The 288,358-nt window shown below is 35.3% G+C and overlaps 1 protein-coding gene and 1 pseudogene across 6 annotated transcripts; one reads left to right on the top strand and one right to left on the bottom strand.

The window, feature by feature from the left end:
- Positions 1-125,288: 125,288 nt before the first annotated feature.
- LOC309792639 (sarcoplasmic reticulum histidine-rich calcium-binding protein-like) lies at positions 125,289-137,020 on the bottom strand (annotated as a pseudogene). The gene is made up of 6 exons: positions 136,943-137,020; positions 135,241-135,368; positions 126,481-126,947; positions 126,335-126,405; positions 125,731-125,799; positions 125,289-125,469 (listed from the first exon to the last, which is right to left on the bottom strand). The product of its transcript is annotated as a sarcoplasmic reticulum histidine-rich calcium-binding protein-like (transcript).
- Positions 137,021-148,933: 11,913 nt separating this feature from the next.
- Positions 148,934-263,832, top strand: PCDH9 (protocadherin 9). 5 transcript variants are annotated; one of them, XM_082602385.1, is made up of 2 exons: positions 148,934-149,493; positions 150,772-156,539. In XM_082602385.1, exon 2 carries the CDS (start codon positions 150,907-150,909, stop codon positions 154,003-154,005), a length of 3,099 nt encoding a protein of 1,032 aa, XP_082458511.1. In that variant the 5' UTR covers positions 148,934-149,493; positions 150,772-150,906; the 3' UTR covers positions 154,006-156,539. The 5 variants fall into 5 exon arrangements, with proteins under 5 accessions (XP_082458511.1, XP_082458514.1, XP_082458512.1 ...); XM_082602388.1 differs by lacking the exon at positions 148,934-149,493 and adding an exon at positions 263,786-263,832 and having other exon boundaries at positions 150,790-153,942; XM_082602386.1 differs by lacking the exon at positions 148,934-149,493 and adding an exon at positions 189,976-190,359 and having other exon boundaries at positions 150,790-153,942.
- Positions 263,833-288,358: the final 24,526 nt, after the last annotated feature.

Raw genomic sequence — 288,358 nt, 5'->3', positions numbered from 1 at the left:
TCTGTTGTTGCAGAGCATGGGCTCTAGGGCACACGGGCTTCAGTAGTTGTGGCACATGAGCTCATCAGTTGTGACTTGTGGGCTCTAGAGTGCAGGCTCAGTAGTTGTGGCACATGGGCCTAGTTTCTCCACGGTATGTGGGATCTTCCCAGACCAGGGATCGAACCCATGTCTCCTGCATTGGCTGGTGGATTCTTAACCACTGCATCACCAGGGAAGCCCACCATAATTCCTCTTGACATATAGTATTTCATTAATCTAATTCCCCCAAATTTGTTTCTGGGTTTGAAATCACTGTTGGACAAAATCATAAAAGACTCCACTGAATAGGCTACTATAATTTTTGTTATCAATCCATAATTGTTCCTTATTTTTCCACATTAATTATTTTCTTTCATTATTTGGAGACTCCTTTTAGGCTTCTGTACAGCAGCTCTGTCCATGTTTCTAGAGATCCTTCTGTATTCAATATTATTCCTGCTTTTCTCACTTAGCAGGTGACTTTGCCTATTCATTCTCTGGTAAGACTAAATCATTGAACTTGATATTCACAGTGTCCTTTCTCTGAGAGACAACCCCAACAGCTGTCAACATATTATCTCTTTCAATTTTAAAACATGTCCATATCTTAATCTATCGTTCTTCCTAGGCCAGAAGTAGTCCTTGATCTCAGACTGTCTTCCTTTCTTCTCTAGCAACTATCCTCTCTCTCTATTCCTCTCTGTTCAACAGTAAAAGTATTCTATGATCTCACATGGGGTTTAAAATTCTGTATTAAAGAGGGAGGTACAAGTAACTTATCAGTATCACTAAAACAGCTTCCTTAATGTTAGTTCTAGGATTTTTTTTATTATTATTATTTAGAGGTCAACCTGTACTACAGAAAATCCATTCTGGCATTTCCAAGGAGCTGTCAAACAACACCACCTAAGAAATCTTTTACTGAGAATACAGGAACTGGAAGAAAAGAAAAAAAAATACTTATTAAAATTCAAATTTTGTTGCAAAAGAAACATGTTTAAATTTCAATTTGGATAATTAAATATTATGGAAAATGAAATATATGAATATTAACAAATGGGGTTTAAAGAACATTTATTATGCACTCTTTGCTTTGGTAATACTATCTTATTTGGATAAAGAGCTAAAGTGAAATATTATTAGTCAAAATTTCCAAGATTTCACATTCTGATTGGCTGAAAAATTCAGATTGTTTTCTCTCACTATAACTCTCCATATTAAATCCTACTGTCTTTTACTCTTTGTCCCTATTCTGATATTTAGTTCTCTCCCATTCCCCAGCTATTATCACAAATGTCTAACATAATTCTAAAGTAATTTTCTATCCTGTACAGCCCAAAGCCATAATGTGTTCCCACTAACAGGTATCACACTCTGAGCATCTCTTATGCACATTTACTAATTGGACTTGAGTAAGCCTATTATCTATCTTATTTGATTCTGGCTCAGAATCAGTAGCCTTACTGGAGAAAGTATGGTGATCTTATTAATAGACCTCTGTATATTTTCAATTTAACTTAATTCAACAAATACTTATTCATTGTCTCTATTGCTCAGTGCCTATCACATGGTTGGGCATTAGGAAATAAAGGAAAATGAGGTAATTTTTGTTTTACTTTACAGAGAAGCTTTGTATAATTTTATCAGCACACTTTGCTAAGATGAGAATTCCAAGCCTCCCAGGAAGCTGTTCCCCACCTCCCACCAAACCTAGAGCTTGCCTGTAGTGTCTGTGAGTAGTGCAGCCTCATCTTCCTGGGCTCAGCCCATCCTACCTGTTCTATCCACACTCCAGGAATCTTATACTTTGAAGTCCAGGATGACTGTAGAAAATATGTCATCCAAACCAGCGGCCCCATTTACAAGAGGGCAAATTCTTTTGAGACATGTTATTAGAGACATGGATAAAAGAAATTAGTAACATTTGTTAAATGCTAAGAAAAAAAGAATATGTGCATTGTCTGATAAGAGCACATATGAGGAACACTTCACTCAGGTTAGAGTGAGCTTGGAGAGTGCCATGAGAATAAAAGAATTCCAGGTAGAAAGATGACTGCAATCAGAAGAAATAGTCTAAGGTGTTTTTAAGAAATTATAAATACCTTCAACCTAGTACAAGAACAGAGGCTGAGCAGGTAGGAAAAATATTGCTTATAAAGGGATTTGTACATTTAAAATTTTAAAAGGGAATAAAGGAATGTCAGTATCTTGATCAAGGATGAGGAAGGGATTGAGACTATGACTATGATGAATCTGATTAGGAACTTCCAAAGTAGTTGCAAGCCAAGCAATAAAATATACACTTTTGGAACATAGGATGCATATCTGGGTAGAAAATATGTATCTGAGAAGGTCTTTATATAAGTAATAAATAAATGTATGGTTGTAAATAGCATCATTCTTCTGGTAGAGGTCAAATAAGAAGGGTAGTTGAAAGACAGAACCTTAAGAAATAGCAGGAGAATGTTTAGGAGTAGGATAAGGAAGATAAATCTTGAAGCATCTTAGAAAAAGAGCTAGAGAATTAAGAGTAAAACCCAAAGGTGACAGTGCCACAGAGGGCATGAATGAGATTTCAAGACTGTGTATGAGAATAATTCACCAAAAAACACGGGATAAATAATGTTGAATATTCAAACACTCTCTACTTGGAAAGATGCTTTCTAAACATAAAAGAAAGTGTGTATATTTCACAGGAAAAATATAAATGTAACTACATAAAATTAAAAGAAACATGAACCGCAAAAGGGAAAATACATTAAAGGCAGTCATCAAACCCGGAGAAACATTAGGAACAAGTATAACATGTAGTTAAAATTCCACTGTATGAGAATTCACCATAATTGAATATAGGAAACTCATTCCAGTAGAAAAAATAAGCAAAAAGGATGAAGAGAAAATTCACAGCAGATAAAATACTAAAATTAAAAGTATAGAAAAATGCTCCAAATTACCAATAACCAAGTAAATTCAAGTTAGACCAAGAATGAAGCACCATTTTTACCTATCAAATTTATCAGACTACTTCTTTGCTGGCTAGTGTGCGGTGAGATAAGAAGTCTTAAACATGGATAGCTGAGGGCAAATTGATGAAAACTTTCTAAAAAAGTGTACCAATTATTGGGGTGAGGAATTTGGTGAAGGGGGAATTTTAAAGAATAGATTATTGTATTTTATATGATGTGATCCAAATTTTCATCTATCTAAAACCTTAAGCTGAGTATCTTCAGTACTTTTGGAGTCATATTTTTTCCATTGGGCATAATCAAATGCTAATATTATATAATGAGAGAAAGGAAGATGTTCAATGAAAAAACCCAAGGTATTGGGGTTACAAATGTAAATATTGCTTTCAAGCTTTTTATTGTAAGTGCTCCCAAAAGATGTGGTTCATAGTCCGTATTTCTTGTTTGTCTGTTTCTGGTTGCTCTATGTACCATACAACTTGTATCTGAGGCCCCCCAAGAACACAATTCAGTGATGACCTCATTGGCAACCATAACAAAACTTCTTTATAATTTATTCCATGTTCACTTATTCTATTTGTTGTTTATTATATATTCATTAGTTCTGTAAGATTTTTGTCTGTCAAAAGTACCAGGTTTTAGAACACTTGTGAAGTTTTTAACTTTTAGAGATATCAGTTTTTGAATACCACTGAGGGTATTGTTATTTATAAATATCTATTCCTGATGAACCTCAACTAAAAGAGTTAAGATATTGTTTCCTCGTGTGGAGATTAGTAGTACTTACTAGGGAAAAATGCAACAATACTTATTTATACCAAGATACGCTACACACTCACAAATTTAAGTGTATCTCTATGTCTTGGGAGCCTTCTCAGATATATACTATTTCCAAAAATGTATAGACATTAAAATCTATTCTTAGCAAGCCACAGGCTTGGAGATAATATATTAGCCACAAATACTGTGTTAATTTAAGCCAACAGCTGATTGGAGTTAATAAAAAATGTAAATATTTTCTAAGATCTTAATATGATAACTCCCATATAGATTGAAACCATATTAATATGAAATCAATAGAATTGATTAATCTTAATTTCAACATTATAATGCATAGCTGGAGTAGTATACTGTATTTTAATATCATTTCATATGTTATTTATTTAATTATTTCAATTGAATAATATTAATGGATCAGTAGATTAAAAATCCTATCTACAATCAGAAATAAGGTATTTTTGTCATATTACTAAAATATAGACAATATAGCATGGAACATAATTACTTTATAATTAATATCATCACACATACCAGTTGGATATGTCTTTTTTTTTCTTAGTTTCAAAGAAGCTAAAAGGAGATTTTTTATATATTTACATCATAGATAAGAGATACTGCTTAAAGAGAATAAATGTGTAAAGTGATTGGAAAATGCAGATGTTTATGCCAGAAAGTGTAGCATGCATGCTGGTCAGGTGAACATGTTTTCAGGTTTAAATATTTATACAGTTATTAAAGCCTGTAGAGTTATAAAAATAAGTTGACTAGCTATGTATTTCTTTTTTTTTTTTTTTGCGGTATGCGGGCCTCTCACTGTTGTGGCCTCTCCCGTTGCGGAGCACAGGCTTCGGACGCGCAGGCCCAGCGGCCACGGCTCACGGGCCCAGCCGCTCCGCGGCATATGGGATCCTCCCAGACCGGGGCACGAACCCGTATCCCCTGCATCGGCAGGCGGACTCTCAACCACTGCGCCACCAGGGAGGCCCTAGCTATGTATTTCTAAAAGAAATACTCAAATATGTTACAATGCCTTGTACTTTAAAAAGTTAATCAATATATTTACATAGAATGATATTGGTAAAATCACTCCCTGCCAGAAGACCTTCATTTTTTATCTAACATGGCGCTTAAATTAACATTTTTTTTTTACTTTTTTAAAAATTAATGTTTATTGGAGTATAGTTGATTTATAATGTAGTGTGAGTTTGTGCTGTACAGCAAAGTGAATCAGTTATATATATACATATACATATTGTAAAATCAACAAGAGAATGTACCAAAATTATTACACTATACTTTTATGTGCTAGGGCACTTTGTGTGATATTCCATTGTAAAAGCAGCAAATCAACTCAATGTCATTCATTAAAAATTAATGGGTTGGAACACCCAGCTCAGGGTCTCTTCCCTCCACCATCACTGAGCTGCCCTGGAGCCCGAGGGGAGGGCAGCCTCCCTGAGGCTGCCGGCTCTGGAGGAGCCCCGGTGGCCAAAGCCGCGACAGTCCAGGGGACCACGGGCCAGAACCTTCATACCTAGGAGGTGAGGAAGGTGGCAGAAGAGTAAGATGTGGAGATCACCGTCCTCCCTACAGATACACCAGAAATACATCTACACGTGGAACAACTCCTACAGAACACCTACTGAATGCTGGCAGAAGACCTCAGACCTCCCAAAAGGCAAGAAATTTCCCACATACCTGGGTAGGGCAAAAGAAAACAGAATAAACAGAGACAAAAGAATAGGGACGGGACCTGCACCAGTGGGAGAGATCCGTGAAGGAGGAAAGGTTTCCACACACTAGAAGCCCATTCAGGGTCTGAGACTGCAGGTGGCGGAGCAGGGAAGTTTCAGAGTAGCAGAGGAGAGCATAGCAACATTGGAGCGGAGGGCAAAATGGAGAGATTCTTGCACAGGGGATCGGTGCCGACTGGCACTCACCAGCCTGAGAGGCTTCTCTGCTCACTTGCTGGGGTGGACAGGGCTGGGAGCTGAGGCTCGGGCTTTGGTCAGATCTCAGGGAGAGGACTGGGGTTGGCAGTGTGAACACAGCCTGAAGGGGTTAGTGCACCATGGCTAGCTGGGAGGGAGTCCGGGAAAAAGTCTGGACCTGCCAAAGAGACAAGAGATTTTTTCTTCCCTTTTTGTTTCCTGGTGCATGAGGAAAGGGGATTAAGAGTGCTGCTTAAAGGAGCTCCAGAGATGGGTGTGAGCTGCGGCTATCAGCAGGGACCCCAGAGACAGGCATGTGATGCTAAGGCTGCTGCTGCTGCCACCAAGAAGCCTGTGTGCGAGCTCAGGTCACTCTCCACACCTCCCTTCCAGGGAGCTTGTGCAGCCTGCCACTGCCAGGGTCCCGGGATCCAGGGTCAACTTTCCTGGGAGAACGCACGGCATGCCACAGGATGCTGCAATGTCAAACCGGCCTCTGCTGCTTCAGGCTCACCCCACATCTGTACCCCTCCCACCCCCGGCCAAAGAGAGCCAGAGACCCCGAATCAGCAGCTCCTTTAACCCTGTCCTGTCTGAGCAAAGAACAGATGCCCTCAGGTGACCTACAAGCAGAGGCGGGGCCAAATCCAAAGCTGAACCCCGGGAGCTGTGGGAACAAAGAAGATAAAGGGAAATCTCCCCCAGCAGCCTCAGGAGCACTGGATTAAATCTCCACAATCAACTTGATGTACCCTGCATCTATGGAATACCTGAATAGACAATGAATCATCCCAAATAGAGGAGGTGGACTTTGGGAGCAAGATATATTATTTATTCCGCTTTTCCTCTTTTTGGGAGTGTGTATGTGTATGCTTCTGTATGAAATTTTGTCTCTATAGCTTTGCTTTCACCATTTGTCCTAGGTTTCTGTCTGTCCGTTTTTTCTATTTTCTTTTTTTTTTTTACTTAAATTTTTTTTCTTAATAATTATTTCTTATTTTAATAACTTCATTTTAGTTTACCTTATTTTATTTTATCCTATTGCTTTCTTTCTACTTTTTCTCCCTTTTATTCTGAGCCTTGTAGATGAAAGGCCCTTGGTGCTCCACCCAGGAGTCAGTGCTTTGTCTCTAAGGTGGGAGAGCCAACTTCAGGACACTGGACCACAAGAGCCTTCCCAGCTCCATGTAATAAAATGGCAAAAATCTCCCAGAGATCTCCATCTCAATGCCAAGACCCAGCTCCACTCAAGGAACAGCAAGCTACAGTGTAGGAATCCCTATGCCAAACAACTAGCAAGACAGGAACACAAACCCACCATTAGCACAGAGGCTGCCTAAAATCATAATAAGGCCACAGACACCACAAAACACACCACCAGACGTGGATGTCCCCACCAGAAAAACAAGATCCAGCCTCATACACTAGGACACAGGCAGTAGTCCCCTCCACCAGGAAGCTTACACAACACACTGAACCAACCTTAGCCACTGGGGACAGACACCAAAAACAATGGGAACTATGAACCTGCAGGCTGCAAAAAGGAGACCCCAAACACAGTAAGACAAGCAAAATGAGAAGACAGAAAAACACACAGCAGATGAAGGAGCAAGGTAAAAACCCACCAGACCAAATAAATGAAGAGGAAATAAGCAGTCTACTGGAAAAGAATTCAGAATAATGATAGTAAAGATGATCCAAAATCTTGGAAATAGAATAGAGAAAAAGCAAGAAACATTTAACAAGGACCTATGAAAACTAAAGAGGAAACAAGCAATGAGGAACAACACAATAAATGAAATTAAAAATACTCTAGAAGGGATCGATAGCAGAATAACTGAGGCAGAAGAACGGATAAGTGACATGGAAGATAAAATAGTGGAAATAACTACTGCAGAGCAGAATAAAGAAAAAAGAATGAAAAGAACTGAGGACAGTCTCAGAGACCTCTGGGACAACATTAAATGCACCAACATTAGAATTATAGGAGTCCCAGAAGAAGAAGAGAAAAAGAAAGGGACTGAGAAAATATTTGAAGAGGTTATAGTTGAAAACTTCCCTAATATGGAAAAGGAAATAGTTAATCAAATCCAGGAAGCACAGATAGTCCCATACAGGATAAATCCAAGGAGAAACACGACAAGACACATATTAAACAAACAATCAAAAATTAAATACAAAGAAAACATATTAAAAGCAAAAAGGAAAAACAACAAATAAAACACAAGGGAGTCCCCATAAGGTTAACAGCTGATCTTTCAGCAGAGACTCTGCAAGCCAGAAGGGACTGGCAGTACATATTTAAAGTGATGAAGGAGAAAAACCTACAACCAAGATTACTCTACCCAGCAAGGATCTCATTCAGATTTGATGGAGAAATTAAAACCTTTACAGACAAGCAAAAGCTGAGAGTTTGGCACCAATGAACCAGCTTTACAACAAATGCTAAAGGAACTTCTGTAGCTAAGAAACACAAGAGAAGGAAAAGACCTACAATAACATAACCGAAACAATTAAGAAAATGGGAATAGGGACATACATATAGACAATTACCTTAAATGTAAATGGAATAAATGCTTCCACCAAAAGACACAGACTGGCTGAATGGATACAAAAAAAAGACACATATCAATATATATGCTGTCTAAAAGAGACGCACTTCAGACCTAGGGACACATACAGACTGAAAGTGAGGGGATGGAAAAAGATATTCCATGCAAATGGAAATCAAAAGAAAGCTGGAGTAGCAATCCTCATATCAGACAAAATAGACTTTAAAATAAAGACTATTACAAGAGAAAAAGAAGGACACTACATAATAATCAAGGGATCATTCCAAGAAGAAGATATAACAATTGTAAATATTTATGCACGTAACATAGGAGCACGTCAGTACACAAGGCAAATGATGCTAACAGCCATAAAAGGGGAAATCGACAGGAATACAATCATAGTGGGGGACTTTAACACCCCACTTTCACCAATGGACAGATCATCCAAAATGAAAATAAATAAGGAAACACAAGCTTTAAATGATACATTAAACAAGATGGACTTATTGTTATTTACAGGAAATTCCATCCAAAAACAACAGAATACACATTTTTCTCAAGTGCTCATGGAACATTCTCCAGGATAGATCATATCTTGGGTCACAAATCAAGCCTTGGTAAATTTAAGAAAATTGAAATTTTATCAAGTATCTTTTCCAACGACAATGGTATGAGACTAGATATCAATTACAGGAAAAGATCTGTAAAAAATACAAATACACAGAGATTAAACAATACCCTACTTAATAACCAAGTGATCACTGAAGAAATCAAAGAAGAAATTAAAAAAATACCTAGAAACAAATGGCAATGGAAACATGATGACCCAAAATGTATGAGATGCAGCAAAAACAGTTCTAAGAGGGAAATTTATAGCCATATAATCCTACCTTAAGAAACAGGAAACATCTCAAATAAACAACCTAACCTTGAACCTAAAGCAATTAGAGAAAGAAGAACAACAACAACAAAAAAAAAAACACCCAAAGTTAGCAGAAGAAATCATAAAGATCAGATCAGAAATAAATGAAAAAGAAATGAAGGAAATGATAGCAAAGATCAATAAAACTAAAAGCTGGTTCTTTGAGAAGATAAACAAAATTGATAAACCATTAGACAGACACATCAAGAAAAAAAGGGAGAAGCCTCAAATCAATAGAATTAGAAATGAAAAAGAAATAACAACTGACACTGCAGAAATACAAAAGATCATGAGAGATTACTATAAGCAACTCTATGCCAATAAAATGGACACCCTGGAAGAAATTGACAAATTCTTAGAAATGCAGAACACACTGAGACTGAACCAGGAAGAAATAGAAAATATGAACAGACCAATCGCAAGCACTGAAATTAAAAGTGTGATTAAAATTCTTCCAAGAAACAAAAGACCAGGACCAGATGGCTTCACTGGTGAATTCTATCAAAAACTTAGAGAAGAGCTAACATCTAGCCTTCTCAAACTCTTCCAAAATACATCAGAGGGAGGAACACTCCCAAACTCATTCTATGAGGCCACCATCACCCTGATACCAAAACCAGACAAAGATGTCACAAAGAAAGAAAACTACAGGCCAATATTACTGATGAACATAGAAACGAAAATCCTCAGAAAAAATACTAGCAAATGGAATCCAATGACACATTAAAAGGATCTACACAATGATCAAGTGGGTTTATCCCAGGAATGCAAGGATTCATCAATATACACAAATCAATCAATGTGATACACCGTATTAACTAAGTGAAGGACAAAAATCATATGATCATCTCAAAAGATGCAGAGTAAGCTTTCGACAAAATTCAGCACCCATCTATGATAAAAATCATGCAGAGAGTAAGCATAGTGGGAACTTTCCTCAACATAATAAAGGCCATATATGACAAACCCACAGCCAACATTGTCCTCAATGGTGAAAAACTGAAACCATTTCCACTAAGTTAGGAACAAGACAAGGTTGCCCACTCTCACCACTCTCATTCAACATAGTTTTGGAAGTTTTAGCCACCACAATCAGAGAAGAAAAGGAAATAAAAGGAGTCCAAATCAGAAAAGAAGAAATAAAGCTGTCACTGTTTCCAGATGACATGATACTATACATAGAGAATCCTAAATATGCTACCAGAAAACTACTAGAGCTAATCAATGAATTTGGTAAAGTAGCAGGATACAAAATTAATGCACAGAGATCTCTGGCATTTGTATACACTAATGATGAAAAATCTGAAAGTGAAATCAAGAAAACACTCCTATTTACCATTGCAACAAAAAGAATAAAATATCTAGGAATAAACCTACGTAAGGAGACAAAAGACCTGTATGCAGAAAATTATAAGACACTGATGAAAGAAATTAAAGTCGATACAAATAGATGGAGAGATATACCATGTTCTTGGATTGGAAGAATCAACATTGTGAAAATGACTCTACTACCCAAAGCAATCTACAGATTCAATGCAATCCCTATCAAACTACCACTGGCATATTTCACAGAACTAGAACAAAAAATTTCACAATTTGTATGGAAACACAAAAGACCCCGAATAGCCAAAGCAATCCTGAGAACGAAAAATGGAGCTGGAGGAATCAGGCTCCCTGACTTCAGACTATACTACAAATCTACAGTAAGCAAGACAGTATGGTACTGGCACAAAGACAGAAATATAGACCAATGGAACAGGATAGAAAGCCCAGAGATAAACCCACGCACATATGGTCACCTTATCTTTGATACAGGTGGCAAGAACATACAGTGGAGAAAAGACAGCCTCTTCAATAAGTGGTGCTGGGAAAACTGGACAGGTACAGGTACATGTATGAGATTAGAACACTCCATAACACCATACACAAAAATAAGCTCAATATGGATTAAAGAACTAAATGTAAGGCCAGAAACTCTCAAACTCTTAGAGGAAAACAAGGCAGAACACTCTATGACATAAATCACAGCAAGATCCTTTTTGACCCACCTCCTACAGAAATGGAAATAAAAACAAAAAGAAACAAATGGGACCTAATGAAACTTAAAAGCTTTTGCACAGCAAAGGAAACCATAAACAAGACCAAAAAGCAACCCTCAGAATGGGAGAAAATATTTGTAAAAAGCAACTGACAAAGGATTAATCTCCAAGATTTACAAGCAGCTCATGCAGCTCAATAACAAAAACAACAACAAAAAAACCAACCAACCCAATCCAAAAATGAGCAGAAGACCTAAATAGACATTTCTCCAAAGAAGATATGCAAACTGCCAAAAAAGGAAGATCCCACATGCCATGGAGCGGCCACGTGGGAAGATCCCACGTGCCATGGAGCGGCTAGTCCCATGAGCCATGGCCGCTGAGCCTGCATGTCCGCAGCCTGTGCTATGCAACACGAGAGGTCACAACAGTGAGAGGTCCGTGTATCGCAAAAAAAAAAAAAAAAAGACAAAAAAAAAAGAAAATGAAACGAAATTGAGATATTTGTAGTGAGGTGGATGGACCTAGAGTCTGTCATATAGAGTGAAGTAAGTCAGAAAGAAAAAAACAAATACCTTATGCTAACACATATATATGGAATCTAAGAAAAAAATTTAAAATGTCATGAAGAAACTAGGGGTAAGATGGGAATAAAGACACAGACCTACTAGAGAATGGACTTGAGGATACGGGGAGGGCAAAGGGTAAGCTCTGAAAAAGTGAGAGAGTGGCATGGACATATATACATTACCAAACGTAAAATAGATAGCTAGTGGGAAGCAGCCACATAACACAGTTAGATCAGCTAGGTGGTTTGTGACCACCTAGAGGGGTGGGATAGGGAGTTTGGGAGGGAGGGAGATGCAAGAGGGAAGAGATATGGGAACATATGTATATGTATAACTGATTCATTTTGTTATAAAGCAGAAACTAAAACACCATTGTAAAGCAATTATACTGCAATAAAGATGTTAAAAAAAATGAATGGACAAGATCAAAAAGATTTCTTCATTAACAGCATTCTGGGGAATACATGTTTTTTCCACTTGCAACATTATATTATGATATTAGTTACTTAAAAGAAACCAAAGGACAAGCAGAAGCATTAGAGCATTTTATAATTTCTAAAATTTATAAAATTCTCATGTACAGTTCCTAGTTAATTCAGTGTTATTCATTTATTTCTTCATTTATAACACTTGAACACTCAAATTTATATAGGTCATTGGCAATTTTAATTTATTTGTTTCATATGCTGATTTCCTTGCTAGGAAAATATGAATTGCTATTATTTACATCCAGGGATATTAGATATAAGGAGTCATATAATTATGAAAATTTCAGTGTGCTATACTTATGTCATTGACTTGTTATCAACTCAATAGCTCTTTCTCACACATTCCAAACCAAATTTTTGCATTTTAGTGATTGACTTTAAAAAAGTAAGAGTTGAAAGGAATAAAGCAAACCAGAAATCCAATCGTAGGAAATAGTATAATGATGTGATTCTTTAGCTTCTTTAACGTTCAGTGTATCTGCAAGATTTCCCTCTGCCTGTGTGTAAAACAAGGGTTTTCTATAATATAAGCTCTTTATATCCTTTGTGTTTAGACTCTGCACAAATGAGGTTCAGATAATCATTGAACAATACCACAGTCAAAACCCGTGTCTTGCATTAACACTGGCAATATTTCATCCTACTTAAATAATTATGCCAGAAGAAGTTACTGCTGTTTTTCATTTGGCAGTTATAGTTACCTAGGAATTTTTTAGAATCAAGAGAGAGAAGAAGAAATCTTTATAAATCCAATCAGCAGAGAAAAAATTATAAATTATATTTAAATTTGACCACATGCCTGAAAAGATAGATTTTTACGTAATATAAAAGTACTATTTGACTATCTATTTTCCATTGAAGACTGCAGTAGCAGAATTATTAAAGAGTCACACAGTGGTCTACTATGTGGTGCTAGGTATGTACCCAATGGGTGTTCAATAAGTACAAATTATTGCTGCTGTTTCAGTACTCTAAGGCAGCCTGGGAGCATTGTATAATCAATGAGAAAAGCGTACAAATTACATTTTTGGATTTTTTATTTTTCACCATCTCAGAACAAGGATGGGCAGGAGTAAATGGAGCAGATACCTACTGACCCAGCATTGTTAAAGTATCGTTCAGGACAGCGTGAACAAAATGTCTGTCTGTTGTGTGTGCTAGATACTGCAATCCTTCCCTGTCCAACTTTGTCTAAAATCATCTTAATTTGTCTTCTGGGAGGCATAGGCAAATTCAAGCTCTTATTTTACTTTCTCTAATAATATACAGGATACTTAAAAAATTAAAACAAAATAAAAAAAAACAGAATGCTAATTTAAAAGAAAGGAAAAGATGCAAAGAAGGAGGAAGGAAGGAAGCAAGGAAGGGAGGAAGGAAGGAAGGAAGGAAGGAAGGAAGGAAATATATAGAAGGAGAAAATAATGGTAGAACCATGTCTTTGCAATCTCAGTGTCTTTTGATCATGGATGAATGGCAGTGACACTCCCTTGACAGGGAGATTGTTTACATCCCTGGTCCCCTGTATAAAACCAGTGACACCACCAGTCACTGTGAAAAATAAAACCTCCTGTAAGCATTTCCAAATATACCCTGGCAGAGGATATATCTTGGTTTGAAAACCAGTGCAGGCCTTTGTATATCATGAAGTTCTTGTTAAACTAAAAATACATCAGAGACATTTGGCTTCTATATTAGTGGTTCTTAACCTTGGCTGTGCATTAGAATCATCCAAGGAGCTTTTAAAATTCCCAACTCCAAGGCCACGACCCAGCTCAATTATACCAGTCTGTGGAGGAGGGACCTATACATCAATATTTTTCAAACCTCTCCTTCTCCAGACAGTGATTTTAATGTTTTAAACCATTGTAGAGAACCACCCTCTTGCCCAAACCTTTAACACTGATGAGTTGACTTAATAACCAAGTCAAAACTGTAGTTTCTACACAAGGGTCTGGGTCTAGGGTTTAAATGAAGGTAACAAAAGACATTAACCATTTATTGATAGCCTACTATGTATCAGAATCCTGCAAACTTACATAAAAAATTACATATATAGATATGCATATACATGCATATATATGTATATATATATAATCTCAGTGCTCAAAGCCACACTGCAAAGCACAAATTATCATTCTTATTCTTTTTCATGCAAAAACAGTTTGTAATGATTGACTCTTTGAATGTCATGTGGGTGAGAGATTCCATTCACAAACCTGAGGCTATCTACTTCTTTCTCTTTCAGAACACTCTGTAACGTTAGAAGAGAGCAATTGCATAGGATCAACTGAGTTAGAGGCCATGGCCAGAGCCAGCCTGAGGAGGCTGCTCCCCTGAGAGAGAGCAGGAGAGGAGGCGATGTCTATGCCAGCTTCTCTCTAGATCAACAACACATACAAGTCAACTTGGTTTGCATAGTCAGGTTTCAGCAGCCAAGGCCTGGGAGGAGGTCAAACATAAGAGTAATGGAACATGAACATGAACTCTTTAGAGTTCATAACAGGCCAAGTGTGACAATGGGGGTGGGGAGAAGGGCAACATGACCAGAGTAGTGCAATTTTAATTTTTAGCACTTTCCTTTAGATTCAGGGTTTATAATAGGCAAAACATAACTCAAACCCAGAGAGAATTCCTAAATAAATAGTCATGTGGCTTCTCATTCTCTCATCTCAAAATGAAAGAGACACACATATGATGTAAATGTAATGATTACAGTGGTCAAAATAGAAGATGAGTTATTAAGGGAATGCATCAACACAAAAATAAAGTTCCTGAGGAGAGTAGTTCTAAGCACTATAAATATATATTTTATTTTCAGCCATTTTATCGAAGCAAAAGGGGAAATGATGTACAGAGAGGAGAAATAAACCCGTATAACATTTACCCAAATAAAAGAAAGTAAAAATCTGCAGAAAACATTTCATTATGTCACTGTGGAACATCACTTAACAATACACACTCTGTTCTGCTTCGTGTTAATTATAATAGAAAATTAATGCCATATTTTGTTTTTTGAATTATATGTGCTCTAGATTTAAAGCTTGTTTTATTTTTTCAAACTATATACAATAATTATGATATACCCCCAAAAGTGCAGCATATTCATCTGCTTTGAATTAATGCATATGATTTAATTTTTAATATGATTAGAAATTAAAGTTACTCATATTTTTCAAAGCATAAATCAGGAAAATTATATTTCACTATTGAGCTCTTTTTCTCTTTGTTTCCTTTCCTAAAAATTATTTGATAATATTATAAACAAATTATAAAAAGGAATTACAGTTTTAAGTTTATTTTTGTAAATATGCATTTGTTCAGTATTTTCTTTTTATCAAATTATGTAACAATTGGAGTGATTAAGAGTTTAAATGTCTACTTGCTTACATTAAAATATTTTCAAATATTTTAAGCAGTATATCTTAAATATCTACAAAAAAGGAGTCAGGAAAATTAATGACTTACAAGAACCAGCTACAGAGTTGGTAATCAAATCTGTACTATCGTGTCTTGAAAAGGAATCAGGGGGCTGCATACTAAATGTCTGACATTATTTTTCCCACTCCCAAAGAGAATATGACTTTCCTCTGCAAAACATTCAAATTGTAGTTTGTATCCAGTGCTCTCAGACTCTCAAATTGTTTAAGACTTTAAAATTTAATCAAGGGATTTCTTAATGGAAGCTAGGAAGAGCAACGTCAGAAATACATTTGACAAAAGGATAACAAATTTCTACTTAATTATTAACAATGACCATATATGGCTACAGAGAGACAAGAAGTCAGAATCTTGTGCATCAAACTCAGCTGTCTGAAAAAACAAGGGCATCAATTCGTCCTCACACCATGCAGTTTTCAAGGTTACATCTTGTAGATCTTGATGAAATTACAAGACTAGGACCTGAAGCTTCCTGCTAGTAATTTATTGCCACAGGTCACTCTGAATTGAATGTTTTCAGGGTACAGAGACATTTGCATGCATCTCATTTTGCCACCTAAAACATGCTTATCATCATTGCTAAAAGCCACTACTTTCAATTTTTTTTTTCCTCTCTCTCTCTGTCTCTCTTTTTCTGTCAGTCTTTTTCTTTCTCTGCCTTTCTGTCTCTATTGGTATCTCCATCTAGCTCTCTTTTTAGAATAAAACAGTTATGTTTTCCGCATAGCCCAACATTAAAACAAACATCCACAAGAAATGATAGATTACAGCAATTTAACCTACTAAGTTAGGTCAGAGTTTTTCCTTTTTTCCCGTTTAATGAGCTAGACTTATAGTATGAGTCAAATATATTTTTATAAATTTTTATTGGAGTATAGCTGCTTTATAATGTTGTGTTAGTTTATATTGCACAGCAAAGTGAATTAGCTAAACGTATACATATACCCCCTCTTTTTTGGATTTCCTTGCTATTTAGCTCACCCCAGAGCACTGAGTAGAGTTTCCTGTGCTAATGAGAACAGTAGGTTCTCATTAGTTATGTTTTATACATAGTATCAACAGTGTATATATGTCAATCTCAATCTCCCAATTCATCTCAACACTCCTTTCCCCCTTGGTATCTATACATTTGTTCTCTATGTCTGTGGCTCCATTTCTGCATTGTAAATAAGATCATCCATACTAATTTTCTTAGATTCCACCTATATGCATTAATATACGATATTTGTTTTTCTCTCTCTGACTTACTTCATATGAGGTCTCTAGGTCCATCCATGTCTCTGCAAATGACCCAATTTTGTTTCTTTTAATGGCTGAGTAATATTCCATCATATATATGTACACATCTTCTTTATCCATTCCTCTGTTGATGGACATTTAGGCTGTTTCCATGTCCTGGCTATTGTAAATAAGTTTGCTGTGAACATTGTGGTTCATGTGTCATTTTGTATTATGATTTTCTCTGTGTATATGCTCAGTAGTGGGATTGCTGGGTCACAAGGCAGTTCTATTTTTAGTTTTTTAAGGAACCTCCATAATGTTCTCTGTAGTGGCTGTGTCAATTTACATTCCCACCAACAGTGCAAGAGGGTTCCCTTTTTTCCACACCCTCTCCAGCATTTACTGTTTGTAGATATTGTGATGATGGTCATTCTGACAGGTGTGAAGTGATATCTCGTTATAGTTTTGATCTGCATTTCTCTAATAATTAGTGATGTTGAGCATCTTTTCATGTGCCTCTTGGCCACCTGTGTATCTTCTTTGGAGAAATGTCTATTTAGGTCTTCTGCCCCTTTTTTATTTTTATTTTTTGATATTGAGCTGCATGAGCTGTTTATATATTTTGGAGATTAATCCTTTGTCAGTTGCTTCATTTGCAAATATTTTTTCCCATTCTGAGGCTTGTCTTTTCATCATGTTTATAGTTTCATTTGCTATGTAAAAGCTTTCAAGTTTCATTAGGTCCCATTTGTTTATTTTTGTTTTTATTTCCATTTCTCTAGGAGGTGGGCCAAAAAGGATCTTGCTGAATTTTATGCCAAAGAGTGTTCTTCCTATATTTTCCTCTAAGAGTTTTATAGTGTCTCTGCTTACATTTAGGTCTTTAATCCATTTTGAGTTTATCTTTGTGTATAGTGTTAGGGACTGTTCTAATTTCATTCCTTTACATGTAGCTGTCCAATTTGCCCAGCAACACTTATTAAAGAGGCTGTCTTTCCTGCATTGTTTATTCTGGCCTCCTTTCTCACAGATTAGGTGAGCATAGATGTGTCGGTTTATCTCTGGGCCTTCTCTCCTGTTCCATTTATCTATATTTCTGTTTTTGTGCCAGTACCATACTATCTTGATTACTGTAGCACTGGAGTACTGTCCGAAGTCAGGGAGTCTGATTCCTCCAGCTCTGTTTCTCTTTCTCAAGATTGCTTTTGCTATTTGAGGTCTTTTGTGTTTCCATACAAATTGTACATTTTTTTGTTCTACTTCTATCACAAATGTCATTGGTAATTTGATAGGATTGCATTGAATTTGATTGCTTTGGGTAGTGTAGTAATTTTCAAAGTATTGATTCTTCCAATTCAAGGACAATGTATATCTCTCCATCTGTTTGTGTCATCTTTTGCCTCCTTAGATAGGTTTATTCCTAGGTATTTTATCCTTTTTGTTGCAATGGTAAATGGGATTGTTTAATTTATCTTTCTGCTCTTTTGTTGTTAGTGTATAGGAATGCAAGAGATTTCTGTGCATTAATTTTGTATCCTGTGACTTTACCAAATTCATTGATTAGTTCTAGTAGTTTTCTGGTGACATCTTTGGATTTTCTATGTATAGTATCATGTCATCTGCAAACAGTGACAGTATTACTTCTTCTTTTCCAATTTGGATTCCTTTTTCTTCTCTGATTGCCATGGCTAGGACTTCCAAGACTATGTTGAATAATAGTAACAAGAGTGGGCACCCTTGTCTTGTTCCTATCTTAGATGAAATGCTTTCATTTTCTCACCATTGAGAATGATGTTTGCTGTGGGTTTGTCATATATTATTACCTTTATTATGTTGAGGTAGATTCCCTCTATGCCCACTTTCTGTAACACTTTTAGCATTAATGGGTATTGAATTTTGTTGAAAGCTTTTTCTTCATCTATTGAGACCATCATATGGTTTTTATCCTTCAATTTGCAAATATGGTGTATCACATTGATTGATTTGAGTATATTGAAGAATCCTTGCATGCCCAGGATAAATCCCACTTGATCATGGTGTATAATCCTTTTTATGTGTTGTTGGATTTGGTTTGCTAGTATATTGTTGAGGATTTTTGTATCTATGATCATCAGTGATATTGGCCTGTAATTTTCTTTTTTTGTGATATATTTTCTGGTTTTGGTATCAGGATGATGGTGGCCTCGTAGAATGAGTTTGGGAGTGTTCCTCCCTCTGCAATTTTTTGGAAAGATTTGAGAAGGATTGTTGTCAGCTTTTCTCAAAATGTTTGATAAAATTCACCTGTAAAGGTATCTGGTCCTGGGATTGTGTTTTTTTGTAAGTTTTTAAATCACAGTTTCAATTTCATTACTTGTGATTGGTCTGTTCATATTTTCTATTTCTTCCTGGTTCAGTCTTGGAAGGTTGTACCTTTCTAAGAAATTGTCCATTTCTTCCAGGCTGTCCATTTAATTGGCATATAGTTGCTTGTAGTAGTCTCTTATGATCCTTTGTATTTCTGCAGTGTCCATTGTAACTTCTCCATTTTCATTTCTAATTTTATTGATTTGAGTCTTATCCCTTATTCTTGATGAGTCTGGCTAAAGCTTTATCAATTTTATCTTCTCAAAAAACAGTTTTTAGTTTTATTGATCTTTGCTATTGTTTTTTTCACATCTATTTCATTTATTTCTGCTCTGATTTTTATGATTTCTTTCCTTCTACTAACTTTGGGTTTTGTTTGGTCTTCTTTCTCTAGTTGCTTTAGGAGTAAGGTTAGATTGTTTATTTGAGATTTTTCTTGTTTCTTGATGTAGGATTGTATTTCTATAAACTTCCCTCTTAGAACTGCTTTTGCTGTCTCCCATAGGTTTTGGATCATCATGTTTTCATTAAGTTAAATATTTCAGTAGTTTTATCCATAGGGAAACCCCTTAGCTTTCATACTTTGCATTAAGCATTTATTAAATTTTGTCCCACAAGTAATTACCCTGACTTTATGTTACTAAGACAGAAAAGACATTTTCAAACCAATACTTGTTGTCCTTGAATTTAATTATATAGTACATTTATTAGTCTTGATATTTTTAAGTTTGAAGTTATAATATACATTATTTTTTAACTTTAATTTCTTTGTCACTTTATTTTTATAGAAGTATAGTTGATTTACAATGTTTTGTTAGGTGTACAGCAAAGTGATTCAGTTATACATATATATATATGTATATGCATATGCATATATTTCTTTGTCAGATTCTTTTCCTTTAAGGTTATTACAAGTATTGAATATAGTTCCCTGTGCTATATAGTAGGTCCTTGTTAGTTATCTATTTTACATATATTAGTATGTACCTGTTAATCTCAAACTCCTAATTTTCCCTACCCCAACTCTTTCCCCTTAGGTAAGCATAAGTTTTTTTCCTGTGTCTGTGGTTCTATTTCTGTTTTTTAGGTAAATTCATTTGTATATATATTTTTTTAGATTCCACTTATAAGTGATATCATATGCTATTTGTCTTCCTCTCTGATTTACTTCACTTAGTATGATGATCTCTGTGTTCATCCAGGTTGCTGCAAATGGCATTACTTCATTCGTTTTTATAGCTGAGTAATATTCCATTGTATATATGTGCCACATCTTCCTTATCCATTCATCTGTTTATTTTTTATTTTTATTTTATATCGGAGTGTAGTTGATTAACAATGTTGTGTTAGTTTCAGGTGTACAGCAAAGTGATTCAGTTATACATATGCATGTATCTACTCTTTTTCAAATTGTTTTCCCATTTAGGTTATTACAGAATACTGAGCAGAGTTTCCTGTGTTATACAGAGTTCCCTGTTCCTTGTTGGTTATTTATTTTAAATATAGTTGTGTGTATATGTCAATCCCAAACTCCCAATTTATCCCTCCCCTGAACCTTTCCCCTTTGGTAACCATAAGTTTATTTTCTAAGTCTGTGGGCCTGTTTCTCTTTTGTAAATAAGTTCATCTATATCACTTTTTTTAGATTCTGCATATAAGTGATATCATACAATAGTTGTCTTTCTCTGACTTACTTCACTTAGTATGATAATTTCCAGGCCCATCCATGTTGGTGCAAATGGCATTATTTCATTCAATAGTTGAGTAATATTCCACATCTTCTTTATCCATTCATCTGTCGATAAACATTTAGGTTGCTTCAATGATTTGGCTATAGTAAACAGCACTGCAATGAACATTAGGGTGCATTCATCCTTTCAAACCATGGTTTTCTCCAGATATATGCCCAGGAGTTGGATTGCTGGATCATATGGGTAACTATATTTTTACTTTTTTTAAGGAATCTCCATACTGTTCTCCATAGTGGCTGTACAAATTTACATTCTCACCAACAGTGTAGGAGGGTTCCCTTTTCACCACACCCTCTCCAGTATTTATTGTTTGTAGACATTTTGATGATGGACATTCTAACTGATGTGAGGTGATATTTCATTGTAGTTTTGATCTGCGCCTCTCTAATAATTAGTAATGATGAGCATCTTTTCATGTGCCTCTTGGTCATCTACAGGTCTTCTTTGGCTAAATGTCTATTTAGGTCTTCTGCCGACTGATTGGGTTGTTTGTTTTTTGGATATTGAGCTGCATGAGCTGTTTAAATGAAATTGAATGTTTCAAGGAAATAAATGTATAGGTCTCTGAAGAACTTTGTTTCTTGAAGAGGAGATATCGCTTATTTTTCACAATTAAAAGACTCAAATATTGAGTAAATTTTATATACATTTATGAGTTATAGGGTTTACCTGTATGAATTAAACTTTCTGAATATACAAGTTCCTAGAAATTTATACAAAACTGCATGTATATAATCTCTGGAATAATCCAGTGTATCTAAAAATGTGCCTTATTTTCAGCATATGTAAGGGATAAAACTGGAGAATTAATCTAATGGTGCAAAAAATATAATCTTGCAATTAGATTGTTAGAAAAACATATTAAAAATACTGTGTGAATTTCTTTTAATTTCTGAAAGTTATAAAATCATTGAGTCTTAGAGTCATATGTCTCATAATATGGCAGCTAATAGGAAATCCCTTTTATGACATTCTGAGCAAGCATCCAGTCATTGAGACACTAAATATGAAAATATAACATATCCATAATCAAACCTCTTTTATTGCACATTGTATATCTTGGATTACTTACAATAGTTGAGAATTTTTATGTCTTCTACTAAAGCAAAATTAAGAGAGATTTCCTTGGAATTTCCTTATCTCTTTTTTAGGGTACACATGTATATGAACTAGAGATCTCACATTTCCCATAACTAAACTTTATATATTTTAGTAATTAATTTGGTGCATTATAAATTTACACTAGATTCAGCATCCTTCATACAAAGAATAGGTAAATAATAATTAATCATTTTTAAAATTTGAGTTAATTTGAAGTGGTCAATTTTTCATAATGTTGTTTCACCATACTAGCCATCTCAGAAAATTCTACTCTTTGGTTTAAAAGATTTATACAATAGCAAATTTGAAAGACAACTTGTATAGGATAACTGAGAAACACTCAACTTAAGATAAATTTTTCTCTAGTTCCACAAGAATTCCTAAGCCATTTTATTATGGGAGAAACTATCGGGGGGTTTCATAAGGATGAGTGGAAATGATAGACATAAAAGCATGGAAGCATGGACTTACAAATAAATAATAGTGAAAGAAGCATAATTTTATATTTCAATAACTGTGGAGGATCTGAGATATTACTCTCTTTGCAAACTAACACATTATCCTACCACACTTGCATGGATGCTGGCAGAAGACATGAGACTCCTGGGTAAGAGACAAAAGACATTATTCCTTTATTCCGCATCCCACATGGGATAGTGCATCACTTCTCCTCAGCCCCCAAGTTCCAAGGAGTTGAAGCAGAGCTGGTCTCAGGTGGATGTTGCACACAGTGTGTTAGCATCACAGCTGAAGGACACTGAGCTTAGGAAACCCCAACCTTTAAAAAAAATGGCTGCTGCCAAACCTGTCTTCACTTTTCCAGGAAGGAGATGTTATCTCTTTTAGCTGGTCTGAAAACAAACCTGTCTGCAATTCTGAATGGGGACACCTTTCCTATTTTCCAAGGCTGCTTGCTGTACAAACATCCTTGGAATTCAGTCCAGTACCAAAGCTGATATACATGCAGAGACATAATAGAGAATTGTCTCCAAACGCTGATATGAGAGTTAGTCTAAAACCCTGTATATCACTTCATTGTGATTGGAGGATTTCAAAATTAGTACAAGCTAGAATTGACAAAGTTGTTACCATGATCCAAAGAAACCTAAATATTTTACATGTATTAGTCACCAAGGATTGTGAAAGCGTTTCATTGAATTTATCTGAAATTTTGTAGTTATAATAAGCAGTGATTTCCCCTGGTCTAATGCTCTTGGGACAATAATGGGATCAGCATAACTGTTAGTTAAATATTATAATTGAAACATTCATCCATTTTACATGAAAGTCAGCCTTGTTATACTTACATTTGTCCTAACAGTTTTAGAAATTTGTAGATCATTTTAGTTTTCAAATATCTCCTGTTTTTTTCTCTTTCTCATGTTCTCTTTGACTGTAATAAGTTTCCTGTCACCATCAAATCCATCTAAATATTTTCCCCCCTTCCCTGGATCTCAGGAATAGATATTATAACCTGAAGTTCAGACCTTTGTGTCCATTCCCATATTCTATGGCTCTCAAGTGGGAACTATGGCTTTCACATTCATGCAAGTTAAACTGTTAAGTAATCTACCTACTTCTGCTGCTCTGAATCATCAAAGTCTTTCAGGAATTTTAAGCAAAATCACTTTCATTTAGTTATTTGCAGGCTATGTGATCAGGGTTTATTTTAAAAGTAAGGGTGGGTATCATAAAGAAGTAAAAAAATCATAATCCACATGGTGGAAGAAAAATAGTTGCTTCACATCTAATTAACAAAGGATTAGTTGGCAGAATAATTAAAAGATACTAATTAAAAAATACAAACTACTAGAGAAATAGGTAAAAGTTATAAACAAGCATATCAGAAGATGACATAATGGTCAATAAATATGTGAAAATATGCTCGGTGTTAGATATCAGGAAATTTATAATTAAAACTACACTGAAATAATATTCTGTACTACTAATTTGGCAAGAATTCAAATTTGTAAGAATATAAAATGCTGGCACACTTATGGTCCTCAGAAACTCTCATATACTGCTTGTGGGTTAAAGCTGATATAATTACTCTGGAAAATAATTTAGTGACACCTTGTAAACAAGTAAACCCTTGTGCACCTGTCCCAGGAAACAAAAAATAAAACACCATAGAAGCATTATTTTTAATGTTATACAACTGAAAACAACTTAATATCTGCAGAGAATGGTTAAATAATTTTTCATTGAATGAATAGAGTACAAAAATAATTGCATTATAGCAATGCATAGCAAAATGTAAAAATAGAAAATACAAACATTATGAAAACATTTTTATAAAACAAGGCAGAAACTGAAAATTAATAAAAATGTGATATATATATAATGTATATATATATGTATATATACACACATATATATACATTACAAAAATAAAGAGAACACTCAAAGAAACTAGTTTGGAAATTGTGTGTGTGTGTGTGTGTGTGTGTGTGTGTGTGTGTGTCTTTTTCTCTGAGAGAAAGGCTGAAAGATAGATTGGTTAAAAACTAAAAAGCACTAAAAAATGGTAATGTTCTAATGTTCTCTTTCTTTAAATGGAGAGTGAGTTTACTATTATGCTTCATAACACATTCATGTATCTAACACTTCTTGTGGATCAATTATTTCACAATAAAAAGATAGGAGTAAAAGTCAGTCTATGTAAACCTGGTTTTAAAAAACAGATATACCTGAACACATGCACATGACACGTGTGCACCAGTCACAGAGAGAGAGAGGTTTTGGTTTGGTTTGGGTTGGTTTTATAAGGTACATTCTATTTGCTGATGTCATACAATATTTAGGCAAAATTTCCATGTTTAACCTCATCTTTATTGCAAAGGTCTATGGGTATTTTTAGACTAATTGTCCTGGGCATTTGAACCTTAATTCCCAATTCCCTTAAGATGCATTTTCCCCCATCTTTATGGAAATTAAACTTTAGACTATTAACTCTCTTTAGTCCTGTCTGAATTCTAGGAAGAATGAAACATAAAATTAGCCCTGGTTTATAAACTTGAGCAATAATTTTGTACATACTGACTCTAGTGACCACATGATCACCTTTGAAGCAACTGGCGAACTGTAAAGCTTGCTATGACTCCTTCTCCTTTGTGTTTTATTTGCATCACTGTATTTTTATTCACCAAAAATGACTTACTGTTTTGGGTTCATCACATCTTTTCCTTTAAAATTGGAATATATTCTTGTAATATTCATTTTTCTCCAAGATGGCTCTGTGCTTCATTAATTTTTAATAAGGAACAGAGAATGAGTAGAGACTGTAGGTTTCAGTATGCCACAGATAAGAAGAGGAGTACTTTAACTGTTCTTCCCTTTTTGTGAAAAAGGGGGGAGGATTTAGATTAAATTTAATTTTTCAGTTAAATTTTGTATAGTGCTGATACTATTGTACAATACATCTGTCTTACAGACTAATCAATTATTAATCACTAAATTTGAGCACAACTCTTGAAAACTACATTAATATTTCATGAAACTTTGCTGACTTTAACGGTATCTAAATACGTGTTAGACATTCTTTGGTTTCCACTGATGATTGTTTTTTTAAAAAACTTCATGCTTGTATGTATGTTAATACTGGGTATCATGACATTAGAGAATTTTCAAAACTTCATGTTACTGGTGATTTTCTGAATTGTAGAATTCAATGCACCATTACTACAGACTTTATCTTAAAACCACACAGAATATGTAAATGTTAATGTCTGCAACAAAGACAGTCTCAACATCATCATCAATAATATAAAATGCATAGAATTCTTATTCTGATTTACCCTTTGGTCTCCAGATTTTAAAATAAAATGAAAAACTAGGTTGGTTTTGATGAGAATAGATTTTATATTTAAAACTATTTTATACCAGTTATTTATGACTATACCTTAAATTTTAAGTAAAAATTACACTTTAGGTGCCATTGTACAGGATAAGTATACATACGTTTGCCAAAATATATATAAAGAACCTTAATAAAAATGAAGTTTTGTTTTTCCCGGCAATAAAATTTGTGACATTGTATCTGCTGGGTAAAATATATATGTGTATGTTTATTAACAATTTATTAAGTAGTAAAATTACATTTATTGTCTTATGCTTTTTTCTCAAAATTATAAAAACAACAAGGAATATAATTTGAATGCAGAAAAAAATCTCTAATATTTTTCTTCATTTTTATTGAAGAAATAATTTATTTTTTGTCCAGAACACTAGGCAGCACTGTGGTGCAAAAAATATATAAACTATGTTTTGTATACTCAAAAATATATGTATACATGTGTGTAAATAGCTGCATGTTTCATATGTGTGGGCATATATAAATATGTGCATGCACATGTGTATATGTGTATGCATATGTTTATGTATGTGGATAGGTAAATGATATAGATAGATAGATGGATAGAAACATATAGGACAAGGTTTGCTGGTAATTAATATAATCTAAAGCAGAGATTCCTAAAAGAAATTATTGTTGCATAAAAACATGAAAGTTCTTATAATTAGTTAAGCTTAGCCATATATTTTTAATCCCTGCAAGAATTATGTAAAAATGACTATAAGTGTGAAATAAACTGTCTTCCCATAACCCGATGATGAGACAAATGCAGGAAATAAAATATGAAGATATTGGCTTTACTATCATAATCCTACGTAAGGTCAAACACCATTACCAGCTCAAACTTTTCACTCTTTCAATGACAGAAAATTGTTTTAAAGTGTAAAAATGGCTCCTCGTATTCCTGCAATATGAAGGAATCAAACAAGTTTTTCAATGAACACGCTAAGCTCCCTAGTCATTCATTCTGCAGTGAAAGCAACTAACTCTTATCTGGTTTGGACAAGATGATTTTAAAGTTTACTGTAGCTTTAAGTTTCTATGGGTCTCTAGGGTAGTCAGTTTAATCATTGTGTTTTCTATCAAGTTGCCATTCAAATATATACTAGTTCTTACGTTACCTATTATCTTTCATGCATTGTCACTTATTTTCATTCTGAAGGCCTATATTCATTCAAATTGAATTGGGGCTGCTTTTATATATCAACTAAGTTCATTGTAATATAGAAATTATAAAATTGTGAAAAGGATTCCTCTTCTTCACTCCCATGATTGCTGCAATCATTCAAGACCCAATTTTTGTCTCCTGAAGTATTAAACAACCTCTGCCTCCAATTTCATCATACTGTCACTTAATTGGTTTTCTAAAACACAAGTCTGATAATGTTAGTCTTCTTAAATCCCTACAATGGTTATACTGCCTACAAGCTAATATCCATATATTTCAACGTGATTTAAAGGTGCTTCATTGATCAGGTACAAACCTCCCTGCACCTTCCTTTCCAATTATTTCCCAGTTGCACTCTCTACTTCTGAAGTACATTACACTTCTCTGCATTTGTTCATGCTGTTCCCTCTGAATAAACACCCAACCCCCTTTGTTCCTCTTATTTCTCTTTCAAGTTTTAGCTCAAGCATTACTTCTACAAAATATCTCTCTGATCTATCTGAGGAGAGGAAGAGATATCCTCCTTTTTGTTTTTCTCCAAAACCTCAAATTTACAACATTCACTTAGCTACCACTACGCTGTGTTTTTTTCTCCATTTGCCACACTTCAATATTAGTATTTGTTAAATTATGTCTCTTTTATTAGATTTAAAGTCCCTTTAGGGAAAGGTCTTCATCTCATATGATCAGGCTTAGTACAGGGCTGAAAAATACTATGCTTTCAATTGACATCTACTGAAAAATAGAATGAAGTGAGGCATCCACATGAGAATATTAGCAATTTGAGATTAATCAAAAGTATGGATTATGAAAAGGACTTTATACATTTATATTAATCTATATATTGATACATTTACATGAAAATTAGACACAGTACAGTAAGTAGCATCAAAATTTTTGACGTTTTTATTATAAATATACACTTCTGGGTTCCAATGACCAGAAATTTTGATTTCTTAGCTCTGTAGGACACAAAAATCTGTACTTTGGCTAACTCCCTAGTTGATTCTTCTTCAAAATAAAGTAAGAGAATAAATTCTTATAAAATCTCGTAAGAAAAATGAGGTAATTTTTTAACAGAGTGATGGACATATGAGAGGCCACATCTCATCTTTGTTTTCATAATGAACCAAGTTGAATTATAGAATTCTACAGCTCTGATTCTTGACTATGGAGAAGTTTCCTCATATGCCAATTCAGCTGTCTCCAAATATGTCATGATGGCATCTTCTAAAAACAGAGTTGCTTAATAATTTTGGAGACCAGAGTTGTTTGATGGTTTAAACACTAAATACCCCCTTTCTAAGTTAAATCTCTGTTAACAGAATTTATTGAGGAACAACCAAAGGTTTACATAATATACACATTTTTTTCTATTATCTTATCTATTGTATATTTTTCTGTATAAATATACACACAGTTTTACTAACATAAATTTCAGTAATCAGAAAATAAGTAAAGAAGGTAAAATCTCTCTGAAAGTTGAAATATAGTATATGAACTATATAGTATACTTTTCCAGGTATACTTACTAAAATCTATATATCTGATCCATGTACCTAAATACAATTATCATACAGTTAATAGAATAAGATAATATAAGCATGTATTGATTTCTCCACTTATTTAACCTTCTCTTCTCAGGAACATATATGATTTGCAAAGGGGTTTGTATTTCTGTATGGACACACATACACACTCACATAAAATTCCTTGTCTTAAGTGCCATATGGTCTCTTTTTAAATCTTTTGTCTTCCAGATTGTACAGAATTTTACTATTGATTTGGCTTATCTAACTCACTTTCAGAAATGAAATGAGCTTTCTAATTAACTTGACTCATTCTTAAATGTATAGATTAAATGTCCCTTAATGTGTCTGCTCACATCTGGTATTCCAGATGTTTGCTATAATAATCGTATAAAAACCAACACAGCATTTCCAAGGCCATGAAAAACACAGAAGAATGAATAAAGGCAGAATTGTATCCCTTCCTGCATATGATTCTCTAGAAATTAGGTATTCTATACTGCACAACCCAAATCAATTCATCAAAACCTCAAAACCTAAACAGTTCTAATCCAGCCTTAAATGAACTGGGGCCCTAAATAGCATAAAATGAATTTCTCATTCAAAGATTCTTTTGAGTACAGAATGCCCTAAAAATAAGCATCTTGAATTTTTTTTTTATTTTATAAAAAAAAAATTTTTTTTTAATCAGGACTGAGGCTTGATGGGGTATGGTGCAGTCTGGGCCAGACAACCATGACCAGAAGGTTAGATAGCCACACAGAAGCTGTGCGAGGGAAGGTCCAAGTTGCAGGTACTAGGAGAGGGGGTGGTGACACACGTGTCACTTCACAAGTGGTAGTTATCAGACAGTAGGTTGGGACACTAATGCAGTGGGGCAATAAGAATGTTTCTGGGTGAGTGGCACATAGATATTTTAGAATAATCAAGATAAAATGAATAATGCAGACTTCATGTATGATTAGAACAAATTAAGGGAGGTAAGTACAGAATGAGAAAGACACAAAAAACCTAATTAAAATATCTATGGAAATAATTATATCATCTCAATATGAGCATGATATCATTTGAAGCCTCAAATTCTAATATAATTGATAATCAATGAAAAGAAGTATAGATTTTAGACCAAGAGGAGCAATATTCCACCACATTCCACCCACACTAGATATTGAACACATATCTAGTGTTCAATTCTGGTGGGACATCTATGTTACAGAGAACATTGGTAAACAATGATATACTAAGAAAAGCAACCAGTTCAATTCAGTTTAACATTCATCAGCATGCTGGTAATTTGTCAAACACTTTCTAGATATTATAGAGTGTTTAGAAAACATTATAGAACATATAATTTGTCAAAGTTAGACTGTACATATCTGAAAAAGAGAAGACTTTGTATGAGGTGGAGTGAGGTTGGAAGGCATACATTGCATTGCTTGTCTTTTGAACATATAAAAGACTGAGTGCCCAGGGGAATGACACTCATTAGGAATTCAATAGGAAAGAAACTGAATGGACCATTTTATGAGGTAGTAATTTTCCTATTAATCTACATGTTCAAGCAGAGGACTTTGGTAACAATGTTTGGGCACCCCTAAAAATGATGGGGTTGCATCTTAAGTTTGGTGAAAACCTCCTTGCAATTCAAAACTCCCAGCTGTTTTATGGCATATGCAGAAATAGAACCTAGGCATCCTGTCTTTTATTCTTTCCAATACACTTTGACTTCTGGGTGATACTTACCAGTCTGCCTTATCTCCTTCAGCAGTTGATAATGCATTAGAGCCACTTCATATCAGACAAAAAAAAAAAAAAAAAAAAGGCTGTGAAATGTTGCTCCAACTGTGTCTACTACTTCCTGGACCATAGCAATACATTAGTTTTTTTCTTCTCCAGAAGGATGGAAAATTATATACCTGATGTAAAGGACTGTAAGGAATTTGGAAAAGGTGGTATTATTTGAAGCCTAACTAAAAGAAACATTATTTCATCTTTTATTTTGAAAAATAGTCATGGTTATACTGTTTCTGATGTCCTTAGCATACAAATTATACTATACCTCTATTTTCTTATTTTACTTGTATTATAAATATTATTTATTTTCTTAGCCCCTTTGTGATGGGAGAACAATATGGGATAAGAATTTAATAAAATGTGTTCTCTTTGTTTCTCGATTGGCTTTGAGAACAATGCAGTATATATATAAAACATGATCAACCTGTTATATACTTTTAATTTTGAATAATACAGAGGCTTAACATGTGCCAGACAAGATTCTTAATACATCATATATTATAAATTTTATCATTTAAGCAGTTTTCAGTTATGTAATATGATAGCACTTTGATCAATATTGAAAGGAAAGCTCATGTCCACCTAACGAACATACCAAGTTAATTAGCTATCATTCACAATCACAGCAATGTGCAAGGTAATATAGTATTTCAAAATAAATTTAAGACTATTCTTAACACAATTAGCATAATATTTTTAAAGGAGATGGAGGTTATAACCACAAAATCTTGTTAGCCTTAAGGTATCCTTGAAAGTGACCAAGATAAAGCAATTCATATTATTGCAAGAGACAGTTTTTTCACGAAAATCTGGATAATGAAAATCATTTTGAATGTGAAGCATTTCAACTGTACTTGAACATTCCATATTCCTTATTTACCAGTTTTCTCTACTTTTAGCAGATGTTTTATATGACAGTTTAGCCACCCTGTAATGTCTATGCTCAGGAAAGATGTCCTGGTTGGAACTGGTGACTATTTTGTTACAGTACATAGATGTGAAAATATATGACTGCAAAAGAATTCCAAGCAGTTCAAACCTGAGGATATTAGTAACGAAACACTGAAGAAATGTTCATGTAGCTGAAGCAGTCTTAAAGTTTTGTGTCTCTGCTCACTATCCAGCACTTAGAGTATAATCAGTTCTGCAAATGTAAATGGCTTATTGTAAGTGGCACATTGCTACTTGAGAGAGAAGTTCTCAAACAGTTCTTTTATTATATTCCTAAATTAATCCCACATAAGTCATGGGCTTGGGTCATTGACTATAAAGTAGAAAATCTAGAAATCCAAGCTTAAAATAAATAAAAATGATCAATTTGCAATCAGTTTGTCTCTGTATATGTGATATTTAAATCTTTCTCAAAAAGTATTTTAGAAAATGAAGACTAAAATTGACTAATTTCACTCTAGAATTCATTCATTCTAAAATGAGTAAAAACCATGAATATAAACTGTTGGGAATCAATTAATTGGGCCTCAAATAAGATATGGTTATTCATTAGTCATTTTTGTATGATGACTACAATATGCATTTTGGGAAATAATTCACAATGAGTGAATATAAATCCACAAGTCATATTGTGTATTTTCCATTCCTTATATATTGTTAATTAGTAAACAAATAAAAAAGTGAGGGCTTCCCTGGTGGCGCAGTGGTTGAGAGTCTGCCTGCCGATGCAGGGGACACGGGTTCGTGCCCCGGTCCAGGAAGATCCCACATGCCGTGGAGCGGCTGGGCCCGTGAGCCATGGCCGCTGAGCCTGAGCGTCCAGAGCCTGTGCTCCGCAACGGGAGAGGCCACAACAGTGAGGGTCCTGCGTACCAAAAAAAAAAAAAATACACAAACTTTATTACTTAAGATAATTATAACATTTTGTTGAACAACATTACTTAAGTGAAGCAAGAGAGAAAGGAAAATATAGAACTCTGTCCATGATTTAAATGTAGTGGAAAGAACACTTGACCTCAGTCAAAGATCTGAGTTTCAATCATGCAAGTAAGTTAAAATTTTTCAATGTTATTATCTTTGTCTATAACATGTAGAAAGTAATATCTACCCTAGATAACTCACAGTGTTGTTGTTGTGTGTTAAAAGTGATAAAATGGATTTGTTAGAAGCTATAAGAAAGCATATTATTAAGTGATTAATAAATGGATAGAGAAAGGTTGAAAAGGTTAGTTTGTTTGAAGTCTGTACATTTACAGGTATCTATCTGAGGCTTATGTGCTTATCAAAAGAGTCGGATTCTGAAGGAACAAGATACCATTCTCAGCAGTCTCGAATGGTTAGGAGTGAGCAAGGTTTAGGAACTCCTAATTTCTTGCGTGACACTTTGAATCTAGAATGAGACCCCTAGAGCAGAGAGCTATTGCAATTTCTTTTCCCATCCCAGATGTCGGGCAGTGGCGACTGGAACATTGACTGCAGCAGGAGTAGAGGCAGGGATGGCAGATACATCAGTGACATGGGCTCAGAGTCATCCTAGAGGTGTGGCCCTGGCTCTGGTTCCCACAGCCCACTGTCCCCTGGCTTTGGCTTATCCTCTGAGTCTGGTTCTCCAATCTTCCTGTGGTTTCTAAGACCTGTCTAACACACTTCCAAAATGTATTGTTTTCTGCAAAGAGAGGCAGGCTTGGTTTTTGCTACTTGAAATCAAAAATCTGTCACGTAATGAATTCACCAGGAGTTTATTTGATACAAACATAGTTTTAGTAATATAACTGGTACTCTCTTTTAAGGATTAAAAATATGGTTATTGATTTCGTGAATTCCACTTTGTTCCTAGAAACACTTTCTTTCTATCTCTCTGATCTTTTACATATCTTAATATATTAATACTATCTTGTATGCTGCCTTAACCTGAAACGACTGTACTCAGAGACACTCCATAATTCCTTTTACAGCCCAAATCTCCATCAGAACTTAAATTATATTATGGTAATCAGTGTCTTAAAAAGAGCCAGTTAGAAGTGGCATGTGCCAAAATAAGAGGGTTGGATATTAGCAATGCATATTTTAGTGTCTACAGTTGTTCTTTTCACTGCAATAGTGTTTCTTACCCTTTACTTGTTTAATGGAATAGATGGCATATTTTTTGAGGACTGATTTATTTGGCTTGGTTTGTATGAATTGATTCATTTTAGAGCATTTGACAGAATAGTTGGTATCAAAATAATGCTGTATACAAAACACATAAACACATTATTGTATGAAGAATGAACTAAAAGATCATAAGTTCTCAGAAATGATGCTCACAGCAAGAGGATTAAATTGCATAAAAATCAAGTCACTACTCTGAAATACATAGTGTAATAAAAGCTTGAGAGAAAAATGTAAAATGAACTCAATTTCTCAGCCATTGCCATGAGTCTGGATGTACATCCTGCTGTTATGTGAACAATTACCCTGCCTGGAGGGAACTGAATGAATGTTGGCACCTATTGGCAGATGAAGTAAAGTCCTAAGTTTATTCTCCTATCACGAGGCTCACATGCCATATGCTACAAACTAATACATTAAGCCGGCATAATGAGGAAGATAACACATTGTGCTCCTGCTTGCTTACATTGCAAAAACAGTGACACCATTCCATAAATTGTCTGTAATTCATTGAATTTCTTTATTTCTTGCAATTCTTAGAATTGTAGAAGTACATGAATGAAGAAAATATACCAGTTAATTTGCTTTGTTAAGAGTAGAAGATACATTGAACTTTGACCTAAATCATTTTCTCTCCATTTTTCTTGAATCTTCCAAGATCTATGCTGCATATTTGCCATTGAATACTATAATCTCTATGTGCTTTTTTTTTATATAAAACAGGAGTGCATAGAAAATATACAGATATGACACTGAAAATCTTATTTTCATTAGGTGGGTTATTCTTACAAATATATTTAAATTGGATAATTTTGATTTCCATATTAACTCTATTACTGTGTCCCCTGCATGAAGGATATGCAAAATGTGTAGCATGGTTTAGGTTTTGAGCCAAGGGATCAGTGAATGTTTGACTGTGGATTGACAACTGATACATGGAATGTTTGGAAACTAAGAAGTCTGTATAACCACATATCATCATTTCGGTAAAAATCAAAGTGAGAATGTATGGGGAGGAATGAACAAGTACCTCAAATAAAAAGGAAGCAAATTTAGTCCTTCTTTCCAATTATCCCTGCGGATATCACTGAACATAAAAATAGAGCACGGTAAAGTCACCAGGAGTATAAGAGTAATGTGCATGTGATTGCTATAGCTCTAGACCTCTCATCAAATCAGCCAGTCAACAGTGTGTTCTGCATTTGGCCATGCACAGTAAAATATTCAAAGAAATATAGGACACTGTTTTTATTGCCAAGGAGTTTAAAATTCAAATAGTGTGCCAATACATACAGGGTTATAGTATGGAAAGTAAAAACTCAATAGAGAAAAATTAGATGTAATCTAAATGGGATGAATCAAACTACTGGGGAACTCCTGAAAAGTTGGAAGATTTTGTGTAGAAGATTGCAGTTAATTGACTGATGAAGGATGTGGAGGACATGGATAGTAAGGAAAAGGTGTAAGAGAAGCCAGGGAAAGACACTCCAAAATAAACAAAGCCACTAGCTCAATGCTAGCAATGAGCATGTTTTGTATTCAGGAGAAAGGAATAGTACTTCATGATGAAATGTCACAGAATAATTCAAAATATGTTTGGTGAGGAAAGAGTAGATAGCTCATGGAAAATATCGAAAAAGAGCAGATATTTGGACTTGTTCTGCTAGATAATAAGGAAATACTGAAGAAAACACAATTTCATTCAAAGCTAATACATATTAATGAAATTCCCAGTTACTGCCTGGCCACTGTGCAGGATGGTAAAATAGCTAAAAAGTATTCTAAGTGTATCAGCTAGTATCAGTATGTGGTTTCTTCACCTTGAAAATGTTTTTTGCTTTGCTTAAAATTTTATTTTTAGACATTAAAAAAGAGAGAAAATATGGATTTCTGGTTAAATGACTTTGTAAATCAACACTTTTAAATTTGTATTTCTCTGATACACTACATCCTCCATAAAAATGTGTAGCAATGATAGATAAATTACATAAAGAGGAATTTAAAAACCCCCAAAAATAAACATTTATAAGTATCAGAAATAAATATAAATGTAACACAACGAGTAGAGGATAAAGCTATGTGCTTGCTGGGTTTCAGGTATCAATGCAGGTTGAGAAAGCCTAAAGTTCACTTTGCCTAAGTAATAAAGATGGAAACCACAACATATAAATGACGGGAAGGACCAAAGATCTGCTCATTTCTGAAAACCAGGGTTAAAGAGGATTTCCACTGGTGGTGAAAGAAGATGAAATAAATTAACACCAAATAGGTCTCCAAATCATGGCTTTTTGAAGTTGTGGACCTGGGAAGTAGATGGCCAAAAACCCAACTTAAGAGCAGGAACTAAAACAGCATATCTCTGGCTTGGAATCTGAATTTACAATATCCCTGGTATCATTGTAGAATAGGAGTTCCAAGCTGACACTTTAAGAATTTGCTCTGTATCAGGGACCTTGTGGGTTAGTTGGAGGCATTTAAATTCAGTATGCAAGATAGGTTATGAGAAAGTGGTAGACAGATAAAGAGAGAGAAAGAATCACTGCTCTCTTCACTGACACATACAAGATGAGCTTGAAAATCAAAACTCTAATAAGCACAAAGAATGAAAAATAGCAAATTACTCTACATGAATTTACACTAAATTAAGTAAGAATAAAATAATATGTAAAAAAAATACATACTTATATTTAATATCATTAAAGAGATAAGGGAATAACATTGATAAATTTCTGCAAAAATAGTGCAGAAATGAGACAATATTAGATGACTATGAATAAATTCATTGGAAATATTTGAAAAAATGTGAATGTTGAAAACAAAAAATTAAGATATGATAAATTCTAAAATGTTTAGATTTGAGATCTACCATGCCAATTGGACCTGATGGGAGCTACTCTAGGTGCTTTGACAAGATGCACTTGTACAAGGAAATGATAGACGCATCCTTCAAAAATTCAGAGGTTGCCACATGAGTGAAGTTTTTAGGATTTCAGTAATCTTTGGCAAGCCAAAATATCCTTTTATGTCAGTGGTTCTCAAACTTTAATGTTCATTAATATCACCCTCAGAGTTTCTGATTAGTAGAACTGGTCAAAGATCGAGAATTTATATTTTTAACAAGTTCCCAAGTAATGCAAAGCCATATCATATGTAACAGAAAACAAGAAACTATTTGAAGAGTATATCTGTATAATCTATTGGACACTAGCTGAGGCTAAGTGCTTGACCATGTAACGTTGAGGAATGGTTATTATCACACTCAGAAACTCATAATAATGGTTGAATACAGCAGCAATACATCATGCAATAGAAATGATACACTTGGGATCCAGCCCTGTAAGATCAAGAGGACATAAGTAAAGTATATAAAGAGGTAACCCAGACTATAAAGTACATAGAGAGGTAACCCAGAGGTTACCCACCTCTGTTTCAACACTGCTTCTCCCTCAGGTTTACATCTATAGCCTCCCAGAGGGTTCCTGAAGTCTCACTAACAACTGTGGATATGAATTCAGCTCTCATTTGTGGATGAGTAAAGTTATTATTAGAAGAAAATGGACTGCTTCCAAGTTACAGTCTTCTTCAGGGCTGGCCCTCAAGACACTGGGCAGGAGGAAATAGCCTCTCAGTGTGACAAGCTGTATACAGAACACATGGTCATTTACTTCGGGAGTGAAACAGCCTTAAGTACAGATATACACTGACTCCTAGGCAGGCATGATATTTAAAAGACAAAGATGGGATAATGGGAGTCAAAGGAATATGGAAAAGAGTAAAGTGGTGAACCTATGGAACTGAGTGCAAAACACATATCTTTGTGTATCACATTAATATACACCAGAGAACATTTTTGGGGAACTCTTAACAATATAAACAGTATGATTTACCTTGTGTATGTCAATCAGCCTCTCTCTTCATAAACTTCCATGCTGGGCCAATGAATCTGCGAAAGATGTACCTGGTAGCAAGGCTAAAACTACGTATGGGCTCAAGAACATATATTCCCTTTCTCCACCTATAAATCTGCAAGCAGAAGAAACAACTCTGATCTCTTTATCTTAACACCATTCCTCAATGAGAACATTGGTGCCAGGTTGACTATATTGGACCCTTTCTACCCTGGATGGTGCAGCAATTTGTTCTTACTGGAATTGACACCTATCTCAGATAGGAATTTGTCTTCCTTGCCTGCTGTAGTGCTTCTTCAAGCATTACCATCTTAGAACCAAGAGAACCACTAACTTATTAGCATGGGATCCTGTACTGCATTGTTTCACACCAGTGGACGAATTATATGGCAGAAGAGGTGTGACAATGTGCTCATGATCATAGAACCCACTGCTGCTACACTGTATTGCCATAACTTGCCTAATAGACTGATGGAATGGATATCAAAGTTACCACAATAAATAGCTCAGATTACTATATCTTGTGAGTTTGAGATTCTGTTTTCCAGTATTTGCATCGAACCAACAGCTTACATATGTGATAGGTACTTAGAAGCTAGAATGCTTAGATCTAGGAACCATGAGCAAAAGTAGGATCCACCCCCTCTAAACAGTCCTCCCAAAGTCCTACTTGGGAACATGAGGGCAAGATTAGTGAAGTGGATTTTGAAGAACAAACCTGGGAAGACTCACTCTCCTTGATGTTAACACAGTCTATCATTGGTGTAGATTGACAAAACAGAGTGGCAACTTTTAAACATGCTAAATCACAGATTTGACTTTACAATACAGTAAAGAATGAACTTTCTATAAAGTGGAGCTAGGAAAATTGGTTGTTCTGTGGAAAATATAAACTTGGATTCTTTCCTCGTATCATGTAACAAAAATACTTTCCAGGTAGATTACAACTTAAGTGAGAAGAGCAAAAAGTTAAAATTGTAAAAAAAAATATGTAAGAAGATATGACCTTAGGATAGGGAAGAGTATATTAAAGAAGACACACAGGGCTTCCCTGGTGGTGCAGTGGTTGAGGGTCCGCCTGCCGATGCAGAGAACCCGGCTTCGTACCCGGGTCTGGGAAGATCCTACATGCCGCGGAGCGGCTGGGCTCGTGAGCCATGGCCACTGAGCCTGTGCGTCCCGAGCCTGTGCTCCACAATGGGAGAGGCCACAACAGTGAGAGACCCACGTACCGCAAAAAAAGAGAAGACACACAGAGCACAAAACACAAAGGAAAATATTTATAAATTTGACTATATTAATTTAAATTTTCCTACATAGACACACCATAAACAAAATGAAAAGAAAAACCACAATCTGAAAGAAGATATTTACTGGGCCTATAGAAAAAACAAAAATTGAATTATTTTTTGTTAGAAACCTCTCCAATAATAATAATTGATAATAAAATGACAACCCAATGGAAAAATCGACAATAATTAAAACAATTCACACAGGAGGAAGTCTGAATTAGCAATAAACACAAAAAATGTCTAATACCAGAAGTAACTACAGAAGTGAAAATTAAAACACAATTAGATGCCATTCTCATTATTATTATTATTATACATGCAAGAACTTTAAAATATTTGACAATGCCAACAACTGTCAAAGATCCAAGAAAATAAAATTAAGAATTGCCTCATGCTCCTGATGGACATGTAAAATAACAGAAGCATTTTGGAATGTAATTTGACAATATCTAGAAAAGTTCAAGAGGCAGTGTATCATTTAGAATTATGTTCAGGCATAAGTAACTGTAAATCAGATTACAGCGGTTTAGTCAAGCAAAGGGTTTGTCTCAGACACTAAAATAAAAATTATCTGGACAGCCCTGGGCATCCCAGGGCTGGAGAAGTGGCTAACAATGCTTTCAAGGACCCAGACCTATTTTGTCACTCTGCTTTCCTGCACCTCCAGGATAACCACAATTCCGGGCAAGAAGAAGGTTAGGCGTGGTTGAATTGGCATTGGCAGTTTTTACTGATATTGACTTGTCCAGAACTATATCATAATGTAGCCACATCTAGCTGCAAAAGAGATTTCTTTTCAAACTCTAAAGTTGAGATAGCCAAATATAAAGGGATTTGAGCAGTGCTGAATTAGTCAGTTTGACATATATATATATATATATATATAATCGCCTACTGTCTTGCTACTCATAGTGTGTTCTGTTCTCCATGAACAAGAAGATGCCTCTGCATCATTTAGTAATTTTTAAGAAATGCATAATTTCAGGCTCTACCTCAGATCTACTGGATCAGTATCTGCATTTTAACAGGCGTCCCAGGTATATCCACAGGCAAATTAACCATGTAACAGTGTACATTGTACCTTACAAGGAAATATGGAAGTAACCTAAATGCCCATCAATAACAGAGTACATAAATATTTATTCAATAGAATAATTTAAAGGGCAGTTGAAACAAATAACTAGATTGACTAGTACTCATATGGACAAATACCAAAAGTATAATATTGATTTAAAAAGACCAAATGCAAAATTAAATCAACAGTATGATATAGTTTGTGTATGTTTTTTAAAGTATAAAACAATATTTCATATGAATACAAACATACTTATCAAAATATTTTAAAATATATGGATGAAGGATGTTCGTCAACTTTTTATATTGATTAACTTGGGATAAAGATAAAAGGAAATGTGATTGAAAAAGAGTACAAAGTGGTTTCAATTGCATCTGTTATACTGTATTTCTTTAAAAACTGCAAATATGGCAAAATGTTAAGAAATGTGTGTATTTGCACTTGTGTGTCAGCAAAATTATTCTCTAAACTTTTTATACATTTTAAATATTTCTTAATATATTTTTACATATAAAATGAATGCAAATAATTTTTTGAAAGGATAGTAATGATGTAACTCTTTCCACACTGGCAATTTGTTCTTAAATGATTTAGCAATAGCTGGGTAAAATGAATACATTATTTATGATTAAGTCAGCATTAGAGCAACATTTGTAACTGAATTTTATGATAGTGAGTCCATGATATTTCAAGGAATTTGCAGCTCTCTCCTGGTAATAACACAGTTAAGAACATATCTAAATACATGTACACATACTTATAACAAGCATGCTTCAAAACTGCTGAGGATGAATAGAATAAATGTGGTGAAGCTGAATATTATGCCTGTTTTTGAAAGGAATCTGAGTACTCTTGGAAAGTACACACCATTTTCCTGACCTCTTGTAGTCTTCTTCTCCACCAACTGCTTTGACTTTGACAGTGATGTTTAGTATATGTTTACTCCTTTTCAAAACATCAAATCTGCTTGAAAAATTTGCATCCTGGTTCTTGTCATTATGTTTGCTTCATTTGTAGTGTACAACTTTCTCTGTTTTTAGTGCTTAACATTAACACTAGAAATGGCATATTGTTTTATACTGTAGAAAACAATTTCTTAGCATATAATAGTCCTAGAGAGAAATAACCCTTGTTAATAAAAGGATTGTTCACCCAGTCTCTCTTCTATGTGTACCATTTTCATGTTTATTAGCCATAAGATAAGCAAACTAATGAGAAGAAAATTTAAGTGACATAACATGAGGACACACAATAGTGAGTGGAAGGAAGAGAGTTTGAAATAATCCCATGGTGTTTCCATGCTGTTCTCTTTGAATCTTTCACTGTCTTCACAATATCCTGAAGTTAAAACCCAGAGACTTGGTTTCCTACTAAAATATAAGAGACTTTTAGTTTATTCTGATATTGGCCTCAAGTACCACTTCTTGTCTTCTCCCCATAATAGATGTCAAGATAGTTGATTATTATATGAAGCTGATCCGTGGCTACTTGGCCATCTTTACCTGCATGCACAAATGCCTGAAGCTGGAGTACTGAGAGGGTAATTAGAGAGAGAGAGTTGGTGAATTTTTAAATTGTTGAACCAAGAAGGAAAAAAAAAAATGTCATTAGTGGCACATAATATATTTCCATTCCTCGTAAATGCAGGACCACTTAAAAACAAATAAAACTAATGAGTATTCAGTGAAATTGCCAGATACAAGGGAACATACTAAATTAATAGCCTTCCCAAATGCCAGCAATAATCAGTTAGGAACTCACACACACACACACACACACACACACACACACAGAGGTTTTTTTAGAAAAACTTGCTAGATAGTTAGAAATGAACTTCAGAACTTAGAAAAATACATATCTAAACAAAATAACAAAATAGTAAAAAAAAGTATTAATTAAAATGGCCTATTAAAATATACCATATTCTTGGAAAGGAAGAATCGATAATAAAAATATGTCAAATATTCTAAAATAAACATGCTCTTTAAATGTAATATCTCCAAAACTGTAATAAGAAGTAGGTAAACATGTGCTGTCCTGAAATGGAAATATGTACAATGTATATCATTAGCTGAGAAAAAGCAAGATGTAGAATAGTACCTGATACTTTAATAGTTGTATATACATAGAACACATGGAATCTGTGTGTATTTTTCTTCCTCTCTGTGTGTGTGCATTTACGCAGAAATGGAATGATCCACACCAGATTCTTAATTTCAGTCATTGTTGGGAGACAGGTGGGGAGGAGGAGAGCTTTCTACATATTATGTACTTCCAGGTTGTTTGAAATTTTTATGATGACCATATTATACTTGAAAAAGAAAAATGAATAAAGCATCAAAGAAATAAAATGGAGGTATGTCATACTGAGGAACATAAAGAAATCATTTTTGGTAGTTTTACAAATCTGTTTCAAGAAGGGCAATAAGGCATGCTGAATAATGACACCCCCAAAAGTCCAAATCCCTAGAACTGTGAATACATAACCTTACATGGTAAACAGCCAGACTAACATAATTAATCTAAGCATTTTGAGATTGGGTGTGGGGGAGGGGTTACCCTTGATTGTCCAGGTGGGCCCAATGTCACCATAGGTGTCCATACAAGAAGGAGGCAGAGGAAGATTTGACTACAGAGAGAAGAAAATGTGAAGACAGAGGCAGATATTAGGTGAAAATGCCACGAGTCAAAGGATGTCAACAGCCTCTAAAACCTGGAAGAGTCAAGGAGCAGATTCCCTCCTGGAGCCTCCAGAATCAATGGGCCCTGCTAACACCTGGATGGTAGCCTATGAGACTGACTGTGAACTTCTAGCCTCCAGAACTCAAAGAGATACATTTCTGTTGTTTTAAATCACTAAGTGTGGTAATCTGTTACAACAGCAGTAAGAAAATGAATGCAGGCAGGAAAAGTTCCCTGAGACAAATCTGCTTTGTAGTTAGGGTAACGAGATAACCCATGTGGCCCAAAACCTAAAGGTTGATGAGCTTAAGTTTGGCAGTGCCAAGCAAGAGGAAAAAGAGGATGCAAATCACCATGGTATGGGTAGAGCCGACATTTAAATCACAAGCAGAACATTTTAAAAAACAAAAAACAAAAAACTAGGATAAAACTGAGTCAAAAGTGAGAGACCAAGATCAATCAGTCAGCTGATTAACAAATGGGTTTTGAGTGTATGCTTTACACAAGGCTTGGGATGGAAATGTAATGAGAAATGGACTGTGCCTTTACAGAGATTGCAATCAGGGAAAGACAAACAACCCACTGAGTAATTTTAGGCGGATGAATGATCATTGATAGTGGGTTGGATTGCAAAGATAATATTAACCACAAGAAGAAGAGAAGCCTGTGCCCCATGGGGAAGCCATAGGAAAAGCATAGATCAGAAGCAGAAAAAAGACCGGGTCAGAGCAGTATCAGGGGTTAAAGATCAAAGGAATGAACTATGTGCATCACATCTCCTCTGCAATCCAAAGGCCTCTCAAGAAGTGACCTGGGGCTTTGCCCTGGAGAGGGAGGCCTGCAGTTGCAGTTTTCCCCAAAAGAATGACACTTATACTCTCCTAAATAGAGTGCTACTCTATATGAGAAAAAAAACAAAACAAAAACATTATATTGAACATAGTGTCAAACTAGAATTCTTTGCTGAGCTAATGCCAGTTTACTTCTGATTATTCCTATAACAGGGCCACTGATCTACTTCTAACCCACATAATGAAGAAAAATACACACACACACACACACACACACACACAAATATGCATATTGTTTTTGTACGATATCAGGCTTTCTATCAAGGTTTTAGAAAGATTACCTACTTAATTAATGTCCACATTTGTTTTCATCCTGTAGTATTGGTTTTAAAATATAAACTTTTGAAATGAGGGTGGTGTGGTCTTGTTAATCTGCTCCAAAGCCATTTCAGTGTCAGGCACACATTATACACTAATTGGATTCCTGATGCATCTTTAAAAACTAATTTCTAAACACTAAGTAATCAGAGGCTTTGTCTTCAACATAAGACATTGCATCAGCAAAAAAGTGTTTATTAGTCAGCCACCTGTGTTCTGTACAAAGCACTTTAAGCAGACACAGCCCCTGCCCTGAGGAACTGTCTAAAGCCAGTGCCATTGTAACATTCAAAGACAGACAACTACACTAACAACAAACACAAGCTACTTACATTATTAAAAATAAAAGAACCCACTTCATAATGTTATTTGAATCAAAACCTGAGCTACTGTTTTGTTTTGGAAAAAAATGGTAGAGAGACTTGCAAAATAGTCAATAAATGTTTGTAGAATTAAATAATGCATTCAACAATACTATTTTGACTCAAGAGATAGAAAAAATACAAATGCAAATATGTTTTTTGATTAGAGTATATTATAAATGACACAGTCAAATGATGTGGACTTTACTTATTTGAGGACAAGGTTCTCATATATCTTTCTGTCATTTCCATGACATTGTAATATACCTAAGACAGGACCAAGAGATGTTACTATTTGCATATCAGTTTTCACCACAGTGTCTGTTATATGATATAGAGCTTACAGAAATGTTGAAGATGACTAATAACGAACAGTGTAGAATAATATTGGAGCCAGTTTTCTACAAGTGGAAATGTTCTTCATTATGCCTTCTTACTAGACCTGTTTTTTAATATTTGTGGAGGATTATGAATATATTAATACCTTCAATAGAAAGGATATGCTAGATCACCCTGGCTTTTCTTATAACACTTTCCCATAATACAGATTTTCCTGTTTGTCTTGTATCCTTCACATTGCAAACGTTTCTTCAATTGCAAAGAAGATGGACTAAATGAATTTCTAATTGAGTCCATTTTATGAGCTCATCATGTATGGATGTACCTCAAAACTCCAGGGAGAATCATTTACATAGATACATCAGTATAATTGGGAGTGTTACCTCTGGAGTTGTTCATCGTAGGGGCTCTGAGTGAGTTAGGGCAGCATACATGATGTTCAGTATAGACAATGCCTTTCCTCACAAACTAATGTACACAGACCTCATGCCCAGTAAAGCAATCTCTTCAAGGGAATACTCAGTCTCCCTTCCACTATACAAGTGTTCCCTCAAAATATAACCATTTTTCCCCTTCTAGTGGGAAGAAACAGATGACAAAATAAACAACAAATTTAGAAAAGTTATAGAATCCTCATACATCTATTCTAGGAAAAAGGAATTATTTCCATCAAGTCATGGGATAACTTTATTCAATAAAGTTTTGACACCAAAAGTCATTGAATTAATTTCAATTGTTGAAATCAATTTAAAAATACTGATAATCTATAATCAAATTTATGCTGTGACACAAGGTTTAGAAAAATATTTTAAGCATAGCTTCTGCCTTTAAAGAGTTTTATGAGAAAATAAGAATTACAAAGTACATAGAGTATGATCCAGTGTTAGAACATTAATTATAAAGATATTTGGGGAAATTCTCATAAGTTGTGTAAGAGAGAATTTTGTACAATCAATTACATTATATTAAAGTCATATCTTATATAATTTCAAAGTATATTAGAGATAGATAGATAGATAGATAGATAGATATACAGACCCACACAATTTAAAGAATGGGAGAAAAATAGAATCAATAAAAATAAATAAATCAGAATCAATAAAAGTTTCATTTCACCCTTAATGTAGTATGCTGAATAATGGCCCCCAATGACATCAGATCATAACCCTCAGAACCTGTAAATGTTACCTTATTTGGAAAAAAAAAAATCTTTGCTGATGTGATTTAATAAGGATTTTGCAGTGGGGAAATTATCCTGCAGGGGATGTGCTTTAATTGCAAACACACACACACCATTATAAGAGGGTGGCAGAGGAAGAGAGGCATGAGAAGAAAATGAGGAGTGAAGACAAAACAGATATTTGAAGGCGCTGTGCTGATGAACTAAAAGATGGAAGATAGAGGATGAGGCCATGAACCAACGAATGCAGCCCTAGAAGCTAGAAAAGACAAGGAAACATTTTCTCTCCCATAGTCTCCAGAGGTAGCACAGCACTGCTGTCACTTAGGTTTTAACACAGTGAAACCACTTTGGGCTTCTGACCTCCAGAAATGTAAGGGAATAAATGTGTGTTGCTTTAAGCCATTAAATTTGCAGTAATTTGTTAGCACAGCCACAGGAAACCAGTATACATATCTTCAGATACAGAGCTGGACTCTTTAAACATCCTTCCTCAAAATATTTCTCTCTCTTCCTTTTTAAAATAATTAAATAATTCCAAATATAAACACTTTCATGAAGGTTAGTAAATTAATCAAAAATATTTAACTGTCTTTCTCTTTATTGATTTCCTCTATTTCTATTTATCAGATCTTCTTTTAACTCCAGACTTTCACTTAGGATCAAGTCCCTCATGATATATATATATATATATGTATATATATATATATATATATATTATATATATATATATATATATTATATATATATATATATATAATGTATATATATATATAATGTGTGTATATATATATATATATATATATATATATATATATATATATCAGACACATCTTCACAATTGTTTTCTTAATATTTTTATGTTATTTTGGGGATTTCTTTATAATATGTATTTTGCATATTAATTTTTTGCTAACAGAAGTTACAGACAATTGTATTAGTTTTTGGTTGCTACTGGAACAAATTTTCACAAACTTGGTGGCTTGAACAATAGAAAATTATTACCTTACATTCTGTAGGTCAGAAGTCAGATACAGGTCTCACTGGGATAAACTCAAGGTGTTGGTAGAACTATGTTCCTTTCTGAAGGTTCTAGGAAATATTCTGTTTCTTTGATCTTTCCAGCTATAGAGACTGCCCATGTTCCTGGGGCACCTACTGTCTATCTTCAAAGCAACAACAGTGGGGCTAGTCTTTCTCATGTTGCCTTTTCTCTGGTTCTCTGACCATACCTGAGGTTCTCAGGTTTTAATGATACATGTGATTAAATTGAGTACACTTCGATATTTCAAGTTAAACTACCATCTCAAAGGTCTACACCCTTAATTACATCTGTAAAATTCATTTTGCCATGTAAGGTAAAATCTTTGAAAGTTCTGGAGATTATGCATGGACATCTCTGGAAGCTATTATTCTGCCTCCATACCTATCTACTATATATTCATATATATTGTTTATACTATGAAAATCTAAAATATATTGATTGATAGATATTTTAAATAATAATGACAGTAATTTTAAAATTATTTGCACATATTTCATCCCTAAAAACTACAATTTACAGATCACATGTATCTTTAAAAGCATAAAATTTTAATGCAAAAAGATGGAGTAAGATGTATGGAGAAGGTATGTCCAAAGGAAATCTGAGAAAGCCTCAGAAACCCTAGCTGGACTGACAACAGGTATTTGTCAGTTATTAAAGACCAGAAGAAGTGACTGCTGTTTCAAATATGAAAACAGAAATGGAAAACTTAAAGAAAAATGAAAAATTAAGGAAATGTGACACCACCATAGGTTCACAATAATCTCCTGGTAACTGATCCCACAGGCATGGAGACATGTGAGGTACCCAATAAATAACTCAAAATAGCTTTTTTTTCTTTTTCTTTTTTTTTTTAGTACATGGGCCTCTCACCACCGTGGCCTCTCCCACCATGGAGCACAGGCTCTGGACGCACAGGCCCAGCGGCCACGGCCCACGGGCCCAGCTGCTCTGCGGCACGCGGGATCCTCCCGGACCGGGGCACAAACCCGCGCGCCCCGCATTGGCAGGTGGACTCCCAACCACTGTGCCACCAGGGAAGCTCAAAATAGCTTTTTAAAGAACGCTTAGTAAGGGACTTCCCTGGGGGTGCAGTGGTTAAGAATCCGCTTACCAATGCAAGGGACATGGGTTCGAGCTCTGGTCCGGGAAGATCCCATATGCCATGGAGAAACTATGCCCATGCACCACAACTACTGAGCCTGTGCTCTAGAGACCACAAGCCACAACTACTGAGCCCAGGTGCCACAACTACTGAAGCCTGTAAGCCTAGAGCCCATGGTCTGCAACAAAGAGAAGCTACCACAATGAGAAGCCCAGGCACCACAACAAAGAATAGGCCCCACTCACTGCAACTAGAGAAAGCCCACACACAGCAACGAAGACCCAACACAGCCAAAAATAATATTAATTAATTAATTAATTAAAAACAATGCTCAGTGTGCTAAAAGAAAACACAGAAAGGCAATTCAGTTAGATCAGGAAAATAATACATGAACAAAATGAGAAGTTTAACAGAGAGAGAAATCAATAATGAAGAACCAATCAAAATCTCTGGATCTGAAGAATTGAATGACTGAAATGAAAAATAAAATGCAATAGAGAACATCAAAAACAGAATGAATCAAGCAGAGGAAAGAATCTATAATATAGGACATAACAATTTTGAAATTATCCCATCAGAGGAGAACAAAGAAGAAAGAATGAAAAAGAGTGAAGAAAGCCTCTTTTTTTGATGATCTATAGAATATCATCAAAGAAACCAATTTGTGAATTATTGAGCTTCCATAGGAGAAAAGAGGGAGAAGAGAAAAGAAAGTTTATTTAAAGAAATAATGTCTGAAAACTTCCCAAATCTGAGGAGAGATTTGGATATCAAAGTTTATGAACTCATAGGTCACCAAACAAACTCAACTTAAGGACATCTTCTCAAAGATACATTATAATAGAATTGTTGAAAATCAAAGACAATCTTAAAAACAGCAACAGAAAAAAGCATGTAACTTATAAGGGAACATCAAAAAAGTTATCAACAGATTTCTCAGCAAAATCCTTACAGGCCAGGAGAGAGTGGGATGATATATTCAAAGTGCTGAAAGAGAAAACTGCCAACAAAGAATATTCTAACTGGCAAAATTGTCTTTCAGAAATGAATAAAAATTAAAAGACTTTCCCAGACAAATAAAAGCTGAGGGACTTCATCACCAGTAAATATGCCTTAAAAGAAATGCCGGAAGAAGTTTTTCAAGCTGAAATGAAAGGATGATATTTAGTATCATGGAAACATGTGCAAATACACAACACAATGATAAAGGTAGGTATATAATTAAATTCAGAATACTCTAACACTGAAATATGGTGGAGTGTTAACGACTTAACTCTAGGTTAACAGAAAAGAGTATAGTTTTCTTTTCTCTTTTCCTTCTTCACAAATATGTGGAAATTAAACAATATGCTTCTGAACAAACTAATGGGTCAAAGAAGTAATCAAAAGGAAATATATATATATATATATATATATATATATATATATTTGATATGAAGAGATAATAAATAAATAAATTTGAAACAAATGTAAGTGCAAACACTACAGCCAAAAATCTAAGGGATGCAATCAAAGCAGTTCTAAGGGAAAGTTTATAGCAATAAAAACCTACATTAAGTAAGAAGGAAGATCTCAAATAAATAACTTTATACCTCAAAGGAACTAGACAACGAAACCCAAAACTGAGCCCAAAGTTAGAAGAAGGAAGGAGATAACAAAGATCAGAGTGGAAGTAAATGATACAGAGACAGAAAAATGATAGAAAAGATCAAGAAAACAAAACAAATCTTATTTTGGGGAAGATTAACAAAATTGATGAATCTTTAGTAAATTAATAGAAAAAAAGACCCCAAATAGCCAAAGCAATTCTGATAGGGAATGAAGCTGGAGTCAACACACTTCCTGATTTCAAACTATACTGAAAAGTCATAGTAATCAAAGCAGTATGGTACTGCCTTAAAAATAGACACATGGGCTAATGGAATAGACATGAGATTCCAAAAATAAACACTTGTATATATAGTCAACGAATATTTGACAACAGAGCCAAGAATATTCAATGGAAAATGACTGTCTCTTCCATAAATGATGTTGGGAAAACTTGATATTCACTTGCAGAATAATGAAATTGGAGTGTTATCATTCACATACTCATAAAATCAACTCAAAATAGACTAAAGACAGGAACATTTGGTATTTGTGACTTTTTTTTTTTTTTTTTTTTTTTTTTTTTTGCGGTATGCAGGCCTCTCACTGTTTTGGCCTCTCCCGTTGCGGAGCACAGACTCCAGACACGCAGGCTCAGCAGCCATGGCTCACGGGCCTAGATGCTCTGCGGCATGTGGGATCTTCCCGCACCAGGGCACGAACCCGTGTCCCCTGCATCGGGAGGTGGACAGTCAACAACTGAGCCACCAGGGAAGCCCTGTATGTGACTTCTAATTGAGAAATGTGCCAGATGACAGTTAGATTCAGAGGTTGAGATTTACCAACATTTTATCTATCTGCCCAGGTATAAACCTACCAGTAAATTCAATCTCTTCATTTTTTTTTTTTTCACCTTAGATGGGTATTTTTCCTGTGCAACACAGCAGAGGTTTGAATTTTAGCTTAAATTCAGATCCCTAAACATCTCTTAAAATGTCTTTGGGGCTTCCCTGGTGGCGCAGTGGTTGAGAGTCCGCTTGCCGATGCAGGGGACATGGGTTCGTGCCCTGGTCCGGGAAGATCCCACATGCCGCGGAGCGGCTGGGCCCGTGAGCCATGGCCGCTGAGCCTGCACATCTGGAGCCTGTGCTCCACAACGGGAGAGGCCACAAGAGTGAGAGGCCCGCATACCGGGAAAAAACAAAAAAAGGTCTTTGAAATGATAGGGCTATGATCCAGCATTGAAAATAATAATAATAATTCATACACAGAAAATTGCCTGTCACACACTAGGCAATGTAATAAAAGGTAGTAGAAATTACCAAATTTCTCAATATAGATTAAACTTTTTCAAAATTAAGAGGTCATGGGGAATGGATTCATGCATGATGAAGAACTATGACACAGATAACAACACCTATCAAAAGAAAACTGTTTTGCTCCTGGAGGAAGATGGCGGAAGAGTAAGATGCGGAGATCACCTACCTCCCCACAGATACATCAGAAATTCATCTACACGTGGAACAACTCCTACAGAACACCTACTGAACGCTGACAGAAGACCTCAGACCCCCCAAGAGGCAAGAAACTCCCCACATACCTGGGTAGGACAAAAGAAAAAAGAATAAACAGAGACAAAAGGATAGGGACGGGACCTGAACCAGTGGGAGGGAGCCGTGAAGGAGGAAAGGTTTCCACACACTAGAAGCCCCTTCGTGGGCGGAGACTGCAGGTGGCTGAGGGGGAAAGCTTTGGAGTAGCAGAGGAGAGCACAGCAACAGGGGTGTGGAAGGCAAAGCGGAGAGATTCCGGCACAGAGGATCGGTGCCCTCAGGCACACACCAGCCCGACAGTCTTGTCTGCTCAGCCGCCGGGGCGGCCGGGGCTGGGAGCTGAGGCTCGGGTATCCAGTTTCAGTTGGAGCGCAGGGAGAGGACTGGGGCTGGCGGCAGGAAGAGAGCCTGAAGGGGTTAGTGCACCACGGCTAGCCCGGAGGGAGTCCGGGGAAAAAGCCTGGAGCTGCCGAAGAGGCAAGAGACTTTTTCTTCCCTTTTGTTTCCTGGTGCGCTAGGAGAGGGCATTAAGAGAGCTGCTTAAAGAAGCACCAGAGACGGGCACGAGCCTCAACTAAAGGCGCGGACCCCAGAGACGGGTGTGGTATGCTGGGGCTGCTGCTGCCGCTGCCACAAGGCCTGTGTGTGAGCGCAGGTCACTGTCCACCCCGCCTTCCGGGGAGCCTGTGCACCCCGCCACTGCCGGGGTCCCGGGACCCAGGAACTACTTTCCCGGGAAAGCGCACGGAGCACCGCGGGCTGGTGCAACGTCACGCTGGCCTCTGTCGGCGCAGGCCCGCCCCACACTGCGCACTCCTCCCTCCCCTCTGCCTGAGTGAGCCAGAGCCCCCGAATCAGCGGCTCCTTTAAACCCATCCTGTCTGAGCGAAGAACGGATGCCCTCCGGCGACCTACGCGCAGAGGTGGGGCGAGGTACAAGGCTGAGACCCGGGAGCTGTGAGAGCAGAGAAGAGACAGGGAAATCTCTCTGTGCAGCCTCAGAGGCAGCGGATTAAAGCTCCACGGTCGACTTGATGTGCCCTGCGTCTGTGGAGTGCATGAATGGACAGCGAATCATCCCAAATTGAGGAAGTGGACTTTGAGGACAAGATTTAAGACTGTTCCCCCTTTTCCTCTTTTTACAACGAATTATCCCAAATTAAGGAGGTGGACTTTGAGAGCAAGATTTTCGATTTTTCCCCCTGCTCTCTTTTTGTGAATGTGTATGTGCATGCATCTGTGTGAGATTTTCTCTGTATAGCTTTGCTTCCAGCATATGTCCCAGGATTCTATCTGTCCGTTTTTTTTTTTCAATAATGACTTCTTAATTTTAAAAACGCTACTATATTTTATACTTTATTCTATTTTACTTTACCTGCTCTTTCTTTTTTTCCTACCTTCCCTTCCTCTCTCCCTCCACCACTCCTTTCCTTCTTTCTCTCTTTCTTTCCTTCCTCCCTCCCTCCCTTCTTCCTTTCACTCTTTCTTTTTCTTTCCTTCCTCCCTCCCTCCCTCCTGTCTGTCTTTCTTTCCTTCCTCCCTCCTTCCCACCCTTCTTCCTTTCACTCTTTCCTTTTCTTTCCTTCCTCCCTCCCTCTCTCCTGTCTTTCTTTCTTTTTTCTTTCTTTTGTTCTTTCATTCTTTCCTTCCTCCCTCCCTCCCTCACTTCTTGCCTTCACTCTTTCTTTCTTTCCTCCCTCCCTCCCTCCTTTCTTTCTTTCTTTCTTTCCATCCTTCCTCCCTCCCTCCTTTCTTTCTTTCTTCCTTCCTTCCTTTCTTTCCTTCTTCCTTTCTTTCTCTCTCTCTTTCTTTCCTCTACTAATTCTTTCTTTCTAATTTTTTTCCCTTTTATTCCGAGCCGGGTAGATGAAAGGCTCTTGGTTCTGCAGCCAGGAGTCAGTGCTGTGCCTCTGAAGTGGGAGAGCCAACTTCAGGACATGGGTCCACAAGAGACCTCCCAGCTCCACATAATATCAAGTGGCAAAAATCTCCCAGAGATCTCCATCTCAACACCAGCACCCAGCTTCACTCAACGACCAGCAAGCTACAGTGCTGGTCACCCTATGCCAAGCAACTAGCAAGGCAGGAACACAACCCCACCCATTAGCAGAGAGGCTGCCTAAAAACATAATAAGGCCACAGGCACCCCAAAACACATCACCAGCCGTGGACCTGACCACCAGAAAGACAAGATCGAGCCTCAACAACCAGAACACAGGCACTAGTCCCCCCTACCAGGAAGCCTACACAACTACTGAAACAACCTTAGCCACTGGGGACAGACACCAAAAACAACAGGAACTACGAATCTGCAGCCTGCAAAAAGGAGACCCCAAACACAGTAACATAAGCAAAATGAGAAGACAGAAAAACACACAGCAGGTGAAGGAGCAAGATAAAAACCTACCAGACTTAACAAATGAAGAGGTAATAGGCAGTCTACCTGAAAAAGAATTCAGAATAATGATGGTAAAGATGATCCAAGATTCTATTTCCATGATCCAAAATCTTGGAAATAGAATAGACAAAAAGCAAGAAACAGTTAACAAGGACCTAGAAGAACTAAAGATGAATCAAGCATCGATTAAAAACACAATAAATGAAATGAAAAATACTCTAGATGGGATCAATAGCAGAATAACTGAGGCAGAAGAACGGATAAGTGAGGTGGAAGATAAAATAGTGGAAATAACTGATGCAGAGCAAAATAAAGAAAAAAGAATGAAAAGAAATGAGGATAGTCTGAGAGACCTCTGGGACAACATTAAACGCACCAACATTCGAAATATAGGGGTTCCAGAAGAAGAAGAGAAAAAGAAAGGGACTGAGAAAATATTTGAAGAGATTATAGTTGAAAATTTCCCTAACATGGGAAAGGAAATAGTTAATCAAGTCCAGGAGGCACAGAGAGTCCCATACAGAATAAATCCAAGGAGAAATATGCCAAGACACATATTAATCAAACTGTCAAAAATTAAACACAAAGAAATCATATTAAAAGCAGCAAGGGAAAAACAACAAATAACACACAAGGGAATCCCCATCAGGTTAACAGCTGATCTCTCAGCAGAAACTCTACAAGCCAGAAGGGAGTGGTAGGACATAATTAAAGTGATGAAGGAGAGAATCCTGCAACCAAGATTACTCTACCCAGCAAGGATCTCATTCAGATTTGATGGAGAAATTAAAACATTTACAGACAAGCAAAAGCTGAGAGAGTTCAGCACCACCAAACCAGCTTTACAACAAATACTAAAGGAACTTCTCTAGGCAAGAAACACAACAAAAGGAATATACCTACAATAACAAACACAAAGCAATTAAGGAAATGGGAATAGGAACATGCATATCGATAATTACCTTAAATGTAAATGGATGAAATGCTCCCACCAAAAGACACAGATTGGCTGAATGGATACAAAAACAAGACCCAAATATATGCTGTCTACAAGAGACCCACTTCAGACCTAGAGACACATACAGATTGAAAGTAAGGGGATGGAAAAAGATATTCCATGCAAATGGAAATCAAAAGAAAGCTGGAGTAGCAATTCTTATATCAGACAAAATAGACTTTAAAATAAAGACTATTAGAAGAGACAAAGAAGGACACTACATAATGATAAAGGGATCGATCCAAGAAGAAGATATAACAATTGTAAATATTTATGCACCCAACATAGGAGCACCTCAATACATAAGGCAAATACTAACAACCATAAAAGGGGAAATCGACAGTAACACACTCATAGTAGGGGACTTTAACACCCTACTTTCACCAATGGACAGATCATTCAAAATGAAAGTAAATAAGGAAACACAAGCTTTAAATGATACATTAAACAAGATGGACTAAATGGATATTTATAGGACATCCCATCCAAAAACAACAGAATACACATTTTTCTCAAGTGCTCATGGAACATTCTCCAGGATAGATCATATCTTGGGTCACAAATCAAGCCTTGGTAAATTTAAGAAAATTGAAATTGTATCAAGTATTTTTTCCATCCACAATGTTATGAGACTAGACATCAATTACAGGAAAAGATCTGTAAAAAATACAAACACATGGAGGCTAAACAATACACTATTCAATAACGAAGTGATCACTGAAGAAATCAAAGAGGAAATTTTAAAAATACCTAGAGACAAATGACAATGGAGACACGACGATCCAAAACCTATGGGATGCAGCAAAAGGAGTTCTAAGGGGGAAGTTTATAGCAATGCAGTCCCACCTTAAGAAACAGGAAACATCTCGAGTAAACAACCTGACCCTGCACCTAAAGCAATTAGAGAAAGAAGAACAAAAGACCCCCAAAGTTAGCAGAAGGAAAGAAATCATAAAGATCAGATCAGAAATAAATGAAAAAGAAATGAAGGAAATGATAGCAAAGATCAATAAAACTAAAAGCTGGTTCTTTGAGAAGATAAACAAAACTGACAAACCATTAGCCAGACTCATCACGAAAAGAAGGGAGAAGAGTCAAATCAATAGAATTAGAAATGAAAAAGAAATAACAACTGACACTGCAGAAATACAAAAGATCATGAGAGATTACTATAAGCAACTCTATGCCAATAAAATGGACAACCTGGAAGAAATGGACAAATTCTTAGAAATGCACAACCAGCCAAGACTGAATCAGGAAGAAATAGAAAATATGAATAGACCAATCACAAGCACTGAAATTGAAACTGTGATTAAAAATCTTCCAGCCAACAAAAGCCCAGGACCAGATGGCTTTACAGGTGAATTCTATCAAACATTTAGAGAAGAGCTAACACCCATCCTTCTCAAACTCTTCCAAACAATCTCAGAGGAAGGAACACTCCCAAACTCATTCTATGAGGGCACCATCACCTTGATACCAAAACGAGGCAAGGATGTCACAAAGAAAGAAAACTACAGGCCAATATCACTGATGAACATAGATGCAAAAATCCTCAACAAAATACTAGCAAACAGAATCCAACAGCACATTAAAAGGATCATACAACATGATCAAGTGGGGTTTATCCCAGGAATGCAAGGATTCTTCAATATATGCAAATCAATCAATGTGATGCATCATATTAACAAACTGAAGGAGAAAAACCATATGATCATCTCAATAGATGCAGAGAAAGCTTTCGACAAAATTCAACACTCATTTATGATAAAAACCCTGCAGAAAGTAGGCATAGAGGGAACTTTCCTCAACATCATAAAGGCCATATATGACAAACCCACAGCCAGCATCGTCCTCAATGGTGAAAAACTGAAACCATTTCCACTAAGATCAGGAACAAGACAAGGCTGCCCACTCTCACCACTCTTATTCAACTTAGTTTTGGAAGTTTTAGCCACAGCATTCAGAGAAGAAAAGGGAATGAAAGGAATCCAAATTGGAAAAGAAGAAGTAAAGCTGTCACTGTTTGCAGATGACACGATACTATACATAGAGAATCCTAAAGATGCTACCAGAAAACTACTAGAGCTAATCAATGAAATTTGTAAAGTAGCAGGATACAAAATTAATACACAGAGATCTCTGGTATTCCTGTACACTAATGGTGAAAAATCTGAAAATGAAATAAAGAAAACACTCCCATTTACCATTGCAACAAAAAGAATAAAATATCTAGGGATAAACCTACGTAAGGAGACAAAAGACCTGTATGCAGAAAATTATAAGACACTGATGAAAGAAATTAAAGATGATACAAATAGATGGAGAGATATACCATGCTCCTGGATTGGAAGAATCAATATTGTGAAAATGACTCTACTACCCAAAGCAATCTACAGATTCAATGCAATCCCTATCAAACTAGCACTGGCATTTTTCACAGAACTAGAACAAAAAATTTCAAAATTTGTTTGGAAAAACAAAAGACCCCGAATAGCTAAAGCAATCTTGAGAACAAAAAACGGAGCTGGAGGAATCAGGCTCCCTGACTTCAGACTATACTACAAAGCTACATTCATTAAGACAGTGTGGTACTGGCACAAAAACAGAAAGATAGATCAATGGAACAGGATAGAAAGCCCAGAGATAAACACACGCACATATGGTCAACTTATCTTTGATAAAGGAGGCAGGAATGTACAGTGGAGAAAGGACAGCCTCTTCAATAAGTGGTGCTGGGAAAACTGGACAGGGACATGTAAAAGTATGAAATTAGATCATTCCCTAACACCATACACAAAAATAAGCTCAAAATGGATTAAAGACCTAAATGTAAGGCCAGAAACTATCAAACTCTTAGAGGAAAACATAGGCAGAACACTCTATGACATAAATCACAGCAAGATCCTTTTGGACCCACCTCCTAGAGAAATGGAAATAAAAACAAAGATAAACAAATGGGACCTTATGAAACTTCAAAGCTTTTGCACAGCAAAGGAAACCATAAAGAAGACCAAAAGACAACCCTCAGAATGGGAGAAAATATTTGCAAATGAAGCAACTGACAAAGGATTAATCTCCAAAATTTATAAACAGCTCATGCAGCTCAATAGCAAAAAAACAAACAACCCAATCCAAAAATGGGCAGAAGACTTAAATAGGCATTTCTCCAAAGAAGATATACAGACTGCCAACAAACACATGAAAGAATGCTCAACATCATTAATCATTAGAGAAATGCAAATCAAAACTACAATGAGATATCTCACACCAGTCAGAATGGCTATCATCAAGAAATCTAGAAACAATAAATGCTGGAGAGGGTGTGGAGAAAAGGGAACACTCTTGCACTGCTGGTGGGAATGTGAATTGGTACAGCCACTATGGAGAACAGTATGGAGGTTCCTTAAAAAACTAAAAATAGAACTACCATATGACCCAGCAATGCCACTACTAGGCATATACCCTGAGAAAACCATAATTCAAAAAGAGACATGTACCAAAATGTTCATTGCAGCTCTATTCACAATAGCCCAGAGCTGGAAACAACCTAAGTGTCCATCATCAGATGAATGGATAAAGAAGATGTGGCACATATATACAATGGAATATTACTCAGCCATAAAAAGAAACGAAATTGAGCTATTTGTAATGAGGTGGATAGACCTAGAGTCTGTCATACAGAGTGAAGTAAGTCAGAAAGAGAAAGACAAATACCATATGCTAACACATATATATGGAATTAAAAAAAATGTCATGAATAACCTATGGGTAAAACGGGAATAAAGACACAGACCTACTTGAGAATGGACTTGAGGATATGGGGAGGGGGAAGGGTAAGCTGTGACAAAGCGAAAGAGAGGCATGGACATATATACACTACCAAACGTAAGGTAGATAGATAGTGGGAAGCAGCCGCATAGCACAGGGAGATCAGCTCGGTGCTTTGTGACCGCCTGGAGGGGTGGGATGGGGAGGGTGGGAGGGAGGGAGATGTATGAGGGAAGGGATGTGGGAACAGATGTACATATATGACTGATTCACTTTGTTATAAAGCAGAAACTAATAAAAAATTTAAAAAAAAGAAAACTGTTTTTGCAGACTTTAGATAAGACTTATTTTTCAATAGTATTTAATTTATGACAAAAACAAAACAGAAACTTAAGCCAAATAGGAAATGCAGATGGAATTATGCTATTCTGTGATATTACTAGAAATCATATACTAAGGCTTAAGAATGCTTATATTAAACCATGAGGCTTAAAGATATCATTTTATATAGGACGTGTGTCTCAGTGATCTAATTACTATCAGTTACCTGGAGTGATTCACAAAAATCTTCATACTCTGAAATTTAATTAGGTACAGGCTCAAATTCTAATTTTGACATTTAAGAGGGAAAACGGTTAGAAATTGAAAGAATAATATTATTTATTTTTGATTCATTAAAAAGTTCTGTTTTTAACAGAGCACATTATCCAAAATTTTATTGTGTGTTTTATAACTAGCTGGTGTGTTAGCTTCAAGAAAATATGACAGTAAAATCATGATTAAGTGCTCTAACTAGATCTTAGCAGTGCTCCAAGGAATTAAGGGCCCCAACCCACTGGGGTCAGTCTGGTATTATATGTATATGAAAATTATTGAGAGCTGGTCAAGAGAATGAGGGACTCATGAAAATGAATCAACTGTGTGAGGTTCAACCATTGTTCTTCACACTGGCAAACTTTAGGGATTAAGTTTTAATTTTATTTATTTATTTTTGCAGCAATATTTTTTTTTTTATTGAAGTATAGTTGCTTTACAATGTTGTGTTAGTTTATACTGTACAGCAAAGTGATTCAGCTATAGGTATACATATATCCCCTCTTTTTTGGATTTCCTCCCAATTTAGGTCCCCACAGAGCATTGGGTAAAGTTCCCTGTGATACAGAGTAGGTTCTCATTAATTATCTATTTTAAACATAGTGTCAGTAGTGTATATATGTCAATCCCAATCTCCCAATTTATCCCACCCCATCTTTCCCCCTTGGTATCCGTACATTTGTTCTCTGCATCTGTCTCTATTTCTGCTTTGTAAATAAGATCATCTATACCAATTTTTTCAGGTTCTACATATATGCATTAATAAATGATATTTGCTTTCCTCTTTCTTACTTCACTCTGTATGACACTCTCTAGGTTCATCCATGCCACTACAAATGGCCTAATTTCATCCCTTTTTATGGCTGAGTAATATTCCATTGTATATATGTATCATTCCTCTGTTGATGGACATTTAGGTAGCTTCCATGTCCTGGCTATTGTAAATAGTGTTGCAATGAATACTGGGGTGCACTGTCTTTTTGAATTATGGTTTTCTCTGGGTATATATCTGGTAGTGGGATTGCTGGGTCAAAGGGTAGTTCTATTTTTAGTTTTTTAAGAATCTCCATAATGTTCTCCATAGTGGCTGTATCAATTTACATTCCCACCAACAATGTATGAGGGTTCCCTTTTTTCCACACCCTCTCCAGCATTTATTGTTTGTAGATTTTTTGATGGCCATTCGGACAGGTGTGAGGTGATACTTCATTGTAGTTTTGGTTTGCATTTCTCTAATAATTAGTGATTTTGAGCATCTTTTCATAGGTTTTTTGGTCATCGATATATATTCTTTGGGGATATGTCTATTTAGGTCTTCTGCCCATTTTGGGGTTGGGTGTTGTTGTTGTTTGTGTTTTTTTTTTTATATTGAGCTCTATAGGCTGCTTATATATTTTGGAGATTAGACCTTTGTCAGTTGCTTCGTTTGCAAATAGTTTCTCCCATCCCTAGGGCTGTCTTTTCATCTTATTTATGGCATCCTTTGCTGTGCAAAAGCTTTTAAGTTTAATTAGGTCCCATTTGTTTATTTTTGTTTTTATTCTCATTATCCTAGGAGGTGGGTCAAAAAAGACCTTGCAGCAATTTATGTCAAAGAGTGTTCTGCCTATGTTCTCCTCAAAGTTTTAATTTTATTTTTTAATGATTAATTTCCATTAGAGTTACCAATAAATTGTAATGTGATTTTGAGTCTACCCTCACGTCCTGCAAAATACTAAATTTGAAAGTCCCCCATTAAACTCTTTCAATGCCACAGTTGACATATTCTGTTGAAAAGTTTAGCACATTCACTAAAATATATCTATTCTGGGGGGCTTTCAGGAAAATGTACACTAAGGTTGTTTTCCCACTCCAGGCATCAGAAAATTAAACATTGTCTTTAGATTGTATCCACTCTATCTGGCTATTTATGTTTCTGGAAAGGAACACTTAATCTTTGGACTTTATAAAAGCATAAAATATTTAGTGAGAAAGAAAAAATCCACATTTTGGAATGAGAGCTATATAGCTTATGAAAGACTAGTTCAAAGAATCTGCAATGAAGATTTTATATTAATTACCATTAACTCTTCAATTTAGAATTGTTAGAGCATTTAGGCAAATATGACTAAGAACAAATGTTTCAGTTGGTCTTCTTTCATCATTGAATAACTATATTTATTTCCTTTTTTTCTATTGTGTGGCCCAGGCTGTTTTGCTTTAACAAGATTTTTTCTTTGAAACAGGGTACTTAACTGTTTGCCCAACTTCCCATTGTCACCAAAAATAAATACCAAGGCATGAGGAAATTAAGATAAGCATTAACATTCACTATATTCCCAGTCTGTAAACCTGAAGTTCAACTGAAACAAAGTATACAGATAGCTACCTCAGCAGTCCTCTGCTATGCAGCAAGAACGCTGATCACATGTGAAATGTCATAGTCCAGGATAATATTTCTTGTCCAGGAAAATCTTGTTGCCTCTCCTGACTCCTACTCTCTCCATCCTTTCTATAATTTAAAAAATCACTTTTTTTTTCCTAAGTGTCTTGAAAAATATCTATAATTTTCAGCCACCCAGCAATCCCATTTTTATCTACCCAATAGCTGTGGAAACCTCTTATTTTCATTGGTGTATGACTCTCCTTCCAAAGAGCACCTACAAAGCCCTTGTATTTTCTTTCTCTTTTCCCCTTTCTTGTAAAAAATGTTATCTTTTATCAAGGTAGTAAATTTCCACACATCTAATATCAGAGATCTAGGAAACTTGTTATGAAAAATACAATTGTGGTTTACCTCCTTATATGTCATGCTTGTTCCCCAGAGGCAACAAATTTCATATCATCTTTTGTTCTATCATTTTATCCACATTTAATTTTTTTTTAATCTTAGATACTATTTACCTCATTTCTTGATTTTTAAAAATTTTAGATATTATCTATTAAATTCTATTGATATTTGGGATTTATTTCTCTTATTCTCAGATACCCAGTATACTCCTCATCCTCGCAATATAACTGTAACAAAATTTGAGGTATACTGTTTGCTATTTCCATCAGTATTACTCTTTAATTAATGACTATTACCCACAGCTGAGTTATGTGATATATTAGGATTATATTTTTTTCTCTTACACAGTTTTTCTCAAATTACTAGTATTAGTTATTTTTATTTTTTTTTAATTTTTAACTTTTTTATTGAAGTATAGTTGATTTACAATGTTGTGCTAATCTCTGCTGTACAGAAAAGTGACTCAATTATATACATATATAAATTCTTTTCTTATATTATTTTCCATTATGGCAGGGGTCCCCAACCCCTGGGCAGTGGACCAGTAGTGGTCCACAGCCTGTTAGTAACCAGGCCACACAGCAGAAGGTGAGCAGTGGGCAAGCGAACAAAGCTTCATCTGCCTCTCCCCATTGCTCTTCATTGCTCACATTACCACCTGAACCATCCCCCCACCCTGGTCTTTGGAAAAATTGTCTTCCACGAAACCTGTCCCTGGTGTCAAAAAGGATGGGGACTGCTGCATTATGGTTTATCACAGGTTATTGAATATAGTTCCCTTGGTATGCATTAGGACATTTTTGTTTATCCATTCTAAATGTACTAGTTTGCATCTACCAACACCAAACTCCCAGTCCATCCCTCTTCCTCCCCCACGACCCTCCTTGGCAACCACAAGTCTGTTCTGTATGTCTATGAGTCTGTTTCTGTTTTGTAGATAGGTTCATCTGTGTCATGTTTCAGATTCCACATATAAGTGATATCATATGGTATTTTTCTTTCTCTTTCTGACTTACCTCACTTAGAATGATAATCTCTAGTTGTATCCATGTTGCTGCAAATGGCATTACTTTGTTCTTTTTTATGGCTGAGTAATATTCCATTGTATAAATGTGCCATATCTTCTTTATTAATTCATCTGTCGATGGACATTTAGGTTGTTTCCCTGTCTTGGCTATTGTGAACAGTGCAGCTCTGAATATAGAGGTGCATGTATCTTTTTGAATTATAGTTTTGTCTGGGTATATGCCCAGGAATGGGATTGCTGTGTCACATGGTAGTTCTATTTTTAGTTTTTTAAGGAACCTCCATACTGTTCTCCATAGTGGTTGTATCAATTTACATTCCTACCAACAGTGTAAGAGGTTTCACTTTTCTCCACTTCTCCAGCATTTTTTGGCTGTAGATTTTTTGATGATGGCCATTCCGACTGGTGTGAGGTGATATCTCATTGTAGTTTTGATTTGCATTTCTCTAATAATTAGTGATGTTGAACATCTTTTCATGTGTTTGTTGGCCATCTGTATGTCTTCTTTGGAGCAATGTCTATTTAGGCCTTCTGCCCATTTCTAGATTGGGTGGTTTGTTTTTTTGTTGTTCAGTTATAAGAGCTGTTCTTATATTTGGGAGATTAAGCCCTTGTCTGTCGCAGCATTTGCAAATATTTTCTCCCATTCCATAGGTTGTCTTTTCTTTTTTTTTTTTTTATTGTTTCCTTTGCTGTGCAAAAGCTTGTAAGTTTGATTAGGTTCTATTTGTTTATTTTTGTTTTTATTTCTATTTCCTTGGGAGACTGATCTAAGAAAACATTGGTACTGGTATAATTTATGTCAGAGGATATTTTGGCTATGCCTTCTTAATATTAGTTATTTTTAACTGATGAGGATTTCTTGGTACTTTTCCTTAATTTATCTCTAAACTCTCCTTCAGAAATAAATATCTCCTTTAAAACAATCAAAAACATCAAAATTTATATTCCTTTCTTTTTTTTTTTCCCTTGGAGAAAGTTTTACTGGAAACTTCCATCCTCCTGCTCCAATGTGAATCATTTCTTGCTTCAGGACTTTTATTCTGGGAGTTTCATTTGTGCCGGTCTCTGTTTCTCAAATTAACAGTTCTCTATAAATGTTTCACATTCCTTGACACTCAGTTCCTATTTAGGAATAAGGCATAAATAATCCCATGCATTGGGGTGCATTAATTGGTGATCATTATCCTCTAATGATCAGGCCTGGGTCCATCAGCCTAGTTGGGAATGTGTAGATCTTTCCTCCTACGTTTCTAGGTCTTCCTCAGAGAGAAATTGTCCAGTCTCAAATGACTCCCCCAATCTGGAAGCAAGTTCAAGAAGGAGGCCAGGAGTCCCCTGTTAACTATGTAGACTTTCACTTAATCTTGTTACTCTTTTGTAGAGGCCTCTGTTTCTACATCTCCAGAGAGGAAATTTACAGAATACTCACCAGTGTCTCCTGGCTTTGCAGGATGAATAACAGAATCTTTGATAATTTCTTATGAGACAGCCTTTAAAAAAATCTTCTGATCTGTACCTACAACAGCCCCCCTTTATTATAACCTACTCCTATTCCCAAGCTCTTCCATGACTAATCTATAGCTTGGCTATCTTTGTGAAAGCTTAGGTGTTAGCTTTCTCAGCTCTGCTAAGTTTCATCCACATTCCAAGTGCAAAACTTTTGTTGATATATGTCTTCTGTCATCTTTAAAACTCTCTTTTCTTGGTACTTATGTGCTATGACTTTTTAAAATCTTTAATTGTTATATTGACAGGGTTTCCAGTTAACGTGGAAACAAAAGCATGTGTTCAACCCACCTGTTTAACTGACTCTCTAATGATTCTTTTTTTTTTTCTTCTGATGATTCTTAAATCAATTTCTCATTAGTGAAAATTTCCACCTAACTGTTGTTCTCAGTACACTGAAATGCTCTACATTTCTTTCTTATTATAAAGGTATGGAGTTTTCATCTCCTAGGAGGTGGGTAGCACCTCTGTGCAGTTTCACTATCTTTAGCACCAAACACCTAGTCAACTGTAAAGTAATCTGGGATTAGCAGTGTGTTACCTGCAACCACCAAAACAGGAAATTTAAGTAATGCAGAAATCATCTTTATATGTGCACTAACAGAAAACAATTCTTTCTCTCAGTCTATAATGACTTAAACTTAAGTCTTTAAATATGTAGAACCCATAGACTTTTTTCTTATGGATCTTCTGCTTTCCTAAAACATGCTCCGTTGAATCTCTATTGGAACTTATTTTCTTTCAATATGCCCAATTTCCATCTTTCTTTTTCCCTCTGAGAATCTTAGTGTTGTTGCTTTTTAGGAATAATAAGAAATTCATAGAATTATAATGAACCACATAAATGTGTTAACCTAAAACATGGCATCAGAATCCCTCCTAAAAAAGTAATGATTATTGCTCAGTATATTATATCACTGAAACTATATGAGGAAAGTACAAATTTCAAGCTCAGTGTTGTGAAGAAAACTAAAACAACAAAAAAAATAAAAGCTAAGCTGTATAAGTCAAACAGAGGAATTTCCTTTGCATTTGAGCCACTAAGGGATTGGAGTTATAAGAAATGCAGAAAGCTTGGGAAAAGAGCCAGAAACGTTTTGGATATTTTGTATTAATTTGAGAATAACAAGGTCATAAATTCTAGCACTGAATTCTTGGGAAGGGAAAGTCAAATGGGATCAGGGAAAAGTACAAACAGGTCTTTAATTTTATCATTAGTGTTTTATTTCTTAAAAATAAATCTGAACTAAATATGTTAAAATGGTAGATATTAGACTATGGTACATATTAGACTATGTAGTCACATAACTATTCATGATGTTTCTTTCTATACCTATATATATGCTTGAAATATTTCATAATTTAAGAAAAGGCAACAACAAAAGAATATGGCCTAGTGCCTCTGAATTGGAAAACCATATCCATATTACAACTTAGAGAATGAGACCTATGGTTAGAAATTTTTGAATATCAGGCTGATCAGAATTTTCCCAGATCATGGGCCTTAGATTAGGACTCATCCTAACATTTGTCCAAAGTTGGCCTTCTATCCATTAGGAAAAAAAAAAAAAAAAAGCAGAATTATCAATATATCAGCAAATATTAGAGAACGGTCAAAAAATGTATTTTTTTTCTCATTGTACCATACTATCCTAGCTAGTCAGACTCCCAGGGTCTGCTGTACTTCCCTCATCCCCTACTTGTGCCTCTATTTTTTTTTTTTAATTTTGTTCTCTATGTCACCTTATTTCTTTATCTATTTAGTTGTATGTCTTATTTCCTCATTAAGGCTATAGTTATGTACGTCTATCTATAGTTATCAACTATAGAGTTGATAACATTATCATTTAATATTATTTCTGATTTTCCTGAACTTGATTAAAGATTGGAGGAACTTTTATTATTATTTTTTTTAACATGGAATCTTTGTTGTCATTTCCCAGTGCTAGTATCTCAGGGAATCCACCTTGAAAATGATGGATTAAACCATTCCCTAAGGTGTTTTCAATGGCTAATATTTGATGATACCATCATTTCCTTGAAATACTGCTCTTTCCCATGCTGGTGGTGGATGTTCTGTGCAGCTTATTAAAGAGCAGATGCTTAGGTATCCTGCTGTCATCCAGGGAGTAGGTTTATTTTGTAGCAAGTGACACTTCCAGATGGTGAACTGGATGCAGTCTAGCAAGCTGTTGATGAAATGGCTCAGAAAGTGGTGTAAGGCATTTGTGGGCTGTGCAAATTTCATTCAAAATTAGATATTAACACAGTGTTTTACACATTCAATTGTTTTGGAGCTTAATGACGGGGTTCAGCTTTACCCATTAAGCTCATAAAGGTCATGCTTCATCATCAAACCTTATATGTTTCCTCCATTAGAGTGTTATTAGCTTTTGTAAAGTGTTGTCAGTTCTGTCTTACAAACAAAAAATGGCCATATCTAGTATACTAATAGTTATATGACCTTCTCTTTTAGCTCATTCACATATAGCATTTTATCTACTCTGCAAAGCAAGTTAGACTTTTTATTTCTAATTTTTGTGTATTTTTAAATAAAAGGAATTACTACATATTAACTTTTCTTTCCAACTGATTTTTCTTTTTAAAATTATCTTTCCAAGAATGATACTGTATCAAATGTACATTGAATTATATAATTTATGTGTGTTAAGATGTTCACTAGAATAACAGAGGATAGGAAGTATAAAAACTCCTAAATTGAAGAAAATATTAAATAAGTGAGATTACTATGTCATACATGAAAGCACATAAAGAATTTATTTTAGAATCTATTTGAGATATTTTAAAATAAATACTATGGCATTCGCATAGTTCTCTCCTTTCTCCCTACTTGCTTCATAAGAATCGTATCCTATAGTTGTCTCCCAGCAATCACTTCCCTAAATGATTTATGTCAAGTTATACCCCAGCATTCACTGATTATATTGTTCTAGTTTTCATAAATCCAGCAGGATTCAGATAAAAGAAGGTAACTAATTTGATCTGAGAATTTGGCTTAAGAATTTACCTTTATAAATATTATGATCCAGATATATATTTTCATCCACATGCAAAATGACTTGTTTCCAGATAAATAAATCATGAAAAAATAAGCTCTGCTTCTACACAAAAGTAAAAGAAAATTTGTTCAAAACTTACTAGAACATCTGTATTGGTTAACTATTACTATATAACAGATCACTCCAAATATAGCAGCTTAATGCAAGGAATATTTTATTATCTCAGAGTTGGTCAGGATTCTGGTCATGATCTATCTTGATCTCCTGGCTTAGAGTCACAATAAGATGAAATCAAACTGTTGGCTGGGGCTGCAATCCCACCTTAAGGCTCATGTGGCTTTTGTCCGAGCTTGGTTTCTCTCCACAGAACTGCAGTTGGCTTCCTCCAGAGTTAATGATCCAAGAGAGAGCAAGAGAGTGTACCAATAGAAAAGACAGATATTTTTTAACCTAACCTTGGAAGTGACATCCCAACACTTCTCATATTCTATTCCTCAGAAGAGAGTCCACTGGTCCTGCCCACACTCAGGAAGAATGTGTTACACAAGAGCACGGACAGCAAAACTACACGATCATTGTGGGCAGCCTTAGAGGATGACTACCGTAATATGTTTCATATCTTAAATTATCAAAGGAAATATTATTTTGAGTGCTTTTAAGTGTTTTAATACATAAAATCAGTAGGATGCAATCGAGGCATTCAGGTCTTAAGAACATGAAATTAACACCCAAGAAAGTTTAAAAAAACACAATTTCTTGAAGTAATTTTCCATTCCTTATATAAATTGATCTAACTATAATGCTAATAGATAATTGGCCTCACATAAGTAAGTTTACACTGGGAAGATTAGATTGTTCCATCTGTGAGATTTACTTGACTTCAAAGGAAAACAGTTATGCATATAGATGTTATATATGAACATATATCTTTATGGAAAGTCAGAAAAATTCTATTTGATAAAGTACCTTTGTAATTATCCATTACTTTTAATGTTCTGAAGCAAAACAAATAAAACAAACTTTATTATTATAAAACTGTAAGAAGTTAAAGCCTTTTTAAACAGGCATATTATAATACTTCATTATAAAATATTTTTTCCTAACAATTTAAAGATTCAAATCAGCATTAACTTATTACACTTCATAATTTTATTTACAATAGAAGAAAACAGTTGTGTTCCTCTGAACAAGACACAATGATAAGAGATGATAGGAATGAAACAATGTAACATTCCTCTGATACATAAACTATCAACAGCCAGCTGACAACCAGAAAGATGACTGTCTTTCATTCCTTTCCATCATATTTTCCTTATCAGGTTTAAGATTTCAACCTAAACTGTAAGTTACACTTTATAGCATTCAAAGGGACTAATGTGAAGCTATTCACAAGCAAGAGAAACTTCAGGTAATTTATTATTATATTTTCAGTTAATAAAATTTATGCTATGAAAGACTTCAATTTACAGAATTTAATTTATAAGAAATGTGTAGAATATATTAGTTACTTCACAAAGTCATTTTCCAAAATCAATACAGCCTCTCACATTACAGATTGACACTCACCCTTTTTCAAATAATCCTAATTACCATCTCATATCTAAACATTGAAAAAGTAACCTGTTTTAGATCAATATTTCATCATAGCTACTTTTAATGATAACTATCCATATTGCACAGCTTTTGTTTGTTAAGCTGACAGAAAATTAGCTCTGCTTTATCTTGCTTATGATTTGCACTTGCACGTGAACCAGATGGCAGTAAGAATCAGTTAAAAGAATAATAACCTTAAGCTAGAGAAATTGAGATTATTTGAAACAACATATCATTTCAAAGATATAAAAACACTGATGGTTAAATCCCTTCCCTTTTGCTCTTAGCATGAGCTGTCTAATGCATTTATTTCCATCTACCTTTATCAGAGAATCTGTCCATTAAATTAAACCACGGAAATACAGGGCAGATGAGTCTTCATTCAGGGAACTAATAAGCCCACTAAGTCATGAAGAGTACATCAGATGAGCTGTAGTTTTTCACCTTTCTTACACACCTGGGAGACATTATACAATTTTCCCTCTGAATGGAACTTTTTTCCTTGTCCAGAGGAAATACTTTTCTTACATAGGCTCTAAATAATGAGCCACTTTAGGTAACTCTGTAGAGGGACTTGTGTAGCAAAAGTACATCACAGGATGTGAGCTGTTAGAAACCCAAGCTTATTACTTTTATGTACCAAATGATGCCACAACTCAAAAATTCCTAAAGCTCTATCTGTTTGGCATGCAATGAGGTAAGTGACAAATAAAGATGTTCTAACATTAGCCTTGCTGTCTCCATGTCAAGGCCTGTATGAAACAGAAACCTGGCTTTCATAAAAAAAATCTTGTGAGATACTTGCCTGAGCATAGATCCTTGGGGAGATTATAAATATGTCCTTATTGCATGAGAGGTAGTTTTAATAGATGTTAGATATAGTTAATAAGAAATTTACTCTGACAATGGATAAAAAGAACATAAGTTGAACTGATAAATGAGAGGAAGAAGAGATGAAAATTTGACAGCACCAGTTACTTCAAATTACATAGTAGTACAATAAATAGAGATATTCAAATATGTATAGCTTTATATATCTGCATATATCAAATACTAATACAGTAAAAATGGAAGAAATATGTGGAAATCATTTTAATATTTGTTATTTTCAAATTGTTCAAATATACATTTTGATAAATTAGCTACCTATTTCAAATAAGAAGTGACTCATAATTCTGAGATTCTGAGGAAATGTGTGTGTGTATTTTAAAAAGTAAACATTTTCAGGTAAGAACTAAGAAATTGGAATTGCTAAAATGCCTTTTGTTAATGTAATCTGATTTTTGTGACGCTTTTTGAATTAACAGCTTCACATAATTATGTGAAGTAATTCTAACATTTTTTTCAATAAATAAAGGTAGTTGAAAAAACTAAAGGGATGGAAAAAAGCAATGCATGAATATTTTATTAGCTACTGTTGATGTTTTTTTGCATGAATGGAAGGGTAAATTCCGATAGGATTGAAGAAAGAAGACCAGTAGAAAATCAAACACATTCAACTTCAGTCTGTATCTTTCCAGCTTCAGATAACATTTCTTATATGATAATTGACTTCTATTTATATTTTAAATAATATTTAAAATAAAGCACCTATAAAAAGATATTGATGAATACCATCCTGCATTGAGAGAAAAAGGGTTGAATTGAGTCAACATACATCTGACAGAATTAAAGATCTGGATTTTTTCAGAAGTAACTAGTTTATATTTTCAAAACCAAATTTCAAAATTCTGTAAATGAAAATAGATTTAAAATTGAAAATTTTTTAAATTAAAATTTCATTAAAAAATTTAAAATTTGTAACAAATTGAATTCAGTGGTCCTTAGCACTTTAGTGCAAAGTAAGTAAAAATAAAAATCTTTGTTGTTCATGTTTCAATATTTTAAGATATACATCTTAAATAATGGAATTTTTTAAAGTGTCATTATACCTACCGGTTTATAAAGTAAAATTTAACTATATTAATAGTTGTCCCAGTCTCACATAATAATTCATTTGCCTCCTGGGCAATTATAAAACAATTTTTAAAATATTGATCAATATAATATATAGGTACAACACTCATGGGAAAAAATGGCACCAAAATGGGGAAGAAAGAACTACCTGAATGGCTTCTCTGGGCTCTCAGTAAATCATTACCTATAGAGAAATTGACTTAGTATGGAAGCTTAATCACTGGCTGCTGAGCTGTCCAATGCATTGATATATTTACTTAGTCATCAATTACACTTACAGAGAGCAAAGAACATTTGGAGTATGTTTTAGTGAAAATATCACTTGTCAGTGTGCTCCAGACAATAAATAAACTGTTGGTGACTTTATGAACTTAAACCAGAACAAAGAATACATCTAATCAACCTCTTTAATGGAGTTTAATCCTTCTATTTCAATGGAGATACTTTGAATTTGTTAACATTCACTGTCTTACATAAGAGAAGTTGTTTCCACTTTAAAAAAATGTGAGGTAATCATATGGCCATAGTTATACCCTTAATGCTTAAGGACTCACAGATGTAACCAATAATTGAGATGGAGGAATTGTCAATTTGTATTCATGGAAATTCCATAATCATTCAGAATAGAATTTAGCAGTTGCAGACAAGTCCCTTTGAATTTCAAAATTGCTATATAACCGATTTTTGTCCTATTAAAAATCATGGCAAAATATGTTCAATATAGCCTCTTAACATATGGAAAACAAAAGATAAATAATAAACTGTGCAAAAACTTAAACTGCTGGTTTATATTAGGTGCAGTATAGGCTTAGATATTGATATTATTTAAAAAATTACATTGTAAAACTCAAATCTCAGTGCTTTAAATAAATAAAACCTATTTTTTTCTCTCTCTCATCACTGTTTGGAGATGAATGACAGAGTCAGATGACTCTGCTCCAGAAAATAAAAAAGGTCCCAGGTACATTTCACAATTTTGATTTGTCATTGCCAAGGTATCATCCTCATCTGCACTGCTGATTGTAAGTCAATGCTTTTCTATGCTGTAAGCTGTGGGGAGAGGAAAGGTAATTCAAATAAACTTAACAGGTGAGTTGGATGTTCATTCATTTTCACATTCCACTGAAGAAAAAAATAGTTAACACTAACTGCAAAGGAGTTTGGAAAATGTCTTGGCAGTCATGTGCCCAGCAAAATTCTACTGTAATGGAAGGATGGATTTGTAACAGCAGCAAATAAATGAACCCAAATACATTTGTCCTCCCTTATTCCCATAAGCAAAGTCATCCCACAACTTGTTGCATCTTGTTCAGTTTAGGATCTTGGGGAAGCATAGTCTTCTCAATCAAACCCAAATATGACTCTTTGCAATCTGGTAATTTATAAATAAATAGATAATTTTTTTATGTTTAACTTATCCAGTGACTTTTTAATACCAATGACTGTATGTGTGTGTATATATATATATATATATATATATATATATATATATATATATATATATATATATATATATATATATTTTACCTATGGTAAAATACACAAACATAAAATTTACCATCTTAAACATTTTTAAGCATATACTTCAGTAGTATTAAATACATTCAAAATGTTGTGTAACCATAACATCATTCACCTCCATAATTCTTTTCATATTGTAAAACATTCATATTGTAAAACTGAAACTATTAAATAGTAACTCTCCTTTTCTCCCTGACTCATTGCTAATAGATAATTTATATGACCACCTCTGACCCAGAATACAACAAAACAAATACCATGGCCAAATAACTGGCTATGGTAGGACAACCATTTGATTTGTTTTTCTTGGTAATAAAATTTTCTCAAAAAACATGTTTTTATTTTATTTTGTTCCAGTCAGCTTTTTGTTAAAATAACTATGCCCAAATATTTCCTCTAAACATATACTTTAAGACTGCCAATTCTTCTATTTACTGGTTCTGGACTAGGCCAATCCACTCTCCAATGATGTAAATGTAGCTAAATTGAAAATAACCTGGAACAATACAGTTGGATAATAAGGCAACGTCTTCAATCTGAGCTTTATTGTGGACTGGCTCCCTATTATGCCTAAAAAGTTTAATTTGAAGGCCATGGAGTTAGGTTACAACTAGCAATCTCATGTGCTATTTAGGATAAATAAATGCTTTTAGGGTCCAGATTATTGGTTTCTCAGTCAATCTGATTGCTGACTGCAGGCAGACTGCCTCTTTTAGCAGTGCTATATTTTCTTCTGTATAGGATTGCAAAAACTGTCATTTCTTGCCTTATCTCAGCTCTCTTTACTAGTAATTTTGTTAAAACAACAAAGAGCAGCCAAACACATCATTCATTTGAATTTTTCTAACAAGTTCCAGTAAAGCTACAGACTTGGTAACATATTGTCTGCTATTGAAATTATCACAGGTGATAGCTTTGCAAGTATTCTGCCATGTCCTAACATGAGTCATTATCTTTCCAGCCAAGACACTCATGACATCCCTTTTCACCTTCTTACAGCAACGTCACTGCAACATGACTTGGGTTTTTGTTTAATAGCACCTCACATCCTTTTCTGTACTAACGGAAGCCTCAGTTGATTACAAATGGTGCACAGAATACATAAGTTTAAACAGGATTTATTTATCTCACACGTGCATTGGGAGTGGTTCAGACTGAAAGGCATCATGCCTTTGTTAAGTCCTTTCTCTGAAGGAACCCTGTTTCTTTCCATTTTGTTGCCCTTTCTTCCCCTACAGTATTGATTTCATCTGTCCAACCAAAAGATGTCATTTTTGGAATTACCTGGCAATCCAGTGGTTAGGACTCCATGCTCTCACTGCTGAGGGCCCAGATTCAATCCCTGGTCAGGGAACTAAGATCCCACAAGCCATGCAGTGTGGCCAAAAAAAAAAAAATAAATAAATAAAAAGTCATTTTTCAGCCATGTCTCAGCCTATAGAAAGAGGAACATTGAATTGAGGTCAAGCAACTTCCTTTTGTGCAAGACACTCAAATATGACACAGATTATGTCTACTATTCATAGTCCAATAGAGAGAATGTAGTCACTTGGCAGCACTTAGCTGCAGAGAACCCTCCAGACACATTCTTCAGGGAGGGGCTTGTTGAGTTGGCTTCTTAGAATGTTGTCAGCAGATGTATTTCAACTGTCAAGCCTTTTAGGCATTGCCAAGTTGCAAAGAGTCATTTTGTCTAAGGACAAGCCCCATCCAGGGCAACCTATATTCAAGGACCAATCCATGTGGGGATGTGGAGTCTATCTCCCTTACCAAAATTGAGGACAATGCCAAGAGCCTAGTCAATTTTCAAAGACACACATGAGCTTAACCAAATTTAGGCATAAGCTATCTCTTATTACTCTTATTTCCTTCTCTGCTTCCACAGGTATTGATCCCAAGTACCTTCCTGAACAAACATCCTGCACACTAAACTCCATCTCAGTCAGCTTCCTGAGGAACTGAAGAATTAACAGTGATAAAATATCCCATTTAATTAAGACATGTATAAATGTATTTTCCTATAATTAGCTATATCAAGGCAAATATAATAGATGTCCCTATACATGCCTTCCTCCTGATTCAAACCTGCCATCAAGTTAGACATTTTTTCCAATTAAGTTATCCTCCATCTTTGTCCTTGTGACTATAATAACAAATGCATAATGCAGATGAGAAAAATATGTGGCTTAAATAATTTCAGTGTACGTTCCCATGCCTCCTTCACAATATACATATTATACCTGTATCTGAAAGATACTATCAGATAGGAGTAACCAGACTGCTTCTCATCACTTCATTATAAATTCACATCTATTTAATAGGCAATGTTAATACTCTAAATCTCTCTGTTTCTATGTGTAAGTACTAGCTTTTGTTTAAATGGGTCATGCCAAAGCCAATACATCATATGTCACTAGCGACTAAATAAGGAAGACTTTGGTCAGCCTAATAAGCAATGCTTGTAGAAGAAAGAAATGCATGAAAAGGAAGGAACATGAGGTCTATGAGGCTTTCACAAGACCAGGAGGATTCAGCTTGCTAATTCCCCCTCTTAAGGACCAACGAGGTGGGGAAAACAATAGGGAAGCTGCCAGTGGGCACAGGATTGACTTTTCCTCTGAACCAGGGGAGAAATATTCCCAGAGCAGGGGAATAAACAAAGGTGATAAACTCCTGCCAGTTGAAAGATAAGACTTCACTCTGAATACCTATGCCATTTCTATTCTGCCATTAATTTTTTTTTGAGTCAAATGAAGGCCAAAATTTTAATACATTCTACATTACATAAATTACCATAGTGTATTTTGCTGTTTTGAACTTTTCAGCATTTCTTCTATAATTTGGTTGGACAGCTATTATACTTGCTTTCTGTTTACAACATTTAACCTGAAAGGAAGAGAGGTATTGAGCTAAACAAGCAAAATAGTAAAATAACACAGAGACTTAATTAGAGGTATAATGTGTTGCAAGTCAGTAGACCAAAATGTCAGTAAATCTGGAACTGCCTTGTGAATTTCCTGATTGACAGAGGTAGCAAGAGAAGAGCAAGTCATAAGTAAACTGAGGACAACTAAAACAAATTATTGGTATTATTTAAAGGTCATTTATATTAAATTTTTCTCTAATGTATTAGATGTAATAATAAAAATGTTTTAAAAATAAATTCACAATTGAGAAATGTGAAGTGTACCAAATATACATTAAAATAGCCTTGGATAAATAATATTTGGCAGAACAAATGCAATCCATCAGGTGACATTACTTGAGTGCTTAGAATGTATAACAAATGCATTGGGTTAGGGACTGAGTACAAATAAACATAAAACATATTTCAAACAGTTTACAATCTTTAGCTGAATTTGCAGGAAATGAATGAGAGCTGACACAGATCCACACAACTGTGTGGTTTTCCCACAAGAGCATTTAGCAACCAGAATGAAAAAGTAGTGTTGAAGGATGATTAGACTGATTGAGCATTGAACTTTGCTAGACCATGTAGCAGAAAGAGTGGGGGACAAGGAAGCTGAGATTGTTTGTAAGATGGTGGTTTTAGTGAGTTCTAGGCATATGATGATTGAGATATAGTATGTGAAAAAGGGAAAGAAAGACACCGTGGACAGTGAAGACCATATACAGTGTCAGGAAGGATGAAGCAGAGATTAGTTTGGAAATACATGAAGCTACCACTTATGTTTCTGATGTTGAACAAGTAGGATAGGGATGTGAGGCATAGTAGTATTAACTGATTTTACCTTCATTGAGTATAACAGAGGAAGAAGTATGAGAAGGGTGACTATTATACATCAGAGTATGTAAATCTTAATTTTTAAAAGATGATTTAAAACATACACTAATAAAAAACTGTCTTCAATCCATCCAAAAATCCTAATTATATTCTATATTTTAACTAATTAGATAATGTATATTTTCAATTTGTTATAATCCATTAGATGTGAAGTCTCTATTATTGTGAAATAATGACTCTAAAAGTATAAAAATAATTATGAAATTAGATCCCCAAAATATACCAATGCTCATACATTCAAATTAGCACTGCTTTTCAAAGTAGCCTTGAGTCTAATTTCAAAATGGTGCATGGTTGAATGATTTTGGATTTCCTTCATTGATGATGTTTCTAAATCTCAAACAATTCAATATAGGCACAAGCTTTAAAAAGAAAAAAATCAAAATAAGACATAAATTAAATAATTATTATAATATTCTATAGATATGGCAGCCAGAAATTTCAGCTTTCTGAACCTCTGAAAATGATCCAAAATATATTCTAGCATTTTATATTCTTGCATGACAGTAGTGTAAGTACTCTGAAACAAGGTAAGGAGTTCCTTAGGGTTTCTTTTTTGCCTCATATATCCAAGACTTGGAGATAAAGAAGCCAGCAATCCAGAATTCCAATGGGTGCAATAAAAAAAAGCCCCAATGAAAGCCTGCTTTTTCTAGGAAGAAGAGCAAGATAAGTGCAGCATGGCAAGACAAACACTTTTAGATATTAACTATTCTATTCTAGCCAAACAACATAAAAAAAAAAGAAGTGGCCCTCCCCAACCTCCCATAAGAGCAAAAGCTTACTGAGGAGGCTAGACTTTCACCTTCCTGCCAAGGTGGTGTCAGAGAAGGGTAAGTCCAGAGCTAGAACTTTCATCCTTTCCAGTATATAATATTCACTGCCACCTAGCAGTATTGAGATCCCAATCCACCTCTGTGTTAGGAAGAACACAATGGGAGTTTTAGAGCTGAAAAATAAAATATGCAAGGTAAAAAATGCAATGGATGGACTCAATGGCAGAATGAGGGTATAGAGGACAAGTTAGTGAATTTGAAGATAGAAAAATAGAAATTATTCAAGCCAAAAAAACAGAGAGAAAATAAAGTGAGGGAGGAAATGAAAAGAACCTCAGGGACCTGTGTGACTTTAATGTAATATTCATGTCTCATCATAGTCCCAGAAGACAAGGAGAAAGAAGCTAAAATGAAACTTTCAGGGCTGAAAACAAACTTCAAGAAATAATGGCTGAAAACTACACAAATTTGACAAAAATCCTAGACCTACAATTTCAAGAAGCTAAGTTAACATACTCACACACGCACACACACACACACCAAGACACATCATGAGCAAACTCTGAAAATGAAGAAAAAACTTTTGAAAACAGTGAGAGTGAAGTAACACCTTACCTATAGAAGACAAGCAATTAGAATGACAGCAGATTTCTCATCAGAAATCATGTAAGTATAGAGGGGGGGACTACATTTTTATCTGCAAAATAAAAAGGAAAAGCTAAATAATCCTAAGTCCCTACCAGTTCTAAAGGTATACAATTTTCAAAGGTGACTCAAGGATTTCTCAACCAAAAAGTGAGTATCACTATTTAGAAGTTCAGGGAAATTATTGTATATGTTCCTTCTGTAGAAGCCATGTGGCAGTTTTTAGACATTAGTTTATGGTTTGAATTGTATTCCCCCTATGTTGAAGTCGTAGCTCCCAGTGTTCAGAATAGAAACTTATTTGGAAATAGGTTACATTGCAGATGTAATTAGTTCAGTTAAGATGAGGTAATACTGGACTAGGGTGAGCCAGTGATCCAATACGCCTGGTAAACTTATGAGAGGACAGTAATGTGCAGTCAGAGACCCACAGGGATAATGCCAACTGACGAGAGTGACAGAGACTGAAATTATGTAGCTGCAAATCAAGGAACACCAAAGCTTGTCAACAAACCACCATAAGTTAGGAAGAGCCAAGGATGAATTCCATTACAGATTTCAGGAGCATGGCCCTACTGACACACTGATTTTGGATTTCTAGCTCTCAGAACTCTGATAAAATTAAGCCACCCAGCTTTTGTAACTTTATTATGGCAACTATTATATATGGGATACAGATTTTGATACAAGTCTGCTGTTTCCAAGATATTGGACCATAGCACTTGACCTCTATGAGCTTCAGTTCCTTCTACTGTAAATTTTGGGTTGTGAAATCTACTTCATAGTTTTATTTTGTGAATTAGAACACATATAAATGTGACTCAAATATTTTCTTATCATAGTAGACAATCAATAGTTTCATGCCTTATTCATATCACTGGTGCCGAAATTTGAACTATGAGAGAAATTATGTAAACTGTAGATTCTTTAGCCCTATCATAATTTTATAACTTAGAATTTCTGTGAGTGTTTTTTTTTTTATAAATATATCTTTAACTTGTTCATCAGGTTATCATCTACTTCAGCCAGCCTAACCACCTTATACATCTTTTTTGGGGTGCCACCTATTTAAATGAGAACAGGTTCATTGTTAATCTAAAAAATGTTTTACATTTGTAATGTGGAATAATTTCTTTCAAATTTGGAGCACTCTCAAAACCTATAACTGGAGAAATGTCTATGTAGGTCTTCTGTCATTTTTTGATTGGGTTGTTTGATTTTTTGATATTGAGCTGCAAGAGCTGTTTATATATTTTGGACATTAATCCCTTGTCAGTTGCTTCATTTGCAAATATTTTCTCCCATTCTGTGGGTTGCCTTTTCATCTTGTTTATGGTTTCCTTTGCTGTGCAAAAGCTTTTAAGTTTCATTACGTCCCATTTATTTTTGTTTTTATTTTCATTACTATAGGAGGTGGGTCAACAAACACATGAAAAGATGCTCAACATCATTAATTATTAGAGAAATGCAAATCAAAACTACAATGCGGTATCACCTCACACCAGTCAGAATGGCCATCATCAAAAAATCTACAAAAAAAAAAAAAAACAATTGCTGGAGAGGGTGTGGAGAAAAGGCAACCATCTTACAATGTTGGTGGGAATGTAAATTTATAAAGCCACTATGGAGAACAGTATAGAGGTTCCTTAAAAAACTAAAAACAGAACTGTCGTACGATCCCCAATCCCACTCCTGGGCATGTACCCAGAGAAAACATAATTCAAAAAGATACATGCACCCCAATGTTCATTGTAGCACTCTTTACAGTAGCCAGGACATGGAAGCAACCTAAGTATCCATTAACAAGGAATGGATAAAGAAGAGGTGGCACATATGTACAATGAAATATTACTGCACCATAAAAAAGGAATGAAATTGTGTCATTTGCAGAGACATGGATGGACTTAGAGATTGTCATACAGAGTGAAGTAAGTCAGAAAGAGAAAAACAAATATCATATATTAACGCATACATGTGGAATCTAGAAAAGTGGTATAGATGATCTTATTGGCAAAGCAGAAATAGAGACACAGAAGTAAAGAACAAACATATGGATACCAGTGGGATGGGGGGAAGGAGTGTGTGGGATGGATTGGGAGATTGGGATTGACATATATAGACTACTATGCATAAAAAAGATAACCAATGGCAATGGGCTATATAGCACATGGAACTCTACTCAGTGCTCTGTGGTGACCTAAGTGGGAAGGAAATCCAAAAAAGAGGGGATATATTTATACATATAGCTGATTCACTTTGCTGTACAACAGAAACTAACACAACATTGTAAAGCAAATATTCTCCAATAAAAAAATTGCAAAAAAAAAAATCAAAACAAAAACAAAACTATAACTGGCTTTGTGAATGTGTTAATTACCTATCTTCCCCTCTGAAAAGTAGTTTATATGCATATTTTGTAATTAGTGTTTTGAAACAAAATTCTAAATCTTGCATATCAAATAATATTCTAAAATAGTGTTTCAAAGTCTCTGACAGGCTTTCAAGAGATCCACAGTAATTTAACTATTCTAAAAGGCTATGAAATAACTTTTGTCATAAGCATTTTACAAATCTGAATTTTAAGCTTTATTGATATTTTCTCAGAAATACATTATTGCCATAATTACCTTATATTCTTAAAGGTTTTTAATATGCTTTGCAGGCTTCTTCATCTTCTCATTTATTCTGAGTCTTATTTAACATTAATTATCAGGTTGATAAATAATCCCACCTGGGCTTCCCTGGTGGCACAGTGGTTGAGAGTCCATCTGATGATGCAGGGGACACGGGTTCGTGCCCCAGTCCGGGAAGATCCCACATGCCACGTAGAGGCTGGGCTCGTGAGTCATGGCCACTGAGCCTTCGCGTCCAGAGCCTGTACTCTGCAACGGGAGAGGCCACGGCAGTGAGAGGCCTGCGTACCGCAAAAAAAAAAAAAAAAAAAAAAAAAAAAAAAAAAAAAAAATTCCACCTGAGGTGAGGGGACAGATCACTGTGCATGTTATAAATTATATTTTTTTAATTTGTATTTTTATTGAATTGTGCAAAAGCATATATATATATATGTCATGGGATCAAAAGTTATTCCTGAAAAGATAAAAGTTAGTAATGAAACAGTCATGTAAATATTACCATCTAGGTTTGTCATAAATAAGTAGTGAGATGATTACCAGTACTAATGTAGATTGTGAATTTGTGTGTGAGCTGGAGAAAATAAAACTGTGTAACAACTTTACACAAATAGATTAAAATGACTTAAAAATCATAGGATTGGAAAGTGGGTATATTGAGCTAGAAATTCATTACCTCAAGTATTCAGCATGTTATCATTTATAAAAACTTGATAAATTTTGATAATTTTTTTTGAAAATTTATATAATTTTCAAAGCAATTTTCTATTTGGTAAATCGATCACATTTTTTTCCTAGAGCAAGTGCTCAGTATTGATTTCATTGTAAATTTAAGAAGTTTGTCACTATTCAGCTAACAAAACTACAGGAATATCAAATTTTTATTTCTCTAGGAAATCATAAACAATCATATTTAAGACATGTGATTTCAGTATTAATTATGAATATTATCCTTGGAGGTAACACAGTTTGGAGAAGTAACAAAATTCCTTTATCAATGGAAATAAATGTAATAAAAGTTATGGCATTTTACATTTCATTAGACCACTGAAGTGCAGAAAACAAATCAGTTCTTGGCATATCTTTAGTGTATATTAGGTAGACATGTTTAATAACAATTTACAGTCAATCTTTATTATTCCAAAATTCTGTATATGTGAATTCATCTGCTTGCTAAAATTTATTTATAACTCCCATATCTATAATTTCAGCGTTTTCATGGTCATTTGCAAACATGATCAGAGCAGCAAAATATTTGATTCCCCCAACACCCACATTCCCAGCTGAGATTATACAAGTTGCAGCTCTGCTTTCAACCAGAGGCAGATGGACCAGAGGATGGAGACAGTAAGGGGTGGTGGAGTAAAAGGCAAGAAGCTCCAGTTCTAATATGAGGATTAAACCTTAACTTTGGAACCTGTTAGTGGGGTAGCCCCAGGCAAGTCACTTAACACTTATGGACCTCACTTTCTCTTTTGCAAAATAAAGAAAATAGAATCTACCATGATGAGTTGTTTTAAGGATTTAAGATTATAATCTATGTTACTTATGTATGTCTATATGTACGTATTTATCCTGGGGCAATGATTCAGTACTTGCAAATTCAGTTTTTGTCAACTTTATGTAACATAACTGCTGTGCATGATGACAACTGACTGTATATTGCCTCTCACTGCAAAACTTTATTAAGGGAGAAAAAATCATTTACATATGTACTACTCTGTGATCAGTTATATAGATTATAAAGGTATATTATCTTAAGCAAGTGTCTTTCAATGTAATATGGAAGTTTGAATACATGAGTTTTTACTTGCTCCCCAAAATGACTAAAATAATATTTAAGAAATAAAAATTGGAAACACAGAAGGAAAAAATGAAGGAGAGAAGAGACAAGATATGTGAACAAAATTTGGGGAGATTGAATATATTTAATAAAAAGTAATGATTTAGAGAAGAGAAAACTGAAGTTATCAGAAGTGAAAGCAAACTCTCTCCCCCTTATTCCTTTCGGTAATAGGGCACCTCTCTTTTAGCTGGACACATAACTGCCAGGTCTGACTACATTTCTTAGCATCTCTTGCATCTGTATGTGTTTGCTGAGGTATAGTGAATGAAAGTAACTTGCGTGACTCCCAGAACATGTCCTTTGAGAAGAAAAATATTTGTTCTCCAATTATGTTTTCCCCATCCTCTGTCTACAACTTGAATTCAGTGCTGGTGGTCCAAACTTTATGTGCAGAAGAATGTAGTAAGATAGACAATGACAGCAATAAGATAGAAGGAACCTAAACCTGAACAACCTCTAGGAGCAGAGTTACTAATTATTTTGGACAATCTTCCTGCCCCCTGACTATCTATGAAAGACAGGTAAAGGGTGGACCAAAACCAATAGGATCTCCAGGTTCCTTTCTCTATCCCAGCAAAAGACAGGAATTTTATTCTTTGGAGAGACTGAGTCAGAAATATTCTGAATAAGAGGAACCAGGACTTAGCTGAGGGCAGGGATAAAGCACCATACCAAAACAGCAGATATTTTCAAAGATATTTTCTTTCATATCAAAACAACTAAAATTTTCAAGCTTAAAACTGCACATCCTGAGTTTCTAGCTCTACAGCAGGCTTCCCATATAAAGATTTGAAGGACTCCTCTCTGAGGAGAATAATCCAAAGAGTAAAATCTATAAAGATTAATAGATAGGTGTCTCTCAAAAAAACAAAGTCCAGAATTTTTATAAGAAAGTTTAGTTAACTTTTTAGCATATCACTCCCCAAAATAAACTGGCAGTCAAGGAAAAAACTACTATAAACAGAGAATGACAAAACAGAAGAAGAAACTCATAAAATGTTAGAAAAACGTACAGAAAGAAAAACAATATTTTAAATATGAAATTAATATTATCTGCACTAGTTATTTATGCTGATTAATAGATTATCTGAAAATTTAGTGGCTTAAAACAATGAAAATATTTATTATCTCTCACAGTTTTTAGGGGTCAGATGTTTGGGAGCAGTTTAGCAATGTGGTTCTGACTCAGGATTTCTCTTGGTGTAAACATCAAGATGTTGTCTGAAACTTCATTCATCTGAAGGCCTGACAAGGCCTGGAAGACTCCTTCGTATGGCTGGCCGGTTGGCGCTAACTTTTGACAAGAGGTTTCAGTTCCTCCCCATGTGGGCTCTTTCCCAGGGCTCTTTGAATGTTCTCATGACTCTGGTGGCTGGTATCTCCCAGAGCAAGTGGTCTAAGAGAAGCCAACATAGAAACTACAATGACTTTTGTGGCCTAGACTCAGAAGTTATACAGTCACTTCCTCAGTGTTCTATTGGTCATACTGGTTAATAATTATCTATTGTGGGAGGGACCTACATAAAGTGTGGATACCAGGAGATAAATATTATCAGAGTTTATTTGGAGAGTGCCTACAGCATCATCTCTAAGAGAAAAAAAAATAAAAAATATATATATATATTAAGTTGGAGAAAAAAGGGTAGTATATTCCAAAAAGGCTTTCTAAAACAAAAAATGATTCTTAAAAATGTAAATGTTAGTGTCAAATATTAAGACTTCAATGGAAATTAAAATATAAACTCCAGAAATTAGAATTTAAAAAAAAATTTCCAGATGTTAGAACTGAAAGACAAAGAATTGGATATTTGGGGGAAAAAATAAAATATTGTCAGGAAAAAAATAGATAAATTTTCTAGAAAGCTGCCTGCCAAGAACACTCCTCATCTCTGTAATGCATGCAACCCCTCCAGTCATGTGATGAAACCTATTTCCGCTCCCCTTGAATCTGAGCTGGCTCTGGGATTTGCTTTGATCAATAAAATTTAGAAGCAGTAAGATCAGGATAGGAAGTGGGAAAAAAGGTCAATTTCCAACTGGTCACTGATTCTCAATAAATAGCACTCATTTGCTTGTTTATGTAAGCCTTTTTTTTTTTTTTTTTTTTTTTTTTGGCGGTACACAGGCCTCTCACTGTTGTAGCCTCTCCCGTTGCGGAGCACAGGCTCCGGACGCGAAGGCTCAGCGGCCATGGCTCACGGGTGAGGCTGTTCCACGGCATGTGGCATCTTCCGGGACCGGGGCATGAACCCATGTCCCCTGCATCGGCAGGCGGACTCTCAACCACTGTGCCACCAGGGAAGCCCTATGCAAGACATTTTGAAGAGGATATGAAACTACAGGTGTACAAAAATACCGCAGAGTATGGAATACTGAGAGAAGGAATAGCAGGTATTTATCTGCCAGCTCCTCCCATTTCCTATCTCTCAGGGCTTTAAGTTAACTTTATGTATGAAGCATTGGCTTTCCTATAGTTCTATGTTGTTATTGAGGACTCTGGACAAGTTTCTGGAGAAGTCAGATTCATCACTACTACCACCACCCCTCAGCAGAGAGGTGCTTTGTATAAGTCTGGAAATGGTGAGATGTGAGCAGGTCTATGGGTTCACTGAGGCAAGACTTGATTACTGAAGGTGTTCTGCTCTCTACACAGTAGGTGCTGTGGAGGCCAGATTTTCTCTGCAAGAACATCTGAGACAGCTGGTGTTAAGAGAGTAAGGGATGACAGGGGCAGCTAAGGATCTCCATCTTGTAAGCATCCCAACTCAGGAGACAGATGGGACTGAGTAAATCTGTTAGGGGGAGCCCACAAATTAGATTTCGTTCAGTCCATCCCTCACACTACTTGGATCTGCTCACATTCTCCAGCAACAGTTTGAAAATCAGATTGCCACCCTTCTTCGTCAAGAATGGAGGTGAAAATGCAATCATTTTGTAGCCAGTTGCAAAATTCTAAACTGTATTGCAGAGGGTTAGCACACCATGCTACAGTCCCTATTGCTGCAAGCTTCCCCCAAACTATAATTGATATTCCTCTTCCAATCCGTTCTAGATCCACCACTCCCTTTTGCTTTGACAAAGATTTCACCTGCTTAGCAAACTAGTGAAGTGACCAAGATCTTCATATCTGAAGGTTCTGAGTGTGGCTGTCTTGTTCGTGTTCAGCTGAAATTTTCTGCATAGACACACCAAGTAATGTTACCTTATAACTCATTCATTACATGCATATTCCTTCCTGCACCCATTGTGCAGAAGCACACCCAGTTTCTCTTAGTAATAGGTTTAACTAAACCAGATAATCCAGTAATTCTTTCTTTGCCTGCTAATAGCCTTGAATGAGGAGCCCAATATGGCATAGTGATATATGCAATTTCTATTTCAGTGAAACTCTTGTATTTTCCTCTGGTCGAAATTATACCCAGAGTAAACAGAACCTCTGTTTTGGCAGTTACTGGTTGGGAAGAAAGGCTGTAAAAATTCTGCAATTTGGTCACTGGGAGCTATATTGAGGGGATCAATCCTATTTCTTCCTTTTGTTATCTGACCCTTTTAGAATGCAGCTCTGTAAATCAGCCACTGGATCAGCACATATACCACCTCCAAAAGGACAATGCATTTGAACTCATTGTATTTTCAAAAATGGCAACAAAAATATCTTCTATTCCATACACTCTTCTGCAATGTAATTTGTCAGTCTCACATCAGGAGGTAGAGTCTAATTCCCCCTCCTCTATCTCCATGAATCTGAGCCAGCCTTAGTGAGTACTTTGAACAAAAATAGTGCTAATGGTGATATTATAGCCTGGATCATAAGAATTTGCAGCTTCCACGTATGTCTTTTACAACACCTGGTATTGAAATGCTTCTTCCAGAACATAGCTATTATGCCCAAGCTGCACGAAGAGGCCATGTGTAGATACTCCAATTATCAGCCCCAGCTGATCTCCTGATATCATGTGAGTGAGCGATCAGCCCCATCAAGTCCTCTGCAGACCCAGCTATAGCCTCAGCCCCAATATTTGGTCTAAGCTATCTGAAAACCTCCAATGAGGACACTGCAGATTAATTTACTAACCAACAGAAGAGTGAGAGATAATAACTTGTTTAAACCATTTATTGTAGGAATGACTGGTTGTACAGCAATAGATGACCAAAGAGTACCTCAAATGCTTCAAGGTGTTGACCCCAAGTTGACACTGTGCAGAGACTTCAATGGGCCATTTTGTCATTGTATGGGAACAATCATTTTGGATAATAGAAAACATTGTAAAATCAGAAAATGCCATGGTCATACACCCATTATCATGGCATTTCCATAATATGGTTCCCTTAGTTAGAAGCAATGCTTTGTGGGGCACAATGTTATTGGATGAGACTTTCTAAAAGTCATGATCATCAAATGGTGGAGCTAGCAGGAGTAGGGAAGACAAATCTATATCTTCAATGTATATCATTTTAAGTGAAAGTAATCTCTGTTCCCTCCAAAGTGACTGTTATAATCTATCTGCCACTAAAATGTTGTTCTGAGTAATAGTACCATATGAAAGAGCTAGAACTGTTATTTTTCAAAGGTTGTACATTCTGCAGTAGGTAATTCAGCCTTTTCAATAGGCAACCCACAATTTTTGACAAATACATAGCTTCCAGCCATGCCACCATAGCTATTCTTTTTATAGGTCCATTTTGCAGGTAACAAGATGACCAAGAAAAGAGACTTGCTTACATGCACATTATAGGTCATCTCTCACCTAAATTTTTTTTTTTAGTTCAAAAATTTTTTTTTTAATTTTAATTTTTTCCTTTTATCAGAGAATGACCTGTTTTAGCCCTAATATCACTGTCTTTTTTTTTATTAGTTTCTGCTTTATAACAAAGTGAATCAGTCATATATATACATCTGTTCCCATATCCCTTCCCTCTTCCGTCTCCCTCCCACCCTCCCTATCCCACCCCTCCAAGTGGTCACAAAGTGACCACAAGTGGTCCCTGTGCTATGCGGCTGCTTCCCACTATCTATCTACCTTACGTTTGGTAGTTTATATATGTCCATGCCTCTCTCTCGCTTTGTCACAGCTTACCCTTCCCCCTCCTCATATCCTCAAGTCCATTCTCAAGTAGGTCTGTGTCTTTATTCCTGTTTTACCTCTAGATTCTTCATGACATTTTTTTTTCTTAAATTCCATATATATGTGTTAGCATACGGTATTTGTCTTTCTCTTTCTGACTTACTTCCCTCTGTATGACAGACTCTAGGCCTATCAACCTCATTACAAATAGCTCAGTTTCGTTTCTTTTTATGGCTGAGTAATATTCCATTGTATATATGTGCCACATCTTCTTTATCCATTCATCCGATGATGGACACTTAGGTTGTTTCCATCTCTGGGCTATTGTGAGTAGAGCTGCAATGAACATTTTGGTACATGTCTCTTTCTGAATTATGGTTTTCTCAGGATATATGCCTAGTAGTGGGATTGCTGGGTCATATGGTAGTTCTATTTTTAGTTTTTTAAGGAACCTCCATACTGTTCTCCATAGAGGCTGTACCAATTCACATTCCCACCAGCAGTGCAAGAGTGTTCCTTTTTCTCCACACCCTCTCCAGGATTTATTGTTTGTAGATTTTTGATGATGGCCATTCTGACTGGTCTCACCTAATTTTTGAGAACGTGCTCTTTGGTGAAAGCACACTGGTGGCATTTATGAGACAAAAAGATCTTCATACTTTGTGTCCTTTCCTATAAGTCCATCCATGTAACTCTTCTCCAGACATCCTTATCCGCAGTCTTCCATTCCTATTTCTTCCCAGTCATTATCCATTACACAGCATTTCCTGCATACCCGTATGTTAGATGATATCTCCTTCTGTACAAAGTGGATTACTGAGTATTTTGTTCACAGCTTTGCTCCCTCACATGATTTAATTTGACTAATTTCTTTCAGGACCACCTATGAATGTGGGTTTTACATGGCCATAGCCCCTTTTCTGAAAATGTCAATGCATTGCGGTGGTCCATCTGTGAGCCAGGCTTAAGTCTTTACTTTCTCAATCAATTGATTAAAAGTTACCCTCCATAAGGACATAGTTGTGAGATGAAGGATAAACATCAGATAAACAGAAGTAAGTGACAAGGGAGTCTGGGCCATCTGTTCATTTAATTTATTTGTACTTTCTGAATCTGCTTCAGCCTACTCCTAAATGTGTCACTTCCATTAAATATTTGATTGCTATAGCACCTGCTTAACATTAGAACTAGCTGAATTCAAAATAACTTTGTTCATGGTGGAAAGTTCTGGTTCCATAATCTCATGGTGTGTCTTGGTCAGGTGCTCAGACAAAACCAGTTGTTTAAATAAAAACAGTTGCTAGCACATGCCTGCAAAGCTATGCTCTTCAAATGGAGGGTAATTCTCTGCCATGGTAATCTTGGCTTTGCTCTGGGACCCTCTGTGATTGTCCCATATCCAAAAACTCAACACAGTATCATTTTCTACCACTGATTCATCTAGCATAAATTGATCGATGGATGAAATGGCCACAACAGCAGGGCAGCCTTTACTGAAGACTAGAACTTTGAACCTCATTCAGTACTGACAACATTCAAAATCTCCTGTTCAAAGGATTGGGGCTATATTCTCAAGAGATGTGCATGTTGCATCCATAATGCAAAAAGACTTATAAAGTACAATGGCTTTTTCTTAGTGGTTTATATTTCTATAAGCAACAACTTGCCTTTAATTTAATGCAAGATATCTTGCAATATCCCAGATCTTTAAACCCCTAAACATTTCATTAATCCAGCGGGACTTTGATTTATAAGGATTTATTACCACTGCCTCGCTCTATTTCACTGTCATGACTCTCACTTTGATATAAGACACCTATTGAGGCTACAACAACAACATCAAAACCCTTTTGCAGTTCTACCAATCCTATAATCAGATCTTTGGTATGATTTTCAACAGAATCTGCCTGGTGACTACAAAAGATAAAAGTCTTGTTAAAATCTATCATAATGCTCTTTTGCTTTTACAGCCTACCTTAAGTTGGCAATTAGCTTTTCATAAGGTATCCAAAGCCATAAAAAAGTCATAGCACCTTATTAAATGTTTAATTATCATTTGCCTTGCATTGATGAACTGTACTTGCCTTACATTTACACTCAAGTGAAAACATGACTATGATGTCATTGAATGTAAAAGGTTATTAACACACTACTGATCATAAGTCCTTTTTCAATCAGAATCATAAAGATCAGAGCATAAATAAATGAAATAGAGACTAAAAAAAATAGAAAAGATCAATGAAACTAAAAGCTGTTTCTTTGAAAAGATAAACAAAATTGATAAACCTTTAAACAGACTCACCAAGAAAAAAAGGGAGAGGGCCCAAATCAATAAAATTAGAAATTAAAAAGGAGAAGTTACAACCGACACCACAGAAATACAAAGGACCATAGAGGCTACTACAAGCAACTATACACCAATAAAATGGCCAACGTAGAAGAAATGGACAAATTCTTAGAAAAGTACAACCTTCTAAGACTGAACCAGGAAGAAATAGAAAATACGAATAGTCCATTTATAAGTACTGAAATTGAATCTGTGATTTTAAAACTCCCAACAAACAAAGGTCCAGGACCAGATGACTTCACAAGCCAATTCTACCAAACTTTTAGAGAAGAGTTAACACCTATCCTTCCAAAACTATTCCAAAAAATTGCAGAGGAAGAAACACTTCCAAACTCATTTTATGAGGACACCATCACCCTGATACCAAAACCAGACAAAGATACCACAAAAGAAGAAAATTACAGGCCAATATCACTGATGAACATAGATGCAAAAATCCTTTACAGAATACTAGAAAACCAAATCCAACAATACATTAAAAGTGTCAAACCCACTTTAAAATCCATCCTGCAGATTGTCTTTCCAGGGCCAGTCCTGGTCAATTTTTTCAGTCCAAGTTCCTTCAAAACTGTAGCTTTAGCTAAGGTTTGCATGCTATTGCTTTTTTGGTGAAAGAAATTCCAGGTAGTGAGAGGGAGGTAGAAATAAACGTGCCATAAGAATGGAGAGAAAACAAATATAAGTTTGTTATTAAAGCTCTGTCAGCACAAGGTATCATATATGGGCTTGGACTTTGGAGCTACTGTAACTTCCACTGCAGGAGAGATGATGGAGACTCCTTAGGCTTTAACCCAAGAGAGGTGTGAAAGCCAGCAGTGTTTAGAGATTTAGTGATAAGCAGAGGAGGCTGCTGTGGTCATATATTTTATTGGTCAAACAACAGAGAAGGAAAGTGGGAATTAGTGAATCTAAGTAGGTGCATAATTTGGGCCTAATAGCATAAATTCTAAATTCTAAATATAGATTCTGCACATTCCTCTTCGAATTATGTTTTGATTTTTATTATTAGATTACTCAACTCACATGTGGATTAATGGTTGCAATTGGTATCATTTTCTTCAGTTATTCTGTATCCTAGAAATTTATATATATATATTTTTAATCTTTACTACAACTATAATACAAGTGTCAGTATCTCCAGTTTAGAGACACTGTAACTGAAGCCAAGAGAGATGGAATAACATTCCATTATCAGATAATTGGCATTTGTGAGTCCAACCTAGGTCTGTCTGAGTTTAGTCCCATGCTTTTCCTACTACATCATGACAAGTAAATAAGAACAAATTGCTTCTTGTTTATTACTTTATAGTATAAAAAAGTCATGAAAAAAAGTCATGAAAATCTATTTTGTCCCCTTAAAAACCTATAGATAAGTATGGTTTAAGTTATTACTCTTTTACTTACTTGAAAGCTGAAGCTCAGAGAGGCTCAACAGCGTACCTATGTTCACATTCCTGGAGATCATAAGGTTAAGGACATACTTCTAGCACCAATCTGAAAACTCTGTAATCTGCCACAAGGATTCCAGGCATGCAGAAACATTTTAAAATGTGGCATAACTTTATTCTATGCATCACATCTGCCAGTGCTCATTCCTCACTTCTGCTTGCTAATTTGGTTATTTTTTTCTATGAAAAAGGAAAACATAATTCTATGAAGAGCTGCCGTAATATAAGCTTTACTCAAAAAACATTCCTACTAATGGAGAAGCAAAGAAAAACACAGTAACCCCTATTGCCTAAGAGGAGGGAGTCTCTGTAAGTTCTTTTAAAGATTACTAAATCAACTTTTTCTTCTTGTATTAATAGAAAGCTCAAGATGTAACAGGATGGCCTGTGGTAATAATACAGGTGGTTGGGGGTTTGTAGTGAGGTGCTCAAGTGTGAAGATGTGCTCCAGAGGCAGAGAGACCTAGAATCTAAACCTGGTACAGCCATTTAATAGCTATGAGACCCAGGCAAAGTTAACGAATTCTTCTTATCTCAGTTGTCTAGCAAGCAAAATGAGATTTCTTCCTGGCATGTAAAATGCACGTGTTCAAATTGTGTCAATGAAAGGTAACATTTGTAATGTGCTTAGTAGGTGACTAGTTCAGATTACTCAACACTTGGCAGTTCTGTGGTTTAACTGTAATAGTTTAACTGCCTATGTTATTGTTTATATATTTCAGAAAAGGAAGGGTGTTTATTCATTTCACTATCATCCCTCATGCAGTCCCACACAGGTGGACACTAATAAGGTTAACTCTCAGTTGCTAACTAATTAATCTGAAATTGCTAAATACCCACATGAATTAAATCCTTGTTTTCATCATGAATAGCTCACTAAAAATGAAGAGCTGTTTAAGATTGTGTAAAACATTGATTAATTATCTTTCAAAAATAAGAGTCCAGGGACATTTAAACTCTTTGCATTTTAATGGCAGAGAGTGTTCAAATCAAATCACTAAACTGAATCATTTTATGATTAAGGGTGCAAAAAATGAGCTTTTGACTATGAGAAGGGGGTAGCATGACACAAGAGAGTGATCCTATTCCCCATTTTTGTGGCAGTATGTGAAGTGTGTTGCTGTGAAGTGAACAAACAATGTCACATATGGGGAGAGGCAACAGCTGTCCCCATAAAGTCTCTGGCCTCCTGCTGCCTTCCATCCTAGAGGCAGACATGGTGGTTGATGGCTGCCCACCATGCTCTACTTTATTGCTTCATTGACTGTTTTGCAAATGCTGACAACAGTTTACCAGCCACAAAGAAATTATTTGATTTACCTCAAGTTTTTTTGCTACCACTCCAGAGTCTTGCTTGCCCTTGGTTAAATGGTGTCCTTGCAAAATTGCAAGGCAAAAAAATGTACTGTTTTCCCCTTAACCAAACAGACATAGTGCTGTGATGTGAAATTACTGAAAAAAAAATGTGACTTGGGGACATTACAGTTCCTTGTTTAGTATGTATTGTGCATCCCTTACAGCCTTCCCTAACCAGTAGCTCCCAATTTCATTTAAATTGTAATGATTTCCTTTAAGGACAATTAAGTTGCCTAAGAGCAATGCATGCATACTAATGCAGCAGAGGCAAGGCTCAGTGTAGAAGAGAGTAATAACTGTTTATTAATATGATAATTAAGTGTTAATGCTTAGCAACCTAATGATATCTGTTAAATAACTTACACTTTGAAGCCAAATCCTGGCAAATGGAATTCTATTAAAAATAACAAAATGTAGTGGATATAAAAATAAATGATGTTAATCTGCCATTAAATCACATATCTTTTCTGATTTGCATCTCATTTGAGAGAAGTCCCCTATTCTTTCTTTTCTACCAAATATGCGAAGCCAATATAATTAGCCATGCTCATTTCAGAGTTTTTAATGCTTGTGGATGTTTATAAATACTCAAAGGAAGAAGAGGTAATAAAAAGTAGAGATTAAGGTGAATACCATTTTAAAATATTCTTTTTAAGACTATCCTTTTAAAAGTATGCATTTTCTAAATTTTCAAAAAATTCTCAAATAGGAAAATATAACATCAAAAATGTGGTATTCAAAATTTTAACACTTTCTATGGGTCCTCATTCTCCAGCCTCATATTATCTTTTATATTTTCACAGACAATAGTGAATATTTCTAACTTCCCGTGTTATCTAAAGTTTTTCAATTTTTAAAACATTTAAAAAATTTTAAATGTATATCCTTAATTCTTACATCTTCAGTGACATATACATTTAAGAGTGTGGTTAACTACACTTTCTTAATTTATTTGGATTCTAGAGAGTGTTAAAGATTGGGAGAACAAATAGAAATTGTCATTATTCTTGCAAAATGGGTGAAAGGGAAGATTTATTCTTCAAGTGTGAAGTCATACTTCAACAAATGCAATAAACAAAGTTTTCTTGTGTTGCTTCCTTTTGGAAGTTGCCAAACTATTTCCTAGGTTGAAATGAAACAACATCTTATTCACTGAGTGATTTTTGGTCTCTGATCTGCACTCTGAAGCCAACAGTCAAAGGAGGAAAATATCCCACCTAAGGGTACCTTCCTGAAATCCTGTTTTTTAATTACACTCTCTTAGACATCCCCTCTTTTCACTGTTCAGCTACCTGTGTGGTAAATTATGCACAAACTCACTGAATAGAGTCCTTTGAAAGAAGACAAAATGCCTGGTGAAATTTGTACCAGAGAATGACATGTATGAATGTTGGTAGAAGTAAAGAAGTCAAATGCTTAGTGGATCAAATAAAATGAGGACTAGAAACACTCATTGGATTTAAATGCAAAAAAAAACTCCTTAATGGCAATATTAAAAGGGTAATATGATTAGAATATTTGGAGCTAGTTCAGACTGCAATGGACTGAAGGGTGAATTGGATTAAATTAAGCCACAAAGAAATTAAAATAATTAATTTTCACAAGGCTTGGCGGTAAAGGAAGAAAGAGATGTAGGGTATTAGCTAGAGAGAGAATATATAATTGAGGACTATTTTTAAAATAGAGTATATGTTTGCTTAAATATGCTTAGATGTGAAAGAAATATTAAAGAGAGATTACTTGAAGATTAGCAGGAAAGGCGATAGGAATGATGAAACAAGGTCCCTGACAATTCAAGCAGGAGAAGATGAAACTTAAAGCATAAATGGAGATATTGGCCTTGAATCCTGCAGGAGCACCTCTGTCTCTGAAACTGAAAGGAGGTGAGGTGGTTGTATTTGTATTGTGAAGGCAGGAAGCTCTTACTGAATCATCTCAAATTTCTCATCTCAAATTTTCTAAAATAATATAAGAAGCACTGATATCTAACCTTTTCTTTACTACAAGTAGTTTTATGTTTGGTGTATTTCTCTTTAAAATACTAAGCAGTGGAGTTTTAAAAATACAGACTTTAACAGCACACCTGTCAAATTCTCCTTTAGTCTGAAAACCTCTCAGCCTCAAACGTTGTAGCTGATCTAGTTAGCCTTTCTTGTTTTCAACTTCTGGCTCAAGTTATTGTCCCCTGTCTTTGTTTGGACCTCTAGAGTAGTGAGGAATTCATTCCTATTTGGCACCAGGTTTATCCCTTTGGCTTCTGGTCAAAATTACACTGACATACTGTCTACCTCCTTGCAAACCTGGCTGATATCCATTTTGCTAACTGGAGGAGGCTTCTGTCTCTTGGCTAACTTTTCTATTCAGACAGGCATATAAGTCCCCCTCCCTCCATTATCATGTGCTAGATATACTGTTTTTCTACTTTTTCTCCCTAACTTTGGCTATTTTTGTCTTATCTTTTATAAAGTGAAATAAGAAGAAAAATACAGATAGAGAAAGAAGACTGCTTTTATAAATGCTATTAATGTTGAGGAATTTGGGCTTTCATTAATATTCTGAGAGCTTGGATGTCTTTTGTTATCTAATATATGTCTCCTGAGCAAAAAGTAAGTGAATAGTATCCAGAGCTCTAGAAATAGGGATAATTTGACTAATTTGGAGTTTACATTTCTTATTTAATTTTATGATTGAGTAGAATAGAATTTGTGTATAAGGGCCAGCCATGTGAAAGTAGTGAAAATAACACACTCCAATAAAAATGTTCCCAAGGAAAGTCATGGAGGGGGTCAAACCCAAGTCAAGAAAAGCTAGAACATTAAGAAGTCTAAATGGAGAAACAGCACTTCACCAAAAGTTTTCCTTGTCAGCTTAATGAACAAACATATATCAGTGGTTTGGGGTTAGATAAATTGATATCTAACAGGTGAGTTTACTAAGAGAGTCTAAGTGTGCACATGAAATGTACCCCTCAATGCCAGATGTTTATACTTATAGTTTTTATGCTTAATCAGATCCCTAATACAATCTTGCATCTGAGTGCTTATAAGAAATCACATACACTACCGAGACCAATGAGGTAAATTACTTTATGTGGACCTAAAATTGTAAAGGAAATCATAAGACACAAAACCAAATAGATTCATGCTAGTGGAGGTGTTATGAATGCTTTAATTTTATAAGAAAACACAGACAATAAACTATTGATTTTAAGATGTCAAATTGAGCCTGAATATTTACATTTCTTCCCTTTATGTATAATAGATTTTATCAAGTAAACGTGATACATTCTAAAAGAGAGCTTCTATCAACAGAAAAAAACTTGAATTAATTTTTTAAATAAAGGAACAAAGTGGGATTGGGGTAAGGAAAAAGCCAATAATTTCAAAAAGCACTTGATTAAACATATCAAAAGAGGGACAAACAGGGGCCTCCCTGGTGGCGCAGTGGTTGGGAGTCCGCCTGCCGATGCAGGGGATACGGGTTCGTGCCCCGGTCTGGGAGGATCCCATATGCCGCGGAGCGGCTGGGCCCGTGAGCCATGGCCGCTGGGCCTGCACGTCCGGAGCCTGTGCTCCGCGACGGGGGAGGCCACAACAGTGAGAGGCCCGCATACCGCAAAAAAAAAAAAAAAAAAAAAAAAGAGGGACAAACAGAAACAAGTGTACTTGTTTCCCCCCCAAGAAAAATAATCACCAGTTTTCACTATGAAGGAGTTAGTGTTACCTGTGATCATATTTTCATGTGTGTGCAGCTGTGTGTGTTTTGTGGGTGGGAGTGATTGAAGAAGTCTGAAAATTTCACCATGACCAAAACTGATTGTGACTTACATTCTTAAGGGTCATTTGGTGAATCAAGTAGATAGTCCAAGATGGAGAATCCAGTACCAAAAGGTAGGAAAGAAGATCTCCAATTAAGCATTGGATTGTGACTACCCCAATAAGTACAGAGGAAAGAAAACCTTCAGTAAAACAGTGAAATCTCCAAACGCGACTAGTCTCCACATTACTTCCTTTTCTATGTCCTACTCATAACTGCATTTAAACTGAAAGGTATTCTCAATACCCCACTGGAAGAAAATAAAATAATGTAGATATTATTGAGTAATGACAAAGATTTGAACTGAGACTTAAGGAATTCCATTAGCACCCTTCATTGAGAGCAGCCAGTTACTGCACTGATCTCCAGGGCAAGTGCAGAAGTGAGCTTTGCCCACCAGCTTCAATCTTAAGAAAAGGTTTCTGCACCATCCTAGGATTCATTTGGAGGAGAGTTTTCCAAGCACAGGAAGAGAATCCAAGTGATGAGCAGCCAAATTCACTATGTAGCTCATATCCTCAGTATAAGAAAATATAAAAAAAAACCCACAACTTAATATAGTGTCATAGTCCAAACTTATAAACGTCACATTCTCTGAACCCATCATAATAAAACTAGAAATTAACAACAGAAAGCCAAATAAAACAAAACAACTAACCATTCAGAAGTTTAACAGCACTTTGTGACCTAAAACTGATTGCTGGTTATTTCTCCAGCAAAGATGGGTTTATTAAAAATCAGCAGAGAATTGCAGTTCAGGGTCTGAAAGAGGAGCCATGTGCAAGTCCCCACATGGCATAGGAAGAATGATTTTATAGAGGGAAAAAGGAAGTCGGGAAGGCTACAGTAAACAGTCCATGGCTTTTTACTGGCTGAGAACATACCAGGAAAAAAGAGGAGTCTTTCTTCTGCCCTTTGGACTGGTCCTGAGAGATACCCCTTCTGGTCACCTCACTCAATTTAATTGAAGTTTTTATTTTATTTTTACATTTCCCCCTTTTGCTCAATATCTTTCTCTGAAAGCATCACTGTTCCTAGTTTCAGCAGCTTTTTGTCCTTCAATGCCAGGAAGGGCATTTCCTGGAAGTAGTGTCTCACATCAGAAGGAAAGTGCACAGATTGGAAACTTACTGAGGACACTTTTGAGTAACAAGGAGTAGGAAGAAGAATTCTCAGATGGTTTTTATCTGAAATTCATATGTTATCAAGATTATAGACACTGGAGATTATCTGAAGGGTTATGTAATCATCAAAGTTTTGGCTACAAACTTCTAACAATCCTTGTCCAGATAACTTGGGAAAGCTATCTTATCAGATGTTATCTGCTTCATTTGCAGGAAGTCTTTACTTTCAGGTCACCAGATGATGTGCAGGTCCAGCAAGAGTTTGGTGCTATCTTTAGGTGTGTCACATGAATCCAAGAGTTTATTCTTTGGAGTGGCAGTACAAGAGGTGGTTAAGAGTACCTGGTACCTGATAGGAACCTTTCCAGAGAGGCTGAAGAGTTCTTCTGGATGTGTCTTTTCCAAAACACAGAATCTCCAGATTGCAAGGTGCACTGTTTAGTGACTTTGTCTTCTAAGGGCACATCATGAAAAGATTGCTCTAGCAAAACATGGTTATTTTTAATAGAAGCAATTAGGCCTTTATAATATTGGAGTATCTCTCCTTTAATCAGCTGTGGGTCAAAAGAAGCAGGAGCCAAGTACATTGGGTGAGAGATTATGAATTTTAAAAAGGGGTAGGTCTGAGATTTAGAAGAACAAAAAGCAGTGCTTTTGGCCAAGGTATTTGGAGGGCCTCTACAAATTTAGCCAGTTGAGTCTTAATAATGCCATTAGTACATTTGACTAAACTAGAGAATTGAAGGTGGTAAGCACAGTGAAAGTGTTATAAAACCAACCATACAGCATAGACGTTTTGAAGCATCTTGCCAGTGAAATGGATTCCTCAATCACTATGATGCTTGAGAGAAGTTTCCCATATATGGATAATCTTTTCCAAAAGGACATTAGCCACAGATGAGTAGTAGCCTGTCTGCAAGGAAAGGATTCAGTCCAATGTGAAAACATACAGACCGTGACTAAGACATATTTATATCCATTAGACAGAGAAGGTTGTATGAAATCCATTTGCCAGATCTTGAATGGTTCATTAGTCAGTTTAAAATGTCCAGGAACAAAATAAAAAAGCTTTCTCTGGGTTGTACTTTAGACAAATGGGATGAGTGATGTAGGCACTACTACCTTGTTAATGTTTCCCCACCAATACTGATTCATGAATGCTATCATTTTTTCAGTAGACCAATGGTGTAATGTCTGTATCATGGTTAAGAGCGGAAATTTTAGAGTCTTCAGTAGGACTGGACTGTTATTTTGTCCAAACCTGATCTTTCTCTTTATATCAAACCAACAATTGTTGAATTTCCAAACTTGTTTTTCCTTTTCTGAGGCCAATTCTTAGGCTTCTTTAGCCAATTTTTCTAAGATATCATTTGGGGAAATGTCCCTTTGGACCATTACAGAGGTTTGGGGGCCTGTTGATCTCTTTAAGGGCATAATCCTTTGTGGAAATGTTAGCAAAGTGATTTCCTTTAGCTTCCAGTGAGTCAAATTTAAAATACCCCAGAATCTTAATAATAGTTAAAGGGATAGGTAAAAGTATTGCATCCAATAATTTCTGAACATAGGGGCCTTTTTAATTTTATTTCCATTGGAAGTAAGGAAGACATGTTGCTTCCACAACATTCCCAAATCATGAGCTACTCCGTAAGCATATCTATTATGAGTATAAATATAGACGTTTTGTCCTTGGCAGAAGTACAAGTCTGTGTAAGACTTCTGGGCTGAATTAGCCAAAGGTAAAGATGCTGCCTCCACAACATTAAAAGGAGTTGTAATAACATACAAGCATAGTATTTTCTATTGTCACCTTTTAAATATGATCCATCAGTTGAACCATGAGAAGTCAGCATTACATAGAGAAGTTTCCTATAATCATCACTAGGAGTCAGGAGATGGTTTGTCAATGTCAGGTGGCCTTGAAGGACTTCACTGGTGAGGAAGGAGGCAAGAGTAGCAGGGTTAAAGTTGTTACAATGTAAGACTTTGTGAGGAGCAGTTAACAAAAGGACTTCATATGAAGTGGCTGACTGAGAATTGTTGACTGTGATGAGAATTTAGGAGAATTTCTATTCCATGAGGTAAAATGCTTAAAGGGGATCCCACAACATTTTTTTTAGATGGATTTAACCAAAAGGGTAGTGGTTGTAATGGTTCTAAAGCAGGGGGTATCCCCATGCCACAAGGTGCAGTTGCTGGCTATAATACCTTATGGTCAATGGTGTTCCACATCTTTTTGGGTGAGTACTCCAAGGGCATCTCTTCCTTTTCATATGCAAGAAGGAAAAATGGAATCTGATAATTGGAAGGACAAAATCATGTGGGTTCATCAAACTCCCCTTTAAGACGTTGAGATTCATGTTACCTGGTTTTCCCCATAAATTGTGTCAGTGTTGTTACTTAGTAAAACATACAGACAGCAAGAGAGAAACTGGGAATCCAGTTTTATCAATAACCATCTAGCTCAAGAAGACCTCACAGTTGGCACTTAATTTGTGGTTTGGGGAAATTTAGAACACAATGAAGTCTATCTGGATCTAGGGTATAGCACTTGTTCTGATATCAGATGTCCTAAATATTGAACCTGGGTTTGGGCAAACTGCAATTTTTCTTTGGTGACATTGTGTCCCTTGAAGGAGAAGAGCTTTATTAAGTGGATGCTGTCTCCTGTGGGGAAGGAGAGTAAAGAAGTAAGGCATCCACATATTGCAACAAAGTAGAACTTCTAGGGAACTTTATATCATCCAAATCAGCCTTCAGGATTTGTGAGAAATAATAAGGACTCTCAGTAAAACCCTGAGGCATTGCTGTCCAGGTGAAATGTTTTTCTTCCCAAGTGAAGTCAAAAAGTTCCCAAGTGAACCAAAAAGTATTGGTTAGTTTCATCAACTGGAATACTAGAGAATGCACTGCATAACAGGAAAGAATTTACTTCTAGTGGAAATGAATGGTACTCACATATGAAGGTTAGAACAACAGGGTGTCAAGGGATAACAATGTTGTTTATTGCTCAGAGGTTAGGATAAATCTCCAACCTTGGCTCTTAGGTTTGCTCACACAGCAAAATGGGAGTGTTAACAGGGATAATGTACAGGGAGTACACAAGGGATGATGAGGCTTTGAGGCTTGTAATCTTCTAAAATGGGCTTTATGCCTTGAAGGGATTCTTTACTTATAGGGTATTGATTAATTCTGTGATGAGGTTTTGAAAGATTTATTTGAATCTTTTTTTAATTAATTTTTATTGGAGTATAGTTCTTTACAATGTTGTGTTAGTTTCTACTGTACAGCAAAGTGAATCAGCTCTACGTATACATAAATCCCTTCCTTTTTGGATTTCCTTCCTATTTAGGTCACCACAGAGCACTCAATAGAGTTCCCTGAGCTATGCAGTAGGTTGATGGAAGGTGCTCTGTGAATTTTACCAATATCAGAATTTTTGCCCATAAGGAAGATGTTCACTAATTCAATAAGGATAAATCATTAATGCTCCCAGAATTAGCTCTAGTACCGGCAGAGAGAGAACAAAAAAAGATATCAAAAGGGTCATTTAGGGACTTCCCTGGTGGTCCAGTGGTAAAGAATCTGCCTTACAATTCTGGGGACCCAGGTTTGATCCCTGGTCAGGGAGCTAAGATCCCACATGCTGCAGAGACAACTAAGCTCACGTGCCACAACCACTGAGCTCATGTGCCTCAACTAGAGCCCGCGTACCACACACTACAGAGCCCACGCACTCTGGACACCGCGCGCCACAACTACAGAGCCAACGCATGCTGGAGCTCACGGGACACAACTAGAGAGAAGCCTGTGCACCACAGCTACAGTGCTGACACAACCTGGAGCTCAGGGGACGCAACTAGAGAGAAGCCCACGCAGCACAGCGAAGAGCCCATGCCTCACAAATAAAGATCCTGCATGCCTCAACTAAGATCCTGCATGCTGCAACTAAATAAAACACAACAAAAAATAAAAATAGGGCTTCCCTGGTGGCACAGTGGTTGGGAGTCTGCCTGCCGATGCAGGGGACACGAGTTCGTGCCCTGGTCCGGGAAGATCCCACATGCCTCGGAGCGGCTGGGCCCGTGAGCCATGGCCGCTGAGCCTGCACGTTCAGAGCCTGTGTTCCGCAACGGGAGAGGCCACAGCGGTGAGAGGCCCCCGTACTGCAAAAAATATATAAATAAATTAAAATTAAAATAAAATAAATAATAAAGACCATAAAAAAAAAGTGCACTCATGGTTTAAAAAAAAAAGTATCATTTAATTCATCTGGTTGATTACTTTGATGACTACTGTCAAATTCTAGAATCATTTCCCTTTTGTTGAGAGGGAGAAATTACAACTTAGTATTTATTTAGAAGTCTTGGGCTAATGAATAAGTAGGGACAGAGGAACTAAGTAGAAAAGGATATGTATCTCTCAAAGGGCTTAAACAGAAGGAAAGATGTTCAGAGACAGGAATTTCTTGAGGTTCATTAGTGATTCCCCACTATTTGAATATTTTTAGTTCTCCAAGGCAGGGGCTGCTCTATAGCAGTGGGGTTGAGAACCAAGAGTGTGGCTTTGGTGTCAATTAGAACTTGGGGAAAAACGCAAGAGGAAAAGGATGTGGAAACAGATGTATATGTATGACTGATTCACTTTGTTATAAAGCAGAAACTAAAAAAAAAAAAAAAAAAACAAAGAACTTGGGGAAACTCATCCCCATTCTGGAGAAATGCTTCAACAATCCAATTAAGAGGGACGTTGAGAAGAGTTCCTCTAATTCCTTGGACCCCCATCATTGAGAATTGGAAGGATGTTGGAAAGGCTGGTTAGAGACCTGAAAGTGCCTAAAGCACTTACATTTGTAATGATCTCTTTTTGAACATCCTGGCTTTTGCAATAATAGCAGAACCTAGGAGAATTTTGATTTCATTTAGGAGCCTTCATTTGCTGGAGTTGAAGATTAAGAATTTTAGCTGCCTTCCTTTTAGATGACTCATATAGACTGTTGAAGAGCTAGTTTCCCATATTAATTAAATCTGGAGTAGACATAATTTCCTATTCCACCTGGTCCTTTTACAAGAAGAGAAAGGTCCCAGCTCAGCCCATTAATAAACATACAGTTAAAAGCTACCCAAGTGGAATCAACATCTGAAGGGATGCCAGACTTTTCTTGAAAAATAATCTGAAATCAATTATAATAGTCATGAAGGGGTTAGTCAGATTGTTGTGTATAAGCCTAAATTTTGTTCCTATCAACGGGCTTTGGGAAAGCCCTAGAAATTGTTCCATGAAGTCACCTAGGGATTGCCCCAGCCTGATCATATAAGTTAAAAGCCTGGGCTCCCAGTTGTAATTCTAGACATCTTTCAGGATTTTTCCCAGTTAGTAATTTTCATCCAATTCTAGGCCTGGTCTTCAGGGACAAGCCTATAAGCTATCTGATATAAATCAGAGAAACCAGATTGATAAGTTTGAATGACTATATTAAATTCCTCAGCAAATCTGTAAGAATCTTTGGCTACTTTGGAAAAATCTTTGACTATGGCTCACAGTTCAGATTTTGTCCAGGAAATATAAGAAATTAAAGGTTTGGCCTCTGGATCCTTAGGAGGCTTAATTTTAAAGGAACAGATTATGCCAAGTTCAGAGGAAAAGGGGGTTTGGTAAGAGAATTAGTGTAGAGGAACTGAAGGTACAGAGAAGGCATAAGTGGCATAGAAGGGAAGGAGAAAGATGGCACTGGAGACAGAGTCTGGCCACAGAGAGCTGAGGGAGACAAGAAGGCTCCAGAGGTGGCACCAGAGACAAAGAAATCAAGGAAGATGGGCCTGAGACTTCAGGTGCCATTTTATCTTTCTTTAATCATTTGTTTGCCTCAGTTAATCTTAAAATCTAATTTTGAAGAGAGGCATTTTTAGGCTCTTGATAAGATTTAAAAGCTTCAAAATACTAAACAAAATAGGAATTACACTCAGTACTGGAAATTTTTGAGCTATTGTAACCTAATTTGCTTTTTAAAAAATTAAGTTTGGGGATTTCAAAAGTTCCCCATAATAGTCATTGATACTATAAATTACCTTTGGTCAGATCAATCTCTTTTGATTATAAATGTGCATGAGAAAGGACCACAGTTTTTAATCATTAAAATCAGCCATGGTCCCTGTAGAGGTTGGGTGCAAAATATTGACAACAGGGATTCTATTTCTCAGAGGGTTTTCTTTAGATTAAACAAATAATTTTCAAACAGCTTAAAAAATTTACAGCTCAAACACTTCAATTCAAACAACTTGCAAGCTGAAGAAGGCCCTGTGCACAAAGGAATGGGACAATGCCTACTCAGCCAGCTTAGGTTGAAACAGTCTGATCCAAAATCAGACCGAAGTCCCAAACAAGTATTCCCATAGAGAACGTGGCCTTAACTGGAAAGAACAAAACTCTAAAGTAGATCCTGAATAAGCCTGCAGAGCTTCAAATGCAAAGACCATGTGAGCTTGAATCTAGGAGAAAGACATACCTTCAAACTCCAGGGCCAGGTAGAAAAGCAATGAGCACAGGAGTCTCAAATGTAGGTACCACACCTCTTTGCTCACCAGCTGCAGAGCTGGAGCCTCCAGAGGTCTTCTCCGGTTCTTATATGGGCCACCAACATGTGGACCTAAAACAAATAACTGCCTAATATTTCTCCAGCAAAGATGGAGATCAGCAGAGAATTAAAATTCAAGACCTGTGATCACAGTGAACCATGTTTTTATACAAGAGAAAATGAAGTTGGAGGGTATAGTAAAAGGAGTCTATGGCTTTTCATTGGCTGAGTCCTTGCCAGGAAATAAAAGTTATCCTTCTTCTTCCTGTTGGGCTCTGCTCTTGTCATAGGTCATGAGAGCTCCCCCTGCTGGTCTCCCAATTCTATTAATCAAAGTTTCTGTTTATTAGTTTTTTACAACTTCTTAATAAATCTGGGATCAAAAACTGATTCAAAATTAAACTACTGACCTACTCTACGAGGGGACTGCCGCAGAAATTAGAGCTAATCTACTCTTCAAAATCCCGGAAAGGCACTGACATGAAAGTCAACACCTACCTTGGAGGGCCAGAGTAAGAAGCTGAACTGAAAAGCAGAGGACAGATTGAAGGTCTAAAAAAGGAAAAACGGTGTGCAGTGCCTTTCTCCATCCCACCAGTACACACACACACACACACACACACACACACACACACACAGAGCATAACTTCTGGCAAAGTACAAGTGTTTTTTTTGCTAAAGAAATTAAAATAGAAATAAGGTGAATCAAAGCTTTCTGATGAAATATTAGAATCCCACAGGAAAGTCCTCAGTTCTGGGGATTCTAGAGCCCCCAGCTAATAGCCAGCTACCTTTACTTCACCCTAAAGTAAAGACTGCCAGTCAACCCCATCTTTTCCCCATACATTGAGGTCCCTACAGACTTCCCAGGCAAGGAAAGTGAGAAATTGTGCTGCATATACCACAGAAAAAAACGATACTACCTTCCCAGGGCTTAATTATTGAATATAAATGGACAACCTGAGACTAGCAGATAGATAAATAAAGAACAGTGGTAGCTCGAAAGGTAACAACCAAGATCAACAACCACAACAATAAAAGGTGATTCCAAGAGAAACATGTAATTCAAATGAGTATATTTTAAAATATCTAATTAATATACCCAGAGAGATTAGAAAAAAAAAGTTACATCTTTAACACAAAAATAGAATGCCAAGGGGGAGAAAAAAGGAAAGATCAGATAACAAACTACATGAGAGTATGTTTGTTTGCAAAACATGAGAGGTGTATTATTTCATCCATTCAACAATCCCTTATGGAATGTCTGTATTGTGTCCATGTGTCAGGCATCTTCTCCACATGCTCTCTTTCATTTGAAAATTGTTTGGGTAAAGAAGCACGCCAAAAATTCAGGTTAAAAATGCCTTTATCACTGAGAGATGAAAGAAAATTTGCAAAGGGCCTATAATGTGCAAATGATAAAAAGCAAAATGTTAAATGAGATGATCTGGGCACTAGAGGGATTAATGGGGCAAAATCCTAAGGCATACTGGTGAATTTGTAGCCACTACTGGCAAATATTATACTCATTTTAATGATGTTTTTCCTCTATAAGTATTAATTGCATTGCCTTTTTTCTGGAAAATATTTATGAAAGCTATTATCAATACAATGCTCAGTTGCTGTTTTTATTACTCCTCTTCACACTTTTTAGTCAGTTGTCAATGTGGCCAAATTTTATAGAACAAAATGCTTAAGTTAAGAGAATGCATATCATAATTGAGAAAAATCTTCTTTAGTCAGTAGGAGAAACTGTAAAGAATGGTTGAAAATTTTAGAATGTACAAAATCCACCAGGAAAATTTGTTAAAGAACACAGGTCCCTCTCTCATATTTGGACTTTGGAGTAATTGGTGCAGAACCCACAGTTCTCCAATTCTCTACTTGGAGAATCAGTCTTTGTATATGAATTGTTGAGAAATTAAAATATCTTTGTCTGTCTCTGAGTCAGCTATTTCTGGTTGAGCCATTTATTACATCTTAAACTATTAATAGAGTTTAATATCCCCATTTTTACTCTTACTTTAATTCAAAAAGAAGAGAGTTCTGCTGTAGGGAAGTCAATTAACTACTCAATACTATAAATATGATGAAGGTAGAAAAACGTTATACGACCATCATCCTGTAAGGTACTTGCAGCCAGATTTAAGAGAAAGCTTAGCAGAATATTTATGGTGTGTCCGACTTCTCAGGTGTAAACTGTGAGTAAATTTTTAGTTGGGTGTATTTAATTAATGTTCACATTGCTTCTGTGATGGCTCAAACCACAAAATCGGGCTGGAATAAATTAAGGTGGGAAAAGGGTCGAATACGGTCAAACTGCCAGTTAAGGTTCTTGTTTGGGGCTCTATAAAGGCAAAGTCAATTACTTTACATTTTAATTGGTTGTTTTGCTATTCAGAAACCATTAGTTCACTTGTTTATTTAATAAATAACTACTAAGTATGTACCAGGTGTCAAGCGATATATGAGAGATTAATTTATCTTATTCTTACACAAAGACTTTTAGAGAAAATTTACAGAGTTCAATATTGTCCTGACCTAAGAGAATAACATTGTTATTAGCAGGCAAAATTCAGTATGACTACTTCTGTCTGAAATCTATTTCAAATTCTCTTTGAAAGTCTATCCCCCAGGGAAGCAGTTGAGTAGACTGGTTCTAGAATTTTGTATTTATGAACCTCAGCTGGTTACATTCAAATTATCAATTTATCAGCACATAGAGGCACACAAATGATTTCACTCTAGTATACAGTTTGATTTGCTTATCAAAGGAGCCACTCCATTTTAAAACCTCAGCTTTCTTTTAGTTCTCCATAGATCATTTTTTAAAGGGCTCCAGGAAAGACTAGAAGTTTCCTCAAATATGTCTGTTATTATTTAGAAAAAGAAAAAAAGCATTTCAGAACAACTTGACCTAGAAAAATATTTATTTCCTCCTTATATTTCCAAAATAAATATGTCTGGAATTATTAAGATATGATTTAACTATGACAAAATATGATAACTAAGTCAATACTAAGTAATATATTAAATAAAATTGTATATGATTGTGTTTGGTGAGCTTGTACCACTAAAACATTTGACAAGGTTAAGTATTCTGATTTTTAAAAAAAAATGATTCATACTGGATTAAATATAAAATATACAGGCATCTGTTTTAAAAATTCAATGCTATACCTCTCTGTCAGAAATATTTTACCATTATTTCTATAGTAAAATCATATCTGATTTATATCATTTTGACTAAAATTACCTTTTATGGGTCTGTAACACAACTTATGTGTCAAAACTATTCTTACCTCAATTTTTCCCCCCCTTTGGCAAATCCAACTCAGCTCAACATTTTTTCAAGGATATCAACATTACAAGAACTACATCATCTGAGGAAAACAGAAAGGAAACTTTGAAATGACCTGAAAAGATTGCAGTGACTGCCTGAATGCAGTGAGATAAAAGTAATAAAACAGGTTAAAGGAAATAAATCTAATCAGAAATATAGATAGCAATCTGTTAATGAAAAGATAAGCTCAAGGAAGATCTAAGAGAGATAATGGGAAATAGAATGAATAAGTCTTTCCAGACAGAAAACCATTTTGATGACAAGTTGATTCAGGTAATTAGAAATTTTGATACTGAATAAAAGCAATCAAACATAAACCAGGAAATGATGGCAACTTGATGGTTATGACTTGCTTGCAGAGTAAATACTGTGGCCCAAAATCAGTCACCTTGATTATAGAAGAGTCTAAAGAACTACCCTGTTTCAATAAGTTTAGGATGAAAATGTAAAAGGATTCATGGAAAGAGTTAATATGAAGAATGCACAAATTTTACAGATACCCTAATAGGTAAGAACTGTTCCAAAAGGAGAAATTTTCTAAACCAAAAGAATAGATGATGGAAGGTCGAAGAGATAATGAAAATACTGGAATACATTTAGCTCTTTAGAGAGCTCTACATTATTCAGTCTCTTTCACTTGATCCCCCCCCACCAAGTAGGAGAGATAAGGAAGATACAATCTCTTCAGCAGATGTGAAGGCTTACACTCACAGAGACTCAATTGTTCAGACTGTCTTTGTATTTTTCTGATACACCCATAACTTCCAGCATGTCTTCTTTTTTCCTTTCCTTTTGATTCCTTCTGCTATGTCTTTTTACTGTTTATTTTTATATTTTTTTTGCCAGAAAACAATAAGTATCATGACGATACAATGATATTATGCTCTGGATCTCTTACACCTTCCTTCCAGCAGAGAAAAAACCAAGTGGAATTTACCAGTCTTATGTTTTCTACCCACACATGGTGGTGCAGAATATCCTAAACCAGAGTTATATGATATATATTTGTCTCTGAGCTGCCTTCTCTCTCGACTCCACATTCTCTTCCTTCATCATTTTGAGGTGAAGATTTTTTTTCCCATTTAAACATCTGGTGGAGGTTGAGACTGCTAATAAGTTACTTCCTCTCCTCCTTCTCTTCTAAACTAATGGTGCTGTTAAAAGTGAACATATGAGGAACAGAAGTGCTAGAGAAAGCAGTTCGGGTGAGTCTAAATTCACCAAGCCCAATCTTGACAAGGCCCACTGAGGATAAATTTGCGTCTGTAGACCAGAAATGTTTACATAAACCAATATCTCTTTTCCTCCCTGGATAGAAAAAAAAGAAAGGAAAACAGACCCTTCCATTTAGGAACTTTGGTACGTTCAGTTGAATGAAAGATAAGAGTGATGAGTAAAGTAGAAGACAGGGCTGTTTCTTTATCTGAAGTCCTTCCACATCAAGAATGAGATTATTTTCAGCTGTGAACAAGTCCAAAAAATGTGGCTAAAACATGACAGAGTTTAAATTATTTATCACTAAATCTTGTAGGTAGTGTAAGATTGTTAGCACAGCTCCAGGGTCCTGAGTGAGCCAATCATTTTTCAACTTGTGTCGCTTTCAGTTTTTGTACCTGAATTCCACTTTGTGGTCCAAGAAATCTCCCTCTTGAGCCACCACTTCCACCAGCTTACAAAAATGGAAAAAAGGAAGAAAAGATTATGCATCCTCCCTTCAAGGTAACCAAACTCATGTGCAGACTATTGCATATTGGTCAAAACTAAGTCACTTTCAATAGTACTTTGCAAGAAGACTGGAAAATGTAGTCTTCATTCTGTATGCTCATGTTCTCAGCTAAAATTCAGGCTTCTATTACTAAGAAAGAAAGGGAGGACACATAGAAAGCCAAACTCACAGAAACAGATTAGAATGGTAGTTCATCAGGAGCTGGGGTTTGGGGGGGAAACGGGAGATATTGGTCAAGGAGTAAAAACTTCCAGCTGGAAGATGAATAAATTCTGGGTATCTAATGTACAACATGGTGATTATAGTTAAATATAATGCATTAGATGTGCATGAAAGTTACTAAAATAGTAGAAATTAAATGTTCTCACTACAAACAGAAATAGTAATTATGTCGCATGTTGTATGTTTTAGCTAATGCTATGGTGGTACTGATTTTGCAGTGATATAAGTGTATCAACTGAACACATTGTACACCTTAAATTTACACAGTACTATATGTCAATTGCATCTCAATGAAGCTGATGGGGGGAAAGGCTCAGGACACATTTTGCATACTAAGACTATGTATTACCATTTGTTGTTAATTTTAAAGTTATTTAGCATGAACTCTTTTATTCAGGAAGATAGTTATCTATTCATTTCTGCCAGCAAAATAAAATGAGTTGTTATGTATATCTTTAGGTTCACCAAAAATATCAAACCACATGAGTTAGAACAGGTAGGGGCACTACAGGGACAGATGAGTGCAGTGGACAATAGTGATTTGCTTGCCCATTAGCCAATACACCTTGTTGTGGTAACAGCACCTCAGTTTTTCTTTCCCCCACTCTCAGTTCAGATGACTTAGATTTCTGCTCCTGTCACTTTCTCCCAGATTTCAGGATTGTGTAGGTGATTCAGGATTGATCAGCTGGGGAGTTCCATTCCCCCCAGCCATAGGGATGGGGATGGAGCACAAGAAGGATCAAAAGGAACCATTCAAAACTATTTTGAAAGCAGAGTTATGTGTCAGGGGAGAACAGAATACTTCTGGATCTACAGTCAGGACAACCCTGAGACTTTGAGACATTTTTGTTACATAAACAAATAAATTACTCTTTTGCTAAAGCCAATTTGGTTTCGGTTTATATAATTTTATTCCTTTAAAAGCCTGACAAAGTCGGAGTCAGACTGTTGGAATCTTTTTTTTTTTTTCTAACTTACTGTAATTGAACAATGGCATTTAATATGAATGTGGTACACAAACTTAAGATGGGTTCAATGATTCTGGTCTCTTAGTATTCACTATTTGGTACTATCCCCTCCTCTTGAATGTGGGCTGACCCACCGACACTCTTCTAATGAACAGATGACAAGCATGATGGTTTGTCCCCTCAAAGATTAACTTATGAAGAGTTGTGGTTTTTGTTTTACATGCCCTTTCACATTCTCTTGACTTGCTTGCTCTGACAGGAACTAGCTACTATTTTTGAGCTGCCCAATGGAGAGGTTCAAGTGGGGAAAAAAAAAATGTGGTCTCCAACCAATAGCCAAAAAGGACCTGAGACTACAGTCACAAAAGTGAGTTTGGAAGGGGCTCTTACCCTAGTCCAGCCTTGATAAGAACGTAGCTCTAGCCCATAAATTGATATCAGATTTATGAGACACAGTAGTGAGCCCAAGGACGCAGCTAAGCTGCACCAAGATTTCTGAAGCACAGGGACTATGATATAATAAATGTTTATTGTTTTAAGCCACTAAATTTGGGGGTAACTTGTCATGCAGCAGTAGAATGAGATTAACCCCAAATAGATTAACAATAAAATACTCAACTTTTAAAGAAAGACAAAAAAATTAATTGGAATGATAATATTTATCAATAACAATTTATAGTAGAATTTAAATTATTAAATTCATACATGGTTTCTGGTGTAATATAAACTCTTTGGACAGTTTCAATACAAAAATTTTAAGTAAAAAAGAAAGGAAGACTGGATAGTGGGGACAACGAATAATTTCTACTACCCTCACCACCTGCTTACACACTAACATTCTCCTGGCAGGGTAGAGTAACATTCATATATTTATCCATAGCTTTTCTTCCTCTGGCCAATGATTTTTGAACTGTCTAATATGAGCTTTTACCCTTGCTTAGTTTGATTAATGCTAGTGTAATTTTTGCAATTTTTTACTTTGTTTCTTTGCTTGTTTGTTTCATTAGGTGTGAAGAATAAGAATGTTATGACACTGCTTACTCTGCCATCTTTTATTTGTCAGGTTTCTTTGATTTATGCTACAGTGCTCACTCAGGATACTTTCTAGTCTTTCAGGCAAGTGAAATATTCTCTCACTATATAATTTTAAGGAAAGAAGTGCATATATGATAGAATCATATATATTATTCTAGCTGTGGTGGCAGTTATAAAAAGAAAACATATTTCCAGATTCTTAATTTGTCAATTGATTGTCAATGAACTTTTAAAATGCATGCATCTTTTTTCTCTTACTGGATTCACAGTTTCTTGTGGGCTGAGATCATGTATCTTTCTTAAACCCCCAATGTACACAGCTATATAAATATAAGGAGTCAATAAATATCAATATTTGCAGAAATAAAGAAAGAAAAGTAATAACAAAGAGATGGGAAAGCAGCTTAAGGTAAAAAGGAGAAAAGAAAGGGGAAGGAAACATGGGTAAATAATTTATGCTAAATTTCATGAAATAGAACCACCTGGTGCATAAGTAAGAATAGGCTAGATTACCATGGAACTCAATTGGAAAAAGACATGTCCTTTAAGGTATCTATCTACACTGTGTATAAATTCAATGTTATTCAAAATATATAAATGAAAACATTACTTAACATGCCAATTGTAGTCAAAATAGACAGGAAAACACAATAACAACACATTTTTATTAACATCCATAATTCTAATCAATTGATGCATAAAATTGAAAAATTACCCTTGCAGGTCAATTTTTTCTAGCTAATGTAAATAATCCAACACCATGCTTTCATGAAAAGAACAAACCAATTGCTACTGAAAAGAATCTTATACCTTAATATCAAAAGGTAAACTTCTGGCCAATAATACTAGCAGGCACCCATTATATATGATAGATGTGGTTTAATTAACTCTAAGGCTCAATGATCAATGTTGTATGTGGTCTATTTTACCAAACTAAACATACTCAAAACAACAAACTTAGACTTATCAAAACAAATATTTTATTAATGCTATCATGACTCCCTTGAAACTGTTTTTTTTCTTCATAAAACGAAGGATACTACATACAAAAGTGTCCTTGCCCTTCTGTGGTGTATAAGCCAGGAAAGGCTTCAAGAAGTTCAATGATTTGTCCTTGTACCTAACTAAATTATTCAATAAGGTTATAACCAACTTTATGGAAAAACATAGAGTGTTCTAAATAATCATTCCTTTGGAAAGTGGTATCAGGCAAATGCACTTTACTCAAACTACTTTTTCCATCTTCCAATTCTGAACTAATTAATTTCTATCTTCTCTTCACTTTAACAGAATTCTCCATCATATGTGTTAGGTACATATATTATCAATTATTACTACTATGATAAATTTGAGTGCTACTTGACAAAGAGTAGCTTAAGTGCCAGTTTTGGTCTCTAGGGTCTTTGGTATTTTCTAGTAATACATTCTACAGTAGCTAAAACTATCATTATTAAACTATACAAAGTTACCACACGTAATATATGTGTATATACAAACATACTACTTACATCAGAAAGCAGGCTATATACTGTTGCACATTTACTCTTATTTTCAATACTCCCTACCACAGTTAAAATGGAGTTTCCAGGGTCAATACAGAGGGCCAGAGTGTCAGGGTACATCTTTAATTCTACTTAGGTAAAACTGGACATCTTTGTGGCCAAGATGAGGTGAGCTTTTTTAGAATTAGAGTGCTAGGGTAGATGCAGACAGGGCGATTGTCAGGATAATGGAGGATGCATGGTGTAGTCACTGGCATCTTATTAGAAATTCAAGTTCATGGCACAGTTGTCCACACAGAGTCAAGACTTTGTATAAAACATGTTAATCTGGTTATGAATTACACTGAGAAAGCTGAGCTATCTGTAAAGATTGATTCCAGAGGTAAATCAAAGCAGCCTGGAAATAGGCCAAACAATTTGACAAAATCCACATGATCTCAGATAGCGGTGAGCAACAGGTTTTCTATGGGAAGTCAGCAAATTCAATATCCAAGGTTCAGATGGCCATGGAAGGCAGCATCCCAAAGCTATAAAATTGAGGGGTAGGGAAAAGCTTCAACCAGGTAACCAACTTCGGGACTGATTTAGTTTCACTTCAAGATAGAGAATTCTAAGACATTATGCAGTTCTACTTACAAAGCCACCACATCAGAAAAAATAGAAAACAGTGACCTGGGAGCAAATGGACTCCTGCATGTTCATCCGTGGGGTTCTAATCTAGGTCTATGTGTGAGCCAAGAAGACCAAAGGATCAGTGAGCAACAATTGTCAGTCAAGACTGCAGGGGCAGAACATCAATAGTCCCACATGGCGGAGTTTGAGGAAGGCACGGCCAGAGGAAATAAGGTAAAACACTGTAAAGTGGGAGAAGATGATCATTTGCTTTTTCATAGAATAGGATGGCCAACATAAAAATGAAAAGATGGAAACAAGACATATAAAAGAAGTCTCCAGATTTAATAAAAATGTTAAAGGGAAATATTACATACAATTTTAAACAACTTTCAAATCGATTATATAAAATTCGACATATATTTAGACCAAGACTAACTTTGAAATGGAATAGCCAAAAATGGAACTATGAGGTATTTGTAGCTATTACAGACTTGGTGAGAATATGCTAATTGTGATTTAGGAGCAGGGACTGGTGATGTGTAAAGGAAATACTGTGACATGACAAAGTCAGCAAATTTAGGGCTGTCTCCAATACTTAAACTGAAATTAGAAGCAAGACCAATAAAGATTTAGTATGAGATACAAGCACAGTTTGTTTATAAGCAGTAGCTGACCCAGAACTATTTAGCAACAATAGGTTTTGTTTTAATTTTCATTATAAATTAGCCATATAAGTATCTTTCTCTACCCCCATAAGAAGGCTAGTCTTCAATATTTATCATTAATATCCAGCCTTGCTCATTTTCTTTAGCTATATTCAGACTTTTTGAGCTGAGGAAATCTCAGCTTTGTAGTCATTAGTGTTCATTATCCTTAAATGAAAATGTACTGGAAATAACTTATTTCTATATCTTATTTCATTCTTATTGGGTAATTTAAGAGAGAAAATGGCAATATTAATGCTGAAAAAGTACAGCGTAATAGTCAAAAAGCCTGGCAAAGAGAATATCAAGCTACAAGGATCACTGGAAAAGACGTGCCCTTGTATGATGTTTTACTTACGATCTGTGCTGTTCCATTCCTATTACCCGAAAAGACTCATCCCTGCTTTCAAAACAGAGAGAAACGATGCCGACCAACACAACCTAACACCAAAGTGGTATTCTTGCTCCCAGTGCCTTGAAATATCAGCATTCTGTAATTGCCAGGATAAATTATTCACTAAAACACTAAGTCAGACCTTAATTCTCTATCTTTTAATCTGATAATTTAATATCACTTTTACTCTCAATCTTGACCAAGCGTTTGTAAACAGGAAGCCCCACTTTCAAGATGCTGCCTTTACACTTCAGTGAAAACAGAGCAATCAAATGTACTGTCACTGTGGGGTAACCGTGAGACCTCGGTTGGACAGCAGATGCACTCATGAAGTCTAGGCTCAAACAGTAGTGGAAACAACATGCTGAGCAGCCCTGAAGACAGGAAGCAGGGCAAGGCACACAGGACTCTTTTCCACTTAGACTCAGGCTATGCAACACCTGTTGAGGCTGACACGCCCATCCAGCTCCCTCCCAGATCAGCTCACCAGCATCCTCCCTGTCATAGGCACTGACATTCCACTGAGTCCACTTAAAGTTCATTGGCTGATACCATCCACATCTCTCATTGCTGTGATTCCTGGGGCTCGTGTACCCTTCTACTTGCCCATGTCTCCTATTCTCTGATTCAAATACAGCTTTCCACTACTTCTACCTTGCTGCATAATCCAACTTCATTGCATTTCAAAAATGTTTTTTAAAGTTCTCTGTAGTTATAGTCTCTCTGTAAGAACTTTCTGTTTACTTCCTTCCACAAACTGAAACCTGGATTTCCTCTAGACGTTGATTTTCCTGCAGTCTTCACCAGTGGAAATTGGTCCTTCTCTCTCACCTTACATTATTGACCATAAAGTCAGGAGGCAAAGTCAGCAGTCTTCTAACTGAGTCTTCAAAGGTTGACTCTTATTCTTTCATCCTCATATAAAACTCTCTCCTTCACATTCACACCCTCTTGCCCTCTTTTTATTAATATTTTGGTGGGTCATTTGCTCACATTCATTCAGGAGTTAAACTGAACTAAAGAAGCTTTTCATCATCTTGCTCTAAGACTGAGAAATATGCATATCTATTTGGATATCCATGAAACAATGAAGTCTATTTTTTAAAATTTTCTTCATCCAGTGACTTCTATTGCCACTGTATTTCATCAATTCACTCCCAAGAGCATACCTTAAACTTCTAAAAACTTAGTCTTTATCTTAATTTTTACCACAACTTTCTATTCCTTTCATAACCTCATTAAAAAAAAAAATCAAATGTATCCATATACTGCATGGTTAAAAATATTTGATTTTGCAATGGGCAAAAAGAGATGAGAAACATCTTAAACTCTCAAAAAATATAAATGTCAGAGTTAATTTCTTAAAGTTGTAGAGAAAGGACATAAAAAATAAACAATTTAAAAAAAATTGAAGATTCAATAGAAAAGAACAAAATGTCAAAAATATAATTATTTATTAAGTTGAATGAAACAGAAAGAACACTGGTGAGATTAATCCAGAAAAACTCAGAAGGCACAATTAAAAGGAGATACAATCACACATTTTAAACATATTTAGAATGAGAACGTCATAGAATATATACCAAATAAATCAAAAACTTAGATAAATAAGCAATTTCTTGAAGAAGAGATTTTACTAAAAACAGACTCAGGAAGTCAGAGAGAACTAAGAAGGCTATAATTGTTATTTAAATTGAATTTGTAGTTGAAAATTTATGCCATGGACACAAAATATACTAGGCTCAGCTACTTGATGTTTCTTTTTTGTCATGTTGCTGATTTTTATACAAGATTTTCTGAACTAAAATTTTAAGGGTATATTTCCCCCTGAAGAGAATTATACTTTTCAGCAAAAAATGCTTCTGGAAAAATGAAGTCCCCACATTTCACAAATAAGCACACTGAAATTTAGGGAGGTGAGCTACTTGGTGAAGGTAATCTCCATAACTCTTCCAGTTGTTGTGGCTGAAAAATTAATTTTAAAACAACCTTAATTTGGCTCATGAATCTGCTGTCTGAGACAAATGTCAGAGAATTCACAGACTTGTTTTAAAGGTATCACAGTAAACAAAAAGCTGTGCTTTTAAAAATAGATGAATGGATAGAAGCAAAATGGCCACTTAGAGCTGAGACCATATTAAACAAAATGACCCAAGGAGACTGAGAAACTAAGAGTTTCACCCTCAGTACATCAGGAAAGATCAACCCACCAACGGAGAGAGAACATAAAAACAAGTCACCTTTTCCCACTTCAAGATTCACAATTACTGATCCAGTCCTACCTTGAGTTTGGAGTTTGATTCCTTGTGAGCCTGAGATCACAACTTAATGTTGCTGACACATATTTAAAAATATTTACCAGAATGAAAGTAAGAAGTTGCTCCAAATTTTCAAGCAAATAGTGGGAATAAAAACCACTTCGTGGGGCTTCTCTGGTGGCGCAGTGGTTGAGAGTCCGCCTGCCGATGCCGGGGACACGGGTTTGTTCCCCGGTCCAGGAAGATCCCATGTGCCACGAAGCGGCTGGGCCTGTGAGCCATGACTGCTGAGCCTGTGCGTCCGGAGCCTGTGCTCTGCAGCGGGAGAGGCCACAGCAGTGAGAGGGCCGCATACTGAAAAAAAAAAACCCAAAAAAACAAAACAAAAAAACCCACTTTGTTAAATGAGATTAATATTTCAAAGATAAACTGACAATTTTCTACTCAATATCATTTTCCTCTTCCTACATATTAACAGAAATCCAAAGTTGTTGGAGTAGCACTGTACCAAGGGAAAGAGATATATTCTTCGGGCTCCCTTATAAGCAGGGGGTGGACATGGGACTATTTTGCTCCAAGTACAGGTCACTTAATCAGAATTCTTAGAAGACCTCTTAAAAGAGGGCTGACTCAACTTCCCTTGCTCGTTTACCCTTTTCTTGTTTCATACTTCCTGCCTGGACTGCAGATATAATAAAACTCAAAGTCATTTTTGGAGCATGAAGAAGTTCACAGTTCTCTCCTACTTCGAAGTCTTTTATTACCTTATCTTAAAAACATGGACTTATTGCCTTCCCTCCTCTTCTCCTTGCTTTCTCCTCTTTTCTTGTGTTTAGCACCGTATGGAAAAGTATACAACAAGCATTGCAAAAGTGATTTATTTTCCTTATATAACAAGAATCCAGGATGAGGGCAGTGGACCTAAGACACCATCAGTGCTTCAGGCAATGTCTATAATGTGGCCTGCAATTTTTGAAATGTGACTCTTCTCCGCAATTGCAACATGACATCTGTGCTCCCATGCATCACAAAAACTTTCTGGAAGATAAAAGGGGAAGGGGAAAAATAAAAGTAAAAGGGAAATGACAGCTACATCTGTCTCATTTAATCCAAGAATGAACAGCTCTCCTGGGAGTCCCTTATTGGCCACAAATAATATAACTTACACCACACTTAGATGGGCAGCAGCCTGGGAAATCAAGTATTTATCTGGGCACATTACTACCAAACAGAATTGGATTTCTGTTAGTTAAAAAAAGGGGGGTAGAATGAATTCTGAGTGCACAGCCAGCACTGTCTAGTACACATCCTCCCTTTCATCACAATTCTGATCGTTGATTTGTTTAGTTATATGTAGCAAATGGAAATAATTTGAATATTTAATGTTTAGCCCAAATTAGACAAATGGCTATGATTTTCAAGATAGAAAAAAATCATAGAATTTCAGTAATGACTTTAATCATTAATACATATAGACCTTATGTCCTGTTTTTTAAAGGGATTACATTAGTATATATGACAGCATTCAGATTATTATATTTATCTAATATTAAATCAGCATTCTGCCCCAATTTATTAGAAGGAAACTAATATAACTCTAACTTCCCAGCAAAAGGTTTTGAATATTATATTCTTAACCCAGATATCCTTATTATATTTTCCTCAGGCATTTAGCCATTTTGTTACATCTTACAGCAGCAATAATTCTCTATTCCATAAATATGGAATTTTACAAGCAGGACAAACGGTTCCATAAATTAGGAGGAATACCTGCCTATGCAGAAACAACTCATTTCTTTCTGATTCACCCTTTTGTGATGTATTTGTCTTAGAATCACACTCTCATTGTTCTTAAATTTACAACTGTTTTTTATGGGTTGAAAATTCGGTGAAAACTTGGTTGACTCCTAGAATATCAAGAAGCAAGGAATTTATAAGTAAAATGCATATTTCAGATACGAATGTTTTCTTAAAACATTTATCTCGTCCTAAAATGTTTCTGAATATATTCAGTATGTTAGTAAGGTTTTTTCCCAACACACTTCAAGGGCTGATATGTGTGTTTAAACAAATACACGTATAGTTACCTGTGCAGTTGAGAATTTTAGGTTGCTTTTTCTAGACAGAGTGATCTCTGTGGCATATTATGTTCTTTTCTTGCTTTAGGAGAACATTTGCTAGAATTAATCCAAATCTATACATGAGGATTGCTATAGGAAATGAACAGTAGAAACAACAGTATAGCCACAATAATTTAAACATTAACTTATTGTATCTGATTGTATTCTCACAAGTTATAAGTGAGGCAACTAATGAATAAACAACAAGGTCCTACTGTATAGCACAGGGAACTATACTCAATATCCTATGATAAACCATAATGGAAAAGAGTATGAAAAGGAAGATTTTATATATATATATATATATATATATATATATATATATATATACACACACACACACACACATATATATATGTATATATATACACACATACATATGTATATATATATATATATATATATATATATATATATATATATATATATATATATATATATATATATATTATAGTTGGCCAAAAAGTTCATTTGGTTTCTTGTAAAATGTTATAGAAAAATCCAAACAAACTTTTGGTCAATCCAATATAACTGAATCACTTTTTTTGTACTGCAGAAATTAATACAACATTGTAAATCAACCATACATCAACAATAAATAAATAGATAAATAAATAAATAAATAAATAAATAAAATACAGAGAAGAAAAATATAAGTGAGGCAACTGTAACAGAATGGGTAAGCACATTTTCATATTTTCACATTTGAATTATACAGTTATCAATAGTCAGGAATGGAACCCAAGCGTATTACACTAGGCAGCCATTTCAATAAGCCATGCAAGTACTGAAAATAACATTTATAGAATTAGGTCTTTCTTTTTTCCTCTTATATAAGTACCTATAAAATTCCCCAAAAGTACAAAAATTCAAAAATTACTGAACTTCTTCAAAATGAATACAGTTTAAGAACTTCCACTTCAAGATTCTGAAATATTTATTTTCTGATATTCTGAGGAATACTCTTCACAAAAGCCAATACTAATTTATGTTTTTACAGATGTATAATTAATATCTCTGCAGTTGTATAGTTTCTCTGAAAATAGATCAGACTTTATTCATAAATATGTATTAAGCAACTAGTATATGCCAGGTCCCATGCTTATTGAAAAAAAGTCTGTTAATCCATAAAGCTTAGTGTAAAAAAAAAGAACAAATAAACAAGTTTGAGGAGAGAAAAGTTAAAACTAAAATAAGTTATGCATTTATTCTTCATATAAATTTTTAAAAATAAAATGCTTAACATTTTATGTCTATTTCAATTTGGAATAAATACAGAATTAGGGCTGCAGAGAACTCTTGGAAAGCCACTCATATATATTGGAAAATCATAAGTTCTCTCCATTAATAAATATTTTTAAATTTCTATGGGAAACTATGCTGGTTGCTCATGCAGACACAAAAATGAAAAAGACACATGCTGTGGTCTCCAACATTTACAATCTAGCAGGCCAGAAAAAGTAATTATAGTACAAGGAAAAATGAGAAGTGGAATGTTTGTTACAGGTGTTCTGGAGGGAGAGGGAGAAGGGGGATGACTGCTCTCTTTGGGACATCAGAAAAGTGCTTTACATATTTAATTCTAATGACAGACTCGCAGAGGCAGACCTTTTTATTCACATTTTATTGACGAGAAAATGTAAAGAGATGAAATAACCTGCAGAGTCTGTATCAATCTGTGTCTCTAAGAGACTTACTGGAGCAAAGTATTCCCTCAGCCTGCCTCCTGGCCCCCACCCCCTACACAAATATTTTCATAAGGAGTTAGCCCAAAACAAACTTTTGTTAAGTTATATCACTTAGTTTGGGGCTGTTTGTTACTACAATGTACACTATAATGTACCCTCATTCGATCAAAGGCATTCTGCGTAGAGGAAAGAGCAAACATAAATATTTAAATGACTACATCATGGGTGTATGATGGTGAGAAATTTAATTTGGCTAGAGTATACCCCCCTGTGTAGGATGGTAATGTAGGACTAGACTGTAGAGACCAGTTGACTCTATGTTATTGCAGTCCTTCAGTGTCAGTGGGAAGCAACTATCCTCAATCCAAGAGGTATAATTCAGTACTTAGCAGGCTCAACACAATATGAAAATTAATCATTAGCAAGCAATGCATAGAATAAAAGTACTTTCTAACCTAAAAAATCTATTATCCTATATTTTGAAGCTGTGCTCTATATTCTTTCCAAACTTGATATAAACAGTCCTTCTCTAAAATGATGTTTATAAAACAGATGCAATGAGATAAGCTGAAAACAGTCATTTTTGGAATAATATTTAAAATAAATGTTAGCTATATTTATTGGATAACTAATAGATGGCAACACAAAATTGTTAGAAATGTAAGTATACTGTTAGACAATATCTATTCAACTAACAGATGACTTGAAAAAATGTGAAAAGTTTTTTTGATAAAGATATGGTTGTTTACTCTTAAATCATCTCTAGGGTTACTGATATACTCCAAAAAAAAAACAAAAACAAAAAAACAAAATGCCTTCCCATAACTTAGATCCAGTCAGCAGTAAGTGGTTACTATCTGCATCATAGTATATATTAAATATTGGTCATCTCTCAAACTGGAGCTACACAAGGGGGAGGATACTTGGCTGGGAAATACTGACATCACTGCAAAAAAAAACTGAAGATGTGGAGCCTGGAAGTAAAAACAGAAGAGGATGGTGCTCAGTGGGTTATAGCAATTACAAATACCAGTGCAGACAAGCCAATGTCCAACTAACAAAGAAAATCTGGATGAGGGCATTCTGAAACTCACAGAGGACAAGAGAGGACACCTAGGAAACTGGAAGAAAGGTAGCCAATCCCACATCAAACACCACCATCCCCAGGTCTCTGTATTCTGGAATTTAGACAAAACTGTAATCTGTGAGAGCGTTACTAAAAACAAAAACTAAATTTCCATCCAGGTCTGTGGAAATGCTATATAATTGACCAGAAGAAGACTTTGAAAAGGAGGAAATAACAGAACTAATAAAAATAGAACCTGGTGAAATGTCTAATATGCATTTCCCTCAGCCCTAACTCCTCCTCTGCCTAAATCATTGAGATATACACAATTTCTTTGCAGATTTAAAGTTCCAGAAATACCCTATATATTATTCTAAGACCTCTATAATACTAAATGATCAAGAAGAATCATTATTGAAATACAGAAAATCTAAATTACAAAGGATAATGCATATTTTTCAGTACATTTGATTTTGTTTGAAATTAAAAAGATAAATTCAAATTGATTTTTTTTTAAGTTTACTAATTTGTACATTTTACTAAACTCAATCCTAAGAAAACCTAGGATCAAAAGATACTAGGGGGCTTCCCTGGTGGCACAGTGGTCGGGAGTCCACCTGCCAATGCGGGGGACACGGGCTCATGCCCTGGTCCAGGAAGATCCCGCATGCTGCGGAGTGGCTGGGCCCGTGGGCCATGGCCGCTGGGCCTGCGTGTCCGAAGCGTGTGCTCCGCAGTGGGAGAGGCCGCAGTGGTGAGAGGCCCGCGTACCGAAAAAAAAAAAAAAAAAAGATACTAGGATATTAGGATCAAACCATATCACTTGCCAAGAATAACAGATCTTTGTTCAAATGCTCTTTGGAATTACTACAAAATTAACTCCTCTCTTGTAGCTTCATAGTATAACTAAGATGTTAAAGTTTCGAAGATGTCCCGCAGTAAAGGAACGTCTTTAACTTGATTTAAGTTAAATAAACCTACTTCCTTGGGGAAAGTTTCATGATTGTTTCTTTGAAAGCCAACCTAGTAATACCCCTTTAGTCATAGATAGACAAGAATGCTTAAAGCATGGTTTCTCAACCGTGGCACTATTGACATACTTGTTTTCTATTGCTACATAACAAATGACAGATTTGGTAACTTAAAACAATACCCATTTACTAACTCATGGTTCTGTAAGTAAGAAGTCCAATATAACGTAGATGGCTCTCTACTCTAGCTGGGGCTGAGTTCTCACTTGGAGGCTAGAGATCTTCTTCCAAACTCATTCCTGTTATGGGAAGAACACAGTTCCTTATGGTTGTGGGATTGAAGTCCCCATTTTCTTGCTATTCGTTCCTAAAGGCCACTCGCAGATCCTTGATTGTGGACCCGGAAATCTCAGCAGCAAAGTACCTCTTCACATCTGTCAGATCCTTCTCATGCTCAGAATCTCTCTAATTTCCTCTTCTCTATCAGGAGAAAACTCTTTGCTTTTAAAGGGCCCGTATGATTAACCTACTTGATTATCTCCCCATCTTAATGTTAACTGTGCCATTTAACATAGTCACAAGCATAAAGTCATATTCACAGTTCAGGGATTATACACGGTGTGTACGCTGAGATGGGATGATAAATCTTTAGAATCTTTAGGGACATCTTAGAATCCTTCCTTCCATTAGATGAGATAATTATTTGCTGTGGGTTCTGCTGTAGATAACAGTTACATTCTCCACCCCAAGTTTTCACATTCAAAAATGTCTCGAAACCTTGCCAAATGTCCCCGGGGTGGGGGACAAAATTGCCCTTGGTTAAGAATTACTGGTTAAAACTCTCTTCTACTCAGTGTAAAAATAAAAATATGTATAGTCCTATTTTTTAAGTCCCATAAAATATGGATTTTGTAAACTTACTATAATTTTATTAACTTGCTGTTAGTTTTTAAATACAGACTAGCCTATATTATTACAATGACGATTTTTACTCATTTGGAACTACAGCATTGGTTTACTTTTGCTAGTTGAACAATAACCATGTTAAACCTCAGTTTTAAAACATTAGGCAACTAGGAGGAAGAGTATCAGGAATTTCAATGAATTTGGACTTAAAGTTGAGACAACTCATTAATAAAAGTCATAGCTGGAGCCATATTGACCCTCAAGTCCTAGTTTTCTTTCAATTTGTTATGAATTTGCCATCTATGGAATTTTCTCTACTCTCTTAAGATTTATTTAAGTCTTCAACATGGAGCATTTTCAAGGTTTTAAGTTTCACAGTTTTACAACTAACTCTGTAAAATGCAAGTGTCTTTTATTAGCTCTAAAAAGTATTTTTTGTGAGTTTCTGGGGACAGACTCTTCAAATATTCTCAGATTGCTAAAAATTTTCATGTCCAACCTCTCATAATATTTTTGAATTTATGGATTTTATAGCATTCTTTTTTTACTTTTATTTTCTCCAGGTTGAAGAATTCTAACTTTTTTTCAAAATCTCTACTTATATAGAGCAGCTTTCTGCTCAATAATTCATGTGGCCTCAAGCTTTTGTAATGAGAGGATAGTCTGCTTTTTTGAAGCCTTGCTATCATAGTGTGGAGAGAAGGCCGTGTGGGCTGACAACGCCAAAGCATACACTAACTAGCTGTGTGAGTTTAGACAACTTAAACTTGGGCCCTCATTGTCCTTACTCTAATCTAGGGATTATATCACATACATTTTTGTATTGTTAAAAAATTAAAGATGTAACATACGCAAGGTCCTAATATAGTACTTAGCTCATAGAAGTCACTAGTAAATTTATTTACTCATTTAAGAAGTGTGTTGAAAATTCATCTGTGGTAATGCTGAGTATTTAGGAGTTGAAAACACACACAAAAAACAGTCATGGCCTTGGTCCTCATTGGTCTAGTAATTTTTATGCTCTTATGAAGATGAGAGACAAGAGGATGAAGGTATTAACTGCGATGTTCTTTCCCTACTGGCTGGAAAATTGAGATTTTGGAAACTACCACACAGAAATAGGCACTAAATGACAATCCGTTTGCTGTACAGTAGAAACTAACACAACATTGTAAAGCGACTATACTCAAATAAAAATTAATTAAAAAAAGACAATTCCCAATTCTTCTGTCTTTTCAAACCTTAACAAGAGCCACCATTAAGAAATAGCTTAGTAGTTTATGCCCTAACTATGATCATCCTCTGTGGGTGACTTTACAAAATACAGACATCTAAGCATCCCATGATATACTGATTCATTAAGTTTCTAGTAGAGCATAAGGTTGACCCCTGAAAAACATGGGGGTTAGGGGCACCGACACTTAAGGTGGAAAATGTAAGTATAATTTATGGCCTGCCTTCTGTATAAGGAGTTCCCTGCACATCCAGGGTTCCCTCCATATTTGTGGTTCTACATTCATGGATTCAGCAAACAGGAGATCATGTAGTACCACAGTATTTACTATGGGAAAAATATCCACATAGAAGTGGACCTGAGTAGTTCAAACCATTTTTGTTCAAGGATCAACTGTATTATTTGAATGTTCAAAGAGGGTCAAGGTGAGTTTGATGTATAATTCAAGTCCAGAAGTTATGACCCTGTGGACAATGACTTATGGCAGATTATAGCATCATCCATCAACCAATTGGAGATTACTGCCTTAATTTATTGTGTTGTTGTTGACTTTTCTCAGTGTGGTCATTTCTTGCTTGACGTGCAGTTTCCAGAAATGGACATAATATTTCAAGACTGGGTGTATCATTATTTTATGGAAGTATACAATGTTTTCTATTTTGTGTTCAACACTCCTCATCAAAGATTCTCAACTTTCTGGTGAATTTTCTAGGCAAACCTCACAAGTAACAATTTTATTTTAGAATATGACTGATTAATAGAGAAACAAAAGAAAAATGATGTAACTTTTTAATATCTAGTACAAGTTTCTATATGCTATCTACTGGGAAGTTCATATGCTTTTCCTCCTTTCCATTTACATAATCTCTCCTGATCATCTTTAGATTTGCTACTCATGTGTTATTTCATTCTCCAGAAATTCAGTGACATCTATAAATCTAGCAGATTTACTATTCACTTTAGAAACCCTATTAAAATAGTAAATAAAGATGGTCTCATAACAATTTTTAGAAACCCTTACATTCACAGCTTTCCACCTCTCTATTTCTGATCTAGGGACACTGACATTAATTCAATTTTCTATTCATTATTTATTGTTTCCTCTAATCTTTCATTTTTCAACATTGTTTAACTTTTCAAAAGCTTTTAAATGTTGTTAGTCTAATTTTTTTCCATTTCTAAGAAAAAGTAAATAAACAACCAAAAAAGAGTGCAGACAGTTTCGCAGACCAGAGGGCAGGGGTAGCAGAACTGGCAGTGCTGGGGACGGGGATGGGGAGAGAGAATGAGCGGTAGGAGGTGGTCAGGGGTGGAGTTAGGATGGGGCGTGGCCCGTATTTGGGCAGGAGGCTAACGAGATGGAGGTTAAGATCAGACGCAGGATCGGGTTTGGAGTCAAGGCTGCATCAGGGGTAAGGGGTTAGGTCAGTTTGAGGGCAGAGGATTTGGGGCTGGGGGTGCTCAGATGGTCCAGGGCCATCCGGAAATCTGGTGGATCCTTGAGTCTGGGAGAAGTCTCACCTGGCACTGGTCGTAGTGCTCTCCCATGTTCTCCTCGTCACAGTGACAGTTCTCACATTCAGTGCATCACTGGGGACCAGAGGAGCCTGGTTAGGCAGAAACGTTTGGGAGCCACCCGGCAGTCCTCCACCCTGCCCGCTGGATATATCCCCAACTTCTCAGCCTCATTACTTCTGACACTGAGCTCAGTATCTTCCTCCAACCTGCTTAACCTGTTTCCCACCCCCTCATTTCCTTATTGCAAGTCACCCCGACGTCCCCTTGTCACTGTGGGCTGGACCTTTGGGTACTCTCTTCACCCCCTCTCTTCCTATTCTCCCCATAGCCTGTCAGTCTCCAGTCCTGTCCCACCTCCCTCGGCTCTGCCTTGAACCTTCCTCCCTGTCCCCACATCTGAAAATGCAGCTCAGGCCTCACCCTCTCTTTCCTGGACCACTGTCCCAGGCTCCTCCCCAGCCTCCTGGCCTCCAGTCTGTCCCCCACTTGGCCCCAGAAGTGTCTTTGTTTACTCAGGCCCGTTGCTCAGGGTCCTCCCAAGGCGCACCAGAGCCCTGGAACAAACTTTAGGAACAGCTTGGTGGATGGAGTTGGGTTGCGGACATACATTGCAGAAGGAACAGTAGCCACACAGGGACCCTGGCTGGTAGTTCCCGTACTCCTGGACATCCTGCTGATCTGTGGGGACAAGAGGGCAGCAGTGACCCAGGTTGACTCTGCTCCTCCCCACCCCCAACCAGTCAGATCACTAACCCATGTCCTCACCACTCTCCTCTTCACTAGAGGCACCTCCAGACACCTCCCTCCCGGCCAGTGGGCTGGGGATGATGGTGAAGGGAAGCTCATCTTCCTCCAGCCCCTCCTCCTCATCTTTTTCCTCCTGGTGGTCTTGGCTCAGTGGGACCCAAACCTCAGCCCTCTCTTCACTCCTCTCCTCCTTCTCTTCTTCCTCCTCCTCTTCCTTCTCTTCTTCCTCCTCCTCCTGGCTCAGGCTGAGGCCATGACCTTCCTCCTTTTCTTCCTCATCCTCCTCATCCAGGCTGCCATGATGGGTGCCTTCTCCTCCCTCCTCTGAACCTTCCTCATCTTCTTCATGGGAGCTGTGTTCCTCTTCCTTCCCTTCCTCTTCCTCCTCAGAATCACTCTCCCTTAAATGGCTTCTATCCTTCACCCCTATGTGTTCTGGGGGCTGGTGGCTAATCTCTTCTTTGATGGACCCTCTGTGGCCAGTCCCAAATAAAAGAAAATAACAACAACAACAACAAAAACAAAAATAGATATCTCCAATTATTAACCAAAATGATCTCCATTTATAGTTTTCCTATCTTTTCATCAATATATACAATTCCATAAATCTTACCTTAATCTTACCTTTTATTGCATTGTACTAAGCAGAAATAAGTATGCAAATGAGAATAACTGGGCTATAATTAATAAAGTTATCCCAGATGCCTCTCTCAGGAATAAAATCAATTGGTCTTCTTAAAGGAACTATTTGTTAATTACATGGTACCACATTTTCATAATTTTATCCTGATACTTTTCTTCTCCATATTCTTGGTAATTCCCTATTTAATAGTCTCTAGTGTTTATTTAAAAATGCCTTATTTCAAGTGTTTTACCACAATTATGAGAGACATTGCTGTAAGATATATATTTTACATGGTGAGCAAAGAATGTCCAGCTCAATGGTTCATGACCATGGGCAGCTTCCTACTCCAGCCTACACACTTTCCTCTAAGTTTAGTGGCTAATAGTAGCCCCAGATTAGGGCATAACCCAATGTGTATACAGGAATATATGTCATTGAGCTTTTTGATGACCCTTGCAAATGGACATCCAGAACTGGATTTGATTTGCTTAACAAAAATGAAATGTCACAATTCTTCCACTTCTAGTGTCCCAGAGCAATTTATGTCCATTGCAAATGCACTTCTGATTGTTTTTGCCTTTTTCTATGATTTATTGTTATCTTATACTGATTTTGAAATTCACCATTTCCTCCAGGGAATAGAGATCAGGCTCTGTAACTGAACAAGAACTGGATGTGATTTGAGCTTTTATAGTCCTCTAGAAGAGATGCATGTGAAGGTCTCATTATAATGATGGGCAGAATTCTAGAGAGTTAAGAATTCTAAGGTTGGTAAACTTTGCATTTTTTTAAGAAGAAAAATAAGGCTATTTGCATGTGACTAATGGCCAAAGGCAGTAAAAATCATTTATTCTTACAAAGGGTACTCAAGGCACAAGTAGTTTGATATTTTCTCCTTTAAATATACCATAGTGCCTGCTGTATTTTCTAAGATGATAATGAATCACTTCCACATATATATACTTTTGAATTGAAATATCTCACACTTCAAGAAAGCCTAAAGGCAAGTAGTTTTGATGTTTGAAATTACCATGTTTTATAGGCTAACATATCATCAACTGATATATATATATATATATATATATATATATATATTATGTTAAAAATGTAAATATTAGTAAAAGATTCTTAGTTTCTCACACAGAGGTTTTCTCTCAACTTCCAGGAATATTATATTTGCTGTTACAGTTAAAAGTCAGGGTTTATAAAATTAAGCTGACTACTACAGGAGTTAATACTGGTAAAATTAAAATAATTTATAGGAATGAGAATCATAGTAGTTTGGTGGAAATGTCACTGACCAAAGATTAATTATTTGCTGAATGCCATCTTTAAACAAAATATAGTGAAGACTTCAACACCTTTTTAATCTACTTGCTTATACAGTCTCATCACTGGATACCATATTTGAATAGCAGACATAACGGAAACATTGAGAAAGAAAAAAGGGGTCATTAAAATACATGTACAAATGAGAACTAGGACACAAAATCCATTTAACTATCTGTATTCAGAACTGGAGGTTTTCTCTTATGTAGTATTTTGGTTTATGCAGTTGATTTCATTTAACAAACTCTTCCAAGTATTAAATATATATCTTAGGCACAGTTTAAGAGTTTCAATTATTTTTTAATGGAATAACTACTCTAGGAAATTGAAAATTTAGTGAGAAACTAATATGTAAAAAACTAATAATATAATTGAGTTGATTGCTACAGATTTGGAAGAAATTCTGTCTTAGAGAAATAACCTAGGCTTTGAAGTAAGAATAAAATAATTTTGAATTCCTATTCTGCCACTAATAAGCAGTATTAATTTGTCATGGCACCTACCTTCTCTAAATAAAATTATTCATCTGTGAAGTGAAGATGTAAGTTCGAAAATGCATGAAAAGGCTTACATGAGACATGACATTTGTAAAGTACTTGCAAAAGTAGGCACTCAATAAGTGTTTGTTATTGTGTTCAACAGTGAATCATTTTTCCTAAAGTGAAGGGAGTGGGAAAGCATGTTAGAAAGGCTTTAATGCTAAGATGCTGTTGGAACTTAACTTCAGAGGATGACTTTTATATGCTGTCTGCCATAAATAACATCTATTTGTTCTAAAATTGTATTTGCCCCAGAACCTATGACCCTTATTTTAAAAAAGGGGAGGAGGTACAGCATAAAGAAAATAAAAACTTACCATTACGTTCATTTAAAAATTTTAGTTAGATGATGTAGATCAACATATGATAACCAAGAGAAGCTTATTTAAAATACAAAGAGTGACATTGAATTAACTAATTTCAACATATCTAAATCCGATCACCTTTGAATCACAGATGCTTTCAGATAAACCAATACTGACTTGATAAATTTGCTAGGGATCAGGACAACTTCAACTATGTTTTAACAGCTTTCTTGAAAGTATCCTTTGGTATATCTAATGAGTTGCCAGGAAGAGATTACTCAGGTTGAAAATAGGGAAATATTGTCAATTTCCAGGTTGAAAATAAGGAAAGTGACTGCAGCCCTGCCACTTTGAAGACCTCTAAACCTATCAACCCTCTTATCATGTTGGGACCTTATTATTTTACCCTTTTCTATAGCAGCATGGAGAGAAATATTTGGAATAAAAACAGTGGTTGTCATAGTGGTTTTTGCAAAGAGGTTGAAAATGGGTGAACTTTTTTAAGGGTTTAAAGGATAAAAAAGAAATAGTGTAAAAGAATGACTAGGTGCTGATCCTTAGTTCCATCTTCTAATGTTAATAAGTATTGAAGTTTGCTGTGGGAATATTCAAGAGTGTTTACATTATTTACAAAATAATTTGTCAAACAGGTAATTACTAAGTGCCTATCAGGTGCCCAGGATATAAAGAGCATCCAAAGGAAAAGAGGAAAACTCAACACACTCTGCTCACCTCATAGAAATTAGTTTATTGGGTCAAAGGAAATGCATATTATGTATTGATAAATACGTATAGAGGGCGCTCAATGAAATAGATGACACAATGAGAAGAGCAGATGACTAAAGAAACTGATGGGGGCCAGTGATACAAGGGAAAAAGTCATTGTTAAGGCTGTAGGTTTTCTGGATGAAGAGATGCCTTACTTGAGAGTTCCTTGCCATGGAGGCATTAAGGAAATGAAGAAGGGGAAAATGACATGGGTGGGGGGGGTAGAGAAGAAATCTGAGGGTAGGAGAAAAATAACTCTGATAGAGTTGAACTTTGAACTAAGTAAATACTTAAAATGTGCCTTCTTAAATAAGAAAAGACTGGGATACTTTTAATTGGCAGACTTGAGTCCCTCTCTGCCCTCCAATCATCCATCATTATTTGGTATAGAACAGTGGGTAATAATGTTTAAGGTTAGGGTTAAGGTTAGGGGTGACTATATTTAGATCAAATATGATTAATTTGTTCAACTGAAAATATTGAGTGAATTTGTGCCATCACTTCATGGGCACAGAGACACACATACAGGGTGCAAGTGTTGGGCTCCTGTACCTTTCACAGCCCCTCTGTTCCTCTGGGTAGACAGGGTGGCTTTATGAAGTCTCTACACCAATGAAAAGAGAAGCCTGTCCACATGTGGCAATTCAGTTGAGCTGAGCAAAACTTCAGACTCAAAAGACATCAACTCCACTGAACTTTCAAGGGGCAATAGGCTAATATCAAAGAGTGGTAATCGCACGAAAGAGATGAGAAGGACAAAATAGTTTCTTGGCCATGTGGTTGTGAGTAGTAATCACTCACATGGCAAAAGAGTGTTTATTCTCTGCACGGTTCATGCAACTGTCTGGAGCTGGAACTGGAGAGAGGCAGAGCTTGATCACATGAAGCTGGCATAGACTTTTAAATGATGGTTCCGCTGGAGTTCACATCTAAGACCCCACAGACTTCGAGAGCTTAGCTCTCAAATCCAAGCTTCTGGAACTCAATTTTTGTTTCTCTCAAATTAATGCCTTTGAGATGAATAGTAAAGCATGTTTTTAAATTTAAAAGGTAAGTATTTTCTTTCTAGTTATCTGAACTTCTCCTTTCCCAGAGGCAGCAAAGGTGGAAAAATCAGAATTTCCCAGATTACAGAATACTCAGGTTATTTTGTGTATATAACTATACATATACATATAGAACAAATACTTGTTTATTATACTTATATCATAAACAATTATACCTATTATTGTTTTCTGGAAAAAACATCTCTAATTGCTGTTCCTTTATAAGAGTGTTCTATCAAAAACTCTTTGTTTCTTTTATTAAGTGATAATACCTATTACCATATGAAATGTTCTCTGGAACCCTGAAATATATGTATTTTTAAGTAGACTATTTTAAACTTATTTGACAATGGAACCCATTTCTTGAGATCTATGTTTTATCTTCTCATAAGATCTGAGGAACTACTGATGGGAAATACTGCTAGATGGAACATAGAAATCATACGAAACATAGAAATCAGCTTTTTAAGTGAGTTTTTCTTCTCTCTCCCATCACCTACCTCCACTTAACAGGTCTGAGAAGGCAGAAAAGCTATCTTATTCATCCTGTATTCTCAATATCTGACATGTTGTATAAACTATAGTTGGGCTCAATACCTGTTTGTTCAAATTTTCTTCAAAAAGTAGATGTATTTCTGGTAAAAATATATCACCATTCCTTGCTAAAATACTGTACAGGTTTGAAATTTAGCTTTTATTATTACTGTCATGTTAGTATAGATTTGTATAAAGATGGAGAATAGTTAAGTAAAATATGTTAAAAAAGCCTGTAACTACTTAATAAATATTTATTATCATCTTGTGGTGGGTTGGACTCTTGTAGCTATGATGTGAAACTCAGAATTGGAATGGAACACTTGACAGATTTGATTACATTTAGATTTAAACTGGTTCTTGAAAAAGATAGCATAATTAAAGTTGAAAGACAAACAAGAGACAAAAATAGTTGCATTGGACTTCCGTGGTGGCGCAGTGGTTAAGAATCCACCTGCCAATGCAGAGGACACAGGTTCCATCCCTGGTCCCAGAAGATCCCACATGCTGTGGAGCAAATAAGCCCATGTGCCACAACTACTGAGCCTGCGCTCTAAAGCCCATGCTCCTCAACAAGAGAAACCAGCGCACTGAGAAGCCTGCCCACCGCAACAAAGAGTAGCCCCAGCTCGCTGCAACTAGAGAAATCCTGCATGAAACAACAAAGACCCAACACAGCCAAAAATAAATTAAAAATGTTAAAAAAAAGTTGCATTATCTGACAGTCTTACTTTTCAAAATGCATTATTATCTCCTATATTTCAGTAAGAAATATATAAATTTGTTAGAAAACAAAGTAACATAAACAGGCATCTACCAAAAATAAAAATACAAACAACAATATACATTGTTTAGAAGTCTCAAATCAACTAATGATTCAAATAAATGAAAAGTTAAAAATAACATTATCCTATCAGATTGATAAAAATTAAAAAGATTGATCACACTCAATGTCAGAAAGATTTTGAGTATATACTCTTGGTATATCTTTAAGCTAATATCTCCGGGGAAGGTGATTTGGAAATAGTTATCAACATATCATATGCATTTCCTTTGACCCAACAATCTCAGTTTTAGATAATTATCTATAGGGATACAAAATAAATGAAGACATATGTATTGTGATGGCCAACATACCTTAGAGTTTTAGAAAAAAAATAAGTATATGGGAATGATTAAATTTCTAGAGTGTTCCCATCAATACTGATAATGTTGATTTCTAAGTATTTACATACAAAGATGTTTTTTAAAATAGATAAAATAGATATAAATATGTAATGCTTATTTATCTGTGTGTACTAGAGGGGTGGGTGTGAGGTTGGGGGCAGGGGGAGCCTGAGAGGGTCTTGAAGTGACAGCTGAAGTGGGGTAATATGAAAAAGACCAGTTGAGAGGAGAGATTCATCCTCTACCTCAGCAGTCCCCAACCATTTTGGTACCAGGGACCAGTTTCGTGGAAGACAATTTTTCCACGGACTGGGGTTGGGGGGTGGTTCAGGATGATTCAAGTGTATTACATTTATTTTGCACTTTATTTCTATTATTATTGCACTGTAATATATAATGAAATAAGTATACAACTCACCATAATGCAGGATCAGTGGGAGTCCTGAGTTTGTTTTCACTTGCCACTCACAAGTAGGGTTTTGATATGAGTCTGCAAACAATTAATTTATTATGGACTCTGTGCAGTCAAACCTCTCTGCTAATGATAATCTGTATTTACAGCCACTCCCCAGTGCTAGCATCACTGCCTCAGCTCCACCTTAGATCATCAAGCATTAGATTCTCATAAGAAACATGCAACCTAAATACCTTGCATGCGCAGTTCACAGTAGGGTTCGAGCTCCTGTGAGAATCTAATGCCGCTGCTGATCTGACATGAGGTGGAGCTCAAGCAGTAATGCGAGCGATGGGGAGTGGCTGTAAATACAGATGAAGCTTCGCTTGCCTGCCACTCACCTCCTGCTGTGCGGCCTATTTTCTAACAGGCCAGGGACCAGTAGTGGTCCATGGCCCAGGGGTTGGGGACCCCTGCTTTATATTATACTGTTTTTTTAAGATTTCCCTTTGCCCTCAGGGATTTGTATAGCTTTATAATTTAAGAAGCTATTACAACTCTGAAAAACATTTCATATATGAATGCCAGAGTTTGGTGGGGAAGAGTATTAAAAGTAAGATTAATTTAAAATGGGATTTAATCATTAATGTGAATAGATCACAACTCTTTTGGTATGGCACTAAATAAAACAATTGTGTTACTAACCTGGATTCATTAAAAGGTTTACAATGTACTTGCTTAAGTTACATGGGGAACTATTTCTCAGCCATTGAAAACATTGTATTAAGAGTTTGAATTTAAAAGGGTTATATAAATTTAAGATACAAAGTGTTAAATGAAGACAGTGCAGCCTAACAGTATCAGAATTGCAAACAGCAAGTATAATTCATACTGATAACATTTTGAAATATAAAAGAAATGAAAATATTATTGAAACAAAATCAATAAAAATGGCCACAATTGGAAAACTGCAAAACCCACCTAATTAAATACTCAATGTATGTGATATTTTTTTAAGAATACATTATTTGAGGGCCTCCCTGGTGGCGCAGTGGTTGAGAGTCCGCCTGCCGATGCAGGGGATACGGGTTCGTGCCCCGGTCTGGGAGGATCCCATATGCCGCGGAGCGGCTGGGCCCGTGAGCCATGGCCGCTGGGCCTGCGCATCCGGAGCCTGTGCTCCGCAACGGGAGAGGCCACAACAGTGAGAGGCCCGCATACCGCAAAAAGAAAAAAAAAAAAAAAAAAGAATACATTATTTGAGTTGGAAATACCTCTATGAATCTCATAAAGTATGAAGTCTTAATAATAAAGCATATTTTAAAGAAAGATTACATAATTTTTTCATGTAGATTTAATTTCCTCCATTCTTTTTCAGAGCCTTTAAAAAAGATTTTCAGAGAAAAATAAACTATTTTCTTGCTGGGTGATTGAGACCTCATAAAAGGTTAACGGAATGCTAGAACCTGATCATTGCATATATTTATTTCACTTCCCTCAGGAAGCTGAGTTTGATTAAGTAGATAATTCTGTGTTGCAAGAGAAATGCATGTGGTGTATCTATGCAGTAACTTTAAAAGCCAGATGAGAATGCCCTCAAACTAATTTGAAAACCACTACAACCCCAATAGGAGATTTTTTTTCTAACTTGCGGAGGGAGAGAGAGAAGAGGAAGGAAGAAGAACGGAGAAGCACAGAGGGCATGGAGGTAGGCAGTGGAGTTCAGTACCAGAGGTGTAATTGGGTCGTTGGGTGTTCCCCAGGAAATGCAGAAGTGGGAGTGGGGGACGGGGAGGAAGATGGAAAGCATTATAAACATTAGCATCCAAGACAAATCGATGAATTTGAGTCCAATCAAAACATAGAGCACAGGGCTTCCCTGGTAGCTCAGTGCTTGAGAGTCCGCCTGCTGATGCAGGGAACACGGGCTCGTGCCCCGGTCCGGGAAGATCCCACATACCACGGAGCAGCTGATCCCGTGAGCCATGGCCGCTGAGCCTGCGCGTCCGGAGCCTGTGCGCCGCAACGGGAGAGGCCCGTGTACTGCAAACAAACAAACAAACAAAAAACATAGAGCACATAATCCAGCAGGTTCGTATTTGGTGGTCGGAGTCCCTTTACCATGATGACGCTCAGAATCAGGCCAATGACAATATTTGGTTCTTCTGATGTTCTATGAATTAAGGCCTATTCCAACCAAAAAGGGATGAGGAGCCTAGCACATCAGGACGAGGCTTCAGGATGTCTGCCAAGCAGGCTGGGATTCTGCACAGGTGTGGGAACCTGAGGGGCACTGAAGGGAAAACCAGAAAGGTGGGATAGGGCTGGGCCAGCGGAGGTGGACACAGTGGTGCAGGCCGAAACCCTAGGAAGTTCGTGCTCAGGCCTCGCCCTGTCATTGAGGATTCCTGGAGAATTCTCCGGTAGGTTGCTGGTCTCACCTATTAGTGGACTGGGCTCCCAATCTACTCCAGGTAATGCTATTGACTGAGGATACGTGGACTGCCTGCAGCGGCTCAGGACTGAAGTAGCATTTCAGAGCTTGGGGAGATCTTTCTGTTTGGTTTGCTTTTCGTTTGGTCTTGTTTTTGTCGCTCTGTTTTCTTTGTTATTTGTTTTCCCATATATGAGCAATGATTATGTTTAAGCTTTTCAAGACTGTGCAAAAGCCCTAGCAACTAAGATGGCAGAAAATAAATTCTCTTTATTAAGGCTCTTTCTCAAATGGCTTTGCAGACATAGACACGTACCTAGCAGTGAATTCATTTGTTCAATTACAAGTGACCCTCTTTCTTTTAATGTTTAATATCTGCCGTAAAGTGGGGAAAACTGTCTTTATACTCAGATACTGCGACTAAAGGCTATTTTTTTTTTTCTGCCTAAAAACAACCTGGATATCACTCTCTTCATCCTGGATGCACAATAGTCAGGCAGATGAGCAGGCAGCCATGACAGAGCCGTGAGAGGTGCCGGTTTCAAAGTGTTTTCTGTGAGTCACGCATTCTACATGCAAAATGGCAGAGGAAATTAGATGTGCTGAATTTATCTCATTAAGGCAGAAATAATCAGATGACTGGAGGCTGTTCTAAGTGCAACCAGCAGAGGGGATGCTGTATTCAGATAAATGCGAATTAAGCACCCCATTTCTGGGATATATTTCTTTTTTTTTTTTTTTTTTTTTTTCTTTGCTGTACGCGGGCCTCTCACTGTTGTGGCCTCTCCCGTTGCGGAGCACAGGCTCCGGACGCACAGGCTCAGCGGCCATGGCTCACGGGCCCAGCCGCTCCGCGGCATATGGGATCCTCCCAGACCGGGGCACGAACCCGTATCCCCTGCATCGGCAGGCGGACTCTCAACCACTGCGCCACCAGGGAGGCCCTGGGATATATTTCTAAATGTAATATAGGGTGAGTGTTGGGGGGGACATTTTTTTCCAGATAAGGGAATGATTGCATGTTTGTTTTAACTCCTTCAAAAATCTGTCTCACAATGACAAAGAAATGAAATGGGGCAAAAGCCACAGGAGTAAGGAGCACAGAAAGTTGCACGTAGATGTGGAATTTCAATCCATTTACAGAAAGTCACAAAACAAAGAAAGCATGTTTCTAAAGCGAAGGAAGCTGTAGTTCAGGATACAGAAAATTTAGGGCAGAACCTAGAAGAATCCCAGACTCACAACAAGTTTAGGAATAAGTAAGACTGTGTCTGACTTCAGGTTTTGCCAGCTGATGTGTGAGAGAACCCTGAAATCTCAGTCTTACCATTTCAGGCTCGTTCCTTAGTGGGTGCTCCTGACCAGGGTCTCCAAGGCTTGGGTCCTGGAACCTATCTACTTCCATCATGGGTTTCAGCCATCTTCAAAATGTAGATTCAAAATTAGGCCAAACCAAGAACTAACTAGTACACCCAGAATAATTTGAGAAAATTTACATTCAAGAAAAAAGAACAGGATACTATAAAAAAGAATCCCTCAGAGAATGTGAAGGAACATAGAAATTTGAAAATATGATTGCTTGGAAATTTTCAAAAGATGATAGTAAAAGAAAATGAGGGGGAAGGAAATCTCTTCTCTACTGAAATAAAAGACATCTAATGAAGGAAAAAAATGTTAATAGTATTAGAAAATTCCCATTTTTGCAACATGCAATGTAATTATTAATTGAGGGATACAGGTCAAAGATCATAAATGGATGCCAGAATCATTTGATATCAGTTTGTTATGTATTAGAATATTGGAATGGAGCCAATGCATTGTCCCACAGATCATTTACTTATTGAAAGAAGAAGAAAACCTCTACAATGATAAAGATTATAGTTACTTTCTGCATAAAATGACCATATTTCACATCATGAATAATGAAATTATGTCTCCTGGTGTGATTAAATATGAAGAACACAACGTCATCTATGAAATCATATTGCCCAGAAAACTCAGCTTTAATCAAGACTTAGTCCTGTGCTAAACATTATGGCAGCCACTAGACACGTGGCTATTGAGAACATGAATCGTGCCATAAGTGTAAATTATACACCAAATTTCATAGGTATAGTACTTTTGAAACAAGGTAAAGTATTATTAACAAATATTACTAACATTTTTATGTTGGTTACATGGTGAAATGTGTTTTAGATATATTGGGTTGAATAAAATGTCTTATTAAAATAATTTCACCTTAGTATTTTTTTTTATTTTTTAAAAGTGGCTATTGAAATATTTAAAATTATGTATGTGGTCCAAATTATATTTTCACTGCACAGCACGGCTTTAGATCTAACTCCCAGTTTACAAAAATACAGGTCACAGAGAATCAGGTTAATGACCCCAAGAAGAAATAAGCAAATACAGATTGTGGAATAGTCCACTGTACAAGCACCCTAAAGTGTCAATGAAAAAAAAAATGAGAAAAGTGTTTTAAACAAGGAGGTTAAAGAGGTATAACAATAAAGGCAATGTGAACATAAATTGATTGGATTGTATTTAGAAGAGCCATTTGTGAATGGCTATAAACTTCTTTCTGAGAAGGAGAAGAAGAAATTGAATAATAAACTAGATATTAGATTATGTTATGGAATTATTATTACTTTTTAAAGTGTGATAATGATACTGTGATTATGGAGGAGACTGTCCTTATTCTTAGGAGATGCATTCTGAGTAATTTTGCAATGACAGTTCTGTATCTTACAGATGTTTGAGCAAATGTTGTGAGAAAGAGATCAAGAAAATTGGACAAGTTACTAAAAATTGATGAATTTACATAGAGGACGGTACTATTTTTCTACACATAACATTTTTCTTATCAATAGGCAAGGGTCCAAAGCTTAGAGTACAAAAAGGTGGCCAACATTTTCACATTGTTTGTTCCTCTATGGTATACTATTTTCTTCCATATGTATTTCTTACTTTGATTAAAAAATATGGTATGTAAATGTGTAATATACAATAACATAAAAATATCAGAAGTCTCCACTGGGGAAAAAAAAAACTATTATTCTTATGTCCATTGATATTGATTTAATTCCTTCCTTTCCCACCAGAAATCATTTACAGTTGAAACACCAGATGCAAAACGGTGATAGTTATGCCAGTCAGCATTCCATAAATGTCATTAATATTGTAATTTTTTCTCACATAACTGTAAAACAATAATCGAATAAAATTGTATTGGACTCTATCCTGGATATTCATTGCAATTAAACCATCAACTTATGAAAAGAAAAATTACTTTTATCCTCACTTGTCATAGATTTTCCCTTCAACTAGGCATCTGGACAGCTTTACAGCAACTTCGCAGAACTACATTTTAATGCTATGTATCTGTCCTATTTGACTTGATTTGAAATTTACTCTCCTCTTTGTCTTCCTAATAACAGAATTAATAATCTCCAGCAGTTTAAGTGTAGATCTAACATAAAGATTATACTGAAATAAAGTCCTAGTCATCTCAAAAATTGCAAATATACATTGCATGGTTACAAGTGGTACAAAGTACAGTGTCTGACACATTTCATTAGCAACCAATCTGGAATTCAAGGAGCATATAAAAATAAATTTCAGTAAGCACCATTTGTATAATTTTTAGCGATATGCATATATATGATAGCCACTTAACTTTAAAATGGATGTTTTTCTTTTTGTCTTCACCAACTTTTGACAATGGAAACTTCATAAGTGTTAAGGCACAATTATTTCTAATTAAATGGGCAACCTAGCAAGGTATCTCTCTCTTTTTATACCTTTTTAGATAAGGAGTACCCCACAGAGTCTCAGACACTATTGATGAATGAGTAACTCCTCAAAAAGCGGACATTAGAAATCAGCACAATGAGTAAGTTAATGAAACAGGACTGAAAAATGTTCATGTTAAAACCAACACAAAAGAGGAAAGAAAGGAAGAAATAACAAGAATAGGCAATTCTATCACTTTTCTTAAAGAAGCATTTGTTGTAAGGTGTATACATGATATATTGACATCATTGTATTGCTGGTTTTTCTAGCTATTGACTCTAATATATTTTCTGCAAGGACATGACTAGAATTCTGATATTATAATCAGCGTATTAAATAGCAAAAAGTAAATTACTACCTGGCAAACGTGAGTAAACAACTTAATAAAAATTTCATTCAAATAATATATTTGACCATGTATTAGTATTTATACTTGAAATCATAGCAAAAAATGGTTTACTGGTTCAAGGTTTCAACTAAGTTAATTTCATGAAAGATAGAAAATAACTTGTGAGGTTTATGAAATTTATAAAATAAAATTTATAGCATAAATCCATACATTTAACACTTTTAGACATTTTAGTTTTAATATTCATTGCAAAAAAAGTCCTCTAGATGGCAGTGTTTACCACAGTTAGAAATTATTTTAGCTTTTAAAATGATTCTCAAATGAGTCAAATAGTATAGAGTTAAAAATTCATTTTTCTAGTAATCAGTATTTCTTCAGCATTTTTGTTTTGCTCTGAATGAATGTTTAACCTAATTCAGCAAGTTTTTGCTCACTTATTAGGTTATTATTGCAATTTAATGTGCAAATTTCCAGGAACAATTAAATTGACCCAAAAACTTTAGAATAAACATGTGTGATCAGTATCCTTTGGAGGAATTAAAATAAGTTGTTGAGACTATTGTAACCAGGATGAAAGAAATCTTAGCAACTAACCAGATTAATTATATTATTCTTTTTTTTTTTTCAAGCTTGTATGTAATTGCAGATATGGATAGATTTATCTATACTTTTGGGACTTACAGTCTTATAACCAAGGGAGGTTTTCATCTTCTATTTGAAGTAATTGCAGTTTTAACTTTTTGACTTGATGAACAACCCAAATAAGTCACAGATATATCACAGAATCTAGGGCAATCTTATTTTGTCAGAGAACTTGAGAGTGGGGTAGATATTTTTTATTTTATTATGAAATGGTAGAAATAATGATTTAAAAATCTGAAATTAACTTTTATACTGGATATATTACATACTAGTATAAAACCAGTAGAAATGTCTCATTAAGAATCTTACATTTTGAAAACAAAGATGGACAGAAATGGCCAAGATTAGGTCCAATGGTTGGTTTATAGATTTGCTGTGCCTTCTATAAAAATTGAAAATTTGTCACTAATGGTTGGAAGAGAGATTTGTTTTTTCCAGATTTCAATTAGTGTTCCAGAGACATAATTTATAACATATTTTGTCCGTTTTTCTGAAGGTCATTGAATGAGCTCCAGTAATATTTTAACTCTTGGTTTGGCTATTAAGAGATGTAATTAGAAATAAATTTGGTGAAACTAATCATAATATATAAAAATGCAAATGCTACACATCTGTTTTCCCCAACTTTGGCACTACAGCCAGTTTCGGCCAGATAATAATTTGGGTTGTGCGTGATTGAGCGTGTGTGTGTGTGTGTGTGTGTGTGTGTGTGTGTGTGTTGGGGTAAGTGGGGGAGGGGCATTTCTATGCATTGAAGACATCTGGCATCATCCCTGGCTTCTACCTCACTACAGGGTCTCCTAATGGGTAAAATCACCTCAAGCTGAAAACCACTAATGCAAACATTGGGTTGTTTTTCACTTTTCTTATTCTCCCTTACAATTATAACAAGTAAATCATTTTATCATAGTTCATATTTTAGTCCTTCATAGGATAAGTTAATCAGGAATAGAGTCAAGCAAAACTACCAAGTTGCTGTGGTTAGTTCTTATATTAGTTAGGACTCTTGGTTGCAAGTAATAGCTATTATTAAAGCTAATAGCTCTTAAGAAGCAGTGGTGGGGATATAATCGGACATCAACAATAAACTGGAATCAATTAATTAACGACCATAAGTGGTTCTCCATCTCTGGTTCCTCCTGTGCATCATCTTCATTTTTATAACCCTTTTCCCTCATTTTTCCTTTGGGTTTCTGGTCTATGTAATGAAAACTACTGTTTCTGATTACTCTTGAGTATACATCACTTCCTGTTCAGAAAGTAATTAGATTGATCTTGGAGTATCTCTGTGGTAGAACTAGATTCTGTGATAAAGGGGTTCATTGGTCCATCTTGAATTTAGTATGTTCATAAACATAATCAAGTGTTGTCAAATGGAATGTCAATTTCTGGCAGAGTAGGAGGAGTCCACACCATGTGACTATAGCTGCTTTGCTTTTCATGTGTATGGAATATGGGGAAAAGCATTTCAAAAAAGTAGGAAACCTTTGTGAGCTTGGAAGTCCATACATGTATTCTATCACATCCTTGTTGACACCTCATATACTCATTCAGTGGCCTGGTACCCTCACAATGCTCAGTAAATGCCCAAAATGCTCCAGTTCTGTTCCGTGCAGCCTGCCTTCCCCCAAAGGGGACCAGGCTCCGAACAGCTTCTTCCTCACTCCCAGCGAGTTAAAGTAAAACAAAAATTTAGCTCAAGATATCTAATCTCTGTGGGGAAGAAAACAAACTAAATCAAATTAGTACATGAGTGATATGTAAATTTCCTGTGCCCCTGAATAACACTTGTGTCAAAAGTATGCTTGGTAACAGAATTAATCCCTGCATGGTACAGTGGTAGATATAGACCTTTTCCAATGCTCTTTTTGTTTTGTTTTTCTGTGAGCCATGGCACTATCTATCTAAAATGTCTTTTAGGTCCTTGCTACTTAAAATATGGTCCACAGATCAGGAGCATCAGAATGTCCTGGGAACATGATAGAAATGCAGGACCTCAGTATCCCCCCCAGATCCAGTATATCAGAACCTGCATTTTAATTTAGCAAGATCTCTGGGTAATTTGTATTCACATATAATTTAAGAAACACAGAGCAGGTTAATTTATTGTTATTTGACACATGAGTAGAAGGCAACTTTAGTATAATACTTGGTTGATGATAATAAACTCAGTAAACATTCTAGAACAATATGAAGATTAGACGCAACTAAATGCTAGTGTATTTACGTATATTATCAAGAACTTGCTATTGAGCCTTAGAACTATTGATTAATGTGATAAGCAAAAAAATTTTAAAGTCTAAAATATAAAGGAGAGCTATTGTGATGAGAATTATCAAAGTAGAAAGGACTCACAGTATAGTATTCTTCACTGCAAACAAACGAGCCTTAAGAGCCCTCAGCTGAATTATGCTTGAAATATAGCTATTGAATATTTCTGTGCTGCGCCTATAGGATGGTTTTTAAAATACAGTAGGGATTTTTAGGTATTTTTACATAGTGTGGTCTTTAAATTAGATTTTTGAATGAATTAATGAATAGATTTATGACACTAAATTTGTCCCATATGTGTTTTATAATCTTTTCATGTAATTCTCACTTTCCACTTTTTCCTATGAATTGCGGTGTTTACCTAAAGTGCTACCTGATCTTTAGGGTCTACTTACCTATTGTAATACACCAAAAAGTCAGCCTACTTCCATAATGAGAGACAAATATTACTGGAAGATAATTAATCTTTTGTTTCATTACTCTTCCAGTATAGCTGTTAAAGACACTCACATTGGTATAGTTGTTACTTCTACAAACTAAACAATGAATTTGCAATTAGGCCTTAGATATACTGATATTACAATCAAACATGGGTGCAATTCACTCCCCAAAATCAACACATTACATAAATATCTTTGTGACATAAAGAAATGTTTATAATCATTTCAAAATTGTAAGGGGTAAAATTTTTTCTAACTAGTCTTTCTTGTAAACTCCACATATAATGTTTCTTGTAACATGCTATTTTTAAAAATAAATCTCTCTTATGATGACCCCATTCCATACAGCCAAGAAGTTTCTTCGAGGCTCTTTTAATCCATTCTGAAAATTCACCAATCTGTTTGAGGCTGACACACAGTCAATTCATAAGCATAGGATCGAAAAGATGATGTGCATTTTAGCATCTTTTAAGGACTATATTAGTGTGTACTGCAAAATAAGATTTTCATTTAAGAAAAAACATTATTTTAAAGAATTATATATATACACACACACACACAAACACACAATTTTTGTAAGCAGAGTGGTATTGACTTATATCCCAAGCAAAGCATATCACTGTCTTGTAAAGGCTGAGCAAGCCCTATCTCCATTATTTGGGTGTCATCAGTGATATAGAGGCTGCAGGAGTCAAGGGAATATGCATGATCTCCCTGACTCATCCTAATTCAGTTCAAGGGGCACTGTCGGTTGAATTTGGTCCCTGTGAGGAGACTATATGAGAAAAATGAGGCTTATCCATCCTGCCCTATATTAGTAAGTCTATTTATATACACATTATATAACAAATTGGGCTCCTAGAAGAATATTATGTGAGCTTATTTTTTTTTTTAAAGAGGACAGGGAAAATAGGCGTAAAAGAAATATATGCATGAAGAAATTGGGGGGAGGGGAACAAGGAATGAAAGTGACTAGAATGATGTTGTTTCAAGTAATATAAACTCCTATTTTTAACAACATACTCCTATGATAAGAAATAGTACTACTAAAAGAGAATTTTTAAATTTCCACTATATGTTAACTTGAAATAGTTCTAATATCTATGAAAAATAATTTCCCAATTATCTTTGGGCAAATGCATTTGTGCTTAAAACATGTTCTTATCTCAACATTTTTCTATCTCTACTTTTAGTGTAAATAGAGGTGCTTTCAAATAATGTGCATGTTATATTCAGACATTTATCATTTATATAAATATGAATTGATCATACTTGGTATTCTAATTGAACAAGTCTTACAAAAATAAATATCAGACACAAGAATAGGAAGTTTTGTATATTTCCCTTGAAATTACATGATTTTAAAATGATCAAATTATTTAAACTTATATCTATTCTCTCTTTACTATCGTTAAACCAGTTTTTCATGTTTCCTAAGTGATTGCTTGAGCCCTACGTGTAATGGGGAAACCGTTTGTTATGAGAGCTATGTCTATATGAAGTCTTAAAAAACCAATAATGAAATCTGAAAATTCAATATTTTCTTTATTTATATAGTAATCATGATAAAATAGTGGCACTGGAAAATGTCAGTTTATATTGTAGTAACTGTTAGAGCTACAAGCCTGACATCTATAATCATTATCAGTGATAAAAATATAGCAAATTGGGATAAATTTAGTTCAGTCATTCAAATAGAGTGAAGCTTCTTGTCACCTGCTTTCCTTTGTCATTTGAATACCTTGGTCTAAGTTTTCCTTAAAAGAAAAGAAAAAAAAAAAGAAAAAGAAAGGTGTTCAAAGAAAAGAGCCAATAGTAGAGCAAAAGAATGATTCAAGGGGCTTATTACACTTTGGCAGTTTGCAGCTTTCAAAGGTGTTAATTTTCTTTTTGTGGTGTTAAGATTCTGCATTGTCATTTTCTAAATAGTGGTAACACAAATAACCCTTAGCATTTTTCATACAATTCCCGCCCTACCCCCAGGATATACAGTACAATAGTCTAGCCTCTTCCGAGAAATGGGAACAATAAAACCTGCTGTGATATAAAAGCCCCTGTGATTGATTGATTAATGTCGGTTAGCCACAATAAAACATCTGGATTAAAGGAACTTTTGAAGTACAGGGCACAATAGAACTTTATTTTATTTTATCATATCATTTTATTTTATTTTATTATTTTATTTTTACCTTTGATTGGAATATAGAACTAGTACATTAGAGTTGAAAATTTTAGTCTTGAAATCCTTGAGGAGGTCGTTTGATCATTCCAAATACCACAGTCCGTGTCATTTATGGAAAATGTAACATGAAAAAGCCTTTATGATCTCTGTGTGAAATGTAATTTTAAAATGCTGAGTGGTAACTAGAAAATCATAGGTGAAAATCCAATTAACAAACTGAACTGCGTAGTAATTCAGGTTATTAAATGCCATTACATGGAAATTATTGTTTAAATATATAAACCACATTAAATTCTTGCAATATAAAATAATTTTACTAACTCAATATCTCTTTCTGCATAAATCTGTAATAGTATTTTAGTCTTCACTTAGCTGGCCGAAGGTGACTTAGCTTCACAAGTATCCCATGACCTATATAACTGGCAGAGAACACAAAGGTAATTTTACTACAGCCTGGATGGTATAATTCTTAAAGTACTAATCAGGTACAACACATGTGAGAACATGATAATTCCTTGCTGTAGAAAACATGCATTGACAAAGATGTATAAGGGTTAATTGAAGAGATCTAATTGGAAACTAACATATATACTGGAAGATGTATATTGGAAATCATATAATTGAGAATCTAACATTTTATTAAATTCATGAAAGAAAAAAAGTGATTAAAATGCAGCAAAAAAACCAATAGATGTTCCCCTACGAAAACTAAAATTAATGAATATTATCATTTCCCTAATTCATAATTATGCAGATATACCTTTTAAAAAAATTAGGAGAGGTGGATTGTGAGCAGCTCTCAATATGCAAATGTTTTATATTGTGGTTTGGGCAGAAGCCTCAAGTTAACGATTGCAGAGGGTTAGGAAAACGACCCTTTATATTTAATTTTCTTCCAGGAATATTAATAAGATCTCTAATAATAGTTCTCATTCGAGAGTTTAGCAGTTGAAATATAATAGGGCAAACAAGCTTCAACTATTCTAGCTTTAAGGGGTAAAACTATTTTGATTAAAGAATCCCACTAATTTATACATGCCAAATAAACACCCATAAGATGGAATGCACTGAAGTCAGTGGCTCTATTTCTATATTATACTCAATGGCCTTTGAAAGGAATCTACATGTGCTTCGTTTTGGGGCTTTGACCTGTGGTTTCTGTTAATTGAAGTCTCATGGTCATAAATGTTTATAATGTGATGATATTTTTCTCTTCCTTAACTTTCATCTGTGTTCATACTAAGATTTCATTTATGAGCATAGGATAATAATCGGTCCTGGCTACAAGCAAAGCTACCCCTTAGCAAACAGAAACAATTACACTTAGTCATAATGTTAATTATGGCTAAGCTATGTGTTGTGACTTTGAAATGACTACGGTATGATTAGAATAAGAGTGTGAGATAACTGATGCTTACAAAATGAACTGGAAAGTGGCAGTGCTGCTATGTTTATTGTAAATGTATCAGAATGATGCTTCATTTACTATTTTAAACTAGTTCAGAGCATAAAATATGTGGCAATTGGAACAATGCACTAACTTTAGTTGTAGATTTTGTGAATGGCAAAATGATCATTCACTGTGGTAAAATAAAAGAATCTTCCTTTAACTCACTCGCATTATTGTATGAGGTAATATTTTTCTTTTGACTTTTTAGCTACTTAAGCAGTCCTTTTTATTCTTAAATGTTGTATATTCTAATCATACAAAATACTACCATAAGAGTTGTTTAGCCATTTTAAAACAGTATCAACCTATGGTCTGCTAGAAACCTGTTTTATATTTCACATAGAAGGGATTCATGTATTTTACAGTGGGCTTCGGGGCACTGCACTTTTACTGTGTATATTCACCTGAGGAAAAGTTCGAAAAAAATCCTTACATTTCCATAGATGTGGAAAAATTGCAATGTCAAATGAATTGGTTAAATAATGAAATTATTTATACAATATCTAAGTTTGATAGGTTTGCTTAGTGAATTTTTTTTTTACTTTTAAATATCTAAAAATAAGTGTTCATATTTAAAAAGGAAAGCCATTGTATTCAAAAACAAAAGGTGTTCCTGAACACGCCATCACAGTGCATAACTACATGAAAGAGCCTTCAAGGCATCTTCAGCCCAATACAGAATGGGAAACACGGAGGTTTAAAATAGATGCCCTTTATCCTCCCTGTAAGTTAGAACAAGTTATTCAATCATGCATTAAGACCTTCTCAGACAACCTTTATAGGTCATGCAAAAAATATATATTATTTTTTTTTGTTCCAAGTGAACTGTTACTATTATTAATGCTTCTAACTTTACTCAGGCATCTGGCGTCGTAGGTACAACCCATAAAACAAACCTTCGTGGTTTACTGATCTTAAAAGATCAATCAAATACAGATAGTGCTTTCGGGGCCAATATTTAAGGAAAAAGGGTAATCCTTTCGAGTGTCATTCTATCCGGCTCTTGCATGAAAATGAGAAACGCGTGAGGATACTCGACGGAACAGGAGTCAGAGAAATGAATTGCACAGGGAAAGACAAGTACTACATGTCAAGTTGGAATCAGCAGAAAGTGTAAGGGGAAAGGAAACGTTCCACAGCTTGGGGAGCAGCTGGACAGGACTCCTTCCAGCCTCTCCCGAGCAAAGTTTGCAGTTAGGTGAGGTGAAGCGGCTTTTGCCGCAGCCGCGCGTTCGGGCGAGCTCGGGTTCACAGATTCTGGGCGCGGCGGGAGCAAAAGTGCAAGGACAGCCTGGATCGGCCGCCGCGGCCCGTCCTGCTACTGGAGACAAGACTTCGCCCCGCTAAGCAGACTGGCCTAGGGCTGACTAGGGTGACTACGGGATCCCAGAGGCTGTCATTTTCCCTTTCTCCCGGCAGCTTCCGTCACCCTGCACGGAAGGAGTGCTCAAAATAATTTTCTTTCCGGTCTTGATTGAGATTCGAATATCCTCTGTCCCGACCTTTCCTATCCGCCCTCTCTGCCCTTCTGCCAATGTCCTCGCTAGCAAAAGCCTCTAGCTGCGGCACCGGGAATGTAGCCCGTTTAACGCGCTCCGGGGATCTGCTGGGCCCTGCTCTCCTCCGAGGACCGACAGTATGTCTTGGACCCCAGGTGGACTCTCCAATCTGTGCATTTTGGTCCCTCCATTTAGCAAAGAGAAGTGTGGAACGTGCGCCGGCAGCGAGCCGCCTCGGCATCCCCCAACCGCCCGCAACGGTGCCAGAGGCTGCCGGATCCGCGCCCGCACGCCCGGCCGGCCTCCCGCGTTCCCTGCTCGTGAGACCGCCGGGTCTCGGCCTCTCGCTGCCCTGTGCCGTCCGGAGCAGCCGCCAGCCCCTCAGCGCTCGTGAGAGCCGCGTCCGCGGGGGCCTGGGGAGCGTCGCCTTTTCCCTCCCGGGCCGGACCCTGCTGGGCATGCTCAGTGCACCTCCTGGAACCCGGCTCTCCCAGGGCCAGGATCGGGTCTCCGGGTTTTCGCGGCTGCCGAAGGGGAGCTGGGGAGGAGAGGCTGGCAGATAGTCAGCGCCTTGTTCCACGCCCAGCTGCGGCCGCCCGCACCGCAAGATACGGGCCAATCAGGGACCGGGGGCGGGGCTTAGACCGTCACTCCCTCCCTCTGGGTTATTGAGAGTTCTATCAAGAAATTCAGTTCAGAGAGAGAAGAGAGAGAAGGAGAGAGGGGCAGAGGAGAAGGGAGAGAGGGAGAGCATGCCAGACGGGAAGGAGCGCCCTAGAGTCTCCGAAGCACGAAAGAGATAACCAATTAGGAATTTTTCGGGCAACTGTCACGCACCCCGAGAGCAGCCAGAGACTCACCATCACCCCAACTCTGACGTTTCCTACAAGAAGTTAGAGACTTAAGCAGTATTGACATCGGAGGGAAATGGTATGTTTGATGCTGTGGAAAATACCCCTGAGCTGAAGAAGTGCAGCTGGATGTTGTGTGTGCGTTAAATACCAGAAGAGCTCAGACCCCGTGGGTAATAGAGACGAAATGTGGAGAGAATGAGTAACGACAAATCTGTGAATTTGTTCTCTGGAGTTGCTAATTTGCCAGCCCGAAGCAACACATTTTACAAGGAAGAAACGTTTTGCTGCTTCTGATTTCTCCCCAAACTGGTGCTACCAGATGCATGGCTTTCTATGTATTGGAACAGCTCATTTCTAACTGCAGCATACCGGGAAAGGGGAAAGGTTGAGGCAACTAACGTAAGTGTAAAGTTTCGCATGCACAATTGTAAATTTTGTGTTTAGATATGTCCTCGGTGTAGACGAGGGATGTTTGTAGCTGGGTAGACGGTTGGGGCAGAGCTCACCTACTAGGCTGTATCTGCATCCCTACCTGCATCACTCTGCCGGAACTAATCGCGGGCATCAGCTACCGTGCAGCCTAATGCAGATAAGATTAGAGCCTGGGTACTGACCTGTTCTACTCGAGTAAGTAGCTGTCTGGAGCCTTGCACCCGTTTAAATTGCAGTTAGGAGGGCATCTAAGCAGAAGGCTTTTTACCTGCGTTACTGAGTTGCAGTATTTACGTGTGGCAGATGTTACTAATACTACAACCGGAGATGGGGTTAAGAAACTGCGTTTTTTTTCCCCTCTTTTATGCTCAGTAGAAAATATTGTGCTGTTACATGGAAGTGTTAGCTGCGTTTCACTTATATCTTGGCAGTCTCTTCCACCTCTAGAATAAGGAATCCTATGTTATTATATATATTCTAAAAGTTTTAATGTGTTTCTTAATTCTAATGGTGATAATTTGGCAACATGGAGAAATGAGAGCAAGGTCTGTGTAAGAAACTGAAGGTCTTGGTATTGTGCTTTTAGGCAATGAGGTTATACAGTGGCCAGAGACTTGCTTCTGACGCTGCAGCAGCATGTCCGGATGCTTGCTTCCCAGTAAAATTGTATTTAGAAGGCAGTTGAAGAACTGGGAGGAAAGAAAAAAGATAGTCTTTTTAGAAGAAAGAGATGACTCAGTGTGGCAGAGAAGAAAACACATCACGTATGGCATGTGAGAAAGCAATTAGCAGGAACCATAGCTAAATAGTTAGTGTTTTTCACTGGCTCCCAAAAAAACTAAGGGAGGTCGGTTAGAAGCCAGGAGGCGGGTAAGACAGGGTGGGGTGGGGGTGGGAGGGTGGTGAATGGGAGGAGATGGGGGGTGGGGGCGTGGTGGTGGTGGAGGGGAAGAGGAGAACAAGAACGCATGTTTTGAATTAAACAGTGTCCTGAAAACAGTGCGGGTGAATACAGGTAAGAATAGCAGCTGTCTTTAATTCAAAAGTAGGTAATTTCATCTTCTCTGGGCAAATGCAACAAGCCTGGGATATTTAGTATGTTTATCCACAAAGTTAAGTTGCAAACAGTAGCAGAACAAAGTGCCATGTTTACTAATATGCAGTGGGAAAATGTGTTGTGATATTTTGTGACTGTGTGCTTTTGTTTACTGAAGAATAATATTGTCTATATGATTGTGTTGACAGTGGCTGTCTCCAAATAAGTCATGAGATGTAATGCATCCTCCAGCCCATGCACACTTCCTCTTGCAATTTGTGCATCATTCCTCAGTGGAAACCTTTAATCCCTAAAACCCAGGAGAAGAAAATAAATACATTATCATGGACCTGAGGGATTTTTACCTGTTGGCTGTTCTGATTGCCTGTTTAAGGCTGGATTCCGCAATAGCTCAAGAACTTATTTACACTATTAGAGAGGAATTGCCTGAAAATGTGCCCATAGGAAACATACCAAAGGATCTGAACATTTCTCACATCAATGCTGCCACAGGGACCAGCGCCAGCCTTGTCTACAGACTGGTTTCTAAAGCTGGGGATGTCCCTTTGGTGAAAGTATCCAGTAGCACTGGCGAAATTTTCACGACCTCCAATAGAATAGACAGAGAAAAACTCTGTGCTGGAGCCTCTTACGATGAGGAGAATGAGTGTTTCTTTGAACTTGAGGTGGTGATCCTCCCCAATGATTTTTTCAGGCTGATCAAAATTAAAATAATTGTCAAGGATACCAATGATAATGCCCCCATGTTTCCATCTCCTGTCATCAATATTTCCATCCCAGAAAACACTTTGATCAACAGCCGCTTTCCAATTCCATCAGCAACAGATCCTGACACAGGCTTCAATGGTGTACAGCATTATGAATTGTTAAATGGGCAGAGTGTTTTTGGACTGGATATCGTGGAAACTCCGGAAGGAGAGAAGTGGCCACAATTGATTGTTCAGCAAAACTTGGACAGAGAACAGAAAGATACCTATGTGATGAAAATCAAAGTAGAGGATGGAGGCACTCCACAGAAATCCAGCACAGCCATACTGCAGGTCACAGTAAGTGATGTAAATGACAACAGGCCAGTGTTTAAAGAGGGTCAAGTGGAGGTGCATATTCCAGAGAATGCTCCCGTAGGCACCTCTGTAATTCAGCTCCATGCCACTGATGCAGATATAGGCAGTAATGCTGAAATCCGGTACATTTTTGGTGCCCAGGTCGCCCCTGCAACCAAAAGACTCTTTGCTTTAAATAATACTACTGGGTTGATTACAGTTCAAAGGTCCTTAGATCGAGAGGAGACAGCCATTCACAAAGTGACAGTGCTGGCTAGTGATGGCAGCTCCACTCCCGCTCGAGCAACGGTTACCATCAATGTCACTGATGTAAATGATAACCCTCCAAACATAGACCTCAGGTACATTATAAGTCCCATCAATGGCACAGTGTATTTGTCTGAGAAAGATCCTGTCAATACAAAGATTGCCCTAATTACAGTTTCAGATAAGGACACAGATGTGAATGGCAAAGTGATCTGTTTTATTGAAAGAGAGGTCCCGTTTCATTTGAAGGCAGTATACGACAACCAATATTTGTTAGAGACCTCCTCTTTGTTGGACTATGAGGGCACCAAAGAATTCAGCTTTAAAATCGTTGCCTCTGATTCTGGGAAGCCCAGTTTAAATCAGACTGCCCTGGTAAGGGTTAAGCTTGAGGACGAAAATGACAACCCACCAATTTTCAACCAGCCTGTAATTGAGCTGTCAGTTTCTGAAAACAACCGACGTGGGTTGTACTTAACAACTATTAGTGCCACAGATGAAGACAGTGGGAAAAATGCAGATATTGTTTATCAGCTTGGACCGAATGCCTCCTTTTTTGATTTGGACCGAAAGACAGGAGTTTTGACAGCCTCCAGAGTCTTTGACAGAGAAGAACAAGAAAGATTCATTTTTACAGTAACTGCCAGGGACAATGGGACCCCTCCCCTCCAAAGCCAAGCGGCTGTGATAGTTACTGTTCTGGATGAGAATGACAATAGCCCCAAGTTTACTCATAATCATTTTCAATTTTTTGTGTCTGAGAATCTGCCAAAGTATAGTACTGTGGGGGTAATCACAGTGACAGATGCAGATGCTGGAGAGAATAAAGCTGTGACTCTTTCCATTCTAAATGACAATGATAATTTTGTGTTGGATCCCTATTCTGGAGTCATAAAGTCAAATGTCTCATTTGACAGAGAGCAGCAGAGTTCCTACACTTTCGATGTCAAAGCCACTGATGGGGGACAACCACCCCGTTCCTCTACTGCAAAAGTAACTATAAATGTCATGGATGTCAATGACAATAGTCCAGTTGTCATTTCGCCACCTTCTAATACTTCTTTTAAGTTGGTGCCTCTCTCAGCCATTCCTGGCTCCGTGATAGCAGAAGTTTTTGCAGTGGATATTGACACTGGGATGAATGCTGAACTTAAGTATACAATTGTGAGTGGGAACAACAAAGGCCTGTTTCGGATTGATCCAGTAACAGGTAACATCACTCTGGAAGAAAAACCAGCACCTACTGATGTGGGCTTGCACCGACTGGTGGTCAACATAAGTGACCTGGGATACCCTAAGTCTCTGCACACACTTGTGCTTGTTTTTCTTTATGTTAATGACACTGCTGGCAATGCCTCCTATATCCATGACTTGATTCGCAGGACTATGGAGACCCCATTGGACAGGAACATAGGCGATAGCAGCCAACCCTATCAAAACGAGGACTATCTCACCATCATGATCGCCATTGTCGCAGGTGCCATGGTGGTCATCGTCGTGATCTTCGTCACCGTTCTGGTGCGCTGTCGCCATGCATCAAGATTCAAAGCAGCTCAGAGGAGCAAGCAAGGTGCTGAATGGATGTCCCCAAACCAGGAGAACAAACAAAACAAGAAAAAGAAAAGGAAGAAAAGAAAGTCTCCCAAGAGCTCTCTTTTGAACTTTGTTACCATCGAAGAGTCCAAACCCGATGATGCAGTTCACGAACCCATCAATGGGACAATAAGCCTGCCGGCTGAGCTGGAAGAGCAAAGCATAGGTAGATTTGACTGGGGTCCGGCACCTCCAACCACCTTCAAGCCGAACAGCCCTGACCTGGCCAAGCACTACAAATCCGCTTCTCCACAGCCCGCTTTCCATCTTAAACCAGACACTCCGGTTTCCGTGAAAAAGCATCACGTGATTCAGGAACTCCCGTTGGACAACACCTTTGTCGGGGGTTGTGACACCCTTTCCAAACGCTCTTCCACTAGTTCAGATCACTTCAGTGCCTCAGAGTGCAGTTCCCAAGGAGGCTTCAAGACAAAGGGCCCCTTACACACCAGACAGGTAAATGAGCACTTTTACTGGTCTATAAGTACTGCATACAAGTGCCCAGTCAACCAGTATTAACGTGCCAGTGTGTCTCTTGTTTTGGTCTAACTTTAGCTTAGTTATAAAGAGGGGAAAAAAAACTTGACCCCTTTTCTATTCCTCTGGGGCTCAGTCAAGAATTTTTAGAACAGCTTTGAAATTTCTGAGTTCTGAGAATTATTTAAACTCCCAGTTGCCTTCAAATGGCAAAAGATGAAAAGAGGAAATTATTCCAAAATGTCCCAAGATAACATTTGCTGAAGAAGAAAACCTGTCCTGATAGGCCAAATTCTGCTCCTGGGGTTTCCAAATTGACTGCTTCAAGATTTTCACATTACCGTTTGATCTCAAAAGTCACCTTCAAATCTCAAGTTTTAAATGATGTTTGAAGGTGTGACTATAATTATGTTACAACTGTGGTTGCTAAAGGGGTTAATTTTTTTTTAGTCTCTAAAAAAGATAGTAGAATATTAAATGTATATCAGCTGTGAAGCACATGATTGTTGATAGATTGCAACTAAGCCATATAGGAAGTCTTCTCTTTAATTCCAGATGATTTTATTGTAATATAGTAAATTAGAGGTTGAATAGAAAGGTTTGCAGATTGCTGTCCACAATGGCCAAAGTACTCTTTCAAAAAAAAAAAAGAAAAGAAAAGAAAAGAAGAAGGAATAATTTCTCCCTAATAGAACTGATTTATACAGAAAAGAATGAATCCATTGTAAATATTCTCTCATTTTAGTAATGCATAAGTGATCTGTCATAACTCATTTTAAACTGTGAAATATGCCATATGAAGAGGGATTAAGAGGCTGAGAAACTCATATTTCAACCAAATCCAGAATTAGTTTTTCTTAGGTCTAATAATTCCTTGTTAATAAAGATTTAAATGCAGTGCTGTCTAATTTATTTCACTGGTGCTTGTCTGTTGCCATGAAATTTGAGTGTCAATAATAGCCTGTAGATGGCACTAGGGTATCATGTCCCTTGTGCTGGCCAGCTGCCAATCCCACAGTAGCAAGGAAAGGGAGAGGGAAAGATCAAGCTGGTACTATAGCCAAAGATACCTTTTATTTAATGATAGTTGCTCTGGAGCAACTAGCATGTCAGTTCATTTGCTTGCTCTTTTGTGATCAGCTCTCACACACCAACTTTCTAGGATTTTGTAATCCAAGTTCTATCTTTGTTGGTATTGAGTCCACCTATGGTGATGACCCATCTGAATTTGTTAAAAATAAGGAACATACAGATTTTAGAGAATCATGTAAAGCAAGATAAATTTTCAGGATAGTATTGAGAGACATTGCTTAGTATTTGAAAAGTCAAGAGTTTTTCTTCTTTTTTTCCTGTGGTGGTGGGACTGGTGAGAATGGTCTATTGAAACTCTGTCTCTCAGCATCCAATGTTTGTTGCTCTGCAGTGACTTTAAGGTTTCATGGTAGTAAGATATTTATTAAAATAATTTTGGCAGCGAATCACAGAGATCCTTTCAGAACATTAAGCATAACGCCTACGATTTTACAACTAAAATCTACATTTCTTAAAAGATTAAATATCTAGAGCATTTAGAAAGTAAAAGAGCTTGAATGCACAGGATGAAAGGAATTAAAATAAGTCAGTTTGGAGGTTCTAGAGGAGAGTATGAAGTTACTGGATATACATAGAATTTGGAATGGGTTATTTTCATGTTAACTTCATGAGCTTTTTAAAAGAGGTTTGATGTTTTAAAGTTAAGAAAATATCTGAGTTTAGTAGAGGTTTATAAATGTTGGTAAATAGTTAATCATGATGAGAAAAGTAATTTTTGAAACTAAGTGGATTTAAATATAAAGTTGCTATTTTAATGAAAAGAAAACATGGCTTTTTATTATTTGCTTTTAATGGGAAAGTCACTCAAAATACTGATGATATTTTATGATTTGCATAGTATCTTGAAAAATATAACACGATTTAAAACTTTTCATATAAAATCTGATATTTGTTTTCCAAAGAAACATGCTGATATTATTCCCACGTCGTAATCTTTCTTTTCATATTATGTGTGGTGGGTATTATGAGCATTGATGTACAGACCCACTTTTTCTGACTTCTTCCCCAAAGTTGAATCTATATATAGTACAGTGACATAAACGTTAAGTGCATTTCAGCAAAGTATGGGAAAGATCTTTTGTCGAGGCTTAGTCAGTCATAGGAAATTTGATTGTATGATGTAATCTTTGAAATAAGATGCTGAGTAATTCTCTAACTGGAACTAAAGTGCATTTTAGACATTCCTTGAGACCATGTGTTACTATGCTGTTCTCCTTGTAGGCATTTCAGTGTTCAAATGTAGCTATGATTCATTATTATGGTAAAGAGCTACTGAAATGGCTTTGCTTATTTACACCTTTTAGAAGTTTTCATGCTGAGAAAGAAAAATTGCAATGTTGTAGAAAAGGAATACTTCTGAAAGTAAGGACAGGTGATGGTGATAGCAATGTGTACAATTTTACTATGAAAGAGGCATATTTTCTATGAATGAAGAACACACATATATATATTATCCTTTAAATTATTTTTTCACTGAACTATATGGCTGTTATTAAAGATGTTCTAGTTAAGCTAAAAAGTAAAAATTCTTTTTTTTTTTTTAGCGCCTTCACTTCAACTAGTGGCTTCACATGAATACAAAATGTGTTCCTGAAGCAACACAATTTTGAAAAAGTAGGGTTTATTACAACAAAAGCTTTCAAATGAATTTATAAACTAAGGTATAATCTGTGCAGGTTTTTAGTTGAGTGGGCAAAGATTGCTGTTAACAGAAACACCTTTTCACTTTATGGTGCTAGTTGAAGTGTGGGTAAAATGCAAGATTCTTGAGCAAAGAGTTACCAAACTTAAATATCATGTGTTTGTATTGTCTGTACAATGAAAACATAATGTCTGGCATTTACACCATGAGTTTGGTTATAGTGCATTGATTCTTATTTTGTCTGACTTTTTTTTTTCCCCTGCTGTTTTCCCTCATGTGTTATAAAACACTCATAAACCACGTTCCTCAACCACTCTATTTTACTAAACTTTCATTTTCCTTGATTATAACAAATCTGTCACTGAATCTTCCACAAATTATTTTTTTTTAAGATTTTTTGGAAGTACCCTTAGTATTTACAGATTGAATGAAATGTCCCTTTTTTAAAGAGCTAGATTATATCTTGATATTTACTCATAAATAAACAAAGTTCACTGTTATAAGGTTGAGAAGATGACAACATTATCATTTCCATTAGGACTTTAAATGACAAAGCTCATTGGCATATTTTCTCTAAAAGGAAAATATCTCCTTAATGAATATGATTTTTAAAATATAATATTAAACTCTCAAATTTTAAGGTGTCTCAGAATCATTTGGAATGTTTCTTAAAACATGGGTTGTTGGTCCCCAATCCCAGAGGTTAGGTTCTGTATCACTAGGGTCAAGCCTGAACATTTGCATTGCTGACAAGATCCTAGGTGATACTGATGCTGCTGGTCCAGGGACCACGCTTTGAGACCCACTTCCTCAGCATATTGGTACAAGAAATGTCAGCCCCTTTCCCTTTCAGATTATCATTTCCAGAGGACCTGTTTTTGCATACTCCAACCCTCAGCTCTTATTGACAGCAGTTTCATTGTAGCTGGAGGCTTTACAGTTAGCTGTTTATTGCTGTTTCCCAACCTGGTTGACAGCATTTGGGGAATTAATTTTCTTGGCCCCATTGTGCTTTTTGCAGGGGTATAAATGAAAACATTAAAGAATTAAAAAAGTAACCTATTTACATTTGACAACTTCTTATGGTAATAAAACAATCTGTAATAGTTGTACTGTGAGTTTGGTTCAGGGTAAACAATTATGTTTAATTTTCTAAGTGAAATGCTTATTTTGGAGCTTAAACATCCTTACTTTAACTTTTCACAACCTAGAGTATTTGCTCATATATACATTTGTGTATATATTGAAGAAATTATATATTGAAAATGTGTTTGCATGTCATACTCAAGTGTATACATATACTTTTACAGCATAAAGGGAAATACTTTATTCCCAATCATTCAGAGATACTATATTACTTTTATGATTACTTTTCATTTTTGAGACTCCCACTGCAGCTGTTACTGAAATGCTGTTATGTCATGCAAAATGCACAAGACAGTCATAGAATTTCTATTTAGAACAGTAAGAAAGAAAAATGAAATTGGAAGTGAAGGGAGCAAATGTTAACTAATGTGAAGCTAGCAAAAACTTAAAGATATTTTAAGCTGTTAAATTTTGCAGTATACTATGAGGGATGAACATAGGTGGCATATGGAAAAATTGCTCCTCAAGATGCAAATTATATTTAAAATGTTATCAGTTGTGATTTTTGTTTCTACTGCTTTGCTAAGTGATCTATGTCATGAAATTAGTAGATACCCATACCCCTTGGATATTCATTCAGGAATTTGAAATAAGCATGGGTCATCCATTCAGCCTGGCTACCTTTCCTCTTGGTTTTGTGAGACAAATATTTTATACTTTTTTTCAGTTTGATACACCTAAGGTATAAAATTCAAGTTACATTTTAGCCTTTGTTGCTAATAACCTTAAGGAGCATAAAAGTAAAAAGTTACCACTGTATTGGGCATGGATATGTCTACTGATTACTGAACATTTGTTAGCATAGAGAAAATAATTTCAGTAGTTAAAATATTCTATTATCTTATTTTTAAAATTTTGTTGCAATGCATTCTATATATAAGCAACACCATAAACTGATGTTCCCTTAGCTTCAGATGAGTCATCCTCATGTTGTCACAGAACAGGCTTTGGCATCATTAAAATTACCTTGTAAATATTGTACTTACACTAATGTGTTATATTCTCATGGTGTAAGCATAGTTAAATATTTCAAGCTAAAATTTATCTTCTCATAATAGCACAAATTAAAATATAATACATAAAATAGTAAAACAGAATTTGGACTTAATACAAAAGCTCAGATCTAAAATCAGATTTCCTCATAACCAGTTCTGAATTATTTGACTCTTAAAGTTTCATTTTCTTATTGACATATAGAAGATGTATGTAAATTACACCCAAAATATTAGAAATGGCATCTTCATGAATTATTTTTCACATTACATTATTTTACATGGCAGTACTGAGATAGGAAAATGAAACCTTTAAATTATCTTCTTATAAGCTCTGTTTTCACAATTATTTTTAATATGTTATTTAGATTGTTTCATTTCTAAATTTTGCGGGTTGGGGAGTGGGGTAATGCAGAAATCCACCAAATGGGAAAAGCTATAGTGCTTGTGTTGGTCCAGCAGTACCAGACTGAGTGTTTGCAGAATTTGAGACCATGTCAACTACATGGCTCATTTTTAGTACTTTCTCAGTTTGATTTTGTCAGAGTTGAGCTCTTAGCTTGCAAGCAGTTAAAACAGGCAAAAAGAAAACTGAGGATTGTTTACCACTTTCACTTAAAATCCTTGCAGTAAGTTTTCTCTGAATTTAGTCTGGTGTTTTCTTGAAGGGGACCCTCTATTGAAACTATAAATTTGTCTCGGTAATATTAACAAATCAGTTAATATCATATATTTCATGTAGTTGGAAACTAAGCAAGAATTGTTTTATGTGTATTTTTAAGTTTTTGCTTTCTTGACAGCTGATTTTATGTTTAATATATTTCTCAGAATTTATTACATACCAGAGCCCTAAAATTTATATCAGGTTTTTTGAAATATGACACTAATCACAGACCAGGTATTCGTGAAAATTCAAGAATGCAAGTCAACAAGGGGCTTGCTTTAAAGTTGTAAGTATCTAGTGGCATAGGAGTCATGTTCAGTAAGTAATAATGCTAATGTGTTATGGCCTTTTTAAAGGTTAGCTCCCCTAAAATTTATATCGGATCACAAATGCAAATCCAAATGTAGAAATATGACATCTCAATTACAAATGGAAATATACTTCACTGTTTAAGATTTCATGAGTTATTTCAGATAGCTGTTAAATTTGTCCAACATTTCATTGGAAAGGAACACATGCTTTTTGCCTTTGTTTGATACAAACCTATTGGGCTGTCAGTCATCACAAACATAGAACAAGAAAGATATATTACCATGATTGATATTTTGGTTTTGATTTATATTCTTTTATTCCCTAAGTCAAAATTCATTAAAATGTGAAGTTCATAAATAAGTTCTACCCATTCCTTAACAGTAAAGAATTATGGCAGGAATAAACTGGGAAAGCAACCCCATATGCAATCTCTCTCACTCATACTGTTGTCCTATAGGCAGTTTGTTGCCTATAGAAAAGAATAGTGGTAGAATTGGAATTTTCTGAGCCATAATATATAACTGTAAAGCATTCAGAACTTGAAGTCATTCATTAAGGATTTGTTTTTACATACTTATCCATTATTTAAATGGCATGTGAAAATATTTCCCCCCTATCTTTAGTGGTTTGATTGATTACAGTGCTATACGCACACATCACATTTAAAATGATGGCCTTGGGACCACCTGTACAGCTAGGATTGGTGAAGATACATGCACAGGCAAGATCTGTGAAGCACATTTGATTGATTCTTTCTAGTCATTTTACATTAATTATCCCGGAATGCCTTGAGAATATATATGAAATTAACGTATCTGTTCTTAAAAGGAGTATACTATAGCCTCACCACTCATTAATTTATGTAGATGTTGGGGGCTTCCCTGGTGGTGCAGTGATTAAGAATCCACCTGCCAATGCAGGAGACACGGATTCGAGCCCTGGTCCAGGAGGATCCCACATGCCGTGGAGCAACTAGGTCTGTGTGCCACAGCTGCTGAGCCTGTGCTCTAGAGCCCGCACGCCTAGATCCCGTGCTCTAGAGCTCGTACGCCTAGAGCCCGTGCTCCGCAACAGGAGAAACCACTGCAATGAGAAGCCCGTGCACCGCAGCAAAGAGTAGCCCCCGCTCGCCTCAACTAGAGAAAAACCCGGGTGCAGCAACGAAGACCCAGAGTAGCCAAAAATAAAATAAATAATCTTTTTAAAAAACACCATTCACTTTACAGCAGTACACCATACTCAATAAATATTTGTTAATAAAAAAAATTATGTAGATGTTTAATTGTGTAGGCTGCAGGAAGGAATGCAAATTTGTTCAGTTTTACCATGTTTGTATAATGTCTTGTATTGTAACATTCTTCCTTAGTTTGTCTTTCTATCTGACCATCTCTACATTTTAGTATTATGCAGCTTTGTTAATATCCAGGCTCTGGCCTTTTTCAGTCTGTTAGCAGTTAAGAAATACTCTAATCCCTTCCAGGATATTGAGAAACTAATGGATTGCAGAGTATTTGGGTCTTTAAGCTTCAATTGTAAATGGTATGAAGAATTGTCATTGAGCTGATATTTGCATATATCTCTTCCAGTGCTAGTTACTTTGCCTCCTTTTTTTCCTCCTAATCTTCAGCTTTCATTCTAAGAATATTTATTTTAGTCGGAAATAAGCATGCCAGTGATAGAAATTTGGGATTCACCTCCAAATGAATGTCATCACAGACAGGGAGGCTCTGGCACATTTTGCATACATCGGTATGAACACAGTGAACCCTTCATAAGCTCTTAGATTGCAGGAAATCAGTGCTGAAAATTAAGTAGAGTTTTAAAGATTTGCAAAGTAGAGAGCTTTGTATAATGCTGGTATTGCCAGTGCCTATTAAATATGAAGTAAAGGCTTTGTAATACAACTAGCTAACACATTCCCTTCCACATTAGAGTGATTTATACCCTAGGGAATTAGTCTTGCCTATTTTTTTCCAAATGCAGAAACACTGGATGTGTCTGAAAGAATAAAATCTCAAATACATGCCTTAGAATGGACAGATTTGCTCTTGGATGATTCTAGTTATTCCGGATAGATGTTGCAGGCCCTCTCATACTTACTTGTGGTACCTCTGTCCATGGTGTGGCCTTCACCTCTCCTAGAAGAATCTCTCAATTGTGTGTATATACTCTCCTCTAAACATAACTCAGATTATAACCCTAGGTATCTGTAAAACTGTAGCATTACCATAATGAAGAGGTCTGGCTACTAAGTGAGTGCTTTGATCCTGAAAGGAATTGTTATTGAATCATTTCTCAAACTGTACTTTTAGAATTCACCTTTCTCCACTTGTAAACAGTGTGTATTTGGAGCACAGCAGCTCATTCCAGACATACATGGGTTTCAATATATTTACTTTCATGACAGGGTTCAGTAAAATGCCTCACAGTTCTTCAATGCTTAATGTCTTTGACAGGTCCCGTTAGACATAAAATCAGTGGGAATAGCCATGCTTATTTCTTAAAGATTTTACAAATCCTATAGTTTTGCCTACTAGAAAGCATATATATAATCCATATGCAGACCACAGTAGGTACTGTGGACTTGCTGAGAATCATCACAGATGATTGATTTTGAAAACGAAACAGTTTTTGTGCAAGACAATAGCAACTGCAATTCAGTAAATGAGGTTTTTTTCCTCATTAAATAAACCTCAAGAAGGAGAAGCGTGGAAACACAGGATATATATAATGAAGATGTATCTTTCATGGGAAGACAGTGTCTTCTGCTGACAGAAGTTCCCTAGTAGATCTTTTCTTGAGGAAAAAATACGCTGGTGCTTTTTTGGATTTGGAGGTTGCAACCAACCTGTGCCTCCATGTGATAGCAGCTGCATGCTGAGGACTTTCAAATACACAGCTACATAGGATTCTCAGGAAAGTTCTTGTAGGGGGTGCAAGTGACAAATGGAGACAAAATGGAGTGAGTTCTGAGTTGTGAGTTGATGCCCGCCTGTGTCATATATTCATGTCATTGAAGCAATTTTCACATTGGAAGCCTAGAATCACAATAGCCTTCCTGTTTGTCAGCTGTGAACACACCTGGACTGGCAGCTTTTCTTTGCTTCATTTCTTGTCATTCTTTAGGTGGACTTTGTTCACTTATGTTACCTCATATACATCCACTTTCTTAATTTCTAGATATATTTTTAAATGACAATGACACCAATTTATTTCTGTGTATCTTCCCTCCAAAAAAAAAAAAAAGTCAAACAGAAATATTTTGCTCTAGAACATCCATAAAGGGTCAAATAAAACATCCACAATATGTCCTTTCTTCCTAGAAACAGAAAATCTCTATTTATGTTTTCCCTTTGCAATTTTCAAAATTGGTTTTTTTATACTGATAACATTTTCAAAGTTAAGAAATCACAATAAATTTAGCTGTATAGATTAATAATGTTTCAATGCATTCAAATTTCCAATATTAAAAAAGATGTCAGAATTTTTATGAAAATACTTTTTTTTTTGCTACACACTGAAATGAGTATCAAAATTACATTAAACCATAATAAAAACAGATAAAATCTTCAAGATATTTTAGTTTGACATGAACTCATTTTCATTCATGGTCTTGACCCCAAAATCTGCCAAGCAGTGATGGCAAACTATGCTGAATTCACTGATTGATTTTTAAACATGGTAATAATTAAGCAGAATCATTTTGACAACTAAAGTCTCTGTTTTAGACAATTAAATTCTGCTTTAGCTAAGGGTTATTGACTTCTGGATGATACTGGGAGCAACACTCCTCAGGGTTTAAACTATTCCTGCAGGACCAACTGTTATTGGCAGGGCTGAGCAGCCTCTCCAGCCATGCAGTGTCAACCCCAAGTGTATATTCAGGATCGTTCAAAACACAACCTGGGTTCCTCATGATCTTTCAGTCCCAAATGAGAACTAAGTTAATAAAACACTGGTATATCATAACTTAAAGCTTAATAATTAAGGAGAATATAAGAAAGTCCCTCAAAGTAGAGACAATGTCTTACTTACCTTTGTATTTCTAAGACTAAACTTACAACAGCTCCTAAAAGAGTGAACTTCGTAGTCATTCAGTAAATGTTGACCTAATGAGAGTGATCAGTTGATATTGGAATCATGCCTTATGTATATATATATATATATATATATATATATATATATATATATATATATATATATATTCTGTTGATAATCTCTATAACAACTACAGAAAGAAGACATTACCATTCTTATTAAACTTATATAGAGATTGAGAGACAGAAAATGTGTTTTTTTCAAGTCACATGGCTAAAGCATTTATTTCCAGTCTAGAACCTTACCTCTGCACTGGTATTTCTTCCTCATATGTGCCTACTTTTACTTGAAAAACACTATTTTTAGGCCAGATATAAGTTTGAAACATTTTCTTCATTAGGGACATTATTTTTGTTGGAGAGGATTGCAACTCATTTATTTAAAAGCCCACATTATCAATACAAGGCAATTCTTTGCACCCAAAATTGTTCCTCCTGCAATACCTCCCAGTAAACTAATTCTAGACCATAAGATTAAACTATGGTAAGCATATGATGATGAGGCCTAAATGAATAAAGTATATATGGGGAGAGTTCTGATTGTCTGGTTTCAGAACCAGACAATCTGTCTGTCCCTATTTTCTTCTGCAACAGCTGGGACTTGATGACAGACTCTCTAGTTAGGTTTAAGGGTTTTTTGGGGGGTTTGGGGGGTTTTTTTTGGTGGCTGATGAGTCCCCATAGTCTCTAATCTAAGAAATTTTCATCTCTCTAGACACCTCCATTCATATTTCTGGAGGTCCGGTGAAGACCAACTAACCTAACCTCATCCTACAGATGAGCAAGTGTAAGCATTCTTAGACTCTGCATTTTGACATTTTGATTTTTGTAAACAGTGAAATATAATTAACACCTTTATATGCTTTGTCAGTGTCTTGACTCACTAGTGATTTCTGCATTTGTATGAGAGAGAGAGAGACAGAGGGTTAAAAAAACGCTGATTCTAATGTACATGAGCACACTCTCATATCACTTAATTAGAGATATCTGTGGTTTCCGTTTTCTCCCTCACTTCTTCCACACCACTGTGTCTACCCATCATAACATCTTTATTTATGTTAGGCTATAATAAGAAGGGAAAGAGTGAACATAAACAGGATCAGATTTCTTTTTTTCCAAGACTCCTCATCCAAAATTTTTGTTTAAACCTTTGATTACTTAGATAATTGAGTGATTACTTCTAAACAATGATCAATAGATTCACTTTGATATCTGCTTAATAGAGACAGTGTGTTCTGGAGGAGAAAAAAAAAAGTCATCATTAAAATTCACTTAATAGACTTTTGAGCCATCCAGACGACACCATAGAATCACATATGAATCCTATAAAAAGCAGCAAAATAATAATTGAATAGTAAGTGGTGTCTAGCTACTATATTATTTTTAGAAAGATAAATTTAGTGTCTAATAGAATTTACAGAATAGTTTCTCAAGACTCAAAATGGACCTTTGAGAATATTTGGCCTATTTAATTCCTTTTCCACATGAAGAAAACTGAGATTACTACAAAAAGTAGTTTGATATTTGAAGTAAAAAAAAAAAAAGACTTGGAGAACTGTTATTTTAAAAACTGTGTCACATAGGATACGTCATTTGAATGTACCGTTTCTTGCTTTCCTAGCCTGTAAAATGGATGTAATCAGGCCTAATCCATAAAGTTGTTATTAAATTGAGTGCATACATGGGTGCATGTAGATTTCTGGCCCATGGTAGGCAGACACTCCAAAAACCTCCCTATATTTCGCTTATTTTTTCCAAGGATACCAACTTACCACTGACAGAGGCGCCCAATTTCATTTAATACATGTTCTCTAAGTTTTGTTTTTGGTGGTTTTCTTGAATTTAAGTTTTGTATCTTTTTAAAAATTTTATTTTATTGAAGTATAGTTGATTTACAATGTTGTGTTAGTTTCTGGTATACAGCAAAATGATTCAGTTATAAATATATATATAATGCAAACTATCTTTTTAAAAAGGAAGTTATCTCTGTTAAGCTGTTTTAGGTTTAAAACACTGTTTTTGAGTTATCTAGGATTTATGAAAAGTTGATCTTTGTAACAGAATCAGAGAACAGCAGAGAGGATGTTATATTTTCTTTTGATCTTAATCCGTATTGTTTCATATTTGTATAATTGCTTCATCTTTCATTTTGTGTATTTCACCATTTTCATTTGCATGTTGTGTTTTAAAATTATCTTGCTTCTTTTAGTTTTTGTTATTAATTTACTTCCCCATGAATTACCCATAGGAACTCCACCTATCTGGGGATTTTCACTTTATACATCACTCTATTACAAAACAACATACAAGAGAGGGAATCTGTTTCACAGTCAGTACTTAACACAGCTGGAGCCATTTGAAACCTGCTGGGTTTTGCTTCCAATTATTCCGTAGACTAGAAAGCATCCCTGTTGAAGTAATGGCATCTGTGGTATAATCATACTAGTTAAAATGCCTTGGAGTATGTGGAACATATTTCTGGGATTCATCAAATTTATGCCAGAAGCACAATAATCAATAGTTTTTTCTTTTTCTTTTTCTTTTTTTTTTACTATTTATCTGGTTCTAAATTAATATAGGTTCATTTATAAGTAAGATTTTTAAAAAATATTTATTTATTTATTTTTGGCTGTGTTGGGTCTTCATTGGTGCACACCAGCTTTCTCTAGTTGTGGCGAGCAAGGGCTACTCTTCATTGCGGTGCACAGGTTTCTAATTGCGGTGGCTTCTCTTTGTTGTGGAGTACGGTCTCTAGGTCCCATGCTGTTTGCTGGGGAACACGGGCTCTAGGCACGTGGGCTTCAGTAGTTGTGGCATGCGGGCTTCAGTAGTTGTGGTTCTCAGGCTCCAGAACACAGGCTCAGTAGTTGTGGCGCACGGGCTTAGTTGCTTTGCATCATGTGGGATCTTCCCAAACCAGGGCTCAAACTCATGTCACTTGCATTGGCAGGTGGATTCTTAACCACTATGCCACCAGGGAAGTCCCTATAAGTAAGATTTTAATGTCTTAATATGCAAGTTTATAATGTTTGAGTATGTATGTGACACTATAACATAAATGAGATGCAACAAACAAAAATATTACACAAATGATAGTATCTGAAAAAAATAATTTTTCTTAATATCCTGAGGCCAAAATCATTCCTTTATGTTGGAATTGGTGAAATCATCAAGATAAAGTTAATGATTTGGATTTGGAGCAGAATGTAGTGGGGATTTGTTACTCATTTAGTTAACTTTATCAACTAAATAGAAAGTAGATACAGTCAAATTTCAATTGGCCTTGCTGTGACTTTGACCATAAAAATTAAATTTTTAAGTTCTTGTTGACCTTTATGACCCTCTCAGTGCTGTTTGATTGGTTTTGGATCAGTCTTTTGTTTTAATTATAGACAGTGCCTCAATAGGTAGAAAGGACTTTAAAACAAAACAAGCAATGATAAGAAAACTCACTCTTTGTGCTTGGAAAAATTTAATCTAACAGAGAATGCATGGCAAAGTGGCATGATTTCCTTTAAACCACTGCCTGTTTTATGCTAAGATGTTATGTCTATCATACAGTATTGGGGTACAGAGCAGGGTGGGTACATAGGGTAGATGTTACCTTGGGTATCAGACATCATGGAGTTGTTGTAAGAATTATAGCATGGCATATAGTAGGTGTTTAATAAATTCTAGTTATCCCACCATGGGGCAAACAGGAGATAATCAGGAAAAATGAGGGTGTTAGACACATATTAAATGGCAAGAATCAGGCTTTAAGTATTAGGGTTCATAGTTTTATTTGAGATATTTAGCGTTCTCATGGCATCAAGTGTATATACGTGTTTACTACATATATATAGTTTAATTTAAATTAAGATGACCACCGTTTTATGTTGTCCCTATCAATGATCTATTCTGTTAACTCTTAGAATGGAGAAGTGAATGTGTATCCCAGGAAATTTATGTAAATTCCAGTTCAGATAATGACTAAATACTTTATTCTATGAGGAGAATTATATTTCTTGCACCATTCACATCTTTCTTTATGTGATCAGGGCTCACTTGATTTTCTCATTTAGCAATGCAAAGGACTTTTTCTGCCTGCTGAGCACTTATCTTATTCAGGCATAAGCCTGACAACTAGACAATATCCAGCCTTCTCACTAGAACACTGAACTATATTATATTTTCCTTAATGGATACTAAAACTTATTCCAGAATTATATATTATAGTTTTAAAATGTGTATTCTTTTATAATTCTGCCTTATAGAACTATGAAACTTTTCTGCTGCCAAAGAACTGTGATGTGATCCACTGATATATACGCAAATTAATCTTTTATTTTTCATTAATTCTATTATTCAACAGACATCTATTGAGTAACAGCTGTGATCTAGGAACAGTGTTAGACAATGGGATTTTTTTTTTTTAATGAATAAGACATTGTCTTTGCTTTAAAAGATTCCAGTGGTTTTAAACACAATACATTTTTTTCCTTGGAATTCCCTTATTTAAGAAAAAAAAATGAGTTCTCTCTCTCAGTTTTAAATTGATGTCATCATTTCCCTGAAATATATTTTTTAAAGTCTTTTTTTTTAACTAGTGCTGGAGACTTGATCTTTCAGTAGGGCAATAAAATTCTAAGATCTATTACTCTAATTAGAAGAATGCCAAGTTTAAAGTTATCCTTGGTTAATTTAGAGGGAAATACACTTTTCATCCTTAAAATCACACTTCTTCTACAGGCAAAGGTGTTAATAAAATATGGTTGTAAGTAAAACTTCATTTTTGTAACTATATGAGATTAGCATATTTGCTATATAAAAAAATCACTTTAAAAACATGGCACACATTGATAATGTTGAATAATAACTTGAGTTAAAAAGGACAGTGTTCTCTAAAAATGGAGTTTCTTAGGGATCCATTTTGAAAGGGATATTTTGAGTCATGATATTCTGCAAAAGAATGTTCAGCCTTAGCCCTTCAAAAATACATAAGCCTAACATAGACATGGAACATAGATGTTAAACTCTAGCTAGAATAAATGTTTGGTTTAATTGGCTTTTACCTCCAGATGGTTCTGAATTGGACAAGTCCATTTTCTTATGAATATTTATCAGAATATTTAAAAGAATGGATGCAATGACATAAATTTGAAAATAGAGACCTTTGTTATATAAACTTTTTTCTTAAATTAAGAAACATTCGTATCCTGAAATTTTGGTTTTCTTTAATCATAGAAGAAAATGTCATAATTGGGCTTTACGTTTCAGGCAAGACAGTATTGTTATTTTTAACTTAATCATTTCTAAAACACTAATTTACACATGGGTGAATGTTTATATGAGCAGGTTGTTTCAAAGTTTCAACATAATATTCGAGAAAACAATCTTTGTTTTTGCACATTTTTGCACATTTTTGTGCAAATGTATTTTTAAGATAAATTCTTACTGCCAGAAAATGTACTATTTTAATTGTAGATAGGCTTCAGTGATAACCATCAAGCTGGTGCCTAACTCCAAAAAGATCTTTCCAACTGTTCTGTGGATTTTTAGGCAACTGTCTCCAAGTAATTACTGTAATATACATGAACTACAAAATTGAAACCTGGTAAAATATATAGACCTCAGGAATAAGGTGTGTAATAGCTCTTGTTAATTAAATTTATTGATTAAAACATAAACATTTTTTTGGAAATTATAAATGTATTATTTGACCAGTCATGAAAATGAATGTAATTCACTTTTCAATAATGTGAAAATATGGACAATTTGGAAAGCTAATTTAGAACCAAACAACAGGACAGATTAGGCTTAGTAACACAGATACATTGAAATAAAGGATGGTGTCGAAATCACATGAGGATTACCCTGTCTGTGTTAACTAACTTCTACATAAAATCAGAAATGTGGCAATCTCACCATCACTCACAATGACAATGATATTTAACTTGGTGTTATTATGTAGTTTTAATTCCATGCTTATTATGATTTTCATAAGTAACTATTCAATGCTTTACCAAAGAAAATAAACCACTAGTGGTTAATTTAAATAAATACTTAGATTTTCCTATTTTCAAAACTTTGATACACATTATTTTCTAATTTTGGCAACAATAATATCTATTCTAAACCAGTTACACTTTCCTAAAATTTCACTTAGCATCTTGAGAATTCAATTTTCTCATCTGAAAAATAGATCATTGGATTCAGTCATTTTAAAATTTCTATTATTAAAATTTAAACTACAGATTTTGTTAATTACTTAGGGAAGCATCAGTCTTTGGCAGGTTTCCTCTTACCACCCAACATGCATCTGGCCTTCTTTCTCTCATCAGTTGATATATGTTCAAACAGTGCAAATCAATGTTAACATTGGCTCAAGAAAAACAATTACAAAGTAAATCATATGGTTCAGTCTCTCCTGACAATGAACGATTTGCAGTATTCTCATTGTTTGCAAGATGTATGTTATCACTCTCTTGCATTAGTATTGATAACAGACTGTTGCCATTATCTTCTTTGAGGTCTCTGCCTGATTAATTTTCCCCTTCTGAACTAGAAAATTAACTTTTTCCTCCTAAATCAGAAATCACAAAACAGAAGAACTATAAAATCTCAAGAAGATTATTAGTGCTTAGAGTTTGATTAGAAAACTGGCCATTTAAAATAGTATGTAGCTACCATATTTTTATCAGTAATATTACTTTAATTATGTTTGGTTTTTTTCTGTAGTAAGACATTAAGATGAATTTAGTATTTCAACTTTTGTGAATATTGGAGAATTATACATAGTTTGGAGATAATGTGTAAATACAATTTTTTTGAAGTCAGACACTGGTAATTTTGATTGATGGTATCATTTGTTCTTAGGATAAGTTTTAGAAAAGCTAATTAAATCGAATAATACTCAATGATTTTATTGGTAACCTGTTCATTCAAAGACAAAATACAGTTAAGTTGAAGAAAAATGTAAATAATCAGAACTGTCCATCTGAAGGAAAACCAAGTTTGGGAATAAAAAGACTGAATTTCAAATTAGCTGAAGTAGCTCCTAAATATGCCACCTGAATGTCAAACGACAAGTGGTATTTGCTTAGAGGAATATAAACTAGAACTATGTATTGCCATAGCACAGCCTACCACATTTTCTCCAGAACACTGCAGAAACGGCCCTACAAGGATGATTCTGAAACCTGGGGAGAAGCCTAGGAGTACCTGCTCCCATAATATCTCAATGATTTCTGGACATCAAAATTTGCTTACATTTATCACTATTTACTGCATTACACTCTTTCATCTTATCAAAAACTTTAGGAAAACCCAATTCTATCTGTGTTTTTGGTAGAAGTATTACAAAAACGCTGCTTTATGCTGTAGGTGGATGGGTTTAGAAGTTACTTTGCAACTTTCGGAAGATGATATAGATGGAGGAGGTATATTTGCAAAGATGCCACATGTTGACCACAAGACATTTTTTTGTTTTTCATTTTAAGCAACTTCATCCAATGCTCACATCCTGAGCATACAGCAACAAAGATGCCTTCCTTAACCGTATGAATATATGGACGTGATCTGTTTTCTAGATATTTATTCCCTGGATGTAAGGTCATATGTAGGTTATTTAAAAAATCACAAGACTATTTAATGTCACAATGCAGGTGACAGCAAATGATAAAGAATTTAAAAGTAATATAAAAGAGATGAGTGTCAAATGAATACCGTATGATTTTTGCATAAGAGGCATTTTAGCTATGTTGGGCAGTAATTGGTGGAATGAGATGTAAGCAATCTCTGACAAGGTGAGAAGCTGGACAGGCCAAGGCTTAAAATCCCTTGAGTTTATGGAGCTTTGTCAGAGTCAGCCATTCTGTGGACAATACAGTGAATCACAGCTATATGATTAATCAAATCAGTTCTCTATTGTAAAAGGACAAAGAGATGATGTCCACTGGCATCTGATTTGGAATTGGATGCTTGTAGATTAATGAACTTGTGTAGACTGTGCCTTCCAATGTTTTGCCTGGAAGAGAAATAAATTCATTAGGAATTTAGACAAAAGCAACATTAGAAAACCATAACAGAGTTAGAGTAGCCTATATAGGGGAAAAGCTAACATTAAAAAGAATAAATTCATTAATCTTAATGAATTGTGATTGAAACTAACTATTGAGTAACAGGATTAGTCATTATCACTAAAAAATGTAAAACATTCTTTTAAACATTTATAAAAGTCACTGGCCAAAAAAAAAAAAAACCTACACTAATTTCAACTAAATAACAAACAATTTTATGGGAGAAATGGAAGATATTTGGGAATCTGTAAAGAGAAGATCTCAATATTCCCTTTGGCACTGTTATCTCTTTATTTCTAGTAACTTCTTTGCAATGCTTTGAAAGTAGATTTCCAACACCACATAATGACAATCAGCCAGCATTTACTTGAGTACTCACTGTGCTCCTGGCATTCTTCTCAGCCTTTTACATGTATTAACTTCTTAAATAGGAACAATAACATTGTGGTCAGGTAGTATTGTTAACATCCCTCTTTTCCAGCTGAGGAGAAGTTAAATGATTTGCTTAAGGTCAGAGTTCTTGTAAATGAAGAGTAGTCTAGGACTTGAACCCTAACAGTTTTACACCAGAGGCTTTGCTTGTAGTTGCTAAGCAATACTGCCTCTATGATTGAACTTCTAGTTTAAAAAATAAAATTGTGGCACGTCACCAAGAGTCACTTGTGCCCCAAAATAAATTATTTGTATAAAGATAAAAAAGAAAAGCTGAAGTCTAATTTAACATTTCTGTTTTAAATTCCTTTAGGGTACCTATTTCGACACTAAACATATGGCTTGATGATACAGCCATACCTGAGGCATGTGTGGTTCTTTCCAGTGTACAATGAACATTCATGGACATTACATAGTAAGAGTAGTAATAGCATTAGTGTGTTTTAGGCAGTAGCATTCTAGATACTTTTGACAAACAGTATATTTTGGCAGTGAATTTCAAACATTCTGCTAATTTCAAAACAGAAGAAGAATTTTGTGATTTTTTTTAAACTACTCTTTATAAGGAGGCATCTAGAAGAGGGGGCGGTCAAGCAATAATGATGATAAAAAGATATCTCTTCTCTACTAGACTAGAATGATGCTTTCCTTTAAAAAAATAAAAAAAATATTCCAGCCCCTGCTCTCCAGTGTTTCAGAAGCAACAACCACCCTCCATCCACCTCTGCACAAACTTGTCCACTAAGATCAGCATGTGCCTTTTCCCAAACTATCTGTAATGCACTAGGAGACATATCTTCATGTGTATTTAGAAACGTGTATAATAAGCTTTTATTATTGTTTATAAAATTTTAGCGCTCAATTTTTTCCAGTTTTATCACCTACAACTACAAAAAGTATCCAGTAATTTCATACAGTTTTATAAATCTAGCGTATTTCATTACTGGTTTCTTAATGTGCGCTTGCCTAAAACTCTAACAAGAGATGGGGAACACTTGTCAACCACATGTTGGACTTTCAGGATCCCCCTTAAATCTGAGAACTGGAGAGAACCATTTCAGCCGTATAGTCAGATAAAATTTGTTTATCATGGATTATTATAATGGATGCATTTTGTTAAAACTCCTAAGTGAGAAAATTGCAGTTTTAATTTGAGGTGCATTTGAAGGTGAAAACGAAATAGCTGAGAGTTCTGGTTGCACAGCTTTCCCTATTCCATTTGGCAAAGGAAACTGAATCTTGGAACAGCATGCTAACGTTTTGTCCACTTTGTGTAGTGCATGTGGATCATTGCATTACTCGTGGATGCTATTCTTATTTAGAATATAAATTCTGCCACATTCTTAGAGAATAACAAGGATCTGCTCTTTCGAAAATGTCTCTTGATATGAGACAAACAGATTGACTTAAAATTCCAAAAGTCCATATTTTTGAAGCTCATATTGCTTACATTTTGATTGTGCTTACTTTATTTTGGGGCGGCAGCTTTTTCTTGATGACCCTTACTAATAAGCTTCAGTAGGCAGAAAAATTTCATTTATTCTAATTAAAGACCAGTATTGAACATGTTGACCAAATGTAGATTTTATGTTGTTAATTAGACAAGAATTTGGTAAGGTTTTAGATCAACCATTGATACAAGAAAGCTAAAAAAAAAAAAATCACCTGTGAATTTGTCAATGAACTAGAGTGGCAGGATTTCCTTGGTTTAAATTATTAAGATAAGAGATTGGAAAAGCATAATTCTTCGATATGTACTCAAAGACATACAAGCAAGTTTACTTTGAACTCAAAAACATGCAAGGCTAGAAAGCAATAGGGATGACAGGTATAATTTTTGTCTGCATATTTGTTTAAAGAATCATTTATAGAGAAGTATTTTTTTTTCAAACGACACTTTTTGATGGAACTCACATTTCATGAGACCAAACATAAAAGCAAAAATATTTGTAGTAATCACTTTTTATCAGATTCAGGTAGAAGAGTGCCAAACTGTTTTGATTTCACGATAGGTTATAGTCCTGTGATGGAGTTCCCAGCTGGAGTTTGGAAACGAAAACCCTGGCATGCAGGTGTTAGTGCCCTAACATGATGCATTGATTTAGCTTTCCAGATGACTTAAAACATAGCTGGAGTTCTCCTTTATCTAGGGACTAGACACACAAGGCTTTGTGAGAAACTAGATTAATTTTGCATTGACGTTCTGGGTGTTGCTGATAATTTGTAGAGCCATTATGCCTATTGGTTATGACTGTGACAGGCAGACTCTATCCAAACGAACATTACAAGAGCCAAATTTAATAGTCTTAGCATTGGAAATTTCTGCCTTGAGTAGAGCGGGAGCTTTCCAGCATGTGCTTTGTTTTCTACTCCCACAATTATGAATTAATATACATCAATTCCAGACAGCTGAGAAATGACATAAGAGGATTAATTAGAACTAGACAATATTACACTAGTGGAGTGAAAATTCTGTAATGTTTTTTCTGCAGTGACGTGGTAAAAAAGGCAAATGGACAACAATTTCTAGCCTTTACACATTCAGAATTTCAAGAAAGTGAATGAAAAGGGAAGTGGAGAATAATTATGTTATTCAAGCTGGTATAATTTTTCTCATCAAATACATAACTCATTTTTCACAAATATCAAGAATTGATTCAACTGAGTGATTCAGTATTGTATTCAGTGTATGATTTTGTCCATTTAATTACAACCACGTTTATCTCTTTAAAATAATCACAGAAAGTGTATATTTAGTCTGTGACCACAATAAGAAAATGAGATGCAATGAATACACACAGGTCTCATATACTGTTATATACCTATTGCTGTATGAAATATCTCTGAATTGAAAAGATATTTTCATATCTTACCAAAAGTTTTAATAAAAACATTTAACTATAAAATGTTGAAGTCTCCCCTACCTCCACCTGTTGTTTTTTTTTCTTGCTATGAGGCTTATCTATCATAGAAGTAGATTTATGGCAATATTTTCTACTACTAAGACTGTATATTTATTGATTCAAGTTATTTGATAACTTTTTAACTGTTCTTATTGCAAATTGATTTTTTCTGTAGCTGAATTTTAATAAAATTTGTTTGGGGACTTTAATTTGGCAAGCTCTTGAGTATACTTTTACATAGATTTCTGATGTGGGTACTAATTTCAGAGTTTTGACAGTGTGATTTTGTAAGATGTCTCTTCAGTAAAAGAGGATTTATTTTACTTAATTGTGTTCATTCTATTGTTTTAATCACAAAATATAATTGAATGCCATGCATGGATTGGCAAAAGTGAAGTAGAACAATACAGAAATGACTTACTCAGTATCACTTTTACACATTCACTCACTTAGGCAATGGATTCTAGTAATTCACAGAACTTTTTAAAGCTTTTTAAAAAATATTGTCTCTTAAAATAGTAATATTAAAACTAAAAGGATCAGGAATATGCTAAATTTAAGATGATCATTTGAAAAGGTAATCACAGACTTGTTAATCATACTGTATTTGAAGTGATTGTAGATGAGTTTTGATATACAGAATGGTAGTAAAATAGAATTATAAAGTCTATTAACCATAATGATGGAGTTCTAGATGTAGATAAAATGAGATGATTGTGTTTAAGCTTTCAATAAATTTGTCACCCAGTTTAGGGATATTTGTAGTTTATGAAACCTTGTTTATATTCACTTAACTTCAAAAGTTAAGAAAAAAATATTTGAAGCTCTATTATTTAGTATCTAAGATTCTGAGAGAGCGGTCAAGAGACTGGAACTGTCTTCACTGAGTATGAATGTCCACATACTTTATAGTTAAAGAAATCATGCTTTGCTCCTGTCAAGGTTTTAAAGCACAGAGTGCTGAGAAGACATAGCAATTTGCTTAATTAACCCCTGTTCATTTTATAGGGCAAGAAATAAGATTACTCTTTGGCAATCACATGTTACTTGAAGTATATTTAATCTTTTACTACCCTGAAAACTTAACAACACACACACACCCGAATGCAAATATGAACAGAAGTAATACCCCTACTCATAAGTGAGCACATTTCTTCCTAACATAAATGAATTAATAGCTCTGATGGCATTTCTCTCTGACAGAAAAATAAGGTGCCACAGTTAGTAAGGCAAAGCTCATGCTTCACAGGTTTATGGCCTACACTAAAAGTATGCTAAGTCTACATGTGTGTGTGTCCTGTATATCAACTGACTTCTGAGAGAAAATGTCTATGCTTTTCATTCTGACCAATAAAAGGCAACTTGGTGAGTTATAGAGATTGACTGGGTGCTTGACATGTGGTGCTGCTCCATTAAAACAGTGGGCAATTGGTACTGGGGAAGTTTAGGAGAATTTAACTTGTCTTGCTTGTTTTTAGATATGCTTTTAGATATGTTGATCTCCTAATATTCTGAAAACATAAAAATGCAATATCAGTTCATAGACAACAGGTTTCTTTATGTTGCTTTTCTAGTCCAAATGTAAAAAGAAAGTGATGATGTGCTCCTAATCATTCTATGCTTGTGTTCTAATATTACCAGGAAGCTTTTGTAGACATACTCAGATAAGCACATTTTTCATTATTTAAATGCAAAATGCGTCTTTTCAATTATTATTGTCCAAATAATTTTTAGAGAATGATCATTGCATGATCCCTCTCCCCACTCCACTACTCTAAGATAGGTGGATATATTTAATTCCTTTTCTGTACTTTCCTTTATTATTAAAAGAACCCTACAAAAAATAAAACATTTGTTTTCAATTAAACAACAACAACCCTGGTAATTTAGATTCAGTTTTACTTCTGCAAAATAGCCACATTTTTACATAATCCAAACAAACTGTCATGTTAATTGTATGCTAAACATGATGAAATGTGGCTTAAAATGATGAAATGTGGCTTAAAATAATCTCTCTTATTGTGCTACAATGTATCAATAATTTTAAATGTAAACACTTGACATCACCTGTTTCTATAATACCATTATTCTGTAGGTAGTATTCACAGTACAGTATATTCTATTGCTACTTGGTGAAATGAACTCTTGAGATTCATACTAGGGCACTACACAAGCGTTATTATTAAAGAATTATAGGGAAAATTTTCCCAATGGAAAACTGATAATTAAAGGTATTATTTAAAATAAGTATAGTGAAGAGTAGATAAGAAGTTCAAGTAGCAATATCTTTCTATTTTGATTTCAGATTAAATTTTTATATACACACAAAAAAATTTGGCTCAAGAATTAACCGATATAGTTTAGATTTTAAATAGCCAAAATAATGTTGCAGTGTGTTATATTCATAATTTATCAATAAAATGATTACTGTTAATAACTGGTAGAATTTTTTCTTCCCTGTGCTAGTGATTTAAGTTGAATGGGAATTTAGTAATATGTGTAGGGATGCATCTTAATATCTATATTTGATGAACCGTGTTAAAAACACAAAACTTGTCCTCATTAAAATGGACTTCTGTACACTATAATTTGAATTAAGTAATGCATATATAAAGTATTTAAAAAGTTGTATATCAAAATGTATAACGTTCCATTTTTCACTATATTTTGTAAAACATTTTTGGTGTAATCAGTATGACTCACATATGTCAAACAAGTATTCTACTATTTATTTAAACAGATATATACCTAATGTATTTGGAAGCTTATTGCACTCATATAATTGTATATATTGTGGCCTCAAAAGTCTGTACTTATCCTTGTTTTAAAAAAGTAGTATGTGCATTTCTTTCCAATTTATTTCAATTAATTATATTAAGGAAAACATCCTTTACTAAATGTACCTTAAAATTCACAATAAAGTTTCAGAAATTGTTTTCTAAAACTTTGAGATTTTGTGTTGAATTTATTTGTGAACATTTTTTGAAATTGTTCTCTGATTTTCTAATAAGGAGTCCCTGAATTTAATCCTATTGATAAAATGATGAGTTAAAACATGCAGTGTGGTGAAGAGCTAGCCCTTGTTTAATCGGGAGGCCACTCTCCTAAGTGATGACTTGCTCACACCTGTGCAACCTGGCTAAATGACACCAAATGGGCTTCCCTCTCAAAGCCCCAGTTACTCATTATGTCCATTTTCCAAACTGAAATGTCAAGCATTTTGCACCTTAACTGAGTGTTCTAGACTGCAGAGAAGAAGTTACATGGAGATAACGTGGAGAAAATATATGTAGGTCTGTTAATCAAACTTTTTTACGCTCTATTTACTGAAGTTATAGATATTTAAGAAAAAAGTTTGGCATATGTTACTTTTGACATCCCATTAAAATGTAAGGCTAGACTCTCAAATATAGTAAATATAAATATCCACATTTGGTTCAGGTTAGTCCACTGAGGGATAGACTCACTTATTTTGCTAAGAAAAATCAGATTCTGGGGCAATCCCTGTATCATCACAGTTTTTTTGTTTTGTTTTGTTTTGTTTTTTTGCGGTACACGGGCCTCTCACTGTTGTGGCCTCTCCCGTTGCGGAGCACAGGCTCCAGACGCGCAGGCTCAGCAGCCATGGCTCACAGGCCCAGCCGCTCCGCAGCATGTGGGATCTTCCTGGACTGGGGCACGAACCTGTATCCTCTGCTTCGGCAGGCGGACTCTCAACAACTGCGCCACCAGGGAAGCCCCATCACAGTTTTTAATGTCACTTTTGAAGCCTGTTGGAATACAACCACTTGGCTATTTGCACAGAGAAACACATGTACTCTGCATTGCTGGGGAGGGATAAATATGCATTTGCTGTGTTTTATGTTTAGATTTACAACTATAAAAAATAGGGAGTTGAATTAAATTTTATCACACATAATCTCAGTTGCAGATTGATTATTTTATTTATGTATTTATTAAAAACAAGCAAAAAATTGTTGTCATTAAAAGGTCCAAATAGTTTTCATATGAAAACCATTTTGTAATGATATTCATTTGAATTAGCCAAGATAAAAATTTACTAATTATAAATGTGGAAGGCATGTTACAAAATTGCTGTTGGTCTTAAAGTTATCTTGAGTTTAACCCAGAGAGATTTAGCCCATTCTGCCCTTTTTGCCAGATTTTGTTTTGTTTTGTTTTTGCAGATGTTTTTCCCTTAAAAACGTAAGTTCACTCAGGTCCATTCAGCAAATGTAATTAAATGAAAATATTTTTAGCTTGCATTGACATTTTCATGCTACACACAAAACAGAACACTTTTTAAATTTATTTTCCATCCATGTAATGAAAAGTATTTTGAATACTGAAGTAATCAAATCTTAGAATCATCAGAAGCTGGGCAAGTGGCTTGTTGGTATCTTAGTTAAATAGTAAACAGCCAGGGATAACAAGGTGCTTTTCCTGCAGGAGAAGAAAAAAGTGATTCCAAATATGTATTTTCCCCTTTGATTAGTTCTTTGAAATTGTTTACTGTTTTAATGCTATCCAGCATTTCTATCCATTCCTTTCCTTTTTCATATTTTTTCATGATCTATAATTCCCTACAAGGATTTTGCCCATATTTTTATTTATAAATAATGCACATTTTGTTAAAACATTAAAAACATTAACACAATAAATCCAAATAATTTTCACCACTTACTTACTGTCACTTCAAAAATGTGTTCTGACATTAACGTGGAGGATTTAATAAATATTACTAGTCACATTTTAGAAGAAGCAAGTGATTTTTAACTGAGAAGAACTGGGGGTAAAAAGGAATGAATATTATACCTAACAAGATATTCTGATAGACAACACCAGCTAATTTAGTGTATACTTTTAATTTTATTTTTGGTGACTAGAAATAAAGTGCCTAATCTCAGAGATGTATCTGTATATTGGTATATGTTCATATATTTACATGTACAGATATAAATATCTTATAATCTGTATGTATGTGTATATAGAATATATTTATACACATATATTTATAGAGAGAATTATTGAAACATTAATTCTTCTACACTCTAAAAATTTAATTTTTGTTATTTATTAAATATAATAAATTAGTTATCTATTATATAATCAGAATTTAATATATAATCTAATGTCAAAAGTTTACTTTTGATATTATTGAATAATGTATCAATTTTCTGTTTTAAAGTTTTGAATAGGTGGAATCTTTGGAATTATTATCATTAAGTAATATTTTTATCAACCTAAGTATCATAGACTGTCATTATTTTTGCTATATCTGCTTTTGATATTTAAATATATTTCCTTTAGCAGAGCACAACACTTAGTTTTTGAAAATGTACAAGTAACCATTTACTCATGAATACATAAAAAATTCAGAATTTTCCAGTTAGTGTAAATGAATCATTATTTTAACTTTTGACTACTTTAAAAAACTACATCAGGGAAAAAAACAATTCCACACATCATTTCTTTAATAAATATTTATCACTCACCTATGTTATGGTGTTTGTTTTTGCCAAGTGGTATCCTTACACATAATTTGATGTGTTTCTAATGCTGCACTTACAACCTTTTGCATAGAAGGTCTGTAAGGTAACTGGGTTTCTTTGGAATGGAGGGAGTAAAATTGAGAGTTTTGTATACCAGATGAGATTTAATAACATACTGAAAATTCAAAAGAAATCTGGCAGAATTCCTGTTCATAGTAGGTGCATAAATATGGACAAATGAATGACCAAAGACTCTGATGATGGAGTTGTTCTTTTAATGTATATAAGTAATTATAATTTATACTTTCTCAAATAAAATTTCACTTAATCTTGTTATATGGTAAGATTCATGTTACAGTTAATTTAATTATTTTATTTTATTTTTCTCCTAAACATACATACTTGCAAAATAGAACAAAGTGTGTTCTCTATACAATAAGGAAAATAACAACTAACTTTTTTGTTACTTTGTTATACAAAATAATACTTGATATATAAGTGTAATGTTCTTATAGCCCAGAAAAGTCATTATCTATTTGCCACTTTAAGTATAAATATATATTTAATAATAAATATTTAAAATAATATTTTTAAAAGATTGAAAACAATAAATGCTGGCAAAATTTTGTTTTGATAATCATTTGTGACTTTCTTTACATAATTACCTCCTGTCTTGTAGAGAAGATTAAAAGTATTAGAATTAATCCATTTATAAATCATAAATATTAATTGCTACATTTAAGAGGCTATTCTTAAATATATGTATTAAATGCATGCATGTAATATTATGCCTTTTGGCAATTACTTATTTTAATCATTTTGAAAATGTGCGATAGCCTTAAACATATAAATGGTTATTAATATAACAGGAATATATTTGTTACTTTAAATATTTCATTTCAAAAGCAACAGTGCTTAAACATTTGTATTCTGGACTACTTTGAGCATCATTTAAAAGGTATAGGTGCACTCTTCAGAAAAATTCATATACCCACATATATTTTTTAAGAACTGCAAATTGTTCAAAGTTTCCATAGACTCTGTAAGCCCATCTATGAAATCTCCCAAAGGCCTGTGGCCCTGGGTAATAACCAAATTTATATAAATGATTTGACTCTTTATGCAACTCCTACTAAATATTCTTTGAAAAAAGTTTGAAGTATTTCAAGTGAAAGGAATTTAATATTCTTTTCTCAGCACTAGCCATTGTTTTAGAAAATGAACTCTCTTTGGAACCACTTCCTCTTATGATAATGGTTAAAATCCAGAAATATTTCTGCTTCCTCATCTTGTAAGGTAGAAAAATAACACATTAAAACACATGTTTTGCCATAAGAATGAAAACATTGATCACTTTAATGAAATGCTCTCTGCAGAATATATATAATTGATTCTGTTAGCAGACATGAACATAAGCAGTCAGAGCCAGCCAAGTGAAATAGGACAGCTTTAAATTTAAACTTGATGTATGCAGTTCTCACTATTTGTTAAGTTTGATTTCTTTTTTATAGTTTGTCTACTGTCCTTTTGGTGCTGTCATGTGCACAGATAATCCCTGTGGAGTGACATAATACAGGTGTAATTTCCTGTTCACCCTCATGTTTCCAACCTAGACTTTGCCTGACATCTCCATTCTCCTTACAAAGAGAATAATAGAAACATGATTTTTTTTGTCAATAGCCATATAAATTGATAAATTAATTTCACATAAGATTGTGTGTTTGAGTGCCACAAAAATGTTTAAATTTGATTTCTATCCCCATTTCTAAGAAAATTAAAGCTCAGTATTTGAACGTTTTTCAAGGTCACACAGCTCCTACATGGCTCAGCTAGGATTTTTTTTTAATCTTCTACCACTCGTCCCAGGAATCAAGATTGATTTGAAAAAGAGACAAAAGTATTTTATGAAAAAGAGACAAAAGTATTTTTAAGACAATGAAATGAAACCTTACATAAGCATACATCAAAATGCACTTGCCCAGAATTCTTTGAAAATACGCACAAAACTTTAAATGTTGTTTATTTATAATATTTTAATAGTATTTGTCATATATGCAGAGATACTTTGCACACTACATTTTCATTATTTGTATTTTTCTCTAACTCAAGATCAAAGACATTTCAAACTTGGTGAATTAGTACGGCTTCCTTCCTCCCTTCCTCCCTTTCTTCCTTCCTCCCTCACTCCCTCCTTCCTTTCCTTCTTTCTTGTGAATCTTTTGCCAGAATTTGAGATGAGAGTAGTTACCACTGAGTGGTTAGGTGTCCTAGATGAGAATTCTAATTAATACAAACCGTTTCATTTTCTGACTACCATTCTCTACCAGTCAATTAAGGACAGGTTTTCTGTTCCCCTCTGGTTAAGATACCTCTTTGTTTTTGGTGAATCCATATCAGTACCCAGAGCTACTATACCTAGTAATTATTATGTGTTAAATACTTCACACATGCTTTTATTCATGGATTTTTTTAACCCTCAAAATCACCCTATGAAGTAAAGTTGTTCTTATCCTCATTTCATTGATGAGGAAACTGTTTCATAGACGATAAGTAATGTATCCAAAACATTTGTTTCAACTTCACAACAAACCACTAGTTTAAGTTATAAACTTAAACTTCACCTTTAAAGGTTAGTGACTATTTTTTTTACAACTTTGTTGAGGCATATTTCAGATATCATTTAATTCATTTTAAGTGTGCAATTCCACAATTTTTAGTAAATTTAGCAAGTTGTTCAACTATCACTGTAGTTTGGGAACATTTGCCTCACCCCAGTGAAGATCCCTTGTGCCTATTTACTGTTGACCTCTATCTCCCCAAATTTGCCCCCACACAACCACTAAATTTACTTTTTTCTCTGGACATTATATATGCATGGAATTATACCATATGAAATCTCTTGTATTTTGCTTTTTAGTGATCATTTTTTATACTGCTTAAAAATGAATACATCTTTCAATATCATTACAATTATTAATACTGTGAAAATGTACTAACATCTACCTATATCCCCATGAACATGAATCATTTCCCCAAAAAGCTTTCCTAATTGGCATTGATTCTTATTTTTCTCAAAAATATTTGATAAAATCCAGTGACTTTTCATGAGAGTGACAAATGATTATTGCACTGAAAACTGGTGTTTGCAACTTCATTACCTGTTAAATAATAGATTACCTACTAAATAGTAGGTGAAATAATTACTTTTAAAAATCTTGAAATGTGTGTAAACTAACAATATTAATTTTCCCAGTGAAACTGTACTTACTGCATTTTCATTTTTGTCAGTGGTTTGGGCTCAGCTCTGATGACCTCCTGTTATGGATATTTCTCAGTTGACACAAATGATCCAGGTGTCCACTCTCAATTAAACTGGCAATTTAATTGAGGCATATATCACACCCATTGTTGTAATTACAACTGGCTCTCTTGGTAGACATTTCCTTCTTTATATTAATGGTGTTTCTTCATTATGCTTTTGAAACATTTTGTTTTCTCTACATTTCAGCATACACTTTAATTGCTGAGTGGTTTCAACTGTGTCACTCTTGTCAGAAAGCTTCAGAACCAGAAAACTTACCAATTTTCTCACAGTAAATTAAATGAATAGAAACAAAATACTTACTATTTCCTTGCAATTATTTATAGAGATCACTAGAAAACAAAAACTTCAAGTTTTAAAGGGTAATAATCTAATAAAATGATAAATATTAATACTATTTATTTGACAAGTGTAATAATATATATTGCAAAACAGCAAATGGTCCAAATTTTATGTTTTTTTTCTTAAGATACCACTCCTGCATTCTTGATAGCAAGTTTAATTCCTCACTTGTAATTTTTGAGCAAACATTTAAATGATTTTATTATTGAATGAATATTAAATGGGTAATATGAAGAGATGAGCAGACATGGTTAATAACAGAGGAATAGTTCATTGAAGAGTCATCATACCTATGAAGGGTGGAGTTCATAAAGCTAATGGAGATGAAGGTGGAATTACAAAGCTTATTTTAGTATTCAGTGGTCACTATTGAATTTTTGTCTTTGTCCCCTATGTTTTAATTTGAAGTCAATGATTTTGTGGGTGTCTCAACATTTGTGAAACAAAGAAATGGTGAATGTGTTAACATCTCTATAGTGCTTATATGAGTGCAATAATCAACGAATTAATATTTGAAAGAGTTTAGAATATTGCCTGGAACATAGTATCATAAAGTGTTTCATAGTATCATAAAGTGAACATGTCATAAAGTGTTTGATAAATAGTATTGCTAAAACTTCCAAAACAAAGCTTTCCTTTCAACTTAACTTTAACAACTATTTTTGCTTAGAAGTATTCTGTCATGCAGGATCTTCAGTTGCAGCATGCAAAATCTTTACTTGTGGCATGTGGGCTCTTAGTTGCAAAACGCAGGTTCCCTGACCAGGGATCACACCTGGGCTTGCATGCCGCAAGGAAGATACCACGTGCCTCAACTAAGACCTGGCACAGCCAAATAAATAATAAATATTAATTTTTTAAAAAAAGTATTCTTTCAAATCAGCTTTAAAACAAATTCATCCCATGTTATATGGCAGAAAATAACTGAAGTAATCTAAATGTACAAAATTGGGGAGTTACATTGTTTCTTGTTCCTATGTGTGCATGTCTAACTTACTAGTGATACTAAAATTAAATGTTTGTACAATAAAATCTGATTTAGCAGAAATATTTAAAACTGGTTTCACTTCCATAGAAATATGGACATAGTAAAGGGTTATTGCCATGGGGATTAAAAGAGGTTATGAAACTGAAAAATCACAACAACCTTTCTCTGAATCTTCCATAAACCCATAATTGTAGGCTTTCTCTTTAATCATTACTTGTAATTAAAGTATTTTTCTCACTTATAAGGAAGTGAACTCAGAATATACATTCAAGGTAATATATAGTAATATAGGCTTTGCATGAAAGGTTATTTATTTTTATGATTTATATCTTTTGGAAAAGCTCGTATTTCAGAGTTTAACAGATAGGTAATATACAGGGATTCATATTCACTTCTTAACTCTATTCAACATCAAACCAGATCTGAGATACATACCCCGCTTACTTTTCTCATTGATTTTTCTTGTATTAAATATACTGAAAACTGTATAGAGGAAAAATAGCTGAATTACTACACACACACACAAAAAAAATGTGTGAATGGAAAGGACAAATTTATAAGGGAAGTGTGCCAGAGGCTTTCATTTTTTTTGTTTCTTTTGTGTTGGTTGTGTTTTTAATCTCCTATAGCAGATAGCGTGATTCCTTATATATAGTTGACCAAGAACTAAAGCCTCAAGGAGAGGGAAGTTCTTATGATAACAACCACTTTGGTGTGGGCTTACCTTATCAGACTTCTTTGTTTCACTAGGCTGAAGGAATTTATCCTAGATGTAGTCTGAATCTGGCATGTCACTGGAGGTATGTTTGTTTGATTACAAACAAATGTGACTTTAGTCAGACATATATGGGCTCAGTAATTATGCTGTACTTGGGTTTTCATGTACATATTTTCAGTATATCTCTCTACTTTTTACAAAAGCAACATGTATGTTGATAAATTGGGAAAGGAGCAGCTTGAGGAAGGAACTCTCCACAGAATTGGGCAGTGAGGGTGGTTCCTGTTAAGAAATCTTCCCTTCCAGCTACCTGATGAAAGACGTTAAAATCTTACATAAACATTCTTTACAAAACACATGAAAGTTATGTATGCTTCTGGCAATAACTCAATGAACAAGGAATTTAAATTGAGTGATTTTAAAAGTTACAGCTTTGTACACAAAAATAAAGGGCTATCCCTCTTATAGTTTATCTATATTATTGTAAATGACATGTCCTGAGGAATCTGCTTCACTCTGATGAATTCTACTTTTCTGACTTTAACCACCAATGCCTAATCAGCTTTCCTTCCATTTCATGAGCTAGCCCAGGACCTTTCTGGTACATTTCTAACCCTTCCCTTCTAGTTTCGAATTTATTTTTACTAAGTCAGACTGAGTACGTTGTTGTCATTTGGAATCCCGGATCCTAAAGATATATTATAAAAACATATGTAAATCCATGGATTTATATTTATAATATTAGGAAATATATATGTAGCCAACATATGCTATAGGAAAGTAAACTTTTATTTATGACTGGGATGGTCAGGAAACCTTCACAAAAGAGACTGAAGCTCAACAAAAGTGTCCCAAAGTTTAAATCAATAGTAACTTTTCATATCACTTTAATTTTTTTTTCTCTCAATTGTTCACAAGAACATTATGGGTTTGAATGGTCAGGTATTTTTTCCACATCTTTTCATTGACAAAAACAAGGTTGAATGATGGAATTCTTGGTAGAAGAAGAATATATATTCTTAATATGTACTAAGACCTGCATGAACCCCTTTTGAGTCTTTCAGCAAGCCTTTTAATTATAGACTGAGTTACCCCAATTTTTACCAGTAAGAAATCATAGTAGTAAAGTGACTTGCTAGGGTCACATGGAGAGCAGATGGTTTAATTCCAATAAGACCCCTTGTTTCTGATTCAATTCAGATTTCTTTCTTTCATATAGTTTCTTGAAGGAGAATTAGCAGAGAAGGAAAAAGAGGGAGAAAATCTGAGGCAGGGCTGGTAGAGAAGAGGTAATAGCATTCAGAAGAATATAAGTCAGGTCTAGGTAAGAGTGCGGCTAGTTTGACCAGGCAGAGATTTGTGCAGAAAACTGGTTAGACATACGTCGAAGTGTCAGACTGACATTAGATTATAGTGAGCCTACAATAACTTTCTAGGTGTTCACATTGTTCCAGAGTTTTCAAACTAAAGTGTGGGGATATGTCCCTAACATTATGTAAGTTGATGTATTGTTTTCTTTCAAAATATTGGAAATTGTTTTGGCCAGTGGAAGCAATTCAAGAGTTCAAGATTGTGAGCAGAAAAGGACAAGAACAAAGTAGTAGATTGCATAGAGAAATTCTTCAGATTCATTCAAATACTTATCAAGTATTTATTGAAAGCTTGTTATATACTAGAATCTGGGAAAATAAAATGAGCAAGACTTCCTCCTTATCTTCAAGGAATTTATATTTTTCAAGGAATGTACGTTTTCTAAGGAGATTACATTCTAGACAGAGAAATACAGTAGTTATATAATGTGTTAAGTATATATTTGTTTTACTTATGGAATTGAGATTTAGCTCATAGTAAAGATTACAAGCTCAAAGAATGAATTATTTTCCTAAAAGAGAGTACTTTTAGAGTATTCGCCAAAGTATTTGTGGATATTAAAGCATCAAAAATATATTTCATTGCTTTGGGAGATTCAGGCTTAAGAGATCACATATGAGTAACATGGGGACAAAGCCTTGAGAACTTGTGCAATCATCCCTTAGTATTCTTCAATAGGAGAGAAAGTAGAAATTACCAATTTGACTTTTTTCCCCATCTTCTACTTATCTACAAGAAGGTAAAATGAAAAATTAACCTTCATTTGTCATTTTTAAATATTACTACTGGGAAGGATCAAGAATCTAAGGGACATAGAACACTGAAAAAGCAATGTTTATTCTAACTAGAAGGTAGAAAAAATGTGTTTTGCTATAGTATAAAATATATCATTTAAAATTGCAGAAACATTTGAGTTATAAATAGAAAAACTATTCATATTAAGGAAAATGTTTTTGACGAATCTGTATTATTTAATGCATTTGAGCACTTATCTATAATTGAATTACTAATTTTACATCAACAGCTTTTTACTGGATTCTGACCACTCAGTATGTTGAATTCTGCTTTCTTAAAATAGAAATCCAAAGTTCTTTCTTGGAAACTGCATTATTTGATTTGCTAGTGCATCTTTCTCAAAAGGATCCATTAATTGCTCAGATCTCCCTTGATATTGAATTCAGTACAGACACAACAAAATAAAACATTTCTTCCAAATTTAAAGTATCAATGTCTAGGTGAACTTGCCATAAAGAAATCTGGTAGTTTTAAATTTAAGAAAAGTAAAAATTAGCCCTACGATCATTCATCCATTAACTCACTAACTTAATAAACATTGCTATTGTGTTCACAAGTAGTGTCTTTGCCTGTCTTACTTTCTGCCTATCTAAAATTTGATGTATTAGAGATACCAGGCATAACACCATCAAGCAGGAAGCAAAAGGGCTGGATATCAAAGGGCCTAGTGATGGGAATCAGGTAATACCCTGATGTCTCAGGCTCTTTATGTGTACAATCAGGAATTTTGAGTAGAATTTCCAAGATTCTATGCATATTAATCTCAAGAGGACTTCCACAAAACATTTTTTGGTATTTTAAGCCTTTAAGCCTACAAAATTAGATTTGAAAATAAGCTTTTAATTGATAAATGTTAATGTCAAGAGTGTCATAAATGTTTGATGTGCCTTTGTGACAGTATCTAAAGTTGTATTACTTTTAATCATTTTCTATTAAGAATATTTGTTTAGTGGATTAGTTTACACTCACTAATTCTATTTATGTAGATAAATTAAAACATCACCTGTGTCTCTTGAAGCTTACTTTTTCCTCAGAGTATTAGTTTAGTAACCCCTTTTGCTCCTGTTAAATTCCTTAAATGTGACTGGACATTCTTTATCCCATTGTCATGTGGCATTTTCCTTCATTTCATTCACATCTCTGTTCAGTACTCCTCCTCCAATGCTCTCTATACTTTCATTTATTATTTTTAGGCAACACTTAATATTACTTATATTGTACATTTATTTATTTTTAACTGTATTCATATTTATAACTAATGAGAAATAAGCTTTATGAGGCTAGTTTCTTTGTTTATAACAAGGCTGTATCTCTATTGCCCTGATTTGCTATGCTGTCCAATAAAGTAGATCCTAGCCATATGTGACAATTTAGTTTAAATTAATTAAAAGTAAATAAGATAAGAAAAATATTTACTCAGTCACATGCCACATTTCAGCTACTCAATAGTCACATGTGGCTAGTGGCTACTGTTGCCGACAGTGTAGATGTAGAACATTCCCATCATCCCAGGAAGTTTCATGGTCAGCACTACAAGGATTGATACATAAAGGATGCACAAATAACAATGAACAATCAAATCCAAAACCTTACATATAAGTGAATATTTTCAATTAAGATCTATCATTTTTTCTTTTATTTTAGATGGAATTATTCCCATACAGTGAAAGATACTGTAAAAGTGAAAAGGTGAAGACAATTTCCCAGACACTTGTTCACTGGTAAAGTCAAAGATTTCCAGGACAACTCACTGCTTTTTCCCTCTTTTCAAATGTTATTGAAATTATGTCATTAAAAAAAAAAAGTTTCTTTAAAGATAAGTACCTTACTGAAATTAACAGGGAATTATTTTATGTTAGGAAAATAGAATTAGCGTTACCATACATGATCACATGAGGAATTATACCTCCCTTACCAACTGAAAAATACTTTTACTAAAATTGTGTATGATTTCTTAAGTAACAGCATTGTCAAACAAATGTCCCCAAAACCTTATTTTTTTAAAAAAAAAAAACATTTGCTTCCCATTTTTCGGTTCAATAAAGATTTAGAAAAATGTTTAGAAGATAGGAATAGGAAGGCTGAGTATTTATGACAGAAAATATTGTCTTTTATAATAATACTAGTACAGCTTTGCTGACACAAAAAAGTGACTAAAGTCAGTAAATTATTATCAGTAAAATCAGAAATCTCACAAAGTTGCATATAAATTAGTATGATAAATATAAGGCACAGTTTTTTTCCACTGCTGCTTAAAATTAAACTTCATTAGTAAATCATAAGATATACACTGCCTTGTTAGTTTTAATTCTAAAATTTCTTATAAATTTTTACAATTAGATTTTACTCTGAAATTGACTTGCTCAACTGAAGAACATGGGCTTGCAAATTGCTGTCTTATGGATATAGTTGCATTTTCCTTTAGCCTATATCAATAAAATGAAAATAGGTGTGATTTATGAATTTTATTACAATGTGCATATACATGTGCTAACATTTATGATTATATGTATTCATAGATAAAGTTGTACAAAAACTATGATGCAATTCAGTAAGAGCATTTTTTGGTCAGTTATCCTTTAGGGAAACAGAAATTTATACAGATACCATTTAAAGAAGTTAGAAGGCCTTCCGCTGGAAATATAAACTATAACTAAGAAAACCCGTTATCTAATCTACAGTTTGTAGCAGACCATACTGTATAAATCAAACCCATCTGTGCACACTTTTGATGCATGTTTCCATATTCTATCTTTCCTCTATCCCCAGAGGTTCAGCAAGACTTGAGGAAAGACAGGAATGTTTTCAGTTACTGAAGAAAGCAGCTTTTATATTTACTGGGAGGATCAGAGAGGCATTTGGAAACCTGGAGAGCTTCCTTGGCTCCAGGGTTTAAGTCACTAGGGTGTGTTTGTTCTTTTGTTTGTACTTTCAGAACTTCATGGAACAACAACACCATCATGTTCAGCTTTGATTCCTGTGGGGATAGGTTAGATTTGAAACATAGTTTCGAGAAAGACAGATGCTTGCTGCATTTGTACTGAAAGGTTTAGAAGAAAAATGGTAAAAGCATTTGGGCCCACCTAAAGTGAAGCAAACAAACAAAACAACAAACAAAAATTCTTATAAATTGCTGGTCAAATTATCAGTGGTTCCTTCTCTTTTAATTATAACATATATGATAGAAAATGGCCTTAATATTTCATTTGTTGCTTTACAGTACTGTTTTATTGTTGTTTTTGTTTGTTTGCTTGTGCAGGCTTTAACAGTTGGGACTTACGAAGCCCAAGAATTTTCCTTGTCTGAAGCTTACTAGGGATCTAATGTGTACATTCATTTTGGAGTTGTAGTAAAACCCATATGGTAAAAAATAAGCATTAGTATACTAACTATTATTACACATTAGAGTTATTATCTAGTTGATCTTTTACCAAAGGAAAATAACTTTCCCTTTTCTCTCCCCTTCATTCATTCTAATATTTTCCCCTTGAGATAGATCATTAAAACCTAACTAATTCTATTTAAGGTTTTGCTACTAAAAATGCAGTCCGCCCATGAATCAGAAGCATCTATATTACCTGAGAACTTGTTAGAAATGCAGAATCCCCATACCTACTGAGCCAGAATCTGCATTTCAGCAAAATTTCCAGGTGATTTGAATGCATATTAAAGTTTGAGAGGCAATATTTTAATGTATGCATTATATTGCAGTAGACATTTCTTAATCCTATATAAATTTCTGAGTCCTGAAGTGAAATTATGCTTTTCTATTATATAAAACCATCAAGTCATGAATTTTTAACTTCAGTGTAACTCGTCATATTCAGAGGTGAGTAAACAAAAATTATTTTAGCATTATACTTATCCATCAGGATCCATACCATTAATTTAAGTATATGCTCTTAAGATCCAAGAGAGTGGAAAGCATAATTCCCTCCAACAGCAGATTGTTTCATATTTATTTGTACATTAATTATGTTTTTGTACTCCAGAAGAAGTTTTAGCTTTTGAAAAATTATAAATGCTTATTAAAAATATTTCCAACTAGTTGAAAATTCTCAAAGCTAGAGTGCATGGCTAAGATAACTTTTTTGTAGATGACGTGAGATCTACGGTCTCAATGGTCACATCTTTGAAAACTCTTAAAAATAAGAGATTAAATACTTGAGCAACTAAGATATTTCAAATGGTTGATTTTGATTTATTAACTTCAGGTTATATTAGTTTCATGTGTAAAAATTTATTGGCCTATGATGAAGTACATTGTTTTAATGTATACTTACTCTAGACTGTAATCACTTATATGTTACACATTTATATGCTAATATATTTTTACATAACTCTAATCCTGATTCATGGCATCATATCTGTCTCCTCACACCCAAGATATTGTCTTTTAACCTGTGTTCTTCCTCTTCACCTAGTTTGTACTTTAGCCACCTCATATAATTTAAATGAGAAATTGTTTCTTCTGTCATTTTTAGGTAATTTTTAACATTTGAAATCATCTATCCATTCAATTATTTTTAATCTCAGAAAATAATTTGGAAAGTAATACCATTTCTACCTGTGTTATCATTAATTATGAGGCTTAATATATTTAATAAACATTTCTTTTTCACTTAAACAATTTGCTTCTTTCTGGGCCACACATCTTCAGCTATATATCAGCGATGCATTGGATTCTTAGAATACAATACAGTATTGCATAGGACTTTTCAGAATGTCACAAAACTCTTCTTAGAAATCTATTATGCATATATATTACACAAACTAATACATAGTCCTATATTTTAAGAAGCTCAATCATGTTAGTTACTAATTATAACACTAGCTCAATATTAATGTATTTTATTTAATTCTGTGCAAAACATAGAGATTTAATTTTAATGTTTTACTTTATATTGTTCATCATTGGTGATGGGTTTTCACTATTCCCCACTAAACAAGTGAAATAAAGGAGTACCCCAAATTATTCAATGCCAGTAGAAATCTATAGTACAGAAATACTGTTAAAGAAAATATCATATAATTTATCCTCCATGCTGGTGTTGGTATTTTTTTTTCATTCTCTCTGTGTGTGTGTGTGTGTTCTGTAAGAACACTTAACATGAGAGTTACTTTCTTGTACTTTTTTTTTTTTGTAAGCTCCCTCTAAGCTATTGCCACATAGCTGGGCCACTTTAGGTGTCAAAAAAATGTCCATCACCTTTGGTCAGGATTGGTCATGAATTATGCAAGCTCAGATTTAGGTGCCGAATACCTTGTGTTGTGTTCTTCTAACTTTTCAATGAACTGTAACCATTTATTTTAATTGCCAGTCTCTCTAATGGATCAAGAAGTTAGTGTAACATGCACTCTCTGCCCTCAAGAACATTGCTAGGTGTAAGAGATAGAGGAGCTGAGTAGACAAGTAATAATATAAAGTATATAGTATACAACAGTGCCCTGAGGAAAGTCTTGACTCTGTAGTATGCACATTCTGTGGAAGGGGTTACTGCAGTCAGTTGAGAAGTCCAAAAAGACATGAATTATGATGAGGTTTGAAGGATGAACCACCTTTCAGCATGTCAGGAAAGGTCACTGTAGCTGAATGGAAAATAGTAAAAAAATATACTATTTCTAGAATTCATGGTTTTATTTGCCAAGATAATAAAATTACTTTTTCCAATAATATGAGACATGAATTTGTCAGGGTAGAGTGGTCACTTACAATTTATCAACATCCCTCACCCTGTCCATGCCTTAGTTTTAAAATCCTGTAACTCCACAAATTCACAGAAATCTAAATGGATATGAAATAAGATTATCACTTGGAAAAAAAGAGTGATTTGTTCAGAATTAGCACAGAATCCAGTGCATGAATGGGACCTTGACCCTTTTGTTCATTATAACCTTTATCTTCACAATTTTTGCTCTTAAAGAAGCTGGATGACTCTCATTGCCAGTGTTGTCCCTTGTGTCATATGATGGGATGTTCAGACACCAGCCACCTGGAAGAAGCTTTATCATAGATTTCCACTAATCAGTTGACTGTGAAATAGCAACTAAGGAAAGAGACACTGTTCTCTTTCTTCCTCGGGCATGAAACAGAAAATTTAGCTGCATACACTGATTACTAGATGTTTTAGAAAGAGGTAAATGTGGTATTAGAACACAAATTTTCTCATTAACACCATGCATTTAAGTAAGAAGAGAATTATCAATGCGTCATAAAATGATTTGCAAATATACATGGAAAGATACTGCAATTCTACATTTTAAATTGTAATTTTTAACCACTTAATGTTATTATTTTTGTATATTTACTTATATTATTTTAAAATGTAACAATGATCTTTCATTATAAAATTTAAAAATTAGTCAAACTGCTAAAACAATTTCTTTTATCTCAAACTTCAGTCATAATATCGTTTTTTTTTTCTTTTGCTTTTGAAAAATATAAAGTATTGGAGGTTTTGTAATTAAAAGTGACTGCCTTTATCCTCTGAGGCACTCCTCTTTAGCAACATCCCAAAGACCTAAGAGATGTAATAAAAATAGCAACTGAGATATCTGGGGTGATGTTTGGACTCAGAAGAAAAGGAAGGAAGCATGTTGTGGATGCAGAAACTTGTAAAGGATCTAGTTCATAGCAAGATTTTTCAAAAATATATTTACCTACATTGCCCCAAATTCCACCTCACATGCCAACTTGGTGTTTTTTCTTAATGGTTAGAAGTCCAGGACCCGAGTAAGTAATACTGAATTTCATTCCTGCCAATTGCTTCCTCTCTGATTTTGGGCAACATTTTAACCCTCTGATCCTTATTTTTTGAAATGTATTGTAATGAGGTTCAAATGTGCATAAAGAACTAAGCGCAAAATGCACAGTAATTATTACTTTTGTTATCATTGATATTGGCTATAGTAGTAGTAACAGTAGTTGTAGTAATCATTCAAATCTGTAGATAAATTAATTGAACCCAATTAATTCCTCCCAATATCTAGCTAAGAAAGCTGCACTGAGGAAATAGAGACACTCTTTTGTTCATTTTCCTTTTTCAAGAGATTGAAAGGAGAGTAATTTTAGAATTTAGAGCCTTCCTGCCATGGCAACTTCTAAACACTCCAAGGAAGTTAAGAACAGTAGTGAGGAGCTTAGGGACTGGGACAAGGAAAGTAAGAGATTCCCCCACCCCCAATAAATTTTATCTATCTCCTAATTTTTCCAGGAAGGACTAGTAAGCACTTTATTCAACTTCCTTCAATCTATGGTTCCTTAGTCTGGGAGGTGAAAATTTACTCTCAGTGTTTGAGGGTTGTTCATGAGTTCAAGAGTCTGCAAAGATCTGGCTTCCCTGGTGGCGCAGTGGTTGAGAGTCCGCCTGCTGATGTAGGGGACATGGGTTCTTGCCCCGGTCCGGGAAGATCCCACATGCCGCAGAGCGGCTGGGCCTGTGAGCCATGGCCGCTGAGGCTGCGGGTCCAGAGCCTGTGCTACACAACGGGAGAGGCCACAACAGGGAGAGGCCCGCGTACCGCAAAAAAAAAAAAAAAAAAAAAAAGAGTCTGCAAAGATCAGTTCATGTAAGGTTTAACCAGCAAAGATTTGGGTTGTATTCTGAAAGAGAAGAGGAGTGTCTGAAAGTTTTTCAGCAGAAAAATAGCTTGATATGACCTTTGATTAACACAATCCTTCCAGTTATTACGCAGGAACTGACTTTAGTGCATAAAGAGTGAAAACACAGATAGAGATAATGGTAGTTTGGACCAGGGTATATAACCAAGGCGGCTGTAAGGAATGGTGAGATAAGGGATATTTCATACATATATAGTACAGCTAACATGCCATGTTGACAAATTAGATGGGGGTGGAGAGGAAAGAGATGATTTGTATCTAACCTATTGACTTCTCGGGTTTTGGTTTGAATGAAAAGGGAAATGGGAAATCCTGGGGCTGGAGTAGATTTAGGAGAGAAACTAAGAGCCCTGTTTTAGGTAAGAGAAGCTTAAGATGCCTAATTGACATCTAAATAGAAATATCAGGGAAGTGGTTTAATTTATTAGTCCTGAGACAGAGCAAGGCTATATCCGGTGACATATATATGGGATCCACCTTTATACAGTTCAATGCCCTGAAACTAGATATCAATCTAGGTAACCTGTGAGAGAAGAGATCCAAGGACAGTGCCCTGAGACAAGTCCACATTCAGTGGCAGGAGGAGGGAAGCCACCAAAGCACGTAGAGAAGTGGTCAATAAGGTGAGAGGCAAATTGGGGACAGTGGCACCCTAGAAATCAAGTGAAAAAGGTGTTTCTGGGAGAGGGAGTGATTTTCCAGTAAAATTGTGTTGACGGTCCATGAGGGCATTAAAAGACAGAGAAGTGACCATTGGAAGATATTGTGTGTGGCCTTGAGAATAATGGTTCTAAAATCCAACTTACAGTTTTTTCATGTCCTGCAGTTTCAGTCACTTCTATGTCTCTTTGGTGACTTTAAAAAAAACAGCCTGAGTACAGTGTCTCTCCATCTTTCCAAGATTAACCTATATTACTCTGCTTTTATACCTACTTATAGAGACAGTACCCACTGTTATTCTCACTATTTTGTGAAATTTTTAATGGAATGTTCACTTTATTCTGCCTTCATTACACTATTACCCACAAAGATTCAAATGCCATCCCATCTTAACAAACTAAAAAAATTATTTTAACCTCCAGTACTTTGCAGTTGTCTTTAAATTCATTTCACAAACATAGTTTTCAAATGATCCATATCCTTTTTCCACCAGGTCCTCTTTCTTTCTCTCCCAAACCTCTTGCAATATAACTTTCCCCATGACTCTACTGAAATTGCTCTGCTAATGACACCAACGATTTCATAAACATTGAAACTGGTAGCGTTTTATGATTATTCTCTCTATGCAGCTATTTTAAATAGAAAGTTGAAAAAATATTTACACTATTTGCAAATTTGATTTACCATGACTTTAATTTCAATAATAAATCCCCATGAACTCCTCTTTTGACTTAAGCTTTTCATAGACCCTAATTTGAAAGCCACTGATCTAGAAAACAAGGATTATGTTAATGTCTTTTATGGAGGACAACACCTAAGGTAAAGGCCAAGCTGCTTGTCTCTGGGTACCTACACACATCCCACTGTTAAATTTCCCATTAATTTGAAAATGATTTTCAGTAATTAAAATCACAGTCATATTAGCCTCTTGACACAAATTTAAAATGAAGAGCTTTAACTTTGTAAACGATAATGCTTACTGCAGTTGATGGTGCTAAAAGGTAACAATACAACTCTGTAAACACATTTGGAGTTACTACCCTGAACATGAGCCAGCATCATAATCTGCTTATCAGTGAGAAATGTTCAGGGAGTGTGAAATTCAACAAGACAAGCCAAAGAAAATTAATTCAGACTTGCCTCAGAAATGCCAATTGACCTAATCTTCCCCATCTATTAATTCTGAAGGTAGAAGGAGCAATAGATAGAAAAGCCTAGGGGGTAATCATAATGACACAAGACTTAGGAGCAGCTCACAGAGCCGGCTGTGCTCCCAAAGACGAACCAGGGAATTTTGAATAGCTATTTCAAATGTGAATAGGCCATGTAGAGTCTTACAGGTCAAAAACAAAATCCAAAAATCAATAACAAAAAGTGAATTAGGAAACTTGAAGACATAAATAATGTGATGAGTCGATTTAATGCAAGTGACTCTTGGAGTCGGAGGCATCCTGTAAAAACAGAGGAGTCATGTCTTTCAGTGAGCCATACCAGAACCCAACAATAAGCTTCACTAGCAGATTTGGAGATAATAAAAGCTTTCAATCCTAATACTTATAAAATGGTGTAACTATAAAGTCTTTTCCTGAAAACTAGTGCCAGTTACATAGCATACAGATTGTGGTTGTGAGTCAAGGTTTGTATGCATCAAGCCCCACTGCCTGTCCATTTTTTTATTCTCTGTTAGAAATAGTAAGACAGAAAGCATCTCTAATTAAAAGATGAAACCAATCTTCTAGGAAATATTACATATTGTTAAAAAACATTTCAATATATCATACTTAAATCAGACATTCATCTAAACTTCCAAGCAATCAACTTTTGTAGAAAGAATGCCTAAGAAATAAAACCAACTGGTAGTTTGGAGATTTAAGAGAAGTCCTAGCCTAGGCAATTAACTGAACATAAATACATGCAATAATGGATATACTTTAGTTTGGAGTTTTCTTGGGTGGCTGACATGAAGACCATGGATTTCTTAGCAAATCATAGTTTTAAGTCTATATTGCAATCAATATTTGCTTTTCAGTTTTATTTCTCTTTTCCCTTCCCCTTAACTTTGACTTTGAAATAGGTTTTAAAAAGATGATAGAAACAGATTCCCAAGAGAAGTAATGAGGGAACAGCCAAGAAACTGGGCAGAAATGTTGTAGCATAGCTTAATTTTTTAACATTTTCCCCTAAATAACTCTTGTTTATAGAAGATCTGTGGAGTATTTACTTCATAAATGATGACCTCAAAATGGCTTCTGGTGTTTTTAGCTTTAATTCTAATAGAGTATGACAGGCATAAAAACTAGATTTAATACCACTAATTATTATAAATTAAATACAGAGCAGTTAACACTAGAAATCTGTTTTTGCTTAACCTGGTTTGTTAAGATATAGTCCCTGTAGTCTTGCTTTGACCTATAATCTAGTTACTTTTACAACCTACTTCATAGTCATTTAGCTGTTGCATGCTGAACAGGCTTTGATTGATGGCATGTGGATAGATTGCTATGGATCAAGCACAATCACTGGCTTAAGCCTCAATGATCCCATTACAAGGACTAGTTATGCAGATGTTTAAATAAAGAAAATAAAATTTCTACATGGATTTTTAAAAAAACTTTAGTTGAAGTATAGTTGATTTACAGTGTTGTGTTTAATTTCTGCTGTACAGTAAAGTGACTCAGTTATGCATATATGTATTCATTTTTATATGCTTTTCCATTATGGTTTATCACAGGATATTGAACATAGTTCCCTATGCTATACAGTAGGACTTTGTAGTTTATCCACCCTATATATAATAGTTTATATCTGCTAATCCTAAACTCCCATTTGGATTGGAAGCTTGGGATTACATGGATTTTGTGACTGACAGTTCTGAAAGTGAGTACTAGCTTTGATAGTTAATATGGCTATTAGACAATAAGTTCTAGGTGCTCTTTCAACCTCAGTTTTATCTTCTGTAAAATAGAGATATTACCACCTAACTCATAGTAGTTAGGAAAAGCAAACTCCATACAGTATCTGAGACACAGTAGCATATTCACTTATGTCTTCCTGACTCAAAGGTTTATTGTGCCATTACTATGTGCAACAACTGTGTTTAAATGGGTATATGGACATAAGTGCAAAAATTATATTTAAAGTATCTCTCCTAGTGGACACCACAGGAGAACTAGGAAGAGAATTAAGCAAGGCTTCACATTGTACTATTTCTGTTAAGTATAGAGTACCAAGGGATTTTCTAGCCAGGGTATCTATTTATTGCTCTATTGGAGCTCAGGGAAGTCTTTCTCCCTCATAGAGTTGTTTTGAGGAATTTAAATGAAAGTATTTGTGTAAATCTTTGCTCAGTGTCTGGCACAAAATAAGTATACAACAAATGTTGTCTATCACCAACATTTTTAAGATGAAATTTAAAAGATGTAAATCCAGTAGAATTCAACTAGAAAGCATGGAGGGATATGATCCAGGAAAATGGAACATCATGTGCAAAGCCCTGGGGTGAATGAGAATGGCACTGAAGAGGAGCTAAAAAAAGAATTGGATATAGTAACAAGTTCAGAGTAAAGGCAATAGAGTTTTAAGGCTCAAATTATGAAAAGGCCAATTATCAACTAAGTTAGAAAATGCAGACATTATTCTAAATTGCAATGAGAACTCAGCAAAAAATTTTTAATGTGAAGAGTTGACATAATCAAATGTAGAAAAAACAATGATAAAGAACAGTTACTGAATGTCAGAATGACAGGTATCGTACACTAAGTACTTGACATGCCCTATCTCATTTAATCCTTCCAACATAAGATATTAATTGCTCTCCTTTTACAGCTGAAGAAATTGAGATCTAAAAAATAAGTAGTTTGCCCAAGATCATACAACTACACTGGTGAAAATGGAATTCTGAACTATTTTAGTCTGACCTTTAACTTCTATGAAACATTTTTCCCATCTTAGTGATCTTAGCAAGATCTTTTTCAGTGTATAGAGAGGTAAGATAGGAGCCGGCAGCAGTAAGAATTGAAGAAATAATATCACATGGACTAAGATAGTGACAGTGAGATAAAGATAAAATAATAGGTTTGAGAAATATTTGAAGTCACTGGCATTTGGTACCTGATTGTATATTGTTTTTGAATGAGAAAGATGATTCAAAGATGAACCCCAGACCTGTCTTGGGCAACTGGGTGGGTATTGCTTCCCTTTATTGAGCTAGGGAACATACAAAAATGACTGATTTGGGAGTGAAGGTTAGACATCATGGCTCAATTTTGGACATGTTGAGGATGAGACATTTGGGACATATCCAAATTGAGAGGTCCAGTATAGTAAAATATGTCTTCCTGTTTGAAAGCAGATGTTTGAAGAACATCAGTGGTAAATGGTAATAATGGTAATTGAAGTCTTGCCCTGCAAGAAGTTGTAAGGGAGAAGAGGACAAAAGAGGGAAACACCAACACAGTAGAATAAGCAGCAATATTTAAGGGTTATACAGAGAAGCAAGACTGTAGAGTCGTGTATGCAAAGATCGACAGAAGAGGGAACAGTTCCTCCGAGCTAGCTGAGAGGCTATCTCCCAGGCTTAAGCCCTCAGTATGTCCACTCAATAAAACATAATTCTCAAAAAAAAGATGGACAGAATAATGGGGAGGGAGAGAAATAGAAGAATTCAACAAAAGGAAAGAGGGTCAGGGTGTCAAATGCTGCCAAGATACTAAGTAAGGTAGTGGCTGGAAAATCAGCTGGATTTGGTGAAAGGAATCCTGTAAGAGAAATTTCAACAGAGTGTTGGAATCCTGAAGGCAGTTGGGTGATTAAGTAGTGAGTGGTAACTAAGAAATAGAGTGTGAATGGAGATAATTTCAAGAAGATCAATTCTGAAAGGGAGGAAAAGATACAGAAGCTTGGAGGGGTGACAGGTGGCAAAGGATTTTATGTAATGACAGGAAGTACTAATTATTTAATAACTCAATAAATGATATATACTCTCAATTTAAATTGAAAAAAGCAAATGCAATTTTTGAAAATAGTAGATCAATATCTGAAACTTTGTATGATTTATGAGTATCCATAGCAATAATAAAGCCACTTAGATGAATGCTTACTATGAGCTGAACACAATATTCCTTATTAATAGCAGGTGCTTTAACTCTTACAACCACCTATGACAAAAGTGTGACTGTTGCTCTCATTTTTAGAGATGAAGAAAATATGACTATGAGAGATTACACAGGACCTAAGGTAACTCAATAATTGCATTGTCTTTCCTTTCTGACAGAAAACAGTGTAGCATATTTTTCTTTAATTTTTTATAGTAAGATCACAGGAATAATATCTTATGAAGGTATATGGAAGTATCCTCACACGCACTTTAAAAAAGTTAATACCTATGTTAGTGCAGAAAAAGAGAAGTTCCGCAGAAGAACCACAAGTGTGATGAAATAGACAAGGCTAGATAAAGATGGGAAATAATCTAGTCTTACTTAATGTTGCGCTGTAGATATTCAGTTTTGTTTGTCTAAAAATATTAGTACTGCAGGAATAAGTGAAGCTAGATAACACTATCCATTGAAGCATCTCTAAATATGTTTTTCAGTCCTAATAGAGACTCTTTTTATTTTTGCCTTTTGTTTTTTTATTTCTGGAAACCATTCAAAAGTTGCTTTAATAACAATGCTTCACCAGAATGATTTTATTCAAAAACTTCAACACTGAACTGAAAGTATCTTTCAGTTGAAGAGGAAATAAATGAAGAGAGTGGGGAAAGATGCATGTGCAGAGATTCAGGCAGATCATCTCGTTAAGCATGGGGGATTGAACTTGAACAGATTTATGGGACCCTGAGCAATTTGCTTTATGCTGGTAATAACTGCAACACTGTTTATTCCCTACTTCCCTTATTAACTTTCTCTGCATCACCGCTCTTTTTGAGTTCATCTGTCTTAATGAAATATCCATCTTCTGTCTTTCCTGCTTTACATTTTTATACCTTATAGAGGATTGAAACTAGTTTTCTCAGATGGACCCACTCACTAGCCAGAGGCCAACTTTGCTTCCAAGTCAGACTCCATGCAAATTCCCCCATTAGGCATTTGTTTCATCCTCTACATGACAGCAATAAAACTTATCAGCTAGCTCAATCAAACACATCAGCTGGAAATATCTTCTTGCTGTGAATGAACAGACCAGTTAAAAAATAGTTCCCCTGGATTTTCTTGTTGAAACAGTCTGGATCTGTTGTTTGAACATTAGACATGGTTTCTCTGTCTGCATAGTTGTACATTTCTAAAAAATCTAGTGCTGACATTTTATAGAAGTAAGTGCTGTCATACTTTACGAGTTAAGGAATGGGATTGGAAGTATCAGTTATGAGTTTTAGGTGAGTTTTGGGAGTTATAGAAATAAGTACGTACTTAATCAATTATCAGTTTGAACAAATAACCTCTCTCCAGCAACAATTAAGTTTCCATTCTCTTTCTTATAATGAGAGAAAGGTATTTATGAGATATTTTTCATTCATCTAGGATACTCCCTGAAACTTGAATGGGAAGATCTTGATATGGGTGGTATCCTGAGCAAGTGTGAAGTGAGGGGTTAGGTGGAAATAGACACAGAAATAGAAAGCTAGTATCACCCAAAACAACTATCATTATATGTACATATATATAAATACATACAGGATGGTTATTGGGATACACACACACACACACACAAGTCCTACTTGTTTTTTGCCATTTTATAGCCCCTGTTGGTTTCAGGCCCTGCATGTGGTATTCTCATGGATAGTTAGGGTGGTTTGTATATGAGAGTTCAGATAGCTTACCACATCAGCATGATTTATTTATAATGAATCTCGGTTTGTCATAGGTAGAAACCAACAAAGACCCCTTTATTTCTGGGGTTGTGAAAATTACTTTTCTACAATAGTAATAATTATTTTTAGTCATTAAAAAAGCTAGTTTCTCTAAACAATATCATAAATGTCTCAGGCATAAGCACCACATTGTTCAAGCTTAAAACATCATTAAAGACATATTGAATCAAATAACAAAGGATGTTTACTCCTTCCCATATCTATGTATATCATACAAAAGTGTCCAAAAGCAAATTTCCCTGCAACCTTCCAGTCTGTGGAAATGCCTCTTTATCAAAGAGCATTTACCTTTGTTTAGATCTGTCATTGAATAAATATTTTTCTGACATAAAAGATAATTAATTTGTTTTCAAATTTACAGTGATTCATTGAATATAAATTTGACATTAACACAGAATAAATGAATAAAAGACCATTTTAACAAGGAAGTAAGAAATCTGGGATGGACACATCAGCCTTATATTTAATGCTGTAGGATTTGACCCACACAAGCCCATCCCACCTTTCCCCCACTTACCTGAAAAATGTAGCTTTAGTTATTGGTTCAATTAAAAATAAATTTATTATCACGAGTTCTTAAAATCAGCAATGTTTAAAATCCATAATAAAAACAGCACAACATTCATAGCCAGGCTTTCTATAGATAGGATTATTGTAATAGACAATAAATTCCCTCCCTCCCTATACAATCTCTCTATGCATGTATGCATGCATATATGTATGTATCCATGTATCCATCTATGTATTATCTGGCTATCTGCTATGAGTAGTATATTTCAAAATTAATATTTTATATACAAGTATGCAAGGACAAGTTGCATGTATATTTGGAGTGTGTGTGTGTGTGTGTGTGTGTGTGTGTGTAAGAGAGAGTTAATTTTCCCACAGATAAATATTCTTGTTAATTGAATCAATGTTTTGTCATGGAGACATATGGTCTATGAGATACTAAAGATGCTTTTAATTTTTCTTCCATTAAACAAATAAAATAATAATATGAATATATTAATTATAAAATTTAAGGACTGTTAATTTTTTTATCCCTTTTAATGGATAGTTTTATTGACAAGGAAAACCTGTCATTTAATTTGTTGGAAAGAGTTAGCTTCTGCTTTTGTTCAAAATGTTTTTTAAAGCACAAATAATTCATGCATGCTACTCTACAGATCAACTTCTTGGAGGAAGTTTATGGTTTGATAAGAGGGCGGTGGGGTTCTGTTTTATTTTTGTCTTATAGCTAGAGGCATAGAACAGCATTTTCTGCCTATAAAGAGTACTCAGAATTCAAAATTCAAAACATACCCAGGCACACACTTCCTGCTGCCTTGCTAACCTATTTTCCAGGGTCATTTTCTTTCAAGTGCAGTTGAAATTTTTCTCTGTCGAACTGAAGTATGTACCAGAGACTCTTGGGATTTGAGTTCACCATTCCAGACTTTTATCTAGAGCAAGTAGCCTAAGTGAATTTTCCATCTTGTGAAACTCCTACAGCGAGGCCGCAGAGGAGAAAATGGAGCTAAGTACTGACAGATGTACCATGAGTCCCTAGATTGTGAATCAGGGTTGTAGGTGGAAAAATATATATATATAATTTGCTGATCTTAAAAGATATATTTTTCAAGGGTCTAAGCTAGTCACCCTTACATTTTCTGCTTTAATACTTTTCACAGCAAGGTGGATTCAATACCTATACTTCTCAGGTGATACATTTCCCCACCTGGCACTCCTGCTTCCAGTTATTTTTCTATAATAAGTTACAAATTCTATTCATTCAAGAAGATCACTGTGGGAAAAAGTCTTAATATGGATCCTCAATCCTCTCTTCTCATGCTCCAATTTTCAGGTCTGTCTGTAGAAAGTAATCACAATAGTCTAAATTTTTCTCATGCTGATTTACTCTTAAACAAAGATTTTTAGAAGTTATTTTTAGTTTCCTGAGCTGTAAGGAATAGAGTTTCAGAGAGCCGAGTGACTCTTTCCTTTTTAGATTTTAGCTGCTTGTGGCTACAAAGGTATGAGTTTCTACCTGAGATCTGAATACAGTCCATAGATTTATTTAATTTGGTCCTACAGGTTTTAAGTCTTAATTAGCTGACAGTATTTAAGAATTAAGAAATGTTAACTTCTCTTGAATGTTTGGGTGAACCAGCAACACCATCCTCATTCTTGAATGGCCTCAAAAACCATCAAGAATTGAGCCACACCTACCACTGTAGTATAGGCTCCCTTAAATTTGAATGGTCTCTACCACTCCATTATTCCCATCACTTGAGGCCAAGTCTTCATTGCCATTGCTCATCTTTCTTCCCATGTAGCTTCACTTATTTACTTTAACTGTCTGTTCACTGAAGTCATTTGAATTTTCTGCTCATTCTGTAGGAAGGGCATAGATATTCCAAATTTTGTACCATTTCTTATGAATGAGTGTGTGCTGCCTGGAGGTGTATTATGAATGATGCTGGGGCTCTGTCTGCCTTCAGCACGAAAGGATGTCTTCAAGAATCACACTATCTGCCAGGGGAGGCCGTGAGGGCAATCATGCTAGACATAGTTGACACACACTTGTGATGAAGGACAGCAAGGTTGTCTGAAACAGTCCCATTACAACAATTGGAAGAGAAGCTGATGCTTACTGAATATTTTTTTTCAGACAAATTAACACACAATTCATAGATCTTGGCTCCATAATAATCCTGTGAGCCTCAATCTATAGATAAGAAGCTGAGGTTTCATATCTCATCTGATGTGATAAAACCTAGTAAGTGCAGGTCTTAAGTTTTGAATGTGCATCTCTATTATATTGTGCTCCTTTAGTGTTTTGAAAACTATCAATCACATTTTTTAGAGAAGTCAATGAAATACAGAATCCTGTAACAGAGAATTAGATGCTAAGAGTAAAGCCTTTTAGGGAAATCAATTATACTGCTCCATTTATTGAGAGCTTACAATGTGTCCATCATGCTGCTAGGTACTTTATAAAGTTTATCTCATTTACTTCTACAATTTCCCAGTTTGTAGGAAGGTATTATAATCATCATTTTATAGAAGAGGAAACTCAGGTTCTGTTGCCTCAGACAATATACCCAAGATCACAAAACTAATAAGATATTGAGGCAGGATTTAAATCCCAAGGAATATTTTCTTCAATGCCTAGTTTCTATGCACTACACCCATTAAAAGTCTTGGTTGAAATGTATAACGAAATAGAGATATAACCATATTACAAAAGATAAATCACTGCCATCACAGTTTCAACTAGGTCTACTTCCTGAGATTTTGGGTGAGATCAAAGGTAGCTCAATGTTTTGGCTCAAGCCTCCCAATTTCACTTCTGACACATTAGGAAGAAGTATATCAACTTGAAACAATATTGAATGAATGAGGTTAAGGGTTTTAATGATGGTGAGTCTTCTGTTATCAGTGGGAATAGAACCTCCAGACCCATCCCAAACTGGAAAAGTCACCCATTACCTTCATTTTAAAATGAGACCCCGATTTGTAGCTATTTATGTTTGCTTTCACCTAATTTATATACCTTATCTTCATTTTTGTCTTTTAAATATTGTTTGGGTTGTAGTGCATATAGTTAACAAGAAACATCCATCCCTTTAGAAAAATTTACATGGAAAAGTTAAAATAAAAGTGACAAAAATCCCTCAGTGATAATATGGAGCCAGCTCATGGTAAATGGGCTTTGGTATGCTGTATTTAAAATAGGAGAGATAAGTTGCTTGGGCCAGGAGTTGTCAAATTTTGTCACATCACCCTTTGATAGCTCCAGGCATATAGTGATCGTATTTCTCTCTGAGTCATGATTACATGTGAATTTTAAATTATCTCTATGGTTTTCATTTTTTACTTGTAGTAAGTATATTCCAATATGCATTCTATTATTATTTTATTATAACCTTCTAATGTTATATTGCAAATATTTGCTTCTTAAGGTAGGACCTCTAATAGAATTTCCTTTGCTCTCTCCAGTCAAACAGTATTTCTCACTTTACACTTCTTGTCATTCTTCCCAGTCACTCTCCATATCTAGTATAGAAATAATCCTTTTACCATAGAGTTTACCCAATTTTAAAGTAATTATTAGCAAATATTTTTTGAAACTTTATGTGAAATGCAGACTTACATTAGGTAAATAATCATAATCTCTATTCTCAATTGAATAGTTACTGCTTGTCTACGGCAGTGTTATGTTACCATAACACTTAACAGTGTGCATAGGAATACATAACCATGTAAGGTCTAAACTTTCTTAATGAAGCATTACATTCAAATACCAAAAGTAATTTTGCAAAATAATGTAAATAAAAGTAGCCTGATGTTTGTACAATGTTTTAGCCTCAGTGCTTCTGAATAACATAAATCAGTTCTTTTCCTCAAATAATGTATCATCTAGAATGAGACCAGCCTCATAGCAGATACCCATTATACAATAAACTATATAAAAGAGGAACAGGATTTAAACAGGATGCTCTACAAGCATATAGGAGTACCCCAAATCTATTCCTGAGATTTGGGGAGCTGGGTGTGTTGCCAGCATTGTAATTTGACATAGTCAGTGAAATATAAGAGAGAAAGAAGCAGAAAGCCCTGTGATATTTTCAGCAATGAGCTAATTGGACAAAAAAATGTGGAACAGGAAAATGAGGGCTAAACTGATTAATTCACTGTCTCAATATCTTTTAAGTGGTTGGTAGAAGAAGTTTTTATTACTTTAATAGTAAAAAGTGTCATTTAAAAATATCTTGTTAGAAAATACATAGATACTTTGTTGGACTTTTTTCAGTAACACAGGTTTGCTAAAATTCTATGTGAGTTAACATTGACGTGACAGTTTCAATAGCGACAGAATAAGTTTAAAGTATTCTTTAGCGGGCTTCCCTGGTGGCGCAGTGGTTGAGAGTCTGCCTGCCGATGCAAGGGATATGGGTTCGTGCCCCGGTCCGGGAAGATCCCACATGCCGTGGAGCAGCTAGGCCCGTGAGCCATGGCTGCTGAGCCTGCTCATCTGGAGCCTGTGCTCCGCAACGGGAGAGTCCACAACAGTGAGAGGCTGTGTACCGCAAAAAAAAAAAAAAAAAAAAAAAAAAAAAAAAAAAAAGTATTGTTTAGCTTACAAAATAATCTTTTTAGTTCATTGTAGAGCTTTTTCATGACAATAATTTAAAAATGAAGTGCTATAATATTTCAGAATCTGCTATAAGATTTTATTTAAGAGATGCCAAAGGAAATGTAAACAGCAATCATTTTATGAGTTAAACTTATGGCAGAGCTTTCCTTAAAAAATATAAATAAATAAAACAGGACTTTTCTATAGTAGAGCATTAAAACACATCAATGAGTTAGTTTTTAAGTATAATGAAGTGTTAAATTAAGTACAGATACTACCATGAGCATTGCAAAATATATGTAAATAATTTGAACTGATGATTTTAGAAAGTTATAGCTTTAATTTCTTAAAATGTGAATTTTCAATTATTGCAAGCTCTTGCCTCATATTTTCATTCTTGGTTTTCATGTCAGATTCAGTCATCTGTTTGACAAATATAGCTGTGGTCTCCATTCATAAACAACCATTAATTTTCTACAATGACACTGTTGACTGCCAGTGTCACCAGTGTGAATAGAATAAGGTTTCTACACGTGAAGAGTTTGCAATGTCTTGTGAATGTGTGCGGAGTATGGAAGAGTAGATAAAACATATATTAATACCTATTTATTCAACAAACTTTTATTTAAAATCTACTAGAATTGTTGCTCATTCTTAGGAATACTATAGTGATCCAGACTTACTCATGAAAGGGGCTCTAAAAGTCATCTTAGGAGGTGTAGAGATTCAGAGCTGAGCTCACTCAAGTCAGAGGTAACAAAAATTTAAAGATTGAAAAATCATTTTAAATGAACCTTGAACAATGGTTGACAATTGGTAGTCTTGTGTGTGTGTGTGTGTGTGTGTGTGTGTTTCTTCTGTATTATTAATACCCCTTTTGAGAGTCACTGAAGACCTTTTTAGTATTCTTGGTATAGATCTATTTCTCTCCCATATTTCATTTTCTTCCCTGTTTATTTCCCCATGGTTATGAACATTCTGTATCAGCCTTTAGAATCAATGTTCTTGAACTATAGCAACATAAGATGGTGATATGATGCCAAGGCTTAGCAGAGAGATTATATATTGAAATCATCTTCAAATCAGATATCTTACATCATAAGAAGGCTGAAAGAATAAAGGTTTTGTCACAACTTGTCATAAATGTGAATACAGATTGCCACCTGCTTTGGATAATAAGTGATTTTCCAGAGAAGTCGTCTATGACATGGTTGCCTTTATCAGCATGTTTTCTTCTCTCATGGCATTGCATTTGTCATTTTTAATATAAGCTTTTTTTATCTATTGCTGTAAAGCAAACCATTTGTTTCTGCTTGAAATAGTAGGGATGTGACCTCAAGCTCCAAAAAACAGCTCTGTCTCCTTTCCTTTTTCCATGAGTCTATTAGAAGGAACTTTGTTTCTATTTCATGTAAATCTAAATTTTCTCTATACATTAATTGTAATACTTTTGCTAATTAATTGGGGTATGAATATAACTCCAGACAGCAGATCTGTTCTAAGCTTGGTTATAGCACAATAACTATACTTCGTGGCATAATCATGAAGAAAAGGAAACAAAATCCTGATATTTAGATAAAATGGGGCTTAGAACTTCCACATATTTAAAAGGCTGTTGAAAGCAAATTGGAAATGGATAGATGCTGAAGCTGGGCCTCATTCCGTTAGTTAAAGCAAGCGACTGAAAATGTTGATTTTCCTAGCACAGGAGAATGTCAACACTTATAAAGAAAAATATGCTGACTTAAAGCAAATGAGTTAGAAGTCTACATCAAAAGCTTTTCTATAGTTAAGTGAAAGCTTGATGAAGAGTGGGTTTTCTCTGTATAAAACAGTACATTTGACTTTATGTACTAAAGAATTATATGATACATTCCTTACCAAAGTCAGGTATTGTCCTTATTGTTTCTTTATATTAACATCTTAAATCCTTACAATCACACTAGGAAGTAAATAGAGTTCTTCCCTTCCTCATTTTAAATAAGGGGGAATAGAGTCCCAAAGGGTTTAAGTAATTCACTGAGAGTGATGCTATGATTAAGTAGTAGAAGCCGATTAAAACCTATATAGTCTGGCCCCAGACTCTCCCTGTTCTTAACCATTTTATTATGTTGTCCAATGACACACATGGCCCCCTTTTAAGTCAAATTATGCAACCTAAACATTTTACACTTAGACTGGACAAAGGATTTTAAAAAGTCATAATGAATTTATAACTTTAAGATGGAATAAGGAAAAGTTTTGTTCCAAGGCAAGAAAACAGAATTAATTAATTAAATCACAATGACAGTGTTAAAAACCCTTACTTTTCAGTGATCATTTTTCTAGATTTATGTGATTATTAGTGTCATGCAAATACATTTTCCAGTGTTAGTTTACTAAAGAAAATTTCAGATAATAGAAATAGTTGTAAAGTTGTGGTCTTTTAGGCAGAAATGCAGTCAGAAATAAACTCGAACTCTGACCATTCATTGTAGGCCATTTTGTTCCAATATTATACATTTATATCCTGATAGAGAAAAGTAACTTTATTTCTCTTATTACCACTATAGTAATATAGCATAGAATATAAAACAAAACAATCAAAATGATACAAACTCAAAATTCTTAAAAATTCCTATTGACCTTGCTCTATATGAGTCTAATCAAATAAGTAGACACTTTCACTTGACAGAAAATATCAATTATGTTGTGTTACCAAACTAAAATAACATACTAAGGAGATAATTTATGTAAACTCGTTACATTCATAATTTAGGTACATACTCAAATGTCCGTGTTTTGTATGATATGAAACTGAGTTTTCAAAGAAGTTAAGTGACTTGTTCATAGTTGTACAGTGTAGCAAAACTAGGCTTCCAACTGAGAGGGATACCATGAGTCAGTTCATTCAGTTATTTTTTTGGATGCCTGCTCTGAGCAAGAATCTTTTGGATCCAAAAGTATCAGAGATCGGGGATACACCATTAAGTCAAACCAAGATTCTGCTCTCAGGGCTCTTATACATATCTAATAGAAGAGAAAAAAATATATATTATATATCAGGTACTCACAGAGGTATCAAAAGGGAATAAAGAAGTATAAGAGGCCAGGGAGTTATGGCATATGTGAAATATTTTTATATGGAGTGGTGATGGGAGAGCATGCTGATGGGAAATCCAGAAGAAGCAATTGCAAATGCCCTGGTCTTAACAATTTAGACCAACTGACCCCTCACTAAAGAGTTTCCAACTCAAGAATAAACAGATTCAGAAATCATAATTAATCATATTTGTTTAAATGTGGTTAAATCATTACTTGTAATAAACATATTGCCTGCAAAATGGGTAGAATTATGTAGCTTCTAATTAACAAAGCATAATAGGCTAAGTAGCAATAATAAATCAACAAATCATCATTCAAATATGATTTATTACACAGACAAAGAGATGGAAATGCCAATACATCTTGAAGAACTTTTCAAGTTCCCTAGGAAATAAAATTATATTAAAAAGATAATAACTAATGCCTATCTACCTGTCAAAAATAAAGTATCCAAAATCACCCTGGGTTCCAAAAGATATTCTCATGAAGACATTCTCAGGAAGAGTTGGTAGCAGTATAAATTGGATAAACTTTTTTTTCCTGAAAGGGATAGATAGATAGATAGATAGATAGATAGATAGATAGAATAAAAATGTGTTCTTTGTCCTGAATTCAATCTCATTCTGCCATTTAATCCAAAGGCAGTCTTGACAATTCATAAAGTGGAGCAATATCAGAGTTACTGAAAACAAAAAAGAGATAATTAATATAAGATTTTTTAACACAGAACATAATGCAGTAAGCATACATAAATTATTAGTTATTACTATTGTAAGATATATGATGGTATATACTACAGCCATAAAATTCAACTTTAGAATTCAGTGGCATGCTGAAATTTTTATTAATGTATGAGTAAATTAGAATTGCAGGTTACAAAACAATATCTGTAATATGACTTCACTTTGTAAGAGTAATCATGTATATTTTATGATGTATAACCATATTTAAGTTCAACTAACTAGCACAAACACTATTTATTATCATAGCTCACTAATGAAAATAATTAAGTGAGAGAGATAAATAATATAATTAACAAAGTTTACTTCCAAGTGATAGGATTATATGAGATTTCTTATTTTTTAATTTATTTTTTCCCCTTCACACATTATTTTTCAACTCACATTATCACATACCTACACTTTGCTAAGGTCCTGTATGAGATGTTGCATTGTTGTGATCAACAAGATTATCAAGGTCTCTGCCTTATGGGGCTTTTACTGGGGTGTAGAGTCAGCAGGTAAATGAATTTATTTGTAAGGTAATTTCTAGGGCTACTGCTATAGGAACACAAAACAAAATAATGATGTAGAAAGTGACTGGGCGGGGGGAGCAAGGCAAAATTCCTACCTATAAAGCATGGCCAGAGAAGATCTGAGGAGTTAAAGAGGAAATTGAGGCCAGGACAACCAGAGAAATACACTTAAACAGCAATCTGGTCAAAGGCCTGAGGGGAAGAAGAGGCTTGGCCCTTGGAACAATGGGAAAGGAGCCTTAGAGAGGTGGGCTGTCTAGAAGGCTCGTGGGGTTTTGACAGCCGGAGTCCAGTGCTAGCTCTTCTTAATACTTTTTGTATTTTTCTGTGGTAGACATATTATGTATTTTCAAATATTTTAACTGAAATATAGATCTGTTTTTCAAAATATAGATCTGTGTTTAATAGAAATAACAAGCATAAAAAATGTCTGTGGACAAAGTGAGAACAGCAGAAAATGAACTTGGAGATACATTGTAATTGCATTTATGTGCAAATGTACATGCATTTGGGCAATGCCTAGAAGATATTGAAGCATATAATTATGTTTGAGTGGAATAATAACTTTTTAAAAACTAATTCCTTTAAACTTTCAGCTAATTAATTTTTACAGTAAGGTAAGGGAAAATCACATCATTTATTCCCTTCACAAACTTCAGGAACCTCTTTTATCTTTTACTTTAAAATTCCTGGAGGCTGTTATTATGCTTCTCTTTATTGTAATGGCCTGGTTTCAGATCACTAGTAAACAAATGTGGACATGTTCATTGATAGTTTTCCTGACTATGTGTAAGTCACTGATTATTACTTAAAGAATTATACATTTTGGCCACCTCAATATAAAATTATAAGCAATGATATTATATATCCTCACAAAATACTATATTATGCAGTGTTTAAATTCAGTTATTTGACATAGCAAGTTTTGGGATTAAAAATAAACTCTTTTTGGTCTGCTTTAGCATATTAATAACTAAAACCAGAACTTATAATTACAGTCTGCATATCTTCCTACAAAATAAAATGAAATGTTACAATGATTAGAAGTTAGGGAGTTTAATGTTTTTGATGTGACCTTGTTATAGAAAACCTGCACTGGAATTTTAAATGGTTGCAATATAATGACAGAGAAGCAAAGTTAAGATGGAAAATTTAGAGCACACATCAAGGGTATTTTAATAATTGTGTTTGTTTGACAAATGAGATTAAAGTGCCTAAACTGTCTTTTGAAAGTACTATTCAAGATCCTATACTATATGTCTATTAAATATTGGCTTTATATATTTTTAATGCATATTATACTTGAGAGTAGCTTGATTCCTCTTTGCAGAGGACTAATTCATGAGCAACTGTTTTATGGCAGATATCTAAAATATTGTGCATATAGACACCAGTATTGTACCCTTAAAAATCTGTTAAGGGGGTAGGTATCATGTTTGTCTCAGAATACAGTTTTTTAAAAGAATACAAATAGGGCTTTCCTGGTGGCGCAGTGGTTGAGAGTCTGCCTGCCGATTCAGGGGACACGGGTTCATGCCCCGGTCTGGGAAGATCCCACATTTTGCGGAGCGGCTGGGCCCGTGAGCCATGGCCGCTGAGCCTGCGCGTCCGGAGCCTGTGATCTGCAACGGGAGAGGCCACAACAGTGAGAGGCCCGCGTACCACAAAAACAATAAGTAAATAAATAAAAGAATACAAATAGATTTTTATAATACCATAATATTAAAGTAATAAAATGGGTTGATTCCAAAAAGAAATTATGAACAATTCCTGTAATTTAATTGAAAGCTATGGTCTTGACCTCCACATCTTATTTATCACGGCTGAGAAAGATCTGCATGTGCTTCTTTATATTTGATTCCTTTTTTTTCTCATTCATGCAGATGAAGTTGCTACAGTAACCAAACTTTTGAAAGCCTAGAGTTGGTTACTTCTCTGATTTTACATGGCTGAACTTAAAAGTGTTACTATTTATGTATGGTAGCTAATTAATTGTCCTGGCTATTCTGCATCATGATCTGAACGTGGGAGAGATGGAGAGCCATAAAGTACATACATGCTTTTGCACATATTTTCTTGTTAACTTCTAAATTTCACTGCAAAATGTAATGACAAACCTAAGAAAGATTTTCTCTTTTAGTGGCCTTAAACCAAGGTGCTGATTCCTCAGTATGGAATAGTACATATTTGACAGTTCTTTTTTTTCTGAATACATTATTCCTTAAACAGTAATGTCTAGGGGATTCTCCATCAGTTTTCCTTTGTCTTTGATGTGAAGAAAGATGCTAAAGACTCTGAAACATCATACCTTCTCTACTCATTCAGGAGTTTTGGAAGAGGGTATGGAAGTATGGTCAATTTTATTTTCTAATGGAAACTCCTGCAGGCCAGGAACTAGGTCAAAAACTGCTGACCTTCTCGGAGCAATCTCTTCTGGCAATCAGTTAGGAAAGCCTTTTGGTGGACGCTCTGTGAGTTTGGAGTCCAGCAAATGGAAGTCAACACTGCTTGAGGTATTTGGTGTGTGAACGTTAATAAAAAATATTTCACAGCAAAATTCCCAAGAGAGTATATCTAGTCCTCTTTAATCATCTGAAGTTTTAAAACTAAAGTTCTAGAGAGAAGTTTTCAGAGAATCAGGTGCCTTGAAAGTTGACATGTTTTTGAAATGTTTGCATTTTAGGAGAAATTTGAACTACAATTTGAGACCGAGACTAGCATTTTCTTTCTACTTTATCAAACGTTATAATCCACAAATGTTAGTTTTGTGCAAATGTACATCATTTAGGGTAGCTATTTAGGCCAAAAAGTATTAATAAATGGAAGGAATAAAGCCAAGGAAAATTTAGCCTGAATATGAAAAATTAATAATGCTAAATATTATTGGCTGTATAATTGCTTCCCAGAAGATGTGGCAAAATCTCTACTCCTAGGGTCACTTAAGGCTGGCTTGACTAAGATGCTTAGACTGTGGGCTAGGCCAGCTAATAAGTTTTGCCTCTCCCTAATTTGCAAACACTATTCACTGCCTATAGCATATCACAGTTATAAATTTAGTAAGTACAGAAAAGGCAAAACCCTTCATAATCCTTGGAGGAATTGTGTGGTTGTTATTATTACAACATTTTCTCTGGTTATGAAACTAATGGGAAGAGGCACAAATTGAAGACATTTGCAAGGGGAAACAGTTTCATTTTCTATTATTCTTCCTTATTAACTACTGATTCCCTCTCCCTTCTCACGTTAACCATCATCGACAATCCCTAGAAATTAAAGTGTTTATGAGGTCCTAGCCTTCTAGGTACTGTGAGTGGTACATTCTAGAGTCAACAACAGTTCCGCACCTTAAATAATAGCTCTGCTTGTGCGTGGGTGACCTGCCAAAAGTGACTTACTCCACTTGGAGCTCAGTGTCTCTCTGTTGAACTTACCCTCAGATAAGCTCCAAGAGCCTTGGGCTCTGTGGATAAATTAGGAAGGAAGAAAGAGATTTAGCTGTTCGGAGGAGGCTGGAGTCAGCGGGTGCTAAGCCAGGTGTTCTATCGCTGAAGAGCTTTAAACTTGGAAACAGAAGCACAGCAGACCTCCTGAATAATTCATCATTGTCCTCTAATCTTTCGAGGCCATACTCTTATTTATGAACATAGATTATACTGTTATCGATTGCAATCCTCACGGAGGCATTTCATTAACTGGGAGGTTTGTCTGTTTGCATATGCTTTGTTTCCCTGAGAGTTTCCTTGTATTTGAACATAAATTTACAGCTGAAGTAAAATTATGGAAAATTGCCTAACAATTCTGGCTCATTCTGCAAATCAGGAAGGGGATTGGGAATGGTTTCCACCAGACACCCAGACTGTTGAATCATTTTATCCCATTAATTGTACTGTGATCTGAAAGAGTGATGAAAAACACCCAAGAAGAGTATTCGTCCCAAAAATCTCTTTATTTATGTCATTTACTACTGTTGTTCCATTTAGATTATCTGAAATTTCAAATAAATTTTTCTATGGTACTTGTATTTCAGAGATGCTTAAAATATGGAAGTGACTAGGAAAATTGCTTGACTTCTCCACATACTAGCTCCTAACCACATTAATTCAAAGGATATAAAATCCAATTGTACTCAGTGTTCCATGAATATTCAGATGGAATCTAGATTCTGACTCAGGAGGACAAATTGTTCTCTTAGGTGCCTATGAACAGAAGTATCCTTTCTTAAAGAGGGATGCTTGAATGATGCTCATGGCTCATGATACCTTAGTAACTGGCTAATTTATATCTGATAAAACACAATGGTGTAGAGAGTATTACAGACTGACTGTTCACTTGAATCACAGTATTTAAAACATAAACCCTAAGATAAGAACAGCATTAGATGATGTAAGATTGAATTTTTAATCAAACAGAAATATGAATGCTCTTTCTCTATCACAGAAAAGAAGACACATGAAACTTTTGGAGTATTTGTTTTTGTTGCATTTTGTTGCTGTTATGGATGATTTGGTTGTTTGAACTCTACAAGGCTGAAGAGAAATGAGTCACAAAAACTCAAAAGAGTCAGGATTTCCCAGATGGCAGTGATGATCATCTGAAGAAGCTCTTCAGAATATCTCTGAGCTGGAGTACTTTGACAATGGAGGAAACAGGAAAGAAGTTCATATTAGAAATTGATTCGTTTACAGAGTTACAAAGAAGCCCTTAAAGTTCTAGCACCTGTGCTAAAAATAATTTTTAAGAAAAGGAAAAATAAGCAGGCAAAGGCTCCTTTCTTACAAAAAGAATATATTTTGGTTGCATAGTTTAGCTATGTCTTTATTACAGTATTGGTTTTCTTTGCACTAAATGCTACGTTATTTTCAATTTCAGGTTTACCTATTTATTTATTTTTTATGAATGGACTTGTTTCTAAGAGTCAACTACAGAATGAGCTCTCTAAGAAGATATGTTGCCATTTTTTAGGCAAAAAGTTATCCACCACCTGCCCTTTCAGTCATTTCCCCAGTTATCTTAATGGGTTAAAATGAAAATGTTTCAATAAACTGAAAATCTAAAGTAATATTTTATTAAAAAAATTTTTTACTCTCATTTTCCAGGGCCCAGTCTGGTTTCTCTGGCATCCATTATTTCCTCCTTGAGTTCCAAGAACTCACCCTATTGTTTTTTCATTTTGTAAGCTTCATTTGATTTCAGGATGTGTTGTAAAGGACCAAGTATGTCCGTAGTGGGCCAGATGTGACATTCTGTACTGACTTCAAGGCAAGTCATGCCATTCCTGTATTAAAACACTTCAGTGGGGGCTTCCCTGGTGGCGCAGTGGTTGAGAATCTGCCTGCCGGTGCAGGGGACACGGGTTCGAGCCCTGGTCTGGGAGGATCCCACATGCCGCGGAGCAGCTGGGCCCGTGAGCCACGACTACTGAGCCTGCGCATCTGGAGCCTGTGCTCCGCAACAGGAGAGGCCGCAACAGTGAGAGGCCCGCGCACAGCGATGAAGAGTGGCCCCTGCTCGCCGCAACCAGAGAAAGCCCTCGCATAGAAACAAAGACCCAACACAGCCAAATAAATAAATAAAATGAATTTATTAAAAAAAAAAGATTAAAAAAAACCCCCTGCACTCATTATGCAATGATTATGTTTAAAAAAAAAAAAAAACACTTCAGTGGTAAACACTTTCCTTTAGAATAAATTCTAAACTCCTTTCCATGATTTATACATCTCTACATATGGTGCCCCACTCTTATCCTTTGCCCAAGGCTGTTCCGGTTTAGCCAAAAGTCCCATGTCTCAGGCAACCAGGACAGTTGATCACTCTACATAGCAAACTTCTTTTCTTACATCCTCCCATTCAAATCACTTCTGTCATTCTGGAAATTTCCAGGTGTATGATCTTGAAGAAATCATCTTATTTTGCTGATCTTCAATTTCTTCATTTTTAGGATAGAAATGATAATAGCCTATCTATTCATGGTCCTTTTACAGAAGAAAGACAGTGTCACTGGGTCTATTTTATTGCCCAGGAGTAGAGTGAAACCATTTATCTTGTGGAGTTTGATGCTATTTTGTACAACAGGGAGATTATTATTTCCTCTCGTTGATAGGAAATAAGCTGAACTAGTGTAATTTCAACATGACAGCCTCTGTATCTTTTGCCTAAGTCATCTATCTAGTGTTCCATTGATTATATAGATATGGTAAAAACACCATAGGAGACAAGCCTCACTTACAAAATATCATAAAGGGTAAAGTTGTAACAAAAACTATTTATTTTTTATCTGTGCATTGGAGTCTTTCATGCTTTGGGATAAAAGGCACTGAAGAAGAAAGACGACTTTTCTAATTCCTGCTGTCAGTTTGTGAGCTACGTACACATTCAAGCCAAGGATATATGGAAATAAATAGACTTTTTGATCTCTTAGTTTTTACTGTATGAAACAAAATGAAGCAGATATATTTACTTTCTTTGGACCTAAAATAAGCACTAACACCTATGCCCTTGTAACTTTACTCTCAGAAACATTAAAAGATCTAGTGATACAAATTAAGTCAGTTATAAGAATGTGTATATGATTTACTATAGGAAGACTTTGTAAATATTGTTATTTTGGAAAAAACAAAAACTAAGATTCTGACATTCAGTTACCTTTGTAAGAAGTTTACTTTTAAAATTGCTCCATTTCATTTGGCATCTAAACTCACTACAGAAGTTTTATGATTTTATGCTTTTAATTAATGTCAACCCCCAGGTTGCAGTGAGAGTTGTCTGATTTCCTTACCAGATCCCAGACTGAGAGAATTATGCTGGCAATAAAGAAGTGATGATGCCCATTAAGGTCTCAAATTCAAGTTTCAAAAATCTCTATCTGCTCATGCAAGAGTTTTAAGGTTGTGTTCTACTAAAGGGCCTTCTGATGACCAGAGAAATATCTTCAATAAATATAAAAGGTAAAAATTGACCACATTCATAATACTCTCACTATGTTATTATCTCACTTGGCATGTTTTATTTCCTATTCAGTTTCTGCTTGATAAAAGAAATTATTTGGAGCTCTAGGCACTTACCTCTGCATGATTTTGCATGGGTTTGAGAGTCAGTAGAGTTTACCCATAGTGCAGGCCAGAGCTATAGTAATAGAGGTGCATCACAGAGACTTTTAGAAAACTGAACATTTTGTAAGCTGCTGGGGAAAATAGAAATAATTATTCTTAAACTCACCATTGATATAATTTACACCAATCCATTCAAATCATGTTATTTGAATACTTAGTGTATGTATGTCTTAAAGGCATGAATATTTCAAAACTTAATAAAAGGAAACCCAGCTGTCAAGAAATTTGTAGCTTAATAGAGGATATTTTTGAATTACATAAATCCTGAGAGTGAAAAGTGGCCAGGTGAGATAAATATAAAGTTTTGGGGCAAGGATGAATATCAAAATCAGAGATAAGATGGAGTGAAGACATATTAAGAATCAGAAAAGAGTGTGTTTCTTCATTCATTCAACCAGTTAATATTTATTTAATATATGTCAGGCATTTATGTAGGCACCAAGGATATGGTAGATAACACAAAAGGTAAGCAATTTATTTTATAAAGCAAAGAAGGAAATAAACAAAGAAAAAGTAGTATCAGATAATGTTATATACTCTGAAGAAATGTGTTAGAGAGTGATAGGCAAGGGAGATTTATTACATAGGCTAGTCACCTTAAAGATACGATATTTAAGCTGAGGCTTGAAGGGTGAAATTGATGAGCCATATGAAAATCAGGGAGATGAAAGTTCCAGGCAAGAAGGAGACCTAAAAGGCTCTGAAGTAGGCTTAGGTTTGCCAGCTATGTTAGTATCTGAGTGGGTTTTAAGGTATGGATAGAATTCAGACACCTAAGTAAAAGCCAGATGAGATTGCTATTGCTTTTTTTATTTCCACAAGACAGCTTCCTTTTGTTGGTTATTTCAGAGTGAGTCCAATGTCTTTCTCCTCTCTGTACAGTTCTTAGTGTTCTGGAGATTTCCTTTAGGGTATCCAGCTTCTGTCAACAGTGAGTAATTCCTCAACAAATATAGAGGGAGAAAGGAGACTGCCCTGGGACTTAAAGAGATGACTTAAAAATAAGATCACCTAATGGAACACATCATGCACCTAGCATATGCTCCATTATTATAAAAAATACAAGAATATTTTTTTCATACATTTGGAAATTCCTGCTTAAAATTATGACCAAATTTCAACATAAGTAAATTTTGTTTTCTACATTGCTTTCCCATTTGGAAATCTTCCCATGTTTATGTAATGCTCTAGCCTCTGATGCAGTAATATCAAATAATCACTAAACCAAAGCCTGAAGCATTGAACTATCTCTGAAAAACTTGAATGATTTAGAAATGATACTGGAATTACTTGAGCCTGCTGACCTATTGCATTCAGTTCCAGACAGAGTTTTAGTTTGCTTCTGAAAAATAACTGATATGAGTTTTAAAAAGCAAGTTAGTGAGAAATTGTGAAATATCTGATAAGCTGGGAAGGGATGCCAAAATACAAAATTGAAAGTCATATGTACAGAAAGTATAACCCCTTTGACAAAAGACATCTGTTAAGTGAATGCAATGAAAATTAGGTAAAAAGAAATCATTATAGGATAGAAAACATTTTTTAATACAGCATAAGTTACCAAAACAAGATAGTATCTCTTGTATATTCTAAACTAGCAGTAGATTATTTCATACATTTACTTTTTGTCTTATATGAGGAGTTTGTTTAATTTTATTCTCTTCTTCTTTACATTTCTTTTAATTCAATGCACCAATTCTCTTTAAATTACTTCTATAAACCAGTATATGCCTTGAGTAAGTTGCCAAAGTACATGTGTGTATTCATTGTGTGTCCTTGTAATTCTAAGGTCACAACAAGGCCAAATGACATTGGCATTGCTTTTGTCATTCATACAAAATGATTTCCTCTGGCGATTCAGTTATTTCAGGGTGAACTAAATTTTTCATCAGTGCCTATTATACTGTAAATATATTTTTCAGCAAATGGTAACTCTCCAGTAACTGCAAATAAAAGCATCATAGAAAAAGAAACTGGGTAAGCAAAACAAGTAGATATTTAAGGATTTTTTTCCCAAAAAACTGACTTAATTATATGACTTTATCAACACATATGGAAAGCACTAAATGTGTAAGGCATTTCAAAGTATACGAGTATAAAAATGACACAGCTTTTATAGGGGGAAAGCTCACAAATTTACAAACAGAAAATATGTTTAAACAAGTTGTTAAGTGTGTTGTGAGAAATGCCATAAAATATTTTAAAAATACATTGTGGGGCTTCCCTGGTGGTGCAGTGGTTGAGAGTCTGCCTGCCGATGCAGGGGACACGGGTTCGTGCCCCAGTCCGGGAAGATCCCACATGCCGCAGAGCAGCTGGACCCCTGAGCAATGGCTGCTCAGCCTGCACGTCCGGGGCCTGTGCTCCGCAACGGGAGAGGCCACAACAGTGAGAGGCCCCTGTACCGCAAAAAAAACCCAAAAAACAAACAACATTGTGGAAGGGACAACTGATTCTGTTAGAGAAGAAAGTTGAAAAGGGGAGCTTGGACTGGGGCATAGGCCCATGCAGGTACCCGAGGATAAGCAGAGTAAGGGGAGAGGGCAGGGTGGCTATGATGCCAGAAATGAAAAAGAGCCCTCAGGGCAGTTCCAGGGTCCAGTGATTAGGGCTAGTTGGGGAAGTATCTGGAATGCAGTTGAAGTCAGATGTTGGCTGATCTCATCCACTTACAAAGAAAGAGAAATAATTATGTATGCATTTAGAAAGAAGACATCACTTTCTTGAGACTTGTGCCTCTGTCCTCTAATTAGCAACTCAGATTTATTTTTCCTAGGTATTTGAAATGTGCAGCTTTCTCCTCTTCCCCTTGCTCATTTCTTAAGTATCATTTTGAAAGAGGTTCCCCCAAATAAAGTGACTTTTAAAGTAGGATTAATGATGATTCCTTCTTCACATTGGCTGATGGAAGGCTTTGTTACTTTTTTCCCTTAGTGTGAAGAAAAAACCTCTGTTCTTGTTTTAAGAATGTGAAGACAAGACAACATGCCTTTGAACAGGGCTGATATTCCTTTCTTTCCAAAAGGACATTAATCTTTGTGAGACAGCAGACATTTTGTTGAGATGATTAGATCTGTCATGTCTAAGGGGATTTAATTTAATCAGAGACAGAAATATTCTGCTCTCTACCCAAAGAGATGCTGATTTCAACTGATTCGCTGTTGTTGTTGCAACATTGAAGAAATGGTTAGAGATTCGGTTTAGAAAAACATATATTGTTCATAATTATTTCTTCATCAATAAGGTAAAATCAGAAGTCTGGCAATGTTATGTTTTTTACTCTGAAAAGTACAGAGAGGCCTTAGGCACAAGTGGATGTCTGGAAATGGTAGATTTCATAAATTTGAACTAAATTGTGTCAGGCATGGAGGGCTGCCAAAGTCTAATTCATTAGTTCACTGCTTGGCAGTGTTCCACTTCCTATCACCAGGAAAACATACAAGTTTCTTCTGGGGATACGGTATGTTCTCACTTCCAAAAGGCAGGTTGTGCTTTTATTTAACATAAAACATGTAATTCTTAAAACAAATATAGCACAGAAAGGTCTTTAGTTATAAGAAGATGAAATTTGGGGAAATTTGTTAAATATTACAATATCATATAATTGGGGATGAGTGTTTTTAGGAAATGAAAAATTATCTTTAAGAATCTTTTCATCTTGCAAGAAAATAATTTTCTTTTTAGGAACAATTATGACACAGGAACTCTGACTGCATACGTGCCATGGTGCCTTGAAAATGGTACCAGGATTGAGTGGAGATGTTGCCTGCAGCTTTACTGTGGTTGTTACCTCCTGAGGACTTTATAAGACCTTAAAAGCATAAAATCCCTGAGCTTAATGATATTTTTTTCCTTCTGATAATTATTTGCCTCAGTTTTGATCGATTGATCAAAAATGATGAATTTTTTTATTCCTATAAGTATTGAGCAAAAACTTTCCCAGCTTCTAGAGAAGAAGTATTCCTCATTGTTAGTTGCTGTATGAAATGAGGTCCTTGGATCAGATGAGGTCTTCCAGTTCTAAGAGTATAGGATTTTAGAATGCAGTGCTTCCCCTTAGATTTCCTACCCAAGCTGGAATCATGCCCATATCTTTCAAGCAAATCATCAAAGCAGTTGCAGCTGCTGGTTTACCAGTAGAACCTGACCCTGTTAGCTGGGCATTGCTCAGACAAATACACCCACACCCAGCAACCCATAAAAATAAATGGCAAGGGAGGGTAGGAAATAAGGTCCTGTTCCTTCACTAGATTAAATATTAACATCCCTAAAGAAGAAGAAAATGTTTTTTCTTTTTTTTTTCTTTTTTTTTTTTTTTTTGGTTACCTGCTATATGTAAAGTATTGTATTCAGCTGCAATTGGGGACTATAAAAGGGAAAAAAATGTGCCTTACTTACTAGAAGTCTGTCTCTAGTAGCAGAAAAAAACACAACAATAAATGGCCTTATTTCAAGATAGTACAGAGATAAAACCCATAAATGAGATAAAGACAAGGAGCTCTAGATGGGCTATAGTTCTTTTCTAGAAGGTGGGAAAGCTTTTTGCTCTTGGTATTCGTGGAAGGAATAGTTTTGAATAGAGTGGTCAAAGACATCCTCAAAAAAGGATGACCCTTTCAGTGTACTTTGAAAAAGATGAGGACCTTTCTGGATTAAATAAGTAAGGGCACAGGACAAGACAGTGTAAGCAGAAGTCATACATGGCAAATGTTGAATTCAGTTTTTCCGTAAATTCATTTCTCTTTATTCAGTGGACAGTGGGGATCAGTTGAAGGTCTTGGGAAGGGGAGAGTGACAGTGAAAATTGGTGAGATAAGAAGATTAATCTGATTATAGCAAGTAAATTGGATTAAAAAGGATTAGTTTCTAACTCTGCTTGCAAATAGTTGTGCAGTGGAAAGATACAGTCTTCTCAGAATTCTATTAGGTGAGTGAACAGCACGATATGTCTGTGGTTACAAAGAGCAAGTACAGTACAGGCACACCGCATTTCACTGCACTTCACTTTACTGTGCTTGGCAGGTACTGAATTTTTCACAAGTTGAAGGTTTGTGGTAACCCTGCATAGAACAAGTCTATAGGTACCATTTTTCCAACAGCATTTTGTTCACCTCATGTCTCTGTCACATTTTGATAATTCTCATAATATTTCAAACTTTTTCATTATTATTATATTTGTTATGTGATCTATGATTAGTGATTTTTGATGTTATTACTGTCATTGTTTTGGGGTGCCATAAACTGTGTATATGTAAGACACAATATTGAAATTAGGCCAATTAATAATCCTACAGTGGCCTCTAAATTTTCAAGTGAAAGGAAGAGTCATACGTTTCTCACTTTGAATCAAAGGCTAGAAATGATTAAGCTTAATGAGGAAGGTATGTCTAGAGCCAAGACAGGCTGACAGCTAGGCCTCTTATGCCAAAGAGTTAGTCATGCTGTGAATGCAAAGGAAAAAGTCTTGAAGGAAATTAAAAGTGCTACTTCAGTAAACTGTGAATGGTAAGAAAGTGAAACAACTTTATTACCGATATGGAGAAAGTTTTAGTGGTCCGGATAGAAGATTAAACCAGCCACAATATTCCCTTAAGCCAAAGTCCAATGCAGAGCAAGGTCCTAACTCTTTTCAATTCTATGAAGGCTGAGAGAGGCGAGGAAGCTGCCGAAGAAAAGTTTGAAGCTAGCACAGGTTGGTTCATGAGGTTGAAGGAAAGAAACCCTCTCTACAACATAAAAGAGCGAGATGAAGCAGCAAACGCTGATGTAGAAGCTGCAGCAAGTTATCCAGGAGACCTAGCTAAGATAATTCATAAAGGTAGCTACACTAAATAATAGATTTTCAATGTATTGTTGAGATGACAGCAAAGGATTTGGAATATTACATAAACTTAATTAAGAAAGCAAAGCAAGGTTTGAGAGGATTTACTCCAATTTTGAAAGAAGCCCTCATGTAGGTAAAATGCAATCTAACAGCATCGCATACTGTAGAGAAATATTTTGGGAATGGAAGAGTCAATCGACGTGGCTAACCTCACTGTTGTCTTATTCTAAGAAATTGTCACGGGCCACCCCAGCCTTCAGCAACCACCACCCTGATCAGTCAGCAACCATCGATATCCAGGCAAAAGCCTCTACCAAAAAAAGATTACGACCCGCTAAAGGCTCAGATGATGATTAGCATTTTTTAGCATAAAGTATTTTTAAATGGAAGTACGTATATTTCTTAGACATAATGTTATTGCACACTTAGTAGACTACAGTATGGTGTAAACATAACTTTTATATGCACTATGAAACCAAAAAAATTAGTGTGACTCGCTTTATTGCACTATTTCCTTTATTGCGGCAGTCTGAATCTGAACCTGCAACACCTCCTAGGTTTACCTATACAAGTTACTCTATTTTCTAGTGTTTGATTGTTGTTGTAAATCAAAAAAAAGTCTGTATTACAGTTGACCCATAAACAAACACTGGGGTTAGGAGTGCAGACCCCCCAGGCATTTGAAAATCTGTGTATAACTTTGCAGTTGACCCTCTGTATCTGCAGTTCTGCATCTGGGGATTCAACCCACCATGGATCGTGTAGTAAATATTTACTGAAAAAACTCCACATATAAGTGGACCCTTGAACTTCAAACCCATTTATTCAAGGGTCAACTGTAATTGTAAATGGTTCTCTATTTTCAAACTACTGTTCTCATTCCTCAATATAATTACAGGCACTTATTTTTGGTGTATTGCACTGAAGAATAACATGACTTAAATTATACTTATTGATTTAGCAAAACAAAGGGCATGGTCAGAGGAGCAACATGGGGCGATTGAAAAGAATATGAAACCAATGATTATAGTTCTGATTAACATTTGTTCAAAGTATCTTAGTTATGCATCCTTTATCCTTGCTAATGCAGTCAAAACAGGCTTAAAAAATGTAACACTCTCTATTAGTTATTACTTTTTTTCTGACTTGTTATAGAAAGCTATGCCTTGGATTTTTTGTTTTGATTAAAACTGAAATTATGTTTACCATAAATGTGGACTGAAAATATTCCAGCCTATATATTACCCTTGTAAAACTTTGATTTATAGAATTTTGAATTCAAAAGTGACTGTCAGATACCTCTGTCACTAAGAAGCTCTGTATCCTTGAATCTTAATTTCCTCATCTGTAAAATGGGGATAAAAATACTATCTAGGGTGTTTGTAAAGATTAAATACATCAATTTGTGTGGAAGTGTTCAACTAAAAACAAAGTTTTTAAAACTCAAACACTACACAGTTGCATTTTTATTCCTAATGCCATTACCTAGTTTCCATGTTATTAATCTTAGATTTTTTTATAGAAAATAAAACTTTTAAAGTAGTTTTTATTCATGGAAGTAGAAATTGCAATTTCTTTGCAATTTTTTAGGGTAGCTAGTAAACATAAAAAAATCAAATAAAAATTCATGGCCATTAGTATTTACTGTTTGATTTTCCCTTTAATGTTACTTTGTTTGGTATGAAAGAATATGCTTTGTTCACTTTTGTTTTTTTCCTTTCTTGTAAAAATAATGATGATGATAATCATAATAACAAAATTTATCAGGTCCTAATGGCATGCTGGGCATTACGTTTCAAATAAGATATCTTATTGAATTCTCATTACACCTGTAAAGTGGGCACTATTATTGTACGCATTTCATAAATAAAGTGAGATTTAGAAGTATTGAGAATAATGTGTCTGGTATCACAGGACTAGGGAGTGAAGCAGAATTCCACCTCAGACAGTCAGCAACAGGAATTCATATCCTTGCTAGTTTATGCTTGCTGTCTTCACACTGATAGGTAGGTTTCCAAGGATCACAAACACTAGAAGTTCAGGTCTCTGTCTTAGGACTTTTTCCACATAATTATTCACCTTAATATTTCTTCAAAAGACTTGATCACATTGTTAGCTCAAAGTTGGTCAATAAATATAGTTGAAGGTTCTTTGGTGCCATAGAGTAGATTAGGGTAGGGTCTCGAGTGTTCAAGTTTGAGCACAAACCAGAGGGTGAAAACCTTAAATTTTGCCTTATCCTAGTTGTAGCCCATAGTAGGTGCTCAATAAAAAAGTGTGGTTTTTTTTTTTTTTGGATGACTCCATTCTCGATTAGAACTGACAAGGTCCTGCAGTAGTTTTACATCATAGAAATCAAAAACTTAATATAATACAGTTTTTAAAGATCAAAATAACTTGGCTATTTATTATATTCATCCTTGGACAGTTTTCAGTGGCTGTATTATTGCAATTTAACCTGTAGATGCAAACCTTTAAGAACATGAAAGCTTCAGGCCTTCGTCAATTTTTCTCAGGCTTTTAATGGTAAATAAAAATGTCTTTATGACAAGTGTAAAGAAAAGTAGAGAAGGACTTCAAAGGACATGGAAGTAAAATATGACTGAAGCAAGAAATGTTAAGTTTTAAATGCAAATGAATATGTTGATTGATTCAGAAAAGTGGTAATTTTAAAGAGAAAGTTGGCTTCTTTTGCCTCAATCTTTTCATTTAGAATTAAAAATCACACAGGCATTCTAACCAAACACTGGTAATTGCATATAACAAGGAACAACATAATTACTTTTTTCTTTTCTCTTTTATTTTTTCTTTCCTGTGTCTCATTGCACTTGTGCGTGCTGCTGTTACCTAGGAGAGGAACTAGTGTATATCAGCTGTAAAAATCCAAAGAATATAGGAAATTCCTATAATTGGTCCCTAACTGTCTGGGGAGAGCAGCTTCACACAAAGAAATGGTCTTGAACAAACCTTATTCCTATTCAGTAGTATGTTTCCTTCAAATCACAAAGGGGAAGAAAAATACAAATTCCAATTAGTGTAATTTTGTAGGAAAAAAAAAGACATGGAAGGTATCCTTTAACATCCTAGATATGCTTATAAATTCTCAAAGCTACTGAGACTTAGTGACTTCTGAGGACTTAAAGTATGTTAAAAAGATAGACCCGCATTTAAATGCTGATCTCAAATTTTCACTGGGGACCACTAAAAAGCCTTTCAGAAGAAAAGACTAGGATCAGCAAAACATGAAATCATTATAGCAGCAGACTTTCTAAGTATGCTTTATATTATACTTTTGAAAAGGACACTTGTTTAAGGACATGATAGCTCTATCCTGCAAGTAATGCATACTCACTTACAGGGTGGGGGGATGGAGGAAGTTGGCAGAGAAGAACGGAGTGCTTTGCCTGGGAGGTCACAGACCAAGATGCAGGAGAGCTGGCCCAGACCCGAGCTATTTCTTAGCAGTTCATCTGTGAAAGCATTCTTCTAATTCCTAATGAGGGAAGAAAAATGAACAGTGGACAGTCTTGGCTTATAAATGTGCCCCTGAAAAATAAGGACATGATTTTGACTATTGAAAAGGTAGCCATGGTGGAATAGTCCCCAAATGTGCTCACCTTCTTTCAGAATCACTTGATCTCAGTTGTTATTCCTTTTGATTAAAAACTAAAACAAAACAAAAAACTGGATGTGGCTCTCTCTTCAAGCTTATTAACACAGCTGTGCACATTAGCCAACGAGGTCACTTTAAAGTAAAGCAAGCATCTCCCCACCCCCACCCCCAGGAACAGAGCAGACTGAGCTGGATGTGATCAAAGAGCATGTCACTGCTATCCTCGTAGATCCACAGCACACTTTTATATTTGTGATGTGGACTTTTTCTCACTCTTTCCTCTTGCCAAACTCCCACCTCAGCTCTTAAAAAAAATACCATAAGTAGATTTGAATAATTGTAAAGATAAAGCCATTTTATTTCTCCAAAAATTCAATTTCTAATTCAAAAAATGAAGGTCTGATAGAAAGTTTAAGCATCCTACTTTCAGCCTCTGAAAATAAGGAATTGAATGCAAAAGAATGTTAAGTCTAAAAACAATGGTATAAGAAGCCATTTCAGATGAGCTTTAATACTTGCAGAACAGACAATACGCTGTAGGCGAGAGGAAGGGAGTAGAGAAATGGTCCATTAGAGCCTCTTTCCTACATTGTTTATCTACCTTGTATGTATAAAAATGCTCCCACTTGCCTCCGGGCACCTATAGAGCAAAATTCAGAACCATGAAAGAATCACTAAACTTAAAAAAAGTAAACCAAAATCACAATTCTTCCTGGCCAAACTGGAATCTCACTTCCTATCAGAAAAGACAGAGGAAAGAAAAAAAAAAAAAAAAAAAAGCTTCACTATTTACTTTATGAAAATGTTTAGAAAAAAATCTGCTCTTAAGTGGAAGTTTGTTTTGACTGAAGTAGGCTTTTCTGGCAGAGTACTTTTAATAAAAGAAAAAGAACTTGCCAGTTACTCACTGCATTGAAAGCATTTCAGAATTGGAACCCTTTCATAAGTTCTTAATGTAACCACTGCCGCTTCTAAATGTGAACTGTCTCAAAGATTCCTGGAAGGATCTATTTTGGATAGGGTCATTTGCTGCTTTCCGATGTTCCATGCATATTTTTTTTAAATTTAGTGAGCAGATGATTTTTCAAGGTTTCCATTGACATAAATAATGGCAGAAAGCCTGAATCAAGATATCCATCAGAGCAAACCAAGGAAAATGATTCTGGGTTTTTTGTTTGTTTGTTTGTTTGTTTGTTTTTAAGAATTTGACCTCAAAATTACACCAAGAAATTTCAATTGGAGGAAAGAATATATGGCATGTGTGATATTCTCCATTGCATAAATCATCATATATCCACATATTAATGTATATGCATCTTATGTATGTTTAGTTTTGTAACTTCTTAATTATAAAGTAAGTTATCATGAATGCATAGTTTCATTACATAGAATCTTAGGAAAGGCTTCATTAAATACAGGGATTTCTGCTGTTATTCAGTATCAAATACAACAGAGAGACTGTTTAACATGAACTTCCTGGAAACATTTGAAGACACTTCAATGCCATTTTATGTTGACTGAGATGGAACGTGGACTATTTCCTCAACTTCCTGCCTAAAGCACTGAGCAAAAAGACACCTATTAAATCTGAAGATTAAAGGCAAGCCAGCTTTATAGCAGACAAAATTAATTCTTCAACTTATTGCCTTGTAAGTTAAAAGCAAAAGACTTTCTGATTATAGATATTAAGACCCTATAATGTCATCCTTCAAAAGCAGGTGTTAATACAAAATCCTTATAAAATATGATTTTGGTGTCATTTTATTGACAGATATATTGTCTCTTCTGAATTTTGAGGAATGTCATTGAAGTGACTTTCTAAATACCTTAGGAAGACTTTTCATTCATTACACTAGTATATTTTATATCCTATAAAAATAGTACAGTAACCATCAAGTAGTAATTTGACTTTGGGCTGGACTAGTTTGCATTAATGCTTCTCTTAGTTTTTATCCATAAAAGACTCCTGTTACTTATTCCTGGATTTGAAAAATTATGGGATGCACATCTCAGTGTTTGAAACTTCAGGAAGTTTTCTTTGTATATGCTACTATTTTATACTATACAGCCTACAGTATAAACTGTAATGTGAATGATAATAAGTTTATAGGGTAAGATATTCTTTCCTAGTAGGCATGAACAGTCTCTTCTTGTTATTGAGAAATCATATTGTGTCTTAATTAAGACTCGAGTTTCTGTGGTACTAAATGAGATGCCTAAAATCCCTCAACATTCCTATCTTGTATGAAAAAGAAAGAACAAAAAGTTGACAAGGTGAAAATAATTAATTCAGAACACTTGGAAGAAACCTAAGAATTTTAATAGAGAGCTACTTCATTTATAAGTATCTTGTTCATATCAAATCATGAGTTCTTGAATAATTCTATTTCTTTGGTGTTTGCTACTAATATTTAGACAGTTATTCAAAGACAGCTTTGGACAGTCGTCATGCAGTACTTGCTGGAGTGGATTTTTTTTACTATAATCATTGCATTGTACTATGGTGTGGAATAGATTTTCTCTTTAAAGCCAGTTAAGGAGGCTAATGAATATTTGATTTAACGGAACTTTAATTTTCCTGTTGTTTTAATGTCAAACACCAAAGAGGAGAGGGAATCTGAAAATCTATGAACACCCTCATCTTTCAATTCCGTCTATGGATCTACTTGTGCAATAGAACAATTTATGTAATTTAGTATGTAGAGAAAACATTTTTAGGAATTAAGGGGGTCAAAATGACAGATGGGAATTAAATAACTGACAAATAGAGGATTTTAGTTGTAGTGAATGCGAGTGTTGAGACAGCATTTCCCATTTCATCCTATATTTGTATAAAGGAAATAGGTAGGGAAATGGAGACCATTTACATGTCCTCTTTGCATGTTTTTCTCCCTAATGCATACCACACTCACCTTCTATCAACAAATTTTAAATGTAAGTGGAATGAATCATAAGGAGCATTGGATCTGCTATACAAAGTATTCTCTGGACACACTATAGCATTCTTCTACAGTGAATGATAAAAGTCATTCATACAGGGATTAAGGAGCCTTGACACTTTTACTCTCTTAATGTCAGTTTGGTATACAGCAAGTGTCTAATATTTTACACATTTAATTCGTGTACTTGTTCCCAGAACTATAGATATTTCCTAGTATGAATATTTTATAAAATGTATGAATATTTTGCTAATTAACTGAGGTGGTTCAAGATTAATTGACACTGGTTCTTTATTTGGGCTGTATTTTCTTTATTTTAGTAATAACAACACCAATAATAAGATATTATATACAGCAAGGCTCTTCTTTTCTCATGAACGCTATTAGTTAGTATGAAAAACAAGGATAGAAAACAAGATCATTGTTCCTAAGAGACAGTTACTTACACATTTTACAAAGTGGAAGCACCCTCTTTGTCCTTCATTTAAAAAAGCTTTTCGTCCCCAAATCATTCGCTAGCAAATAAGCCCACTATCATTAGAGCAAATTAAAAATCTCTTTTGGAAATTGTGTGGCAAAACTAGGAATGGGAATTGTTGCTCTAAAGAGCTCTATTTGCATTTTCTCTTTACACATTTTTATGTTAGAAAGCTCCTAAAATGCACCCATTTGCCTGTCTTAGAGACTAAAGGGAGATCCTCTGTAATAGTTACTACTGCCCTTAAAGGAGATATAGGATCTATTTCCTCAAGGGAAGAAATGGGAAGTGTGTTCCCTGGCAGTGTTCACTGTCCCAAAATATATAGGTGCATAATTCTTAGGACTCACCTAATTATCTGGAAGGATGCATTGCTTCTTCAGTTTCCCTTTCATAGCCTACCTGAAGCATGTAACTACCATGATATCTTTAAATGGGTTTAAGTTGACTATGACTTCAGTTGGAATGCCGCCACTGAGGAGGTGATCTGTCTATGATATATCTCACCCCTTTCATGACTTTCCCAGTGGTCTGTTGCTCTGTCTGACCAGCAGTGTCCCTTCCTCCCCTTCTTGCTAGTTCTGTTGTGACTTTCCTAAAGCTGTAAACCCAACAGAGAAGGAACATCTTCTCAGAGAGCTCTCCTACTTTTTTCGGTTCAAATACTACAGACGTATTTTGTGCTAGATGTATTTATATTAAATGTATTAATATTTTAAGTGTATTTATATTTTATTTTATAAACATCTGCATTATGAAGTCAGTGTAGCCAGAACCATATTTTTAGTAACTACGGGAAGGAACACTATGCAACCTCCCCAAACGTTGACCTAACCAAACTTAATCACGGGTTTCCTAACCAAACTTAATCACGGGTTTCCTAATTCTAAGTCTTAAATTCATTAATAATAAATCCTATGTCTACCTCACAGGACTGTTCTGAAGTTCAGATGGGGACATTTATGGGAAAGTATAAAGAGCAGAACTGTGTAAAAATGAGTTATTAAAATAATTATAATCTAGTCCTTTTGCTGTCCATGATACTAATGATATTGTTGATGAAACAATTTTATTTTGATGAATTTAATGTATATTTTCAGGAAAATAAGTCTAATTCTTCAATGCCTGTTTCCTCATTTCATTTACTGTCATAAAATTTATCAATCATTTCTAAATTTTGAAAGGAATTTAATTTCAGAAACCAAACAAATATCCTAGTGTTTATCTGCATTTACTTTTTAAAATATTTAAATTTTATCTTTCCTTAATATCAGTTTGCAATCTCAAAGCTTATGTTTTCAGTGTTCATTAAGTAACATTTTTTTGAGCACACACTGCCAAACATTCTTAATTGCTAGGTGGAGAGTAGTGAATTTGTCTGTTACCTTCATTTTTATTAAAAGTTCTAATATCAAGTATGAATGGGACCATTGAAACTGTAGTTGATTTAAAATCCACAAAACCAAACTGAAATATAAGCCATGATTGTTGAGATACTATTTTTATATAGAATCAGATGGAACCAATTTCCTAGGTTTTTGATGCAATTTTATTTCCATATTGAATCAATGTAAGGATCTTCACTGAGGCAATTAATGTAGATAAATGGAACTATCTAAAAGTTTATTAAAACTTACAAATTTACCAGACCATACAAAACTTTAATTCTGTTTGATTTTTTTGAAATGAGCTGTACCAAAACAAGGGGATGAAATTGGATTAATTTTCCACATTCTGGAGTCAAATGAACATATTTTGATATTTACATGTATTTCCCCAGTCTTTCACATCAGCAACCTTTTTTGTTCAATAGATGGTAACATAAAATATCAGTCACCAATACCATCATAATATTTTCTAACCCAAATTTCACTTAGGTTGTCATCTAAAATTGTTTCATATAAAATGTTAAATCCCATATTTATCAGTGGCACAGAGGCAAGTCTTAACAGCCACTGAAAATATTGGCACTTTGTAAATAGTTATTGATGCAGAATGGACTCCATATGATGCTGCCAGAAAATAGGGAACAATAAGGATGGTGTAATCACATTGCTGAGACTCAGGATCACGGTTACCCCACGTAATCCAAAAGTGACACACCATTCTGCTTCCCCACCTTTCTTTTTCCCACTATTTAACTTTCATGCCTCTTTTTTCCAATTCTTTTTCTCCTTTTCCCACTCACTCATAACATTTAGCCCACCATTCCTGTTGCATATGTGCTCTTGTCTCTCTTTAATTTTTGTCCATATTAAAGGGTTTGTGGAATTTCAAACAAAATGTATAAAGACCTTCTAACCCTCTTTCTTTAGGCCTCTCATGGCTTTTAATCATATATTTGTCTTGTTTCTCTGTTGTTAGGGATCTAGTTCTTTATCTTTTGTGCTGTCCCAACTGGTTCTTCAAAAGTAGCTTCCAACAAACTGTAAAACATCAAAATAACAAATATTACATACAAATGTGGAAACAAATGCAAAAGAAAGAAAATGTATTGTCATAAAACGGAACTAGAAAAGAATGTATGCCCTGGAGGCCGATGCAGACAGCTTTTACTGCATACCAGACTTTAAGCTTTTCAGTAGCAAAGGCAGGAGAAATGTACTACCCACTATCCACAGTGTCCAGAGCATGCATTTCTCAAAATAACCTCTCTGATCCTAAGAGAAATATTTCTCCTGATGGTACAAACAAAGATCTATGGAGAAGGCACATTGGAATTAACTGGGAGCTTTTAAGAAACACCAGTTAAAGGCCCCACCCCAGATCAATTAAATCAGAATCTTTGTAGGTAAAAACCCAAAACTATTATTTTTAAAAAGCACTGAAAGTGATTATAATGTGCTCTTAGGGTTGAGAAGACCCCATCTAGAGTAGAGAGGTCTGGACCCTGGACTGGAAGCAGCTAAATACCAGATGTATGTACTTGTCAGTATGATTCCCCTAGGTTTTCTGGTTTCTAAATCAAAGAGTTTGACTTAGATACTTTAAAGGATATGTCATTTTGCAATATTTTTCTCCTATTTTTCCACCAGTGGACTTTTACCTCTAATAGCTCTCATGCTGTACATTTTCCAGAAAAAGCTAAGATATACATGGATTGCCACCTGTGATCCTTGTAATTAATGGTCAGTTTCGGCAATGTGAGCCAGACACTTTGTGTGACTAAATTCTGGACCCCAGGAGGTATATTTAGTCTTTCAGACAATAATTGAATAAAAGTGCTCTTGTCATAAATCACTATCCATTGACATTAGCAAGCTTGTTCTTTTATGATTTAACTCTTTCTTAAACCTCAAGAATATTATTATTATTATTTTTTTTTTAGAATAAGGCCATGGGGAAAATAGCATTTCCAGTAGCAGAAGGGAAATCAGCTGATGGAATTACCTAATGAAGGGTGTATTTCAGATAAAGAAAAATATTCAACTCTGTCACAAAAATAACCTCCAAACACCAACAAAGACTACTCGAAAATAATTCCGTTGTCTCAATTATTAACTGTTTATTACCTGTGACCAAATGTGGGAACTGTTTTAGAGTTAATGAAAGCACGATTACTTATTTCAAGGGTACATATCCAGAGTCAGATTGGGTACTGGAGAGCAGATGTCGTGCTATGTACAACCTGAGCCTATTACAGTGGTTGCCTCCCCCCTGGATTGGGTAACCAGATGTACAAGTCATACACATCGAGAAGCAAAACTGCTGATTGTCAGGATGGTTTTAATTTTAAAGTAATAGTCATATATTTGGGATATGTTCAAATCCTTGGCAATACTGGATATTAACAGCCACTGCAAATTCAAGAAATCACAGTCTACAAATAAGTTTCTATATAGTTGCATTTTTTTTTTCACAGAGAATTGGGACAAAAAGAGATGAAGTTAGAGAATTTTATATGATAACTCTACCAGTTTCACTGGTAACTTCTGTGCTGGAACCAATTGGGAATTTGCTCTGATTGCAATATCCAACTGTGCTGAATCTCTGAGCGATTAAGACTTGTTAATAGCAGTGAAGAGGCAAGAAGACTGCTTACAGATTTGAATGGCAACACTGAATATTCAGAACAAAGCCAAATTGTTTTAATGGAGCAAATTTAATTCACACATAGTGTGACAGCTGATGTCAGAAGAAAGTCTCCTGTTAACGTTTCAGATGGTTATGTTATTACTTAGGTGATTTGATAGAATCCATCATGGCTTATGCAAAATAAGGCATGGCAGATGTTGGGACAGAAGAAGATGCACATGTGATAACGCTGCCTAGAGTTTTGCCCTTGAAAACTGGGGGTGGGGTGGCGGGGGAGTGACATTTCCTTCCTGATACAGGTACCAATGCTTAGGATTCTCACTATTGGAGATCCATTTCCTCAATCAAACAGATATAAATACTGTTGATATTGTTTTGTATTATTTTACTTTAAACCCCAACTGTTCCATTTTACTTCCTGGGAGAATTTTGTGTGATTTGATCAAAGTATTTAGTTACTCTGATTTGTACTAGCTATTTTCAATGACACATTAATAGATTACCATTAAGTTCAGTACTTTAGGTCAAGTGGCACAGACCATAAATAAAGCACGAACACACGAAAACCATCCGAATCATATTTTAAATATTTCATGCAATTTACATAACTTGCTTAAATAATGGATACCATGTACTGAGTGCCCGTGATGTGCCTGCAATGTGCTAAACAGTCTAAATATACCAGATCATTTGGTCCTCACAACAACTCAATGAAAAGAGCATGTGTATTTCCACCGTTTTTTTAAAGGAGGATACTAAGCCTCAATGAGACAGAGTACTTTGCTCAGAATCTCTCAAATAGTAAAGGTAGGCTTCAAGGCCACTTCATATAATAAAGAAATTCATGCATTTTCCATTGAGTTAAAATGGACTTCTTTCCAGTCTCTTTCTCTTTCGCTCTCATAGAAAATTTCATTTTTCTTTACTGTATGGTATATGCATGACTACTGAAAATAAGACTGGAATTAGCTTCTTTATGGACATTCCTTTCAGCTTCAAAAATTTTTAGAAATTTTTGACATGGAATTGATCAGATTTTCTCTCCTTTTTAGGCATTTTTAAATTGTGATTTTTAGTAAAAGCCAAGTAATCGATTATGAAGAAAGAAAATCAAATAATCCTTGCTGTTGATGACATTTTTAGGCCAAGCAGATTTTGAGTAGCTGGAAGAGACCACCAGAGAAGAAAGAATTCCCTTTTATTCCTATATATTAATAGCACATAGGTAGCTTTAGCAGAATCTGTAACAATAACGCTACCTATCACTATTGCAAACAGAGCTGAAAAAATGTGGATAGGTTAAATGTTCTAAAATGTATTATAAAATTACATGTCACAGCAGCTGAAAGCCAATTTGCATTACAACATAGCTCACTGTGCAAGAGTTGAATCATCTCTATTTTGGTAACTGTTCTTTATCACTAAAGATAATTCATGCTATATTTTCATTGTTATGATGGAGGCAAGAGGATCACCCCAGAATTTTGACCTACAAAATTACATTTGAGAAAGCAGATTGAGGAAATAGTGATAGATATTCTGGTGCTTTCTTTGAGTTTATGGTTGGAGATTTCAACAGACAAGATTTGATTTAAATAGATTACCAATCAGTCTTCTTCCTGACATTATTACCTGAATATGATTTGACTTACATGTATCAGCCGCTGACTCTTCATAGACAATGATAAAATATTTACCAGGTAAAATGAATAAATGAGAAGTCCTTGCTACTTATATGGCTACACAATAATATCACAGGGTAAATAGATATAAGTAATTGCCATCAGTCATTTTATAGAGCCTTCATAAACACATTGTATAAAATTTGGGGACAGAAAAAATGGAGCCACAGATATTTTACTGTTCTGCCCTATTATTATTATTATTATTATTATTATTATTATTACCTAATTTGTAAAATGTCAAATTAAGGTTTAAGTGATTGATTCAGATTGCAGTTTTAGTCTCTGCCTCAAGAGACTAAACAGTGTTATCCATGTGAAACTACAGCATTTATGCAGATAGTTTAGTTACCCTTCACTTCTAGCAGGTGCAATTAAGTGTAGCATATTGAATTCTCAAAGCAGGTATTCAGTCCCTTCTCCCAAGCTTCCTTACTTTAGCATTAGATGATGCAACAAACTCAAAGGACCAAACACAGGTTTAGACTCTGATGCCATATGGAACACAGGTACTCTTGAAGAGTCACAGGTGCTGCACTAAAGGACTGATTCATTCTCTACCTTATCACTTATGCTTAGAGTTCAAGAATATTCAGCATGGTGGAGAGGAGGTAACTGCAGTTGAGGAAGCACAATCATAGACATGTAAGGGAAGCCCTTTCTTGCTTTCTGGGAGCAAGAAACATGGATAGCATTGCTTCACTGCAATCAACATTACCAGTTCTCCAATTCTCCCACTGTCCAAGACAGTATTATAGGAGAGAAAAATGTGATGGGAAAACATGCCAACACTTCTCTCCAATTTGAAAATGTACTGGAATTTCTCCCAGATGTGCTTTTTTAAATTGACTCCTGACAATTTTACTGCATACATTTGCAAATTCTCTTTGAGTATTCTCATTTTACATCCTCCCCTCAGAATACTGCAGTTTGCAAACCTCTAATTGTTCCTCTCTCCTAAACACTGCCCACCAGTGTTCTTGTTGTGAAATTAACTTGGTTGTGAATTACTGGTGATTGGTTAGATGTTCCACCTAATAGTTTTAGAAAACCTTAAGTTTTATGTGAATCAAAGAGAGACATATTGAAAAAAAAAGACAGGAAACACCCCGTATAAACCAAGATGTGCAGAAAGAAAATGGAGGGAGATGTAGAAAATATAAATTGGGTACACACAAGCTGATATCTGAAGCCAGATTTCTGGTTTGCTCTGGCTATGATTCCCCAAGTTCTTCCATTCCCCCCAAGTCATAGAACCATAAAAGAGCAAATAAAATACAAACTAGAAAACATTATTAATTTATTCTAACAATTCACAATAGCCATTTTGATACTTCTGAAATTGTGCTGCATATTGCAATCAATGGCATCTTAAAATTAATTGATAACATATTTAATGGCACATGAAATCATAATACACTGTAAAACTGATGGCAACTTAGAATCAATGAAATGCGTTATTATTAACAACGATAATAAGTAGTAATCTTCCCACTCAGGAATGATTTTTTAAATTAATTTATTAATTAATTTATTTTTTTTTACATCTTTATTGGAGCATATTGCTTTACATTGGTGTGTTAGTTTCTGCTTTATAACAAAGTGAATCAGTTATACATATACATATGTTCCCATATCTCTTCCCTCTTGTGTCTCCCTCCCTCCCACCCTCCATATCCCACACCTCTAGCTGGTCACAAAGCACCGAGTTGATCTCCCTGGGCTATGTGGCTGCTTCCCACTAGCTATCTATTTTACGTTTGGTAGTGTATATATGTCCATGCAACTCTCTCACTTTGTCACAACTTACACTTCTCCCTCCCCATAACCTCAAGTCAATTCTTTAGTAGGTCTGTGTCTTTATTCCTGGCTTACATCTAGGTTCTTCATGACATTATTTTTTCTTAGATTCCTTATATATGTGTTAGCATATGGTATTTGATTTCTCTTTCTGACTTACTTCACTCTGTATGACAGACTCTAGGTACATCCACCTCAGTATAAATAACTCAATTTCATTTCTTTTTATGGCTGAGTAATATTCCATTGTATATATGTGCCACATCTTCTTTATCCATTCATCCGATGATGGACACTTAGGTTGTTTCTATCTCCTGGCTATTGTAAATAGAGCTGCAATGAATATTTTTGTAAATGACTATTTTTTGAATTATGGTTTTCTCAGGGCATATGCCCAGTAGTGGGATTGCTGGGTCATATGGTAGTTCTATTTGTAGTTTTTTAAGGAACCTCCATACTGTTCTCCATAGTGGCTGTACCAATTCACATTCCCACCAGCAGTGCAAGAGTGTTCCCTTTTCTCCACACCCTCTCCAGCATTTATTGTTTCTAGATATTTTGATGATGGGCATTCTGACCAGTGTGAGATGATATCTCATTGTAGTTTTGATTTGCATTTCTCTAATGATTAATGATGTTGAGCATTCTTTCATGTGTTTGTTGGCATTCTGTATATCTTCTTTGGATAAATGTCTATTTAGGTCTTCTGCCCATTTTTGGATTGGGTTGTTTGTTTTTTGTCATTGAGTTGCATGAGCTGCTTGTAAATTTTGGAGATTAATCCTTTGTCAGTTGCTTCATTTGAAAATATTTTCTCCCATTCTGAGGGTTGTCTTTTGGTCTTGTTTATGGTCTCCTTTGCTGTGCAAAAGCTTTGAAGTTTCATTAGGTCCCATTTGTTTATTTTTGTTTTTATTTCCATTTCTCTAGGAGGTGGGTCAAAAAGGATCTTGCTGTGATATATGTCATAGAGTGTTCTGCCTATGTTTTCCTCTAAGAGTTTGATACTTTCTGATCTTATGCTTAGATATTTAATCCATTTTGAGCTTATATTTGTGTATGGTGTTAGGGAGTGTTCTAATCTCACACTTTTACATGTACCTGTTCAGTTTTCCCAACACAACTTATTGAAGAGATTGACCTTTCTCCACTGTACATTCCTGACTCCTTTATCAAAGATAAGGTGGCCATATGTGCGTCGGTATATCTCTGGGCTTTCTATCCTGTTCCATTGATCTATATTTCTGTTTTTGTGCCAGTACCATACTGTCTTGCTTACTGTAGATTTGTAGTATAGTCTGAAGTCAGGGATCCTGATTCCTCCAGCTCCGTTTTTCGTTCTCAAGATTGCTTTGGCTATTCGGGGTCTTTTGTGTTTCCATACAAATTGTGAAATTTTTTGTTCTAGTTCTGTGAAAAATGCCAGTGGTAGTTTGATAGGGATTGCATTGAATCTGTAGATTGCTTTGGGTAGTAAAGTCATTTTCACAATGTTGATTCTTCCAATCCAGGAACATGGTATATCTCTCCATCTATGTGTATCCTCTTTAATTTCTTTCATCAGTGTCTTATAATTTTCTGCATACAGGTCTTTTGTCTCCTTAGGTAAGTTTATTCCTATATATTTTATTCTTTTTTTGCAATGGTAAATGGGAGTGTTTTCTTGATTTCACTTTCAGATTTTTCATCATTAGTGTATACAAATGCTAGAGACTTCTGTGCATTTATTTTGTATCCTGCTACTTTACCAGATTCATTGATTAGCTCTGGTAGTTTTCTGGTAGCATCTTTAGGATTCTCTACGTATAGTATCATGTCATCTGCAAATAGTGACAGCTTTACTTACTCTTTTCCAATTTGGATTCCATTTATTTCCTTTTCTTCTCTGATTGCTTTGGCTAAAACTTCCAAAACTATGTTGAATAAGACTGGTGAGAGTGGCCAACCTTGTCTTATTCCTGATCTTAGTGGAAATGCTTTCAGTTTTTCACCATGAGGACAATGTTGGCTGTGGGTTTGTCATATATGGCCTTTATTATGTTGAGGAAAGTTCCCTCTATGCCTACTTTCTGTAGGGTTTTTATCATAAATGGGTGTTGAATTTTGTTGAAAGCTTTCTCTGCATCTATTGAGATGACAATATGGTTTTTCTCCTTCAATTTGTTAATATGGTGTATCACATTGATTGATTTGTTTATATTGAAGAATCCTTGCATTCCTGGAAAAAACCCCACTTGATCATGGTGTATGATCCTCTTAATGTGCTTTTGGATTCTGTTTGCTAGTATTTTGTGGAGGATTTCTGCATCTATGTTCATCAGTGATATTGGCCTCTAGTTTTCTTTCTTTGTGACATCCTTGTCTGGTTTTGGCATCAGGGTGATGGTGGCCTTGTAGAATGAGTTTGGGAGTGTTCCTCCCTCTGCTATATTTTGGAAGAGTTTGAGAAGGATAGGTGTTAGCTCTTCTCTTAATGTTTGATAGAATTCACCTGTGAAGCCATCTGGTCTTGTGCTTTTGTTAGTTGGACGATTATTAATCACAGTTTCAATTTCAGTGTTTGTGATTGGTCTGTTCATATTTTCTATTTCTTCCTAATTCAGTCTTGGCAGGTTGTGCATTTCTAAGAATTTGTCCATTTCTTCCAGGTTATCCATTTTATTGGCATAGAGTTGCTTGTAGTAATCTCTCATGATCTTTCATATTTCTGCAATGTCAGTTGTTACTTCTCCTTTTTCATTTCTTATTCTATTGATCTGAATCTTCTCCCTTTTTTTTCTTGAGGAGTCTGGCTAGTGGTTTTTCAATTTTGTTTATCTTCTCAAATAACCAGCTTTCAGTTTTATTGATCTTTGCTATTGTTTCCTTCATTTCTTTTTCATTTATTTCTGATCTGACCTTATGATTTCTTTCCTTCTGCTAAATTTGGCTGGGTTGGGGTTTGTTCTTATTTCTCTAATTGCTTTAGGTGTAAGGTTAATTTGTTTATTTGAGATGTTTCTTGTTTCTTAAGGTAGGTTTGTATTGCTGTACACTTCCCTCTTAGAACTGGTTTTGGTGCACCCCATATGTTTTGGGTTACCCTGTTTTCATTATCATTTGTTTCTAGGTATTTTCTTATTTCCTCTTTGATTTCTTCAGTGATCTCTTGGTTTTCACATAGTGTATTATTTTACTTCTATGTATTTGTATTTTTTTACAGATTTTTTCCTGTAATTGATATCTAGTCTTATAGCATTGTGGTTGGAAAAGATACTTAATATGCTTTCAATTTTCTTAAATTTACCAAGGCTTGACTTGTGACCCAAGAGATGATCTATCCTGGAGAATGTTCCATGATCCCTTGAGAAGAAAGTGTATTCTGTTGTTTTCAGGTGGAGTGTCCTATAAATATCAATTAATTCCATCTTGTTTAATGTATCATTTAAAGCTTGTGTTTCCTTATTTTTTTTTTTTTTCATTTTGGATGATCTGTCCATTGGTGAAAGTGGGGTGTTAAAGTCCCCTAGTATGAATGTGTTACTGTCAAATTCCCCGTTTATGGATGTCAGTTTTTGACTTATGTATTGAGGTGCTCCTATGCTGGGTGCATAAATATTTACAATTGTTATATCTTTTTCTTGGATCGATCCCTTGATCATTATGTAGTGTCCTTCTTTATCTCTTCTAATAGTCTTTATTTTAAAGTCTATTTTGTCTGATATGAAAAGTGCTACTTCAACTTTCTTTTGGTTTCCATTTGCATGGAATATCTTTTTCCATCCCCTCACTTCCAGTCTGTATGTGTCTCTAGGTCTGAAGTGGGTCTCTTGTAGACAGCATATTTATGGGTCTTGTTTTTGTATCCATTCAGCCAGTCTTGTCTTTTGGTTGGAGAATCTAGTCCATTTACATTTAAGGTAATTATCGATATGTATGTTCCTATTCCCATTTTCTTAATTGTTTTGGGTTTGTTATTGTTGGTCTTTTCCTTCTCTTGTGTTTCTTGCCTAGAGAAGATCCTTTAGCATTTTTTGTAAAGCTGGTTTGGTGGTGCTGAACTCTCTCAGCTTTTGCTTGTCTGTAAAGGTTTTAATTTCTCCATCTAATCTGAATGAGATCCTTGTTGGGTAGAGTAATCTTGGTTGTAGGTTTTTCTCCTTCATCTCTTTAAATATGTCCTGCCACTCCCTTCTGGCTTGCAGAGTTTCTGCTGAAAGATCAGCTGTTAACCTTATGGGGATTCCCTTGTGTGTTATTTGTTGTTTTTCCCTTGCTGCTTTTAATATGTTTTCTTTGTATTTAATATTTGACAGTTTGATTAATATGTGTTTTGGCGTGTTTCTCCTTGGGTTTATACTGTACGGGATTCTCTGTGCTTCCTGGACTTGATTAAGTATTTCCTTTCCCATATTAGGGAAGTTTTCATCTCTAATCTCTTCAAATATTTTCTCAGTCCCTTTATTTTTCTCTTCTTCTTCTGAAACCCCTATAATTCGAATGTTGGTGCATTTAATGTTGCCCCAGAGGTCTCTGAGACTGTCCTCATTTCTTTTCATTCTTTTTTCTTTATTCTGCTCTGCAGTAGTTTTTTACACTATTTTATCTTGCAGGTCACTTATCCATTCTTCTGCCTCAGTTATTCTGCTATTGATCCCTTCTAGAGTATTTTTACTTTCATTTATTGTGTTGTTCATTGTTGCTTGTTTCATCTTTAGTTCTTCTAGGTCCTTGTTAAATGTTTCTTGCATTTTGTCTATTCTATTTCCAAGATTTTGGATCATCTTTACTATCATTATTCTGAATTCTTTTTCAGGTAGACTGCCTATTTACTCTTCATTTGTTAGGTCTGGTGGGTTTTTATCTTACTCCTTCACCTGCTGTGTGTTTTTCTGCCTTCTCATTTTGCTTATCTTACTGTGTTTGGGGTCTCCTTTTTGCAGGCTGCAGGTTCGTAGTTCCCGTTGTTTTTGGTGTCTGTCCCCAGTGTCTAAAGTTGATTCAGTGGGTTGTGTAGGCTTCCTGGTGGAGGGGACTAGTGCCTGTGTTCTGGTGGATGAGGCTGGATCATGTCTTTCTTGTGGGCAGGTCCACATCTGGTGGTGTGTTTTGGGGTGTCTGTGGACTTATTACGATTTTAGGCAGCCTCTCTGCTAATGGGTGGGGTTGTGTTCCTGTCTTGCTAGTTGTTTGGCATACGGTATCCAGCACTGTAGCTTGATGGTCGTTGAGTGAAGCTGGGTGTTGGTGTTGAGATGGAGATCTCTGGGAGATTTTCGCCATTTGATATTACATGGAGTTGGGAGGTCTCTTTTGGACCAGTGTCCTGAAGTTGGCTCTCCCACCTCAGAGGCACAACACTGACTCCTGGCTGGAGCACCAAGACCCTTTCATCCACATGGCTCAGAATAAAATGGAGAAAAAGTAGAAAGAAAGAAAGAAAGAATGAAAGAAAGAAAGATAAAATAAAGTAAAATAAAGTAAGATAAAATAAAATATTGTTATTAAAATACGAAATAATTTTTAAGAAAAAAAATTTAAGTAAAAGAAAAAAAAAAACAAAAAACGAACGGATAGAACCCTAGGACAAATGGTGAAAGCAAAGCTATACAGACAAAATCTCACACAGAAGCATACCCATACACACTCACAAAAAAGCAGAAAAGGGGAAAAAATAATAAATCTTGCTCTCAAAGTCCACCTCCTCATTTTGGGATGATTCGTTGTCTATTCAAATATTCCACAGAGATGCAGGACACATCAAGTTGATTGTGGAGATTTAATCTGATGCTCCTGAGGCTGCTGGGAGAGATTTCCCTTTCTCTTCTTTGTTGTCACAGCTCCCGGTGCTCAGCTTTGGATTTGGCCCTGCCTCTGCCTCTAGGTCGCTGAAGGGCGTCTGTTCTTCGCTCAGACAGGACAGGGTTAAAGGAGCAGCTGATTGGGGGGCTCTGGCTCACTCAGGCCGTGTGATGGGAGGTGTGCAGTGTGCAGGGCGAACCTGCGGCAGCAGAGGCCTGTGGGACGTTGCACCAGCCTGAGGCGTGCCGTGTGTTCTCCCGGGGAAGTTGTCCCTGGATCCCGGGACCCTGGCAGTGGCGGGCTGCACAGGCTTCCCGGAAGGCGGGTGTGGATAGTGACCTGTGCTGCACACAGGCTTCTGGGTAGCGGCAGCAACCACCTTAGCGTTTCATGCCCGTCTCTGGGGTCTGCGCTGTTAGCCGGGGCTCGCACCCGTCCCTGGAGCTCCTTTATGCAGCTCTCTTAATGCCCTCTCCTTGCGCACCAGGAAACAAAGAGGGAAGAAAAAGTCTTGCCTCTTCGGCAGCTCCAGACTTTTCCCCGGACTCCCGCCTGGCCAGCCGTGGTGCTCTAACCCCTTCAGGCTGTGTTCTCGCCGCCAGTCCCCTACCTGCGCTCTGACCGAAGCCCGAGCCTCATCTCTCAGCCCCGCCCGCCCCGGCGGGTGAGCAGACAAGGCTCTCAGGCTGGTGAGGGCTGGTCGGCACCTATCCTCTGTGCAGGAATCTCTCTGCTTTGCCCTCTGCACCCCTGTTGCTGTGCTCTCCTCCACGGCTCCCCCCAGGAATGATTTTCATAAACCAATCCATATTATACAGGGGACTGGATATTTCTCATTCCTCACATGTCGTTGCTACTTCATAACTACAGTTTCTTTCCAGTTTCAATGGCAGAAAATCCAACCAACACAACATGATTTCTTTTTCTCTTTAATCAGTTATTTGAAAGAATTTTAAACATCAATTTGAATGAAGACTTGAAGAGTTTAAGTTGCCACCTCACCCATGCCAGATGCCACTTCTTCATTGTTTTAGAAGCTCCTGGAGTGTATTTATAGATGCCTTGTTTGCTCTCAAGCGAGTTGCTATGTTTCTATATGCCACTGTTTGGGAGTATTTTCAGATATACTATAGCAGCAAGCCACTCTGCAATTCAGCCTTATATTCCTTAAGAATGTGCTTTTGAATTAAAACAAAAAGAATGAAAAAAAAAAAACCCTTTAAATGAAGAAGCATGCATATGTTGTTAGAGCAAAACGCAGCAAGAGAGAATTGGCTGTGGCACCACAATTTCAGTGGCTCTGATTCTCCAGGGTCATCTTAATACTGTGTGAGCAGCAGGGCTAGTGATTCCAGGTCCCCTTGGGGTGGCCATTTATATGAGCTGTGGTGAATTAGTGTGCCAAAAAAAGGGCTTATTCTGGATTATCAAAACAGCTAATCCTGTGATAAAGGGTGATTTATATCATTTATTACACGTTTGTGTTTTTATCTAAATGAAATGACCTATATCTAAGAACCTCAGAGAGTGTTCTGAATTTTAAATTCTCCTGAATCCTGATGTTTGCTATATTGAAAATGGGAAAAGAAGAGGATAACACCATGAGAGCTTTTGATTTTTAAATTGCATATTTTTGTCAACATTGGCTTTCATAGTTATTTTGAAAACACTTGGAGGCTGTCTTAGAAGATTTTATTAAAAATAGTCACTTTTATAGAAGTTCAATTGCTCAACATGAAAATATAATTATAGGATATATATACTTTAAAAACATCAAAGTGCTATTGATGCAAATTTTCAACAGAGCAAATTTTCAGGAGCAGATGTCTCCCTCTCCTGCCTTAATAAATTTCCATTTCTATACATCTTTCGAGAGAACTATCTGACTATGAACATTCACAGGTGTCTTTAGATAGAATTTTTTTCCATACTACCCTCACTGTGAACCTTTTAAAGGAAAACATGAGACTTCCATGTATTCCTAAACTAAATTAGCCCCTGAAACAGTCACTCTTTCTAGCTTTTGATTAATTTATTCCATGAGTAGTCTAAACTTCACTATTAAGATATTTTCTTAGCAATGTCTTTTTACAACCTTTCATTTCTAGATGAGCAACACAGGAAGAGGTGATGTAGTCATTTAAATAAAACACAAACTGCCTGTCAGGGAACCTGGGTTTGTTCCAATTTCCCTCTTAGGCAAATCTTTTATCTCCCTTTGATATAGACCAGTGTTCTATAGAGCATTAAACTAATGAAAAGACGTTGTCTTTTTCTGTAACGTTATGACATAGAATTTAAATTTGAAATTATAGAATTGTAGAGCTGAAGGAAATCTTGCAGTCATGTAATCCAACTTTCCAAGCAATGTAAGAATTGTGATCCAAATTCCTTGCAGTTTCATTCAGCCAATTTGCAAATATATCCAGATATATGAACCTCATTCTAAGGGTGGCCTATTTCATGATGGGGCTTTAGTTGCAAGTCAAGCTAAAAATCTACTTCTCTGTTATTTTTATCTGTTACTCCTCTCTCTGTGCTCTGAAATAAAAATGAATAGATCAACTTTTCTCCATCTTAAGACCCACCAAAATTTTGAAGCAACTTATTGTGCCCCTCTTTTATTGTAGATAGATCCAAATGTTATATCCCAAATTTATTTTATTTTTTAGTTTTTGAGATCTTACATTTCTTGTTCAAAAATCTGATATACAGATTTTATATGGGCACAGTATTGCCTATATATGGTCTGACAGTTGCAGAAAACTTTTGAAGTCTTGTTTCTCATGATACAGGTACCCAATCTATGAATTTAACTTCTGAGGAGCATCACTGAAATATCTTACAAGAAAATACCATCTTAAACTGTGGTACATAAAATGAATATTTGAGGCATCCAGAAAACATGTGAAGTAGTTATGATAGACATCTTGATGTATTTGGATCTGAGCTGGTCCCTAAGGAACACATAGATTTTAACTAGAAGGAAAGATGAAGAGTAGTGTTTTCTTTCTTTCTGACATATCACCTTGTGTTGAATATTTTAACTTTATTCACCTCACAATACATTAAGGACCTCAATCTTTTTGGTATAGAGTTTGTCAACCATATTTGTAGTCCTATATTTAAAGTCACCTATTTTTTTTAAATTCTATGTTCTATACTTGGCATAAATTATTATTAACTTCTCTGTTGTTGATTTTGACACACTTTTACAGACTGTTAAAATTATTGTGAATTTCTGCTTTTATCTTTTATTGTTGCTATGAACTATGTATAGATAGTGGAAAGCAGCTGCATAGCACAAGGAGATCAGCCCGGTGCTTTGTGACCACCTGGAGGGGTGGGATAGGGAGGGGGGGAGGGAGGGAGACACAAGAGGGAAGGGATATGGGAACAGATGTATATGTATGACTGATTCACTTTGTTATAAAGCAGAAGATAATAAAAAGAAAAAAAAAGACCCAACACAGCCATAAACAAGTAAATAAATTTATATTAAAAAAATAATGCCTTCTATTTGACAAACAGGGCTTTTATATCTTAATTTAAATTGACTAAAACACAGTGAAAATGGAAGGTCTTTGAACTAAACTTTCATTTTGCATAGATATAAGAGAGTAAACACAACTGTGAACCTCTAAGATATTTCTAGCTGGAGAAATCAGGAAAAACTTCTTGAAAGGTATAAGCTTTTATTTGTAGATTAGAAAATGGGAAGGTGAATGAAGAGTATATTTCAAGTAATCCAGATATATTCCTGGAGGTGGGAAGGTACTAGGTAACATGGTTAAATGAGAGCTTTGGTTGCTAATAGGGAAGAAATGAAAATTGAAGGTGAAGTAATATCCATTCTTTCCTTGTTTCCCCTGATCAGAAAATCAACTTTAATTTTCTAACTCTGATTCCTTACACTTTCATACAGCTTACCAATTAGAATTTGTCATACATATAGGTACAAAAAGCAATTTGATAGATAATTAAATTGAACTAGACACTTGTGTTTGTAGTCCCTGTGAAAAGAGAGCATCTCTTCCTGAGAATGGCAGAAGTTCCAGGTGTGAAGTTGGTGTGGGCACACAGACTCAGATGTGCAGATAGACAGGTGGGCAAGGGTTGTGTTTTCATTGAAAGGTGGTCTCCTGTAATTAAATCAAGAGTAGGGATATGCAGGCCATTACACGCCTACTGTAACTGAAATCATGTGTTTACCATATCCATAATCTCTCTCTGAGTCACTTGTCCAAGCAACACATTGTACAACATACTGATCTGTAGCTGAAGATGATCATTGAGGTAGAACTGAAAGATGTGTGAAAATCAGATAAAGATGTGTACACAGTTTCTTTGGAATTTATCTACTTCCCCACCTTTTTCTGAACTTCCTCTAATTTTTCTGCTAAATTCCCCATAATTGTTATTAATGCTTTCTAATAGCAATAGTGAAAAAAATCATGAGTGAAAAAAATCGCTGAGATTTTATGTATGTAATATTTCTATCCTAGTTTAAACTTAGAGGCAACAAATTGTAGGGTTAACAATCAAGATGTCAACAAGTTCAGAATTACACACAAAAATTTTAGAATAATTTGCCAAGTTAAAACACACATATTAATCCTTTAAGTTTAGGAATGATGTTTGTAATGTGTGACTTCTTTTCCGTTCAAATCAATTATGTTTTCCAGGAGGAATATCCCAGACATAGTGGGGTAAAGAATCTCTGATGATCAGTAGGAATGAATTTATTTCACATCCATCTCCAAAGAGTTGGGACTCCTGTGATACAGACCCTTCCTTGACCCCTTTTACAATCCTTCCTTTGTGATAAATAATACATTAGAGACCAAAGGTTCAAATGATAGCTTAAAATGTAGGTCAAACTTTCCTATTTAATTGCAAAATATATCATCTGGCCTAAACTATAAGTAACAAAAATAGGCACCAATTTGAATTAAACATTTAAATATCCGATCTGTCTTTTCGTTGTTCTCAACTGTTATTTCTGTGTTTTAATCTTGGCAGCATTTTATTATTTTAAATTAATACCTTACTTCAGTTTTCTCACTAGAAAAGGCATCATAAAATATGAAAACTATTGTAATATCCTGTAAGCAATGTACAATTTTGGACCAAAAGCTGAAGAATTACTTCATTTACTACATCTAGAATTAAGGATTTATATTATATATTATAGTCATCTTATAGTTTTGCATTTTATTTCTGTTTTGGCTTTAAACATGTATTCATCTCTGACATTTTTTGTTTCTAGTAGCAAAATGGTATCATCTTGCTACTAGAGACTACCTTGAAGTAATCCTTTCCTGTAGAGCTAAGGAACTACATCTACCTCCTGTTTCTTTCTTTGTGTGTGCAGAAAGTGAAAATGCTCATTCATAATAAGAAAATGTAAGTCTGGTAGGCACCAAGGTTTTAATATTTAATTTTCTACATTATAAAGCAGACTCTTCTCTGTCTTCCCATAAATGCAGAAATGGATAAGATTAATTAAACATTAAACCATTATTCTTCATAAAAGAAAAGTTCTTTGCTAGTCATGTTTGATATACTTTCTTTCTAAGGTGATCTTTCCCAAGTCTAACTCTCATCCCTTTTTAATATTTTTAAAATTATTAATAACAAAGCATGCAGTCATTTTATTGTCATTTTTCTCTTTTTTTCCCTTGTATTATTGTGACAGACTTTAATATGAATTGTGGATTGATTCCAGAATACATAATTTATTTGATATTATCACACCTAGCACTTATTTTATAGTGTTATTTTGTAGAATTATCTGGAAGGATAGAAAAACAAATTTCTTTTCCAGATCTTTTAGCTCTAAGGAATGTATATAAAGTCTATATATATATATATATATATATATATATATATATATATATTCTCTATAGAATAGAGAATATGTAGTTATAGAGAAAGATAGATAGATAGATAGATTCTAGGGAAGAGCAGATGTTTGACTTAGCAGCCAATCTTATAGAAGTTTGTGACTATACTATTTTAACTAGTGACTCATTCCTAATAGATTCACAAAGTAGAAAACAAAAACAAAAACAAGATATATTGGACCAAAGCGAAGAGTTGAAATAAGGCCAGAACACTGGATTGAAAATACACACACACACTTTTCATGCATACAATTTCTATCATGCATTTTTACCTTCTAACATGTATAAACATAACTCAAAATTTCTTGCACATTTTCAACATGAGCATAATTACCATGAACATAATTATAGCATTTACCAGATTCTGTTCATCTCAGAGCGAGTTGTCTTATTTTATTCCTTTATCCCCTTCTTCTGTTAGGCATGGTTATTAGCTATCTTTACTGTCAGATGATGATGATATACCTTCTGAATTTTACAATGATATTAAAGAGAACTCATGCAAATATTCAGAATAAATTATAAATATAACAGAACTGCTGATAACTATTATTCATGGTTATGTTAGAGTTGTTCTCAGAAGGTTGACTTCTGCCCTCAGGAGACATTGAGTAGAAAAAGGAAAAATAAATAAATAAATAAATAAACATAAAACAGTAGTCAAGTGGTTAGAACTAGGCAGTAGAATATGTCTCCCATTAAAAAGAGACAAAATGATTTGATAGACCAAGATCAAACATTTCTACCGTCTCCTTCCTGAGTCTTTCTGAGAGTACGTAGGGTTCCAGTAAGTCATCTAACTCATGTAGTAGTGAAAAAATTCTAACAGGACTGTTGATTAGCTGCTCCATCCTCCTCTCCTAGGAGGTACCCTGTATTGGAACATAACTGTGTAAGTGCAAGATCTCCTCGGGGAACTCAAGCAAAGGAAAGAGATGTAACACCGGTGTTAATCCACAGAAGCCTCACTAACACTTCCTCCTTTTTAAAGCGTAACCAAAGTAAAAATTTACAACCAATAATACAAACTGGGGGTTGAATGCTAAAGGGAGAAAGTAGAAGGGTGGTAATAAAGCCACTTTGTGATATGAATTAAATAAAATTAATAACTCAATCTAGGGAATACCTTTGTGGTATGCAACTGCCATAACTTTGATTAACCCCACTGTGTTTCAGCACCAGGTCATGCAAGTCTTTTGACACCGTTTCTTTGAGATGTCAGTCACATTTCAATAACTTTTCAGCATGGGCTTGTAAGTCCTGTCTCTTCATTGACTTTGAATGAGGCAGGTTGCTTATGAATTCAGCTTGACGTGTCATTCAGGGCTACCTGCATTGTGTTATCTTTGGCTGGTAGGACTGTGGGTTGTGGAAAAATTCCATCACATCCAGATGTGCTCTTTAAACACTGAATATCTTTACACAAGTGTTTTCTCCAGGAGAATCTACTCAGACCCTTATGATGATAATCTGTTAGTTATTGCAGTGTTGCCTCTCACGACAGGTGTGGTAGTATATCCTAAAGGGATAAGTTCATGGGACTTGGGAACTCAGATTGTGTTTGCAATTCTGATCCCACAAGCCTTTGGGGCTACACTTTAACTAATGTATCACATTAACTGCCGTACACAAAGCCTATCAAACAACCTAATTACTTTGATGAGACTACCTGTGTAATATCCTCCTACTTGGCAAAAAAAAAAAAAAAAAAAAAAAAAAAAAGTGGTGCTAAAAAGATCCCAAAGCATCATCTACTTCATCTGGAAAAAATAAAATAAAAACATTCCCTTCATTAACAAAATGCCAGACATATAAACAACTGATTTGCAAATAATCCTTATGGACAAAGTGCTCCTGTCTGCAGTACTGACTCCCTTGCAATGGATGACATGAGCTGTTGGTATTCACACTAGTGAGATTAGAAAAACTATGCCTTGGTATGTTATATATCCATATATACAATAAACACAAAAAAACCTTGAAATGTATAGGAGAGCTCACTCCAGATGTAGCTGGAGTAAAGACATGTTCAAAATGCCCTTCCCCACAGCATAAGCCTTTGTTCTGCTCTAGTGCAGAGAGGATGCACACACGCATGCATGCACACGTGTGTGCACACACACACACACACAGAGGCACCCTGCAGTGTATGAGGATATCAGGGAAAGAGTTAATTACTACCAAAGTCCCCCAAACTCTCATTATTCCACAGAGAAGGATGTCTAGGCTGGACATATCTAGACCAGTCACAACAGGGAAGATGCTCCATGAGGAGGTTGCCCACCCCAACAATGTTTGTTAGACATGTTTGTTAGACACCAAGGGGCAGAAACGTCTAGAAAACTATGTACATCTAGAATTTCCTGTCAACAAGGTGGCCTTAGAGGATGACGACTTCAGGGAACTCCACATCAGCCTGTTCTTCTATTGAGGTCTATTGAGCCAGGTTCTTATGAAACTACCCAAATTACTGAGAAAACCTGTCTCCAGGGCCATCTGGATTTTGCTCTCCTCATTTAGAGACCAAATTCAATTAATTTACTACTAATCTGGGCAAGGAATATCTTTTGGGTTCATCATGGGACAACTGTCATTTATATATTGTTATTCATTTAAATTCCATGCTCCCCACCTAACACATAACAAAGATCAATTGACTTAAGGAAATTAAAATCTTGATTGCCATAGAAATGAAATACTATGGGCTAAAACAGTTTGAGGACACTAGGGATATTTGGGAAATACCAAAGTCAAACTTTAGCTATTTTAAACTTTTGCCTGAGTCAGCCCTATTCCTCCTTAGAAAAGGGAAGAAACGTGTCTGTGTTCTTTGCCTTACTCGTCTCCCTGCTATCAGGATGCAGGAATATTAATGCATTAATTAATAATTCCTTAGTTAATAGTGGATTAGACAGGCCTTTGTAACTATCTTTGGCATCTAATCACCACTTACACTATTGTTTCCATATTTGAACAACTGATCTACAAATTAAATCTTTAAAAAACCAATGCATTTATAAATACCTTGATTACACGGATCTAGTGCATGTTTATTTAGAAGAGGTAAAATTTCACTCTGTTTGTGAGTATATTAGAGTTCACTAGAGAACAATGTTATTGGTTGATTAAAATAGTTAAATGAAAAGTGAAATAACTTCACTATGATAATTAACTTAATATAGGGTAGTGGCTAAAAGCTCAGGCTCTGGAACAAGATACTCAAATTTCAATCCTGATCACTATTTACTAAATATATGACATGTCTAAGATTTTTAAAACTCATTGAACCTCAGTTTTCTCATTTGGAAAATGGAGATATTAATAGACCCCTAGGATTATTAAATGAGCTAGTACAAACAACACACTTAAAAGAATAACTGGTACATGATAGGCAGTTAAAAATGTTAGCTATATTTCATATTAAATATTGGTGGAAAATTTGTAGATTATTTTGAAGAATTTTTCATCATAAAGTAAATATGTACTAATATATTTATAATAATAAGTTAACAATTTATTGAAACTGTATATTTAATTTAAAAAGTTAGGCTGAGTGGGGGACTTTCAAGATGGCAGAGGAATAAGACATGGAGATCACCTTGCTCCCCACAGATACATCAAAAATACATCTACATGTGAAACAACTACTACAGAACACCTACTGAATGCTGGCAGAAGAACTCAGACTTCCCAAAAGGGAAGAAAATCCCCATGTACCTGGGTAGGGCAAAAGAAAAAAGAAAACACAGAGACAAAAGAATAGGGACAGGACCTGCACCTCTAGGAGGGAGCTGTGAAAGAGGAAAGTTTCCACACACTAGGAAACCCCTTCACTGGTGGAGACAGGGAGATAGGCCATGGGGGAAGCTTCAGAGCCATGGACAAAAGCACAACAGGGGTGCAGAGGGCAAAGCAGAGAGATTCCTGCACAGAGGATTGGTGCTGACCAGCACTCACCAGCCTGAGAGGCTGGTCTCAAGGAGATGACTGGGGTTGGCTGCATGAACACAGCCTGAAGGGGGCTAGTGTGCCACAGCTAACCAGGAGAGAGTCTGAGAAAATCTCTGGACCTTCCTAAGAGACAAGAGACCATTGTTTCGGGGTGCCTGAGGAGAGGGTGTTCCTTCCCCGTCTGCCGACAGAAGGCAAAGCACTGCCTAAACAAGCTCCAGAGATAGGTATGAGCCACGGCTGTCAGCTCAGACACCAGAGACGGTCATGAAACTCTAATGCTGCTGCTGCAGCCACCAAGAATCCTGTGTTCAAGCACAGGTCACTATCCACACCCACCCTGGGAGACTGTGCAGCCCACCACTACCAGGGTTCTGTGATCCAGGGGCAACCCCTGAAGAGCACAGGGTGTGCCTCAGGCTGTTGCAATGTCATGCCGGCCTCTGCCACCACAGGCTCAACCTGAACTTCAATTATAACTACCATACCCTTCCTGCCCCCAGCTGAGTGAGCCAGAGCCCCCTAATCAGCTGCTGCTTTAACCCCATCCTGTCTGGGGGGGGGGGGCAGAGGACTGAGGGCAACCTACATGCAGAAGTGGGGCCAAAAGTAAAGCTGAACCCCGGGAACTGTGTGAAGAAAGAAGAGAAAGGGAAATCTCTCCCAGCAGCCTCAGGAGCAGCGGATTAAATCCCCAAAATCAACATGATGTGCCCTGCATCTGTGGAATACCTGAATAGACAACGAATCATCCCAAAATTGAGGCAGTGGACTTTGCGAGCAACAGTAGACTTGGGGATTGCTGTCTGCGAGTGACTTGTTTCTGATTTTTATGTTTATCTTAGTGTAGTTTTTAGAACTTCTTATCATTGGTGGATTTGTTTATTGGTTTGGTTGCTCTCTTCTTTTTTATTATTATTTTACTTTTTAAATTTTTTATATTAATAACTTTAAAATATTTTATGTTAAAAATTAAAATATATATTTTTTTTTTCCACCCTTTTCTTCGGAGCTGTGTGGCTGACAGGGTCTTGGTGCTCTGGCCTGCTGTCAGGCCTGAGCCTCTGAGGTGAGAGAGAGAAGTTCAGGACATTGGACCACGAGAGACCTCCTGGCCCCACATGATAGCAGTTGGCATGAGTTCTCCCAGAAATCTCTGTCTCAACACTAAGACCCAGCTCCACCCAATGGCTAGCAAGATCCAGTGCTGGACACCACATGCCAAACAACTAGTGAGACAGGAACACAACCCCACCCATTAGCAGAGAGGCTGCCTAAAATCATACTAAGTTCACAGACACTCCAAAGCACACCTCGGGACATGCCCATGCCCACCAGAAAGACAAGATCCAGCCCCACTCACTAGAACACAGGGACTGGTCCCCTCCACCAAAAGCTTACACAAGCCATTGAACCAAACTTACCCACTGGGGCAGACACCAAAAACAACAACTACAACCCTGCAGCCTGTGAAAAGGAGACCCCAGACACTGGAAGTTAAACAAAATGAGAAGACAGAGAAATATGCAGGAGATGAAGGAGCAAGGTAAAAACCCACCAGACCTAACAAATGGAGAGGAAATATGCAGCCTACCTGAAAAAGAATTCAGAGTAATGATAGTAAACGTGATCCAGAAACTTGGAAATAGAATGAATAAAATAAAAGAAACATTTAACAAGGACATAGAAGAACTAAAGAGCAAACAAACAATGAAGAAAAAAAACACAATAAATGAAATTAAAAATTCTCTAGAAGGAATCAATAACAGAATAACTGAGGCAGAAGAACAAATAAGTGACCTGGAAGATAAAATAGTGGAAATAACTACAACAGAGCAGAATATAGAAAAATCAATAAAGAAAGAAAGAAAGAAAAGAAAAGAATTGAGGATAGTCTCAGAGATCTCTGGGACAACATTAAAGGCACCTACATTTGAATGTAGGGGTCCCAGAAGAAGAAGAGAAAAGAAAGGGTCTGAGAAAATATTTGAAGAGATTATAGTTGAAAACTTCCCTAACATGGGAAAGGAAATAGTCAATCAACTCCAGGAAGCACAGAGAGTCCCATAGAGGATAAAACCAAGGAGAAACACATCAAGACACATATTAATCAAACTATCAAAAATTAAATACAAAGAAAATATACTAAAAGCATCAAGGGAAAAGCAACAAATAACATACAATTGAACCCCCATAAGGTTAACAGCAGATCTTTCAGCAGAAACTCTGCAAGCCAGAAGGGAGAGGCAGGACATATTTACAGTGATGAACGGGAAAAACTTACAACCAAGATGATTCTAACCAGCAAGGATCTCATTCAGATTTGACAGAGAAATTAAAGCCTTTACAGACAAGCAAAAGTTAAGAGAATTCAGCACCACCAAACCAGCTTTACAACAAATGCTAGGCAGGAAACACAAGAGAAGGAAAAGACCTACAAAAACAAATACAAAGCAATTAAGAAAATGGTAATAGGAACATACATATCAATAATTACCTTAAATGAAAATGGATTAAATGCTTCAACTGAAAGACAGACTGGCTGAATGGATGCAATAACATATTTGCCATAAATATGCTGTCTACAAGAGACCCACTTCAGGCTTACAGACACATACAGACTGAAAGTGAGGGGATGGAAAAAGATATTCCATGCAAATGGAAATCAAAAGAAAGCTGGAGTAACAATTTTCATATCAGACAAAATAGACTTTAAAATAAAGAGTATTACAAGAGACAAAGAAGGACACTACACAATGATCAAGGGGTCAATTCAAGAAGAAGATATAATAATTGCAAATATTTATGCACCCAACATAGGAGCACCTCAATACATAAGGCCTATGCTCACAGCCCTAAAAGGGGAAATTGACAGTAAAACAATAATAGTAGGGGACTTTAACATCTCACTTTCACCAATGCACAGATCATCCCAAATGAAAATAAATAAGGAAACACAAGCTTTAAATGACACATTAGATAAGAAGGACTTAACTGATATTTATAAGACATTCCATCCAAAAACAACAAATACACTTTCTTCTCAAGTGCTCATGGAACATTCTCCAGGATAGGTCATATCATGGGTCACAAATCAAGCCTTGGTAAATTTATGAAAAACGAAATTGTATCAAGTATCTTTTCCAACCACAATGCTATGAGACTAGATATCAATTACAGGAAAAGATCTGTAAAAAAATACAAACATATGGAGGCTAAACAGTACACTACTTAATAACCAAGTGATCACTGAAGAAATCAAAGAGGAAATTTAAAAAAACGTAGAAACAAATGACAATGAAAACAAGACAACCCAAAACCTGTGGGATGCAGCAAAAGCAGTTCTAAGAGGGAAGTTTATAGCAATGCAATCCTACCTCAAGGAACAAGAAAAATCTCAAATAAACAACCTAACCTTATATCTAAAGCAATTAGAGAAAGAAGAACAACCCCCCCCAAAGTTAACAGAAGGAACAAAATCATAAAGATCAGATCAGAAATAAATGAAAAAGAAATGAAGGAAACAATACCAAACATCAATAAAACTAAAAGCTGGTTCTTTGAGAAGATAAACAAAATTGATAAACCATTAGCCAGACTCATAAAGCAAAAAAAGAAGACTCAAAGCAACAGAACTAGAAATGAAAAAGGAGAAGTAGCAACTGATACTGCAGAAATACAAAAGACCATGAGAGATTACTACAAGCAACTATATGCCAATAAAATGGACAACCTAGAAGAAATGGACAGATTCTTAGAAAAGCACAACCTCCTGAAACTGAACCAGGAAGAAATAGAAAATATAAACAGACCAATCACAAGTAATGAAATTGAAACTGTGATTAAAAATCCTCCAACAAACAAAAACCCAGGACCAGATGGCTTCACAGGCGAATTCTATCAAACATTTAGAGGAAAGCTGACACCTGTCCTTCTCAAACTCTTCCAAATTATAGCAGAGGATGGAACACTCTGAAACTCATTCTATGAGGTCACCATCACCCTGTTACCACAAACAGACAAAGGTGTCACACAAAAAAAGAAAACTACAGGCCAATATCAATGATGAACATAGATGCAAAAATCCTCAGCAAAATGCTAGCAAACAGAATGCAACAGCACGTTAAGAGAATCATACACCATGATCAAGTGGGGTTTATTCCAGGAATGCAAGGATTCTTCAATATATTGAAATCAGTCAATGTGATACACCATATTAACAAATTGAAAGATGAAAACCATATGATCATTTCAGTAGATGCAAAAAAGCTTTGGACAAAATTCAACACCCATTTATGCTAAAAACTCACCAGAAAGTAAGCATAGAGGGAACCTACCTCAACCTAATGAAGGCCATATATGATAAACCCACAGCCAACATCATTCTCAATGGTGAAAAATTGAAAGTATTTACTCTAAGATCAGGAGCAAGACAAGGTTGCCCACTCTCACTGCTATTATTTGACATAGTTTTGGAAGTCCTAGCCATGTCAATCAGAGAAGAAAAAGAAATAAAAGGAATACAAATGGGAAAAGAAGAAGTAAAACTGTCACTGTTTGCAGATGATATGATACTATACATAGAGAATCCTAGAAATGCTACCAGAAGACTAGTAGAGCTAATCAATGAATTTGCTAGAGTAGCAGGGTACAAAATTAATGGACAGAAATCTCTTGCATTCCTATACACTAAAAATGAAAGATGAAAATGAGAAATTAAGGAAACGCTCCCATTTACCATTGCAATAAAAAGAATAAAATACGTAAGAATAAACATACCTAAGGAGACAAAGACCAGTATGCAGAAAACTATAAGGCACTGATGAAAGAAATTAAAGATAATACAACAGATGGAAAGATATACCATGTTCTTAGATTGGAATCAACATTGTGAATTTTACTACCCAAAGCAATCTATGGATTCAATGCAATACCTATCAAACTACCAATGGCATTCTTCACAGAATTAGAACAAAAATTTTTGCAATTCGTATGGAAACACAAAAGACCCCAAAGAGCCAAAACAAACTAGAGAAACAAAAACAAAGCTAGAGGAATCAGGCTCCCTGACTTCACACTATACTACAAAGCTACAGTAATCAAGACAGTATGGTACTGGCACAAAAACTGAAATATAGATCAATGGAACAGGATAGAAAGCCCAGAGATAAACCCACACACATATGGTGATCTTATCTCTATGCAATGGAGAAAATACAGCCTCTTCAATAAGTGGTGCTGGGAAAACTGGACAGCTACATGTAAAAGAATGAAATTAGAACACTTCCTAACACCATACACACAAAAAAACTCAAAGTGGATTAAAGACCTAAATATAAGGCCAGACACTATATAACTTACAGGAAAACATAGGAAGAATACTCTTTGACATCTAAGTCACAGCAAGATCCTTTTTGACCAATCTCCTAGAGTGTGGAAATAAAAACAAAAATAAACAAATGGGACCTAATGAAATAAAAGCTTTTACACAGCAAAGGAAACCATAAACAAGACAAAAAGAAAACCCTCAGAATGGGAGAAAATATCTGCAAACAAAGCAACTGACAAAGGATTAATCTCCAAAATACACAAGCAGCTCATGCAGCTCAATATCAAAAACACAAGCAACCCAATCCAAAGATGGGCAGAAGACCTAAATAGACATTTCTCCAAAGAAGATATACAGATGGGCAACAAACACATGAAAGGATGCTCAACATCACTAATCATTAGAGAAATGCAAATCAAAACTACAATGTGATATCACCTCACACCGGTCAGAATGGCCATCATTAAAAAATCTACAGGGCTTCCCTTGTGGTGCAGTGGTTGAGAGTCCACCTGCCGATGCAGGGGACACCAGCTTGTGCCCCAGTCTGGGAAGATCCCACATGCCGTGGAGCGGCTAGGCCCATGAGCCATGGCCACTGGGCCTGTGTGTCTGGAGCCTGTGCTCTGCAACAGGAGAGGACACAGCAGTGAGAGGCCCGCATACCGCCAAAAAAAAAAAAAAAAAAAAAAGGAACACGCTTCCACTGTTGGTAGGCATGTAAATTGATACAGCCACTATGGAGAACAGTATAGAGGTTCCTTAAAAAACTAAAACTAGAACTACCATATGACCCAGCAATCCGACTACTAGGCATATACCCTGAGCAAACTGTAGTTCAAAAAGAATCATGTACCACAATGTTCATTGTAGCATTATTTACAACAACCTGGGCATGGAAGCAACCTAAGTGTCCATCAACAGATGAATGGATAAAGAAGATGTGGCACATTTATGCAATGGAATATTACTCAGCCTAAAAAAGAAATGAAACAGAGTTATTTGCAGTGAGGTGGATGGACCTAGAGTCTGTCGTACAGAGTGAAGGAAGTCAGAAAGAGAAAAACAAATACTGCATGTTAACACATATATATGGAATCTAAAAAAAAAAAAAAAAAAAAAAAAAAAAAGTTCTGGTGAACCTAGAGCCAGGAGAGGAATAAAGATCCAAACATAGGGAATGAACTTGAGGACACGGGGAGTGTGAAGAGTAAGCTGGGATGAAGTGAGAGAGTAGCACTGACATATTTACACTATTAAATGAAGTATAAATAGCTAGTGGGCAGCAGCTGCATAGCACAGGGAAATCAGCTCGGTGCTTTGTGACCATCTAGAGAGGTGGGATAGAGAGGGTGAGAGGGAGACGGAAGAGGGAGGGGATATGGGGGTATATGTATACATATAGCTGATTCACTTTGTTATACAGCAGAAGCTAACACAACATTGTAAAGCAATTATACTCCAATAAAGATGTTAAAAAAAAAAGGCTGATCATCTTAAACTCGATGTCTATTTTATTATATAAATATTTTGGTTATCATATTTCTCAAAACTTTCAACTCTTTATATGTAAATACATGAAGGAAAAATGTAGAAAGAGATGCTTTGAAATTCTTAAAATATAGAGTGTTGTAGCAAGAGGAGATTAGGACATTTAACATGTTAAATAATCATCCCATTGCTCTCAACTCAGATTAATATTATATAAAATTATACATATATACGTATATAAACTTTAGGAAGAAACTTTCTTCAACTGAAATATATTTGACATATAACATTGTGTAAGTTGAAGGTGCAAAACATGTTGATTTGATACATTTATATGTTGCAATATGATTGTCGTTATAACATCAGAAGAATCTTTTCAAAGGGACACTAGATGGCCAAACTAAAAGGCAGACAACATGTAAAGATGTATGCTCAATCTAAGACAAATTAAGCAAATATAGGTGAAAATATGAGAGACAAGCCCACTAGAATATATGAGAGATGGTTATGGGTGACTTATTCTACATTTTATTGAATTCAAAGCTAAAAAGACCTAAATTCCAAGTATGTCAAGAACTAGTATCCAAGTATGGATGATGGTGATATTCACTGATATTGAATGAGATAAACGACATAGGTTCAAAACTTCCCAGAACTTATTCACTTCTCCTTCCTCATTATGCCATATCCACAATTATGTTGTGATTTCTCTGTAGTTTAATATTTCTATAACAAAGGAATTTGTTCCCTCTTACCCCTGGCCAGGTAAAGTCTCAGAGCTTTTATTTTAAGCCATGCCCTCCACACACACCTACACTAAGTGTAGGTAAAGGGAATACGGTTTAAGAATAAAGAATAAGGAAAAACATTTAATCATTCCCTAACAAGGTTATATTATTCTTCCATCAGCAATGCTAAAGCACGTGCTCTGTGTTCAGGCTGACAAGTCACAGAGGAGCTGCAAAAGATGACACTGTAAGTCCAAATCCATGTCTATATGAGGACAGTGGCACACCATGAACAGTACTGCTCTAGAAGCTAGGAAAGAATAAGGGGTGAGCATTTTGTGAGTGGCTGCTCTGCATCAGACACAGACTTTTTACAGCCATTTCTCTACTATATTTCCACACCTCTCTAAGAATCCCCAGGTTTGCAGATGAGGACCTGAGGCTCAAAGACTTGCCCAGAGTCAGAGGTTTCATGAGTTACAGAACTAGGATTTGCACTCTGCACTGACTCCAAGCCCAAGACCCGTTCACTTCCATATGACCGATTTCTAGTTCCAGGCTTGTCATTGGCTATATTGACATAAACAAGTCACTCTCTTAAGGTGTTAATTTAGGGAATTGTACCAGGACCTATCTGGTTCTTGGGAATATCTAAATTAGTAAAACTCAATGAGGTGAAACTGAATACATTCATGTCATCAACATGAATGCATCACATAGAAGGTATACAGAAATCTTTTTCTCAACACCAGTGAAATGGTTCTCATCCCACAGGGAAAGAGCTTGATGAACAATTAACACTCTGCCAGGACAGCTGAAATCTACTCTAGACAGCAATGACCATAGGAAGTACAAAATGTAAAACCAGAGAGAATCCAATTTTTTTTTTCTATTCCCACTTCTTCTAATTCACTGTGTACTTCAAAAGAAGATTCCTTTTGTTCCTCCTCCAAAGACTTAATCAAAACCAGAAAGAATTGCTGAATCTGATGTCAATGATACATATCAACAAATAATAGCCCAAGAAAGGTAGGGGTGATACACTAGTAGATGTTAGGTTGTTAAATTTAATAAAGAATAATGTAGCTTGAAAAGTGCTTTCAGTTTGTCATAAATAATACTGGGTTACCAACAATATGTTTCTTGTTTTACAGCTAAGAACTGATTAAGAAACCCCTTAGGACCTTCTACCTTGTTACAGAATTAATTTTTAACATCCTTTTCTACTTCACAAGATTGAAAGATGCTTGAGGAAAGAAAACAGGTTATTTATACACTCTTATTTTTCATTACACCTATAATATTCCTTAGACATGTTGGGTATCCAGTAAGTGTATATTAAAGTCTTCCAATGAATATATATGCCTATTACATCTGAGACACCCTCACTAGTCATGTATCCAGTTGAGTTTAGAGTTTCCAGTTGTAGTATTTATTTGTCATGAATAGCAAAGACCTGAGCATACTTAAACTCAGTTTATCTTCCTTGTCTCTAGGAGTAGCAGATGTCATTGCTTTGACAATACTTAGTGGTTATGAAATGCATGCATTTGACTCTTTTGAGAATATGGATTATTATTTAGTATTTAAAAACAAAAAACTCAAAGAATAATTCAGAATACTTCTGTAAATTACAATTAAAGACACATTCAGTCAGGCATGATAGCAAGCATTTTTGTTAATGTTCCCTTAACTCTTCAGGTGATTCATATTTTGAGAATTAAGATACTGTTTGAGTGATTCTTTAGTACTGTCTAGCTAATTAACCTGAACTAATTTTGAGCAATAGTATACAACATACATGTAAATAACAGATGTTTCATAACCTACAGTGACTAGGTGTTTTATGAAGAAAAAGTACAGAAATCAATTAAGTTGTTTTTCTTTTCATCACTTCTCTCAAACTTTTAATATCTTCTAAGTATTCAGAACAAGTCAGTTCTTTAACACCTCGTATTTTCTTTAGGTTAAAAAAAGAATGAGATGATAGATACTAAGTTTAATTGTAGGCACAAACTCTGTCTTAATCATACTTTCATAATTTAATAGTCATATTAACCAATGATAAGTGTCATTAAATTGCTTTAGAAAGATACATATATGAATAGAAGAGAATCAAAGTAGAGCTTTGGCTAGTGTGAAAACTTTAGGAATAGAAACATAAGTAATGAAAACTTTTTCTCCAACCAGGTGTATGTTTATAAGGGATGAAGAGCATCCTTTACCTTAGACATGTAACATGAGGTGATACGTTGGAGCACAGCCAGGTCTTGATTTGCTCTAACTGGAGCCAGGCGAGGAGAGGAAAGGAAGGAGTTCTGCATGGTAACAGCTCTCAGCATTGGCAGGAAATATGCTGCTGTATATGTCCATCTGAAAGTAACAGACCATGGCAGTCTTTATTTATGTGCTTCCTGATTCTAGGAACTTATCTTTTGTGAATCGGGTAAGGATATAAAAATGGGTAAAGAGTCCTTTACTGCAACATGTCTGTAAAAGTGAATAGACTTTGTCCTTCCAAATTTGAAGGGATGAATCAAGCTAATTTGAAAACATATTAATACCTGAATAAAGAAATGAACGAATCAATTATAAAGCCAAAAACCTAATTAGGGAATTTGCATACTAATTTTGATTATCTCTATTGAATAACAGTTTTCAATGTTTGTGTCACTAAAAAAATAATGACAGAACTGTTTCTCAAAAAGAATAAAATGAATTTCATGGATGACCTAAGCTCCAAATTAAAAGCAATATTATTTACCTGATCTCCCTTGAAGATTTTCTGGTGTGGTAGAGTTACATTAACCTGAACAGGATCCTTGCTTCCTAATTATTAACTTCATCCTGAACCTCATCTTTCTCATCTGTAAAATGGTGATAACATGTTCTTCATGAGGTTATTGCTAGGAATAACCTAGAAAATATGTATAACATACCATGAAGATGAAAGCATTTAAGGGATATTGAGGTCTTTTCACAAGCATCTCTGCCCTGTAAGAAATGCTTGGTACTTACAATTAAGTGCCATATCTTATTTACATAGACATTAATTTTTATTGCAGTTGGAATTGTCATATTTGTAATTCAGTTATGCATAAATAAGAAAGAACAAAAGGAAAACAAATCAGGATCTAGACCAAATAATAGACATTGGGAGAGGTCTTGTCAATAAATTCAACTTGACCATCTTAACATAAATGCAGTTTCTTTTTTAAGACAATGTGTTTAGAGTGTATTCATCATGATCAACTATACTATTAAAAAAAATAGGGCAAAACAAACAAATAATCCAGAGGTAGGTGAGGAAATTGAAGCCCAGGGGAATGATATGAGTTTTATAAAATGACATACATTTCAGCAGGGCCCAAATAGTCCAAGTCTTTTGCACTTTCAAATCCAGACCACTTTCCACTTTATAACAAAAGAGTTTTCTTATAGGCAGAAATATTCATATGATCTTGTATCAAGAAGATTGTATTCATTGCTATTACACAAATACTTTTTCTAACTGAAAATTCTGAAAGGTGTGTAAGTTTAAGTGGCATTCTCTTGAGATTGCTGATAATATGTAAAAAGATTAGAGAGTGCAATACAAAGTAATGTGGAAAAGGGCAGAGGAAAATAATTATTCTGTATGATGGGGGAAAAAAAGCTTAAGATCCTACAACAGACATTAAAAGTTAACATTGCTCCAGGCAGCAATATGTTATAATTCTCTGGCAGAACACAGAGCAGATTTTCCCAATCCCAGTACAGTAACTCATGGGAGCTGCAGGTTCAATGCCTTCTAAAATGACAGCTCATGCTCATTGTTTGCTTGTGGGACAAATAGTTGGAGCTTCCAGGAGAAGCAGAAATAAAAGTCTGTATGTCCCAGACTACTTTTAGGGCCAAAATAAATTATATTCGCAAATCTTACTGTGTACATTGATTCTTATCTTTTGTAACATTTTCCATATTCTAAAAACAAATGTTTATGTAAGGAAATACTCTGAAAGAAATGAAGATTATTTTATGATGGCTTTGTCTCTCCCGCTGCTCAAATCCAAGTTGTTTGACGGAATGTATAATTGGTGTCTTCAAAATCCATCAGAGGGCTTCCCACAACAGGGCCACAACAGTGAGAGGCCCGTGTACTGAAAAAAAAAAAAAAAGAAAAGAAAAAAAAATTCATCAGAATATAAGGTAGGAAGTCAATAGTTATGAAGTAGATTAATAAATAGATAGATTTGGTTAACAATGGAGTGTTCCTTTTCAATGCAATAGTGCTTCTAGACCCATTTCCTCTGCAGTGGTCTAAATAATAACCTCAAAATAAGATGTTTTTCAGCTACTTAAAAACATATGCTGACTCCTTATTGCAAAGTCTATATTTTTTGTGTCATGATATATGAGAAAATAACTTGAAGACTTTACAGTATTACATAAATGAGAAAAAAAGCATTATTAATTGATTTTGGCAAGTTTTAAAGAGGGCTTAACATGTGACACTGAGGATTCAAATAATGAAAATAATGAGACCTAATCTTTGTCATATCGGACCAAGTATTCCTGTGACTAAACACAGTTGCAATGTAATTGAACTATGTTTAAAGAATTATGTAAGCAATAATGAGAAAGCCATTGAGTTTGTTGTGCCAGGGAAAAGTTAGAGATAATTACATTGGAAGTCATACTTTAAACCAGATCTTTAAGATTGAGTGGTGCAAAGATTAAAGGAGAAAAGGGGAGAAGCAAAAGAAGAAGAGTTGTGTAGGGAAAGCCAAGTTGTTGGGTGGCAGAAAAAGGAATTAAGTCACTCAATTTTAATCCTTAATTCCAGGCATTAGCCATGAGTGAGGGCTAGTGAAGATTCACATTCATAACAGATAACAGATAATACCTGGGTCCAGAGAGGTGGACTGTGTATGGAGAAGAATGTATAAGGCACATTTCATTATGTAATTGCACATAGACTTAGACTAAGAACAACTGTATAAATATAAATGCTTTTTCTGGATGCACTATCAGCCTTCTTCAGGGCATTTAAGTGGACCCTTATTATCTATTAATGCACAGGCATGATAAACAGTAGAGTTTTGAAAACTTTTAATTCACACACTATGTACATATATAGGCTTGGGAAAAAAGAGAAAGTATTCTTAAATTCCTCATATATTTAAATATATTTTCTGTTTTTAGGAATAGTATGAGATTATTAAAGAAGTGGCACACGAAGTTATAAATTTAGAGTAAGATGAATATGTAATCATTTTCTGCATATATTTACATATTTTATGAAAAAACATAAACAGACTGTGGAAGATCTGGCAATGTAAAACAAAAGCCACTAAAGTGATTAAAACACAGTGTTCCCAGCCCAACCTACTCATGACTATCTGGCCCAGTAACTTTCTAACCAACTTGCACCATTCGTTGAGGTCCTCAAGGTACTAATCTGGCTCCATGCTCCATACCCTCTTCTAGTTGTTTTTAAAAAAATTGTAAACCATTGCTTAAGCATTTCTAAAACATGTAATCTTCTTAAAAACAAAATAATGCAGGTTAAGTTTTTGTTTCTCAAGGTAGCTTACACTTTTGCTCAATTGATGCCTGGGTCTAAGTTCTATTCCTGAATCCTGAGGAAACAAATGAACTTGTGAAATTTCCCTATGTAAATCTCCACACTTCCAGATTGCACAAATTTTGTCTACTCAACTCTAAATTTTGTTCCATAACTCTTTTCTGTGATAGTTTATTGCTGAGTAGCACATTCTGCATTTACCTATCTTATGTTAGGTAGCATAAACTAATCTAAATATCTGTTTGAAAGATATTTTTAATAGTCCTATTTCATTATTTTAATAGATCTTTATTGCAGTGTAATTGCTTCACAATACTGTGTTAGTTTCTGTGGTACACCAAAGTGAATCAGCCATATGCATACACATGTCCCCATATCCCCTCCCTCTTGAGCCTCCCTCCCATCCTCCCTATCCCACCCCTCAAGGTTATCACAAAGCACCAAGCTGATCTCCCTGTGCTATGCTGCTGCTTCCCATTAGCTATCTATTTTACATTCGGTAGTGTATATATATATATATATCGATGATACTCTCACTTCGCCCCAGCTTCCCCCCCTCCACCACGTGTCCTCAAGTCCATTCCCTATGTCTACGTCTTTATTCCTGTCCTGAAACTAGGTTCATCAGTATCATTTTTTTTTTTTTTAGATTCCACATATATGCATTAGAACACGGTATTTGTTTTCCTCTTTCTGACTTATTTCTCTCTGTATGATAGACTCTAGGTCCATCCACCTCACTACAAATAACTAAATTTCTTTTTTTTTATGGCTGAGTAATACTCCATTGTATATATGTGTCACATCTTCTTTAATCATTCATCTCTCGATGGATGGACATATAGGTTGGTTCCATGTCCTGGCTATTGTAAATAGTGCTGCAATGAACATTGTGGTACATGTCTCTTTTTGAATTATGGCTTTCTAAGGGTATATGCCCAGTAGTAGAATTGCTGATCATATGGTAGTTCTATTTTTAGTTTTTTAAGGAACCTCCATACTGTTCTCCATAGTGGTTGTATCAATTTACATTCCCACCAACAGTGCAGGAGGGTTCCCTTTCTACCACACCCTTTCCAGCATTTATCGTTTCCAGATTTTTTGATAATAGCCATTCTGACTGGTGTGAGGTGATACCTCATTGTAACTTTGATTTGAATTTCTCTAATAATTAGTGATGTTGAGCATCTTTTCATGTGCCTCTTGGGCATCTGTATGTCTTCCTTGGGGAAATGTCTGTTTAGGTCTTCAGCCCATTTTTTAATTGGATTTTTGTATTTTTTGTTATTGAGCTCCATGAGCTGTTTGTGTATTGTGGAAATTAATCCTTTTTCTGTTGTTTCATTTGCAAATATTTTCTCCCATTCTGAGGGTTGTCTTTTTGTCCTGTTTATGGTTTCCTTTGCTGTGTAAAAGCTTTTAAGTTTCTTTAGGTCCCATTTGTTATTTTGGGGGTTTTTTTCCATTACTGTAGGAGGTGGGTCAAAAAAGATCTTGCTGTGGTTTATGTCAAAGAGTGTTTTTCCTATGCTTCCTTCTAAATGTTTTATAGTGTCTGACCTTACATTTAGGTCTTTAATCCATTTTGAGTTTATTTTTGTGTATGGTGTTCAGTAGTGTTCTAATTTCATTCTTTTACATGTAGCTGTCCAGTTTTCCCAGCACCACTTACTGAAGAGGCTGTCCTTTCTCCATTGTATGTTCTTGCCCCCCTCATCATAAATTAGGTGACCATATGTGTGTGGGTTTATCTCTGGGCATTCTATCCTGTACCATTGATCTATATTTCTGTTTTTGTGCCAGTACCATACTGTCTTGATTACTGTGGTATAGTGTGAAGTCAGGGAGCCTGATTCTTCCAGCTCAGTTTTTCTTTCTCAAGATTGCTTTGGCTTTTTGGGGTCTTTTGTGTTTTCATATGAATTGTAAATTTTTTTGTTCTAATTCTGTGAAGAATGCCATTGGTAGTTTGATAGGTATTGCATTGAATCTGTAGATTGCTTTGGGCAGTATAGTCATTTTTCACAATATTGATTCTTCCAATCCAAGAACATGATATATTTCTCCATCTGTTTCTGTGATCTTTGATTTCTTTCATTAGTGTTTTATAGTTTTCTGAGTACAAGATTGACATGGAAATGTGATCTTTCCTTACTTACTAATGTAATGGTGGTGTTCAGGAGGAGGTAGAAGGTTCTGTGTTGATCATAATAATTATAAGCTCTCATAAATGGTTGCTTATAGAAATTGTAAGTGTACATCATGTATTTTATTCAGGTTAAGGTCCAGGACTTCTAAGCCCATTTGATTAAACAATGGCTATGATTACACCAACAATAATAATAACAATAACAAAATCAACAAACCGACACAAAGAAGGAAAAGAAAAAGAAACCCCAAAACAATCAAACTTCTGAACCTCATAAGGCTTTAGACCCATAATGGATTTTAGGATGTAGCTTTTTATTTTTACATTCATTACAGCCTTGCAAAAAGGACATTCTGTTTCTCACTTGATGTATTCTAAACATGATCTTAATTGTTTGTGCTTTAGTTCACTGTTATAAACCACCTGCTACTGCAAAGAAGATGTTTTAAATCCCAAGCAAAACTAAATTAATAATCATATGATGCATGCCAGGTCATATAGCTTTTTTCTGACCAAATTAATTCAAGTAAGTTACTTGTTCTACATTTGGATGCTGACCCTGGTAAATTGTGGTGACATCCAGAAAATTACTTGTTAGGAAAAGGTATTTAGGATAAATAGGTTTCAGTGTGAAGGTGTTGCAATGCCAAATATATAAATATTTAGGAGCTTGATTAAATTTTGATTCTAAGTTCAGGGAAATCTTCAGTTGATCCTATTGTACTCTATGGCTTCTTGCTCTTCAAAAAGCTATGGCCGCTTGGAAAGTTAATTTAAAAGTGTGTGTGTATGTTTCACCTTACTTGGCTCTCAGGAAGTCACATTTAGAATAGATATTTCACCAACAAGAAGAAATGCTGGGAGCTCACTTGAATGAAGCACAGATAAACAAACATAATCCACTGTACCATATGGCATTTATACTATATGATTAAATTTATTATCAGATAAAACTGTTGGCTTATGAATTTCATAGTTTTTACTATATATAGCCAAGGTTATTAGAAATTTTCTGTAGTGTGATTTGCCCAGACTTCTGAAAAAAAATAACAATATGTCTTTGTTGCAGGAAGTATAAGAAAATGAAATCCAACTAGAATAGTGAGCAAAATTACAGACTAGTTCCCTCCTAATCCTGGTACAAGTACTAAGAGCTATAAAGACATTTAACCTAATGAATATAACATTCTATCTCTTCAGTAAAAATAAGTGTATCCTTGTATCCAATATCCACAGCAGAACTTTATGCAGCATATAGTCCATAAAGAGAAAGTAGGTTTCTTACCTTAAAGTTATTTAACATTGTTTATATGAACGCTTAACTGCCAATTAGGCTGGTAAATTTTACTGAGTTCAGACAAGCTCAGTGTTGAAAAGGCAATGTCATTTTTCATTTATGGAATGATGTGCTTTTCTTAAAATTTCACATATTCTAACCCTGATCACCCAGTCAACTTACCCATATTCCACATGGAAATATATAAGCATGTCCTTTTCTATGGGAAGTAATGGAATATTTCTTGCATTTTATGTGGGCTATTTTCAAATCCTCAAATAAGTTATATTTGAGATCTGACATTTTTATGGATCAAAATCCTTTTTAATTTACATCCTTAATTATGTCACATTAAGGAAAGTGCTTTTTTAAAAAAAATCTAATGTATCCATTCATCTGTGAAAGTGGACATTTATATTATTACTTCAGATAAGATTGCTCTCTGTGTTTCAGAAGCTCTGATGCATTTAACAAGTGCAATTTCATAGCATGCATACATAGACAACATTATAAATAGCATTCAGTGTAACTTTTATTCAGGCTATGGGTTTGTACTTTATTCTTTTTCCTTTCCTAGTCTTACTTCTGTGTTTCTCATTTTTCATTAAGCTACTTTCAAAATAATCTTAAAATGTGATGTTCTGAGACGCTTGTGTTTAGAACCCATCACAGCTCCCTCCCCCAAGAACAAAGCTGGATATGAACCCCCTTCACTTCCACTTGGATATGCAGTTTGACTTTCTCAGTGAAGTTGGCAGTGATCCTTAAGGCTGAAAGGGAATCCTTCAAGGAGGACAGTAGTGCTTTTCTTTGGCAGTAGGAAAAGATGCAAGAGAACACAATTAATTCCCTACTCTTGCTTTCAATGGCTCAATTCAGCTGGGCCCGTTCACCGGCATTTTCAGTGATTGGAGTGGAAAGGAATACAGAAAAATGGATCTACAGAATTGCTCCTCAAGAGAGACAACTTACTTATCCATAACCTGTCAAATTTACCACCAATTAGTATCAGTATCTTTTTAAAATAGAAATGGTAAAATATGGTAATATAAAGTTGTGAATAATATTTGGCCCAGCGCTTGTAGAAATGGCAATTACCTGAGAGGCAACATTAATAATGAGTTGGCACAATAAGTTTACTACAATGGTTTTGACGCCTTGATTGCATTTCTGAGGTGCATTTGTTGTTGCTTTGGGGAAAGTATGTATATTGGGTTCAATAGAGCATAGAATTTTAAATTAACCTCTTATTTCCCACACTTTGAGCATAATGATTTTAATAGGGTCTGCTTGTCTATTTAAAGTAGGTAGAACAAATAATGTTTGCTTTTATCAATATCACTAGCCTTATTTCAGTCAGTTCAGCTTAGAGTGAGAAAATATCAGTGACTGCTCATGCATCTGTTTTTAAGTTGCTTGACTAAACCTCATTCCCAAGAGGATTTTTTTTTTGTCAAGTTGAATTCAACAATGATTTATCCTATTCACATCCTAAGAGTGGGACTGTTTCATTTTTCAACTAGTCCTGTTAATCTTTTCTCCTCCTCTGCCTCTTCCGACGGACAAACTTTTGAAGAAGCTGGGAAAATCATGAGTCGATTTTTGGAAGTTGTAGCTAACTTTGTCAGAATCTCCTTTTGAGGTAAATGACAATTATTTTAAACAAGAGATATAATTAAAAGGCATTTATATGACTAAAGATAATGTAACAATTTCATCTAATTTCCTCTGATTCTGGGTGGCTAAGTTTCCAGCATTCTCTGATTGATATTGTTATCTATATTAAAATATCTAGGTTAGGGAGTTTCCAACTAGGTTTGAGGAATTTTCACATTCCAAAAGAAATAAGACAATCTTTGAATATCAGGCATCTAAGAGAAAGAGGGAGGACAAGAGAAGTTATGTAATTTGACAGACTGTATCATTCCTCCCAGGAGGTCAGCAATTAAAATCATGTTGGAATAAGGTGAGAAAGAAGAAAACCAAAATTGTGTTAGTCAAAAATAAAGGGGGCATGGACATATATATATATATATATATATATATATATATATATATATATATATATATATATAATCTACAGTACCAAACGTAAAATAGATAGCTAGTGGGAAGCAGCCGCATAGCACAGGGAGATCAGCTCGGTGCTTTGTGACCGCCTAGAGGGGTGGGATAGGGAGGGTGGGAGGGAGGGAGACGCAAGAGGGAAGAGATATGGGAACATATGTATATGTATAACTGATTCACTTTGTTATAAAACAGAAACTAACACACCATTGTAAAGCAATTATAGTCCAATAAATATGTAATAAATAATAATAATAAATAAATAAAAATAAAGGGGAAAAAAGGAAATAATAGCAAATCAAACACCACTGCTACTCTCATTACTACTACGAGTTGGTCCTAATATTTAGCTCCAACCATCTGCCAGTCTAAGTTCATTGCATGGATTTTATCATTTACTCATCTCAAAATCCCGTGAGCTGGGAACTGGTACACTTCCCATTTTGCTGATAGGAAACAAAGGCATTTGACTTTAAAAATTATAAGGAAGTTATATTATGCAACTCCTTTCTCTATTGCTGAAATGTATACTTGGAGAATATGAGTAACTTAGCCAAAATCACATAGCTGTCAGCATCTGGATTCTAATCCAGATAGTCTGACTGGTGCCTTTGGTCCTAATGACTATGCCATGTTACCACTCCTCATTTTAGTTGATAAAAAATAAAATTTAAATCAGGATGTAATTATTACTCTCAGCCAGGTATAAAATGAAAACATGTCAAAGAGTTTATTTAATTCATTCATTAATGAAGGAACCAGAAAGTTATTACATTTGGTCCAAAGTAGAACCCAAACTTTCACACATGAAAATAAGATAAGGAATGCTGAAGTAAATTTACAAGTGAATGCAAAACTGGCAAAAAAGGTCAATACCCTAAGGGCAGAATCAATTGTACTCTATTGAACACAATCTGCATTTTTATGGACTGGAATTATTTTTTTTATTATTATCTGTTTTAATTACACATTAATCACATTTTAAGTGTCCTGTTGCTTAAAGGACTCGCAAGAATCACTTTGTTCTCATAGAACACCTTCGTTACAGGCAAAATATACAGAACAGCAGGAACAGAAGTATTTGCATTAAAAAGGGCCCAGAGATATCAGGCACAGGCTTTTTTTCTCTCCCATTCTTGGGTGGGTTGCACAGGACAGGCATTGTCTCTAATACCACCACTGGGGTATATGCAAAGTACCTCAATACCAGGAAGCCCACAGTCTGCTCGTGGTGGGAGGCTGTTTCCATAGGCACATCCTAGCTGTATGACCAACATTAACCTTTGAAGCCCCACCACAGGCTTCACCAAAACTAGATGCAAATCATAAATCCAATTTTATTACTTAACAGTGACACAGCTTGATACAGACTACTCCAAAACTCATATACACTCATGATTATAAGATATCATTTCTCTTTAGTTAATAAATTCTATAGCATTGGATCAGTAACCATGGGAATCTGTGTGTGGTCATCCAAAACAGCTGAAATTAATCCATGCTGTGCATCATTATTTTTCTACAGTTTAAATACTATCTGTACAGAACTGTAAAAATAAATAAATAAATAAACAATGAGATAACAACGAAGTGGAGATAATACAGATGGTTGAGAGTTAGGACACTAAACAATTTTTAAAGTATTCCACAATATTTTTATATACAGTGTAATCAAAAGTAAGACAATTTCTATATAACACCAGTCTAACTAAAGCCAATTCCAGTCAATCTTCTTGGTGTTTCTACTTATAATCAAATTTTCTGATACATAGATATATTCATAATTGACTTTCTCTTTTTTTCTTTTCTCGCTCACTACCCCCCCATAGTTTGCAAAATTAGAATGCACAAAAAGACCTCCAGTTGCATAGTTTTGGAGTTAATTTAAAACTCTTTATTTTAAAATATAGTTGAAATCTTATATTCAGCAATACCTTGGTTTCGTGGAATATTGCTTTAAAGTTGCTTACAAGAAATGTTTCTCTGCTTTTCTTAATTTCTCTCATTCCTTTCATTTACTTTTTTCTGTAAAAAACTGGGAAAGAAGTTTAAACTATATAAACTGACAGATACATCATTAAAATTAAATTAAAATGTATATGGTTCATGGAAGAGCAAACTTCAATGTAGTCAATAGATAATTGTGTCCACTTTTTTTTACATTGAATTGAACAATTGTTTTAATTTTAAGCAGATTAAACTCAGACTTTTCTGCTAAGTTATAATTATGCTATGTTATGTTCTCTAATTTGAGTCAAAAAAGAAAATAAATAAAACTCGGGTTGCACTGTATAAAGCATTACTCTCCGTGATGTTACAGATTGAACACCTTGACTTTTAATTAGCTCTATCCAGCAAAACAAGTACATTTTATTGCCTACTTCAGTGATTGCATTTCTCAGTATGATCCAGGTGTTTGACGGTCAAAGTTTTGGCAGTTACTATGTCAGAAGGAAACATGATTTGGCAATGCATAAACTCATGAAAGGTGTTCTTCCTGCTACCATATGGAACAAAAGTAATTATTAATGATGGAAGGGAGAGATATTTTATCACTTGCAGTTTGTTGAGGAATATTCCTCAAAGCTGACAGTGTTTTGGTTGAAGTTTTAAGGCATGGGAAGTCACCTACCTTAGGAATGTAAACAAGATTTTCCTTTGCCTTTTTCTAGGGACAATGGCAGAAGAAATATAGTCAGAAATGTTTTGTGTGGTTCTTGTTTGGATAAAGTTATATTTATCTACTTAAGATTTCAGGACGATTTGATTCTAAGAGTATGAAAAAAGATCACACCAAGATTAGTTATATGATTTTAACTGGGAAATTAAATATTGTAGTGAGATTGGGCTAAAGTCACAACGCAAAGGAGACCCAAATATATACAAGATATTATCTTGCAGAGGTCTTACACATTTTTGCATTTTAGTAAAACAATAAGAACTAGTATCCATTTTTGTAAAGAGTTTTCGGAGAATTTGTAGCTTTACTTATTCTTTGATAGATACTTAATTAGTTAATATGCTATATTAGGCACAGGAGATCAAGACAAATGAAAATTCCTTCCCTGGACACATTGTAATGCTGAGGGTGAAAGAGCAATGTTCACAGAGAGTTATAATAAGATGGATCTGCTGTGAATAAGGGTTCTGCTGCTGAATGCAGCAACACATGATTTAAATATGGATCTTCCACACATTATCTATGTCCTTGGACAGATGTGTTGCCTCACGTACTGAATGATAACCATAATAATTGTGTTATAAAACTACTCTGAAGGTAATGTGCCAAACACGCTGCCTAGTTCAGAATAAGTGTTCAGAGTATGTTTAATATTAGATATGAAGTAAATGACGAGGATGGGAATTATATTAATAATAATTACATACACGGCATTGTAAGGAGTACTCACACTGATGTCAAATTGCACTGTAAAAAAATGTGTACAGGGCTTCCCTGGTGGCACAGTGGTTGAGAGTCCACCTGCCAATGCAGGGAACACGGGTTCGTGCCCTGGTCCGGGAAGATCCCACATGCCGCGGAGCGGCTGGGCCCATGAGCCATGGCCGCTGAGCCTGTGCGTCCGGAGCCTGTGCTCCACAATGGGAGAGGACACAACAGTGAGAGGCCCGCGTACCGCAAAAAAAAAAAAAAAAAAAGTGTACAAATCTAATATGTTTGCTGATATGGCGAGAGGGATGGTAGCATGACACATCTAATGATTGGATAGACTAGATGCATCTGAAATGATTTGTGAACTTCCTAAAATGTAGTTTCAGGGTAAGAGAATAATACCATTAGTTTTATAAAATTAATTATTTTTATTACAAATAGATAAGTGACAATAGTGGTGTGGGAGACTTGATAGCATAAAAGGTCAAAATTACATACTGTCCTACATTTTTTTGTAGCTATTGTATTTAGACTTCTGTATATATTTAGATTGGTCTTATCAAAGCCACTCAAAAATAAGACTTGACATACTAATTTCCAGTGACTGATCTTGCTTCCATTTATATAACTAAGGAAATCTGCCTTTAGAATAGTGAGCAGAAAAAGACTCTGCTAATTTTACGCTAGGTAATTAAAGATAAGTAAAGTGACAATGAATCTTATATTTCTCCTATATTCCTTAAAAAATTTGGTAGTGGTAACAGGAATTTACCATTTTCATGACATATCCCTGTTTGGCTGGTGCTTGTTATTTGGCCCTTACAATAGGCCATACATACATAGTACAGACTAAGAGTTGCTCCTTTGACCTAGTGCTTACCTATCCTGAAAACAATTGTTTATTTATTTGTTTACATAGAACTTTACATAGCCTATGAGATCATTTGCTTAAAAGAATATCATGAAAATATTGTGGTGTGTTAATATCTCAAATGATAATAACTGTATCTAAATTCCATGTGTTACTAGACTCATTTCTTCACTTACTTGCCATCACAGGTGTATGTAATTTACTGGTTATGCATGCTTTACAAAAAGGTACTTGAAAATATGATATATTTATATACAGAGGGAGACAGAATTAGAATCTTAATTCACTTTGGTTAAATAAATAAATAAATGTTATTCCAAGAAGCCATCTGAAAGAATTGCAAGCCATATAATGAAACAGGCATGAAATTCAATTAGTTCAAGCTGTTTATTTAGACAGTCAGTCAACCAATATGCACTGAGTAGTCACTATGTTCTAAATTCTAGTTATACAGAAGGTATTAACCTCCTGGAATTTGCATTCTAGTGGGTAAGACTATACATCTGTGAACAAGTACATTGCATAATTTCAGATCGTGGTCACTACTATAAAGAAAATGAAGCAGGGTCATAGGATGAAAATGGACTGGGTGGAGTGCTTTACTGGGGGAAAATATAAAAACAAGCATAGGCCTAGAGTCAGAGAGGTAAACAGACATATATATCAATCAAGGCTCCATTTTCTGAATGTGTATATTACTTAGGCTCAGTGAACCTCTGTTTCCTTATCCGTAAAAGAAGGATCACACCAACCTTGCAGAATTGTCCTGAGATTACAAATATTATATGTATAATATATGTTGTATAGTAGGCCTTCAATAATTATCACTTAAGAACCATACAGTAAAAGCCACAAAGATTCTTCACGTGGCTGTGTCTTTGTCTATAATGTCTCTTTCTCTTAGAATTGCTTTTTCAAAGGCCTCATAAGCTAAACACACAGTCAGGTGTTTGTACTTAACTTTTAATTCTCACTGTATATAAAGCAATTATTCTTTGGTCAGGAGTGTTTGCTCCTCTAAAAGGGAGAAGGGAAGGTTGGCATATGCTCATTGGGTATTTTGGGAAATTATTTATCTCAGTGAACCTGGTTCAAATACATCACTACCAGCTTGCATTTCAGGGGCCACCTGGCTCATCATCTGACAACAACATGCTGTGTGACTTGAAAAGAATCATTTCCATACATTAATTTTCTGTAAATGAACATTTTCACATAGCAGTTTTCCATTTGAGGAGCTTGCACCTAGATTACAAGGACTCTTACAATGCGCATTTGCTTAGATGTTGCTTTGTCAGTCCAGTTCTTATTAAATTCTTTTCTATGTGTGTAAAGCCTCCTCAAATTGTCAAGCCCTTGAAATCAAGGCCTCCTTTACTTCTTTAATGCCATTATGGGAATGTGGTACACAAGGTAAGTGTTGTGTACATAGTGAGGGTTACTTGTTACAATTAAATATAATTATGTTATAAAATCCACTTCAAGGGATGTATTGCCATGGCATTAGTGATTCATCACAAAAGCTTTGATTTTTCATGCTATAAATAAGAAATCAAAGCTTCAAGATGCAAAATAACCTTTCCTAAAACCAAATAGAGAAATGTAATAAACATTTGAACCAGCTTTTTTAATTAGCCCCAAAATTATTTTGATCTAAAATAATTTCACTATTTCTAAAATAGCATGAAAATTAATTTTTCCTTGCTGGAGATGAATTTTGAAACAATTCTTATGTCATTACGCTACTAAATACTAGGATTTTATAGAGACATTCAAATGTATAGTATAAATACGATGGAAGGTTAGAAAGTATTAGACGCAAATTTTAGAGAAAATTTTTAAAAAATTATGTAATGAATATTTACATGAGCTTGTGAATAGAGAAGGTGTCCAGACTTGGGTTGATTGTATAAGCATACCAATAGAAGACAGATGCGTTTTAAAAATGAAATTTGCCAAACTACATGATTAGGCTACATTATTGGCTTACTTAGGAAAATGTATTTGATCGTTCTCATAACACACAATTACCTAAATTCCCTTGGGAACATAGAACTTCAAAATAAATCATAGCTGGTAAAATACTGTTAGGTTATGGACCTGCAGTAGGGAAAGAGTGAGAAAGTATAGAGGAAGGAGAAAAAGTGGTAAAATCAGAGATTCCTCTTTTAATTAGCTAAAAATCACTTTTTGCTTTTCTCTTGAGACGTGATTAATCTTCATTACCTCTTTACAATTGTAGATGTGTGAGACTTTGCAGTGGATTAGTTATTATTGAAAAAAAATTTACAGAATATATATATATATATATATATATATATATATATATATATATCTTTTTTTTAATTTTGTTTATTTATTTTTGGTTGTGTTGGGTCTCTGTTGCTGCACGTAGTCTTCCTTAGTTGCGGCAAGCAGGGGTTACTCTTCGTTGTGGTATGCAGGCTTCTCATTGTGCTGGCTTCTCTTGCTGGAGAGCACGGGCTCTAGGTGCGCAGGCTTCAGTAGTTGCAGCACCTGGGATCAGTAGTTGCAGCTCATGGGCTCTAGAGCACAGGCTCAGTAGTTATGGCCCACTGGTTTAGTTGCTCTGTGGCATGTGGGATCTTCCCAGACCAGGGATCAAACCTGTGTCCCCTGCATTAACGGGTGTATTCTCAACCACTGCACCACCAAGGAAGCCCTGTAAATATACTTTTAATTTGCCCAGATGTTTTCCAGACATAGGACTGAGACCACTTATTTCAAATAAGCCACATGATTTTGACTAAAATTGACTGAATGTGACATGGCAGTGGGATTGAGCCAAACTGCTAAAATTATGCTAAAATTCTTTGGTGGCCTAATTGATAGACCATACTGCAGTGTTATTCTTTATAACATTAGTAAAATGGAAAACAATGCATATTTTCTTAAACATGCATTCACAGGAGTAAAATTGATATATACTTATTCAAATTTATTAAAATATTCAACTTGTCCCCACCCATTTATTTAATATAATACCCAGTTTAATTAAAATTATAGATTTATTTGTTAAAGAAATGGTGATTTTCGTATTTATATGTGTGAATTTAATCAGTCCTGCTACATCCTTGTGGATTATTCTTTATTCCTGTAACAAATGTTATATCAGGCTATATGCTATATAGTAGAAATGGTACAAATGGAGATTAGTTTTTCCTCTAAAAATGGATTTTATTATTGTCCCAAAGTGGGATTTTTCTATCTTGAAATTGACAAAATGAATTGTTTATGGCTTTGGCATGGGTGCCTTTTGAGCATATCTGCCTCATTCCCATTAATTGTCTTAATTTAAAATGTTATGTGTTGCTTATTATGAAGAATCTTCAGTTCCATATAATTGTTATCTGCTTACTAGAAAGTGATCTGTGAATATCATTTAATTATTTTAAAAGATAATATCCTGTAGCAGAACTGCATTATCCTTAATATACCATTTTAAAATTAGTATTAACTTCCACCATAAAATATTAAATAATCACAGCTATGATTAACCTGCTTCTTTTCATTTAAAGATGCTATAATCCTCTGTTACATTAAAAACAGGGTAAGTCCAGAAATACAGTTAATGTTTGAGATAACCTTGATGATTTTCCATTTATCTTGTATGTTATATAAAACACTCACTCTTAACATAGAACACTTAAAATATCTAGCACAAAATAGGTAAGCTGACCCTTGAACGACACGGGGTTAGGGTTGCCGACCCCTGTGCAGTGGGAAATATGCAGACTTGCTAAGTCTGCCTCAAAAACAAAAGAATTGATAAATGACACCCAAGGACAGGAAGCTGAAATAGTTTGGATAGAATCAGGACTCAAACCCCAGTTCTTTTGATTCCGCATATTGTGATCTCAAATCAAGCACAAGCTTTCCCCCACACGTAGTTAATTTAAACATCTGTAAAATGAAAATACAGGTATTATATTTATTGAAAAAAATCCACGTACAAGTGGACCCACGCAGTTCAAACTCATGTTGTTCAAGGGTCACCTGTGTACTTAACATGTGTATGTTGGATGAATGAAGAGATGTGTATACAGTAATCACATGTAAAGCAAGGCCTCAGGAGTTTTCATAAATTATCCAGTTTAATACTCACAATAACTCTGCAACAAGCAAAGGTACTATTATTGCCTGGCTTCCACATGTGAGGAACTTTATATACTTAATTTTTCTTAGTTCTAACAGCATATTCTTCATTTTAGCAGTGGAAAAATAGATATTTCAAAAGTCAGGTGACTTGGTCAATGACATCATTATCTTAGTGGTCGAGTGAGTACGGATGACAGTTCTGGCTGACTCAGAAGTCTATCATAATTTCTTGCCCTATACTACTATTTATATATGAGATTGTTAACTTTAATGATGCATATGATTCAATATTATATATCTGATTGGGCTATCAGTATATTGTACATTCAAGCAAATGTGAAGATATGAGCTTTAGAGATTAATAAATATTATTATTCAGATATGCTAAACGTAATGGCTGAGAAGAAAATGGAAAGCTGCTTGTTTAAAAAAGAAAGAAAACAGGGCTTCCCTGGTGGTGCAGTGGTTGAGAGTCTGCCTGCCGATGCAGGGGACATGGGTTCATGTCCCGGTCCGGCAGGATCCCACATGCCGTGGAGAGGCTGGGCTCGTGAGCCATGACCACTGAGCCTGCGCGTCCGGAGACTGTGCTCCGCAACGGGAGAGGCCACGACAGTGAGAGGCCCGCGTACTACAGAAAAAAAAAAAAAAAAAATTAAAAAAGACAGAAAATGTATTCCATCCCTTAGGTGTAAAAGATGCTGTATCTTTCTTCTTCCCACTCATCTTCTAAGGGGGCAGATTTTCATCTGGAAAATTAGATCATTTCTGAATCATCACAGTGTCATTTTTGCAAATTTTAAAATCAAATTTTAATATATTTCTCTCAAATTTTAATAAAAATTTATTTTACAAATAGACAATTTATTTTACAAAAATTTATTTTACAAATAGTTATAATAGTTAATTTGTGTGCTCACTTTATCTCTGAGTACACAGAGAATTTGCAGTTAGAATTATTTATTTCAGGACTTGCCTGTCAATGACCCATTCTTTTCCAGTAATCTAGAATACAATTCTCAAAACCTGTAACCAAAGAATAGTCTTTTATTTTCTAAAATAAAGTGTTCTGCTTCTTGTGTTTTTATTTCCAAAGTTTAGAGTTTCTTTGTCCGATAATATTATTTTAATTTACTAAATTTCTGGCAGATAATGGAAGACTTTCCATTTTACTTGATTTTTTTCTTAGACAAAAATAGTACAATCCTCCATATTTTTGGACTTTTGCCAAAAACTGTAGGCAATTTCATGTGGTCTTTCCACATCAGTTTGTAGAAAAGAGACAGAAGATACTGAATGAATGAAACAAGAACTCCAAGGCCAGGATGTTTCAATTTTGAAAGAGAGTTAGTGGCAAAATATGTGACTGTAGACATAGCAGTGTGAGTGATGAGAGAGGATTTGAGTTTAAGAGTAAGATAATCTTGTGAAGGAAGTTTCAAAAGAGCAGTCTATGGAAGAGGAGATTTTAGTTCAGTGAAGTTGAATTGATTGAAAAATGAAATTAAGGATTCTCTTATAGGAAGACCAGGACCCTAAAAGTTAAAACCATTTCATTGTACAAGATATAATTTATATGTTTAGTAATCCAAAGAGATAATTTGTGCAGTGTCATGCTAAGCAAATTTGCAGTCAATTTAAATCCTATAGTGTAATTGGGAAGGAAGATGGCTACAAAGGAGGGGACACAGGGAGAATGGCATAACAGCCCCTATCATAGAAATAGCTAGTTTGACAATGCTCTAAGTATCTAAGGGCCCTTTTAAGATGCCATGTGAATTTATTATTTTTGCTATAGATTTCTGAAGTATTTGCGTTTCCAGCAGTTCAATGCATGGACAACCTAGATAGAAGTAACAGAGTTACGCATTTCTTTTATCCTCAAAGTGAAATCTAGCTTAAGCTCAATATGTTATGTTTAAAACTCCAGGCCACAGATTTTAGATGAAATTCTTATGATAGGGTCTTCATAAGAATCACATGGACTTGATGTCATTGTTTACAAGAGATAATCTTGAAGGGAACACAAAGCTTAAAATGTTGCTGCATCTTATGGCAGTTGACAGCAAGGACTTACTTTGAGCATCTCATATGAAAACTGTGTATTAGTGAAGTATATTTGATTTTCTTGAAATGTCTGATGTTGCATTAAGACCTCTAAGCTCTAGAAACACTATAACTACTGTAATTTTATCACAATTGGCCTCTTTGCAACTAGATTCAAAGTAGTTCACTTAGCCCTGTATATAACCAAAAAAGTGACTGTGTGAATACCCTGCTCAAAGAACTTCAGTGGCTCCCCACTGCCTATTCAATGACAGGAATTCCTTAGTCAGGTATTCAAGTCCCTCTGCACAGCTCACTTACATATTTCTCTGAGTGCAAACTAAATGATCCTGCTTCTTGTCCATCATATATCACTTCTGTTTCAACATAATTTATAATATTTTTCCTGACTGTATAGCTAATACATTGTTAAAATTATTGTAGAAGATTAGGAAAATATAGAAAAGGAAAAAGAAAAGGAAAAAAAAAAAAACACTTGTTCTTCTGCCACTTGAAGAAAATCAATATTAATTGCTAATATAGTGAGCACATTTGAAATTATATTGAATTTAGAAGTTTACAATCTGAATGCTGCACATTTAAGTTGGTGATATTTGTGATATTATACAATATTATTAATATATTATATAATATACACCTTTTGTGGACATCTCTAATTACTTGTAAATAAATCCTTGAAAGTGGAATTGAATTATTGAATTATAATATAAAAACTGTAAAGCTTTTCAATTTTTTACCAACAACATCACCTGCAGAGCAGTTACACTGATTTAGCCTCCCAAAAGGCAAGTGTGAGGTGTCGATTTCCCCAACTCACCTCACATATGTGGTGGTATTTGACATTTTAAATTTATGAATATTTTTTCATGGATTTTATTCTTCCCAGTACTATTATTGTATTGTTATTGATTTTTAAAGATCCCAACATGCTATATGCATAACAGTTTGTCATATATTGTGACATTTCCCCATTTTTTACTTAAATTTTGCTACATTTTTAAAAACATTTAAAAATATTTGTGTAGTGGAACCATCTCTTTTTCTTTTATGGGTGTTTTCTTTACCATAATGCTTAGAAAATATTTTAGGCAAATATTTACCTATACTTTTTACTTTATATTTTAATAACTATTAAATTATTATTGCCTTACTCTATAGAGTAGGGCACATTGTTTTTGCATATGATGAGAGATAGGAATATAACATTATTGTCTTTCAAGCGAATTTATCAATTGTCCAGGTACTATTTAATAAACTAATGGTTTTTATTGTCAATTTAATTATAAACTAAATTCATGTATATACAAATCTCTGTTTCTATTATTTTTTTATCACTTTCACCTGTCAATGATTATTTCTGTAGTATAGTGGATTTATAATATGTTTTATATCCAATAATAATTAGACCTGTCTAATCACTATCTCTTTTCCCCAGATTATCTGTCATTCTTCACTGTTTAACATTTTAGACTAAATTTAGACTCTATTTGTCATATCCCTGCACACTCTCTGCACCCTCTGACAGGGAGGAAAAAAAAAAAAAAAGCTTGGATGTGTTTTTTGTTTACTTTGAGAGATATGAAGCATGCAGATGATAATTTGGGTGGTCAGCATGTTTTTTTTTCTATTTGAAAGTGACTACTTTCATCTTTTAGAACTTTTGATTTTGTTATGTTAAAAACACAGATGCATTTTTTAAAACACAGATGCTAGAGCACATTGTCAACAACACTAATATTTTTGAACATTAGTGGTTCTTTTTGTTTGTTTTCTTATAAATTTAATTATTTATTTATTTTTGGCTGTGTTGGGTTTTCGTTGCTGCGCGGACTTTCTCTAGTTGCGGTGAGCGGGGGTTACTCTTCATTGCAGTGCACAGGCTTCTCACTGCGGTGGCTTCTCTTGTTGTGGAGCACAGGCTCTAGGAGCTCAGGCTTCAGTAGTTGTGGCTCACGGGCTCTAGAGCACAGGCTCAGTAGTTGTGGCGCACTGGCTTAGTTGCTCTGCAGCATGTGGGATCTTCCCGGTCCAGGGATTGAACTCGTGTCCCCTGCATTGTCAGGCGGATTCTTACCCACTGCACCACCAGGGAAGTTCCTTATGCCACAGGGCATAAGGGTGAGGAAGAGCCTTGCTCTGGGGAGCTGAGTGGACAAGGTATCAATAGTTCTTGGCTTCTGCTGGCAGCAGTGCTTTTCCAGTCTGATGGACATGGTTAGGCATCTGCTGACCCCTTTCAGGGGAAAATCAGATTCCATTCCTGAGGCACTTTGCACTCTAGAGAAAAGTACCCATTTTTTGAGTGATTACATTTCTTTCCCAGCTGCTTTCTCTCTTAGCCCTCTTTCTGTACTTTGCCTTGTGCTACTTCTTTAGACGCCTTTTTCCATTGATATCCTGTGAGCAGCCCAAAGTACAGATGTTTAACCTCAACTAAAGAAGATGAGAAGGAATGAATAATTTAGAGCAATTTTTAAATCACCAAGGAAAGGTAAATTCTCAAAGTATGTTCTGATATTAGAAGATGATAAGCAGAAGAGTGAGAGAAAAATCAGACTGCAAAGAAATATCTCCGAGGAAGAACAGAACAGTTAAGAAGGTCTTTCTGGAAGAATTTTTGGTAGAGCTGAGGTAAGATACAAACAGCTGTGATTACTTTTTGGCACTTATTTCTACAGTTTTGCAGTTTCTTAGTACTAATTCTTATCTTAAATTAATAGTATCCCTTAATTACATGTAGCTGAAGGTAGAAATATTTCTTGCATTTCATCAGGCTTTACTTTAATCAAGTGTGTATGATTCAAGATATAAACATTTCCTATGTGTCAGTAAGCTGTGCTTTATACACACACACACACACACACATATATGTTGTTTTGTGTTCTTCAAGTGTATTTGCACTTCAAGTAAAATCTAAATAATCAATATAAAACTGTCCCTGGTACATACTGAGCACTCAGTAAATTAGCTCATTATATTTTTATTAACACCATGTGTACAATTAGTTCTTAATCAATAGTATAATGAGGATTGAAAGAGGCCAATTGAGTTATAATTTAATTAATTAATATGTCACGAGTCAGCTGACCTAAAATGCAATAATGGTTGAAGCCCTGTCAGGTTCCATAGGGACTGTGACACAAGGCACTAACGAAGATGTCAGCCACTTCAGAGGCAGGAGCAAAAGCCAGAGACTTAGTGACACGTCTACTCTAATGTTTTCTTTTCTTTTCTTTTAAATATAGTTC

The sequence above is a fragment of the Mesoplodon mirus genome, assembly GCF_964341445.2.
Source record: "Mesoplodon mirus genome assembly, chromosome: 17".
NCBI classification, from domain to species: Eukaryota; Metazoa; Chordata; class Mammalia; order Artiodactyla; family Ziphiidae; genus Mesoplodon; species Mesoplodon mirus.
This window is presented reverse-complemented; position numbering and strand designations above follow the sequence as displayed.

Excerpts from the sequence above, each read along its gene's own strand:
- PCDH9 (XM_082602386.1), top strand. The coding sequence starts at position 150,907 with ATGGACCTGAGGGATTTTTACCTGTTGGCTGTTCTGATTGCCTGTTTA. Across the intron at positions 153,943-189,975 it reads GCCCCTTACACACCAGACAG|ATGGAATTATTCCCATACAG; the intron begins GTAAATGAGCAC and ends CTTTTATTTTAG.